Here is a 228081-nt window from a genome sequence, read left to right as displayed (position 1 = left end):
AAGCATAAAAAGTGAAATCCAAGCCATTGCTTTCTTCAACTTTGCCCGGGCAATAGATGGGGGCTATAGGGAAAAAATAGATTGTTTGACTTGGAAATGCTATGTACACACGGCTAAGTACATTTCCCTGGCAGAGTTTTTCCACGGTTATATATATTTAGAATTGTAAGAGAAATCGCAGCTGTATTTTCGCACTGATTTGCTTATTTAGTGTCTTATATTATTGCTAATATGGTAGATTGAATATTTGCTTTACTTGTAGAAAGAAACAAAAGTGTCCCACAGCTTGTCAGATTATTAAAAAAGAAGAATTGTTTTAAGCATCTTGAATATGGGCTTAGAAAGTTTTTCAATTAAACCTGAATATTGATATAGATTAAAAAATGTCCCTTCTTATAGAAACTCTGAATGCCAGAGCATACACTATTGCCTCTCCTGACGGCATGTTTAGTTAATAATTCCCATGGCTGAAAGCCTGTCGCCTCCACTAAGACGACACGGGAGTAAGGAGCATTTTCTGCATAACAGGATATTTGCAGAGTATAAAGAATGTATCAGCAGCAGCAGCTGCAGCAGGATGCCAGCTAGGATGGTAGCGAGAAGGGGACGGATAGGACGTGCAGCTGTGCAACGGAAACCGGAAATGCGCAAATAGCAGGGCACTGAAGATTTTTACGCTCAGCACGACCGCATGCAGAGCTGACTCTCAGCCGAGTGGCTCCGTCTGTATGGCATATATTCCTGCGATATCCTCATGCCAGCAGATTAGGCACTCAACAGGACGAGTAGGACCAACAGGAGCAACAATGCGGCTGGCAGGCGACATGCATTTGTGATTTGTACGCTACATAAGGTCTAATTGGGTCGACCGGTATGCAAAAGTTTCCAGAACACCGACTTATTAACATACAATGCACCAGTAATTTATGACCTTGGATCGCACCTGATAGTATATTTTTTCGCTCTTTTTGTGGCATATTACCGGACGCTTATGACTGCTAACAGATACAGATGCCACCCCAAGGAAAACACGTTCCCTCGTCCTTGCTCTCGCACCCCTACTAGTCCTCGGACAACCGCAACTCGGAACATAATGAAGCAAACAATTTTCGCAGACAAACATCAGCAGTGGCCGATGAGAAGATGGGAAGATACAGGACCCACCCAGAGTGTCCTGCATCGTTACAAGCAGCCGAATATCCTCGGCTCATAACACAAAACAGAACAAATGTCCTTTGCTGATAAAGCCTCATAATAAATGTCGACCTTTCGTTTTTCCATTTATATTATCAACTCAGGGGGAACACCGGAACGGCGGGGACCTTCGGACAGCGACGAGCGAGGATAAAAAGCAGCAGCTGTATGTAGCCTCTGTTTCTCCTCTTTTTTGGCCAAAGGGGCGTGATCTCATTGTGGCTGCTGCTGCCTGCTACCTGCAACATATATATACTTAGTATATTAAAATTTATAACAAACAATGCGACGACCGGCACAAAAAGACACAAACAACACCAGGAAGAATTGTATCGAAACTTTTGAATACTCTAGGACTCTAACGATTTGATTAACAATCTGAGACGGTTCGATGTATATATTAAATAAATTGTTTAATTTTCATTTTTTAAGTAGTAAACACTGACATTTGTTTAATTTTATGTCTTTAAATATTGTATTAACATTATGTCAAACATTATACAAAAAAGAGCATTGGACAAACAACACATCCTCTCACTGTTCAAGAGCAGCTCTTAAAATCAAACTTCTGAACCTAAAGGACACGGACACAGTTCAGAGCACAGGTAGGGGCAGCGGAATTTATGTTATTTTCCTGTTTGCCGCCGTATCAGATGAGCTAATAAAAAATATTATAATTACATATATCTGGCGGGAAGACGGCGACCAGGAGCCACAGTGGACACCGCACGGTGATTGGTCCGCAGCGCCTTGGGCTCGTCGCAGCTGGGGCAAAGTAAGCCATAAGGACAATTTAGACTTTGAAGTGCCATTGCCATGCGAACTTATTTTAATTAGACGCTCACACATAAATGCTTAACGCCCCTGCCGCAGACCCTTTCACCTGAGAGACAATGCGGCCGCAACATAAAAACAGGTGGACAGCCCTCGGCTGCCACCTGAGAGGTGGGTGTGCTTCTGTGTGTGCGGTGTGTGCCATGTCGTGTAACTCACATTAACCGATGCCATGCAATGCAGCCATAATAAGAGGCGGGCACAAGTTTAATTAGTGCAGCCAGCGAGGCCAAATGAAAGGCGGAAGCCTGTGGCCAACGTTGCGTATGAGCAATGTGTGTTCGTGTGATAAAACGACCGTGCCGCATCAAGGTCCCGTGTCTGTGCGCACTTTTATTGCTGTCATCTATCTGAGGAGTAAAACTCTTATGGTCATAAAACTCTAGAACGCACAGGACAGAGCGCGCAAAAACAAAGCCAAACCCAAATCCAAACCGAGAACCAAAAACCAGGACCACAAACAAAAAAAAAAAAAAAACAGAGCAGAGCAACCGCAAAAAAAAATGCCAGAGTGCTGAACTAATAATGGCACCTGTCAAAATTCGTTAGCCCCCTCCGGGCGGGGGAGGTGGTGAATAGGGGTTAGCCAAGGGGGGGCTGGGAGATTGAGAGGAAACAACTTTGGCCCGAATGACGAAACTCAAGCGACATTCATAGTGATTTGGTTTGGCAGTTTTGTGTCATTTGTTGGATCCAACCGATGGCACACATGGCAGAAGCTACACAGTAGGAACTATCTTTAAATTTGTTTAAATGATTGAATTAGGTAAACTAAAACAGGGGATTACTAAAACTAAGATATGAAAGACATACAACCTATACCGGATGGAAGCACTTCATCTGAAAGAGAGACATCCTATACAAATATAGAACCTTAATATGTACTAATTTTGATTTTCCGCTGTGTATAGATGAATTTGGTCCTGCTTTCGTTGCTGATGCCAAGGCCCTCAAGTCGCTCACTTGGATAACTCCTGCTGATATGGCTCGAAGGACATAGATGAATGAGGGGGGAAAAAAAACTGAGATCATACAGCAGCAGGAGCTGAAATGGCCGCAGTAGCAATAGAAGCGGCGAAGACAATGAAATTTATCACCCAACCGCAAAGTCACAAAACTACACATACATACAACATACAACAAAAACGTGACATCTAATAAAGGCCAAGATATGGAAAAAGAGGTGTCTCGGGGGCTCAGTGCAATGAGGTAGGTGGCAAAGCCATTGTGCACCTATGAATGTGAGGTCTAAGACTGCGCTTTAGTTATGCACTTTATGAGGGACCTTGCAGCACTTTGATGGCCCTCGGTGGCCGTGTCCTGTGGTCCCTAGGATTATGGCCGTAATGCGTGGCATAAAAACCAGCCCGACCCGGGTCGCATCGTATATCCCTAATGATGATGATCATCGGGCTTGTTCGGTTCCACGAAAAACTTTAATCGCTTTTAGCATCTCCCGGTAGCCAGCCGTTGACGTTAATGTCGTGGAGGAGAGGGGAGAATGTCGCTGTTGTCCGACAAAGCCGCAAACACTTCATGAAACTCAACAGCATCCAGCTTGGAACAGGACCAGGACCAGGAGCGGGGCCCACAGCTGATGGAGCACCAGCAGCAGGCAGTAGGAGCTGCAGCAGGAGCTGGACACGACATGTGTGGCATGTGCCACACGCATGCGTTGCATGCCAATGCTGTCTGCCATATAAACAGAAAAAGAAACTGCATAGAATTTGCAATGGCAATGAGAGAAGTGGAGGGCAGGGCAGCAGAGTGCACTCAGAAAATATATGATAAATAAAAATATAAATATATTCAGTTTAAAATAATATGTCTTGTGCTAATTAATCTCCTTCAAAAAGTATCAAACTTGAAAATAAGAATATGTACAGTTCGCCCTGTTAATGAAAGTTTTTCTTGCGGTGTGGGAAAGCCAAGCGGCAGCTGGCCAAAGTCGAAGGAAGTTGGTTGGCTGCCATGTCAACGGCTAAATGACACTGGCACTGGAACTGGGAATGGGAATTGGAACGGTCCCGGGACACTGTCCAGTGTCCACTGTCCACACTATGTATGTGTTTGTGTGTGTGTGTATATATATGTGTTTGTGCTGTGCGGTTGTGTGCCACTTCCGGTGACAATGTGCAACCGTGGCAAAAGGAATGAATACGACGACGTGCAAGTGAACGAGCCGGATGAATGGTCAGTGGCAATGCACAAAGGCCGGCGACTCGATTTGGGATTGCAACAGGAATTGGAATACGAATGCGAATCCGAATAGGAATATGAGCAGGAATAGGAACAGGAATGGGCCAGGGACTCAAGCCCGGACTTGGACTCGGACTCGGACTCCGGCTGTTTGAGTTGGCATTTGTGTTTGCCGGCGCATCCAAAACACTTGCCATGCGGCCAATATCAGAAATACATGTGAATATTCCCTAGATTCTTCCTCCGACCGAACTCATATCATTCCCGGCTGTCCGGCTGTCCGGCTGTCTGTCGCAGCATTATGATTTATGAGGATGGGACAAGTGTAATTTAAAGCTCATAAATTTGTCGCTGCACTGTGAAAAGAACTGACAGTTGCTGTCTAGCTATGTTTTTTATTTGTAGTCTTGTTTTGGTTGAATTTCTCTTAAATTTGTTCACATTTAAATGCATTTTTATTTAAAACAATTAACCAAATAAGCAATAGAAATGGTAAGAGATTTCTCCGAGTAACATTTCAGTATGGGAATTTCATAAAATTGCAATTACTCTTATCGACTTTGTATCTCCCTCTAGTCTTTGAACTGTTTCCATTTCGAAAATAGGACAGGGCCTGAGTTTAGCGGCAGTAAATGCAACAATAAATTCAATTAATTGCATTTTATTTCGATTATCCTTGGCCCTTCGCAGCCCCGCCACACATAAATGTCAATTGCGGTCATTGAATGCTTGAGTGGTGGTCGCAGGATTGCGGTCCAGTGGGTTGAGTATCTACTCAGTCCATCTAATGTCTAATTTTTGCTCATTAATTCCGTTCAACATTTTTATGCATTGTCATAAAATTCATTTTATGAGACTTACGCAGACTCCCCTCGATGGTTGTCCTGTTTGCCTAATTAGATTAGTTATTTGCGCATTCTTTCGCCGGGAAAAAGATTCGGCTTATCACGAGGAATCCATGAAATGATTCAGTTATTCCTTCGCCACTGCTGATTGACTTTGGTTTGAATGACAAAAACTAATTGGTCGATTTTGTTTGCTTTATTTGCCCAGCTTTCTTCGTTTAATTGGTGCATTTTTGAGCTGCATTTTGGGCATTTCCATCGATACATTCTTGGTACATTGTTAATTAATTAAATGGCAACAGAGTTGGATGTTTGTGTTCGGCTCCGAGGCGGGCTCGTTAAAAGCGATATCGGTGCAGGCCATCCGAGTTCTGGGAATCTTGTTCATTTACGCCTATGCAACTGCCATCGAGCCAGGAGCCCGCAACTGCATCTGTGTCTGTCTAGGCAGAAACCGAGATACTTGCAGGCTCGACCTTTTGTTCTGCTCGAAACTCAAGGCGAAAGCAGCTGGAAAACCGAAATGGACTACATAGAGGCACTGATAACAGTGCGTATACTTGATTTTTATACGCACACTTAAGCAAATAACTGCAGGCATTATTTCAAAATTCGAAAATTAAAAGCAAACAACAGAGAGAGAGAGAGAGATGGCGATGGCCATAAGAAAAATACACAGGAGGAGGAGAAGAAGCAGAGGAAAACTTTTAATATAAAGTGATGCGAAATGTTTTCCTTTCGAATTTACCTTCAATTTATGCATTTATGAATATGTAAGCACATTCGAGGGAATGCTCTGTATGTGTGTGTGTGTGGAGTGCAGTCAAGTGGCAAGTGAGCTCACAGATCCGCACACACACACAACACACACACACACGAGTGTGCGTCGCACACCCACACACACACATTGATTAACAAAACGCATTTGGCTAAGAAGTTTTGTGCTCTGTCGAAAGGCATTATTCCCATTGCTCAGCCCCCGGGCATTTCGTCATGTGAAAAAAGCCAACATGAAATATTTATGGATTAATGTTTTATTTAGCCCCTCAAAAACTAGCAGCGAAGGAAGCCGAGCCGCAAAAATATATATACAACTAGGAATTGCCTGGCCATGTGCGAAATTACGTATTTTGAAATGCAAGCGCAAATTTCCATTTTGACCCAAGAGTTGGGACCCCGGATTTAATTTGGCCATTTTTTTCGTAAATGGATTGTTGACTTGTTTACCATGTATTTACATGCGGATAACTATGCGAATGCGGCGGCGGTTTCGGCATGCAAGTGAACTTTGGCCAGTCGAAAACAATTCCAAATCAAAGTTAATCAATTACGGGCTCAGTCACAAAGTGTCATGAATTTAACATGACAGCCAGCACGAAACACGCTCCTCATTCTGTCTGCCTTTGCATAATGGGGCCCATCCACAGTAGAACATGTTGGCCGAGCATGTTGAGCTCGACGAAATTTTCATCGTTAGTGCTAGTGCTCGCGTACAAATTTCGTGTTCGTCGAGCCGCTCGAACAAAATAGAAATCATTCTATCTTGCTTGTGTTCGCAACAACATGCTCGACAATGGATGGCAACGTTGGCACGAACATCATTTGAAGCAAACGTTTGAAGCGACAACACCTTATAGAGCAGCTCTAAGATGTCAAAAAAATTTATTTATTTTAATTGAAAACTTTATTTTCCAGCCAAAGGCGCAAACATTAATTGCCAAAAGTGCAATTAAAGTGCAAAAAAAGTGGCGCTGTCGTTGTCCGTTGCCATGTTTGCTTCTCAAAGATTTGCCAGCAAATGATGTTTGCGAGCATGTTGCCACTAGTTGGTGGCAAATGAAATTTTTGCTCGACGAGCGGCTCGGCCAACATGTTCGACTGTGGATGGGCCCCATAAGCCTAACGTCGAACGACAAACCCCTCCTAAACAACAAGAAAAAAAAAAAAACAACAATCAATTCGGCAATAAAAAGGTCCCTGGGCTACGCCCACATGTTCCACAATTAGCGTGACAATTTGAAAAGCCCAAAAAAGCCACCTTCGTCGAGCGTCAATCATTCCATTTTTGTCTCCAATATTTGCGGCTATTAAATTGCGTATACGCAGTGTGGGCGCGCCTAGCTGCCATCGATTTTGAGAGCGGGGTAAGGGGAGTAGGGTACTGGGTAACCCTTTTATGATCCAACGTCACTTGCTCATTACGCAAATGGCCCTGGAGAAATTCAGAGCGTTTTGTATGTCGGTTTTAGTGACTGTAAAACGCTGCTTCGACTTTCCCCTCCGCTACCCGTATAAAACAAATAAACTTTCTCGTTGACATTTCTTTACGACAATCAATTTATGACATTTATGATAGGCAAATGGCACGCGCAAATCAATGCGTCGTCGACTTCCTGCTCCTCGACGCCCTTCTGGTAAATGACAAACTTCCGTTACGCATTGTTTGCCCAAGATAATGGGCCACTCGTTACATCGCCTAATAGTCATTTGCCACGATATGGAAAGCCAGCCGGAGTAGCGTCGTGTTGAAAAAATTAAACGAGCATTGGGAGACAATTGCCAAACAAGTGGAAAAAAGTTTATGGACAATTTAACGACCGGCACAGCCCTCGACCGAAGGATCAGTCAACTTTTTATTGAGTGAAAGAAGTAATCAATTTGCGGAGACTGCGGAGCTCTCGGGTGCTGCCCCCTGGGTAGGAGCCACGCATCCATTAAACCCAAATAGTTTATGAAATCATGTCTATTTATGTCGTGGCATGGATGGTTTGCCAGGCTAAATATGTTAGCAAAATTTACTTTACTTTAATTTTATTCAAAGTCAATCAAACTCGGTAAAACTTGTGCGTTTTATAGCTATCCTATTGCCCTGCAAATTACTTGTTAAAATAGTTTATGACTTTTTCGCTGCAGAGGAGTCTAATATTAGCTATATTACCGAATAGGTATCAGCAAATAGCTTATATCTGAATTTAATACTACTTTTCTTTAAGAAACAAAAATAACAGAAATATTCCTATGTTATGAAAGCAAACTAAATAAATATTAACAAGAAGGAAAGCTAACTTCGGCACGCCGAAGTTTATATACCCTTGCAGATAGAACTTCGATGACTAGGAATCCATACAATAAAAATTACATATATTTATGTTAAGAAACAAAAAAGTAATACCTGCTTTAATTTCATTCACCTATACATAATACATTTGCAGTATATGACACAAAATTTAAGGCTGATATAAAATGGCTATATCTCAAATTTAGTGCAAATCAGCTGAAAACTGAAAACGTTATTTCTGAAACGTTCATTTCTTGACCGTTCCTATGGCAGTTAAATGAATTAGTAGTCAGATTTTCATATAACTTTAAACAAAATTGTATAATAATATGAATTGGCTATATCTTAAATTTGATAAAAATCTGTTGAAAACTGGAAAAGTTATAATTTTTAATTGTATTAATTTCTCGATCGTTCCTATGGGAGCTATATGATATAGTAGTCCGATTTTAATAAAATTTTACACAAAATCGATTGCAGAGGAAAATATTATTTGTATCAGTGAAGGAGCCATTTCCGACCCTATAAATCATATAAATTCTTAATCAGCATTAGTGTAATGGGGTCCATGGCAAAAAGGAAATTAATGAAAAAATAAATTCATAGCTAGCACAACTTATTCTAGACCTAGGCCTGATCACTAATATAGCTTCTCTTAATGTTTAAACTATAATAATGATATATTTGTCAAAATAAAGACTTACCCTTAGAGGACACGTCATCTTTCGTCATTGCTTAATTCCTTCCGATGTAGAGTTATATTCCTGGTGAGTTAATTAAGTATCATCTTACAATATGGATTCATCGAAGTGTTCTTCTTTCACTATCACTTTATATGTAATTCCTTCCGTAACGACTTATAATCGTGGTGACTTCAATAAGAATTATCATGGCTTCGAAGATCTCTTCCTGTTTATCTGGATGTGTTCCATTGGCCACGTCATATATTTCAGGTCGAAGGGTAATCACTATCGCTATCATTAAAGATGTTAACACTAGGTACCCCTAGGACAGACTGAGGTCGCGGCGATCAAAGAACCTCTATTTATACTTCCCGATCAATAATAACAGAGAAAGAGAGCGAGAGGGAAAGAGCTACCTCTGTAGCTGCAACAGAGAGAGATAGAGCGTAAGCGCCATCTCTAGAGCTGCAACAGAGGGAGGCAACAGAGCTGCAACAGAGGGAGAGACATATCAAATGTTATTGTGAGTAAGAAAGAGAGCGAGAGGCAGAGGCTTACAGAGGCATACAGAATGAGAGGGCAGAGTAAGCTATTCACTGCCATTACAATATTATAATTATTATATTATTTTATATAATATTAATATATTAATAAGAAAGGAAGCTAATTTCGGCACGCCGAAGTTTATATACCCTTGCAGATAGAACATCTATGACTTGGAATCCCAACAATATATATTATATTTATTTGTGTTAAAAAGTAATGAAGTAATAACTGCTTTCATTTCATTCACCTTTACATATTATGTTTGCAGTTTTACAGTCACAGATGTGCATTTTTCCTCCACATCTAACGATCGTTTGTATGGCACCTATATGATATAGTCGTCCGATTTTCATAAAATTTTACACAAAATTTAAGACTGATATAAAATGGCTATAAACTGAAAATGTTATAATTTTTAATTGTCTTAATTTCTCGATCGTTCCTATGGGAGCTATATGATATAGTTGTCCGATTTTCATAAAATTTTACACAAAATTGTAGAGTATAGTCAAATGGCTATATTTCAAATTTTATGAAATTCTGTTGAAAACTGAAATTGTTATAGTTTTTTTTGTAAAAATTATCCGATCATTCCTATGGCACCTATATGATATAGTCGTCTGATCCGGCCCGTTCCGACATATGTATATACGAGTGAGAGTATATAGAAGGCTAACTGCAAAGTTTCATTCAGATAGCTTCAAAACTGAGAGACTAGTTTGCGTAGAAACGGACAGACGGACAGACGGACAGAAGGACAGACGGACAGACGGACAGACGAACATGGCTAGATCGACTCGGCTGTTGATCCTGATCAAGAATATATATACTTTATATGGTCGGAGGTGCCTCCTTCAGTGCGTTGCAAACTTCTGACTGAACTTATAATACCCTGCAAGGGTATAATAATGGTGAATGCTTTTAAGAAAATTGTTTTCTAGCTTATCTTTAGTACGGGAAACTAATTTGGAATCATAAAAAGAATAATTTCATGACCAGGATTAGTGTAATTAGGAATAACTCGAACTTCCTATAACCCAACGGCAGCCTTGTTAATGCATTCCTAGTCAGGGGACTGTTGCACGCACTTCAACTGCAATTGCGGAAAGGAAAAAGGGCTTCTCCTGCAATGACTTTGGCATGTGCGTATTCCATAAATAAATTAGAAAGTGGCAAAAGCGAAAAACGTTAAAATGTCAGCGGAGTCAACTGGGTTTTTATTCTCTAGCTTGTTTTCACACTGACACGGTTATACGAAAGTATGAACGTACATACAACTAGGCAACGGCAATGGCGATGCCGACGCACTGCGACATAATGGCGTCCACTTTGCGTTTTTATGCTTAATTTACTTAAAAGGACGGCCTGCAACGCGGATAGGTGGGGGTTGGGGGCCAAAGTGCACTGATACATGCGGCAGCGGATGGGACGCGCCCCAAAACTATGGAGGGGCTTGCCTTAGGCATAACAGGGGCAACTGTTAGAACACGCAATGCAATGTGTCCATGTCCGGGTCCGGTCTCTGGGTGTACTTTACATTTCACGCACAATTTTCCATGGCACGCAATTTGCCGCTTATGGCACCAGTGAGACGGGCGGCTGCCAGAGTGGCGTTTGCTATTTTAAAACGTTCCCCATGTCCCCCGGACTTGGAGGGGCGACGGCGGCACGCGGCACAGTGACTCCTCATATCCCATGCACGGCGGCACATGCAGGCGACAGCTTAGCGAGCGCTAAGCAAGTCCTCGTCATAGTCGCATATTACATATTACATCACTCGCCGAGTGACTGAACCCAATCCAGTTCATCCCACTTGCCCTTTTCTTCAGCCATGTCACGTTGTTGTTAGCATTCCCGATGTACAGGGGTGGAGGGGTGGTGCACTGGGAGAAAGCGGTTAGTAAATTGGGATACAAATACTATCTACTTAACTCTTGAATAAATAATAAATAATACAATCCTCTCACATTGTAAATAAAGAAATCGCAAGGTAAAATAATTTATAATGTATTAATATCTAAGGTAGAAAGTAAGACCTTCTTTTCTTCGTGCAGGACTCTATTGTGGGGTTAGCTTCGAGGACATGTGCGTGGCAAAATAGTTGAAATAGTTGATGCGCACTTTTCAGCGGTTTCGAATTGGGCTTGGCCTTTGAACCCCAACCCGGGGAGCCATTTCCCTTTCTAGCAGCGGGAGTGAGATGGCCCGTTGAATTGTTAATAACATTTTGGGACTCACGCATTTAAATGAGGCTCACGTACGCGGACGATTTGTCACAAAATAATTTTTACGACTTTGCGACTTCATTGCCAGTGACCAAGCGGATCCATTTTCCAACCCTCCACGCCCCCTTTTTCATCCCCCTGCCCAGATAATTGTTGTCTTTGGCGACTGCCAACTGCGACAATCGTGAATTCGATTCGATTCCCGCTGAAAGTGTCGCATACTTTCCTGCACCACGGGCGGTGTCCTCAAGGTTGGCGTGTCGTCCCCACTTAAACCCTTAACGCCTTTCAGTTGGCATTAGGTGGCAACTGTAGATCATTACACACACTCACTCACACACACGCACTCCACAAAAGTTGTTTGCGAGCTTACGCCTGATTGCATTTATTCTGACGTCTCGGAAGCTCGGCCTTGTCACCGTCTCAATAACAACTGCAAATGGAACGGGCCAACTTTGCCCCCGTCGACTCGAATCAAGCGGACTCGATTGGCGGCTCCAGCTGAAGATTCAGCTTTAGCTTTAGATGTAGAATTTTCCTCCCTTCAACTGATTCTGCGGTTGCCAAGCTGCGAGTGCCGCAAATGAAATTAAACGCATTGCCACCGCTATTGCTGCTGTCGATAAGACATCCGCGTCCGCAGGATAGATGCGAACATAGATACACAAGTACAGTGGATACTCACAAATGACTGAATTTTCTGGGAATCAGTTTAAGATTGTGATTTAAACATTTAAATATGCTTTGTGAAATATCAAACACAACAGCGTATAGTATTTCTTTTAATATGTAATCAAGAAAGCCATTTTTAGATCTCAATACAATGCGGATACTCCTGTATCTTTTGCACAGTGCGATACCCTTGGCTTTGTCGAATTTAAATGACGTGCGAAACAAGAATTTAATTTTCTCCTTGCGCTGGCAACATGAAGACTCTCCCCCCAGAAAACCCCCAACCGCCGGCCGTGGAGATCTCCCCTCGAAACCATAGCCAGCGCTCCCCGCCAATGTCAGGCTTTTCCGCTTGCTATTCAATTTTTATTTGCTTCCCGTTCTAGTAGTTGGTTTCGGGGCTCTTTGCTTTTTTTCCGGGCCCAAATCGGGGCGGCAGCTCCTGCTTCTATCCGCCGCGTCCTCGTCGTCGATGTCGTCGGTTACTAACTCACATCGCTAGACGTTTGGCAAAATGACAAATTTGCAGCGCATGTTGTCTCTCGCAGGGGGCGGGATGGGCCTAGATGGGCTGGATGGGGCGTAGGCCGTGGAGGGTAAGGACATTGGAACATCGGCCAATGGCGCGGCAGTTGGTTTTAGTTTCAGTTACCCTCCGTCGCTGCTTGTGTGCCAAAATGCGTTGCCTACTTTCGGCTTGGCATAATGAAATTCCAACTTTTGACTTATTGACGACGACAGCGAGGACGAAAGCGGAACGAGGACGAAGCGGTCGCCTGCTCCGCTTGTTGTGGTTACCGCTGCCGGGACGGCGTCACAGCGACGCTTGCGCCATGTCCTATCCCCGGGAAACCATGGTAACATTTTCTCCAATCATGTCAAGTTGGAAGCCCAATTTTCAGGCCAGCTCACCTCAGAGTAGTGAGAAAGCATTCACCGAAATTGGACATCAATTGATTGCTTTTCTCGTGTTTGTCAAGTACTTTTTCATGTTAACTACTAAAGTATGGAATATCTGACAATGAAGGGAATATATAGATCGATATATAAATCTAAAAAGGAAGCTAACTTCTGGACACCGAAATATGATAAAACGTGGCAGTTTCATAGTTCAAATAATTATTTTTTTAAATATTACAATTTTTGTCAATTTTTTTAAATTTTAACAATGTAAAAACCTGTTATAAAATTGTCCAAAAATTTTAAAAAGTTTAATTTCTTTCCAAGATGCCTAGAAAGATTCCCCTGTTGATGCTGATCAAGATCAAGAATATATATGATTTGTAGGGTCGGAAATGACTCCTTCATTGCGTTTTATTCTTCTGACTGAATTTATAGTACCCTACAAGGGATTCAATATATAAATATACAAATTAAAAGTATTAATAATTAAATAAGCTAGTTGCAAGCACTCGTACACTCTCCTGTGATGCTCTCGACCCTTAATTACAATCGCACTGGCAAACAAACGGAAAAAGCTTATTAGTTAACATAATGCTATCGTTTGCACCAAAAGGCAACTGGAGCCCCGAGATGAAAATTCCATCGATACTTGTCAGATCCAAGTGAGCCGGGAACAAAAGTGGCAACGAGGCAGCCGGGCGCTCGCCTTTCAAACGAAACTCAAAACTGAGTCTCCATGATCCAGTTGCATGTTAATTAAGTACATTTTTCCAGAGGAAAAGAGGATGGCGAGGATGGGGCGGGATAGGGTGGGAAATCAACAAAGGGTTGACACAACAACCAGATGAAGCAGAGCAGAACCGAGCTGATAATTAAGGCCCGAAGAAGTCCCCTTTGTCTACGCCAAATTAGTTGCATTTACAAATAACTTTAAATTGGCCAGGGCCGAAAAGCGAACTCTGGCCATGTTCTGTTTGGTGCAGACTCGTTTCGTTTCCGTTCTTGGCTTAGTCGGCCTGAGCGGCCCGGCACTGCAGTAATAACTGGCTCTGCAACTAATTTAGTTGCGATTCCCCAATGTGCTGGCCAGGACTCGACTTTTAATGAATGTGCTAGCCAGAAAGAGAGAATGGACGAGTGCGAGTGCTAGAGAGGGTATTGTGCATAAATTCGGGTTGCCTATCTGCAGGCGCCGGAAATTGCGCAATTTTCTAGATGTTTTCACCCAGAAATTTTTCGGAATTCTCCTTTTTGCATCTCGGCTAGTCGCCTTTGTCTTGCAGTCCGCTGGCTGCAGGATTCACGCCTCAGCGGCTCTCACCTTCGCCTCGCTTGGCATTCAATGAAAATTCGTTTTAATTGACTTTCGCTGAGTGCGGAGGTGGTGGACCTGGCTCTGGGCCATGTCAATATTTACATGCCACGCATAAATTATCTACACATTTAGGCACACGCATTAGGCACCACAATGGCCAATTTCCGAGGCGAGCTGCCGACTGACCCGCGACCAGAGCTCCATCCATCCATGCGTCCGTCTATATAGTTGGCCCAGCTTATTAACAGGCCAACACGCACGCACATTGGGAGCGGGCAAAAAGCGCAGGCAATCAAAATTATCCTAAGCCCCTCTCCCGCCCCACACCAAACCTCTGACCACGCCCCCTTGGTCGGCCAAAGCCATCGAACTTTTACGCATTGTTTATGTTAACAAAATGTAAATAAATGAGCCGTACAAACGACAACGACGAAAGCGACAACAAAGGGCAATTAAATTCCGGGCCACGCAGGACGATGTCGCAAAGGTGGACTAAGGACTAAGGACAACAACAGGTGTGCAGGTTTACAGGGTTGGCTTAGCTAACAAAGGCAGCAAAACAAAAATACCTAACAAACGAAAAGCGAAGAGAGAAAAAAAAGAAAACTAAGGCAAGGAATGGAAAGCAAAACCAAATAAATCAAACCGGGGGCAGACAGGCGCACACGCACTCCCCCATCCCGTCCGGATAATTCCTTGAATTTTGTGCCAGTAAGTAGCAGGACTTGACCGGCGGCAGCAGGACATTGTGTATCGAACGTTTTATCGCTTATGCAGCCACTTGGTCGTCGTCCGTCGTCGTCGCTGTTTGCTCAAGTGCCTCGCGTGTTAATTGTCGGGGAATGTGCATAACACGGCGATAACAATGAACTGCCAACTCCTGGGCCCTCTCGATCCCTGACTCCTCGAGCTGATTTCCTACCGCCAGCTGCGGCGATTCAAGTCGCGGCTAACGTGCTCGGTGACAATTCAAAATTAACTGTCCAAGTGGCGGCGCTGGAAAAGCAGCGCATAATGAAATGGAGCAGAGAAGGCATAAATAAGGACCAAAAGCCGCAAGCCAAAGCGAGGCAGCGGAAGTGCGACTTTGCCACGCAGCTCTTGGCGGCGAGTGAAGAAAAGTCCCAGGGGGAAAAGCGATGCACTGAGTTCATTAACAAAGATCGATGGCTTCAGTTTTAATTGTTGGCACCACACTTTCTTTATTAAAGGTAGATCTGCGAGTGTTTTGGAATAACAAGTCAAGAACAACTTGTGAAATAAAGGAAACCTTGCATTATATTTTAAAATAATTTTCCATTTTCGTATCTTTATTATACTAGCAAAGGTGAAGTTTAATTATTTCTCTATCTTAACTTTTAAATCGTAAACATATTTTATGGTTTATCTTAAAGGCGCCTGGTATCTCTTGCTAGCACGTCCACTAAATGCCCTCTTCCATTAAAGTCACTTCCGTTTATTTTTATCGCTTTTAATTGCGTTTATTTTGGGGTGTTGCTCCTTGGGCCATTGTCTATTCTCCGCATTCCGTTTTCCCATTTCTTTTTTTTTACTTCTTGTCGTTTCGCGGTTTGCTCATTTGTCGCCGTGTGTTCGGTCGTTTATTTTATTTAGCAATTTATTTCACACATTGCCATTTCCCTAGCGGTCGCTTCGTCTTCTGGCGGTTACTGTTTTTAATTTTTGGCCATTATGAGCGGACGGCCGTACGGAGATCGAGGGCTCGTGCCCCCATTTCCGGGATTCTGGGATATACGGGGAGGTATGGTACGGTATGGTATGGGGTCCCAGTTGTAGGACCAGTCCCAGGCAGGCCAAAATTATGGCCACACATATAAATTGTCAAGCGACCATTCATCTTGCAGAATAAATGTTGCAATTTGTTGGCTTTTGCTTGGCGCGGTGGACCCGAAAGAAGATGGCTACCGCTAGATAGCCCCCCCCCACACACACACACAAAAACAAGCACAAGCACAAGAACACACACTGGGCACCATCCCTTTCGCACGCACAAAAGTATGCTACGTTTTTTATTCGGCTTGCCCATCCGTTTGAGTTTATGTGTCGCACCTTTGGTGACCGCGGGTCGTCGGGGTGCCGACCCCAAAACGAGGGCTGTAAATTCTATTGCACTGCCCCATGTATGATTGTGTGTGCTATGGTAGGGTGTGTGTGTGTGTGAGGCGACACAAATAACTCACAGTTTGCAGTTGCCGCGCTATAGCGGCGCCCAAGCAGGGACCTTTCATTAGACGGAACTGGAACTGAAACCGACTTTGGCCTGCCTTCGCTGACCATTTGCGGGCATATATTTGCGCACAATTAATTATTATAAATGTCGTGGTCTCCGGGAAACAGCATCCGGATCCGTAGACCCGCCAGAGGGAGCTTCAGCGATGGCGAGCGACAGAGTGGGGACGACTCGGACTGCAGGCGAGCGAAATTGTTTATGAAAATTTATGATTACAATATTAGTATGTCGCAGTGAATCTTTTCTGCTGCTACTGGCCCTGGCCTTTGTCTTTTAAATTATGGCCTTCTGCATTTTATTTATTCGTTTCAGGCTGGCCATCAGAGTTGCAATTGCATTCCACTGCCGGAGAGCGCCCTGAATATTCAGCAAATACCCAATGGCAGGTGTACATAAACGCACACCTTTACAGGTGGGCACACACACACAGACAGAGATATCTGTGTGCTTGTATGGCAAGCTGATTATGATTGTCGCCTCTTTATCCGGCACTGTTTACCACCAATACACATGTGGCAGGGTGTGCGAGTGTTTGGATTCGTATTGATACCCTGTTTACAATTGATTTCACACGACTTCATTCACGTTTATTCACAAGAAAAACTTTTTAATGCCTTCGAGTGCAAACAACCGAGCGATGAAAGCTCACAGATACAAGCGAACACCCAAAGAACCACACACACAGGCACACATCGATGACAATCACAAAAGGTCGCTCTGATGTTGCCGACATTTCCTTTTTTCATTCCGTTTTCCTTTCTACCGATTTCTCCCTCTCTGATTTATATTTGCTTAAATGATCTTTTATTTATTTACTTAACGATTTTTGATTTATTTATTCTGTTTTTTGTGGATTACTTAATGGGTATTGGCTGGGCTCTCTAGCAACAAGGAACATTATTTCCACATTTATCATCCAAACATTTTTCTCTCAAACACTAATTTGGTTACCTCGCCCCCTCTGTCAAACTTCATGCAGCTAATTATGCGCTAAGCAGACACCGTAGCCGCAGCCAACACACACCCACACACAGCAAAAGGGGCAAGGCGCTTGTAATTTATGGCCGCGATTGCAGCCAAAAATCCTTTGTCGAAAAGTTGCAAATACCTGGAACTTAATGCTGGACTTTGAACTGCCGCGTAGCGTTGCAAAGCAGCAGCAGCAGCAGCAGCCCCAAAATATGATAAATGTTGTGCGGAAGCCAGCGGACAAGGGCCCTCTCCACTCGCAGCCACACGTAACCCCCTGCTGCAAAGCCGCACCACAGTCCGCCAGAGCCACAACGGATGGCCAAGGGGCCAACATCGATGCGCGAATATGCGAGCCATCGTTGAATGCCAACGGAATCCGCAGTCCTTGCAAACAGTATCTATGGCCCGGGCTTTGGCATCTCGGCCACCGGCATTGTGCGTGTGCTAATGCAGCAGATAAACACTGCCAAATGCCATGAAAATCTTCGCTTATTTGTCACAGCATGAGGCACATCTGCAGGCTGCAGTCTGCAGTTTGGAGCTTGCAGTTTGCAGTTTATAGGTTCGTTCAGTGGGTGGAAAATTAAAGACGCACGCCTGCAGTTTGAGTTGGTCAATGGGCGCCGAAATTGAATCATAATGAGCCAGGCTTGCGGTGGCCCAGCAGACAGCCCTAACTTTGTTTTGGGCCGCTTTTCACACGCTGCCAAAACGTTTCCGCTTCCGGTGGCAGTCTCAACAGTAAGTTTTTTTTGTGCGACTAGAAAGTTTTGCACCCGCCAGAAGCGTCGTTGACATTTGGAGGGACTGACCAAAAACAGAAATTTCGCGAGTGGCCGTAATGCAACTTTCGCTGGCAGCTGAGCCAGAAGCCAACATCCTGCAGTTGCAGCAAACAAGCCGGAAATGTGGACAGCCCTTTGAACTGCATAGCGAATGGCACTCTAGCAAAGGCGGTTTTCATGTCACATAGTTCAAATACTATATAGTAAGTATTTACCCGAAATGTCACTCGTGAAGAATGAAGTATTATTTTATTTTATATTCATATTTTATGTAAAGTTATACCTTGAATTTATTTAATTAACTAAATATTTATTAAATAAGAGTAAAATGCCACTTTTGATAGAGGCAAGCTCATCTTTATGTATAAGTTTTTAATGTCCTAGTACATTTTCCCCTTCTCACCTGAGCTGTCCCTTTTCAAACCCTTGCCCTCAATCAAAGGAAAAGTATTTAATTATATTTAATTGACATTTTTCTTTGGCATCTTGAAGCAGTATTAAGTTCTTGCTTTGATATCTCAGTCGTTTTGGGTTGACACATATTTTTGAATTACATTTTTGTCAGCAGCCACTCCTGCGCACCGACACCCTGACACCCGGATACCCCGTTGCCACACACTCGCATTATCTCGCGGTTGCCGTGGTGCTTAAGTTTGGCATCCGCCTGCAAAATATGCACTCGGCACGAACCTTTCTGCGACCCCGGGCTTCAGGCATTCGTGCTACTCGAACTCGAACTCATTTGGAATTTATTCCTAATTACTTTAGGGATTAATTTGGAGCGCCAGCAAAGTGCACACACATACACACAAGCACACAGGCGTCGGGTCTCTCACACCATCACAGATATTTACATGTATTACGTGCAACACGTTTCTTTACTTTTAATTTCAATTACTTTCATTACGCGAGGCAAATGCGTTCAAATGAAGCAAAACAGGCACCAAAGCAACAAAAAAAACAAGGAAAAATATATACATATATATTTATATTCCCGGGGAATATTATAGCTACAACACCCGCACTCACCGATCTCTCTCTCACTGTGAGTGTGTGTGCCTTTACACATGAGCGTAATAAAAAAGTGTTCTGGGGAAAAGTCGAGCGTAGAAAAAAGTTAACTTATTAATTTTCATAAGAGTAATTTTGTGTATTTTATGTTTGATGTGTGTGTGGGGGAGTCGGGAGTCGGGCCAAGACAAACAAACAGAGGTACGAATACGTATAAGGACATGGAGCCACCACAGGCAACAAATGGTGCAACGGTGTGAGTGGGCCGGGCGCCGTTAAACGGTTAAGGACATGCAAAAAGGGCGCGCTCTGATGAGTTGATGAAGTGTTCAACGCCTGGCTGGCTCCGCGGGACACCGAATGGGCGGGCGACAGTGGGTTAAGGGGGCAGCGGTTCGCTTCGCTCCAGCATGGGGTTAAGGGTTTTTAGGGGCTTCGTGGCTTCGAGAGGGGGTAGGACAACCCGCGGCGCAAATAAAAAGTCAGGTTTTTAACTAAATGACTTTTTGTTGTTGTGCACACGCATTGCTACACACAAACGCACTCAGTGCGGCAACAACATGCATGTTGGGCGTTGTATCGTAATTATTTTGATGGCGGCAACCTTTTTATGCACACACACTCACACACATAGGGAGACATTTGTGAACAGCTACGGTGGAAATTATATAAAAAGAATAAGAACTTTTCATAAAAGTAGTAAGGAAATAAGCAAAATATCTGAAGACTAGTAGAATAAGTAGATTTAATAGTTAAGAATTAAAATAAATGGTTTTATAAACGTATATTAATAACCAAGTTTTGGTTTACTGTATTGAAAACAGTACACAAAAATGTAATTATTTTATTTATTCAACTTAATTCAATAAAATATTGAAGCCCTTAAACTATTAAAAAGCAGGCAAAATTTTTTATTAAATTTTTTTTTTTTTATATTTTAACTTAAAAGAATTGAAAAAATTTCGAATACAAAAATGTTCAACCGGGTATCTAGCCGACTTGACTTTTCATTCTGATCGAGAATAAATATGATTTATAGGGGCAGAAATGACTTCTTCATTGTGTTTAAAGCTTTCGACTAAAATAATATCCTGCTAGGGTATAAAATCGTATTAACAACTAAAACCAAAACGAATAAAAGATTTTATGGAATAGATAGTTGGTTAAACTCAACTTTATAAGATTATACTATTCCATTTCCAAATGTTATTTATATATCTCAATTTAATAAGTAGTTAATCCATAAATTCTTCTGCGTTTGCCCTCCACTGTGGCTATATAGTGGCTTGAATGTGTGGCGGTGTTAAGTAAAATGGTCAGGACCTCACCTTTCCTTTGGTGACCCACTGCCGCCCTCTGACCCTGTGCTGTCCTGCCTCGAGTTAGTGTGTGTGTTGTGTGTGTGTGTTTGGGTTGTGTATGACTGTGTGAGTAAGTGTGTATTGCGGCTGTCTCGTTGATTATGCGCTGATAACAAATTATTCACTTGGGAGCACACTTCAGCCGACTTTGGCAAACACACACTCGCACTCAAACACCCGCACAATCGCAGAGGAGACGCGTGGGCTTTGCCTGGATTACATGAGACCATTGGCTTGGGAGGTCCTGCCAGTTGTAGTATGTACACATTCGCCTCCATAACCCTCCCCCCCTGCTTCATGACCTGCGTGCCGAAAATTAATGAAAAGCCACCAGTCCCGCCGCCGCTGACTCTGCCCATTTGTGTTTGCTTTTTGTATATTCGATTTTGCTTTTTGTTTTGGGCCCGGTGACATTGTGATAATAATCAGCGACTTTTTAGAGGCATTAGTCAAGGCATTATGCATACGCACCGTGGCCGTTGGGAATATGGAAATACCTACGTCTCGTCGAGTGCGTAAGTGGGCGAATACCTCCGTAGATCTCCTGATTATGCCACAATCAATATATCGACATGCATGGTGTAACCCCAGAACTGTCTGGGAATGTTTGCATTCAAAGAGTTGATAGATAATTTATACAGAACTTAAATTCAAACGAGTAACTTTCTTTTATATTTAATTAATCAGTGAGAATATCAGGCAATTTAAGGCTTTAGTTAATAGGTTAGAAGTAGAAACCCCCTGGAAGGAGAGACTAGAAAAACCAGTAAAAGTTTTACCTAGAAATTCACTTCAACATTTTGGCTTTAATCGATTTTGGATGCAGTTCTATTGGTCAACGTTGGATCATATGCTGGAACTGCTAAATCCTTTCGAGCTTTCGCTGGGAGAGGCAGAGCCTAGGGGGGGGGGAGTCTCATAAAAATAACAATTCCAAAATCAAACGCTGGCGGAAATAGACAGCACAACTTCCGGCCCGAGTGCCGCTGATGGGCCAATAAAAAGGACACAACTGGACAAACGCCCCCCAGAGGATGCTTCAGCCGCTCGTCCCTCCCGACCATTCTACTGCCACTGCTGTTGTTTTATTATGCGAAACAAGCGAAGGAACAAACAAGAGGAATGCCAGCAAATTCGTGTTTAAAAAATAACAACTACACAGCATTGGGGGGCGGGTGTGGGCGGTGCAGGCGTGGCAGCTGCGACAGTCGTAGAAGGAGTCGCCATTTATCTTAATCTACCTTTTAACTTATCTCGTTGCCTGGGCTTGAACTTCTTTTCCTTGGTCGAATCCCTTGGCCGTCCCGCAGAGCTCGGTTCGTTCCTGCTGGCGGCTATCTTTGCTTTTGTTGCAACAAAAATCAATTAATTATTTATCACTTAAACTCCCCGCCACTTGTCATTATGTCATTGTTTACTCATTGCCGGGGGGCCACGAGGGAAAATGAAGGAAAACCCGGGAAGCCCTCGGAAAGGCAAGGAAAATGCGGGGATGCTACGGCGAGAAAACGAGCCCTGGCCTTCTTCGACTTTATCAATACTCAATTGAGATGGGGACGCCGCCTGGAATGGCGATTGGTGAATGGTGGATGGTGGATGGTGCGATTTCTGGGTGGGATCGGACCGGAGCATTAGCTGACCCCATTGATGTTTGTGCGCTTAACTTCTTGCCGGCAGTTTGTCTCAGCGGGCCTCTGTCGTGGCTGAGAGAATCTTTGAGCGCCATCGCCGTTTCTCCTCCTATTTTATTTTACTTAATACTTATGCTGGCTTTCTTTCTTCCATCCTCCTTCGAGGCTGCCAATGTCGTCGACGTGGCCTTTTGCAACAATCGAAATCCCCAATTGACAAAAAGAAAACCAATTTAGCAGACAACGACAACTGTTGTGGTTGTGTTGGCTCCGACTCGAGTCGAGTCCTCATTCCCAGCTGTGATAAATTCATCAGGTGAATGCCGAGGCACGGCGCAAATATGCTGCTCCACAGAGCCCCCATCCTGTAGTGTCCTTCCTCCCTCCTCCCCTGCTCGAGTCGCCTTTGCTGCTGGAGAAGGTCCTTGATGTGGCTGACTTCGGCTTGCTGCGGCCTGGCTGTCGCCGCATCAAACGACAATTGAATTTGCCATGTTGAAAACTTGGTCGGCCACCGCCACAATATCGACTCGAGGCTCACAAGGTCCCTCGATCTCACAGTGCAGGTGCACTTGGAAAAAATCAAGGGAACATACGAAAAATTACACACAGAAAAATTACATACATAATATAATAATATTTTCGTTTACTAGGAGTCAGCTGTTTTATTGTATTTAATGAAGCATATTTTAACTACTTTTCATTTCAATTTTTCTCGGTGCACATTCTGAAAGCCCAGGCAGGAGCAGTGGCCAGGACATTGAGCATTCCACATGCCTTGCCGCACATTCCTTGGCCATTCGTTGTTATTTATTTAGTTTTGTTAGCCGTTGGCATGCCTTCAATTAATGTCAATTCGTTTTTAAGTAAGATATCGATAGCAGGACGAGCAGCCTGTGGAAGAGGGTCTCCCGCACTTTGAGACACGGAGAAGAGAACGCATCAGGCGAAATGAAAACGTATGGGCCGGGCAATTTGTCTATATTTGGGGTCCCCCACTAATATACCCAATAAGGGCATAAGGCAACCACCTGGGCCCACAGCCAGGTGATCAGGCTCCATCATCAGGACAGTTGATGTGTGGATATAAACTTAATGCTAATGCCTTGTCCTCGTCATCGTCATCGTCGGAGACTCAGCTCCAGTTTGTCTAATGGAAGGAAGGGTAGCAAAAATATTTTCCATTATGTTTGAATGCAATAAATTACCTGTAAAGGCAACGACAAAACCACACACACACACTCGCATATCCAGGGATATGGGCCACAGGATATGGGCTAAAGGATAAGGGATCGGGGGCCAGATGTACGCACATTAATTTACTTTTGTTGTCACTTTGCCAGTGGGCCGCATTCGAAGTGCGCTGCCGGCATGGAAATAAAACAAATACAAATACAAATACAAATGACAAAGCGGAGACAGAGACAGAGACGGAAACAGAGGCAGTGAAAGAGACGGACTGAGAGAGAGGCTCCTTGGTCTCGGCTGGATATGTAAATGTGTAGCGCACACATTTCGGGCCGAGTGTAATGGAATTGTATGACATTACTTTTAATTAAAAGCGCACAACATTTTTGGCCAGCCAGTTGAGTGCCAGGCTTTCAGTCCCTGTCGCTCCCGGTGAAAAGGCTTTCCTCTCTCACTCTCTTTTTGGCAGCTAGGTGTGAAGTGTTTTCCATTTGGGACAATGGACAGCGGACATTGGACACTGGACAGCGGGCACCAGGACGCCAGGACGTCAGGACGCAAAGGGTTAAGCCGGACTAGCACTCATTGTTAGACAGCTGCCAAGTCATAAAGACGCTCGACACTCGGCACACTGGGGGCAACCGATGTATTTATCAATCGCATTAAATCTGAGAGCAGCAACGGAAATTGCATGCAATTCAATTGCAATCAAGGAAAATGGTCAACTCCTTGAAAACGAATAGAATGGGGCACCCATTCCCGAGCACAATTACAAGTGGAGCACGAAGACTGGAGCGTGGAGCGAGCGGATGCCAGATAAATCAGGAGTTTAGCGGATAAAACAGCTCAAGGATGCGGCAAATGTGTGCCCTATCTCATTTATAAATTGGACAAATTTGCACTGAACGAAAAATGGGGCTTATATATATAAAAAGTGCTACCCGAAATCGAACTCCAGCTACAAAAATGTTAAGTAAAAACCAGGCAATACGAAGACTAAGTCTAATACTAGACAAGACCTTTTAATATTACATTTTAAGAACTCCTTTCCAAATTTTTTTAAATTACACATTCCAAATTATTTCGAATTTCTTCAAGTGTAATTAAATGGCAACTTCCTGCTGAGGACTCTGTCAAAGGTTTAGAGCTATTTCATATATTTGTAAGTATATTACTGAAGCTAAAGCAAAGATCACAAACAGAAAGTGCAATAAGACACGGGCCTTGGGAGTGCTGAAGAACAAAAGCACATTTAGAGACGAATGGAATCCTTTCATTCCATCCCATTCAGATCTGCGCCCTCTGATTCTGTGGTTTAAATAAAAACAATATCGAATTGCTGGCCCCGCGCAAAACACACTCGCTAGCAGAACACACACTTTATGGGGGCCGCGTAAAAACCCAAAATTGCAAATAATGCGAATCACGTGGCTCTCTGTGACCCAACGTACAAAAAACAGAGGGAAGTGTGTGTGCGTTTCTTTTTTTTGTTTTTGGGGCTTAGGGGTTGTACCCTGGGTGGGGGCTGGAAGCTTCAAGTACAAAGAGTGCAAAGAGCAGGGATCCTATCGCACAATCAACCATTACCGAACGCGATTCCAGTTGGGCACGAGAGCATTTCGATTCGCAGGCAAATCATAAAAACGAATGAGTAAAATCAAATGGAAAATCAATGAAGCCAGCCATCAATTGCGTTCTGGGGGGTTTTTTGGGGCCGCGTCACCCGCGGTTTGCATAAATTCCATTCCATACCCAGCCGCCGCGGGGCCAAAAGGATACAGGATACGCGGCGGGGCATGTATGGACCGTAATGCAGCAGCAGAAGCAGCAGCAGCCCCCGGAATTATTATTTTTATTTCGAAACGTTTTCCGAACGCTTTTAATTGGGCAGCACGGGGCATCATCGCATCAGCTTCGGGTATTTTATGCAAAATCAACAATGGCGTTGCCATAATCGCTGCGCGGGGCGGAAAAACATTTCCCCGGAGTGGAAAGCCTGGTGGGTGGGGGAGTCTGGGTGTTTTCGGGTGTCCGGGTGTCTGGTCCTGGCTCGTTTCCATTCGACCGCTGAACCCAAAATAATTAAAAGTATTTGGCGTCTGTAAAGTAATTTTTAATTAAGTTGAAGTGCGCCAAAAGTGCGTGGAGGTAGCTATTTCGGGGAGGCTGGCGGACGCTGCTGTCGTAGGTTGCTTATTACCGTGCATAAACATAAACAATTTTAGAAATTAAATGATAATTTCGGAATATTTACATAATTTTATGCATTATCTCAGCGGCGGTGGGAGCAGGGGCGGAAATATGGCAACTTTAGTTGCCTTGTTTTTACAGGCCTTCATTTTCAAGCCGCCAAATAAAGACAAATGCCAGCGGATTGGGATTTAGGTGGAGTTTAAGATCTGGTTTTGGCTCTCGGGGAATTTTTTTCTTTTTGTCAGCTCTTCTCGCTTTCCTCCTTGGCAAATATTTGGCTTATGAAATTTCATTGTTTTTGGCAAGGTTGCTTTAATCTCAATCCAAGTGATTGCTATCATCAGCCACCAAATTGATTTTAGTTTCATTTACGTTTCCTGCCTTCTCTCCAGGATGCGCTGCGAGTGTCCTGCCTCCGTTGCATTTGGCAGGACTGCCGCATAAATATTTATGACGAGCCAGGGGGGAGTGTTGGTGTTCTAGCCTCGTTTTTGGATGCCGGCCAAGAGCAATGAAATTCTATTTGCGACCCTTTCAATGTGGATTTTTTTTCCTCCCGCTCTTTCCGGGCTCAAGTTTTAATTAAGTGCAATTTCGAGGGCGTAGCACTTTTTATTGAGAGAGATCCTGAAGTGATGGCAAATTACCAGTGTTGAATATCCACGATCTGGAGAGATATATCTGTTGGAAAACGTAATACCCTCTTCACATTAGGCACTGGCCTCCCCTTTTGCGCGAAAACTTAATTAGCAAACATTTTTAATGGCACCAGCAGTAGCAGTAGCAGAAATTTTAATGTTCGTGGCAATTTGGTTATAAATTACAACTATTATTTTAATATTTTCACACACTTTTGTTGGCCTGCCCAGCGATGGGAGAGTGGAGAGCTGGGAGCGAGGCAGAAAATGGGGGAAAATGGAAAAAGGGAAAGCGAGTGTCTGGTTGTAAGTAACATTATTTGCACCTCCATGAAACTCACAAGCAGCCGGCAATTATTGAAATAAATTTACGAGCCTGAAACAAATTATGGCGAGGAAATGGAACAATCCCCCGACCTCAGAGAAGGCGGCTAATGAGAGCCAAGGCAAAAGTGAAATGAAGGAGCTGTGCCGCACGGAGAGGTTGCCACATTGTTATGAAACTTTGCATATGAATGATAATAAAAAGGGGTGACTTCGGGGAAGAAGAATACATTAATATGCTGCATAATTATGCGATAACCCAGGCAGAGGGAGAAATCGCTCCATCTCCATCTCCGTCTGTCTCTCGCTTGGAATATGGCACAACATAACATAACGCTACAACAACGTTAACGCTAATGATGCCGACAGCACCAGCGAAGGTGTGTGTGTGTGTGCCAGGTGTGCGTGCCGGTGTGAACGAGTGGGTGTAAGTATTGGGTGTTACATGCTGCCAAGTACTCCCCAAAGTGCCCCTAAATGCAAGAAATGACAGTCATTTCATATTTGTTGTCCTCCAAGGGCCGCGCACTCTCTCCCGCTCGCTCCCAGTCTAAGGATCTTGTGTCATAAAATTAAATACTTCACTGGAGAATTAAATGCAGTAAAAAGTGGGCGTGACACGCTCCCTCGTCCTCGCCCCTGGAAACACACCTTCGCCATCGGCACTTCAGCATTAGATGGGGGTTAAATAGGACACACAACAAGTCCTTGCAAATACCTGGGGCGTTGCTCCGGCTGACAACTGTAAAATAAAGCTAATAATAAGTTAAAAGCTGAAAGTGCTTTCTGTATTACGATTATTACGGATTGCCCTGCTCTCTGACTGGGAATACGACCGACCTTTCTCCCCTGTCCGAGGATTTGCCGGTCGAGCTGTGCGATGACAGTAATAAATACATAAACTGCAAATGCCGAACAGAGGACAACAAGCTTCAGCCAGCTGCAGGCGCATTAAGCCATTCCGCACTCCATTAGATGGCCGGGGGAAGCCCCGTCCCAAAAGAGACCGGGTCGAGAGGGTCGTAAAGAATTGTAAAGGTATATTAGCCGGTTGTGCTTTAAGCCAAGTTGACCACACAAATGTACCAGTCTCACGGCTTGCAAAGGATTTTGTGAGTTGAAATGGATGTCCTTGAAGCTGCTGAGCAGCTATGTCAAGTTTATATCTATTTGTCCTGTAGTTGAGATTCTTCTTGTAAAATTTAAATTTTAATTTATCAATTTAAAATTTCTCTAGATTCGGTTATAGGATTATACTGGCATTTCGATTCCGATTTATCGCGGATTCAATTTTTTGGAGCAGGAATTCCATAGATAACCGGATTCATGTGGCCTTGCATCCATCTATCCGAGCATCCATCAGTCCGTGCATCCAGTCATTAATCGCTCGAATCGCTGCTGCGTCCGCATCCGCATTCACATTCAGATTTCCATTCCCGCTTCCCATTTGATTCGACTCGCATCGAATTGCATTTGGCCGGAAATTGCATGATCCCGATTGCTATAATTAAAACTAAGTAGCGCTGATTTAGCCAAGATGTTCCACTGAGGTCGGCGGTTTCGCCGGATACGGATCCGAAACCGACTTCGACTCCAGAGTCCGCTTGCCAGTCTTCGCCTGACTTCGCCTTACTTGTCTTGTCTTGAGCAGGCGGCGATGCGGTTTTGTTAAAATTACATTTGCTAAAGTTTTATCGCAGCTGCGGCAGTGGCGAAGGCAGGACCATGATATCAGCGCCGTAATTAATTGCGGCCGCTGCATTTCAGGGTGGCCATGGCAATTGTGGCGTGCAAATTAAAAGCCAGCAGGCAAAGGCTTGTTCTTCTTGTTCTGCGAAAAAGTTGAGGAAAACAAACACTTTGCAACCAGAGGGAAAACAAAACCCTGGGAAAACCACAAAAAAAGCGCCAGCCAATAACAGAGGGTAAAAGGTTGGTGTGGTGCCAGGCGGGCAGGCAGGGAAAATAAACAGCAACAGGAGAAACGTTGAATTGGAAAATGGGGAAAAGCGCTGGCGACGGCAGCTGTAACCAGATCCAGAAACATCGATGGAAGACGAATAAAAATAGGAGTACGTACGTATAATAATAAAACTCGGGCGAACCGCGGAATATCCTGTCGGCAATTTACGGTTGGCACAAGCGAAATACAACAACCAGATCGAACACTGAAAGAAGCCGGACTAAAAGATACTTTTTCTAAAACATTATTCAGAAATTTGGATATAAAAAAAAGTATTTAAAAATAAATTTGTGGCCTTTAAATCATCAGTTAATTAAGCTTCAAGCAATGCCTATCAACATCGAATCAGTTTTTTTATATTTCACAGGAAGTGAAGAATAAATGGATGTTTTTATTTTTCTCAGGACTAAAAACAAAATAAGTGTTACATATTTTCTACCTTCGATTTCAGATTTCATTTGTACAAAATTATTCTCACTGTGCATAGCCGCCGGCCCATCAAAATGTCTTCGATTTCAAAGTGCTGCTCGCTCTGTGGTTGCTGCAGCCGCTAATGGTGGTGCGGCATGAAGCGGTGGCTCTTGGAGTGTTGCCGCTGACAACAACAATTCGCAGACGCGATGCCGCAGCAACGGCCGACGGTGAATGGAGGACGAAGGACGAAGGAACTTGGAACTCAAGAGGACAAAGCAGCCTAAAAGTGTCGCTGCAAATTGAGTGGGAAAGGCAACAAATCACATCAAAAACATATTTGAATATTTGCCGTCACTTAGCTTTCAGTGGGGCCAGGCCAGTGTTTGAGGCAAGGTTGTGGGTTTGAGTTTGGGTGTTGGCAACGAGGGTGCAGTGCTGAGTATCTGTTCGAATCCGCGCTTGTATGAGTCTGCCTTGGGTCGTGTTGCTTGGTGTCGATGTCGCTGCCAGTGTTTGACTAAGCGCCATGGAGGCGCAGTCAATGAAATCGACACTTTTCCAGCATGCAAGTGCCGAAGAAGCTTTCAGTGATGGTTACACAGGTAAAAAATATGGGGTAATTTAGGATACTAAACCTAATTGGTAGACCTTATTGTTAGGCAGAGCATAATGTTGATGGGTTCAATTATTAATTGAATTTTAGAAAGGGGAAAGGAAGCGGGGAATCTGACTTCAGGTCACCAATCATGATCATTGAAACCGATCATTACTAAGCCAATAAGGTACCAATTTCCATTCGAAAAGCTTTTCTGTGCTTGTTTTTATTAGTTTAATAAATCTGTTTACTCAAATTACAATTTAAAGTAATTCAAATTTTTGACAATTTTTTTTGTACAATTTTAGAGATATACCCCTTAAAAAAATATAGAAAAAATTGTTTTTAATTTTGTCTTCCTCAGATGGTTAGATCGATTCGGCATTTTATGCTGATCAAGAATATATATGATTTATATTTTCGGAAATAACTCCTTCACCTCGGTTTAGTGTTGTTAAATCACAGTTTGGAATATTATTCATTCTGTGAGAATTCCTTTTCTTGTGATTGTATATTTTTTCGCAGTGCATTCACCGGCAAGTCCTGACTGATAAAGAGGTTAAATCTGTACAGTTTACTTTCGTCCGTGGATGTCTCTCGCTTTTCGGTAAGCAAAGCTTAACGGTTAGCTGACACTTTGCACACAGAGGGTTGGTGTTGAGAGCGGTATAAAGGGGCCTGCAGAGGAGCGGGGTCTGGGATTGGGCTAAAAGGGGGTTGGGGGTTGGGCGTCTGAGCCTATCCACCTGCTACGAAATAGGTCTCTGTCCGCGTATGAGTGTGTGCGTACGAGTGCGATGTTTACATGTGTATTGTAAGTAAAATGCCTGAGGCTAAAGTGTACATTACGAAGTTTTAAATTACACAAAAATGAACACACACACATACAATCTACAAAGGACGAGTGAGGGAGATGGAACCGCAAGGATATGCGGTGGCCTGTGCGCGTCATTCTTCGCTATCCGACGCTCCTTTTACTTATTGCACATAAAATATAAGGGAAATGTTAATAAAATATAAAATTGGTAATAATTCTATCCTTTATTATATAATATAATAATTGTTTTTGGGAAAAATGTAGTATTTCTTTCATTTAAATTGGACTTATATATTTAATTTGCTTACTTTGTTCTCAGTGTAAGTGTGTACTTACGAACTCAGCTGGTAATGGTATGAAATGGGTGGCAGTGGGCGCAAAAATGGGCCCAAGTGAGTCCTGCGGGTGTTGTATCAATGGCAACTCCGGGATTGGCGGCTGCACGTGTCAAAATTTGCGCAAAGGATATACAAAGTAACTCATGCTAATTTCGCCATTGTTGGCAAGTGATGAGGGGTGGAAATGGAAAGGCGTTGGGCTTTTTTGAAGGGAGGGGGAAGGAAGAAAACACATCGCCATCGATTTGTGTTCGTGTGTGCGAGTGCGCGGCATTTGTGCAAATTATAAAGCGGTGTGAGCCCGGTGTAATGGATAATGGTTAAGTGGAGTGGAATTGTAATTTCTATTAAAACGGAACGGAAAGTTCCTTATCTGGCAGTGGATGTACCAAGAGGTTTTCCATTAAACAGACGACTCTCCCAGGTCTGGCTGGGTGTCAGTCACTATTAGGCAGAAAGTGTTTTCGGAAATTCCATTTCGATATTCGTTGTTCCTCTGTCATTACGGTGTGTTATCTGTTCGGGGAGTTGGGAGGCAACATCACCACAGGATCGACCTCTTCACTCTGCTCTGGGTCAGTTGGGCTTCGGCTTAAGCTTTAATTTCAGCTAAGGAAGCACATTGACAACCAAAAATGGTACACACCGATGCCATTTGCCCTTACACTGCGAATATTTCAAATAAACAAAAGGCTTTCAACATAAAAGGTATTTCCCTTCGGCTAAGAAATCCTTCTAATTCCAATTCTCTAACATCACAAATTAAGTTGACATTGTGCAATACATTTAAGAAGGTTACTTCCGTTTTTATCTCAGTGTAAGCTTTGCATATTTGCATGTAAATACGTACGTGAAGCCCTCACATTTAGTGATGCACATGCACAAACACATTCGGCATGGCAGTGCGCTCGGAGAAAATTGCAATTTCGGTTTTATTTTATCTTAATTGGGAAGCTGACTTGTAGATACGTCTCTGACAGCAAATAGCAGGCAGGCAACTGCTAATTGACTGGCCTATGTCGAGACCTTTGACTTTCGAAGGTTGCCAATCAATCCCTATGACGATCCACCCCTTTGTCACCTGTTTCGGTAAATACAATTTGCGGTCAAATTATGTGGGCTAGGACCGGAACAGGGCAAACTGGCCTTGTTTAACTGACTTTTTAAATGCCAAATGTCACCAAGAACCAGAACCAGAACCAGTTGAAGCTCCTCAAGCTGCCGCTGTGTCAACTAATTACGCCTGGCAAACGCTAATAATTAAGCCCGATGGCAGGACAAAATTATTGAGAGCACGAACATTCCATACGTTGGCATTTGATGGCAATTCGAGCTGCGAGCTGCGAGCTTCCAGAACCAAACCCCAAGAAATTTCCACTGGCAACAGCTGCTAACGTCTGGCAATTGCAATTGCATCGGGAACGTGGGATGCTGCGCCACCCCCTTTCGGCAATTCATTTCCATTATCATTATCAAAACTTTTCTGCTTTTCTCCGCTGGCCGAGATGGGATTTTGTACCATCTACCAGGAATTTGAAGCGGGCAGTGAAAGCACAAAGGCTAACCAAAATAAAGATCGGTTTAGAAATAAATGAGAAATTAAATATATTAAAATTGAAGATATTTTGAAATTAAGTATATAATAAGGTATATATATTCTCAGAAACTCATTTAATAAGACTGTTTCTTCAAAGATTTCCTAAAGGTTTTATTACGAAAGTTGTATGCGACTTAAAAAAATGTTATTAGAATTAAATAACATACAAGTATTTACCATCGCTTTTATTGCTTTATCTTTATAGTGATCCCTAAGTTGGAATTTCTCCCATTTTAATACCTATTTTATTCAAAAATTCAATTCCCAAATGTGAAGATGAAGACAGGTAGGTATTTTTCCAGTCGATTCTCTGACTCGAATTCCCTCATTTGTTTTTTCTTCTTCCCCTGACGTTTGGGTCTGATTTACGCGACCTTGTGATGAGGGCGTGTTTGAAGGGGTGGATGTGGGTGTGGATGTGGATGTAAGCTGCGAGTGTCTTAGATGGCAGCATCATCATCAGGAGCAGCGGCAGTGGCAGAAGCAACCGCCGCACTTCTTAAAAAAGCAATTACATTAAAAAGGATATGCTTGAGGCAGCCCTTTTTGCTCCATTCCGGACTGGCTGGCTGCTCACATTACATATACGTAATCGCAATGCCCGCTTACGTGCCGCCGCTGCAGGACGACGTCTCGGTCCCGCGAATTGGGCCCTGGCCTCCACCGAGCGAGTGTGTCTCTTAAATGTTCATTAAATTGGATTTTTAGTGCGCATCGTAAAAAATTCAAAGCGTCCATTTAATTCGCCCGCCAACAGCCATAACAACAGCAGCAGCACTGCTCTTGGCCGGGCCAAAAACTTGGGCAGAAGGTGCCTGTTCCGGTGCCGCTTGGTCAGCACTTCAATTCCGGAGGGGTCGTAAAAGCGCTCCAGTCGCAGGTCGTGAGTGGAACCGAGTGCTCGAAGACGTCGATTCAAATTGAAATATTTTGCAATCCTATTGATTTTCCCCTTAATGATCCACTGCATTTTAAATGGTCAATGCAGCACAAGTGCGGGGCAATACGGAGGGCGGATGACTGCCATTTTCCCCTCTTAGCTGCAACTCTATTTCCCAACCATCACCGCCTGTCATTATGTTGGGATCTGGACTCTATTTCTTTTTTTTTTTTTGTGCTTTGCGAGAGTTGTGGAAAAACCTTTTTACGGCAAATTGTGCTGCATTTTAAGCGGAAATGATGCGCGTCCTGCGGCATCACATCCTGGCCACAAAATGGCCACCCCCTCCCCTTTGTTTTTCTTTCACCGAAAAAATATTTGCATATTCATCTCAAAAACAAAACACCAACTTCCAGCCGGGGAAAGACAAACGGCAAACGGCATACAAAAAATAAAATAAACATTTGAAAGAAGAAAGCGCCAGCCGCAGCCGCCGCAGCAGGAAGGAGCAAAGTTTAATGGCCAACATGGCCATGACCAGTGCAATGCACTCCGAAAAAAAGTAGTTATTAATAATGGATAATTTTAGGTAATTAGCGAAGAGTTTTGTCTTCTAAATGTAAACTTACAAATAACTCAGAATATTGAACAATTAGAAACACAACTATTGGTAAAAGTTCAATGCATACTATTCTGCTTATAAATACCTCTAAAAAGGTCCTTTTATACTTTAACTCAATTCTTCCTTCATAAAAGTTATCCCTTAGCATATGATTATTTTAAAAAATATGATAAATATACTGATTTAATGAGACTCTTTTCTTTAAGTGGATTCTTCAGTGGGTGCCGGAGATCGGCGGTGAGGCATGCCTGCAAACCATCGTCGGGCCATTAGGAACCGCCTAACGGCCGTCACACTGCCATACAAAACTCTGGCATATTGGCAAAAAAAATTCGAAATAATTGACTCCAACAGGAGCAGGGGACGAGGGGAGGTGCCAGAGGGATTATCGGAGTTACATCGGGTCGTGGTACCTAGTTTTTTTTCGGTGCACCGGCGCTGCGTCAGCGGACGATGCGATGTATTTTCTAATTGCCTTATCGCTTTCAGCGTTGACGGGCGCTCGAGCGCGAGGACTCAAAGTCCTTTGACGATGAGTGGACACTTTTGGGGTCCGGCCATGGGAGAAAAAAGAGGAATGACACACAGATACAGAGAAGAAGCAGTGTTAATTGCAATTTGCGTTTGTCGTCGTGTACGGCGGACACTTTGAAGTGTGTTTGCATTCGGAAATGGATTTTGGTCCTGCGTCTGCAGCAGAGAAATATTTCATAAGCGCTGGCCAAAAGGATCAATTAATGTCAACCGCCACGCGAAAGCGACAAACTGTTTGACATCGAATTTGGTGGATACTCCGCGATCCAGAATTGCTGATGCCATTTGCCTAATTGCCAACGCTGGAGGAAAGCCCAGGTACTTGGCACTTGGGGTTAATGGAAAGCCACCAGTAGAGGCAGGTTGGGAAAAGTGCGGACAAGTTTTGCGGAAAAGAAAAGGGGACTCAGACTCACCTCGAATGCAAACTTTGGAGCACTTTGCCGGCTTGAAAGATGAGGCCAAACTTGCGGATAGATTCTCCTGGATGTGGAGAGGCGACCCTTGGACAGAGGCAGGACAGCAAATTTATGGCATTGACCACAGAATGTGTTAGTGAGTCCCAACATGTGAGTGGCACTGCTGCTGCTGCTGCAACTGAAAGTTCACTTTGTAAGTAACTTTCGGGCAAAGTCTGGCAAGTGCGCTACTAAATAAAAATTTATGGGAACAGGGGACGGAAGGTGGGCAGGACTATTGCCCAGACACTTGACCACTTCCACACTTATGCAATTATGAAATTGCCATAGAAAGTGACACTTTTATTCGTCATCCTGCTGGCATTGTCCTGTGCCGTTGCCCTTGCCTTTGCCGAGGGGAAAATGAAGAAAATTGCGCAACGAAAACTCTTAACAAAGTCATTTGGTCCAGATGCTGCCAGTTAAGTTAGTGAGAGCTCTAGACCATTTCCCTATCCCTCCCCCCCCCCCCATCTTGTTTTCCCCGACAAACATCAGCCGATTTCCCGGGGCAAGGAGTCTCTCCCGAGCCGGTTTGGCAAAACACATGTGGTTAAGGCTTGCCAAGTGGACTGCGAAGGGTTAAGCAAGCGGCCTGGAATTTTGGCCAAAGTGTGCTACTTAAGGGCGGGCAGATGGATCCACCCCCACGCACACACACACACACACACACACACATAAACACACGCACGCACTCCGGTCACTTACTGTAATTGTCTCTGCCCCAGCGGGAAACTAAGGCGGCGCAAATTAAGTGCAGAAAGCGATTACTGGACAAAGGGGCCACACACAACGGAAAATGTAATCAATCGAAATTGAATGCATTATGAAATGAGTAAATTATTTAACTATTAAATATTTTCTACTTAATATACATGAATTGACATACAGAAATTTAAATATCAGTATAATTTCTTCCACCTGCAGTTCTTAAACCTGCAGCTTTAAGGTTTCAGCCTTCCCTCAAAAATTGAGACTGTTTCTTATATCTGAGGCAAATCTATGTTTTTTATCCAATTCCAAATAAATATTATTTTAATTTTAATAAGCTCATATAGCAAAGTAATTTCTTTAAGTGGAATATTAAGAGAGTGAAGCTGAAGCAGTTCCCAAGTGTCGCAGTCGAATCGTCAGGGTCAAGGCGTAACGTTTGATGAACTTGTGGGAAGAGTCCTTGACAGGGCGGGTGGTTTAGTTCGAGAATGGTGGCTCTATCACCATAACTTTGGCACAATATGCTGCCCAAGTTTCGCCGCCGAACTTGGTCTGAATTTCTCCGAGACATTTACTTATCTGGTCGGACACGTGGCCAGCAATTGTCTCTGGCAATTGTCGGAAAACGGGGAACACTCCGAAGCCAGTAAACTAGTTGAGTTTTCAACTCGTTCTCCTTTAACTTTAGCGAGGCGCAATAAATTTTCCGCAGTTTGCTTTCAATTTGTTGATTCTGTCCCTGCAATGACGTCAACGCAGGAATTTTCATTGCATGTGGCACTCAAAGCAGTCCTCTCTCTTTGAGACATAACTATTCATTTGTTTGATTTTAGAAACATTTTCCGAGTTCTGCTTATCAAATTCAGCTTCTTCTTTGAGGTTGAATTGTCCCCCTCATGAGCAAATCTAAAGACCATGTCTCTCCCTCTTAGTTGCGGAAGGAGAAACTCTCGCCAGGAAGCTCACAAAAGTAAAGGCAACATTTGGCAGTGCATTTTCATTGCAAACGGAAAAGTGGCTCCGGTGCTTATGTGCTGTTGGTAATTCTTCCTAAACACGCAAAAAATTTATTATAAGGGGTCCGTTAACTTATTTTATAGTTGGCTTAATAAACAACTAATAAAAACTGAATTATATGCTTAAAAAATCTATGAAGAAGAACTGTGGAGTTTTATTTTAAGATTGTTAGGATAGGCAACACATTACTAATTAATAAAAACGCTATCCATAAAAAGTAATTTAAGATATTTTTTATGACATAATGTCAATTATTCAATTATTATTATATAAATTAAAGAAGGCCTTCGTATAATATTGTTCTTATTTGAACTCTTTCTTTAAATAATAATATTGTATTTAAAGGAAATCTTTCATTTTCTTTTGCAGTGAGTGTCTCCGGGCAAGTAAGCATGCATGCAGGATCTGGTGCTTTAAGGCACCCTGCTGCTGCTGCTCCTTTTGCTGAATACTTAGATGCTGTCGCATCCTGGAAGCTTGGCTCATCTTCAGCTCCACTGCCATTTGCGTCTTCATTCGGCAATTTCCACTTGCTGCTCTGGCAACTTTGGGGCATCGTCTCCTCTTGGCTACGTCTTTTATTGTTTCAAATTTTATTGCTGCATCAGTTTGTGGCAGACACAGATGCAGACGGAGTCGGAGCAGCTCTAGCCTCTAGCTCACTGTGGGATGTGGGTTCTAGTGCATTTTTCTTGATGCCCGTCCAAGTGCTCCACTTTCGCCGCTGGTGGGTCACATTTTATGGCCTGGTCACTTCGCAGTCAGCTGCAAAAGCAGTTTCTAATCTTTTGATTATGAACGACGGACGCAGTGAGAGAGTTTTGTGCATATGGCATTTGGAATTTCGAACTTCTATCTGCCGCCATTTATTTATGGCTCTATCAATAAAGAATATAAATTATGGTTATTGTTGTTTCCCAACTGCCAGTGATGTTGCCGCTGTTGTGTCTGTATGTGCATGTGTTGCGTGGAAAATCAGCCATCGCGCAAAGGTCAGTCAGCAATTGTTGTTGCTGACGTTGGCGTTCGCAGCTTTATTTGCACATCTTCTTCTTCCCTGCGATGTCCTGCCATTGGCATTGGTAGTGGTGTTGGTATTGGTATTGGGATCCTTTCGTGACCACACGTGCAACCGCCAATGTTTGTTCATGTTGCTGCCGCTGCTGCTGCTGCTGCTGTTGCTGCTGTTGCTGCTGCTGCTGTTGGGGCTGCAGCCTCTTGTTGACTCGGTTTCCTGTATGTTTGCAGCGCTTATGCAGCCAGCCTTCGTAGCACCAACACTCGGGTCTTCCGTCCATACAAAACGCTTTATGTTTGCCTTTAATTTGCGTTCGGCGCCTTGGCGAATGCAGCGATTTTTCTGTTTGCCGCGAACAATGCCGCTGGGTACAAAGAACGCGCTTTCATAACATCCGTTTGCAATGTTCTGAGAAATTGATTGATTTAAGCCCTTTACGGGACTTACAATCCACAGAATACGAATTTCCATCAATAATATACTTTCTAAATAATAGGTATTTAAAGAGCAAATTCATCCAGTGAGTAGTGACTTTCATTTACAAAGTTTGAATCAGACGCAAAGAAATGCTTAACATCGTTATTGGGTTACGGATTATCGGTTGCCGCTGGACTCAATCTCTTTATACTTTCGCATTTCTCTTTCTGCTCATTTCTGTCTCAAGTTATGCCAGGAATTGATTGAAAATCAAACCAAAACCCTCGAACTTTTTTAAGCGTGTTTGGAGTTATCCTGAATGCATTGTACCATAAATATAAACACAAACAGAACACACACCAGCAGCACCAACACAGAGGCACATCAAAGAAAAGGCAGTGGGGCGATCCTTTGGAATTTTCAACTATAAAACAGAGCATGAGTAAAATGTTTGCAAAAGAAATGTAAAAGCTGGGGGAAAAACACAAAAAATTGCATATTAATTATGTTTTTTCTGGCACAATTCCACTGCTAGGCGGTAAAGAGTTCGAAGGGGTCCGCAGGATGACGAAGGGAAGGATATTTTTTACTTTGAACGTTCGGGGGCCGTGGCAGATGTTGAACAACAGAAACTAGTTGGGGCTGTGTATTGGGGGCGCGCCAAGTGTTTTGCCAGAGAGTAAGTGTGTAAGGTCCTGTACACCGAAAAAATATTCACAAAAAGCATTCATTTATATTTTAAAAGCTAGGATTTTCACGTATAGAAACTAAATCTCTTCTGGTAATGCATCCATAATTATATGACGGAAAACTAGATTAATGCTATGCATCATATATATTTTCAGTTATTTCCAACTGTAAATCATTGAATTAAAAGCAAATATAGACACATATCTAAGCATTAAACAAAACAGTTAATTTTTCAGGCTCCACCTTATTCTCGCCTTCATAAAACTCAATCACAGTTTTCATATTTAATTCCGACATGCGCTCCAGATAGGTAATATAGTCCACGTCGCTCTCCAAGCCAACGATCTCACAGTACAGCGAACCCATTTTCAGATTGATCCATTCCAAGGCCTCAGCCAATTCACATTCCTTTGGTTCGGCCTCGTCCAAATAATTAAGTGTGATCTTTTCGTGATTAATTAAAAATCGATTGGATGCTGTTGGTTTCTTCATGTCATCAGCCAGGGTCAACATATCCTTCTTGACCTTGTCGAGTGTGGACAACTTGAGCTGCAGTTTTTCATTCAGATGCTTGAGTACCCCTTTACATTGTTGGGTTTTAGCATCTAGTTTGTCCTTGAGGTCCTCAATGTTACCATTGTAGTTCTCAGAGTTGGACATAAATTCGCGGACGTCCTTGATGGGTATTACCTGGGGAACGGCCAGTTCGGCAGATATGTTTTTGCAGCTAATTAAATGTTCGACATCATCAGTATTGGTGGTCATCTTTAATACCGGTATTTATTTGTACAATAATTATTGATATATACAATGTAGTCAGTCGGATGGAAGGAAATTTGAATATATGAAAAACTATAGGTTGCTTTTTAACAGCCAATTTTTCACTGACTACTGTTTACAAAAATTAAGCAATAAACTATTCTGTTTTTGTTCTCAGTGCATCCATACCTGCGCCTGACTTTTATAAATACACTCACTCATACACACACCATGCATTGAGCCTGTGCGACTAGGTGTGTTGTGTGTGTGTGCATCTCTCAAAGGTGTTTGTGTTTAGCCGCATTCTGTTTGTTTACAGTTTTTGCATGGCTTTCAGCACACACACACGCACATGGCAGCTCATTCTCTTCATGTTTGCCATTATCTTACATGGCGCTGGGTTCTCAGCACTTCTTTTTTTTCCCCGGCGTTCCGCTTTTCCCTGCTCTCCCGCCTTTTTCCCCCTCCTCGGCAATGGCTGGCAACTAAAAATGGAAAATTGAACAACAACTTCTGCTCGTTTTGCTGCCCGAGCGAGCGGAAGTCCACAGTGGCGCTGCCGGTCCCAGTGCCTGTGCTTCTGCCTGTTTTCCTCAGCCCAGTTTTTCACGCAATGTTTTCCTTTGCCGCACTCACATACACACACAAACACACTCAAGTGCCGTTAATGGGAGTGGGTGGGGGGAAAAGGTGCGAGGGCGGCGGTTGCAGGGACTATCAAACTGCAAGGTTAAGCCATAATGAAAGTAAAATGATGTACAAAATTGCTGCCCCTGCTGGTCCAATGTGTAAAAAAAAGATTGTAGATTCAGGGACGAGGGAGCAACATCGTCACACATTCACAATAACGTCAAAGGATGGGGTGGTGTGAAGTGGGTGCCGAGGTCACTGCCACCGGGAAAAAACGCCCAGGTTTCCGCGGAAGTTTCCCCTCTACTATTGAACGAACCCCTTTACTATTTTTTGCTTCGTAAGGGAAAATTAAATATAAAACATATTATGTTATACTATGAAAAACTTTATAAAAGACTAGATTTAATGAATTATTTGCGGAGAATCATTTTCACGCCCTGTCTGCAAATTAATTATATAAAAATATGCCACTATACTTATGGCTGCCACTTTTTGTTTTTCAGCTCTTATTTTTCCATATATTTTGGTGGTAAGTGTGCAGAAGGTGCAGCAGGATATATCTACCCTTCCTGCTTCTGGCCTCCAAGGATGTTGGCGTTCCAGTGTCAAGAGTGTGGTGTGCGTGCTTCATGGTGTACACCAGTGCGTATACGCGATATATGTGTGAGCTCTATATGGGCTCCGATCCGATCCGTCCATTGCCTTTATTTGCCTTTATGCGTTTATCGTGCCTCCACCGGCACAAGCAACAACAAGCCAGAGGAGACGAGAGATGAGAGGCGGCAAGGGGAGCCGTTGTTTGTCTTTAATTATGTTTGGACGCGATGCCATTTTTGTGCTGTCCAGGACCTACTTATGTGCGTCCCGAGCCTGCCAAGCAACCAGCAGTTGGCAACGAAGCGGATCGGAGCGTTGCCCCCATTTGGTTTCAGACTTTTTACTTATGTTACCACACTTGGAGGATATATTGAGGATTATATAAAAAAATTTATTAAACATAAAGTCTTGCAATATCTTCTAACCATTATACATTGTTAAAATCATAGGAAGCTTATAAACATATGAACTCACGGAAAAGAATTCGATTAACTCTGTTGAAAACTTTTGTAAAGTTACATTTCAAAGTATTTTTTGATATTTTTTTTCGTGAGTGAATACACATAATTTAAGTAATTTCTTGAAGTGCAATGGTAGTTCCTTTTTCCTGTACTCACTCGCAGTTATTATGCATCACCGCCGTCGGCGAAAATAAAATTAAACGATAACATTTCCTTTTCATTTGCGCACGCATAAAATTTCAGTGAACCCATCTACCAAGACTGACGCCTTTCGGCCCAGACGGGCTAATACGAGCCGTTGGTGTTGGCATCGGCGACAGGCGGGGCAAGGAAGTGAAAGGAGTGCAACATTTTCCATTTCGAACGCATGGAATTAATTAAAAGAAGCGACCGGAAATATTGATTGCTCACGGTTCGATACTGGGACTTGTACTTGCACTCTGAAGCTGGTAATTTTAATTGGCAGCCGGGACAGAGCTGGGCAGCTCCCACTTCATTGCTAGCAAATTTACTCCAGATGAGTGCGAGTTCCGGGACAAGCGGGATGGCCAAATGGCCAACTGGCCGCGGCTCCAGCCGGACAGCTTCATTTCGCGACACTGCATGTCAAAGTGAAATATTGGCTGGAGACATGTAATAAATTTTAAAATTTTTTATTATGCGCTGCAGCAAAAATGCGGGCAAGCTGGCAGGACAAGCCAACGCATTGCCGCCAAAGTGGTTTGCACGGGTGCCTGCGTGTCTGTCATGCGTGTCCTCACCACAGACACATTCGCGCTCACACACCAAGGACCTCCCTTCGCACACACACAGCCCTGTAGGCAGGCACACACTCACACACAGACACATGTAGTGTTGGTGTACTGATTCAGCGGCTCCTCAGTGTGGCGTGAATCGTAAATCAACGATTTAGGCTCACATGCAGCGACTGAGGCAAATTTTTTAACCATTTTTTTTTTGTTGTTGCGTCCTCCATTGCCATCTCCCTTTTCGCCATTTGACATTTTTGGACTATCTACACTGAAGGCTATTGCAGTTGGCAATGCCCTGCAATAACTTAATCTACATAAGGAATTGATTTAGAATCAAATGATTATTTTAAGTATTAAATATCCAAGGTTGGGCTCTCATTTTACATTTTCTTTTCAAGATGTATAATAATTTATTTAATAATTTTAATTATAAATATCACATACTTTCTAAAGTCTACAGATTTTAATTTAGCTTTAGAGGAGCTTATAAGGTGTCATTGCAACCCTATACCATTGCTCATTTGCACTGGGGCCAACGCTGCGTATACGCAATAACGCGTTATTCTGTTACACGCACACATACACTCAAAGCGACCGGGAAAACACCGTCAACACATCAGCATGATACTGTTTCCGTTGCCGCAGCATCACGGGCTAGGGAAGGCAGCCAGCCCTTCTCATGACATATTGATTTGATGCCCCGGCTATGTCGAGAATTTCCATTAAATTCGCCACCCAAAAGGTCGACGAGCGAAGACCGATAGAGCAGCAAAAAGATAGGCTGAAAATGGGAGAGCTGTACAGGCATTTGCCATTAGAAGCGCAGCACTTTCCCCTCTCCAAAGGCTGGCTGTTTTTGCAATTGCAAATCGCGCGAAAAATTGCGACGCACATCAATCAGGGGCGAGCGGAACAACGACGACGATGAACGGCGGCTGGGTAAAATATTAAATTGGCTATTGTTGCCTAATTGAAAACATAATTAGCCTTCATTTATTAGCTGGCCACGCACCGGGTCCACAGGGAGGCAGGAAGGGGTGTTTGTTCCAGGTCTATCGATTACCGTCCATCGTTGCGTTGCCGCTGGAAAAGCGCGTCAAGAAAATCTGAGCGACACATCGATGGCCGGGCCAAAGGGTTCGACGGGGAAATGGCTGCTGCTCGACACGGCCCTAATTTAATTAATCCATGCAAGCAAAGCACAGCAAAAACTTGAGCGGCTCTACAGATACACTATCCTACACGGTTTTGAAAATTGCAATGAGCACTTGGGATTTAAGTTTTAGTTTAATTAAAAGTAGTAGTAGTAGTTGTAGGTAAAATCAACATCAATGATAAACAAAGGATTATCTGCTCATAAAAAAAGAAACAAGAAAGCAAAGTAAATCCAGAAGCCGAAGTTTATATACAATTGAAATATTGGATCAAAGTGGAAATCGATTATAAATTAACTCAAAATATTATTTTTCGACACATCTAAGTTTAAAATACTCAAAACTAAGCCAAAAATGCATTAATTCGGTAAGCTTTCCTATGTTAGTTTTTCATAGGTTAATAAATCTGGTTACTCAATTCAAAATTTTAAAAAATTAAAATTTTTGTTGATTTTTCTGCGGCAATATTGAAAAAATAACCCCAAAAAAATGTCGAAAATTATTTTAATTTTTTTTTTCGCCATGAGATCTGTAGAATGATTCGCCTTTTGATGCTGATAAAGAATATATATGATTTATAGGGTCGGAAATGACTATAATATAATAATGTAATAATATAATATAATGAAATGATAATATAATAATACCCTCCAAGGGAATAAAAATAATATAAGAAATTAAAGCATGGTCATATAACTTCCTAATAGCTTAAAGAAAAATATCTACAAATTTCTTAAAGATGCAAGTCAATCCAGTAAACCGCAAGGACTCTGCGGTCCTTAGATCCCAGTTTGGTTAACCAGTGTGCTCGGATGTCATTGATGTAGCTGCTGCTAATACCTTAACTAAATATATAATGTTGCATCAGCCCCTGGCCACGATCCTGGGTAAACTTGAGAGCTGAGCTTGCCAGCCGACCTGCCGCGATGTCCTTGGCATCCTCGCTGTCGTAGTCGTTCTCGTTGTCGTTGTTTCGAAGTCGCTGTGTCGCTTGCAGGCGCAGTTAGTTAATGCTGCACATTATTTCGACAAGAACAACAATCTCGGATACTTTTTTTTTGTATTTTGCCTGTTTTTCGCTTGGCAGTCTCCTTCGGCTCCTGTCGCTGCCAGGAGGACTAACTAGGTTTTTTGACAGGCTCATGCATGTGACTTTGTCGTTTATAACTGCCATCCGCCGTGCACATGTATTGGCATCCTTCGCAGCGCAGTGTCTGTGTGTGTGTGTGTGATGGCGCTTGTAAATGTCTGCTGGTGCAAAAGTCTTGTATCCTTCTTTCAGCTCCGTGCATTCATTTTAATTTTGAAACTTGTACTTCCCGGCTTTCCTCGCACACACACACACACATGCGGAGGACTGAGAGGCCCTGTCTGCTTCTGTGTGTGCGATCCATATTACTTCCGGTGCACGTTACGTATACGCCAAATGTTCCGCTGCCTGTTTCCTTCTCTTTGCCACACAACTAATTATTTTTCGCTTGACAATGAAAATGTTTAAGTTTAATTAAATGCATCTTGCGCTGCTTTCTTTCTGTCTCCCCGATGTCCTTGTTATTGCAATTGTTGTTGCTGCACCTGATGCTGCCTGCGTGTGTCCCAAAAGCAACAAAAGGAACAACTTTTGCTGCAGTGGCTGGCAGTAAATTTATGCTGCCTTTTCGCCATTCGGAGCGTGTTAAACGAACTCAGGATTGCTGGGTGCCATGTCCCCGGATGGCCCTTCCCATTCGTCCTGCGATAAAGTTGCGACTGCAAGGCAGCTTATTGCTGTCCCTTCAATCGAGTATGAAATAATTGTATTTAGTTAGCAGGATATCGACAGTAGCCCGAGTTACCAAGAATAAATAAATATTTCTCATGAATTACTCAAATTCTTTGCTTAAACAAAGACACTTTTTCAAGCTTTCTTTCAATAATTCCCTCTCTATTCAATTCATTGACTCAAATAACTAGCATTTATCAAATCCCTAAAAAAGGATGCTTTATAGGCTTCTCAACATAGCCACCTGCTGCCGCAAATATGCTTTGACAAACAAAACTATTTGTCTTGGCATGACTTTCGGCTAAAGTTGCCACCAAACCATTAGGAATCAATGGACGTAAAAATGCCTGAAAAACGATGCGGCATGCAGAGGCATTTTTGGCCCGAAGCGCCTACGCAGCCAAAAAATAATGGGGAGGGTTGCCTTACAACCGCACTAGTCATGCCGTTGATAAATTTTTAAGCCCGCTCTAAACACTCTCTAACACAACTCATGCAGTTTATGCCCTCAACTAGTTCGTGGTGACTGTACACACACAAGCACCCACATTGGCAGCACACACAATTGCGAACTCACTTTGAAGGCAGCAAAAAATTATTCTAAAATTCTTGCAAACAATTTCGTAGAACTGGGCCAGATCCTTTCCAACACTCGGAACACCCTTTCGCCGTGTTTGTGTGTTTTGTTTGGCAACTTGCTGACTCGCTGGGTGACGCTTTTCGGGCATTGCATACATTTTGGTCTCCCAAACAGGGAGAAAATGTCCCTCTTTTTATATGTATTAATATTTATGCTTTTTAGTAAATAAATGTATTATTTTAAATAAATGAAAATAATATACCATCATAACATATTAGATCAAAGTTAAGCTTGTAAATTTTTTGTAGAAAAGTGGTTTTACTTTAAAAGACCGGTTAAGTTTTGGCACTATTATGTTAAAGAAGGTAAATATATACCTATACATATTTTCAAAAGAAGAATTAGTTTAATTTCCGGAAATATTTATAATATTTCAAGGTTATGATTGTAGTTTTGCAAATTTATTATATTTCTATAATCAAGTGTGCCTGACATTATTAAGATATATTTTTTCTCTGTGCTTTCCTCATGTTTGCAAACGTGTTTTTCGGTGTCGCGTCCATGTCGGCGTGCTAATGTTTATAAATGCTGCGTGGCGAAGAGTCCTTTGAATATTTTAATATGATTTAATATTAAACATCATGGGGGGAGGGAAGTGAGATCAAGATAACAAAGGCTTACAGGACGCTTTCATTGCGCTGGCAGGCGCCGGGGCCCCGAGTTGCGAATATTAAGTAAATGTTTTGAATAGTTCTTCGCCAAGTTATTTGGGTTAAGATTTTTTCGCCACACCCTCTCCCCCCTCAGAAACCGAAAAAGCTGGATAAAATACGTACATATGTATATGGCGGGGTCCAATTGCCGGATTCTGGTGTGTGTGTGTAAAGAGCTCAAATAAACGCATTTTAATTCAAAGTTTTTGGCTTGTCTTTTGTGCGGGGAACCCCCCTCTGAACCCTTAACCCCACCACAGCCCGCCCCCGCTTTAACCCATGCTCGTGTGTTTGCGTTCGCCATTTTGTGTGCGGTTGAGCGTGTTTGTTAAAAGCTTTGAAAAGATTTGCCATGTAATCGCATGCGGCAGAGGGACACGGCAGCGGCGAGGGAAGCAGGAGGCAGGAGGCAGGAAGCAGGAGGCAGGACGCAGGACATGGCGCGCCAACATGCTAAATCGCTTTGATGACATTGTTAATTTGACATACTTGGGTTTCTTTCCCGCTTTCACTCTCGCTCTCTGGCCGCTGTATCACTTGACTTCGTCCTGTTTGTATAGGCTTTGATTGCCACATAAAAGGCCCATATAAAATATGAATAAAAACTTTTGTAGTGCGCAGCACAATGAGAGCGATAAGTTGGACGCATGACGGCACCAAAAGCATTCCGCACACAACCGAATACCGAATGAGTATATCGGAATGCATAATCACTGTGGTCGGCTTCCCCAATAAAATGGAAATAGTTTCTTGACGCCGATCGCCATTCCCCATCACAAGTGCCCGAGATTAATGAGATAAAACACTGACAGTAAATATACCAGATACAATCGCAGGACCCGCTTATGAAACGAAGGGCTAATAGAGACTGTAAAGTGTCTTCTGGCTAAATGCTTTCCACTATTAAAAAGGCGTTTTGAAAAGGTCCAAGCTTATTTTAGGAGATGGAAAAATGTAATAAACCTATTACCAACTGTTATTTAACTTTAAACTGTATTGATTTCCAGAGATTTTCAGTCTCAAAGAATATTTTGCAGTCCTTTCAGACTTGGTCTTGCTTCTGCTCTATGCAGCTGGTTGCAGAGTCTCCACGTAATATGCTAAGTAAGTGGAAAAAGTGTGTGAAATGTATAAATGAGACGCATACGCACCGTTGTCCCGCTGTGTAACTGTGTGTGACCAAAAGGGTGTGCGCACATGTCAGCTACACATGTCTCCGAGTACATACCCGGCAAGTGCAATAGCAACTGCAGACAAGAAGACGAAATGTAGACAAGTTGTCGTCATGTTGGCATGCTCTCCGAATGGCGATGCCGGCGGCAGGTGACAGCCAACGCCTTGCCGTAGGCACTATCTCATCATTTCGTCCAAAGTGGGAGAGAATCTGTGCCGCCAAGAATCCCAGAATCGCAGAACCCACCAGCAGGACTCAGAATCCGCAATCCGGGATGCAAGTGCAGCTGCCGTCTGCCGTCTGCCGCCCAAAGGATAAGGAGGGAGGAACGTCGAGGAGCAGAAGGAGCAATCACACATGCTTTCACTTGTCGCCCGGCAGGCATTGCGTTCGTTGTCTTGTCTTGTCTTTGGCTGTGTCTGCTCATTAAGTCTGCCGCAGTGTATGTGGCTACACTGATATTGAATTGTAATTATATATAGTCAAGAAATGTCATGTAAGCCATATGCAAATCGTTGACTTATTTGTAGTAAGTACTTATCATTTCTGAGCAATATAGTTTGGAAAATTTGAATGATTATGGAAATTGTTCCCTGTGTAGCTGCCAAAGTGTGCGTGTGTGTGTAATGGCAGCTGCTTATTCGGCAACAAGTTTTACTCTCATTTCTTGTTTTTTTCCCCCTAATTTTTTTGGACGCCTCAGCTAGCCAGAAGCAGCGGCGCTCGTGCGCTGAATTCTTCTTAATGAGCGACATCAAGTGTTGTATTAAATGTCAGTTCTGTGCTTATGTGCAGTATCTCTATCTCGTGGATGTGTGTTAACCCCCCCGCCCAGTATCTGAGGCCCGAGGGCCTGCGCCGCTGGGTGAGTGCCGGGCAAGTATCTGTAATAAAATTTGTAATGAGTTGCAGGCACGGAAAAAGGATTTTTGAGTGCAATTTATTTTATTTCAGCGCTTTTATTTTTATTTCCTCTTTCGCTTTGGCTCGCTTTCCTTTTGGCATATTTTTATGGCACTCGCACAGATACAGATACAGATACACTTACAGACTACAGCTACAGATACGTTTGGAGATGGAGAGCTGCAGCTGCTTTTATGCTCTCGGCTATGGCATGTTTATTTCTGTTTGTATTCCATTTCTTATGATTTTTAATTACGCCCCCCGATCCGAGCCCTCCGAGCCGAACCCCTGCCTTTGTCCCATAAAACGTTGCATACTTTACGACGCTGCAGGGGCCGGGACTCGCTAGCCGAATCCTGGGAGCTGCATTTGTGCCCCAAAACTGAAACTGAACCAGAAACTGAAACTGAAACCAAGCTGAGCTGCACTGCAGCTGGGCAACTTCATAGAGTTGCAAATTTATCGAATGGCCAAAAAGACAATTCATTACATGCTTAGCCATGGCCATCTCCCCTCGGATTCGAGCCAAGCAAAGCATTTGCATTTCAGATAATTGCCGCAGCGTTTTGTATGCATAGCCGTTGGCAGTTCCCAGCTCCAGCTCCAGCTACAGTTTCAGCCAATGCCCCTGCACCACGTCCAGAGCACCCCTTTTGCCGGCCTTTTGGCCGGACAAGTGCGTCACAAGCTGGGCCATAAATTCAGGCCCGCATGTGCAGGGGTCAGGACTGTATGCCCCCACTGTCCCCTGCCCCCTCTCCCCATCTCCCCTTGGTTCACTCGCTTCGGACCAGTCTGTTTACAGTCATTGCTACAAATTGACAAATTCGCTGTCGCCTGTCACCCGCTTTTTACACCCGCTCCTAGTTGGGGTATTTCATATTCATGGAACGTATTGTAACACGGCTGGGAAAGTCATCTTCAAGTGGTTAAGTAATACTATACTTTACTGGAAAATAATTACTCAGTACTTGAATGCTAAGTTAGTACAAGATTTAGTTTAAAAAGTATTTGAAATCTAACATATAACATTACCAGTAATATCCATTAGGGTATCTAGCAATCGGATGGCTTAATGGCATTTTTCTGCCTTTCTCCTGGCTTTGGGAAAGGGAAATGAGATGGACAATCCCTGTCCAAGCTGGAAATTCTGGCAATGGGGGTGTGGGCACATAAATGATAACAGTCGCAAAGCGCTGATTCATTTACTAAATATTTGCATAGGCGGCCTTGTCAATGCTGCTGGTTCGTTCTCTTGCCTCTCGAGCGTTTGACCGGACAAAGTGACGCCGCTGGGCATTTTTTCGTTTCGTATTTTTTCTTGGCCCATGCGTGCCTGGGATCCTGGATAAAGCCTTAACAACCCTTGGACATTGGGCATTGGGCAATGGGCAGTGGGCAGTGGGCACTGGACATTGGGCAAACATTGCTCAGATATGTTGGCCAAGATTTACGATTGGCGCATGTCAAAGGCTTAATGCGTGGCCTCACATCGCTCCAGTCCGGTTTTCTGTCTTTCTATTTGCTCAGCTTTATTAAGGGCCTCCCCAATTACACCCAACCCCGTTCTCTGGCCACCCAGGATCGCGGCTGAACGGCGGTTTCTTCATTAATTAAATGCGCTTGTCCAACGCGGCTGTTTCGTATGCCGGATGCCGACAAAAAGCATAAATATTGTAAAGCATAAAAATAAATAATAATGGCGCTCGCATATATAAGAAAATGTTTGTTTTCACACTCAGGGGAAAAGTGTAGTCCTATAACATTAAATTAGAGTTACTAAAATTGTAATATTCCTTTAGAAAACTATTAAAATTAATGAAGTTGTAAACATTTTAGGTTAGAATAGAATTTCAAATCCGAATTTGGGAATATAATTCCCACTTTAAAATGTTTTCCTTTAAACAAGTAAACATTTTTATTTTGTTTTAGAAACCTCTTGGTCAACCAATGAATTATTTTCCACTTCTAACGAATTTTCCCCAGTGCACCTTGTGTTTGTTTTCCGCATTCAAATTGCGGGCACATGTCACCCAATTGCAAAATGTCGGAGGATGCGGGTAAAATGGATTTTCTTGGAGGCTTCTTAAATTTGATTGTATGCAAATTGGCTCTCGCTCCGCTGCTGGCATTTAATTAACATGCTTGCAGCTCGGACAGCGACATTGCGTGATTGAGCCATTTAATTGCGTTCATTTCGCGGAGACTGGCAGGACCGCCTTGGAAAATGCGTCATTGAATCGCATTGAAATCGCATCCTTTGAGCACTCCTCCTCATTAGGGCTTGCCACAGCCGACAGTCGAGAGTCGCTGCTGTAACAGATTTCTGGCCCTCTCCCAGCCAAGCCAAGGACACACGTTCCGAATTTTAGCTCATTAAATACTTCAACCTTTGCTGCACACACAAAAAACACCCACACACGTACGCGTACCCGTCAAAGGCCACAAAAAGCGGAGGAGCGGAATAAAAGTGGCAAACATTTTGAGGCAATTTCATTTCCCCCGAAGCATCAACTGAATCCCCACAGTCACTGATCACAGCAACAAAGTAACGAAATGTGGAGGGAAAAAAAGCAAAAGTTAACCACGTTGTCATGTTGCCATGCTTAAATTATAATGAAAAGGACTCGGGCAGCTCCTGGCTGCTCACGCACACACTCGCGCAGCGCCAGTGTAACCTTATTTCGCCATTCTCCTTGGTCCTTTCTCCTTGCTGCTTTCACCGTTCTGCCATCGTGCAACGGCGAATGCACAAGTCGATTTTGTCCCATTGAAGGTTGTTTTCTGGCGCTGTGCGAGTTTTCCGTTCCGCCCATTTTCCTCCGACTCCGGCTTCAGCTTCAGCTTCGGCTCGGACTCAGACTTCGACTTCGACTCCGACTCTCCCTTCCACATTTTCCGAGGCGGAGCTGACTGGCATCACTTACCTCTCGGAAATGGGATCATCAGCCTGCCATTTCCTCGGTGCTCTGCTTCACTAGACAACAGCCCCAGACATTTGGGGCCAAATGATTGTTTATGTGTATTGGATACACCTCGGGAAAAATGGTATTAGCTTTGATTAAGACAATTTTATAACGAGCAAAGCATTGGGCATAGAAATTATAGAAATTCCCCCTAATTAATTTTTGCCTTGCCTTATAAATCCTAACTATAGAACTGGTTTTTGGGGAAATAATTTAAAGCCTTGTATTTATCAAAAGCTGCATCGTTTTTATCCTTGTGTAACCCATTCTTTATGTACGTTTGCCTCTGTGTTTGGGGCCATACATATTTAATATTTCATATGTCTGCAATGATTTTCTACGCCTTTCCAGTGGCTCCACAGTCCACAGCCACAGTCAGCCACAGCCACAGTCCCTTGACGCGTCGCTGCGTATTATATTAAGTCCAAAATGAGGCTCCTGATGACGACGAATTGTCCTCGTCTGCCGCTGCCTTATTCCGCTCTCCCAGCTCGGTTTGTTTGTTTGCCCCGTCACTGTTTATTTGTCACTGCCTGGCCTAATGCCTCCGCCACCCCCGACCCTGTGCCAGATACCAAGAGCCATACACTGTACAAAGCACACATGTATATGGCATATAGGCTCTGGCTCATGAGGATTCAGGAGCGGAGCGGCCCATGTGTATTTCATTGCTGGCGTTGCCAGTTCCGGTTGACTTACGCGCCATGTTGACTGCAATTTGTATGGAGCACGGGCCGCGTTTCGCTTGGTTAGACTGCTCGCTGGCACATTCGGGAGCAGATCGCAGGCGAAGGCCACACGCGCGTCCCTTTAAGAGCAAGAGCCAGAGCCAGAGCCAGCTCGGCTCGGCTTTAATGCAATTTTAATTAGGCCAAGACCCGGGGTAGCACAAATTCTCAAATCTCAAACAAATTGACCATTGACTTTGCCCATAAACTCGGCAAGTCGCAAACTTTTGCCCCTCGTCGAGGGCGTTTAGTTACCCGGCACTTGGGCAAACACGGTGAAGCCGAAGCTTAACGCTTCTAATGTATGCGCATACACGGGGCTTCCACCTAGCCATCGACCCAGTGCCACCAGAGCCAGAGCCTCCTGCACCACCTGATCCTTCAGCCTTGCACACACCCACGCCAAATCATAAGAACGAACTGAGTGGCTAAGAAAAATATGCTGCCTGACTGCTTCCCACTTCCCAGGCAGCTGGCTAAAATCACCGGTAAGAGAGTAAGGTAAGAGCCAACTAAGTAAAGTCAAAGTGTATGACCTGGCCACGCCCAACGCCCACAATCAGTGCATACACAGGGAGAAAATGTAATAAACTTTCAATGAGCTAATACTTGTTTAGAATTTACTGTGATTAATTATTATTACAGGTGTTACTTGGGGGAATAATGAGTTTATTAATACTATTCATTTATAATATAAAAATAAACACACAACTTAAATGTGATGAAAAAGAAATATGTCTACCTGACATACAATCCAGAAAATTAACAAATATTGTTACTATGCAAAGGTTGCCTCACTATGAATCAATATCAAATCAATAATTTGTAAATTTTTGTGAGTCTAATGTACTTTTATTACAACTTAAATAACTCCTATGGTTTTCATTATTTTTCTCTATGTATAGGCTGCACTCGGCGCGTTGTCCCAAGTATTTTAGGAAATTTCATTGGTTTCGGCTCTACGCTCTGCACTTCTAACATAAATAGTTGAGCACTCTGACTCGGACTCGAAGCCAAGTGAATGAGTGGGCGTGGTCGTGGGAGCAGGAGGTGCTCCGGGTGGGAAACATAAAGTTTTCACTGCATAAATAGTTGTCGAAAAATTGCGCATAAGTAGGCGACGATGCTTGGCATGCAAGTGTAAAAGATTTGGCCCAAAACTTTTCCACCCAAATGTGGCTAATGAAAAGTTTGCCCAGCGGGCCAGTCAAGTCCAGAAGTGCAGATTGCCATCCGCTTCAGAAATGCATAAAGGACAAAAATCCAGAAGATTTTTAATTAGTTTTTCGACTTGGACACCAGATAGACATATATATACACGAGTTTATGACTTGCAAGGATTTCCGGAAACATTTTAATCAATCCAAAGATATAAAATACTGTTTTCGGAAACAAAAACAAAGTGAACTAAAAATATGTTCTTGGATTTTTTAAGGATTTAATTCATGTTTCTCACTATTTTTAAGGGGTAAACTAGGCTCTCTCTGCCAGCTCATTAATTAAAGATTATTGCATTTGCGCCCTACCATTTAGATTGATTTTCAAGCATTTGCATGGCTCTAAAATCAGCAAATAGCTAACAGAAAAAAAAGAATAGTAGTTAAGCTCTTTTCCAAAAACTACACACACACACACACACACTAACCCTCTTCACAATTATAAGCAGCTTTATCAACTGCAATAGCACTTGTTCTTGCCTGGCAAATAAAATGATTCGGAGATTCATTCGTTTTGATGGAGATGGATTAAAAGCTCGTACGAGTGCGCATAGAGAAATGACCGGTCAGTATTAGGGATTTCCGAGTTTTCCCCCATTTTTCCCCACCACTCTATGCAATTGCAATTGCACCTTGCCGCACTGCCCCTTGGCCTTACGTATGGAATAATCTGATAGTAAGTATGCCAAGTTTTTGCGATGTTGGTAATGATGATGCCGTTGATGACTGGCTGAAATTTCATTGGCTCAGAGGAGTCGGGCCGGGCAGAGCATTAAATTTGAGAAATGCACAAATTCAGCTGCCAAGGACCGCTCACGCACTCCCACAAGCTGCTGGCATTGAGTGACTTCCGCTGCCAAATCCTGCATCCTTCAGCCTGGCCGGTTACTCCGCTGCACAGCTGAACAACTGGGCGCCAGTGAGCATCTTTGCCGCCTGGCATTTTGACTGCTCTCGGGCTGAATCCTGCTGGGCCACTAAAAAATTCCATTTGTAAACGGCAACCGCATTAAACCAAACTCATCTCCGGTTGTTAATGACTGCTGCCTGCCGCTGGAGGACAAGACAAGCAGCGTAATATGCTCAAGCATCCAAAAGCGACACAGGGAATTAAAATGCCCAATAACTGTGAGAAAAAAGGAAGGAGCAACAAATATCCTTGAAAGGTGGGTCTTTACTTGAACAAAGTTAACAATGGATCTGGTATTTTACTGATTTTAACATAAAAATATTTCCGCTTGGTGCTATAGTTGCAACAAATAATACATTCATACTTTATTACCTTTTGAAAAAAGGAAATGCATTGTGTATCCCACGCAGTCTAAAATATATCGCTTTTAAATATAAGTATATCATTGCATTAAAATTTAATTATTATTAAGACTATAACAAATTTATAACCAGGAATACATTTGTAATAAATTTCCCAGCATCACTTCTTTAAATGCATGAAACAAATTATATTTGATCGATCTTTCGATTTAACGCGGCTAACCAAAACAACCTTCAGTTTCTCTCTCTGTAAGGTTAACTGCATCCTCAACCAGTTTTCCCGTTGACACCCTAAAGCTTTAACCAGGTGCAAACAATTGACGCAAATGAAAACTGACGCCCGCTAACTGTGACTGCGCCGCTGCCATTGAGTGATGGGCGCAGCAAGTATACGCCGTGTGTGCCGCGACTCAATTCGCGGCGCGTAAATGATACAAACCAGGTGGGTGTCCTGCAGGACGCTCATCTGGGTGGACATCGGGGTGTCTCGTTGGCTGAATGGCCTGCTGCTGAGTGGACAGCTTGTCGCTGCTTGTTGCGACTGTCAGGAGATGTGGCCGCAAATTAGTGCAAAGTGCCACCCGCGTTGCGAGGATACGGCGAGCTTTTTCCCAGGACCCAGCCTTTCGTTTGTTGTGGTAAGATTTGAAAGTTGATTAATGAATACAAAATGCGGAATACGGACCAAGGAATACGGAATCCGGAATCCTGAATCCGGCATGAGATGGGATGGTATGGGATGTGATGGGATGGCGGCTAAAGATCGCTGGCCCCGACAGAAGGAAAGCATTTGATGTCGGACGGAAATGAATAAAGTGCGAATTTTTGTGTTCTGGTTCGCCTTCCGCTTCACCCTCACTCTCTGTTTGAAGAATGCAATTTTGTGATGAAGAAAAATTGATTGTCGTCGTCCTTTCGTCCTCGCTGCCAGAGCGAACAGAGAGAAATGGAAAACGAAAGGCGAAAAGCGAGCAGCGACCAACGAGAACGAGCAACGACCAACGACGAAACGGGAAAACGGGAAAACTCTGCCGCCACAGTCACAGACGGAGTTTGTAGGGGAAAAAGGAAATTCCCAGACTTTATGGACAGGTTCATGAATACGAGTCTGCGGGGCGGGCAAAAAAAATTAATATTTGCCCAAATTGCGGCAAAGAAAAATCATCGTTCATTCCCTGGTTCAATAGTGCGTGAAATAAATTGTTTCCGCTTTTAATTTGCCAACAGCCAGCAGTGCCTTAAAGTCCTGCCCAAATGGCAGTTCGATAATTTAAAGGGCGGCCTGCGTGCATAAACCAAGAGAGCTGATAATCAATTTGTCACTTTTGGCCCAGTGCTTTGCATTCCAAAACTCAATTACAACGCACAGGCATAGATATGGCTACAGAGTACGGGCTGTAGTTACACTTGCAGAGATATAATTAAAGTTTACAGTCGGTGCAGCGGCAGGAATCACCATATCGCTCTATATATTGTGCGAACAATATTTTCGCATGAATTATGAATTGTGTAAATTGTGGACACTGCCTGCGTGTGCCTGTGTGTATACTTGCATTGGAACAAAAAACTTGTCGCCAATGTTGCCAAGTATTCCAACCAAAAAGACCGGTCCATTACACTAAGAAAACAGAGAGTTTGATTAAAGTTTTCCTTTCGAGTAATATTTTGTATTGTTAAAACCTTTCCTCTTCCATGAGCAATCAATTTTATAAATCCAATTTGATATTTATGGACTAACCTATCTATAAAATATTATTTAAATTTATATACCTAGATTTGTTTCTGTGCAGCGATCCCTTGCCAGCTGGGCTTGCCAATGGGATAGGTCCTGGAGCGGCAGCAGGATAATGGAGAGGACAGAAGAGGTGACTTTGGGGTGCCCGCAGATACACATAACTTTACAGCCAGAGCCTACAGACGACAAAATTTAAATCACTGCGTGGCCTCGAGTGCTTTTTGTTACAATTTACGCTTTATGGGTGACATTTTACAATTTACTTTGTCGCAGCAGCAGCAGCACTTTGCCAGTGTGTGCGCCTCAAAGCGAAATGGGCAATATAAATTACACAGTTATGTGCAGCCAGTGTAACTCTCTCCTGCAGTTGCTAATGTCCCCGATGCCTTCCCAGCCGTTTGCCGGCCATTCGAAGTAACGAAATATTACTTAAACAGTAAATTGTGCCAGATCTGGAACTGAAGCTGCGAGCGGCAACCGAATGAGAGACAGCGACAGAGACAAATCGATGGAACGCGCTTCCGGTTCGGAATGCGCTGAAAATGCCATCAAATGGCCAAGGCCAGTGGTAATAGTTCTGAGCCAATTACTGCGAAAGCCATTGAAACCAAAAGTAGCATCGATTGATGAGAATGGTATGTGTTAAGGTAAAACGGGACAATCAAATAATACTATTCAATGGTGATTCTTGTTGAGAATAGTATAAACTTTCATTAATAATTCATACCATTCATATACAACTTCTCAACACTTCTTGAACCATATTCTGCTGCAATTTAATAGTAGTTTCACTGAATAACTTAAATAAAATGTCATAGAGTTTAAAACTGAAATCTTTGACTTATTGCTAGCAATGTGACTTATAGATCACATTCCGTTTTAATGGCCTCACTTACGCAAGTCAAATAAAGTGGAGCTGGGTGCGTAGCGTAACTCTTTTCGACTGTAAAATGTTCGCGCCTTCTCTCTTGATTATTGGCAGTCATAATTTGGCCATGCATAATGGGACAGGCGGAATATATGAACACCACGATTTGCTACAGTTTCACATTTGAATTATTCGAGTTATTTCGCGGTACATTAAGTCGGGCACACTCGCACAAAGCGGAAGCAAAGGCTGCAATACTACGGCCCGCACTTGGCCGGAGGCCTCGCAGGCCTTATATTTGAATGCGATAATTCATGCGGGCATTTCCCAGCCCGGAGCCACAGTCAGAGCCAGAGCCAGGGACAGAGCCGGGACCAGACCCAGTGGAGATTTATCTGGCAGACCGCAGACTGACGAGCTGGCTGGCAGTCGCTCCACTCGTTTTAAATTCAACATTTCTTTTTTTGCTGCACCAAAGTTTCGTGTTGATTTAGTGCTTGCTTATTCTTTATTTCCCTTTATTTCAGTGTGTGAGATTTTATTTGTGTTTCAGTCGCTTTTGCGTACACTTTTAGCACCCGCTCGTGTTTGCCTAACAGGCGGGCGGGTGAGTTTGTGTTGGTTCGGCTAGAGTACATTTTAATTAAAAAATATTAATAATTAACATGGCAGGCGGTCGAGCTGGTCGCTCCGATGCCCAGCTGCCCGTTCGGAAAGCGCTGAAAGTGAAGGGTGGGCAGACTCTGGTGGATTCGGTCGCTTTGGTCACATAATTTCATATCTGCGTAAAGTACATTAAAGGAGCATAAAAATTCATTACGCAGCGGAAGCGGCATCGCTGTGGCGATGAAAACACAACAGCGACGGCAGTTGCCAAACAAATTATCGTTAGCCAAGTTAAAAGGCAAATGGCCACGGCCTACACGCTGCCGTGTCCACATCAGGAGGTCGTTGAAAAAATAAAGAAGACGACAAAGGCACAGTGCAGGGAAAACGAAAACTGTGACGCCCGAAAAGCTTTCCAGCCGCCATCCCTTAGCTCGTACATTTCCCGGGGTAAAGTCCCCGGTCGGGTACTTATTTTCATTATCTGACACACCTATTTAAAAATTTAAATCTCCAAGTGTGACCCCCATTAGGTAGCACCTAAAACCAAGGGGAGGGTCCGCATAAATAATTTACTTATTTGGCTTTTTAGAGAGGCCGGGTCGTCGTCGTCGTTGTCTTGAGCATGCGAACATGAATTTATTTAGTGGCAGTTTTGGGGTGCCCGAAATTTGCAAATTCCTTGCTGAGCCATCAATGTCCCAAGACCTCCCAAGAGGCGTTCCGAGCTGTCTCGACCGGCGTTTTCCAGTGCGTGTGTTGGCCAAAAGGTGCTTAGCTCTGTTTGCCCCAAGCAACACCAGCGGCTTCCCCATTCCCAAGATCTGTCTATCCTTTTGTCCTTTAAAGGGTCTGCTGCCATCGACCTATTTGGCTCCAGCCCAGGCAATTGGTTATGTCAAGAAGTGGCGTGTTTGTTGTGGCTTAGTTTTCCCAGGGCTTGATTTGGCTCAAACCCGATTAATTTGCACTTACAACTTTGCCTTTAAATGCTTATCTAACACTGTGGGGATTTAAGAGGTTTTGTGCTGTTTAATAAATTGGAATCCTCTTAACAATGGCACACGTCCTAAAATTAGGCTCTAATTGGACGATGCATTTGAATGCCCTCAAATTTCTAAAGAAGTATTAAGATAGTATTGGGAATATAGTTCTTAAGACTATAAAAAATATTAATTTTAAATGTTTTCTTTGCTAATGATTCAATAAATGGCTTATAACATTTCAAGTTTGTGAGGAACATAGAGAATAATAAACAAGGTAATCAAACACCATAGCTAAAAATCTATTCATACTTTTTTACTGCATATTGCAGTTGCTTTAATTGCACGAAATGTATCTGCACCGCCGAAAGCTGTATTTTTTATTGTATGAAGGAATTGCCTTAGTTTCTGCCAAGTTCCGCTAAAGTTTTCCTGTCAGTTTCGCGCTCTTATCCTTGGCAGCTGTCATCTGCCATGAAATATCACGCATACGCCGTGTTGTGTCCACACTCTGCTCCCTCTAACCCCTGCCAGGGCAACGGGACTCTCGACTAAATACCCTAATTGGCTTTAACAATGCCTTAATTTTCTGCTCATGTGACTGGCAACGGAAAGGGAAGGGAAGGGCCAAGGGATAAGCGCCTCGAGTGTATATAGTACCCGATGCGCTATTGTTGTGTGTCGCCACACAGAAACAAACAATTGTATGTGTACTTGTGCATGGTCACAGGTCATACTCACACACAGTCGTGCACTTCATTATAAGCAAATATTTTTAGCCTCATTTCAGCTAAAGACGCTTAAGCACGTTATAACTTTCCGCACGATGATATTGTTGTTCTCATTGTTTTTGCTGCAAAACCCTCACTCCATCACACAGAAACTGGCGCTGATTTACCTAACAAGCGCAACTCGAGGAACAAAAGGCAAAAGGCAGCGCTAAGGGGGAGAACAGGGCTGAAAGGAGGGGCTCCTGTTGTTGTTTTCATTTAAAGTGATTTAAAAAATTCAAAGGGCAATTGTCATGACACGCACACACACACAGAGGCATACAAACACACTGAGGCAGATGCACGGAATCAGGGAGCGAGTCTGAAGGACATAGAGAGACCCCAAGAAAGGAACTCGTCTTTTGCATCGCTCTAAGGGCCGCTTCTTATTGTTTAGTTCACTTTTGTTATTACGCTGAGTTGCTGCCGTTTTTTGTTGCTGTTGGTGTTGCATTTAAACTCATGCAATAACACAAACAGAGCAAAAAAAAACAGTTAAATAAATGTTAAGAGACTTTTCTTAGAACTGGAACAGAGACGTTCAGGAGTCAGCTTTTAAAAATTTGTAAGATATAAAATAATTGAATTATCAAAGGTCATATTGTTGAATCATTTTAATTATTTAGTTTAATATATATGTATATAAACGATTTAATTTGGTATTTTCTCAGTGCACATATGAGTTAGGTAGCAGGGGACAAAAGGACACTCAGGAGTTGTTGTCCGCCACACGAGATATTCCATGGGCACCCTACGTCTGTGTCGTGCCATGTTGATTCTATGCTAAATACGAGCAGAACAATGATAATGTCGCATGCTAAATTACATGCAATTATGTATTTTTCTCTTCTCCCGTTTGGTTGTTGGCTTTTCCCACTTATATCCCCCCCTTCAACGTCCCTTTTTCGAGCAGGACTCCTTGCAACATTACCTCAAACACCGTCAACGCTTCGGTCGCTGTCCCTGTCACCGCTGTCAACGCGAAAAAAGTATGTTAATAACAGAAAAAAGAAAGCAGAAGTAAAAAGAAGGAAGAAGGAGTGCAATAATGGGAAGCTACACCTAATATTGCATCGTTTTTGTTGCCATGTTTTTTGGTTACCTTCGTCGGCTGTAATTAAGGCAACAAAATTGTTAACATAGAAGACGAGCATAGGGTTCGATATACTTTGATGAAGCTATGCAACAATATAGCTTTGAAAAGGAAAGCCAATCCGGAAAAGTCGCCCTAGAGGTAATAGCATACCCTTATCATGTTGCTTAGGTCCTTTGACGTGTGAATATATTTTCTATCTTAGCGTTTCTCATACAACCCTAAACTGAGCAATAATTTTAATTATGATTTAAGAATTCGTTCAAAAGGTTCATTCAAGCTTTATAAATAATATTGCAAATATCATATTTTCAGGGTCATAAAACTCCCCCTAAATTCTACACTCCTTTCAAAAAATGTGGTTAAATTCGACTACATTTACATATATATTTTCTTTTAATTTAGATATATTTTTTTATGCTTTTCATTCCAACTCAAAAATTCAAATGACTCCTAGGTACTTTTGCTTTGAAATCGTTTGTATAACAGTTTCCACGAGATACCATAAAAATAATGGGATTTTTACTTGGGAGGCGGAAGCAAGGACATTTTTCGAAGTCGTTTTGACGAGTCGTAGCAGCAAATAAATCAACTCAGTTAAACACTTAATAAGCGGTATAATATTCATTAATTGTCAAGCTTAGAAATTTTATAAATTATTTGCTTAAAATCTAAAGTCTGGCTTACACTATTTAATTAGTTTCCAAACTAAATGAAAAGACAAGATATTCAACTAAATTTCAAATATGTCTGGCGCTTCTTCGAAAAGTCCTGGCCTCTCAGTGGCCAGGATTCTGCGCGATATTCCGAACCGAACCGAATGGGCCAAAAAGGACGAGGCCGAGGACGAGGTTCTGAATGGCGCCCGGAGCGCGGAAACGAGGCAGCTGGGATTGGGTTTGGGAATCCGAGGCGGAGGCGAAGGCGAGGGCGGGACGGAGAGAGACCCGGACGGAGAGCAAGGAGCTACGACCGGAGACGGCGGCGCGAGTGAGAGCGAGCCATTCGTGAATATTTCATGACCGACGGCAGCGATGGCAGCCGTTCGTTCGCCAGGACATCGGAGCTCGGAGAAATGTAGGGAAACGCATCAGCAGAGGCAGCGGCAGCAGAGAGGCACAGCGGCAGAGACTGTGGCAGCCGTGGCAGCGGGAAAATCGGCAGCAGGAAAATCGGCAGCCTTTCTGCCGTCGTTGCAGTGGCAGCAGCGCCTCTGAATTTTGGCCAATGCGTGTGCTGCTGGCGTTCAGTAAGAAAAGCGTCGCCCAGCGGTCTAGTACGAACGTATACCGAACGCTTTGTATATCCTGTAAAACTATATCCTGTGTGTGCGATTGATCTCGTCTGCCTCACTCGTGCGTTGTTCGAAACACAGACTCCAAACTCTGATTGCAATAATGGCAAATTATTCTGGTCTTGGGAAACACTCATGCTGTTTTATTATTTTTATTTCTATTTTTTTTTAAACCAACATGATCACAGATTTGTCTTGAGTTTGTTTGCGTCTTCGTCGCCAAACTTTGGCGACTTTCATTAAACTTTGGCCGGTGTTTTGCGAAGGATTCCTCGCACTGCAGTCACTGACTTCTAAAGTTGCCTGCGAATCCGCGCGCGACAAAACCCAAAGCCATCATCAGTGGAAGCTGCCGGCAAAATAATTGCCAGCGATTCCGCCGATGCTTCTGCAGCTGCTTCTTCAAACTTTACCAGTGACTTTGAGCCGGCTGAACAGGGCTTCACTTTTTGTTTGGACTCTTTTCCGCACTTCTTTTATATTCTCTTGCCTTATTTTTTCACTGACACTTTACATACCAGACATTGATATTAAAACAGAAGACGTCTGGGACACATACTCATACTCGTCGAGCACAAAACTCGCATGACAGGAATATTTATAATTTCCGCTGCCGGCAGACACAGCAGAAAAGAACTGAAAGAATAATTTGCGATTACTGGCAGGCAGAAGGCGAAGGAAATCCCTGAAACGATATCCACATAGCCGAATGTAGCAGCGCTGAAATTACAAGCCAAGTGCGCTTGAGTTCGTGTATTTCCGGTTGAACAAACACATAAGCGAAACATAAAAGAAAGGCGAACAAATACATATACATATATCCACTATATATACTCACAACATAAACAAAAAAAAAAAAAAGAAAATACAAAAATAAAATAAGAAAACCCCCCAGTCAGGTCCAGGACGAAAAGTGAAAATACATAAAGGCGAGAGCATATTTCATAAGTTTGCACTCTGCACATAGCACACATAGAAAACAGAGCCCCGAGCCAGAAACTGAACGAGAACCAGAGCCAGAGCCAGAACCAGAGAAAGCTGGCGACAAAGGCGAACGCACGACCTTTGGCACCGAGTTCAGCCCCAGCCCCAGCTCCAGCGGAGGGGTCAGCAAATCAATAGAACGGCAGAGACAAAGCGGCAGTAGAAAGTACAGCGGGACACGGGCAACGGACAACGGACAACGTTAGAAAGCGACCAAAATTCACTCGCGAATAATGCTGACCATGTCGACCCTGATGATGCCTGCACCGACCATAGCCATGGGCGCCCCGCAGATCACAATGGGTCCGCACAAGCCGCCGGAAACGAAGCTGCTGGCCATCCATCCCGCAGCAGCTGCTGCGGCAGCCGCCCAGCAGCAGCAGCAACACTCGCAGCAGCAGCAGCAGCAGCAGTCGGTGACAGCTGCCCATTTGCAGCACAATGGCCAGCAGCAGCACTCGCAGCAGCAGCAGCAGCAGCAACAACAGCAACAGCAGCAGCAGCTAGTTGGCAGCAACTCCAAGCCAGGTGAGTGGAAAACCGAATTTTCGCCTCTGCGGGTGAATGTCCTCCGAAATTTTGGCGGAATTTCCACCGGCAAAAGGTGTTGCATAAATTGAGAAATGTCGCTGCCATTTTGCCCCTGAGACGTGTCTCGAATGCAGCAGTCAACGAGCTTCAGTTTATTGAGCTTGGCAGCATTGCATGGGGCAATTTTTCACAACAACTATCATTCTTGGGGGAAGAAGTGCTGCTTATGAGTATTCCAACTATTCCACAAGAAAACTTATGGAAACTCAGTGAAATATAATTCTAAAAACCAAAACTATTTACAACATTCCACAAAAGTGCCATTTAAAACAAGCCATAACTCAGCCAATGATAAAGCAAAAATAATTTAAATCGATTAATCTTTAATGAAGGACATTAGATAGCTGCAATTTAAAAGTGTATAAAAATTCCAATTCGCAATCAAGTATTTAATTTATTTGAAAAATGTTAACGTACTCATTTGCAATTCTAAGCGAACTTGCATTGGCTTTCAACTAGGATTTAATTGAATGCATTTTATTTCCCGAAATAATTGCATTTCATTTTCAGCCAAGGATTTGTGAAAGCTTAAAAAGTTAGTATTCCGAACACGAGCATTATTTATTATTAAAGTTTAATTAAATGTTGCTTCTGTGGAAAAGTTTATAGTTAAATTAAATTACCAAGAAAAGAAATTCCATAAAAGTTAAAATAAAACATAAACTTTAAAGGCATATTTTCAAAGTTAAAGAAAAGCCATTCAAACAATTATATTTTTCCCCCATATAAATATTCAACGATAAACTTTTTCGGTAACATCATCTTCAAGCTTTAAGCAAGATTACTCACAAAACCATCAGCAATTCAGAAGAGACTTGAGCTTATGAATTCAAACCAGTGTCCCAGCAATTATAACTTGGGCCAGAAATACCCGAGGCGATCGATATGACGGCACCATAAAGTATTCCATATTTATACAACATTTGTATTCGTCGCACGGGAAAATCATCCTGGCAACACATTCAATTAAACGTATCTCAGACGAGACGAGGTGCGGCAGGTTGATTTCAAAAATTCCAATAAACCACAGTGTCCCGGACAAGTATCACTTTCTGCTATTTTTGCATGAGTAACATTTTGAGAGGCCAGAGGAAATGCGAATGCCTAAATTCGCACACGTAATCTGAAAATAACAAAACTCGAACACGCATTTCTGAGATGAATTATTGTGGACACCACCCTCGAAAAATCCTCACAAGCTGGCTGGCTGGCTGGCTGGCAGGCCGAAATGTCAAGCGTAGGCATTACAAGCATAAATATCAGTTACAATTTTCATATTTTTAACCACAAATGAAAAATTTGATACAGCCCGGCAGCAGGGCAAGGAAATTGCATAGCCGGAGAGATTTACAACTTAAAAACAACTTAAGCCGAAACTTGGAAACAAAGGCAGGACAGGCAGAGACTGATTCCGGGCCAGGGACTGGGATTGGGAATTTTCTCCAATTTGTAGGCCTCCCTCGGATTTCCCCCTTCTCCCCCGCACACAACGGTTGCTAATGGCAAAAACTATACACAAATAGACACAGGCAGGCATAAAACCGGAAACAACGGAACAGGAAGCTGCATGAAAATGAAACGGGCTCTCGGAAAACGAGGGCCAGGGCAGGAGGCCAGGAGAGCTCCGGCTGACTTTGGACTGTAATGAAAAATGGAAAATGTCTACTAAAAATAGTGAAAAGTTGAGTGCGGCTGTGGGGCGGCATCTCTCGTCGAGCCGCCGAGTAGAAAGCCAGGCAAGAGCAACTTGAAAATGAATTTAATTATGGCAAAAAAGTGAAAATTTCCACACTTGAGTCTGCGAAGTTTGCCTTTCCCTTTGGCCAGCGGAGCGTTGATGAGCGCTGCAAAGTGTGAGAAAATTACTAGACAAGACAACACCAACTGGCAGGGCATAAATAGCAGGATCCCGGATCCGGGGTGAAAGTGAAGAGTCTGCCGGTTCCGAGCATTGTGTAAGTTGGCTTAATGCGGGGATGGCTTACGAGACAAGCAGGCAGCCGTTGCGGAAAACCCAGGGAAATGAGTGCGAAACGGGAGTAAGTGTCTAGAGTCTCTAGTCCTTGGCCAGAAGCGAAGAGAAAAAAAAACCGTCGGAAATGACTTTGAATCGAGGACAATTGACTTGAAGATGAGCGAAACTTATTTACTAATTAGTAGGAATAGAACTAACATTTATTTTACTGTAACTAATCGAAAAGTACAAAAATCTATAAGTCTTATTCTTGATTATTGGTAAATAAATAAATGAAGTTTTTCTAGCTTCTCATTATAAAGTTATCATTCAAATAAGTTAACAACAAAATTAGGATTAACAATTGCCATGCTTCGAAATGAATTCACACATTCCAATTTGAGATGGAAATATATTTCTTGGAATAAACGAACACATTAAAAAAGAATACTTAGAACTTATACTTAATTGCTTATATAAACAATTTAAAACATTATAAAAAGTTCTACATTCAATTTGATTTAAAACTATGACATCATGGAGATCAATTTCCCTCTTTGGTTAAGTGGGCTTGCCACAGAAATAAATTCTAGAGCAGGCAGAGTAGAAGGACAATTGACTTGGCGATGAACCCCACTTAGTTACTAATTAGCAGAGGGCTAGAAAAAGTCGACAACCGCTCACCGACAAAGCAAACATTGATTACCAGGCCAAATGATTGCAAATTGAAAATTAAGCACGCCGCTGAATTTCCAATTCAAATGCGAGGAAGACAGGAGGAGCCAGGACCCAAACTGCCGGCAAACCGAAAGGAGCAGAGCGTAACAGACACATGCATATAAATTTATATATGCAGGCCACACTCACTGTTCAGTGTACACCCACACACACCCACAGCTGCAGTGGCACACGGTGCATGAACTTTCGAGGAGCACTTACACATACACTGGGCGAATAGGGTAGGGGGTTGCACCTACACACACACCGCTGTTGCAAAAACAAACAGCGACTGCGAGTTTCTCAAGTGTCGCAACTGCAATAGCAGCGGAGGCAGCAGCAGCAGCAGCAGCAGCAGTTGAGCCAACAAGTGCCACAGTAGTTGCTATTGGTGGAAAGGGAACCATCCACAGCATCAGAAAAACAACAGCAACAGCCACAACGACATCCATAAGGGCCAACCACAGTGGCATTTACCCCCTGAAAGACCTTTCATATACCAAAAGTGCTATTTTTCTAGTCATTTTTCTCCATTTAAATATTTTTGCTAATAACTCGAGGGAACGTTAAAGAAATAGAAAAATTAAATTCTCATTTGAATACCATTTAACATTTAAGATTAATTTTAAGTTACATATGCCATAGGTTATTGTTGAAATTAATTAAAGTTTTCTGAAAACCTCAATAAGACCCAATAAGAAATCATTAATTTTCCGAATAGTTTTCTGCATCACCTAAGGTGCATACTTTGCTAGAGTAAAATTTATTTCATCCTGCTATCGTTGCTCCATTTCATCCCACTAATTTCCACTGTATTTCCCACTATTATCTCTATCTGCCTGTGATCCGCCAGCACTTGGCTGTTTTTCTTTTTTGGCCCCAAATGATGCAACAAGAGCAACAACAACAGCAACGAGCGCGCTTTACTTTCGCTCAGGCGACGGCGACAGCAAAACTTTTAAATTGGTTGGCAACACTTGCAGCTAACACATACACATACTCCCTACACACACATACTAAATGTTTGTTTTGGAAATGAATTTGGAAATTTTTGTACGGCTCAGCGTGGCTGAGGGGGTGGGGGGGGGAGGAAATGGTTGGAAAAGTGGCAAAGTGAGGCGAGAGACAGCGGGCAACACCTCAAAGTAATTTACCAGCAAATCATTGGAAGGAGTCAACTTCCAAGGCGGAAAATCCAAAGGAGACTGAGCAGCCGAAAAGTATGCAATGCCAAATGAAACACACATACGAGTGAGAGCGTATAATGTGTGTGTGCGGTGTGTGTTTGTGTGGGTAAAAAACCACCAAAGTGAAATGCATTTATCGACCGCAAAGCGTTCGAAATGAAATCTGTTTAAAGGATTTTAATACCCCAGCAGAGACGTGGAGTCTGCATCAGTATCCCAGGACGTCTGTGTGTGTGTCTCTGTGTAAGGAGCTGATTGTGTGGGTGTGGGAAAGGGGCTGCAGGATTCCAGGATGCGGGCGAACACAAAAAGTCAATGAATTCGTTTGGCGAATTGAAAAATTAATTCAGTTGCCGTCGCTGGCATTGATAAGGAAAAGCGGAGCAGGAAAAACTTTTGCCCGCCGCTCTCCTTTCATGTGTCTTTATCTTTGCAGGGTGTGCCTGTTTATCTCTCTCTGTGTGGGTGTTTGTGTGTTTTTACTTGCACACACACAACACTTGACAAGCTTTTCACTTACTAATGATTTCTCATTTCGCTTACGGTATTTCCCTGCTATTTGTGCTTTTTGTCTTACTTTGCGTTTTACACAGCTATACTTGTATATATGTATATGTATGTATACGCGTATACAGGCCAAATTACTCACTGACGTTGTTGTGGATTTTCTCTCATTTTCCCCCCACCCGCACCGCAGCGCTCTTTCCACCAGAAAAACGAAGGAAATTAAGCAAAAAGCGCAAAGATTTATTTCGCTTTGATCAAAATTAAATGAATTGATTTTAATACGCCCCGTGGGCAAGATATTTCCTTCGCTCTTGCAAATGAAAACGCATAAAAAAGGTGTTGGTTGGCCTTGTGGGCGTGCCTCGTTGTTGCTCTTGGGTTTGGGTAGAGCTCGTTGTGAGCTTTATTTTATGCCAGCGGCCATTACAATTGAGTAGCTACAGCCATCGCCATGCACGAGTGTCTGTGTTAGCCATTTGAATTCCCACCAGCATTGGTATTGGTAGCGGCAGTGCCACTGCTCTTGGTATTGGTGCGGAGAGCTCGTGCTTAAAGACGCTCAATAAATTCCCATTGAATTGGGTACAAAGTGGGGGATGCGATAAAATGTTTAAGGAAATCGTGTCAATGAATTAATGCGGTGCGGCTTGAAAGAAGCAACTTTAAGGATAAAAAGGACAGCAATTTTTTTCGATTTTTTAAATGTATTTAAATTTTATTGATTGTTGATATGATATGTAATGCAATCCCTTTCTAGGTAAAGATTAAAGTTTATCTAAAGGGAAAATTAGATTAAACTGATAAGAAGAGCACTCATATATATCTTAATACTTATTCAGAGCACATTAAAGTCCTGAATCTTTAAGGACTTACACGCTTTATGTCCGCCTAAAAATAGGATATGCTTTGCAGCAAAAGGACTCGTCACCGAGTGAAACACAAAAATCGATGCTCGATTTTATGTCCCTGCCCTGGCCTGTTCATTCCGTTTGATTACATTTCATTTGATTTGTAACATTTTTGACCGTCCCCAGTCCCTGGCTTCAGGCCCCATTCCTCCTTACACTGCAATTCCTTTTGTGTGTGTTTCTTTTTTGCTTCCTGTTGGCGGCGGCAAATGAAAAGTTTACATTTCATTGCTCAATTCGACATTTGACATTTGGCAGCGGCACTGGCATAGAAAATGAGGTTCACAGTGCTCTCACACAGTGCCAGTTTTTTGCACAGTCTCCTCCGATTTTTTGTCTGTGAATTCTTCCTTCTCCGTTTCTTTTTTTTTCAAAATTCAGACAATTGACAGCGGCGTCATTGTTGTTGTTCTTATTGTTTGTCATCGCATTTGTCGTCCTTTGGCTTTTGCCTTTCCGCATTCGTTTCGCTGGCGCCTCATAATAAAAGTGTCTGCAATCCGCTCGCTTGTTGCACGGTGTAACAAATTGCTGATGCTTGCATCGCATCCGAATGGATGGGATTTGGAGAACGCGGACCCGAATGGCGGATTCACCGCTGCCCAGGTGGGGTGGAGATGACCAGGTGCTACTACGCTGTGTCCAGCCACTGGTCAACACTTTGGCGCAATTTAAATTTCATGCATTTTTCATTAACACCAAAATGGAGGCGACCACTCGACTGGGGTCCTCCATTACCCAGCGACAAGGACATGAACTCTTTTACGGACTTGGGGCCAAGATAGAGTCCAACAGCCGCGGTAAAAGCAGAAATAGTAGTTTCGAAATACGTTGAGTTAAATATAAATTGTTTATAAGTTTAATAGCTCATGAGGCAGCTTAGGTAAGACATTGTTTTCCCACTTGATGAAATAAATTTTTTGGAATAGAAAGTATTCACTTTATTTTCATATTTTAAACATGAAATAGAAATGCTTTTCTTTCACTTAAGTTTAGTTTACCTATTTATTTACAATATTAGATTCGTTAATGATTTTTGTTTTTGACTTCCTAGAAATATAAGGTGTTTTAAGGAACTTCTCAGATGACCGCATCTGTGCCTTAAGAGGCTGCAAAAGAAAGAGGACCAAAAGCGAGTTGGCTCATCTTAAATGCCCATCTATTTTACAGCTGCATCCCCATATACCAAACATACAAGAAAGGACACTTGGGCTCGTGAGCCTTGCCTTGGCGCATTTACATTTTCGTATTTTCGCCATGCCCAGCGTCCAGCCCGCTGACCCCTGATCCTGATTCCCCCTCAAAGTCCCCTCCTGCAGTTCGGTTCGTATCGATTTTGAGTGTCGCCTGCCATTCAAATGGTTTTTATTTCGCATTTATGTCCCCGCCTCAAACCTTGTGACCGCTTCAACTCATCCTCATTTTTTTTCCTCAGCCGCTGACTGACTTTGGCACGTTTTAATGCATTGGCCACAGTGCCTCCAACTGCCAGCAATCTGAGACTAAAGTTACACGGAAAAAAAGGATTAAAGATATTTAACATATGTGAATAAACAACATTTTCCATGATTTTTTAAGAGGAAATATTAAGGCTTTTCTTAGCATATAGAACACATTTTTAATTCGATTATTTTGCAATTGCAATAATCCTTTTTGTCTCTGTGTGCATCGCGTACGTGTGAGTCCTTTCCTTAACCCTTTACCACCATTTCCGCATTGTTTTGCTCGTTTGGTATTCCGACTCCACAGCTTTCTTTGCCTTCTTTTTTATGTCCTGACCGAACTTTTGCATAAAGTCATTTGGGGCGTTGATGGAATTTTTGAGGATCTCCCTCTCTCTCGAAGGTTTCTGGGAAAAGCGTTTAGTCTTGAGCTAAATTTTATGAGCTGTGCGTGCGGACTTCTGTTTGACTTTGGTCTCATTTGCGCTGGCAAATACTGGCAATTTATGCAAATAATAATTTATAAAATTTCGCATAGTTTTCCGGGGGCCGGGGCTTAGTCGAAAATAAAAAGCAGTTTGGGCTAAATAAAATAAAACATGTAGGTAAATAAAACATGGACTGCCGAGTGCCGAGTGCCCGGGTTTTTCGGCTTGGCCTGGCCATAAAAAGTGCTAAGTAAACACATGTGCCCCACCAGGAGCCCCCATCCCCAGTTTCCGCACCCGCAAAGCAAATGCCTGCACATAGTGTAAACACATAAATTTATGCATTTTCAATGGAGAGCTGTTAGCATAAATTTACAGCCCAGTAGAAAAAAAAAAATGAAATAAAATTGGGGGAAAATCAAGGACTGGCGCGGGGAAAATGGTGTTGGAGGGTCAGCCAGCAGCAACAACAAGCCGTACAAAAGTGCTTAACAAAACAAAACAAAACAAAACAAGCTGAACAGAGCGAAAATAGCGTTAAAGCAACGCAAAGCAAACAGTCGACAGTTGAGTTGCTGCAGAGCTCGAAACAAACAAAAAATGCAAACAGAAAACAAACAAAAAAAAGCACACAGCAAAAAGGCAACTCGCCGGAAAGCGGAAGGGGTCGAGGGTCGAGTGGGGAGATGGGTGCTCAAGGGTTAAGGGACAGGAGCCAGGAACCAGGGACCCCAGCTGGGGTGTCCTGCAAAAAACTTGAAGCAAATAGAGGCACTGCTTTAAAAACCTTAACACATTTCCAATGATTGGATCAATAAACGGCGACAAGTGCCACAGTATTGTTCGGTATGAGATTTATTTGTGTGACTGTGTGTGTGTGTGGGTATCGACACTGAGAGAAATGAATTTCTGCTAACTCCGGGAACCCGAAATGTATTTATCCTTACAGAGAAAATCCATCATAACTAAGCCAAAAAAGCTTTAATTTTAATTCGGAAAACTTTCCCTTGTTAGTTTTTAATAGTTTAACAAATCTGCATACTCAATTTACAATTTTTTAAAATAAAAATTTTTGTTGATTTTTTTGTAGCAATTTTTACAAAGCAACCCCAAAAAAAATTTGAAACAATATTAAAATTTTTGTTTGGCCTGAGATGGCTAGATCTACGCGTCTGTTTATTCTGATCAAGAATATATATGATTTATAGGGTTGAAAACGACTCTTTCACTGAGTTTCAAGTTTCTGCTTGAAATTATAATACCCTGCAAGGACGATATTTATCTATATATTTATATGACGATTTTCCTATAGCCCACACCTCAAAGAACTCATAACTTAGCCAAGAAAGCATTAATTCCCAATCGGAAAGCTGTTCTGTGCTAGTTTTGAATAGGTTAATAATTCTGCATTCCTGTATTTAATATTTAAAGTATAAAAATTTTTGTCAATTTTTCACAATATCATTAATGCAAAAACATGTTATAAAATTATGAAAAAATTTCACAAAATTTAATGTCCTTTTTTTGATGCTTAGAAAGATTCGCCTGTTGATGCTGATCAAGAATATATATGGTTTATAGGGTCGGAAATGACTCCTTCACTGAGTTTTAAGCTTCTAACTGAAATTATAATACCCTTGGGAGGCTAGTATTTTCACCAATCAGATAATAACTTACTCAAGAAAGTATTGTCTATTTAAAAATATATTTCTTTATTGTTGAATTAAGATACTAAATTTCGGGATAAATATTTTCTCTGAGTGCGTGCCGCTAACTACTGCCAATTGGCAATACGGAAAAGAACAACTGCTGCACTTTTCGGCAGGATGCGTGTCTTCCTGCTATTTTTGCATACTTTTTCTTTTGCTGCCAGCTGACACTGCTAGGCACCACGAATATTTTTTTCGTTGTTAAAGGCAAAGCTTTTAACCTGCACCTCTGGCCTGGGCCTTTTTTGTGCTCACACATTGCCATAAGTCGAAACTCCAATACAGATTGCATATTCGGCCTGTTGGTCTTGAAAAAAAAAAAAGAGTCAATTCAAAGCATAAGTCCCTAATCAAATAATCCTCAAACATGAGTATGATTCAGATAAAACCACTTTTTGTGCTGCACAAAAGTTGCTCTAATTATAAATATCAGTTGCCATGACCGTTTCACATTCGTTGCCCGGCAGAGAGTTAAATGGAAGCCGCAGAAAACAATTTGCTAACTTTTCCAGATCTGCGGTGGCTTTTCCTCGTGTCCTTTTTCTTCCACAAAAAGCAAACTTTAAACATTTTCATCGCACTTTTCAGCGCTCAAGTCGAGGCGAGCCGGAGTTAGATATGTCAATAAGCACGCACACACCGAACATCCCCGGCAACTTATCAATTTTTCCATGCTCAAACCCACTTAGAGAAGATCCCAGTGGAGAAGTCAGGGGCATTTTCCCGGGGATCGGGTATACGGACGGACTGTACAAACATTTGGCTCCGCCGGCAGAGGCGATGGCAAAGTCAAAACGAAGCGGAGATGCAGTCGGAAATGCCATTGAAAATAGTTTAAAGTTGCACCAAAAAGGATATTGAGCTAAGCCAGTTGCAGCTTACAACGAGGACAAGGGGTCGGAACAGGGGTGTCGTCCCAATTTGCACTGTAAACTTTTTATAATGCAAATAATAATGAAAATTAAAATAGTTTTGAGTATTAAAAGCAGAAGTCCTGAATGATAAACATACAAAAATATTTAAATTCAAGCAATCTTTGTATGCTCTGTAATGTGCACGCCCTTTAAATAATTAATTAAATCACTTATTGATAAAATTATATACATTTCTCGAGAATTACCCCGAGTGTGCAGTGTATATTTGCTTATGTGCTCATGGTGGTGTCCTCTGTTGGTTTTCTATTTGCCTTCGACTCGCTGCTCGCTGGCTGCTTATGGAAATCCGCATGATGATTGCATATCCTTCGCCAGAGACGCTGCCATATCCCTAATGCCGCCGAAAGTTTGCGTTCATTTGCCTGCTGCACGCTGCTTGCTGCACGCTGGATGCCACCCGGATTCGTCCTTTTCTTCTCGTTCTTCTCGCTCCTTTCTTCCAACCATATATTTTGCCCCGCTCTCGTTTTTTTTCTTCTTTTCTTTCCTTGATGCTTTCAGCTGAGAAAACTTTTACTTGGTTTTTCCTATTTTCCTTGTCGGCTGCTGCGGTGGCGGTGGCCAAAGTGTTTCTCTTGCATTTGAAGAGCTTTTTCTTAATGTCACTTATGCATAAGTTCCTATGAGTTTGGCCACACACACCCACACCCACACATACACCCAAACCCATCATACATACATATATGCATATCCATGGCCAGGATGGGAAGCTCACCCTTGTTTGCATGTGGATAAAAGTGCAGCGAGTGTGCGTGTTTGGGGCGGGTGTGGGTGTTTGTGTTTGAGACTAACTTGATGGCACATCCTCCATGGGGATTTACAAGTGCTTAGTTCTATGTCGCAAAAAAACGCTTTAATATTATTATACTTTCTTCTCTATGTGCACTAGCAATTCCTTGCTATTTTTTCATTTGCTTTTAAATTAAATTAAATAGCCCGGTTAAAAGCGGACGAAAACAAGTTGAAAGACCAGATTCTTAAAGTCTTCACAGAGATAGTATATATTGTTAAGTGAAAGAAGTGAATTATAATTTACTTTCTAAAAGTTAATTTCTTCTGTATTCTCTTCCAAACAAAATACTCAAAGCAATTCACCATAAAGACAACTCCAACGGATTGCCAAAGGATCTTAAAGCTTCCCTTTAGCCACAAAAATCATAAATAAACACCAACGCCCATGCACACACACGCACACACCACGAACCCGTCTTGATGTATTACATGTGTTGGCATTATTTACTTAACTCGGCTCTGCTCTATTTTAGCCGCTTCAAAAAGTCAAGTCTACTTTTGTGGCGCAGCTATTAGTGCAGCAGCGACGCCAACAGAGGCAGCGGCAAATGGCAACAACAATGCCATAGCCAGGACACAAGGATGAAGACATTAAGGCCCAGCATGCGCCACCAACACACACACACACATTCACACACAGCTACCGACATGGGCGTAAAGAGAAAGAAATATAATGCCAACATAACATTTAATCCAAGGAATTCCATATCGCAGCCAGTGGGGAAGCCAGGCGAAGGCAACCAACATTTGGCACCGTGAAGCAAAGTCGTCCTGTGATGGGTGGGAAATGTGGTTCCGCAAACAACAAGGGGTAACCCAAGAAGGGCTTTCCGAACTATCAGTTTTGGGTGTACGCAGAAATCACCATTTAATTAGTTGAATCTCTGCCTTAAGCTGTTAATCTCTAGCAAATACACGGAAAATTAACAATGTTTGAATTAGTAAAGGAACGAAGAACAATTGCCAAATGAATTAGTTGTATTTGCAGTCTTACTTAGAGAATTCTAATAATTCCAAGCATGATCGTAGTTAAATTGCAATTACCAAGTTCCTAGTTCCACCTTTGACCAAGAATAACCCTCAGCTGAGTTGCTCTATCCGTCTTATGGCTAATACCAGGACGATCATTGCGTAATCTGAGCTGGGAACTCGTAATGTTTATTTCCACTGTGCTTATCTGGACAGAGTCAGAGGCAGGTCCTGGCTGTGGCGCACTCAAATGGCGCACGAGGATAATAGAGGAGAAAGAGAGAGCGCTGCAGAAATACTTTTAGCAGCCGAACCGAGTTGAGCTCAGCCAAGTTGGCTGGGAATGAGCCAGCCAGCCAACGGAAGGAAGAAATAATCATAAAAATTATTTCAGGACGCACACACACATACAGGCACATAATGCACACACATACACATGTGTGTGTGTGTGGTGATCATAATGTTGCAAGTCGTCTGGGGCAACCGCTGGGGAATCTCTTCATTTTCGATGCCTTGGCAGGATTTACACTTTAATGGCAAGGCGTGGGCGTGGCTGCCCTTTTTAATTTTCGTCCTTCATATTTTCTATTTAGCAGGATATATATATATATACATGTATATGTGTGTGTGCGTGGGTGTTAATGGGTCTCGCGTCTGGCCAAAGTGAACACAAAAATTGATATCCCGCCGTCAGTTTTAATGCCCTATGAATGTGGCTAATGAAACTGTAGCGCACTTTTTTTTTGTTATTACTTCTTAAACCACATTTAATGCTCATCTTCGTCTCATTTTCTTTGCAGGTAAGCCAAACAGTCTCGACTCTCCAGCACTGAAAGCAAAAAAAAGGAGAAACTCAATTGAAAGACGGTAATTTTTGGGGCAACACAACAACGGTGAGTTGCAAAAGCCGCATGCCGGCTGGAAGTCGTGGCAAATTTGATTTATTCGGGCATGTGGATGCACCCGGGGGCTCCACGAACCAAAATCAAGAAAAAAATAATAAAGAAACGTTAAGCAAAAAGGCCATTGGGGGCAGCTACCGCTACGACAGCGACAGTAGCATCGTTAACATTTAATTATGCCATTTTCATTTCCGTAATGAAATGAACTTGTTAGCCAGATGGGAAGCCCCTTTGTTCTTTTATTCATTGCCCTGGCAAATTATCATTGATTTTGTTGCTTAATCCGGCCAAACGTCGCACTAAGGTGAGCATTAAATCGAATTAATTTCGGGTAATGCCCCGCTCACCGCTCCCCATACACCACTCACCAGTCCAAGTCCAAGTCCTGCTGGAGTGGCCATTTGACATTTGCCGACAAAACGTTTACATTAAATGTTTGGCCGTGCGACCATGGCCGATTTCTTTGCTTTTTGTTTCGCATTCACGTTTGTATTATTCCGCCCTTATTCCTTGCCAATGTCTTGGCCCTGTCTACGGGTCGACATTCCCGGAATTCTGCACATTGTCCGGACGGAGAGAAAGTGACACGGGTGGCCTGGAGCTGGACGCTTAGCGCCCAAGTTGAGACATTTGCGTTGACAATTGCACAGAATTGGAAATAAGATATTTTGTGAAAGAGAGGCCTCGCCACTTTTATTTTAGCTTGGGAATTTCGGGATAGATGCTGAAAGCTTATTTATTGGCAATTCGGGGAATGCCATGACCATACATTAGTCAAACCCAAATGGCAAATGCAATTAAACACATCACTTTACCAATCTTCCCTTCAAAAATCACTCAATTTGAAATGTTGTTTTCGTGTTTTCTCGGGTCGCATACGCTCCATTAAGCGGCAAACAAATGCCGAGTGAAAAGGAACCGCCCGAGGTTTGTACGCAAATTTTTTAATTTATTGCATAAAATGTTTTGGGGTTTTCCTATTCTGGCAAGCCACAAAAGCCAAAGAAATTGTTTCAATTTGTCATGACAATTTCTTTGAAATGCCTCAGCGAAAAAATGTCCTTCTCCGCCCCCGCCTTCGTCTTCGCCTTCGCCTTACTAAGAAGTAAAAAGGAGCAGGCATGGTTCGGCAAGCCGCGAGTCCTGCGAATCCTGGGCGGGGGCAATGTCGTCTGCCATCAAAGCACTGAATTCAATTTGGTTTAGGAAGAAGCCCGGCTCATTCCTATGGCAATTTCCCCAAGTTCCTCGTAGGTCTATGTCGGCTGCTTTATTTGCTCGGCTGTAATTTGCAATTTTCACCTTGCCGCCGAGGGAAAAATCGCGGGAAGGAAATCGTTGAGAGCTAGACCATTATCAGCAATGAGGGTGGCATGGGGGTCGCCGAGAGTTGACAAATCAGCGGCGCCTTCCAAATGACATTAAAGGCAGCTCAGCTGAGCCAGGCCCGGGCCCAGTCGAGGCCGTAATGCTTGGCTGCCTGCCGCTGATGATAATGGATGCCGCTCTCGCTTTTGGCTCAACCATTTGGCAGGCGTTCGCAGTAAATCTGATATTTCCCCTTGGCATAAATAAATAAGCACATGAAGGAGGCGGCCCAAAACCGATCACAATCTTAAATTGCAGCCTGCAAACAGTGCCAACAAATTAATGTTGCACAATGTGGCTGATTGTGGCTTAGCCTTGAATGGGTAGAGGATATTTGACTAAGGATTTTAAGCTAGGCCTTAGGTTTATCATTAAAAATACTCTAAATAAAATATTTACTAAATAATGAATAGAATCCTTAATAGGATAGAACAGAAACCTTTAAAGTCGTCACATCCACCTTTTCCTTGTTCGATTTGTCTTATTCTTGTGGATGCCACTCACGCAAATTAAAAGCAACGTATCTCCTGGCAACGGAATCCAAACGAACCAAACATCTCACGTGGCAAAACCAAACTGAAACCCGGGCAGGACAATAAATCTTCAGATGGAAGCGTTGGCATCGGTGATGCGCCTTTAAGCTGCTTAGTCTCTGTCCGCATCCTGGCTCTCTGTCCGTATACCCATTTTACCCCCTTCACCCCTTTCACCCGCCGCCACTGGGCTTCGCTTGCAATTTCCGCTGCGCCGGCGGGACGCATATTAGCCCGGCTGCCACTGGATTCCGGGTGGACAGGCGACGGAAGCATCATGGCGGAAGCGCAGGAACAAAGTAGCTTGATCCGGACAGCTCTGGGCAGCCGGGGGAAGCTGTAGATGCAGCTGGAAATTCTGAAGGAGCTTCAGCTGATGACTGGCAGTCGCGGATGTAACAATATGATTGGATTATTATTATATTTATTGAATGGTGTGGGTGTGGGTCTGGGTCTGGGTCTGGGCCTGGTTCAAGTGTTGGAGCTCGGGCGCCAGATAATGAACGGTGGCATCGGCTGCGGCATCTTATCCTTTTTTTTTTTTTTTTTTTGGTTCTTCCTTTCTTCTATTCTACTGCTCCAGTTTTTCTCCTAGGACTTTTTCCGTTGGCCTCAAATGGCAGGCAGACATGCAATCAGCCCGGAATCTTCGCCGGTCGGGCGTTTGTAATTGGGCCCTTTTATCTCGTTCACCGTTCGGGCCAATTAAAGTTAGTTTGCAAAGTAATTAAGACGATTATGTGGCGCTCAAGTATCAATAAGCGCCAATTATCCAAGTATTTCGAATCGATTGTTACTCGTTGTGGCGCTCTTTTCGGTTTTCGCTTGAAATAATTTTGTTAGATAATTTTTTAGCGCCACTTAAGTGATTGCTTTCGCTGGCTGAGGGAAGGTTATGTAAATGGAAAATGGAAAATGGGTAACGTAATTGCGGACACGAAAAATAATTATTGGAAGAGGTTCGGGCGGAAAGAGTTGCCAGACAAGGATTTAATTGGAGACTCTGCGGGTGATGGAAGGCGACTTCAAGGCAAATTTTCCTGCTAGTTTTTAAAAGTGCACAGGGAAATTTTCAACGGCTAAGAATTAAATGACACCTAAGAAGTTGTAGACCCAAAAATATATTGTTAGAAAACTTAATTGATCAGGTAGCTTACAAATTTATTCAGCTTTCTTTAAGATTATTTATAAATGTGTTTTATGTTATATACCCCTTAGTTTAAATATCAAATCTCATAAGCCACATTTTGAATACATTTAAGTAATATTTATTTTTTTCGAGTGTGGCAAAGCCAAAAGTAACTGTCAAATGCAAGCAGAAATCATGCAACTTCAGCAAGCTGAATTGCAGTCAATGCCGGGCGTCAATCAAGCAACTTTTGGCTCTTGCTAATGAACTTCTGGGCGCATCCACTCATTTGAAAGTCACTCAGCTTAATTCACAACACTGTCACGCCCTCCGTTCCACCCGCCCTGTCACACAGACACAACAACAACATCAAGACACACACATACACGAATTGGAACTAATTCCAGAGTCTCTCTCCTCGGCAGTGTCAGAAAGCCAAATTTTAATCTGTGATGTTGCCAAAAACTTGATCAAGAAAGTTCAGTCCTGAACGCCGCATGCTTAGATGGATGTCCTTGCCCTGCCCCACCCAAGGCATCACTCGGTGTGGAGGGGAAAACCCCCGGATCCCTGCACTTTGCAGGCCATAGCTCACTCTGACATCCCAATCCTCCATCTATGGCCATTCATACATCTGCTCTCTGCTCTGGCTGAAAATTCCTTTGCGTCATTGGCAAAAGTTACGCGCATTTCAAAACCCCACACAAGCCCCCGGAAAACCCCGCCCGAGGGGAAAAAAATAAATCTTCGACTTTAGTGTGTTTGCTGCAGCGGTGCAGCATCGGTAAGGCGGTCCGGAGGGGTGGTGCTAAAAGGCATTTGTTATCGCCGCAGCAACATAAATTCACTTTTGTAATTATTTCTGGTATTAGTAGCTGAGGTAACAAGCGGAGAAAAGTCAGCCAACAACGACTGCTGGCACTAACCGAACTCCATCATGGCAGCAGCAGCAGCAGATCCTCTAACCCCTTTGAAACCCCTGAAATCCCAGCACCCTTATCCTTACACTGACAATACTATGAGCTGATTGTTTTCACAGAAATATCTGTGGGGCTAGTACGACCTCTTTGAATAAGAGATGTATATAAATACGATTTAAGAGCATTAGTTGATTATATTTAATTAAATAATTATTTGTCTGTTGCATCTGAAATTTTTCTTCTGTGTATAGCTGGAACGACTCACAACGAATGGACGGCAGCGAGATTATTTGTTAAAGCTAGCAACTGAGCAGCAGACTGTGTTTAAAACACACACACACCCCAACCCTCGCACACACACCCTCACTCACACTCACACACACATACGTTAGAGCTTACCCCACCAATACACATATAGCAACAACTTTAAAATTGAATCAATCATTCTCACTTTGATGCACATCAGCAACAGAAGCTGCCGTCGTTGCCTCGACTGCAGTTTTAGCCAAAGAAAATGGTTCATAGGCGAAATGGCTTGGTCACTGGAAAAGCAGCGGGAAAATCGGGGAAATCGGGGAAAGCGTCCAAGGGGGTTGCGTGGCAGCATAAGCTGTAACTATAAACAAGCAGCTTATGTGTGTTTCAGTCGTTCGTTTTCTGCTTTTTGCACTGGGTGTTAATTTTTGTTGGTTCATGAAGTCGTCTGCAGCTCCTAGAGCTTTCTAGCTCCTCCAGCTCCTTTTTCCCTATTCCTGCACAGAGGGAAAAGGATCGAAATTAATGCGAACCTATGGGAACCACTTAGTTAATCTTTAAATTGAAGGAATCTGTTAAGATTCGCAATAAACAGATCAGATAGAAATTTCTAGCAATACTTCTACTGTACAATTTAGCTAAAGAATAGCGATTTATAACCCAACTTTACTCACATTTTCTCACCGTGTAGTCCTGCTTAAACACTTCTCAACATGGCCTGGCAGCTGTGCGCAGTTCTAACGAGCAAAAACTAATAAATCCCCACGAAAATGGCTGCGGAAACGGAAGCCGTGTGTTGTGTTCAACTCCCTGTTCACAGACCCAATCCGAGTCCCAAAAAAAAAAAGAAGAGAAAAAATGCAGAGAAGAGTCCCCAACTGGAGCCGAATCCCTGGCAATAGCTTGCCTGTCTGTCTGATGTGTTTTCTTGCTTAATTCTTATTATTATCCCAGCCATTATTATGGCCGTTCTTGTTGGTGTTCTCGGTGTTCTTGGTGTTCTTGGTGTTCTCCGCGTTGCCGTCGTCTTTCACAGATTTCTTAGCCAAAGAAGCTTCCTTTATTCATTCATTCTTTAGCACTTGGCTCGATTCGGTTCTCCCCTGTTTCGTGTTGCTTATCGCCTCGTTGCTTGTATTATTATTGCCACAGCCATTGTTCGTTGTTGCCATGCAATAGTTCATTTTAATCTAGCAGCCGGATAATGCAAGAAGGATTCCGTAATTTAGCCTCAGTGTTTTCAGCTCCTTGGGCCGCATTTCTTTGTCTTCCATTTATCGGGTGGCTATATCTGGCCATTGCCTTGTTCGCTCCCAGTGGCAGTGGCAGTGCCATTGCCAGTGCCCGTTGATTGTTGTGCAAAGTTTGCAGTGGCCGAACTCGAGTTATAATAAATTTCATCACTGTTGATTGCCTCACATTCCCGGGGCCAGGGTCGGGGCCAAAAACTTTTGACCCTCCTGCGTTTGAGCCATGGCCATAACATGATTATTTCATCGCCGTTTTTAGTCAACTTTTCACTGGCTGTGCCACTTCAGCAGCAGCAGCATCCACTTGATGTTAAGTGGCCGCAGTTCCAGTTGAAATCAGATGCACCAGATTTAGCTGAATCCATTTCCGGCTGCTTGGGCAGCGGCGGTGGCGGCTTTAACTTTTAAACAGTTTGTCACATAAATTAATTGCCGGCAGTGGAAACTGTTGCGACTAAAAATGATAGCAGCAACTTTTCAGTCACGTCTGGCACATGGAACATGCAACTGCATTTCAAAGTGCCACCCCCTTCTGCGTGCCATCGAGAAAGGAGTGTCCTTTAGAAGTACAAGTGGGCTCTGACATTACACGGAAAATATTCTCACACGAAAATTTGATCACTTTTCACGGAGAATTTAATTTAAATTTTGAGCTCTCTGCGGTTCAATTTCATTTTATCCAACTAACCCCCTTTCAGAGGCTACCTTTGATCGGAAAAAATTGAGATATCCTAGTAACTCTCTCATAAATCTACCATCCAATTGCCGGCCCTCAATTACACATCAACGCGTTCGGGCAATGACCAACAACCACTGGCCACCAATGAATCCCTTTCCCCGTGTGACCCCGTTGACCCGCTGCGCAATCCATTTCCAGCAAAACTGCAGGACAAACTTTACAACGGCCCCAATGGATCCAGCAAACTGGAATGTATTGCAGGAGGAAAAAAAAAAGAATAAGGGTGCCAGAGAACTGGAAGGTCCTGGGAGGTTCCTGGGAAGTACGGACAACAAACCGCAAACTTTCGTTTTACAGTCCAACTAATGAAACATCTGAGTGCATGCGGAAAATGCTCAATGCAAATGTCAAAACAACAACGAAATTCAAAAACAAAACGTAGAAAACACTATAATTTTGAACCTTTAAAATTAAAGACACTGCACTTAGTTTGATTATATGATATTGTCGAAGTCTAAAAAAGAAAATTAAATATCAAATCTCTATCAATTTAGTTTTTAGAAATAATATCCCCACTAACAAAGGGTAAAGCTTATAAATGTTAAAGGAATAAAAATATTTTAAACTTACCAATTCAATGTCTCCTCTCGAGGGTTGAACTTTTCGTTTCCGGATTATTCAAATTTTTTTTAGTTGGCGCTTTGATTTTGTCCATCTATCTATTGCTGCCATGAATTTGAAAAGTTTTGAGTGCGAAATACTCGGCACACTCGAATCCATTCGGGGCACAGTCAATCGTTGCCATGGCCAGCTCAGAAGCGTTCTCTCTCAATGGCCAAAAGTTGGACGGCGCGGCGCTAAAAAGGGAAATAAAAATAAAACGGATCATATTGGAAACTTTAGTCCTGCGAGCTCGTGTGTGTTTGTGTGTCGCAACAACAACACTCTAATTGCGCAAAAAATGAATTGATGTCGTTGCCAAGCGCAAATGAAATGGATGTGAAATCGGGGGATACCCGAGGGCCCTGGACAGTGGGGCTAGGAGAATGGTCAGACGACGCCGCTCAGCCTCTCGAGTGCTTTATTAAGCGCTTGTATCCAATTTCGCAGCGGGACTCAAGTGGCCAACAAGAAGAAGGACAGCGCCACTAATTTATGGCGTTCCATTAAAACTTGAGTTCAATTGCCAAAAATTTCATAAAAATTTTATTTAAAAACCAGCAACTACAACAGCAGCGAGCCAGCAGAGGACACAAAAAAAAAATACAACATAAGAGATGCGCAATCAAGTTTATTACAGCAAACAAAGGCCAGAGGAGGGATTGGGGTTTTGCAGAGAGAAAAATTCTACTCTTTCGCTTGAATTTAGTGTGTTTTTTAGTCCGAAGGGATACTACCCATAGACGAACAATATTTTGGGATTAAAATAAACTTAGCAAATACGGATAATTAATATAAAAGTATGAGGTCTTAATCAAAGATGAATACCCTAAGGAATATATATTCCATATCGCTGGTTTTCCCTATATATTTGATGCTTAATTAAATAAGTTAGATATTTTTCTCTTTGTGCAGTCTAGTAAGCACCGGGTGGGGGTATAGCGGAGTAATCGTCCTTGTCGCCTGGCTGGCGACATGGCAGCCCCACGTCCGACAACCGACCTCCCCCCACACACACACACACCACACTCCACAACCAAAACGGCAAGGCTGCACTTTGGCCATGTCCTGCGCAGTTCATTTGAGGGAAAATGAAATAAATTTAAATATATTTTTAGTGCATTTCGCATAAAACAAAAAGATGCCTCGCTGTGCTGGGGTTGGCTCCTCCCCAATGGTTGTGGAGCTTGGCGCGGGCAGGAGGTCCTTTGGCGAGGCTTTGGTCGTCGTCGTTGTCCGCTTTTATTTTCCGGCCGTTTGCCATCTCAGCTTTTTGTGCCTGCCGCCTTTTATTGTTGTAGTTTTGCGTCTCCGCTCTGTTTACTTATTTACTTTTGCGCTTTATTATTCTCCATTAACTTGACAAAATGAACAGGGCCCGGGGGCCAGGGCGGCGAGCGGGATGCCTCTCCAAGGCGTGTCCTTCAGCATGAAATTAAAAAACAGAGGCAACAAGGATGGAAGAAAAAACCAAAGTAAGGGACGACGGACGGCTATGTTTCATTTAAGGCGGCAACTGAAAGTATATTTCTCGGCCAAAAAGGGATTTTCGGTAGGACCTCATAAAATCCAGAAGGCTTTCCAGCTGGCATAAATTTTCATATTTTGATAGCAATCAGTGGAAATCTTGCCGGCAAAATTAGATCTCCCGGCTAATCCTTTCATTAGAGGCGTTCCACCCATTACAATTCTTTTTTCTTCCTTCTTTGTCTTTGGGCCAGAATTGCTTGGAAGGAAATTGTAATTTATGTTGTCAAAGTCTGGTTGTTTGCGAAATTGTTGCGAATGCTTAGCGCCTTAAATGAGTTTCTGCTCTGATTGTGTTTAATTTTGACGCTCTTGTGGTTGCTGCTGGCTTTATTACCAACATGTGTACAAAAGCAAAGACACAAAATGCTTATGCAAATAGAGCTGTGTGTCTTTGTGTATGTGTGCACTGCGAGGAATCGTGCTTAAGAAGCTTTTGTTTTTCGTGTTAAAAGGAGCTGGAAGCTTATGTAATCCAAAGAAATCTATAGAGTTCTGGCAAACAGCTCTCATTAATGAGTAAAAGTATTCACATTATTTTTATTTGCATCTTGAGAATATCAGTTCTTGTATCCTTTTCTCCGTGTGTGTGCGTGTTTCCGGAAAATGAGAGCACAGGCGACATTTCCATTTCCATTTCCATCTCCCATTCCCCATTCCCCATTCCCATCGAGCATCTGTTAATGCGAGCAGAGGGGACAAGAGCCGAAGGGGAAGACCAAGAGCCAAGTCTCTGAGCCAATTCGACTTTAGCAACTTTCACAAAAGCCGGCTCTTGTCTTAGTCCAAATCCCAATGCAAATTCCATTCAGAGAAGCACACCCAAGTTGGATATTCAAGTGTGGCCAACTTTTCAGGTTTTAATTAGCCGTCGGCTAGTTAACTTAGCCTCCGCTTTGATTCAACCCCAAAACGGGCCAAAATGGGCCAAAAACGGGGGCTCCCACAATTTGCGCACGCCTCGCATGTTATTTTGCCTGCATGCATCCAATTAAGAGGCTCGTGCCGCCGCCCCTGGCAACCCCGTTTTTACAGCAGCATTTCTGCCGGACCCGGACCCGGACCCGGGGGTCTCTGGCCCCTTTTGCTTTTTTGCCTTGCTGCATTTTAAGTGAAAAATACTCAACGCTATTTTACTTATTTAGTACGTAACTACAATTTACGCCATGCATCTGCATATAAAATGCATTTTTTGCAGCATTTCTCTTTCACTTTTGTTTTATTGTATTCTTTATTTTTTGTTTTTATTTTGGTTTTGTTCGTTTTGCCTTGTTTCGAAGGGGCGGCACGCCCACTTTTTGCACACATACTGCCTCACAGACTTATTATTTATATCTATCTCTCAGATACATTGAGGAAAAAGCTAAGAAATAATAAGATACAAAATGGTTTACTTGGTAAAAGATTATTATGAATATTCTAATTGTATTAATCTGTTAAGGTAATAGAAATAGAGCCACTGACTTCATGGATTACAAAATTAAACTTCTAATTTATGATTTAGGCCTTGAATTGCCACATTTATCATTATTATTAAAATTTCCTTCCCAAAAGCTTTTCTCTCAGTGCTCCAGCCATAAATGAGTGTGTGTGTTTGCTTGGACCCTCTCAGCTTTTTTATGTACTCGCTGCTATTTGCCTTGCCAAAAATAAAAAGTAAAACGAAAGCAACAGAAGAGGACGAAACGGAGAGAAAATGCAAATAGAATGAAACACAATGCCGAGGCGCCTCCTTCAAGCTCATCGCCCTATCTCACTCTTTTGGCCTCTCACTCGCTCACCCTCCTCCCCCTCCCCCCACACAGCTTGCTTTTTACTTAGCTTCTCGCTGCGGATTTTTGTGTATTTTAAATGCATTTTCAGCTTGCATAAACACTCTCAAACACACACACACACACCCCTAGTGAAATCCTTGAATATTTTTTTTGGGGCGAGGAAAAAATCTGGGCTCAGGAGAAAGACCTCTCTTCCTTAACATTTGATTAATGAGTGCAACTCGAGCTGGCAGTTCATTTTTGGCGGCTTCAGGCAGTTGCCCCGAATATTGCGCATACGCAACGTTGCCCGCCGTTCATTCAAGTCAACGACTTGGCAGCAATTGGCTTGCTGGGAGTAAAAAAGTAGGAAAAATTCAAGCTTTAGAAATACAAAATTTTAATAGACTAAACTGGCAGAAGAAAAAATGACTCAAAATATAGAGAATATTAAGTATACGCATAGTTTAAAACCTTTAAAGATTTGCGTCAAAAGGAAGCCACACGGAATCCCAATGCATTTGCAATAATATCCCGGCTTTAAGGCCGGTCAAAGTGCTCCTATTGCAATCCTGCGGGCACAAAAGGCAGCCAACGATGTGGCCTCAGGAAAGTCGGTTCAGAAATTGAATTGTAAGTAAGGACACAGCCAGCAAAGGAAATGCCTTCGCATAAATACGGCACAAAATAAGGGGACCAGCAATGAATGCGGTAACGGCGAGGGACGCGAACGCGGAGCGGAGCGGAGTCTGTGTCGCAATCGAGGAAGCCCCACATCAATTCAGGGATTAAGGACACTGATTTGATTTACTTTTTATTACCATTAAGCGTAAGTTGCCCGAGTGCCGGGAACTTGCCGGGAACTGCGAATGCGGCAATTTAATACGGTCCTTTGCCGTATTGGGTATTGGAATTTAAAGCTCTCAGCTCTCGGAGCGGCAGGCAGTACTACATCACCCGGTCACGGCAGCGACCATCTCCTCCAGTCATTAGCTGCGCACCATTAGCGCTGGCGACTGTCCTTGCCAATCCTCCCATCCACCCACCCACCCAAAAAATCCAGCAGGAGCAGCACAACATTGTGCTAGGCTGTGGGAGCAGGCACCGAAATCGTGGCTCGTTATTATGGCTGATAACATTTTTACGATGCCGACAATGACATGACATGATTTTTTGCGCCCGTCTCTGTCCCAGCAACTGATGCTTCACTGTCAGAGCACAAAAACGATTTTTTATGCCGCCCAAAATGACGCAGTTTTATTGCGCTCCAGCCGATGGACCCGGATTTCTTTCCCAACCTCCCCCTCGAGAACGTCCACCGTTTTCTTTGGTCGCTTTCGTTTTTTTTTTTCGCCCCGCCGAGATTTTCATTTTCATTTTTAAAGCATTAAAAATCGCTCATAAATTTATTGTTAAAGTTGCCGCAGGCGCCGTCAGAATATGGTGCCATGGCAATGACAGGCTTTGATGGGTCAGCGAAAGCTGCCGGCATTAGTTCTGCAAACTGAAAAACATATTTTTCTCGACGCTTATTTTTGTCGGCATTTTCATTCGCGAAGGCGTTTTATAGGAGCCATCTTAATTGTAAATGAACGATACTGGAATTTTCCATGATTATGGCGGCTGAAATACCATTGTGTGGAGGCTTAAAATTATAAAAAACGAAAATAAAGGAAACATCAATTATTTTTCTATATTTTTAGATAACATAATTTGATTACTGTCCCCTGCTTAGACTTGTTTCATTTATATTCATTAACAAAATAGGTACTTCTGGACGCTTTCGTAAGGAACTTAACTAATAAACATCTCATGCATAAATTAGCCACAACTTATTGCAGAAACAACCAAAACAGCGGCCAGACAATGGCGAAAGAAACATGTGTATTAAATATTGCGCAAATTAATTGGCATTAAAAGCCAAACACAAATATCAATGTAGCGGCGGTGGAACAACAAAAAAATATATATTCCTGCCCCGACTTCAATATTGAATATGCCATGCGCCGTGGTTACCTCGCCCACACTTACATCCCATGTTTTATTAATGAATGGGCGTGACATCTGTGTGTGCTTGTGTGTTCTTGCATAATTAATAATAAAACTAGGCTTTGCTGCTATTATTTTAATTATACTCACATGAGGTGAGTGGCAAGAGGAGCCACTTACGGCGAAATCAAACGAAAATAAAATCGCCCCGTAATGATATTTGGGAAAAATATTAAGCGGTTGTAATCTCCGAGTAAGCATTGTGTAAGTGTCTAATATCTTTTAGAAATTTTCATACTCCTTTTTCACTTTACTTAATTATAAATTAGACTTCAGTTCCTTCAAACTGTCTTTATTCAATCTGAATGTTATAAAATAAACTATGATTTTTCCCCCCCATTGATTAGAAAATTCTTGAAATATGTCTGATAATTGTAGTAACGAAAATAGCCGTCATGTGCAACTGTTTCCATTTAATCTCTTGCCCCATTTGTCTATCAAACACACACTCGTCGACCCCATGTGCTTGCGTGTGCACACCCGTGTGCACTAATACGTTAATGAAATTTCTATTCAATATTGCGGTTGTGCACTCCTAATGCCCCGAAAATGCCCCTCCTGGTCCCTGGTCCCTGGTCCCTGTCGCTGCCACTGCCACTGGCCAGGCCCATTCGGCAATTAGTGCAACGAATACAAAACCTCGACCTCGGTGTTCGCTCGGGCCACCTAGCAGCAATAATTCGAAATTACCCAAATGATTATTTAATATAAGCTGGGAACGTTATCGGGCAATAAGTGAAATTTGTTTTGGTCCAAATGTCACGTACCCGTCGACAATGTCGCCCCCATTCGTATATGGATGTGGCGTCCGTAGAATCCGCATGGTAATTGCCCAAGCGGACCACAAAAACTGGAGCAATCTGGGTGACCAGAGTCTGGATCGATGTGCCTGACTTTCGGCCACTTAATGCCGTTGCAGTCACCAGTCACAGGACGTTGCACAAGTCGGCCAGGTCTCCGGACTTCGCCCTCAAGTCCTGGCAGTCCGTCATTATTATAATTTCTGTATTTGCACAAATGTAGCCCGGACGTCGCCAGACCGCAAATTGCAATTGCCAATGATTATTGAATTAAGTTAAACAGCGTTTGTCGTGGTCGGTCATCCAGCTCCAGCCGTCCTCTCTCGTCTAATCGCCAGCTGTTGTTGGCCTGTCGCCAGGACATTGCCACCTCCCGAGTCCTTGGTTTGACTTGACCCCCATCCCTCCCACTTGTCCACAGTCGCCGGCTCATTGCAATTGAACTTCCGCTGCGCTTGCGTATCAAAGTCTGTCGGCTCCGTCTGATTGACTTCCGTTGTCCAAGTTGTCAGTTTGGCCATTTTGGTTTTGCCCTCACACTGATATACATGCACAGAGCAAAAAAAATGTTGCAAAAGTATGTATTTCAAATTTAAATAATTCATTTTATTACATAATGTATTTAAACTGTAATTTACTGGAGATTTTCTCATGGAATAATAATAAAATATATAGATGTCGGTATACTTTTTCCTCTGTGTATATATGCACACATAGATTTAAGGACACAGAGCACAGAGAAAGAGGGCAGAAAGAGGGAGTCCTTCACTTATTTGCACTTTAAGTGAATTGTTTGCTTGCGTTTTAACGCAAATGCAATTATGCTCTGCCCGGATTCGTCGACGTCTCTGTTGCGGCTAAATGCAAAATGTAGAGCGTGTTTCTGCTAATGTCTGACCATTACTTTTTGTTGTAATCGTTTCTCTGGTAATTTCTCAACTCCTGCAAGTAGCAGTTTTCGCCATTGCCCTTACTACTACTGCGGTAATTAAAGTGTTATGTGATAAGTGAGTCGAGTGAGTTAGTTTTACCTCCGAATTGACTTTGTAATATGTTAAACTCCGATGAAGGAGCCTGTGACTACTCAAGAATAATTAATAGATTTTGCAAATGCAAATGAATGCTTCATTTTAACAAAATTTGTAATATATATTCGATATTGATTAACAAACTCTTACACTAAACTGATAATAATTTCAATGTTCGAATAATCAATTCCCCATTTAAATTTACCATACGTCATATGGGAATTATTTGATTCCTTTTTTTATTAAAGGAATAACCTGGGAATGTATAATGACAATTGTGGTCCGTGTGGATATAATTCAAACATTTTTTATTCCTCATGTCAGCCATAATTAGAGGCGGGAATGCGTCTGGGCCATTGAAGAGGGCGTGGCTCGCGCAGATGGCCAAAGTGAAGCCAATAATTAAACAACAAACAACAGCGCATTGTCGTCGTCTACCGTCTGGCTCTGCAGTTTGCTGTTAAAGTTCCTTTCCCTCACCAACAACAAGTACACAGGCACACGAAACCGACAGTAATAATAATGCCAAGCAGACGTATGAATTGTAAATTTAATTTAATCAGACATGAGTGCAACAGCAACGGCAACTGCGGCATATTTGTGTGTATGTAAGCATAACGTATACGCCACGTTGCCCCGGCAAATATTGAAATGGTATCAAGTAGACAGTGCAGCAGGAGGAAAACTGAGAGCTAAGAGGATGAGTCTAGACACAAGCGGACTTTCGCTTTGTTGGCGCACGGTAATAATTGTTAACAATTTATGAAAATGTCTATTGGCAGCGTTCCTTCGTTGTGTGTATGCGATTGTGTGGGTGGATAATACTTGTTCCAACAACGCACGAATATATGTGTTGTATATACATACATGCACGCCGCCCTAATTATATAGAGCTACTGGAGCACAACAAGAAGGCAGCCTCGCCGGGAAAACAAAGCGAACGAGCGTCCGACGAGGCGTGTAAATTGAAGTTGTCGTTGCAACAATGCCAATGAACGCCACAAGGCACTGAGGCAGAGTCAGGTCTCAAATATACATATATGTATGTATATGTATACGGATGTATATATTTACAATTAACACCGATTAAGATGGGGGCAGTGAGATGCGATTACATATGCACGCCACAGTGCTTCTCTAAAGACTGAAATCGGAGGCTCAGCTCTATTCAATCCAGATTGTTAATTTCGGTAAATACTTAAAGAGTGAAATCTTGAGGAAATTAGAATTTACCTAAAAGGTATTCCATCACTTAATAAACTAACTTAAATTGATCTGTGAGATGAGTATTAATTGAAAATTACACCATCTTTAGGCAGTTATGAGAACACTAAACAATCAAATTCTGCTTAAAACTAAATCTAAAATTACCTTTAACCATAATTGCATAGAATTCAATTATTGTAATTTTCATTCATAGCCAAAAGGCTAGGCTAAGCACGCATTTCACACGAATACACACTCTAATATGCATTTAATTAGTAAAATTTAAGAGCATCGATATGAATATATAATAAAAGTGTCCCCCATTTGGCCGCACTTCAAAGCTTCCGCTTATTGCTTATCAATCAACACAAATTGTGGATATGAAATCAGCAAAAATGGAATAGAAAAAGGAAAAAAGATATTGGCAGGACAAAGGGAAAAGGAAGCAGCAGCTGCTGCTGCTCGAATGGGAAAATATGAATGTTTATGAATAAAAAATGAGGACCCTTTCGCCCCAACTCCACCCAAGGGTCTGTCGCCTCTCTCCCTTTGCCAATTTGAGCTAATGCCCGAAAGTTGAGCCCGACAGACTTTGGCTTTGTTAAGCAATCGCATCGATGACCCCGAGGTTGACTTTCTTGCATCAATTTTGTGAGTGCCCCGAGTATGAGTCTGACCTTTTTCCATCGGAGGGATGGACTACGATAGTGACAAGCCCGATTCTCAGTTACATATGTGTTTGCATCACGTTAAGTTGTATTCTTAGCCCGTAATTACCTGTTTAGCCAAGCGCCTTTGTTGTCCGGTTTCGTAAGAGAAAACGAGCATTCAATTACGTTATTTATATGTCGACACTTGTATAAATTGATTTCTAATTTTGTGATTCGATTCATGGAACCAAGATAGGAACAAGACAGTTAAGGGAGGTCCGAATCACTTTACAAAATTGTTTCCTTATTAGGCACAACTTTCTGGGGATTACACAACTCAGTAAGTAAATGATGTTGTTATGCTATGCTTTCTTTTTATTCAAAATAATTTTATAGGGAGCCATGGTGTAGTTGAAATATATTTTTTATTTTTTTTACTCTTATCTTTATTAACAGAAAAGAAATAGGTACTCGTAAGTTTCAGGAAACTAGCTAGTAAGGCTTGTCCTTTCCACACGTAAATACATACATTTATTCAGGACTCTTTCCGCTCACAATTCTTTTCGTGGCACGTGTCAAAGTCCTCGACGACCGCTTATGAAATTTTTATTGTGTTCGCTTCTCGTCTTTTAATATGCAAATCGAAAAGTTTTGCAATAAAATTACATTAAAGTACAATTTGTCTAAGCGCCAGTCGGATGTGGAATCGGGATCTGGCAGGCGGCAGCTTAAGTGCTCCTGCCGGATGGATGCCAGCCCGTATCCGGAGACCGTAGTCCGTAGTCCGCACTCCGTAGTCCGTAGTCCGTAGTCCTGCCGATCCGAGTGAATCAATCAACTGCGGAAATTATGTTAACAGCGGAAAAAGTTTCTTTCCGAAAGAATAAGACAAGTGTGTGGCACTCGAGGGGGCTTCAATTGTAATCGCCCCGAGAGTATGTATCTGTGTGTAATATATCATCGACTGACCGCAAATGGAACTCGGATGGGTGGCTGAATGAATGAATGAAAAAAAATAAAAATGAGGAAAAAAAGAATACCAGTAATATCGGCAAGTGTGTGCCGAGGGCTTCAAGTATTCATCACTGTCACAGCACAAGGACACCGCAGAACGGCAACTGGCGGCTCATGCTAATTATTTTACATTAAATTAAATAATGATTCACTTGGCTTCGGCGGCGACACGAAAGGAGTGCCAAAAGGTATGTGTAGCTCAGATCTCCCTCCCACCGCAGCAGCAGAAACCTTCGCTTCGGAAAAGCCAAAGAAATCATCGGGGCACGTGACGCAATTTGCATAAAATTTTCCAGGCGGCCTTCGTCGTCACGGAAGCGAGCGCGTAATTTCAATTGCGGTTAAACAGCAGCCAAGTAGAAAAGTGGCAAAGTGGCTGCGGGACAGCAGCCATCAAGGAGCTCCATTTAGGGTTGCCAAAACCTAATGCCGACTTTATTGAAAACGAAGCCCCATTTCGATCGATATAATGGTCTACGAATTTATTGAAAAATTATGAAAAAAAATACCCGTTCGCCAGGTACCTTTCGACGTCCGTTCTATTTTCTATTTCCTCAACAGCCTTTTGGGGTCAAAAAGTTATTTCGTTCGGTCTGGGTCCTAAGCAAACATTTGACCAACCGAAACATATATCTATATCTATATTTTTCTGAATTTTTCCCTATTTGCTGTGGGATTTCTAATGAATTTGACTCTCCCTCAACTGCTGGTCGGAGATAACGAAAAGCGCTTGAAGTGTTTACTTGCGACAAATTGATGTGTTTGCCTAAGCACGAAATAATAAATTAAGTTTTCGGCCAGGCCGTTGTTTAACCGGGCTGAGTGTGTCAGATAAGTTTGGGCCACAAATAATAAGCACGCAAATACGAACTGGTTGGACTTGCATTCTAATTAATTTCCTTCTCCTTATTCTCTCTGCATTTCAGGTAAGCGAACCCAGCATAACTCTTTAGCCCGATCCAGATCCAGAGCCAGACATTTCCACTTCACCCCAATCTGGGAGTTGGGAACAAAACACGGCCAAAGGGCCTCCGATTCGAGTGGCGTACGAGGTAAATGTAAACTGAATCTCCGGCTTTCGGGTGTGGGGAAAATAGTGCCAATATTTTCTAAAAATAAAAGCAGACGCTCTTCGGCCACCAGGGCCCGGCAATATGCGGCGGCTAAACGTTTCCGTGCACGCGAAGACCCCCGGCTTAACGGGGTCTAAACCCACTCTAAGCCAACCCCCAAAAGCCACCATCCAGTGCACCATCCCGACTTTGCATTCACTCCAGGCCAGGCCAGGCCATTTCTTTACACTTTTCGTGTGCATTCATATTTTTTCTTCCTTTCTAACGTTAATGTGGCCACAAATTGAAAAAGAAGCAAAGAGGCGAAATCAAAAGTTGCCCCAAAGAAATCCAGCCAAGTAGTACACAGAGAAAATAAATAAGTGTTTTGATATTTAAATTTAAAAGTCTAAGAAGTTTCAATAATTTATAGAGCTTTCTGTTCAAGTCTAGAGGAAAAGTAATTACATTTTTAAATGCTGAAGCTAAGCAGAATTGCTGCTGTAAAGACTTTAGTTTTAAATATTCTCCGTGAAATTCCTAGATTTTCCCAGATTTTGTATACTTTTCTTTCTCTGCAGAATGTAGATGTGGCTATATAAAGAGAGCCAAAAAGGGAGTTGGGCTTCAAGGCGCACCTGAACTCAATAAAAGCTTCATTTTAGTTTGCTCAAGCAGCAGAAAAGTAGCAGAGAGGAAGGAGCCAAGGAGGAAAACAAAAACCAAAAATAAATTATTTAAGAAAAATATGTTTTACATAAAAAGGGAGCTACCGGGCGAAACAAAAGCAAGAAGCACGGCTAAATAAACAGCGTCGTGATGGGAGGGAAAAGGTAGCTGCTAGACTTTCGCTCTGAAAGCTGAAATAAATGGCATGCAGTTGGAGCGTTGAAAATTGCAAAAGTAAACAACCCAAGTGGTTGGGTGGCTCTGGGGTGGTGTCGGGTGGCTTTCGGGGCAACCACAAAAAAAATACAAAAAAAAATAAAAAATAAAGCATGAAATCCGCGTTAAGGCAGCGCACCAGCAGCGAAACAGTTGCATAAAGTTGTAAAAGTATTATGAAATTTCAAATAATAACTACATCTACATAGAACCGCGGCGGGGTGATGTGAATAAGTTGCAAATAAAGTGGCACGTTAGGTTTTTAAACTTGTTGGGTTTTTCTCTTTTCCTGCTGCTGCTTCTGCTGCTGTTGTTGTTTTCCTGTCCTGTTGGCCATTTTTAATAATGTAGAAAAAAATCCATAAAACGCTATGGCAGACATAAAAAAATGTGTCGGCCGTAAAAGAGCGTCCATGAAATAACGAAAAACAAATAAACCGAAGGTGATGTGAGGTTGAAGTCACACTCTCGTCCTTAGAGGATCAGACCCCCCACCCCCCCAGAAGATCTAATAAGATGATCGAACTGAACACATTGGCTTACAAAATGCCCACAAATGGCTGTGGAAATTGCAATCCATTTATGCGTGCGGTCTCTGGGAAATGGGATATGGGAAAATGGGAATAGGGAAAATGGGGGGACTTGGCCCCGCCCATGGGTATATCAGCAGAGAGCCATAAATGTTGCAAATGTCAGAAATGTCAAGCCACCAACGGCAGCGGTTGGCTTCGCTTTTGGGCCTGGTCGGAACAATGGCGCCGGCAACTGGAAACTGAACTGACCCATTGTCAGTGGCCAGCAGCATGCAAAAATAAATGTCACACATGCAAAATAAATAGAACTGAAATGGGGCGCAGGAAGGCACTGAGGGGTAAGTCCTGTCTGCAGAGGGGAATTGAGAGACCCGGCCAAGTGGTCGGTTGAATGACAAATGCAATGCATCCATCGTTTTGGGGCACAGCAGATACCCTTTGCTGGGAAATGAGCTCAAGTGGTAAAGGAAACTACTGTTCATATATATCCTACAGATTCTTCAAAGTTGAAATATTTTTGAAACGAATTAAGATAGAGAAATCCAATTTCAAGGATATCTTCAAACCACGTTCTTTGTTCTTTTTCTAAAATATAAATTCATGTACATATTCCCCGAAAAGAAGAAAGACATCAAATTATGGGTGACATTTTGGGCTCATTGCTCTGGTTCGAGTATCTCGCCATTTCTGTGTGCCCCCCTCTGACGTTCTCTTCGGGGCTCATTTTGTTTCTGCCGCTGCATAAATTGAATATTTTGACATATGTAAGCGTGCCAGCAAGGACTCGGGGACCCAACAAAAATGAGCACAAATACATTTCCATGCATGCAGTTTTGGTTAAACTGTCAGACCACAAATCAGAAATACACTAACACCAGGGCGTCCTGCGCCATTGTATTTATATGAATAACTACTGACAAAAGCGGTGGCATGGCCATGAGGACATCCACGTCCACGTCCACGCCCACGCCCACGAGAAAGGGGGCTGGGCGAGATTTATGGATGCGAGTTGGCGAGAGGGCGAGATGCGAGGCGTTCCTAGTTGACTGTGTGTGCGGGTGGCTTGCATGGATGTCATGCACTCCATATTTAATGAATGCCATAATGACTGCAGTGCAACGCATGAAATATTTATAGATGCGCCCGAACAGAGCCCAGGCATCATCCACTCGGCGCTTTAAGTGTTTGCTTGGAGCGGCTTTAAGCTCGCTGGCAAACAGCTGGCGGGAATCCGAACGGAATTCACATTATCCCCCAATCGCAGGACCCAGCCTTTGATCGGACTCCATGGTGGTCCTGTGGCGTTGGCCGCATTAAAATACGTAATTTCCTTTAATAAAGCCGCACAAATTTAATTAACCAGCCTGCAAATGCATTTACACCTTAATTATTAATTGAATTTAAATACATAAATACGCGCCCAGCCACAGCCACCATGTATGTAAAGCCTGAGAGCCATATACAAAAATATATATACATATGAAAAAAAAGGAAAAAATAATTCCAGCGTTTTCATTGAGGGGAAGTAATGTAAATAGTTGCTGTTGTTGTTATTGTTCTTGCCGCTGTTTGCATCCTTTTGTAATTTAATATTTTTTCCGCCATTACAAGATAAAAAAAAAGAAGAGAATCACAATGTAATTGACCAACACAAAGTTTTGTTAGCTCCTGGCGCAATTTCAATGCTTTTTTTCACAATTATTCCCCGGCGAGTTTAATTCGTATTTAACTTGAATTCTTGTTAGTTTTATGGTTTCTGTGGTCATGTACGTTTAACAACACGTTGTGGAGCTTCTTTTTTTCTAGCAAAGAAATCGTGGCCTGACCGGGATATTATTGGGGAATTTATTTAAAAAAAAAATCACAATGAAAAATTGTATTAAAAAAAAGCACGGCGCCGCAAGCTCTGAAATGTAATTGCATTAAGGTCTTTGCATAAAATTATTATTGTGTGTAATGAATGAAAAACAAGAATCTATGTGTAAATACATTTTTATGAAATATCTGACTGACATGCATTAATAATAAATAAAAAAGGAACTAACATCGAGAAACTGAAGCTTGTACCCAAAGGATCAAGGGTTGGAATGTAAAATGGATAAGACAAAGATGAAATTTTTCAAATTTACCTTAATTTGGATACTAGCATATTAGACTTTAATATTTAACATTTTTGACCGTTTGAATGCTGTTGCCCATTGCAAAACTGTCAAAACTTAGTTAAATAATATATCGAATTTTATTGTTTAAAGAAAGAACTTTACTGCCAGTTAAAATGCAAGGAATTTGAAGAATTAACATCGATTCGCATACGAATGCTTGTATAGTTTGGAATTTAACTGCATTAATGCACTGCTTGCCACTCTGGTATTTTCTGCAATCTGACACACGCATTTCAACTCCAGCGATTGTCTTCCTAGGCATCAGACCACACACAGACATACCGATGGGCAAAAGGACACACTGCTATTTATGAACTCGCATCTCTCTCTGTGTGTGTGGGCAGGGAGTGGGATGAAAAGGTCCTGGGCGCCGGCTAACTGTCAACGGCAACTGCGGCTGGGTAATGAAACCGCGAGGAATGCAAACCGGAGGATCGCACTCGCTGTACTCCGCTCGAACAAACAACGCAAGACACTTGAAATGAAATGGAAGCCGGTCGGTTGGACGTCAGGAAGCTTGGTTAACGGCTGATGGCCTCACGAGTGGGTGGCTGGCCCTGCGCAAATGTCATTATGTAACGGCGTATAATTAACCAAAAATCGTTTAAATGCGCGCGCAATCCGCCCCGCCGACCACAATCTGCAAATTAAAAACGCAGCAGCGCCGGTTCGACGGGGAAATGGGTAAGGGAAAACGTGGAAAATTAAGCAGAATTTCCAGGTGACAGAATGGACCAGTTGTACACTCAAACAAAAGCTCTTAAACTAATGTTTAAAAGCTTGAAACCTCAAGGATTGTGACTAAAGCAAACTAGGAAATGCTATAATGTCTCTTGAATTTAGTATATCTATTATTATTTTATATTTATTATAAGAGAAATGCTCTTAAATTGCTGTTTCTACAAGTGTAACCAGAGTAGCACTGAGACTCCTGACAGCGCGTTTACTTTGACATTAAATAAAGTTGTTTGACTGGACTGATTGTGCTTGCGTCGAAGGAGGGAGCCATCACTTGTCCAACATGGCACGCATAAATAACAAATAAATCATTTATGGTCAGGGGCAACAACATTTATTGAGGCGCTGCCAGGCAAACAGACAACGTCAGCGAGACAAAAGTGAATGTTGGCCAAAATAAATTAATTAAAACTTTCTGCTCAACACTGGCGAGCAATGCCAAACTTTGCCTTGGCCTGGGGCAAGATCCTGCCTTACACACACATACTTGTACGCACTCCCACACACATACACACAGGACTCACACAATTGCCAAGAAAAGGAATCGCAGTTGCTTCGATTAAGAAACGCTTGCCTGCGTTCGCATAAATGTCAAATTGAGGACACGAGTCCGGGAACTGCAATCAGCAGACAAGTGAAAATCTTTTCACTCCTTCGCTTATTTCTTCAGCATTTGCTAGTGTTACGGGTGTACACTGGGAAAAATTCAATAAAAATAAGGGATAATGATAAAGTCTCTAAAATAAAAACCCATTTACCCAATATTGTTTATTTTTATTGTCCGATTACAGAAGATGCACCTTTATAGTTTTCTTTTGTTTAATAATTTAATCAATTTCTTTCTTATTTACTCTAGGTGTGAACAGACAGTTTGCCGTTTTTAATTTGTCTTAAAATTTTAATTGCAACGACGTCGATGTTCAGAACGCTGGCAGGCAAGCGGGCAGCACACACACACACACACACACACACACACACACAATTTCCCCATTCTCATTTTCATTTCTTATTGACATGTCAATGCACCGCACACACACAAACACACACATATGGGCACAGTTTAAATATGGCCAAAAGCCAGCGCGAAAAATTCTATGGCATACCTTTGGGCGGTGGATGGGTATGGTTATGGGGGCCGGAAAGAAAATTAATTAAAAATGCGCAACAAACTTGCTGCGAAAAGTTTGCCCTCGTTTATGTTCGGCTTGTTCTCGCTCCTGGCTCCTGGCTCCTTGCTCCTGGCTCCTTGTTCTTCTTGCTCGGCCCGAATGCAAGTTAAATTTTCATCCCACTTACTCTGGGCTCCTCCCGCAGTAATTTCAGTGCATTTAAATATTCAAAAGCCAGAAGAACAACAAGTTTCCCACGTCACTCGTTCATTTGTTTACCGTATTGTGCTTATTTTAGCATACAACTTTTGACGTTTCCTCTATGCCAGATGCTTATCAATAATTTATTTATAAGCTTCACCTCAAAACACATGTTGTCAGTATGGCCATGTATGGCCTCCACAGGCTCCATGTCTTGCCGTTTGCCATACTGCTTGTTGTGCCGTTTTGTGTTTTATGGCCAGCCGAGTCTCATAGTTGGCTAACAAGTTGCTGCCAACTGGTAACTGGCAACTGGCAACTGCCAACCGGCGAAGTGGCACACATACATTCATATGGGGAGAATGTTTGCTAGAGCCATGCTGCATAATTTATGCTTTCGAAATGTGTTCATTTAGTTTTGCAAATTGTTGACATGAACAATCATTAGACCGTTGCACAGATTTCAGCATCATTTCACCCGTTAAAAGTTTAGCCAGCCAGCCAGAGAGCTAGAGAGCTAGTTGTCATGGCTTCTAGTGAAATTCCGAGCATTCCTTGGCAGTGGAATTCAAGTTATTAGACCGGCTAATTTCTGATGCCAAATGCGAGTGACAGCAGGCAGCAGTCAGCAGTCGTGTGCCTCTTTTGGTGATCACAACCCCCTGGCAGGCAAGTCAAATTTTCTGTATTTGGTTGCTAAACAACTTAAGAACTTGACACTTGCCAGGCAAAATATTTTCATCAACAACTCAGCAAAAATTAGCAAGTGTCAAAGATAAATAAAAGACGACGACGCACCACGGCTCCCCCTGCCCATGTGACGAGTAAACTATTTATTTGCCTGTTGAAATAGTGTCAAAGTGAGTGGACTCTTCACATGCGGGAAGCGGTTGCCACTGTCTTAGCCACCCGACCCCATTTTCAGTCATCCCCATTGGGCCAAAGAAAACTTGACTAACTATGCAAATACGGATGGCATGTGAGTGTTCGTAGATTGTACACAGGGAAGAACATTTTTCTTGTAATTCATTAATCCATATTATTAAAATTATAGCAAGTAAAAAATAATTTCATTATACAATCCATTGTAGAATTTCCATAGTTCTTCTTGAAACAAAGAGCATGTAAAGTCTCAAGTTTTCCCCCAGTGTAAGCAGTTGAGGAGTTGTTGCCCCTCCGGCGACAGTTGGCGCAGAGTAAGTGCAGTTGGTAGAAATTAAGTAAGTTTTTAGCTGCAATTTTTGCCGAAACTATGTCAAGTTTGGTTTTAGTTGCCAGCAAAAGTTTTTGCTTAAGAAAATGCCAAGTATAAGTATATCAAAGGAAGCTGGAAAAGCGCGACTCGGCGGGTCTCGAGGCCCGGCAAGTAAGACACTAAGCAGACGTCGGCAGAACCTAATGAATTTTACGCATGACATGCAACTCACGAGTCGGAGTTGCAGTCGCTTAATTAAAACTATTAGGCGTGAGTCAAACTTGGCTGGGGGAATAAGATTTGATGGCGTCACGCGCAGGGCAGGTCCTGGATCCTTCAAAAGGCTACGCCCCCAGCAGCAGCAGCAGCAGCAAAAGCAGCAGCCAATTTACATAGTTTCTTTAATGTTTGCTGCATAATTTTCACATTTTTCAGTGTCAAGCCATGGCTGCATTGTCTCTCTGCCGCTCTCACTTGCCAGCCCTTGGCAAACTGCTGGCGAGAAATCTTTTGCATGTTTCGGTCATATTCTAAAAATAATAGCACGCCACCGCCGCCCTGGGAGTCCCCTGAACCCCCGGTCAAGTGTCCCACTTAGCCTGACCCTTCGTGTGATTTTTATGACCCGCCCAGCCAGCCGCAGATGCAGCGTGTGGATATGGTTGATGGTGTATGGTGGGTCCTGGTTCCTGGTTAGTGGTTGGTGGTGGTGGCTTGCTGCACTTGCCGGCCAAGTGCCGAGAAAAATAGGGGGCGGTGTGTGGGAAATTATAACATTTGCCTGCAACTGAAAGCGAAAGCTTAACAAATTCCAGACCAGAGATTAGACAAAGCCAAGGAAACCCATTCGGATTTATGGGGCGGCAGGGATATGGCTTAGATAACATCTAATATAATCCACTAAAGCGAGAGTTAAAAGACGAAATGTATAATAAATATTTATACAAATTTATACAATTCCTTTGTCTTAAAGTCAGATCCCACATGATTACTCTGCTATCTGCTGCACTTGGCAAAATAATGAAAGCCACGGAAATGAACTTGTTTCAGTTGGTTGTAAAAACTTTTCACTCGAGCGGTTGGACAAGATTGCCGGGCGGGCGATGGCGAACTGGCTAAAAGCCCGGCAGTTGGCTTGCCTTGCCAGCTCAGCTGAGCTATGGCCGCAGCGAAAAAAAGTTTAATTCAAAAACTTGTACAAAAATGCACATTTAATGGAAATTTACAACCTGAAGTCGCGTCAGCGACAGCAACAGGAGTTTTCCCAGTACGGAAACCCAAAACAACCGCCACAAAGTTGCCCAGGGAGCGGAGAAAGGAGCACAGAAAAGTGTTAACGGATTGTTTGTGCGCCAAATGGCTGGCAAGAATGAGGATGAGGATGAGGATGAGGATGGGTATGAGAATGGTGCTGTAGATGGGGCTGGGATGTTATCCTGCAGTTGTCTGCCTTTGGCCCTGGTCCTGCGCCACCGGAAACGGAAATTGCGTAGCGCAGCCAAGTGCGTTGCAGTGGTGCAAAAAGCAGCGAGCCATAACGTGGACACCATGACGCCGCCACCCCTTCTCCATCCCCTTTCAACCCATTTTCGTTCGCCTATCACCCCTCTTCCACCAATGTTGGCCATGTTGCACAGGTGCTGCCGGGCAACCATTAACGCGTTTTGCATTTTTAAAGCGGTTCAGCGGACAGAGGGGGAAAATGTCAAGGCTGCGGTTGCTGGGAAATGGAGAGGAAATTATATCTGCGGATGAAATGGATCAGCCTGTGCGGCTTAGATGGCTTAAAGGATCTGATTTGATCCCCCAAAAGCTTTTAAAAATAATAGCGTCATTGGAAAAGGTAAATTAAGACTGCAGGACAACGCCGTTTAGTTAATTAAACTTATAAACCCAATTTAGAATCTTTAAGGAGCCTCTTTTCTGATACGATCTAAGAATCCCTCGGTTACAAATAGAATATAAATATATAAGTCTAATATACATTATCCGAAGGAATTATAAAACCACAGTTGCTGATGACAATATATTGTATTTCAAGTACTTGAAAGAAAATTCGCATAATTAGGCGAAACTTTAATTGAATTCGTTCCGCAGCTACCTTCATTAGCATTATTCGCCATTACGATTGCATGGCCATCAGAAGATCATCCAATCAGCTCTTAACTCTCGACTCCTCAACAATGCAAAGCCATTTGCAAAACCAAATCAAAGCCAATGAAAATGCGAAAACTTTTTCATGTGCAATATCCCGCTGGCCAGATGAACGAAAAGCGAAAATCGAGCTGGGCAGGGAAAGCGGAAACTGCGGGAACAAATGAAAATGGAGCACTCCATTTGCCGGCCACTCGCTGCCACATGGCAATGTGCAATCCCAGTCCGAGTCCAAGTCCGAGTCAGAGTCCCAGTCCCAGGACCATTCTCATTCCCATTTCCAATCCCAGTTTTCCCTCGCAGTCTTTTGCACTGCACCGCAAGAGCCAAACAAATAAGAAATTAGTTGCGGCGAAAGTTGTTGCAGCTGCAGCTTCGAATGAGAGAAAAATCGCAAACAGCGCTGAGGGGGAAAAAAAAGTTTTCCGCTAATGTCTTAATGTAAAAGTTTGTTAGCTGTAAGTGGTGGTGGTGGGGGGTCGTTGGGTGTGTGGGTGTGTGGCTGTGTGGGCGTGGCATTACCTGAGTGGGTGGTGCAACTTATGGCAACTTTTTAGCGAGCACGTTTGATTGAAATTTGTGGCAAATTGCTTCCAGCTGCAGCGAGCTGTAATGGAATGATCAAACTGCTATCAGTGTGAGCGGGTTCGCAACTATTGGAAATGAGGCATAAAAGGCGCAGCACTCTTATCAATTTCGCCCCAAATGAGTGTAGCAACAAACCTCGAGTCCCATCAGCCTCGTACCCACGCCCCCTGGCACACACGTATCTGCAGTTTGTGCAATGGCAGAATGGCAACAGCAAGAGCCAAACAAATTGCCAGCCATTACCAGCCAGAAGGGTAATTTTTACTTTTCCAGCTTTTCCAGGCGCTTTATTTGCCAGCCAAATTTGTACGAATTGCTGCGCAGCAGCACCACACCACACCACACCGCACCACCATCGCCCGGCAGTTTGTGAAAACCAACAATGCTGCTGCCGAGATGCTGTCGATTTGTAATAGGTGATTTGGCAAAGGAAATTGAGACATCAATAAATGTGGCTTGCCTTAGCTCGCTTTAAGTTTGCCAAAGAAACATGGCCGGAGATTGAGAGCTCGAAGGATCAGGCCATATGCACAAAAATATTTCCACCTCCATGCGTTGCGCATACGACACGTTGCCGGTGTAAAGGGACAAGCGCAGTTGCACTGCAATGCATGTACTTGGTTTTTAAGGTATTTCCTAATTTGTCAAGAGAAATATTTATTAATCAAACTACATTTATATTATTTTTGCAATATTTTGTGCACCTTAATGTTCATCGTATAGAATTATTGGAGGTAAAACCAGCACTGGGTTCTCAAGGCAAGGTTAGAAAGCAAACTGCAATTGCCGTTGTATCACTTCTAATTGCCCAAAAAATGCTTCTGTGGTAAACTTTTCTCTGTTTTTATTCCCTTTCCTTACCCAACTTGCTCTTGAGCTGGTAAATTGAACTTTATTGCCACGATTGGCTCAATAAACGTGACCAGGACATCGCTTTGGCAGCCAAATCAAGGCAGCTTTGTTGACCATCTAAATTCGATATGACAATTTGACGAGGCAGCCGCAGGAAATGGCAGCGAAAGTCGAGGTATCAGTGCAAAGGATACCAAGGAAAAAACTAGTTTGATGCGTTCAATCTTTCCCCATATAGACACTACAAATAGAACAAAAAATCGTGCACTATATGTACTATTTTTTTGTAGAATCAAAGTCACAACTGTTGGCCATACACAGAGGATTGCGTTACCTCACGCCTGAAGTCCTTTTTTCTGTGACATATGTTGCAGGTAGATTGGATGACTTAAATTATTTAAAGCTTCATCTTTAATAACATGAAAATTAATTTTACAAATTACTATAAATTTTATATTAGATAGTTGGTATAAAAACATTGGTGAGTAACATCTAGAATATACCATATCGGACTCCTTCCCCAAAAACATGTTAAAACTACAAATAATAAGCAAACAAAGAAGGGCTAACGAACGACATCACAAAATACAAAAATGGCAGCAGTTGCAGATGAGACACCAATGTGGAGGATGAGCTTAATGTTTGTGCAAAACATTAAAATAATAATCAAAACAACGATAATTGAAAGGATGCGCAGGGCAAAAAAGAAGCAGACGGGGAAAAATGAAAAACAAATATCAGGATGTGTCAGAGAACAGGCTCGCCGCCATGGAAAATTCAGCTGCGGGCCAATCGGAAAATCATCTGGCATGTGGATAATTTCCAGCAGACTTGCTGCTGCATTAGCAAAAACCCACTGACATGAACGACAATATAATCTGGCGACAATTTGCGCCTAAAAGTTGGCTGCATTTGTTGAATTGCATACACGCCTGGTTATTCCGCCTGGCAGAACGCCGGCACATTGGCAAAATCCAAATATTGTTGTAGAAGGCAGCACCCCGACACTCTCTCACATATCATTTAAAATGCATAAATTTTGCCGCCTGCCGGGCATTACACAATTTTCGTTAACAGTTTTCGCTGCGAAAGTGTCGAGTGTTTGAGTTTGAACCGAGTTTTCCCCACCAGCTTTTCCAAAAACGCTAGCACAATGCCACACACTGAGGGAACAAAGTCTCTGGAACGAAAAGTTAAATTCTATAAATATTTAAAACAGATCAAATTATTAATTGAAGTAGAATTTGGGTAATATATGAATCTTCCTATGCTGCTACTTAAACAGCATTAACTTATGAATTGATTAAAGAAGTGTTTTTTTTATCTAAGGCATGCTTAACATTTCTTAGCAATTTCCTATTTGCACCAATTTTTCTCTCAGTGCTCACAAGACAAATACCAACAGCACAGAACCAACACTGACGGCGCGCCTTATTCATATATTATTTGCAGTCAAATTAAACCTAACAGCTGTGAATTTTACATGTGTGCGGACGAACAAATTTTAGGCAAATATGAATTTTTAACACAATTGCGGAAAGTTCTGTGTAACGCTTCTGCTTAATTAAGTATGCCTAAAAGTGGGCGTGGCCGCTTGCTGCGAGATGTCGGCAAACGATTGAAATAATCAAATGAATTCCTATTACGTCATATTAACTTGGCAAGGCGCCTGGCCCAAGACTGACTACAGGACACTCGGTTCGGACGAAAGTTTGACGGCACAAAAGTTGAGGCAATAATTTACACAAATTGGCAATTCTGCTGGCCGAATAATGTCCGTCAAGTCGGTCCATGCAGAAGTCAAAATTCGGTCAAAACTTTTCTCCGGCTGCCGGACAACTTGTTCTCACTTTATCGCATCTTTATCGGCTTCAGCTCGACAAACACGTCGCCGGGAAAATTCAAATGATAAGGCTGTGGCTCAATCTGTGGGTGGTGGATGGATGGATGGTTGTTCTGGTCCTTAAAAGTGGGTGGCACTGGGCCGTTGTGGGTGTTTTTGGGCTCTTTTTCGGCTGCAGGGCATTGCGCGTTATGACAACATAAACGATATTTACTTTTTTCTGCCTTGGCTATTGCCATTTCGCCTGCCATTTCTTTATTTCTCTCAATGCCGATGCCGATGTCGATGTCGATGCCTTTTATGCGGGGTTCTGGTTTTCCCCATCTAGCCATCTCTTTTGCCAACGATATACCGCTCTCTTTCGGCCAAAGTTTTCGACTGTTTCTGTGTGCGGCGAATTCTTTTTGTTCGTTTCGTTTGGGTTCCTTTTCTACTTTTTGCTATTTGAAGTACTTCAAAGATTTTAGCATATTTTATTTGAATACTTTATTTCGTGAAATGCGTTAGTGTGTGGAGGGAGTAAGATAGAGCGAGATAAAGAGAGGAGGGAGAAAGAGAGAGAGAGAGACGTAGTAGTGAAACGACATGACTTTTTCAGCTTTGTTGGCCCCACTTTTCCCCTAGTAAGAACCCTCCTTCCTCCTCTTCACATCCGCACTTCTAACTAGTTTCTATGTCTTTGGCGCAAAGTTTTGCCTTCAGTCGCTGTGAAATGAAATTTTTGAAAATTTTTCCGCGGGGAAATGAAAAAGTTTGTCCTGGTGGACACAATGCGGCTGCCTGGTCCCGATCTTTTCACCCCGGCGCAACCACTTGTCCTACAAGTTCTAGTTAATATTACGCATACGCCGCGTATGCCCTTTTGACTTTTCGCCTAGACCCGAGTTCCTTTCGACCATTTGCGTGTGCCAATGTATAGGGAGCGCAGCTGCTGACGAGGTCCACAGGACGCACAGGATGGAGCAGAGAACAAGGAACAAGGAACAAGGAACTGGGCAGAGGGAGCAAGCAGCATGGAGCAGGGAGCACCGAGCACGGAGCAAAGCGTGGGATAAGCAATAAAGGATAATGTCATTCAATGTTTTGTGTGTCCCGAAAAATAGCGAAAACAACAATGCCAACAACAACAACAACAAGAAGTAGCAGCAGCAGAAGTGACAACAACCAAGGCAACGACAACAGTGACAACAACCAAAGCGGAAACGCTTGCCATCATCAGCGTCGTGCTCATCTTCCTTTGCTGTCGTTCTCGTTGTCATTGGCAATAGTTTCCTCTACACAAGGAAAAATTAGTGCAGGACAACTTAAAGAAATATAAAAATGAGAAAAATACTCAACTTCTAATTTACGATCTATGAAAATAATATCAAGCATCTATTTCGAGAAAGTTAAAAAAAAACAAAACCGAAGCTTTCAGTATTTCCTTTCTCTCTTTTTTGTCAAATATTGAATAAGTAAGATGTTAGAAATGCATAAAATCTTCCCAATTAGTTGAATACAACTTATTAGGAAAAACTTTTAAATACTATAAGTTCTAAGGAAACTTTGAATCTTATATGACATTTTGATTCAATACATCCGGAAACAGATATCTTTGTTCGCATATTAAAACCAATGGGTAAGATGACCTCTTCTCTTAGTGTATCGACTTTGTTGCTGTTTTCGGCTGTCGCAGCTTCTACTTTTAGCTCGCTTCTCCGCCAGACAATAGTCAAAAATGTCTTCATGTCGAGGGCGAGGAGCATAACGGAAATTCGCATTTGAAAAATACTTTCTTCATTTAACAACAATGTAAGGCGGCAGCGGGGAAGGTCCTGGTGCGGGGTGGTAGGTGAGCACGAAGACACTGGCAGGGTGGCAAAGTGTTGGCATTACTGTAAATCGTTTTCGTTTTACGTTTCATAATGACAAAGACAGCGGCATCGAGTCCAAAGGAAGGCGAACCAAGTCGATTGACAGACAATGGGCGGAAATGAAAGAAGCAGCTCCCAAATATATACAAAAAAAAGAATGAAACAAAGAGAATTGTGCTGAGCCCGCGTCAAGTGTTTTTTAATGAGCGGTGTGGATTTAGCTCAAAGTAAGTCGGATCAATAGTTTTCCTCTTCATTAGTAATACTATCTTTAATGGTAATCCATACTTATCAAATGAAAATAATCACATTCAAAGGGGATCGTATGCTTTTTTAAAAATATGCAATCGCCTTTGTGCTCCATTGTAGGGCGAAAAGTGACTCAAGTTTCATGGGAAAACTTTTCACATAAGCGGATATACGTATAGGGAATTGATTTTTATACAAGCCATGGGCAACTTTCAGCCGTTTCGGATGTATAAAATAAAAATAAAAAACAATCAGCAAAATGCTGGCGTCCCATATGCGCGACATAGAAAACAAAAAAAAAAAAAACACTTCACCCCTGCCGACAGCTCATTTTCATCGGGATGAGAATTTCCAGGAGAGGAGCAGGAGCAGGAGAAGGACATGCGGTGACATTTCGCCAAAAGGCGTTTTGCGGGCGGGGCATATTTAAATCTAATTTTGTCACTCAACAAACAGCGACACGCTTACACATTCTCCCATGCAACTGATGCTGCTTATACACTGCAGAAAATATATAGTCATTAGGCATTAACCAAAGTCTATTTAGATAACAGGAAACATAATTTATTGAAAGGTTTGCTAAATTTCTTTGAAGAGACAGTTTCTTGTTGAGACTTTTAGTTTTTATGACATCATCTGGAAGGTAATTAGGTTTGTTATTTGAGCTTCATTTTGTCTCAGTGTAGTTGCCTTGGTGCATCTGCTTGCGACTCACTGTAATCGTGATTTCCTGTGCAGCAGACGGCCGAAAGGGAGGGTAATAGGACGGAAGGGCGGCAGGAATACTCGGAGATAGAGCTGCGTCGGTGGCTGTCATTGTTGTTGCTCCTGCTGCTCCTGCTCCTGCTGCTGTCTTTGTTGGGCGCGTTAAAAATGTCACAGCGCATTGCATACTTATTGGCGCATGTGTTAATGCACCACCGCAACCGTGCACCATGCACCACCCATTCTCGTCACTCCTCTGACAGGCTAAATGTTACGCGCTGCATGCATTTGCGGCTGGGAAAATCCAACGGTTTTTCCCTTTCCCGGTTCTTTTTTTTTCCTCTATTTCGTTGCATTGTGTTCGACGTTTGCATATTCTTGCCTCACTCGCACCAAGGGCATTTTCCGACCCTTTGTGGCAGGTGTTTGAATTAGCTTTCCGTGGGTTGGCTGGGCAAAGCTGCAGCACAATGGCTTGCAATTGCACAAAAGCTTATTAGGTTTTCTCCGGTGTGTGTGTGTGTGTGTGGGTGGGTGGGTGTGATTGCCATTTGGTTTTTCCTCGTCTGTGTGTGTGTGTATGAGAGAGTGTATAATACTTCTTTACAACAAATAATGCGCTTTGAGGTCGCGTGCTTCGTGTGTTTTAATCCATTCGCTTTTAGCACCGCTCCTCTAGCGCCGGATCCAGGACCTGCAGCACTTTTAACTGTGTGGCATTTTTACGCTTCGCTTTTAACGGCGGTAACGGCGGCTCCGAATCCATTTGACAATGTTAACAACAAAAGGAAACTCATATCCGAAAATGCAGTTTACTTTGATAAACAGAAATAGTGGTTCCGCCGCAAAACTATTACGAGTTAGAAGCATTTAAAGGTAGTCTAGTTTACGGACTTTTGCTAAAGGTTACCTAGTGTAAGCAATAGGAATAAAAGAGAAATTGAATGTCACAAAACATTATATAATTATATTAATCTATTAAAAAGATCCAAGAAATATAAGCTCAAATTATCAGCTTACAAAGAGCTCTTAGAAACTTGTTAACTTCTTGTTCTCAGTATTAAATAACTACAGCTCTAAGTTCTCATCTTCGGTTAGATAATTTTCTTTCAAATTTTCCTGAACTTCACAATTTCCGGGTACTTAAATTCCAAAGATAAGGGCTGTAAGATTCAGTAAGTTTTAATTTAAATGTTTTACCTGTGACTCGTTCGGCCTCATTTATAGAGTTGTCTGACTGAGGAGCAATGCATTAAATTCAGATAACAATGGACGGCAAGGGCTCTTTGGGCCAAAAGAGCTGCGTTGCCCTGGGCTATAATGTGGACTCGGGACACTCGAAACTGGATTGGGGGATTGCCGTACACGGTACTTTCAGCTTGAGCTGCTGTTGATTTAATTCAAGAGCCCATGCATTTCCAATGTCGAGGGCTCGCATGGAAAATGTACAGCGATTCCAGGGCTATTATCCCCTTTTTTCACCGTAATTGCATGGTTTCCTTCCTTTTTTTTTTTGGATACGATGCAAATACGAGTGGCACTGTAACATAATTTCCGTGCAAAATACATCAAAATGGACCATCCTGGAAATCTTCATTTTCATATGTATATGTATATTTGCCCAGCAGTCTAAACTATGAGTGGTTCACAAGCAGACACACACTGGAATACGCTCAGGCAGATATGTTGATGTGGTTAGTTAGCATCTGTGTTTATATTTGTGTTTGCATTTTGCATTTTCTGCCGGTAAGGGGGATGATGGCAGGACAACGGAGGGGATGGGTACACATGTCCATGTCCGTCACATTTGTCGGTGCACTTGCATTGGTGTTTACCTCCGTTCTACACCGCCTTTATCCTCTTTTTTTCACTGTCGATTTGGCCTGGCACATTTGTGTTTGTTCAGCTACTTTTGCGGTTTGCCGCTTTTCGCGTACATTTCAACCACATTTGTAGTCACTCCGGCTTTGGAAAAACGCCAAAAAAAGAGATCCCGGAAAAAAGTTTAAGTGGTCGCAAGGAGAAGGACAACGAAACCCTGACTCTGTGTTATAATTGGAGATAGATTGTTATGTTGGAATATGTTTCACAGCTTACTAGCCTTTTTGTAATAATTCTTTGTATTATTTATTGAATAATTTTGTTATATTTACATTTTTTAATCAATAATTTTTTATCAATAACTGATCTCTGTAAAAACCCTTATGGTTTCCATAGGGAGTTATATTTTAATGGCACATCGTTCGCATTTGGTTAGATAATCGAGAGCGCGTTGGATTTGCATTAGAAATGCCACCAAATTGAAATGCATTACCATAGAAATCTATAATTTTAACCAAATTAGAGCGCAATTTTATCGAAATTTAATGTTTTCGAACAATTTTCGGTGTGTGTGTGTGCGCGAGTGTTTCTGTGTTCGTACTACGGGGCGTATGCGCAATTTGATGTGCTCGCAATTCAATTAAATTCGGCAAATTAAAGCGAACTGGCAACGCTGAAGTGAAATTTAATTGCATGGGGGACCAGCTCCCACCTTCTCTCCATCTCTCTATCTCTCTCTCGCCTGTCCCCTGGGGAGGTCAGGGCAAAATGCAGCACGTATTTATTAGCTGACGTGCATTGATGAAGGTCGAACCAACGAGTGCGTGATCCACCGAAGCAGGCGGTGATTGGGTGGTGCTTCAGTGAGGGATGTGATGCAGGAGCAGGAGCGGGAGCAGCAACTCAAACTGAAGCTAGCAAGGATTCCCTTCGGCCGCTGATTGACTCACGATTATGCAATAAAACAGCAGACGACAGGCAGGACAACACTCAAATCCCCACAGAGACAATGGCCCACAGACTCGGCCTGCTTCCGTCTCTTTCATTTGTGAGGGTTTCATTGGCTTCATTTCAACAGCAGCTTTTCAAAAGCTAAAACTTTTTTATGTCCAACTCATTAAAAATGTGCGCCAATGGACTTTATGCAGGCCAGCCCAGGGATCCCTGATTCCTCTCCGACTTTGGCTCAAGCTCCCTTCTGTTACCAAACAAGCACACACAGAAATATATCCGAAATTAGACACACACGAGGAAAAATAAGAAATCAACATAATAAAATATATTAAAATTAATTAAGTTTCAATGGGAAATAAGCATATTTCAACTGCCTCTTCTTAACTTTATTTTGATAGGATTTTTAAATATATTTAAATATTCTGGCAATTATTTTTCTCCATGTAGATTTTCGGATATTTTTTAGCCTGAATTTCCCTTCTTTTCCCTGAATACTAACGGTCGACCAAGTTGAAGCCAGAAAGCCAAATGCAATTTCCAAGTTTTTAATGTGCGAAATTTCTAATTTAAGATTTACGATATTTTTATGTCGAATTACGCAGCACAGCACAAGCAATTCCCCGCCGCCTCTGCCATTGATGTTCGCTCATTTTCATCCTCTGGTGTTTGGCTGTGAATTCCTTTGGTCCCGGGAAGTTGGCCCGGCTTTTAATGGAGCCGACTCTTTAATTGTGGGAACAGTGCGTAGTGCAGGCCTCTCTATATATATACATATATTAATATACATACCGGATGGGTATATTTTTGGGCTCTTAATTATGGGCACGCCCAAAGGTCAATGGTCGCCTTTTGATGCAAATTTTATGGACTGGAACTTAATTGGCCCGGACCATTGAATAACCCAAAACAGCCACGGAAGAGCACAGGAAGAGCTGCAAAAATCTGCCCCCGGGCAAATAAAATGCTCTGTCCAAATTGTTTTGCGACTGACCAATTGACTAAAACCAACAAAAATGTTGTAACTGGTGCAGATTTAATGGGCATTTGTTTTTCCCGCGATTCGGGTTGGAGTTTCCATTCGGAGGAGGGTTTTTTGGAAACGCAGCGAGATTGCAGCTGCAGTTTTGTTAGTTAGGGCAATAAATTGTTGGCTCCATTCGGATGGTTGCGTAGAGCAGGAAAGGGTGCATGAACCAGGGGCCAGAGAGATGTGTCAGATGCAGAGATTGCATAAAATAAATTGGTCAGCGATTGATTTGGGGGATTTGCCGAACAATTTATTACCACCGAGATAAAGGCATTTGAGTGTCAACATCAAAATGGCAACATTCCATTCCAGTCGAATGCCCCATCCAGCCAAATATTTTCCCTTTTAATCCTTTTTGCGTGACCTACACTTGAATAAATATATCCTGAAACATATTCGAATAAAAAAGATACTAAAGAAACTACAAAAAATACATAAGGAAATGTATCTATGAACGATGTAACGTATCCTCAAACATATTTATTTTGTATTTTAAATGTATAGATTAGGTTCTTCTTAAAAAGTACCCTTTTTAAACTTGTATTATTTTCGCTGAGTGAATCTTTAAGGTCACATTTTACATCACATTAGGCAGACACCCAATTCCTCTGCAATTTAAACCGCTTAAGTGAAAAGAGAAGCGTTAACACGTGCTCCATGGCCAGACTGGGACCGAGGCGGTCCTCAATCCCCAGCGGTGCCCGAAAAAAGAGAAAAACCGCAAAAACCGTATCTCAATTGCAATCACTCAAAACAACGGAAATGACGCTTAGCACAACTTCCTGTCGCTCCAACGGACAGACAAATGAAAGTATCCACAGCTCCGGGACGACGCGCAGGCACACCTCCTCCTCCTCCTCGGCATTCCCTGCTCTTCGCTCCAGAGTTGTAATTCATGTCGCTGGGGGAGTTTTCTTTTTTGGCATATTTGTCAACTCTGTTTCCACTGCACACATGATGAGGTGAGGACGGGGGAGGGCAGTGCACTATGTGGAATTTGACCCGTTTTCGTGGCCAAAATTAAAATTTTTGAAATTATTAACATTTTTCACTGCAGGTTTCTTATAAAATTATAGTTATGACTATAGGAAGCTATTTTAGAAAAGTGGGCGTGTCAACGCCCCCCTCCGCCCACAGAAATCGAAAAAAAATCAAATATTTAAAGCAATTTTCAAGTTAGAGACCCCAATTTTGGAACACAGGATGAATTTCTTATTTTAAATGTGTCCTGTAAATTTGGTTCAGATCGGATAATAAATGTAGAAGTTATTTAAGAATATCATTATTTTTGGTTTTATTACTCTACATATTAATTGTTAACTTCATCATTGTCATCAATTTCATTATTATTATAAAAAAATATGTATTGTCGTCTTCCCTAACGTCGATATCAGTTTTAACGGTTAAGAAAACCTTATATTCTGCGGAGTTTGATTGTTCCACAATATATTTCCGGAGAAATTGAACCTCCCTTGCTTACGCCACACTACTAGCAATTCTGCATTTCTGACCAAGATGTTGCTTCCTAATAATTCAAATTACGCAAAAGACCGCAAAAAACGCACAATGAGCCTATATATTTTGAATTCAGAATTGACAAACCTACAACATGTATATGGACACTCGCTGATACAATTTGAACCTTTTTTTAAAACCCTTTGGAAAGTTCAACTTTATTTCCAAAAGTGACAAATGGACACCACTTGCTAAATGTACAAATTTTTTGAAAAATACGAACGCAACACGCAACATATTAGTATCAACACATAGTAATAACCTGAAGAATTAATATTCAGTTTGAATTAGGTAATTTAATGATTTTTTGTCAGAGATATGCCAATTTGAAACTGCACCGCAAAGTCAACTTATAAGACAGCCCGTGGTGTTCGCTTGCAACAGCTGACTTTAACAGCTGTTATTTTAACATTGAACTGTTAAGTTAACATTTTGGGTATGTAACATAGCAGTTTGATCAATTCATAACATGGTATCATTGAAAATACGCAAATTTGGATACTTGCGAAAAATGAGTTTTGGCCACGAAAACGGGTCAAATTCCACATAGTGCAGTGGCAGTGGAAATTTAGGGCCAGCCACGCCCCCCAGCCCATGCACACATCTCTGACTGGCACATTCAAGTGCAATTTCTGTGTAATGCGAAACTATGTCATTTTGGCAGGCACGCGAGTGGAAAAGCAGCCCCCAAGTCACACAGGATACAGTCAAGCTGCCATAAATCAAACTATCGTTGTAATTAGGCATTAAAAAATATAAAATAAATACCTCCAAAATGTGATTGTAAAGAAAAAATCAACTATAATTCTTTTAAAATTAAAGATAACTTAATGTTTTCATATTTACCCTTTTTATATATTATCTGTACAGTCTTTATCTTTATAATTTCATTACAACTGAATACATCATTAATATTTGTAATATTATTCCCATGATATAGTATTATTTAAGCCTTAATAGATAACTGACTGTATTTGGCCGCAGCCTCTGCATGCAAACATGACACGTTGCCGCACTTGTGATGGCACTCGTGTCCACCTGGCAGCTGGCTCCTGGCTCCCGGCTCCCAGCTCCTGGCAGCTGGCAACGGGCGATTGCAGCTGCAACCGGATCCGGAACCAGAAGTTCTGCCGCTGAGCTGGAGCTGGAGTGCCGAAAATAGCCGGCAACAAACCGGTAAGCAAAGTGGCAACAAGAGTGACAGGCTCAGGGTCTGAGCGGAGGGAAGTGAGGATGAGTTTCAAGTGGGGGGAATCCCAGGCAGCCAAGCTGACAGGCGGCATTTGATAATGTCAAGCCCCAAATCAGCAACAGACACCGACCAACTGTGGGGTGGGTGGGTTTTGGAAGACGAGGTGTCCGGGTTGGACAATTGCACGTTGCGATTTCAGCCAGTTGCCACTTGGTCGAGCACACATGGGCATCTCAAGTATCTGTCTGGGACCATCGTCGAGTGTGGCGATGGCAATGGCGATGGCAAAACTAAGTAACTATGGTTTAACTCTTGCTCGTCTAGTAATTGGCGCTAAATTTGTCTACCGCTTCTTGTCTTTACAGAACAGTTTCACATTTTTGTGGGCGATCTGAGTGCTGAAATTGAGACGCAACAGTTGAAAGATGCATTCACACCATTTGGAGAAATATCGTAAGTATAGTACAAAATGTATATACAATATCATGGTTGAAAATGACAAGTATCTACTCACAATATATTTGGAAAACTATATGTATAAGAATTTAAAAATCTATAATTTTTTTAAGAAAAAGTTAAAAAAAAAAAATTACTCTTTGGGTTTCTTATAATACAACCTATACCAAAACTATTTTTGTGGGGTTTCTTGTGTACCCCAGAACCTAGCTTGCTTTACGTCCTTCAAATCCCCATTTCGGCCAGCACATTAACTCCAATCAAAGAACATTTTGCCGCACTTGTGCCGTCCGAGAAAATTGTTAAATAAACAAGCAAACAGCAAATGAAGGCTCCCCCTCTTCTCTAACCCCCAGCGGCCTATCTGCGCTTAATTTATGAATAATTAGCGAGCCGAGGGTGCATGTCGAAGGAAACCGCGAAATGTTGTGCCACAGCAACAGAAATCTCTCTCCTTTTTCTGGCTTTGCTTTTGTTTCTCCTGCTTGGTTTTTCTTTTTTCAAAAGCACGAGTGAATGGACCATAGAAACGGTGAGGGAAACGGTGGCTTCCAGGCAACGGGCAATAAATTAATAATTTAATTTTCGACTTTTTTGTTTGAGCAGCCAGAGGGGGAGGGGCCCACAACAAACTGCAATGGGGACCAGTTGAAAGCCACAAGCAGCTGTCGACGCCGGGCAAACAAATGCCGGGCGAGTGGCCCAAAAAAATATTAGAGCAGAACAAGTGAAAGCAAATAAAACTGATTTATATACATACATACATATATACACCCCTGTTCAGGTGGGGCTATATATAAGAAATATATACATATTTATGCTGCGCCTGCTCATCAGGTCAGTAACCAAAAAAAGGAAGAAAAAAAAACGTCCTGGGAGCGTGTTTCGCAGGCTTTTCATTTGCCACTTCCTTAATTAATGAGCATCAGCCTTCATCTCCATCTTCCAGGTGGCTCCCCGCTATTTGCTCTCTTTTCTTTTGAGAAACGTTGAACTCATTTTGCCAGAAACTATTTATTCGAGTGCACACAGAGAAAAAAAAAACCAAATACCTGGACATGATTAGAAAAATAATTTTAAATATATTTGGATTATGTAGTTTAAATAATAAAATTTTAAAAACATATTAGAGCATGTTAAATTAATCACTTCAAGCCAAAAGAATTGATTTCCTTAAGCCTACTCACAGCATGTATTATATAAAGAACATTATTAATTAAGGCGTGAAATATTTGATCTTAAATATCCAAACAAATGTATATATTCTACACAATCTTGTGCTGAATTTTTCAAAGTTTTAAAGTTATCTTAATAGCATTTAGTTATGTTGTGTTATTTTTTGTTTCTGTGTGTAAAACCAAATGTACATTTAGATGGTTTTTGGTCTTTTGAAGTGCTCGACGGATTTTTTGGTCGCGGCTTCGCCTGCGGCCCTACATCTGCAAATACTGTTATTCCGCATGTTTATTTTATGGCGAGCGCAAATCTAGGAAATAATTACATTTTTCATCTACACCTGAAGTGTTTCTTTTCTGCCTTTAGGGCTCCCGAGAAACCTAGAGCTGGCGCAGCATCAAAGACATCCTCGCTGGCAGCTCCTTTTTTGCCAGGAGATCCTTCGTCGCTGGCTCTTAATTTATTGCTCTTTATGCCTTGAGTGCCCGCGTGGGAAATAATCGCAAATATGTTGTCGTCCCCGGCTTTACCTACTTTTCATCATCAGGTTAACAGCCCTCATGGGTGGATTTTTCATTTAGGAAGCTAAATTTATACAACAATTTCCGCCCCCGAACCAAGACCGCCCACTTGGTTTTAATTAACTGACTCAACTTTGCCATTGCGGCGAACAGCAGAAAGTTTGCCAAGTGTAATATGTGTGGAAAATTCCCTATAACTCAAAGTTTTTGTGGTTTTCCCTTTTAAGGGATCGGCAGGGAGGCAGCCATTCAGACGGACCGACAGACAGAACTCATTATGAAAGTCGATGGATGGAAATTATTGAAAGGCCGGCAACGAATGGGCAACAAAAGAAATTTAATCCTGCAATTAATTGCACGCCTTTGGCATCCATCTGCCCACGGAAATCACTAACACAATCACAATCAACAACCATAATCATACTCATAATCCCTTCAAAATAATTAAGTCCCTTTGAGTTTCCAAATCAATCAACACCTTGTGCTTAATCAAAAACACCAAGCACATTTGTCCACTTTCCCAGTAGCCGGGATACCCTCCGGACTCTAAACGATATATACATTTATATATGTATACTTATATACAGCTTCCTTATCGCGGCAGTTTAATGGACTGGCACACACCAAAAATCCGATTAGATGATATCATGAGACCTCTGCGACTGGCATTCTAAGAAAGGCCATAAAACACAACGCCCCGTGGCTAGTGTGCTTATTTTAATGCAGCTAATTAATTATTCGGCTGGTCAAAAGGATCAACATAAAATCCACTCCATACACACAGAGAAATCGATGATAATTGGTAAATAATTGGAAGGTTCTGGTTGTGGTAGATTGAGGATAGGAGAGTCCATGTCTTATAAATTAAACAAATAGAAATCAACTCGGTATTTTTCCCTGTGCTTTTCTTACTGCCCAATTAGGGCATTTCGCAGAAACCAATCGACTGCAGCAATAGAAGCAGCAGAGTTAAGATAATGACGGGCACTTCAAATGGTTCAAGGAATATAGGATATAGTACTGAAATTCAATTATCCGCCTGCGGTGGGCGGTACGAATTGGGTTCGATTGTCGATGCAGTCGCCGCATCGGAAAACCAAAACCATAACCATAACCAGATAGCATTGCTTCTGATTAATTACATGCAATATGTTCTGGCCCCCAACTCTGGGAACTCGTTTCACGAGGCGTTTTCATAAATAAAACCAGAGGCAACCGAGGTGGAGGTGGTGCTGGAGGAGGGCCAGAGACAAACAAAGGCGGCCGGCACAATGGTCAAATTGATTAGCGAAAGGGACATGGACACGTCCTGCCCATTGGCCATTGCTTCGTGCCCAGTGCCCAGTGCCGAGTGCCCTCTGCCCATTGCCGGGATTGTAGTTTGCCTGATTAGTTTGCCCGATATTGTGGCTGCCTCTCATAATTCAATTACATTTTTGTACTGCATGGCTAACGAGCCCTCGGCCTGTAATTGGCAGTCCTTCGTGCTGCTGCCACAGCGGCATTTCATTGTTGGCCACAAAAGGCTCTTGGCCTTTGTGCCCAAGTTTGACCGGTTCAAATTTCAAATTTCCAAAGAAAGTGTACACAGCAAGAAAACAGATCAATGAAGTCTATTAAATAACTATAATAAGGTTTCGATTTATTCCCTTTACAAATTCTCAAGAACTTTGTTTAATAATAAGATATTTTTTTGTAATTGTTAACCTTCTAAAGGTTAATTTTTCTCTGTGCACACACACAGAAAAACTTGTGCCTGTCTCACGTGTAAGGGTCCTGAAGAGGTAACTTGGGAAAAAAAAGAAAGCAAATCAACAAGATAATAGTTGATAGTTGCAACTGGGAACGGGAATGGAAATAAACTCGCTCGCTATCTCGTTTGCTTTTTTTCGGTTACTTTTAATGACACTTGGAAAAGTTTTGATTTTGGTTTGCTGTCTACCATCTCCAGACTCCGGCACCTTGGCCCCGCCGACATCATTACGTTGATTTTTCTACAGTTCTTTTTTTGGGAGGGTATATAATTTTGTCGCCGGTCTTAGCGACAGCCCTCGATTGGGGCGATGCTGAAAATGAGCAAAACTTTCAACTTAATCTATTCAGAAAGTTGGCTCAGCCGAAGGAAACTCAGGCTCGGCCCGGCCCCTTTTCATAAACTTCAAAATGCGCTTGTGCACGTCGTCGACTTGCGTTGCGTTCGCTCCCTTCTGCAGTTTTGCAGTTTCTTTGAAGTGCCAGAGGAGGGAGTGAGGGTAAGCGGAAACGGAAACCAATGATCGGCGACAAGTGGGCGGCGGAAATGGCGGAAAAAGTTGAGCGGCCGCGCCATCTAACTCCGGATTTTAAGTAGGCGGCGGCTTTTGTTGCGAGGCGGCGAGTGACAAATCAAAATCGCATTCAAATGCGACGCGGCATGCAGCGGAAGTTAATGCGAAAAACTTTTGCCCCAAAACGCGCACAATCAGTCAAGCATCTCCTTGGCACTCAGGCACCCCCACCCGGACCCTTTTCATCCGATTTTCAACCGATTTTCTCCCGAATTTCTCCACGAATCCTCCCGCCGCCCGATTTTCCGCATTTGCCAATCCTTTGCTCTGTTTGTGCGTAGTGTGAAAAATGAGTCTTGGCAGTTTGTGTTGCAGCCGCAAAAGCCTGACACTTTTTCATGCCCGCCTGCGACGATTTATATTTGTGGCAAGTGTCAAAAGTTATCCGGAGTTTCCTTCGACTTTAAAGCGAAATCCACTCAATGCAAATTAAAGCAAATTGAAACCGGTCCAAGTACACTCTGCTGTGTAAACTTTTTAATATAATTTTAATGGGCGCGGTCCAACTTTTGCACACAATCATTAAATGGCAAAACAATTTTCGTTTTCAATTTGTCCAGATTTTGTATCAATACGGAGCACAGGTTTAATGCTTAGATAATAGACAGAGCAAGGCGACGGAGGCGTCTCTGGAGCATAAATTTATTTCATTTACCCACCGGCTGTGGCAACTTTTCACATAAAAAGCGCATTAATTCATTAAACTTGACAAAGGCGAAACACGAGTGCCAAGCACGGGCGGCTGCCTTTTTGGACAGTGTCAGTGCCAAATGCTCAACGAGTCTGAATGAGTGAATGAGTGAATGAATGAATGAAAGGTTGGCTTGCTAGCTGGCTGAGTGAATGACTGGCTGACTGACAATGTCCTGCGTTTTTGGGGCCAACTAACGGAGCCAAAACAGTTTGCAAAACGGCGCCCCGCAGTGGCTAAATGTGTATAAATAAAAGTGCTTCAGGCGAGAGAAGAGCGGCGCCTTTTTAAAATTAAATCAACGGAAATAAAAAGGGACAACAGGGGATAAGGGAAGCAGCGAACTTTTTCTTTTTTTTATCGCGCCAACAAAGCCGCGCCAGAAATTATGCTGCAATGAAGACGACAACGAGTCCTGGTCTGGCTGGGTACTGGGTGATGGGTCCTTGGTCCTTGGTCCTGAGACGAGGGGCGACAATTTTTGGCTGGCGCTTAAAATGGCACTTTGGCTGCCTGTCATTTGCAGGCAGCGCGGCACAAATTGAATTTAACTGCAGTTTCTGGGCCTCTCGCTTTCGCCCATGTTGAGTCGCTGCCAAAAAAACGAGAAAAATAGAAAATCCCAAAACGCCACAACGTCGACCCTCCGGGGCCCGCACATATGTTGGAAGTTTATCACTTGGCCAAATAAAAATTTGCTACTCGCTACTTGCTGCTCTCGGCCGGCCTTGCTCTAAACTTTTTGGCTACAAACTTATTGGCAATAAATTGACTGCCATTAAAGTAAGCGAATAAAAAATGGCTGCCAACGCATAAATCCCCCAAATAATTTGACAAAATGAGTCACACAGATTGAGTGGCCCATTTTATGGCCCCCAGGCCGAGGACTGGAACGATGCCGCGGCCCTCCTTCTCAAGTCACAGGTGCAATTTCGACACGGAAATGTAATTTTAAAACACTCAACGACCTCTGGGCCATGCCTGCCGCAAGTTTCAGTCAGAAAAAATTAGCGAGCAAAGGCACAATATAATATAATCATGGACCAATAAAGACAGCCTCTGCACAGAGAAAAAAAATGTTTTAAAATTGAAATAAGACATTGAAATAATAGACAGTATTATACTAATATTTGATTAAATTACTATTAAAAAAGATTAAACAAGCTTAGGCGTTCTTTTTAATCACAATAAAGTAAAACTGATAACAAATTTCCTTAAAACCCCTTTGCATTTCCCCAAGTGTGAAGACGCCTGTACAGGTGCCTGTCTCCCGAGTGACACTCTGCGGCAGGATGGGCAAAGGAGCTGCAAACAAGAGAAATCTAATCAAAGCTAATCCAACAAAAGCGAATGGCGGGCAATGTCAAGCTCCTTTTGTTTGCCCAAAGTGGCGTAAGCGCGGAAATTTGCTTGGCCAGACTCAAGGGCCCCAGCAATGGTAGACATTTACTTAAAATACAAGCTATAAAATGAGCTGCTGCTGCTGCTGCTGCCGGATGCGCGATGCGGCGGATACGGATGGCCATGCAGATCTGCCGCAGACTCCGCCTCCGAGGAGTGCCTAGTGTCGAGTGCCCTGTAATTGCCGGACAAAGGTAAACGCCCGAGGGGCCCCAGCTCAAAGTACTACTACATAAAAGATAAAGACGAATAGGAGGGGGTGGATGCGGGAATTAAATGAATTTGATTTACGTTTTTAAAGCCAAATAAACGCCTTTCAATTAAGTCGAAAGCAGGAGCAGCAGCTGGCCATCATCTTCATCCCTGGGCTTTTCATCCTCCTCCTGGTTTGCTACTCCTCCGCCTCCTCGTTGTCGTTGCCGTTGCCGCAGTCGTCTCTTATTGACTTTGGCAGTGGCTGTGTGCCGCTGACAGTGCCCGTCGTTCGTTGGCATTGGTCGTCTCTGGCAAAATACTCGAAAAACCACCGCAAACACCTGACGAGCATTCATTCGATGCCACCTGCCCCAAAGCTAGCCATCTTCCCCCCACTCACCCTGGCTTTCGGTTCCTTTTCGACCGCCCACAACCGCCGTTTGCACAGAGCGCTCATACGCCCTGTTGCCTCGTTTCGTTTTTGTCGCTACCTTTTTTAACTCACTGAAAATAATTTACTTTAGAATATAATCTTAAGATTTTTTGTAATAGTAATTACAATACAATTATTTACAAGCTGACTTGGTCATTAATAACATCATGATGAGTAGTTTCTTGTATTAGTTATTTATTATGCAAATATATGACTTAAGCACTTCGAAACCCATTATAAAATGTTATATGATTTCTCTGGGATATTTTAATAACAAAAATAGGCTATCTTATTTATCAAATTTCATTGCCTATAATTTTTCTCTTAGTGCATGCTTTCAGCTTGTTGTCATTTCGGTAGCACAGCGCCGTGTTCACTGATTTCGCTTGCAAATTAATGAGAAATTAGAGACAATGCCAGAGTCAGGAGCCGCAGAGCCGCAGAGAGGAGCCAATGGAGGGGCCATTGCCATTTCCATTGCTCTGTCTCTGCTTTCGTCGTCGTAAAAAGAACATTTGTGCTAATTTAGAAAAAGGCAAATTTGGACAGGACTTCATTACGGGCACGTAACGGCATTGGCATTGCTTGGCCCTTAGTCCTGGCCCTTGTTTGATTGATTGAATTTGTCTGGGCTCCAAAGAGGGGTTGTTTTTTCCAGGGGAACGGACGGGCATCTAGTTAAATGGCAGTGACGAAGCCCCCCAGCCATACATATTTAATATTTAGATTATTTTCTTGTAGATTGATATCCATTTAATGTGTTTTTCGGGGCCAGAAACAATTTGCATAATGTCTTTTTGATTTGCATTTAGTTTCGGGGTCTATCAATTTGTTTGCAACTCAATGGAGCTGGGTTATTTATCCCTACCCAATGCATTTAAAATTAATCTTTCTCAGTTAGAACAACCCTTAAAGCCACTCCGCAGTTTGCCTGCAATTAAAATTAATTAAAACACATGAATGGGCGGGAAATGGGCTCTTCTGAAAAGTCTCCACCCAGTTGTAGCCACAGTTACAGTTCTCTGTAATTTGAGATTAATTTGCATATTAGACCGCTGACATTTCCAGCTACCGTGAAGGATAGTGACATGTGTGCGTAGTGACGAGTCGATTAATTGCGTTAGATTATCCGCCGAGCACGCACATATTCGCATCAACATGTGACCATAAGCAGGAGGGAGGACCCTTAATTTGTGCCTCGAGCTAATTTCATTTCTTTGTTGTTATTGCAAAACGCACGAAGGACATTACGATTCTGGGGTGCCATCAAACGAAATTATAATTGAGACCCGACCGCAGTGAAATCCTTGAGCGCAGGCGCTTTAATGAATTTAACAAAGGGACTGAGAGAAAAATTGTCTATCCAAAAAGGATTATTAGCTGGATAGCCTTGAAAAATCCATATATGGAATAAAGTAGAATTACTATGATGCCTCAAGGTTTAATGATCAAAATCCTGTATTTCCCATCAAAAGGTCATGGCATAGTATTCTCTCCTAAACACACTCTTCTATATCTTTAATATTTCCAACTACTCTTCAATGTATTCTTTAATTTCATATTTTTTAGAATTTATATACAACTTTCTCTCGGTGTAAAAATGACTCCTTCTGGAGGGAGAGTGAGAGAACGGAGTGAGATATGTTTGTATAGCTAAATAGCTATGCATGCCTAATGTCTGTATTTAACTGGGCATGAACCATGAGCAAAGTCTGGGCCTGGGCACGCTCGTAATTATAGAAACAACCTACTCGTGCCCACATTTATCCCACCCGTAAACCCCACTCTTCGTCACCCACTCACACCAGTTAATAATCAACTTACGCATCTGCAATGAAACACACATAAATACACTCACTCACATACAGATATGGCAGGATAATGCGTGCGAGTGGAACTGGTGCGAGTGGAACTCCCATTCCTGCCCCCTGATAATGTCAATTTGTCTGTGCCACATGGCCACGCGCTTTTTATGATTAAAATAGGTAATAAAATTGTGCATGTGTGGCCCTTTCGGCACTGTCGTCCTGTATATGTGTGCGGGGGCGCGCTTAAATTAATTAAACCAAATAGAAAAACTGAAGCGCAAAGCCACAACAAATTAAATAAAAACGTTGACAATTTATATGAAGTACCCAGTGTCAAGGGAAATGGAAGAAGGTGCAATCCTACAGGTACTAGGATATGACAAATTAAAAATGGTAATTTTGTTTACATTTAATATACTAGCTGGCTTCCGAGAAAAACTTCTTTGAGAAAAGGCTACGAAAGCTGGCACTCATTAAGCTCATCAAATTTTATAAACCAAATGAGTTTCGGGGAGAAATTTAGGCCAACGAAAGCCAAAAGGATTCACTGGAATATTACATTTAATTGCAAATGGAAATCTGATTAAATTTTATTCATAAAGAAGTGGGAATAAATGTCATTCATGGTGATTAAAAGAGTATTTAATTATTACATATATTTATAAATGAATAAACTCGTACCGCAAATATAAATCTGTAAGATTCTGTACTCTTTATCTCCGGTTAGTAAAGTGTTAAAAATCCTGAAAAAGTAACCAAGAAGTCGCAAAGAATTTAAATGTCTTCCTTCTTCACCAAAGTGTCGCCAGATGCTGCCAGTCCTGGGCTGATGAATTTGTTGATTTATCACAGACATCTCACACACACACATATACACCTAAACGCAGCCCAAGGAATCTCAGACATGGCATATGAATATAAGTATACTTATACATATACTACACAGGATCCCCTGGTCGGGTGCAACTTGTGAAGTCTCTGCCAAATGGCGTGAATTTATTTTCAAGATGTAAGCAGATGTAGACGGCCAGAGGAGTTCATTGGCATCGTGTAACAGCTGCTGCTTCTAGTGCCGCTGCTACAGTGTAACAGGATAATGTGGGAGGTCCTCGGACTTTGGATAAGCCGGATGCCGGCCAAGATGCTAAGCTTTGCGACCAACTGATTGCTTCGTCCTTTGAGCCAGCTGTGAAAGCCGAAGCAGGCGAGCAGATGAAGTCATCAGATTAGTTAGTTTCAGCTTCGTTCTCTCCCCCCTTTCGAGACACAGCTCCTTCCCCTGGAACTTCAAGCAGCAGTGATATTAATTCGCCACCACACCTCAACTGAACTGAGCTCCGGACTGAGTAATTATGTGCGCCAATGCTCAAGCTTGAAGGGGGGAAATCATGTTGGGTATTTCCGTTGCAATTGCGAAATTTTAAACTTGTTAACAGCAAATTGAAGTCATTTCCTGTTGCAACAACAATATGTTGCGGCCGTTTTGCTGCACAAAATAAATGAGAAAACCACAATGCAACAGCAACCAACAAAACACGAAAATAAAAGAAACGAAAATGCCAAAAAGGTACAAAAGCGGAAATAAACGTTGCAGGCAGGCAGTCAGGCAGGCAGCCAAGGACTCCGGTCGGTCCCAGGACCTAGGACCAAGGACCAGTCCCCGGACAGGATAACCTGTTGACCACGTGCATACTGCAATCCAAACAACCCACGCAGCACACACAAACCAACTCTCAAGTTTTGCCGAAAAATGCCAAGAAAATTGCATTTTCGCCGAAGCAGGAGCAGCAGCAGGAGCAGGAACAGGAGTAACATGAAAAAGGTAGCAACCACGACTGGCGACAGTGCAATATAAGTAAAAGGCAGCTGGGAAATAAACTCCAGTATTTTGTGTTTGTCGGGAATAGGCAGAGGCACTTCTACACTCAACAGAATACATAGTTTAGTTTAGTAAATTATAATAAAAATAGCCTGAAAATGTTTATAAGAATTTAATCAGAAGTAGTCCGAGTTTTCTGCTATTTTAAATTAAATCTTTTATATTTATTTATATATTTATTAGGTTTCATTTAACTTCTCTTCAACTGCTATCTACTGCTCTCTGTTAGAAATGTTTACATACTTTATGTTTGCTAGATTCTTATTTATTAACGAGTCTCAACTATTATTTTAAAGGATAAATTTTTAGTGTATCGAAAGAAGGTGACGGTAAGTAAAAGGATTCAGAGGAAGGGGCTGGCCAAGCGAAATGCTCGCATCGCGTGCTGCGAATGCAATTTTGGAGCTGCTGCACGACCACGCCTTCCTCCCGCCTGCGTTAACAATTTTCCCAGGATCCGGGGGTGCTCACTCGCCGGAGAGGGGTAGGGGTAGCGACAAATGCAATCTACAAACAATGAAATGAATTGTCAAGTGCAAACATGCCACTGACGTGCAATTGCAACGCATATGCAACAAGCCTCCATTGGCCGCAGCCCCCAGCCCGAATTCCACAAAAATCCACCCACACATCAGCAGCTCGCATTGCGAATTTATTTTGCATTTCGCATGCGGCTGGCAGTTAAAAAACATGCCAGAAATGCGAGCTGCTTAGGCGCTTCCGCTGGGGCGACTTAACAAGAGCCCATCAGCCGTCAAAGCGAGCGATAAAATTTTTTTGGCCAGAGGAAAGGAAAAGGAGCCCCCAGAAATGCTGCCACTTTTATGACACTGCAATTTGGTGAAAGCTGTTTTGGCCCCGTCTGTTGTGTGTTGTGACACGATTAAAGGACTCGGACTTGGACTTGGACTTGGAGTTGGAGGCGGAGACGGAAGCTCTAGAGCGCTGTTCTTTTGCCGCTGCTCCTTAAAGATTTATGGTCCTCGCCATGCACTTGCAACTCCGCCGGATATCCGGCATGACACGACAAGCAGCCCAAAATGCATTGGCCGTAAACGGATACTTGGCAGTGGACGATTGCTTGGGACCACAGTCATGGAATTACGTTCACAAGGCCGTCGCCTTGGGCTTATGTGACTACAGTTCATGCACTGACCAAATGAACAAAACTATTTAATATTATAATCAAGAAATAAAATGCGAATTGGTTGATAAATATTTAAAAGAAATTAAACGAATGACAGGATTTCCCACAGTGCACATCCTTGTTGCATTCAACAAAATCTCACTGGCCGCTTAATCTTGACTCCATTCAGGACAGGACACCCACTCAGGATGTTTTCAGCAGCCATTCGGCTGACTTTGAGCTGGATTTTTGGTGACCAATACAACAGGAAGAAATATCAAACAAAAAGTAGAGGAAAAAAATATATGAAGCGAAGAATTCCTCTGCCCACAATTGTTGCTCCGAGTTGAGACTTGGCTTTTGTTGATTTGAACTTTTGTTCATTTTTTTGTATTTTTTTTTTCTATTCTTTGACAAGGGGCAGCCGATGTGGGCATGGTCATGTTATCTTGTTGACATGCCGGACGTTGACATATCCATTTTTTACAAGCCTAGACAAGCTCACTGGCTGCCCCTCCGGCAGGCCTGGTCCTTCCTTTTTCTATTTTCTGTTTCTATTTGCCAGGACTTATGCTGGCTCTCACCCTGTATAAGTGTGTGTGTGTGTTAGTATTATAGGAATAACAATGGCATTGGCCAAAGGCAACGCAAATAACAACAACGACTACAATCGGAGGCTTCCATGAAGGTAATTTATTATTTTTTCTTGTGACTTGATTTTTCTGTTTTGCGGGTCAATTTCTGTCCTTTTCCCGAAAATAGAAATAAATCAATTTTAAATCACGTCATTATTAAATGCCTATAAATGGAGGCATCTGTTGTGGGCGGCCAAGTGTGTGTGTGTGAGTGTGTGTGTGTGTGTGCGGCACTCACACAACAATTAACACTTGGCCATTACTTCCATTTGCGGCATGTTAATTTGTTGCCACATCAATTGCTGCTGCCAATATGCGAGGCACATGCACAAACATACGAGGGGCGCACAGTCTGTACACTGAGAGAAATTGTTGAACATTAATTCAAGCTTACAAAAATATTGTTAAGTGCAAGTTCTGGATGAAATTCTTTGAGCATACAAATTTGGGAGAAGTTCTTATTTCCGGTTCAAGTCTTGACTAACCGGATGTGTAGTTTTTCTTAGTGCATCTACACTCACACATGGACATCCCGTACAGGACTCGGGATGCTTGTGTAACAATCTCACCGACAGCTGGCGCTGTTGCGGTTCGCAGCTACAACTATCACAACAGCAGCAGCAGCAGCAACAACAACAACAACAACATGGCGGCTGCTGCTGCTGCAAGGCAACTTTGAGGACCGGAAATGGATGGGGGGGGAGGCAAGCGCTCTGCTGACAATTGCCTGACACTGGGCAGCTGCTTTATTTGGCCGGCACACGTGGACAAACTACCGAACCCCCCACGGTTGCCGGTCAAGTCAGACAAACAGCACTCGGAATGGTAAGGGGGTGAGGGGGTGAGGGAATGTGGACTGGGCGCCCAAGGGGGCGTGGCAGGAGCGATGGCAAACATGAGAGCAGGCCAAGAGCAAGGGCCCGACTTTAGCCCGGCGGACGAACAATAACGCTTGAGTGATTATGCAATTGACAGCTAAATCAATCAATGATGTCAACTACATGCCGGCAATACACACACACACACAGGAGCTTGCAGCTAGAATACACACACAATCCCAAACAAACACACTCTCATATATACACACGTGTGGCATGTGGTAGCAAACTGGCGAAGCGTCCACGTTGTTTTTGACATTTTCAATTTTTTATGACAAAACTCCAAATTGGTACAAGTTGTTTTTTGCCAGCCTTTTAGTATTGATTGCCATAAAAAAGTTGATGCCGTTTCAACATAAAATTTGTTTGTTGTGCATTAAACTTTTCAATTTTTTAAATATGTTCTGCTTCCCGTTTTTTTATTGTACACTGGAGATAAAGGTTTATAGGTTAAGGATTAAATAAATGGGTGAAATAAGAATTTTAAAATATGTATTTGTTTAAATTTGTATGACAGGTCGAAGGGTTATTTGGATTGACTTTATAAATTGTATATAAATTTTGAATTTTATAAACCTATGTGAAAAGGTGTTAGCTCAATAATTAATATCTTTGTTGTATAAATAAATAACATATCCAAATAACTAGCCATTTTAGGGCTTCCTTTTCTGTGTTAACTCATCCACTTAAAAAGGGAAATCAAGCAGGACCAGTTAGTGAAAACCAACGACCAAAATGATGACAAATTTGAAAGGCAGCACGTGAACTACTGATATTCCTGTATCTGTATCCTGCCACAGACTCACATTTGTCAGTTATCGTTCTTTGGCGCTGATTGCCGGCAATCGACAGATGCCAACGCACGTTCGCATTCGCATTCGCATTCGAACATTGTTATTGGGACGTCGGGCAATACTGCCTTAGATGATAAATATTTCATTTTCGTGTCTCGGTCGCACCGCACTCTCTTCAGCACAATGTATCGATGACGTTTAATTTATAAATATGATGAAGCTGATGTTTGTCTAGCACGCTTTGGGAAGAGAAAAAAAAAAGAAATAGCTCCCCTGTCCACCGCACAAGAGGTCTTCAATCAGTCCCGAAATTGTGGGGGGAAAAGTTTATCCCCAAGTTTACATCTCGTAAGCGGAAGTGTTCTCCTTTGTGTGTGTTATTAGCTATGGAATATTTATGTCCGTGGAGTGGCTGCTGCTTCCTGTTTGTTGCCGTAACAGTGGGCCCCGTATTACATTTCTTGGGCGCACACACACAGAGACTTGCCGGGGACCCGCCCACTGTGCTTATCTGAGGCAGCACATCATCAATTATGGCCACCGGAAGTTACATTTTTGTCTACGTTGTATCCTTATTTTGTTCCCATTACAACGAAAGCAACATGAGTCGCCCACCTCATGATTTGGCAGGACCTCCCCAAACTCCGGGAGCCAGTGAATAATTAATGACAAGGACAATGGCAACTTCCGCTGCGACGGGATATGCAAAACACACTCGGGGGAACTCATAAACACAGAGAGCTCTGGAAGGCGGCAAGGACTCGGTGTGGCGGGGCTCGAATCGATTGCGTTCTCAATAACGCGTGAAAAGCTCAGCTTTCTCCAACGAGCACGGGCACGAGCATTATGCAAATCATGGCAAGAGACAGATTCTAAAAATCTGTTTACGAACGAGAACATCTGTTGGAAATCTAAAATATTTCTCAACAAAGTCCGCCTCTCGTACTCCTTTTGCAATGGAATTTGATTTTAGGTTTCGTTTTGCTTTTTCCCCTGGGATTGCGGATTGGTCTACGTCTGCGATTCATATATCGTGCTTCAATAAAAAAATTTTTCAATATTTCTAACTCAGCCACACTCAGGACGCACACACTAAGCCTGGTGGGGGAAAAGCGTAGCTCCATCATGGCCATTGTTGTTGCAGGATTAACCAGGCTCTTTTTGTGGTATTATTGTTGTTTGCTGCTGCAGCTGTGTTGTGTGTGCTTGGCAGAGTTCAGTGTTCGGGACTAAGAATCTGGGATCCACCAGGATGCGTGTATTTTCCAACATATGCTCGCAACTGCACTGAAATTCCTTTAAATTCGAAAATACCGTAGATTTATGCCCCATCGCAATTGTACGAAACTCCCAGTAGTCGCTAAGGAATGCTATTAGAAATGCCGCCGACTTTACTGACCAGCAAAGGTAATTGAACATTTGTAAAACAGCCTTTGACATTGAAAAGAAAGACCCAAATATATTTCAAAGACACAATCCTGAGATGAGTATTCTAAACTTTTAATGAATTTAAACAGCCCATTTTAGGCCCTAATTCAACTTTTCTAATATCGAAAGCTACAAATTCTCCTAAATTACAAAAATCCTTTTCCGAGTGTGATGCCAAAAGAAAATCCACATATTAGCCACGTGAAGATAATCAGCACCAAAGGGGCACTCTCACCATCAAGCTCGTAAAAACGAAACGAAAAACAAAGAGCTACAAAAAACCAACAACTGTGCGGCAAGGAAAATCTGCTGCAAGGCACACAGCTTAAGCGCCGATGGACTGGCCAAGACAGACACAGTCGGACAGCCGGGGAAAATGCAACTCTCGGGCCGGGTCAGTTGAGAGGGCTAAGAACGCTGCACTCGACTCCTCCGCTGGCCGTTGCAAAAGTCAAAAGCATAAAATCCGATAGCTTCCGCTAAGCTGGCTTATTCAAGCGTACGTACGGCTAATAAAACATTTCCAAGGATTTCGCTAGGATTTCACGGCCCAGGTCAGCTTGGAGATCTCGAGTTTTATTTACGGACTTTTGGCCAACCAGCCACATGCGAGGTGCCAAGGGAGGCGCCATGAGGGGCAGGTCGCAGGTGGCACTGAAAGGTCACACTTGTTAACTTGTTGGCGCTCTAAATTATTTCTTAATTGGCTGGACGTTGGATGGGTGGCTGGGAGTATTCGTAATGAACCCATCGCGACTGGTGTTGAATTGAAGATTAAAGTATATCTATATCGGTGTCTAAGGTGACTGCTTTTGTGTGTGTTTCCCTCGATGACCGAGTCCCGACTTCTCTAAAAACTTATCTCAAGGAAGTGAATCGCACAAAAGGCACAGAATGGCAACCAACAAATTCAAAGCCAGGCCGATGCTTATCCTTAATGATGCTGTAAAATGTTCTTTTGCTTTTTTGTACCCAGTAGTTTTTTGTACTTTGGGGTATGATAAAAAGTACGTATACTTAATATTCTCAACTTAACAATTGATTTAATAAGGAGAAGGTGCAATGAAAGTCTGTGAATCTTTTATGATTTTGTTCAAGTCTTTTGTTATGTAGTTACCCCTACAAGAGGTACATCCTCTTCGATTTTAAAAGCACTTTTCCATGTCTTTATTCTTATCCCAGTTGTAGCTTTATCTCACCCACTGCTGGGTAAAACAGTTTACTTGGCAAAAGTTTCCCTCAGCCGCTTTTTAGCATTCTCAGCCCCGAAGCAATCAAAGTTTCGCTCGGCTCAAGTAAATGTCTGGGGCATTTGTCTTGGCTTCGAACTCACTTTTAATTGCTGGCAGCACTCGGCTATCAATATAACTATGGCCAGCGATGTGACATGCAAACGAATTTCGGATGAAATTATGCTTACCAAAAAATGGATAACGAGCCAACTTGTTACAAGTTTTTAATAGAGCGAAACAAAGAACTTTTCGGCAGGCAGACTACAGACTTCAGCCTGTAGACTGCAGACAGTAAACTCCAGACTCCAGTTTCCAGACTCTAGAAGTAGGCAGCAAAGTGCCGCATAAGCTGCTGAAAAGATGATGAATTTCCAACCGACTCCCAGAAGTTGGCCACAGCAAAAGGCCGGTCGAGTTTTTCCCTTTTCATATATATATATATATATTTTTTTTTTTGGGTGGTGAAAGCCACTTGGATTTCTGGTCTTTTTTTACGCGTTGCCGGTGTAATAAACAAACTTTTGAGCAAAGTTTAGTTCACTACTTTCGCATCTTATTTTTTTTTCGCCCCACTCGGATGCTGAGTGGTGCATGTACGACAAGTTTAACACCAGAGGAGATGCCAAACACGGCACGCTTAGTTAGCCATGTAGATGACGGAGATGATGTGGCCAGTGTCCGGGGGTCGCTGGTCGCATCCAGTCCATTGACACGCCGGGGTCGCTCATCTTTGGCATCATTAAGCGCCATTTTGCGGACAGGAGTTACCGCTTTTGGGTGGGTGACTTACAGCAGGTGCAGACCCATGGAGTTGGCCAAGTGTAGTCGGGCAGAAAGTGAGTCTGAACGGGGGACAGAGATGTAAAGGAGATATTTCAGCTTTTATGACTTCCAGACTTTCACTCAGAGCCAAGTGAAACGGGAGTTTAAAATGGATCCTCCTCTTTCTTTAAAGCTCTGAAAACACTTTCAATATTTTATAAACTCCATTTAATTTGAATCAAAGATATCAACCTAATTTCAATGTGACCTACTCTCTAGAAATATATGTATATATTTTGTTGCTAAAGTTTAAGTATTGCCAGAGGAGCTTGGCATTTGCCTTGCTTCGCTTAAAAACTAATTAATCTAAATGGATTTTTGTTGTTGCATTTTGCACTCGTGCATATAAAGCAACGCATACACATACACACACACATGCTGGCACACTCGCACACCCCGTAGACACACACATGATAAAGTCGAGTTAACTGTAAGCGGAGCACTCAATGAAAGCGAAAAACGCCAATGAAAAAGGAGGCAGGGGCAGTGGAAAAACGATGGCGGGGAAAACCGAAGCGAACCGCAAGCAATTTGCATGTTTGAAACCGCCATTCCACCCAGCCACCATCACCATCACCATCACCACCTCCCCACGCCCATTCACTGGCCATCAACCACTATTGGGGCCAAACACGAAAGGGGCCGACCGTGTGTGGCATCATGCAGAAATCGGGGACAGCGTTAAAGTAGCCTTATCGCCCCGGCATCAGCTTCAGTTGCAGCGGCAAAAGCAACACCAACAGCTGCAGCAATGCACTGCAAGGAAATATGTGTGTCCTGAAAAGAATGCATTTCACTTAACAATATGTCCTTTGAAGGAACAAAACGAAGAAGTTTTTAAAAGGAAGTATAGTAAGACTCCCTTTTGGAATTCAATGTTTATTTATTTTTTCCTTGATTTAAATAAATATTAATTAATTAAATATTCAAGAATTTCTCTTAGTGTAATACCAACTTCAATGTGGACAGTTTGAAGCAGTTTTATTGACGTGTGTCCGGGCGTGGTCACGAGAGCGGGGTAGGATCCATAGATTCAAGGAGATATATCCAATGGGGGGATGGGCAAAAAAGGGGGTTTGGTGCAGAAGGGGATTTATCCAAAGGCAGGGGGAGGCGGGATGGTGTTTCAAAAAGGGGTTCTCCAGAGGTGGGGCCATCGCTGTTGCGTTATAAATAACGCCTGCTTCATTGGTCGGTCGGTGGAAAATGCACTTGAACGTTTAGCCTGCGGCTGGCATCGGTTAATGGAATTTATCCATTTTCAGAGCCTTAAAGTTTACGAAAAGGATTTTCAGCAATTGCTTTTGTCCACTCTCGCCGGGCAATAATTCATGTCAAATCAATGCCCGTAAGGAAGAGACTAAAGCTATATCTTATATAATTTATTGGAACACACAAAACACACACACATATGGATGGAAAAGTTGGTGGACTTGTGTGTATGTGAACAACGGCGCCAATTTAATTTGAATTTGCCATTTTCTGTTATATTTTTTCTGCTTTCCTGGTTCTGGCGTCGTTTTGGCAATATGTGACAGGACTGAACATTTAAGGATTTTAGCTGATGAGAAACCAGCAAAGCGGACGCAAATTGAATAAAAAACAATTGCCAACTGTCCGCCGAGCCCTGAAATGTAGGCAACGTTTTTTTTTTTTGCAAATGGATAATCAGTTTTTCTTTCGTGGGATTATTTTTATGATTGTTTTATGTCATCAACGATTTTGCTGATTATGCTGAACGTAGATTGTTGTTAAATTATTTACTTTTTATTTATTATATATATAACCCTCTGATATATCACAATCTCTTTAAGTGCCAGTTTATCTGCTGTAAAATCTGTGGATGCGATCAGGAATGTTGCTTTTATGAAACAGTTGCCTTGTTTTTGTAGCTGACCCAACCACCATATTGTTTATCCTTCCTTTACAAAGACCCTGCCATTGTGCGGTGCAGCTGTTGGTATTTCTGCGTGGTTTTTGATGATACTCTTTCGGTTTCGGTGCGAGTAAGAGTATTTCATGCTTTCTTTTTTTTTTTTGTTCGCCGGCACATCGTTTATTATGCCAAGCGAGAAATGCAATATTTTCTCCTGCGCCGCTACGTGGCCGACAAAAATATTTACAATTTGGCAGTGGCTGTGGCAGAAGCGGGAGCAGGAGCGGGAGCAGAAGCGGTGGCAGTGTCCCTTCACCAGAGCACTGTGGAGCCACCACAGCGGCAGCTGCTATAGAAACGGAAGCCATAAAAGGAAGCGCACTCCATAAAAAAGGAGGCCACACACCATTCGGCTAAGCTCAAAAGCGGCAACTTCAATCTTTGAATGTTTTATTTACTGCAAAATCGATATGGCTTTTTCCCTCCTTTCCGCTCCCCCCCCCCACCCCACTTGTTTCTACGTGCTCGAAAGGGGTGGCAAAGAGAAGGAAAAAAATCCGTCCGAAGGGATGGCTGGGGTTAAGGGGCCAAGGGGTGAGCGGGCTTAACACACAAGTGCCAAGCGTAACGAGTTGCATGCAAATTTCTCCTTTTTGTTTCTCGTTTTCTGCTCTGAAATATCACCTCCGCCGCTCCCTGCTCTCTCTCTCTCTCTCTCTCTAAAGGGAAATTTCAATAGCAAAGCGGGGAAAAGCGATGGAGGGATGGGAGATAGCGATTTGGGGGGAAACGTTCAGTGTCCATGGCAAATCACACACCACATAATTTTCCCGCTGCACCGGAGACACACACACTCGCACACCAACAGACAGCAGACAGCAGACGCGTAATGGCTGTCCTGGAATTAGTGAGACTGTCGCTGCTGCGTCGCCGCTGTCAGGATCCCCAGGCGCATTACGTATGCATGACGTTGGCAGGAGCCAAAGGAGGACGAGATGCTGGGCCGCATCTATAGCTGGAATAGCGGCGCCGACTGGTGAATGGTGTAAATGCCTGGACAGAAGCTGAAGCGGGTCCCGAAAATAGAGAAGGAAAAACTAGGCAACACAAGTCAAGCAGCCGCAAAACCCAGCAATAGATGTACCTCTCTACACTGGACAAAACCATATTCCCATAAACAAAACTAAAATACAAAGTAATAAATAAGTAAATATAAAATTAGATGGGTCTCAGTCTCAGTCTTCAAGTTTCCTCAAGAATTTATACATCATTTCCACATTTTCTTCAAGTGCCGGATAGGAAAATGGCACAGAGACCAGATGGAGTGAGGGTCAGGTCTCAATGCTGATTGCGATCGCTGTCGGTTTTTGGCCATTTTGCCACGACTCCGCCATGGTTGGTGGTACGGTCCCATGTTGATAATTCGAAATTTGTATTCCAATCTTCAAATTGTCTCCAAAATGGAATTGATTTTATGCAGATGAGCATGAAATTGTCTCAATGCGAGCTTTGCATGTTGGTGTAAATAAATGTAACGACGATGGCGGGGACACGGACACGGACACGGACACGGACAAGGACGAGGACGTGATGAGTCCGGTTTCGGATTTTCTTCTTTTTTTTTTTGTCCTCGGCCATTTTGGCCCATTTTGCAGAGTGCATGCAGCATCAAAGATGCGGCATTTACGAATTTGTAATTCACAGCAATTCAGCAACGGTCTGTCGTTTCGATTCGGCAACCGCAAACATATTTCCTCGAACGAAATTTATTACTTAATTCCGTTGGACGTTGGGACAGTGGCAGATGCCACTGGCCGGAAAATCAAATCAAATAAAAGCAATGGAAGGAAGACAGGCAGACAGCAGCAGCCGCAGTGAAAAGCTCATAAAATGCTCCAAGAAATCCACTTTAAATATTTGGCTAACCAGAAAGCCAGAATTTGAGAGGCTCTCCTCCCTTCTCCCGAAACTCAAACAATGCGCTCGCTTGCATTTCATTTGAATTTACAACTGTATTTGGTATTTGAACGGGCCGCGGGAGGACGTAAGACCGTGCCACGCCCCCTTTTACTCGTCCAACAAGGAAATGGAAATCATCATCAACCATCAGAGCAGCATCAGCCATCAGCCATCAGCCATCAGGGTTATCGGCATGGAGCAAGCCAATAAAATGCAAGCACGAGACAAACACAAATCGAATAAAAAATGCTTGGCGAAAATTCGTAGCGGAAATTCAAACTGGAAACTGAGGAAGAAACGGAATAACTGTGCGCAGTCAATAGCCCCGATGTGTAAACATGGCCAACAAAAATATTTCAATATTTCAAACACGCAACTCAATGACGATGATGGTGAATGCTGGATGAGAGAGCTCCTTCTTCTCGCTTACCAAACTTGGCCGAAAGGAAATTGAAGGACAACCGCAATTCATTGATTTAGTGCCAGGGATTTTGGCTTGGCTTCAGCTTGTACACATATATAATATATATATATATATCTATATGTTCTCCATTCTGTATTCTCCCTCGTGGCGTATACGCGATGTTATCGCTTTTCATTTGTTTGCACTGCTGAGTAATTTGTGTTTGCCATTGCCGTTGATGTGTTTAGCATGTCCTACTCACAGTACCTTCAAGGCCCCCGATCCTCAACTTGGATTTGTAAATTATATGTCTGCCGAGTGCGGCGATGGGGTGCAGATAACGCTCTTAAAGTGGCCAGGAAATTGCAAAATTGCTGGTTAAGTTGCGTACAAGAGTTACGCCCTGATAAATATGTTACCAGTCGATTTTCTTGGCAGGTCTAAATGATAGTCTATGTCTATATTTGAGTTTGCCGATAGCCATAATTTAGGCTGCAACTCAATAAGCCATTGTGCAATGATCCAATTATATTTGCTTACTTGAAGTTAACCTTAATTTACATATTAAATTCAGAGATATTGTATCTGAAAAGCGTGCTTGAAATCGAGTGCTATATCTCTCGTTGCTATCAATGACTTGACTTGCATATTTTCCCCATTTCACTTTTTGGGGGCCCGTAAAAATCCCATGCATAAGTTTAGCTCAGCCCAGCCAGCCAACTTCGAAGCGTCTATAAATCATCTATGCAATTTTAATTCAAATACAAAAGAATTTCCAACACTTGGCCTGGGTCTATGGGAACGGGAGCTCTAGCTGCATTGTTGGCATAAACCAATTGCAGAGGCCAAAATAGCGACGACTCCACAACTAATGCGCTCAGCGCGCACCGCAAACATTCCTCTGTCTCGCTCTCTCTCCCTCTCTCTCTCACTCACAGCCGGAAAATCCGAAAGGAAAAAAAAGGAAAAACAGATCGGGCCAAAAGCTAGTCGTGTCCCGGGCCAAAGGCTTTGGGAATAAAGCCAAACTATATGCAATGTCTGTAGTATAAATAACCGCATTTGTATGCGTGCATGTGAGAGTGAGCGTGTATGCGAAATATTTTGTTTAACGTTTATAGTTTTATGCACTTAAGATAGCAAAATATTTTCCTTCTCCACTGCTCGTTAAATTTATATTCGAGTATCAGGCACAGAGCTTAAGCCAAAGCAAAACTTTTGGCAATATTTGTAAAAAATATATGTATATTGATTGGCCAGGGCCAAGGGAGTGGGCGGGGAAGGCGATACAGGGTAAAAAGGAGACCAGTCTATAGCTGTCTCTTGACTTATGAGCACACATGTACACACAGATCCTGCTTATGCACATGCACTTATGTATATTCCTACCCCAAAAGAGTTTTTCAAAATTTCTTCCTTCTGACTTTTGGCTGCACTTTTATGGGGTATTTATTTATACTGAAAACAGAGGCTATGAATGAAAAAAGAATTAAATAAAAGAAGGAATTAAGACTGAATATATTTAACTTTAACAAACTTTACTAAAATTTTTTAAGGAAACCAAAGTCTTAGCCAAAGATAAAAGAAACTGTATGTGTAATGTATACAATATCCCATTAAATATAAAGCTCGTAACTTTGTTAAATAGATTAAAGATTAAAGTAATTCAAACTAGTTATATCTTTTAAAATATTTTAAAAACCATTTTATTCCAACCAAGAGTATTCCAAATGATGTTCCGAGTTCTAAAACTTTGGTTCTGCATGTATTTTGCATCTCCTGGGTGAGGCACACTTTCCTCACCAACGACGTCGCTCAATTCTTTGGACAAACATTGGGCACATCTGCCACGCCTCCAGTCCCCCTTACTCCCCTCTTCTGAAATTTTCCGAGCTTTTCGTGCATGATAACAACTGTGTGGCAACGCAAGTTCGAGGACCATCGATGCTCCTCCACGGATATCTTTCGGCTGGAGGCAAAGGTTGTTTGTTTTCTGTTAAATGTTCAAATATATTATTGCAGCTCGAAGAAGAAGGAGATGTTCGAGAGAGCGCACTTGCAGACATTTTCGAATTCGTATTTACATGCAAGCAGGAAATTGTACACCCCCAAACACTCGCACACACACTCTTTGCCTTGTTGTTGTGTCTGCATGTTAAAATATTCAAACAAAAACGTTATGAAAATATGAACTGTGATGTTTATCGATTGTGAAATATGATATACTCCGGGGACGAGGCGACTGGTGTCGGAAGTGCACATATATACATATACACACAGGCACACTGGTTTGGCCTTTAATTTGTTAGCACAATCCCATCGGCAGGCAGCGCTGCTGACAGACATCCACAGTGCGTGTGTGTGTATGTGTGTGTATATCTGCACAGTGAAAAATAAGGCAGATGATGCAGTCAATAGGGAATTAAGGAAATCCCTATAGTCCTTATTTCTTACATAAAGAAACGTGATTTAGTTATTAAGTAAGCTAAAGAAACAAGGGCGTTTTCTACTCTATAAATAAAGGAAAAGTATATCTTTGCATCTAAATGGAACATACAAAGAAGGTAAATAAACGACACACTTATTTTCTCTCCGTGTGGAGCAGAGTTTACTCTCCTGTTTGTGTTGCATTCCGTGATTTTGTGTTTGTTTGCGTGCCTGGCCAAAAACGAGAGCCGGATCTCAGACCTTTCGGCCTGGCCAATCCAAACGTGAGCCGACCCCAGCGGAGTCAGTCAGTCACTGGCCCTTCGGCACCCGAGCATTTGGTTGCCGAATTCCTCCGGTAGCTAATAAATATTAAACTTTAATTAAATATGTTTTTTACTCGATATTTATGTGGGCATCGACTGCAACTCACTGGCGGCAATTGCAGTGCAATTTCGCTTCTGGCCAGCCCAGCCATAAATTTGCAACCTTGAAGCGCCACCAAAGCCAACGAGCCAAAGGCCATTAAAATACGTTTCTTTTTTTTTCGTCGGCCACTTAACATGATGGTGGTGATGGAGGATGGGGGGCAGGGGGGGCAAAAGGGCCAGAAGGGGAGTGGGAACCATGGGCTAAACTAAAACTCATATTAAAAATTGACTTTTATCGTGATTTACAATCAAGTTGGCCTTTTTTAAATGCCGTGGTCGACATGCGGGTTTTGCCTTTCTGGCTTCTATTGCACTCTGGGAAAAAAATTAAATAAAAAATGGGAAAGCTGGAGAATTAGCAGATAAAGCGAAATCGATGGCTTAAATATGTACTTTTATGGAAATTTAAATATTTCAAAAATCTGCATTATTATTGTTTGCTTTTATATTTGCCAGAAAATTCAATTGAATTTTATGTCATTTTCATATAAGAATATAAAGATGTCTTCTTTAAATTTAATATATTATATGTTTTAACCCTTGTTTTAACATTTTTTCCAGTGCTCGGGGTTTAGTTTAGGTTGCCGCCACACCAGCTCTGGCAGCTTGTTGTTGCTGCTGCGGTTGCCCCACTCTCTCACACACTCTCACACATGGGCGTAGAAAGAAAAGGGGGGCTCTGCATGGAGGGGGCTAAATATTTCTTCGTGGCTTAGCTTAGACGGGCCAACACATTTAAGCCGAATGCTGACGCCCGATTCTCGAGCAGCGTCCACGACATGGCACGACACGTGGTTTGGTGGCAACGGTCTCGGGCTTGGGAATGGGTATGGGAATGGGATTGGGATTGAGATTGGAAATGGGAATGGGAATGGAGGCCGTGGCAAATCCCCTTAGCCACGCCTTCGGTGCCGCCCACTGGCACATCCTTGAAGGCGACGTTGGCCTGCACACTATATCTGCACTTCCATTACGAAATCCCTTTCTTTGGTTTGGCTTTTCCTGCGCAACGCTTCATATTTCCTCACACGTAATTCCATTGGATTTCCAATGTCGACGACAACGAGACTTTTGCCTCTTGACTTTTACTTTAACCAAAGCTGGCTTTTTAATTCGCCAAAGGGTGCTGTGTTGGGTCAGCAGAAAGTCTATAAACATTAGGGAGAGATAGCTCTTAATGGGGTAAATAAATTATTTTAAGATGTATTTTAATTGTTTTGTTCCCCTCTTGAAAACGAGACTAAATTGTTTTTACTTTCTCTCTATATATTTTTTACAGAGACTGCAGAGTTGTGCGTGATCCGCAGACGTTGAAATCAAAGGGCTATGGCTTTGTCAGCTTTGTCAAGAAATCGGTAAGCTATGCCAACATCAAAGACGGGGCCTTTCGGCATCAATTAGAAATGTTTCAATCAAGCTCGCATTAGTCGCCACAAAAGTTTAATTTTCTAAGTAAACATACGCACACACACACACAACACACAAGGCAGCTGCTGCTCATATCTTTTGGGTTTCGGTTACAGGAGTTTGCCAAACTGAAATCTTAATTAAAACAAGTAGAAACTTTAGCTGGATTCTCCGCTTGACAACCGAGCAACTTAACATATCAAAAGACACCTGTGGCTTACCCTACCTTTCCCATCCACCTTTACATCCCTCTACACTCCCTGGCCACATTTCCACATTTTCCCCATACTTTCCCTAAGATACACATAAGCCAGAGACAAGCCAAGCGAAGCGCACACACATTTTTAAGATTTAATGCATTCCTCCCTTTTCCTTATTTTCGGTTAACTGCCAAGGGGCGAGTATTTGATTTTATTTTCTTCCTCATGGACACACTCGTATTTCAAAAGCAGGCTGCTCACGAATCTGTAATGTTTTTTTATGGCCGCAGATGCAGGCAGTCTCACGGGCTCCCCAGGGCAAAAGAAAAATCCCAAGAAACCACCCTTGGATCTGCTTGGGGCACTGTAAACATTTACACATCATATTCAATATGTTTAAACCGCAACTGATAAGGGTCCAAAATAACTGCTGGCAAGGCAGTGTGTATGTGTGTGTGTGTGTGTGTGTGTGTGTAGTGTGTGTGCTAGTGTGTGTTGTGATTGAATTTCATGTGCCTAATAGGTAGAAAATTCGACAAAGAGCCACAGAAACCGACAGGCTGAGGAGACTATAACTAAGTTTATGCGAGGTTGGTCCTTGGTAAATAATTTCATGAAGAGCTTGGTTGCTTAAAGTTGCAATATATGAATATTTAAATGAAGCTTTTAAAGATCGTAGAAAAATATCACTTTCACAATAGTAAAATAGAATATTACATTGTTAAGTTTTGGAGACAATATAAAATAATAGTTTCCCTGTGATCCTGCATTATCTTCAACTTGTTCAAGCCAGAAATTCCTATTATATCATAAATTTAAACACAATTATTTCCTTAAATTATTATTCGTTTTTTTTTTCCTTTTAACAAAATCCTTCCCTATTAGATAAACCTCCTCTAACCCATGAATTCCGATGCATAAACAAGGCCATATAGCTTCAAAGACGTCAGAATCGAGCCAAGCGAATGGCATGTCAGTCAGTCGAGCAGAAAAAATGCGCAAGCTTAGGGCTTATAGCCACAAATCACACCCAGACTCCAAGATATAGATACATATATATACACGCTGGATGAAGCCAAAAGCCAAGAGCCAAGCCAAAATCAGGGCAGCAGTCAGTTTGCTCCAGAGAAGGCGTAAAAGCCAAAGGTGCTGCTGCTAGTCAATTAGGCGACAAATGTTCAAAATTATTAATTAAATTTTAATGCTAATGCCATGAAATGTGTGCGAGGCACATGCCCAATGCTGGATGATTTTGCTTGACATTGAGGAGATGAGCGCGGATTTGCGTGGGAATGTGTCGTGTGCAAATACAACATAATCTGTGACACTTGGCTCCTGCCACGCCTCCCCCCTGAAGACCCCGCTGACTGTCACTCTACATCTACATCTACACCTATATGTATCAATAAATATATGTTATATCGATGTATGTATGTACATGCATTAAAGCCAAAGTTAAACTTTCGGCTGGAGGAAGCTGTTTGGCAACTGACTTGTTTTAGTTGGAATTATGGCCAACGTGGCGTATACTTAATGCCTCTACCCAGCTAACTAGTTAACTTTTTGCACTGCAAGTGGGGAATGACATGGAATGAGTTGCCAATTTTCGAACTTTCTCGATTAGTTTCGATGCAAAAGCAAAGGCACACACAGCACACTGGGTAGAAGAGAAGAAAGAAGTGCAAATAGCAAACTCAAATATTTCAAATTAAGTTTCTCGACATGCGTTTTGTACACAGTCACAGTCACACTCGCCGCCCTAAGCCGCCCGCTGCCACGCCCCTTGTCCTTGGGCGTCGGCGTCGCTTGCAGCTGATTTAATGCAAATTTTATTTATGCGAAAAGTTTTATTAAATTTTTGTGCAAAGTTGATATTTTCTGTGGTTTTGCGGAAATTGAAAAGTTATTTTTCGTTTCGAGTGTGGTGTGTTAGTGCCAGTGCCAGTGCATGTGAATGTGCAACTGCCAGCCGGAAAAGGAAGAAACAGTTTTCTTTCATTCAGCACTTCCGTTTGCCGGCGCCTGAAATTTTCCCAATCGCTAGAGCACTCCGTTTTTGCATAGAGCCAATGCCAAAGCCGTAATGCCAAAGCATCTCCAAAAATATTTAACGCAAATTGTTTGGCAACATGTTTTAAATAAACACCATAAGGGCATGGCTCCTCCTCCTCTAGATATTCATTTTTTTGTTGTTGTCTGCCTGTGCGACGCATACAAATTGCCATAATTTAATAACCATCAAGGCAAGCTGAGCACTTGCATGTGGGAGGAGGCGGCGAAGACGATGCCTGTCTGCGTGTCATTAGCATCATAAATCACAACAACAACAGGAACAACACCAGCAGCAAGTACGAAAAAATTTACGCAAACATTAAACGCAATAAACATGTCGATGCCGGGCTGAAGAAGAGCTGTGTGCTTAACAATAACAGTGAAATATTTCTTAAGTTTATTATTAATATATATATATATATATTTATCTATTAACAAAATATAAAAAATGATTAAAAATATGTGCTAAACCAAATTAACACTTCTTTAAAGTTTAAACTAATAAAGTCACAGACAAGTATAAAAGAACGATACCTAATTATCAGTTTAAAGAAATTTGTATAACCTAGAATTAAAAATCCTAAAATTTTCATAATTTTGCACTATGTTTTAATGCACATTGTCACATTTTTTCTTAGTGTACAATCACTTCCGTATCTCCTTGAGCTCCGACCGAAATGCTAATGTCTGCCTCTGTCGACGGCTTCTGTTATTGTCACACACAACCGAGGCATATTAACATATTATTGCACACTCACATGGCAAAAAAAAAAAAAAGAACAGAAAATGACAAAAAAACAAGATCAGGAAAGGCAATGAAAAACCCCCGCATGCTGCATCTTGAGTGGCTTTTCTTTTTCGACACAAAACTGATTTGCAAGCATTATGGGAGGGGGAAGGACACAAAAGGCTGGCTCAGGGGCCTGGGCTGCATTTAATCGCATTACTCCTTTCGCTCACGACACAGATTTTTCGTAGCATAATGCACTTAAATTTATTTAAAAGTTGCCACACGAGCGGGTGGTCGAGAACACGCCAACGAATTGACAATGTGTGCAACGAACAAGATATAATGTCGACTTCCCGGTTACGCCCCCTTCATTCTTTTCATCATCTTCTTGTGCAGTTCATTGTTGCATTATTATCATTTGTTCTTATTGTTGTGTCGCCGCTGTTGCTGCGACTGCTGCCTCTGTGTCGAATGCCTGTGGTTAACCCACCCATCACCCACCACCCACTCAGAAACCACCCACCACCCACTCAGACACCCAACCACCGAGTTGGTGATGTTTCTCTTATGATTTCGCTGCGTGTTGCTGCTCTTCCCCACTGTCAGCCTTGTCATGTGCATGTGCACTTAAATTAAAAAGCATTCCGCATACATTGGCCTTAATTCTTCGCTGTGTTGCATTTTGACAGTCCCAAAAATATGGCTTCAAGATTGATTCAACCATGCTTCATGGTGGAGAAAACTAATTAGGAAAGCCTAAGAATAGAAAACTTATTATGTTTCTAGAAATATATTCCCTTTCACAGATGTATTTTAATTTAAGGTTCTTAAATAATGTCATCCGCTCGCTCTCACTTTATTTTTATATTAAACACAAAGAATAACGAACTCACATGAATAATAAACCTAATCAATTGATTTTAAAAGATTCCTTTCATAAATTCCAATATCCCTTATTTATTCTCTTTAAAAGATATCTCTCTTTAAAGTTCTGTCCCCTCCTTGTCCTGAACTGGTTTTCAATTTATTTAATTTCAAGCCTGGCAATAAATTTGCTGAAGCGTACAAAACTCGGTTATAAATATAAATGGCCTGGACATTCATTTTATGCTTTCCATAATAATTCAGGAACTAGTGATTTGAGGGCGATGTAGGGACACCATGGACGACTACAAACTGCCTACACACGCGTAAGCTCGTAGTAGCCCGGAGGCAGTGACTATAAAAAAAAGTAGTAGTAGTATTCGAGATGAGGGGAGTGATGTCCAGAATGGGAAACAACGACCGAAACTGGCATACATAAATAAATCCCATGGAATTATGCCTTGACAAAAATGCGTTCTAGCGTGAAATACTGATTTTTTGGTCAACAACTTGCCCTTCCCCCTCTGAACGTTTTGTTGATGTGTGTGTGGTCAAAAATCGAAAAGCGTTTTGGGCCGGCCTAAGCGAAATGAAAACAGTTTTTACCGTTGACTGGGCCAGACAGATTCAAAGATGACTGAGGGATTCTGGCCGCCTTATCTCTGCACCATTCGATGGCCAACATCGTCATCATCATCATCACCATCCATAATCATCATCGAACAGAGTCGACAAATGGTAGAGAGCATTTCCATTGAGCAAACGATTTGCCACTTGAGTTATTTTATAAATATCAAAAAATCATCATCAGCAGGACTCCCGGTTCCCGGTTCCTGGTTTCCATCTCCAACTTTGAGTTGAGAATGAATGACTTGGGGGTTGAGTTTTATCTGGAAAGCTTTAATATTCAACTTGGGGTCTGGTTGGTTTCCTTCACGCTTATCTAAATAGCCACGTTAATGAATCTGACCGAAGAACAAAGCTAAACCGGCTTACGAGCTGCCCAGGGAAAACCTTTTAGCCCGAAAAGAAAGGGGCCTGGCCAGCACTAAATACTCGTCGTCTGCTACCTTTTTATAAGACAAAACGGTCGCCAAAAGAAAAGCGAAAGCCAGAACCTTCTTATTTTCCCCTGCCTGAATGCGATGTGTATAGTATGCGAGGGTGTCTATGTGTATGCCAGGATTATCCCCTTTTTGTATTTGAGTTCGAGCTTGCCTTTTTATTTTTTTGCACCTTCTTTTCGCTACAGTTTTTCGTTTTCCTTTTTCCGTCTTGCCCTTTTCCGCCTTGGCACAAGCCATTTCCTTATTGTTTTAATAATCATTTAAAATGTCTTGCTCTCGGCTTAAGGAGCTGGAGATGGGGATGGGGCTGTGTCTATATGTGGCACACGAAACGTCAGCCGCAACCAGCAGCAACCATTTTGCGGCCAGTGGAAATGGGGATAAGATAAAGGGGTCGATCCCGGCGAGATCCACATGAAAAGTATGACAAAACCCTTTTAAACCACTTAAAAATTTCTTCAACTTACTTTTGCCTTTCTTCATTCGCTTAATGAAGGTATTTCGCCTTTTTGGTTTTGTTTCCCTGTTGGTACCCTGTTAACCCGTTTTCCCTGGCCAAAAGTTTGTGCCCCTTCCACTTCCACACCCACACTAAAATCTTCAAAAACTCCTCACTCCCCTCATTTCCGTTTTTTGGCCATGGTCCATGGCAGCATTAAAGGATTCTGAGCCTTATCAAGTAATCAATATTTACAAAGGCCTGCTGGCCTGACTTTGCGTAACTTTCGCTGCAAATTGAATCCGTACGCCGTACGGAAAATGTTCTTAAATTTCTGTGTCGCGCCAAGAAAACTTTTCCAGAGCAGCCATGTCCATGAAAATTAATTAACTTATCCCGAAAGCGGAAGTTGTCATTTAGGAAATTTTCAGCGCGAAATGTTCGACGCGTGTCGCAGTACCAGTGCTGTGTCTAAACTTTTAATCAAAGGCGAATTCGTTTGCGAACTGAAAGACTGAAGCCTAGACTAGTTAGTCGGTGGTTGTCGCAGCGACAGACCGGAAAATGATTCAAGTTTTCCTCCTATTAGCTGCAAATTTGCCATTCACCATTAATTAATTTCGCCCAACCGAACAATAACAACAAGCAAAGTCGACCACACACAACAGAAAGTGTGTCGTTCCAACTGCCAATGATGCGATCCAAGGCTCAGGGCAAAAACCATTGTCCTCTGTCTCCGGCTTGACCCAATGCCGTAGAGATGCAATTAGCCCAGGACGACGACAACAACAGTTATGGTTTCGATTCGGTAAGGATTTGGGTTTATGCCCAGTGCCTCGACTTTGCCTACTTCGACTTCAGGATTCATAAATAGTTTGGCAAGTCGTAGTGGGTGCTATATTGCGGTCGTTTCCGAGCCTCCACTTGAGCAAGATGAATTGGCAAATTGCTGGAGAGACTCTTGAGCCTCCCGAAATTGTGTTATAATCAACTCATTAGGGGCACCCCAACATTTCGGAAATTGAATGGATTAACTTCGGAGTAGAAATTTGGGGCCATTTTCACCTTTTCAAATGATGGCATTGACATGAATCTAATTAGGATTAAGGGAATGAATATTTAAATACACTTGATCTCTTGATTTTCTATGATAGTTACTAGTTGTTGATAATTAAATTACTTATTTATTCAGATTAAAATAGTTATCCATCATATTAAACTTTATTAATCCTACATCCTTAATAGTTTTATATATTTCCTCTTCGTTTGATATTATTTTGAAAGCTTTCTTTTGCCATTTTATAAGCTTTTTACCTCCTGTTTTCTGAGCAATTTACCGCCAAAATGATTGATAAAGTTTGTTGGCTTCAAAGACATGTCAAAGCTGGGAAACAGCGCTTGACCAAAAATGTCCGTTGCACTTGGGAAAAGTTTTTCCGAGCGTGTGTCCGTGTGTAGTCTGTAGTATGGAGTTGGCCATTGCATTAGTCCTGGTCAAAGTTGTATCCTCCCCTACGATGTCCTCAGACAATCAGGACAAAGGCAATCATTTTGTTAAGACAATTTCCATTGACACATAAGATTGCAATTGGAATTGCCAAAGAAATAATACAAAAAAGTAAAGGAAAGGAAGTGCACTTGAAGTGACTGTCCCGTCTTTCCTGCTGATAAGTCCTGAATGATGTTTCCCGCAGCGAAAAGCTAACAACAGGACCAACTCCGATGGCGATGCCTTAAAGCCCAAGTAGAGTAAATGGTGAAATATTTAAATAACATTTCATGCCCGGCGGGAAATCAGGGGATGAAAGATTCCAAAAGGGGGGATTGGTGGCATTGTTTGCTGGACTTGTTCTTGTTGTGGTTCAACGTGAGTTTATATATAACACAATATATATACATGAGTGTGTGTGCCGCAATCAACGATGCGTATCGCTTAAAAAATGTAAAATTTATAGTTTATGCAAATATGAAAAATGCAACTGGCAATGCATAAAAATGCGCACGCACGCAAACTGAGCGACGTTGCCCGGGAAATAAACGCATACTTACACACAGGCCAGGCAAACACACACTCATATACCCTGATGCACACTCCACACACACACACACACACCGCACACATGCAGACATTAAATTACGGCCAAAGTTGGGCGACAGTTGCGTGGTTTATCGCTGACGGGGCAGGCACTCAATTGTTGACTTTTGCCTCAAGTGGTTAAATTAAAGGCCCAAAGAAAACCAATACACGGCAATTTATGTTCAAGGAATTCGCGGCATTTATATAAATGACATTTTCTTTACGAGAAAACCCATTCGATGATGGCAAAAATGCGAATTATGCAAATATAGCACTTATCGCATTCGTAGAAATTTAAGAGAAGTGGAAATTATGTGTTTCTACCAGAAAATCAATTAAAATATGTAAATATATATACAAAAAATTGTTAGAAAAACTATAAATACTTTCTGTGGAAATTTCAATTTACAATTTTACCTTTATTCATTATTGGATAACGATTTAAATATTTAAGAAAAAGATGAAGGACCTCTTGAAATTCTCAGCAATTAGAGACATTCTTCATTAGGACCCACTCTTAAAAACTTTTTCAAGTTCTCCCCTTAAAAGTTCAAGTCCAGCTTGGGTTAAAAAAAACTCCTTTTTCAGCCGGAGCACGTCAATGACGTTTTCCGAGCATTGCACGTCCCAGTCCCGCCACAAAGACTGAGAAAATTAATGGGGGAAAAAAAAGAAAAGGTTTTCCTCGGGTGCTGCTGCCTAGTTACAGTTTCAGTTACATTGGCTGCCAACCGCAGTTGGATAAGGATTTAGGTTTCGGCTTCAGATTCGGATTCGGATTCGGATACGAGCTTCCTGGGCCGCCATTTAAAGAACGTGCAATGAGCAGCTGCAACGTCTGAAGCGCCGCAAATGCCATTATTGCGTTGCATTGCTTTCGGTCTTCGGTCTTTCGGTTTGCCGCAAGTAAATTGCTATGAAACGCCCACCAAAGCAAGCACACACAGACATACAACACACACACTAACACAACATATACAACACTCACACACATACCCGACACACACACATTGAAGGCTGGACTGCATGCAAGACCTTCTGGCAGTTGCAATCATTTCGGCATGAATCACGTTTGATACGCACGAATTACCTTTTATGCGAAATTGAAATTATAATTTGTGCACGGCCTTGTAAATGCAACGTCGAGGACCTTCCTTCCATCACTTTCCATGCCCCTCTCGTCCTCTCTTTCATCCTCATGTACACACACACAGTCAAGGAAATCAAAGAGCGGCTAGAACGTCGCCGGCTTACCACAAGGAGCAACTTTTAAGCCAACACAATTGTTTTTTCTTTTCGTTATTTAATTTTTTTCTGTTGCTTCAGCTGCACTTTAAAAAAGTGTAGTATTTAATGTCTTTATTATATTATTATATATATATGTATATATGAAGTATATGTACTTGGGTAGACAACTATGTCCTTTAACCATTTTGCTGATTTGATTTTTGTTTGAATCTTCTTTAGTAATACCATAATATTTCTCTGAGTGCCCTTCTGTTGTATTAATGCCTTTTCCTTAACACTTTCCAAGCTGTTTGTTTATAAATTTTGGGTTGCCTTGGCAGCAACAACAGAAGCTGTCTTTTGGGCCGGACGACTTAGCTGCCCGGCTGTAAGCGGCTTAAGCGGCTAGACAAACCCGCGTAAATGACGCTGGGCTTTTAGCTAATTGCTCTCTCCATTTAATTTGGCTTTTTGCAGGAGGCTGAAACCGCCATTACCGCCATGAACGGCCAATGGTTGGGCTCCCGCTCGATACGCACAAATTGGGCCACCCGAAAGCCGCCGGCAACCAAGGCAGACAGTGAGTATCCTTAAACCCCAGTCTCTGAGAACGACGTCATTGTCACCGCCATTTCACTCTCTCCCCTCATTGCAGTGAATGCCAAGCCGCTGACCTTTGACGAGGTGTACAACCAGAGCAGCCCCACCAATTGCACTGTCTACTGTGGCGGCATCAACGGAGCCCTGTCCGGCTTCCTTAACGAGGAAATACTGCAGAAGACCTTTTCGCCCTATGGCACAATACAGGAGATACGGGTCTTCAAGGACAAAGGATATGCATTTGTGCGGTAAGTGGAGAGTGATAAGAAAAACGTTAGGGATAACGTTGTTTACTTGGGGAAGTAGAAACAAAAGCAGGCATATAGAATACGGTTAAGCTTATTTTTTAATTAATTTGTTAAGTAAATAACATTGGCCCGATATACATTTAATGTAAACTTTTCCCCAACTGCATTTTGTTAAATAACTTAAAAAACGATCTAGCAATCGATCACATAATAGAGCAATCAAAGACTAGTAGTTCCACCTCTGCTTCATTTTTCGTTGAATGCCCTCAAAGGTATGCTACATTAACCCTTTGTTGCCCGCCATTTTGATTTGACGTCTCTCTGTGTGCGTGAACTGCGGTCTGCGGTGTCGCTTCATTCCCATTGTCGTTGTCGTTGTCGCTGAGTGCACACACACACACACACACACACACCGCCACATCAGAGTGTCATTGTGTGCGTTAGCCCCCCCCCCCTATCCAAGCCACCCGCCGTTAATAAATCAACAACACTTTTACACTCAACAACAACAACAAAAGCAACAATAAGAACAACAACAGGCAGCAAAAACGAGAGGCAAATTTGAAGTTACAAACAGAACAATGAACCGCAATAACAGCGACAACAACGATGGCAGGGCAGGACAAAAAAGGGAGTACAACAAAAAAATAGTCCCACATTGCATCGAGTGAGCAACAAAAAAAAAAAAAAAAACAACGGAGAGAGAAGAGAAGACCAAGGACCAAGGAGTCGGTGGTGCCGTAGGAGCATTGGTTGCGGCGCCGGTGGTGCAATGGTGTTGGTGGTGGAGATCGCAGCTGCCGTCACGAATGCTGATAGGGTTTTAATGGCAGCCGTTGGCCCACAACGAACCGAGCTCACCCCACCGCAACCAAACGGCGGGATATGGATACGATTTATGCACTTGAAAAAAATTATTAAAAAATTAAAGTACATAAATAATATATACAACTTAAGATGATGATAAATAAGAACTATAACTCAAGATTCATTTAAACCTATTTGGTACAGGATATCTCCAAATAACTTGGTGGTTTGGCTATGAAGGCAATAGATACGGATTATATTTAAAGTTACTAAGGAAAGCAGAACAACCTATTCTTTATTTAAAATTAATGAAAGAATTTTTATAGTGGAGTTACATATTTTTAATCAGTTCTCATAGACCTTGGTATCTAATTTACTATCATTATTCTTTATATTTTAGTCAAGTGTAAAAAAGAGGTGTGATGAGGGTGAAGAGGGCGGGTAACCAACGCTTTGCAGTTGCCGGCCATGTCCATGGGCGCCTTTTGTGCACTGCTCCAAAACTCATTTGTGTGTTGCAAACGTGATGCAAAAAAGCGAGGAGAGAAGGACGCGGGCACGAAAAAGTGGGGGATAGAAGCTCCATGAGGGGCAGGAGATGAAGAGGAGCAGGAGCGAAGCGGAGGCATTGTTTGGCATTTTGTAACATAATGAGCTCGGGGACTACAAGTGCAGCAGCAGCTGTGGCAGAGTTGCTGCATCATTATAGCCAATCCGGCAACAACGAAACAATTCCACAGACGCTTGTACCACTTTTGCGCTTTGTTGCCGCAGCGGGTTAAGCGGAAATTAAACCAGGCCAATCTGCTAAATGTATAAAAAAATGCAACAGAAACTTAAGCAAAAGAGATAATACCTTAGCAGAAATAAATTAGCTTATTTAATAGTTGTATAAGCAGTTATATTAAAAATAAATATTCCAAAGTCTGATTTAAAAACTTATGAATAAGATACAAACATAGAATAGAAATCTCAACTGATGACCATGTTCTTCCCTTTATCCTTCCACAGATTCTCCACCAAGGAGGCGGCCACCCATGCCATAGTGGCCGTAAACAATACTGAGATCAACCAGCAACCGGTGAAGTGTGCGTGGGGCAAGGAGAGTGGCGACCCCAACCACATGTCGGCCATTGCCGGTCAGGCTCTGGCCCAGGGATTCCCCTTTGGCTCAGCGGCTGCTGCGGCGGCAGCAGCGGCTGCCTACGGACAGCAGGTGGCCGGATACTGGTACCCGCCGGCACCGACATATCCGGCGGCGGCTCCCGCCAGTGCATTGCAGCCGGGTCAGTTCCTGCAAGGGATGCAGGGTTTCACCTACAGTCAATTCGCCGGTTACCAGCAGGCTGGCTATATGGGGTAAGTTGAGTCATCAATCAAATAAAATTTATATTTTAAAATTTATAAAAAATGTTATATACCTTTTATTTACAATCTGACCTAAACTGAGGGATTTTTTTAAATTTAAAGAAGCTCAAATCACAGCTTAATATAAGTCTATGATTTTTATTTAATTATTACAGAATGGGCGTCCAGCTACCCGGAACCTGGCAGAGTGTGCCGCCACAACCGCAGCTGGCCAGTGCAGCGGCTGCCACCGCACCGCAGATCACACAGAGCGTGGGCAGCGCCCTGCCCCCCGCGGCCGGAGTGGTGGCCTATCCGATGCAGCAATTCCAGGTCAGTCCGCAGGTGAGTTGGCTTGGCTATGAGGATTTCGCTAGTGCCTAACGCTTGTGAATCGCTTAGCTGGCGGAGGATGAGTGGCTGGCGCCCAGTTTGCTCGTGTAGCTGCCATGAGGGATGGCCATGTATCCCACACAGCAGCACCAGCAGCATCAGCAACATCAGCAGCAGCAGCAGCAACAGCAGCAGCAGCAGCCGCAGCAACATGAGCAGCAGACGTCCGGAGAGTATGTAAAGGAGCCGCCGTACCAGCAGCAGCACCATCCCCTGCAGCAGCCCCACAGTCACTCCCATCACCACCCCCATCATCACCACCAGCAGCAGCAGCACTACATCCCCCAGCTGTATTATCCATCGCATTGGGTGCAGCAGCAGCAGCAGCAACACAACTTCCGCAGGTAGCAAACAACGAGCAACAGCCGCTGCAGCAGGCGGCGGTGTCGCAGGTTTACGGCCTGCCCGAAGTGTAAAAGGATTCAGGATTATGTGGCCATGGACGCACATATTTCCGCATATGCCTCGGAGCCCAGATCTAACCCTAGACTAAGTACTCAACCCCCGAAAGGATGCAAGTGCAACAGCAACAACCACACTGGCCAGACAGTGCAATAGACATAATTCCAGTTGATCTAATCAAACACGAAGCCGACAAAGTGGGAGAATACCCCGAAAACCCAACCCAAAGTTATGAATGTGTGTTATTTGTGTCTATTTTTGGTGGGGGTGGGCAAAACCCCCAATCAATGAAGTAAAACAAACAAAAAGTTAAAAGAAAAACAGAAAGCTCTAAATTTATTTTAGTAGGTATAAAACATATACACGAGTATGTAGGTATGTATATACCAGAGTAAGAATAGAGTGGGTGCTATATAAAGAGGGTAGTTATGATTTACCAAGGCTTGCCGTTTCACATTGCAAAAGAGAACGAAAAAGGATACCAAAGGATGTAGGCAGAAGATAAAACAAACGCTAATTATTAAGCCTAGTTCTAAGCCGAAATAAATAGTCTAAGCCCAAATGAAATAGAAAATATTAAGTGGGAAAAGTGTTTCGTTGACTGACAAATTCGTTTTGACAATTTTTAAAACCCCTGCATCTTCGATTCCGTTCATAAGTCCGATTGTTGCCATGAGTTTGACTTTGCAATAGATTCCATTCCGACGATCATTTCACCCCCGATATATATCGATTATCGATGTGCATAGGCATAAGCGTTTAGCAAGTAGTCCAGGGCAAGTCAAATGTTCCACCATTAGCTTCGATCAGTTGATTCACAATGATTATGAGTGTTTATCCAGCATTATCTAGAGAAATATCAATGTAAGCGTAACTGAGTTGAGCACCGACAACCACACACCATAAATCGAGTAGATAATTGCACTGAATACGATAACGAACGATACCCGATCGATCGAGCCAGAGATTATAGCAGTAGATGGACCCATGACTAGATAAAACTATATATATCCTAAAACGATATTCAAAACCAGAGGCTACACACCCACAACTGAGCACAACCCAAACACACTCTCACACACACACACAAAACGTATTCATGTATCGGTGTTTGTGTAACGTGTAAATGTACTAATGGGGAATACCTACATTTAAGAAACAAGGATAACAAATGGGCAGCAGCATAAATCTAGCGAAATATTTAGACAAGGATATGGATGAGAAAACGTGTAGCAAAAGCAAAATACAAAATGTAGTCAATGTTTAGCTAAGAAACTTAAGTGTAACTGTAAAACTATACACTAAATGTAAACCTAAAACACAATTATTTATGGTATTTACAGAGGCGAAACTGCAAATGAGAAATGAGAAATTTAGAAATGAGAAAACGGAAGAAAACCCAAAAATGAAAACGAATACAAATTGTAAACTATTTTATACATACCGAGAGAAAAACAAAAATCAACAAAGAGGCAGTATAATGCAAAAATGTATGAATCAAAATTAGAAAACTTTCAATTGGATGAGGAAAGGGGGAGGCAGTGGTAAAGAGAGATAGAGCCAAGGAAAAGCGAGTCTAATTTCTATTAGTTGTGATGCGAGCAAATCGATGTTACGGACAAAGGAAACTGATTTATTTTTTCAAACTTGGCATAACGTGTTTTTTGAGAGCCATCGACAAAACTGTGCATCGGCGAATGCATCACTTTACATATATATACAAATCTATATATATACATATATATATATATATATATATACACCTATATACTAAATGTTATTTGAGCAGACAAGAAAACTGTGTGCGAGAGCAAACAAGCTATGCATATAAATATAAATATATATATAAATAATTAAAAGTATATGGCGAAAACCAAATGGAAATTAAATAAAATTGTAGCTGAACATATGTTGGAAATGTTGGAAAATTATGGTAAATTACGAAATAAATATAATGAAGCAAAAAAAAGGGAAAAAATCAGAAATATTCTACGACATATACATAATAGCATAATTATATTTAATTATGTAAACTTAGTTACGATGTAAGCAAAAGGAATATAAATAAATGATTCAATGTTGTGTATGTACATATAAAATATATATTAAAACAAAAAAAAAAAACAAAGGAAACAAGATCTATATTAAAAACCCCCCTTATAATTACAAACAACAGCAATATGTGCGCATAACAAAGGCAGACTAACTAAAAGAAAATTGTATTAATATTTGCATATACATAAATGTAAAACAAAGCTGCCGGAGAGCATCTGTTTTGCATAGCCCCGGCGCAGACATATGATAGATCATAAAATAGCCCTATCAGATCCAACCAAACCCAACAACACAGAGTCAAGCACACTGCGGCTATATAATTGCATTTGTGACAGCAGCAGATATATATATAAAGATATATATATACGAGCAGCATATAAAAAGAGAATTATGAAAGGTGTGCAAGCAAAATGCCATAATTATGTTAAGCGCCTATCAAAAGCCTATCCAATTCAATCAAAACCGAATGAAGCCCCCAAAACAAACTCACACACACCACACTCACACTCAGCTATGGACAAACACACACATATATACACACACATACACACACTACACACACACAAGCACCCTTGAGTGTGTGGCTGAAAACACGTTAATATATGCATAGAAAAAGGCGCTGCCAGCGATTGCAGCCGATTGCAAGAGAGAAATAATCAAATAAAATGGAAAAATGTTAATCAAAAAACAGAAAAACAAAATTAAAAAAAAAAAAAAACAAATTCAATGATGTCTTTTTATTTTTTTAAGAGAGGGATACAATAAAGTGGAGTAAGGCTTAAGAGAGTTTAAAGAAACTATTAACAAGTTGATAAAGGTAAGTTATTTAGAGAGTGGAGAGACAGAAAATGGAAACAGTTTAAGAGTGCTGGAAGCTATGGAATAATAATTATTAATTAATTAATTATTAATAATTAATTAATTATTAATAATTATTATTATATATATATTATTAATAATTATTTCAGAAATTTCCTAAAGATTTCTTAAGACTAAAAAATAGTATTTAAATTCTATTAACTCCCAACTAATTTTAAATCAGCTTAAGAAATAAAAGTACACTTTTTATAATCAAAGGAAACATGTTTAACTATCTTTAAATATTGGATATGTATAAAGTCGTTCACTGACATTCTATTTAAATCATTTATAGTTTATTTTGTGCTTTCTTTATTACTTAATAAAGGAAAAATATCAACTAGTTAATAAACAATTAAAAATCATTAATGAATACCCAAACTTTAGAGCTCAAAAAATCATCTGAAATACTAGAACAGCCTGTTTGAAATATTTATTATCCAAAAAACTCCCTACAATATAGGTTTTAACAGATTCCCCACCATACTCGTTATATTTTTCAGGACCTTAAATTATTGTTAATTTTGATCCCAGTCCCCGCATGGATCGCATGGAATTATTTCAGACCGATAAACTGCAAATGAATTTGCAATGCTAATTGGAAATAAGAGAAAAGCTGCTCCGAAGTCACCCGCCCACAATCGAACCCGATGCATTCATGGCCCCGCAATGCTGCCATTGTGCACTGTTTTTTTTTTTTTTTTTTTTTTTTTGTTGATGCCCCACCCTTGGGGCAATCGTTGCACGCCAGTCACGTAAAATCAAAATTTTACCCCCACATGCGAGTGCACCTTTCAACTGCGGGGTACGTACATATATGTACATGCATATCAAACAAAAAAAAAAGTAGCGTCGCTGGCAATGCGGCTCATTGCACAACGGAACTGTACAATTTCAATATTTTACTGCATTTTCCACTTTGGCCGTGTCTCTGGGCCGCGTTGCTCTGTTATCCTGTCCGCCGGCCTGCCTTTCCTGCCGGAGGACAACCAGTCGTCGTTTCAGTGGCAATGCCATTGCCTGTTTAATATGCGCGCACAAAACGGCACGGTGGCGAAATATAAATAAAACAAATAGGCCCCACATCTCCCCCTCTCCATCTCCCCCTCCCTCCTCGAGTGCACACAATGCATAAAGTGCACATGTTACTCATACGCCCCGTTGGCCGCACAAAACGCAACTCGCATCGAGCTCAAAATTGGGCGCCCCTCTTGGATTCATGAATCACACACACACACACACACACACACGCACAGATGATGGTCGGGGAAAAGCTTTTTATTCGGCTTTGGGGCCGGGGCTTCTTAACAAACACTTGACTCACTTTACAGCAGTTTTAGTGGATAATTCTTTATACCGTCCCTGCCATGCAAAATATTTGGCAATAAAAACTAAGCGCATAAAATTTCACTGCATCATGTAGTTCGCTCTTGCCTTTTGTTTCACTCTCTGTTTTGTTTTCCCTTATTTTCTGTTTGTTTATATATATATAAATATGTATATTTTTTGTGCAGTGCAAAAGGACAACTGCAAAAGTGCACCTAAGCTGCCAAATATAAAAAACTCTGCTGCCGCTTAGAGTTTTGTATGAAAATTTTCTGGGGCTTATTACGAGGGATATTCTCCAGCCCGGCCCGGGACCTTAACGATGCCCGAAGGCTGAATGCCTTTGTCTCTCGTCTTTGGTCCCGTCCCCCAAATCGCAATTCACCTTCCACCTTTTTATGCTCTTTTAATAGCACTTGTTTAGCAAGCAAACAACGCTGGCAACTTAAAAAACTCCATCTCTCCGCCATGCTAAAAATTTTTATAGCAAAACTTTGAGTGTTTGTCTGTTTTATTAACCGTACCTGGCTGCCTTATTCGACTCCGTGGCGTTGCCAAAGTCAAAACTCTCAAGTCTTCGTCCTGTCTTATTCATAACACACACACACACACACCCATATATGTGGAGACTGCACTCGTGCTGCTGCAACACCACCAGGACAGGGCCAGGACTCTCAGCCAACATTTTATGTGTGTGAGCCATCTTGGCAAGGGCTGCTGCATTAATTGATGGAATTCTGTACTCCTTCAGATGTGGGATAAAAGCTACCAGTCATGATTGTTTTTGATGAGGTACATAAATAAAATTGTAAGCAATTTTGTTGTTTATCTTAAAATTTTCATTTTCAGTAAGTCTTAACCAGAAACAGAATTATTTCATCACCTTTAAGGAAGTTTAAATGAATTTGTAAGCATTTAAAGCAACACTTTTTTTTGATCCGTGTGATTTTCATCCGCCATTAAGCTGCAATATCTCGGCACCACCATCAACCCAGCATCGCCGGCACCGCAACGACAAACAACAATCTCGTTTTCAGAAAGCAAACGCTAATGACAAAATGCTAAAATTTGCCCAGCACTTGCCGGCGGTAAAGTGTAAGGGGATGGGGTTTGCTAGCGCTAGAAGGGGGTCCGCCGTTGTCTGGGAGTGCGTCCAAAAACCGCACAAGAGCGAGGCATCCATTAATTTTCGCACAACCGCAAAATTCAAAATTATTTATAAAGCTACGCAGGATGCGGCAATGGCGGCGGCGGCGGCGGCGGCAATGGCGGCTACGGTGACACGTGCAGAGATAGAGAGCAGTCCTGCTGTCTCACCACCTTAACCCGTTCGTGGCCAAGGACGAAAAAAAAAACAAAGTGAAACGCAACGGACCCAAATTGATATGAATTTTAACGAGTCAAAGCGAAAAGTGTCAGCAAGTAAGGGGCGTTAGCAGTGACAACATCTATCTGAAGCTTCTTATTCCAAAAGCACAGAAAGAAATTTTGATAATCAGTATGTAATACTGTCAGGTCACCAAGGATATTAAGATCCTTTAGAAAGTCATATTACTATTATTTCTTTTACAACTATTAACCACCTCTCTAAATTGACTTTAATCATATTTCCCAGCTACCTTTGTTCCCAGTGCACTTTCTATTTATCTTTGCAATCTCCACTCTCTGTCGGTTCGCTGCGGGGCCACTAAATTATACGCAGCATGGAAAAGAGGATGCTTCAACTCACACTCTCTCACTGCTCTCCACTTTATTCGAAATCCTGTACCCATAGTCCTGGCCCTCGGTACCCGGGTCCAATGCGTGGGCCAAGTTTTTAGCGCGATATCCGACGGTGCTTCCTCTAAAATTGCGAACAAATTACGCAGAAAACTATTATCGTTAGGAGCATATGTGACGCCGTTAGACAGAAAGCCAAAAGGCCCGAACCGGAGCAGGGCTAACACACCTAACACACCCATGATTCCTGCGCTTCCACCCCGTCCCCCGCTGCTGGCGGCCATGGCAAATGACTATGACAACGGCGCTTGAGTACCTAAATGCAGCTTCAGGACTCCGCTTCCCCATTCTCCGCGCTCTTTTTGGCACACTCTTCATGCTGGGGGTCCGCCTATTTAGCTCTGTGCGGTGTGAGTGTGTGTGTGTGTATGTGTGTGTGCATATGCAATAACCGCCAGTGCCACCACCGGCTTATCCCGCCTCCTCTTCCGAGTTCAAAATCAACGGCACCATCAGCATCACCAAAGCTGGAGCGCCGTTGGAGCCCATCACAAATGGTCGAGCTCGCTTATTGTCTGCTTTTGTGTGAGCGGACAGCTAAACCTCCTGGATGCTGCTCCTCCTTCTCCTCCTCCCATCCATGCTCCTCGATCGCTGGCTGCGTGGAAATTGCTTTGCCATGTTAATGTTGTTAGTTGATTTCAGTTTTGGCTTTCAAAGCCGCCCTTAACCCGGGGAGTGGACAATAGGGTCACAGCTTCGGGGATAGGGGGGATCGGAAGCAAGTAGCCAGGAGCCAGGAGCCAGGAGCGGGAAGCGAGAATGAGTACGAGTGCTGTAGGGCTGAATTTCAGGTGATTCCCGCAAAGAGCATTGCCAAAATTGTTAAATACATGCTCTCCAAAAACACCCAGCATGAGGTCATACATGACAACACTGAGAAAATAGATCTCAAAATAAAAAGAGCCTTCTTTTTAATTAAGAAATTTATGATATATATTAAAAATAATCAAATGTATAATTTCCCTTCCTTTACTTCTTTTAACATGACCAATAAACCCACTAATATTTTCCCTCTGTGTGAGTTTATGCCTTTGAGTTATGATCTGCCATCTACTATTTTTTGGGGGGTGTGGGTGGCATCATAGCTATATGCCCACTTTTAATGGTAATAAAATCTAAAGCTGCTTTTGAGCGCTCATGAATTCGTTGAACCGCTGCAGCTGCTGGCTCTAACGGAAGGCGGAAAGGCGGCTGATGTCCATCCGGCGGTGCGACAAAATGGCCGCTGTGCGCAAACGGAAGTGCACTAAACTAAACTAAGCCAAATTAATTGCCAGCTGTGGTTTAATGTGCCAAACAAAACTTTGATTGCGCCCCCAGATACGACGAGATGCTAGCCATCCGAGCTGCATCATTTGCATATTGAATGCTGCAGTCCTCAGGGAAAAGGCTTGCTCTTACCCCATCCCAAAAAAACATGAAGTATTCGACATGAAAAGCTATTAATTCCTACAGGAGACTTTATTAAAGACAAACACATACACACACAGACCGAGAGCCTGTTTGAAACTGCCATAAAACCGGCCAAAACTTAACCCAGCCCGCAAAACATCTAAGCCCCCCCAAAAAAAGAGGTAAGAAAAACCGAAAAAAACCTGGTAGCATAAAAACAGGAAGAGAGAGAGCACAGTGCACAGTGCGGGAAAATTAATGGTTCTGACATGGAATTTTAATAAAAATGCTTGCGTCTAGATAGCGAGAGGTGAAAAACTGGCCAGATGCAGACTGCTAATGCTCCTCCAGCCACCGAACCGAACTGAGCCGAGCTGCACTGCACTGCACTGCCACGGAAGCTGGTGCTAGTGCTGCTGGTGCTGTCATAATGCTGCAATTGTTCATTATCCACTAATGAACAAAAAGTGTGTGAAAATCGCACAGACAAAAACCTAAATGAAGAAAATGCCGCACAGCTCGCTGAGAGAGATGAAAAAGGAACAGCGGCGAGTGACACACGTGGGGCAAGTTGGGGGGCTTAGAGAAAAGGAAGGCCTGGAAACACGTTGCTCTGTCAGCAAGCAAAGAGTCAGAGTGCACTAAGGGAAAACTACATGTATTTATTAAAACGTTAATTATTAAGTTCTTAGTTGAAAAAATACATGGCTCATTAATTGAGTTTTGAGCAGAGCTGTTTACACTGTGCATCCTAGTTCTCCGCCTTTTTAGAGACTCAGTAAACTCTTCTACAATGCATAATCTTAAATTGTAACCCAGATTTTAATGTTTCCTTTAAGTAATGTAATGAAATTGGTTTGTATTTTAATAACTAATTCAAATAAATCCCATTTTCGAGAAGTGCAGGTGCCTTCCAAGCAGCATTGGCTTTAATTTGCGCTGCTTCTCGCACGTTTTCTTATTTGCCATCTGTATTGAGGCCAGGAGGCAGGAGACCAAGGAGACCAAGGAGACTGGGACTAGGACTGAGATGTGGTAGTGAGACGGCTGGGGGCCGGACTCTCTGAGGGTCGGCAGACGTTGCTTTGAGTGCATTACGTGGAATTTTTGAAGCACTTAAGCTGCTCCATAAAATGCTGCCGTTGCTCCTGCTGCCGTTTGCTTTGCAGCTACCAGCTTTCACATGTGACAGTTGCAGTTGCCGCCGCCGCCCAAGTTCTGGGCCTTTGGTCCTCGGCATTGGGTCCTCTGTACTCTGCTTGGTCCTTGCTTCACAGCGGATCCATCCTTGGTGGGTCGCTGGTGCTTTTGTCTGCAGCGTTTTTGTTCGTGCGGCATTTTCTAATGACAATTGTTTTGCAATATAAATTGCACAAGTGCGCAATATTTGCCTTTGTTTATGCGAAAACTTCAGCATTGCCTAGACTCATGCGCCTGACACCTGCCACCTGCCCACCGAAACAAACAAAACAAGAAAAAAAAGAAATGGCACACACACACACACACATAAACACAGAGATATAGAAGAAAGCCAACCATTTGTCTCGCTCTGCACGTCTACCTCCCCCTTCCCAACCCTAATCTCTGCTCACAATTTCCCATTTTCCCGGCTCGGAGAGAGAGAGAGAAGCTGCTGTTTCTTGTTTCATTACGCCAACAGAAATTCCCGAAAGCAGCAAGGCAGGCAGCAGCGAAGCAGCAGTTGCATTCAATGGCTTTTGTTGGGGTCGTGATATTTGCTAAATTAAATGACGTGAGTTATGAGATACGATTGTTTGACCGGGTTCTCCGGCCTCAGTAGACGAGACATGTTGCAGGTTATGGCACACAAAAAAATATGAGAATTTCATTTGGTAATGGCTCAACTCAACTACAAAGTGAACTTAATATCTATATGTTACTGATTAAAGCCACAGGAGAGGTTGTGAAAATTACGTATACGTATATAGATTGGGAAATGGCTGGAATATAATTATTATACATTTTCGTATCTACTAAAAGCTTTGTGAATGTTTCTCAGAGTTATAGTGTAATAAAAGATGCTTGATTATGCTGCTGCTATACCGTCAATAGCCTGAGCAGCAAAATACTTGACATCCGCATCCGTGTCCACCTTCAGTTTGTCAAGAGTGGGCTTCACTTGATCTTCAATGACACTGGCCTCCAGGAAGGGAGTCATCTTCTGCAGGGTTTTGGCCACATTGAAGCGAACATTGGCTATAGGATCAGCAGCGAGTTGGAGAACTGTAGGAAGCAGCAGTCTTACAGTTATATCTGTACCACAAACCTCGGCCAAAACGCTCAGACAGAGCAAACAAGTCATTCTATACAAATAGTTCGTGTTGCGTGACATAATCAGGATCATGGGAATGATGGTCTGCTCAGCCCAAGGAGCTCCAAAATGATTCACCAGTTTCTTCAAGTTAAGGGCAGCAGCCTCTCGAATGGCAAAAACATGATCATTGAGCCAGAACTGGCAAAGACCGTGCAACTTTTTGTTGAAGAACTCCTGTCCCAACTGACCGGCCAGAGAAGGCATATATTCTACGATGGCCAATCGCACCCTCCACTTGGAATCCTCAGCCAGCTCAAATACGGCGGGTAGGATTGACTCTGACACCTGCTGAATGTTCATGATGTCATTGATACAATCCATTTTGGAGATGATATTCAGACGGACTTCCGGGCACTCGTCCCTGAGTTGTATATAGAACAGAGGCAGCAAGTCCTCCACAGTTTTATAGGCACCCAATATGGGACTTAGACCCATAATGACAGAGGCCACAGCCGATCTGACATGTGAATTCGAATCTGAGATCAGATCTTGAACACTGGGCAAAATGCAGTTGAGTATAATCTGCGCCTGGTTGGCCTTGGCTAGATTGGCACAAAAATCTGTTACTTTGCTAGCCACCGCAGCGCGAACCTCAGCCTCAGTGTCCTTGAGCAAACTCTGGAAGTCTGGCAACAGTCCGATTAGGGTAATATCAGGACCCACAGCCATTTGCAAGTCCACAAACTTCTCGGCAACCTTACAGCGCACGCGCCACGACGGATCCTTGGCACACTGACGCAGTGAGGGTAAAATCAACTACAAAAACGAATTTGATACAATTAAATGAATTTTATACAATTAAAATATATATAACCTGCTCAATGTCCTCTTGGGGCAACAACTGGGCAATGGTGGGGCAAGCCTCAACGACCAGCAGACGAACAGAGTCCTAATCAGAGAAAGGTATCAAATATTCCCCCTATAGAGTAAAAGTTAGAGGCTCACCTGCTCATCTTTAGCCAGTTGCACAAAGCTGGGGATCAAGTCCGACTTGAGGTGCTCGATTTCCATAACTTTACTAAACTCACTCAGCTTACTAGTTGCTGCACGTCGCACCATGGCCGTCTCGTCCTGACACAGCTTACAGAAACTGGCGCGCAGGCTTTCCTTCACAGGTTGAGGGAGACGAGGATAACAGACCGAAAAAAGGCTGCAAGCCGAGAGACGGCCGGGAAACCAGTCATCTGAGGCAAGGCGTTGCAGCGTTGGCACCACATGGATCTCTAGGTCCAGAGGACTGTGCTCATTGGCCACATTGCGCAGGGATTCAACGGCCATGTCCCGGACCACACTCTCCTCAATGGTGGCCAAACTCTCGAGTGGTGGTATCAAGTACATGGCAAATTCAGGACCTCCAACGAAACTTGTAAACTTTCCCAGCTGATCAGCCAGAACCAGCAACACCTCAACATCGTATATGGCCTCGATGAGAAAAGGTATCAACTCGGATCTAGTGCGCTCCTCGCCTAAAGCCAGAGCAATGGTGGATAGCTTTCTAATGGAGTTTAGACGCACCTGGACATCCTCGTTTTTCAACTCTTCGATAAGCACGGCAATGGGATATAAAGGGTCACCCAGAGATGCCATCTTCTCAGCTACTTTTAATACAATTACAATCACAATTATCGTAAAATCAGATCAGTTTGAAAGGTTTTCCCTTTTCGACTGTAAAAAGTACCTATTTTGATTAGTTTTCCAATAAAAACTAGATGATTTTGATAATGTAATAAGTAATCTTTTATAGAAGAAAGGACTGAAACAAATAACAATATTTTGCCATAACAAGGACACTTTTAAAAGGGTCATAAAATAAAAAGCAGACACATTACTTGCAATGCTTGGTTGACGAAATTATCCCTATTTGCATATCATTTCCCCAAGTGAACTTACCGCAAACACATACATTCATAAAAAGGACTCAATTCCTTTAACGGTGCGTGCATGTTTCTGCGGTCCTGGCAGTTGCAAGTTGTAAGTTGGCAGGCTGTCCGAGGCTGGTTTTTAAAACCCGCTTCCAGCACTGCAAATATGTAACGTTCCGCTAATGTAAATTTATTGTTAAGCAAAAAGTGGGTGGTTAAAAAGGAGGGGCAGGGAAGGCCGTGAACCACGTACTCCGCGCAGGTCAACGAGGCAACCACAGTGGGCCCACGGTACCACCACCAGCGCCACCCCTAGGAGCAACAATCACCCACAATTACACTGCCAAAATATATAGATTTTTTTATGAAAGATAATGTTTTAGACATTATTTCAAATATTCTTCAATCTTTATTTCTATTTTTTTAAGGATATAAAGTTGAATATTTTTTATGAAGTAAATTCCTATAGTTTACGCTTGGGTTTCTTTGTAAAAACTATTTTTAAAGTTATTCAAAACTATAAATATTTTAAAACCATTTCTTGTATTTTTTCTATGCATTTTTTCCAGGTGCACCTCGACAGTCACCTGGCAAGTGCAACGGCGTACAATAAATCTAATTTGCGTCGCATTTAATGACTTTGTCCAGGCCCCTGCTTCGGCCTTCGTTGCCAACATCAGCGTGAAAATAGTGGGGGGTTCCCCTAACGAGGCACTAGGTGGGGATACCTGAGCTCCTCCTGGCCAGGTGGACATGAGATGGAGATGGAGATGGAGACTGAGAGCTGGGGGCAGCAAAAGAGATGACATTTAAGCCGTTGTTGCCGGGACAATTTGAGCCAGCCATATTTTTAGGGAGCGTTGCAAAGTGCCTCCATAAAGTAATTAAAAGCGTTAATTAGAATTATGTGACAAAGTTAATGCGCAAATTGTAAATTAAACAATGCGCGAAAAAAGTTGTTGTGGCTTTTGAGGGTTGTGCCTTTTTAAGCATTAAGCCAATCCAACTATCTACTAACAAGAACGAATCTTAGGTCTGTCTCTCTTGCTTTCATAAAGGGAAATTCTACTGACTGGGCTAAAAATGAAAATATAAATATATTCTTTCAATAAATTGTTGCTCATCTGACAAATGAATGCTGAAATTGGGGGCCTGACAAGAGTGTCCCCAGAAAAAAATATAACATACACACACATGACGGGTATTTATCAAGTTTTACAAACGGAAAAAGTAAAGTGAACATCAGACACCATGAGTCTGTGAAACATTTGTTGCGTCGTGATTTGGCTGATTTATACCCTTTGATATGTACTCCTTGTGCTCCGGCAAAAGGGGCCCGATAATCGAGAGTGTAGCAGCTTCATTGGCCTAATAAAATGCATGAAACGGCCTTTTTATCTTCAAGTTAAATTTATGACTAACACAGGATACTGCGATTATGCAACGAATTTCAGGAACTGTATTTGGAAAAATAAAGCAGAAAAGTAAAGGATATTCAGCTTTACAAAAAATGGTTTTATAACTTGCTATGATTTATGCATTTAAATGAAATCTATAGAATAACATTTTGTAAAAAATTTACCATTTTATTTTTCAATTATTTCACAAACAGTACTTCTCCATAAACCCATAACAAAATATATTCCTGTTAGTCTAAACAGTAATTTGCATATTTGATGCCATCGAGCTGGCCGTGCTTTAATATTTTCCCAATGCCTTGGCATTTTTGATTTACAGCCCGCCGAGTAGATATGCCTGGGAAATTTTTAAATATTTCCACTGAAATAAATCCCCTCTTTCTCTCTCACTCTCTCCCTCTCTCTCTTTCTGGGGGGAGGCCCAACTAAGCGATCCTAATTTGCTTTGTATTCCGACTGAAGGCATCTCAACCCCGCCCGGTCCCGTGCAGACATTCTGTGAGGAGAGGCATTCATTCATTTCATTTGATTTTCGTTTCGTTCCGTTCCGTTTTTGGGTACGCATTTCACGAGAAATGATTTATTAAAATTCCACAACGCAGCAGATGAGATGAGATCCTTTTGGGGGGAGAGCTTGAACCTCAATGACATTAATAATGGAAATGCCTTTCAGCTGGCCCCCCATCCTTCGGACTCCCCCAAAGTATGCAACAGTTTGGCAACTGGCTTTAAAATATTTACGTCTCCTCGCTTCGGCATGCATGCTAAACTTTGCCAGCAATTGACCTCGGTCAAACATAAACAAAAAGAGGCAAACCAAAAAACCAGAAAGGAAAATTCATTCGCTCTTGCCAAATTATTCAAGTCAAACAAGACCAACAACTCACCGGTTGTGTTGTATAAAATATGCAACAGCCTCTCCTGTGAAAGCTTCAAAGCTGGCCAAATTCTACAAGTTTGATTCTTCACTTACTCCCACCGCTCTTCTCTACTTGAGCTAAAAGCATTTAAGTTCCAATAAAATTATGTTGTTGCGGTCGAAAGGAGGGGCGTTGCCTTGATTTACGTCTCCACAGAAACCAGGCTGAATCTTTAATGAGAAGCCAACTAAACTGGTCAATACTCAGTGGTCACATCCTTGAATCACTAAGAGATATGAAAGCAGCTTAAAATTGAGGAAAAAGGATGTTAAGACTGCAAGTCTTAAATCACATATTCCTGGACTTTTCCTATGGCTTGATTTTAGTATAGTTAAAATATCCTTAATCTCAATTTATAACATGAAATTAAGAGTCAATTCCAAGTATATATTTTTCTCTGTGTAAGATGTTGTCATTTTTGTGGCTTAATCGTTGTTGTTTTCTGCTTAGAAGCTGGCCCATGAACCCAAAAAGTACTCAGACTTTCTACTCAGTTGGAAAGGGATATCCGGCAAAGACACTTTATTTGGTTTTGCGGGAATTGCCTTTTATTTTCTTGGTAAAAGTTTCGTTTGATTGTATTAATTGTTTTGTTATTCTTGGCAGCCAGTTAACCGAAAATTGTAAATTAATTGCTTGGAAACCAAAGCCACTCTTTGTCACTGCGTATGTGTGTGTGTATGTGTATGGGATGTATTGTAATTATTATCTTTTCATTTGCATAAAACTGATTACGAGTTTGGGAATATTTAAATTTCACTTCCAATGGTCTCTGTGAAGGAAACAACTAACTGCCAGATGGATAATTGCCATTATCTGATTACGCTTTATGCCGAATCGAATTTATTGCTGCAATTTACATACTTTTTTGTATTTAATTTTCAATTTTCTATATGCAAACAAACGAAGTTTAACTTTGGTTACATACCCAGCCCATTTCATGGCACACAAATAACAAGAAAATATAAGTATATCACAAAGAGTGCGCCGGGCAACAAATTGCTCTGGTAATTATATCAATAAATTTGATCAAATATAATGCAAGGCAAGTAAGGGCAGATCCTTTGTACATTTTCAATTCACATTTGGCATTTACAAATTTTTGCATTTGCATAAACTAAATGCACTTAAATAAAGAGTAATGTAGTTTATTTAATTTTCGTTATTTGCTTTTAAAATGACTGAAAATGAATATTTAAATTTGATTTCTCTAGTTCTAAGTAAATTGGCCTTTAGACAAAGGAGAAATTGGTTACTTTATAATTTTATTAAGAGGTAATTATTCCACTTGATTTTTCGATTATTAAATTACTATTTAAGAACAACACTAATCTCATTTTCCGAAATATAAAGTCTTACGAAATGGAAACTGGTTACAACAATCAAAAATTGAATCGCATTTTTGGCTTTGCACTCGCACTCGTAAAATATAGAAATATAATGCTGAATGATGCCAGCTGACGCTTCAGTTTTTAGCGAGCCCGAGAGTGTGAGTCCCTGTACTTTATTACACAACCAGGTGCAGGAGGGGCAGGGGCAGGGACAACTGGTGGCAACAACAAATGCCACTAATAACACCAATGCAGCAGCACAGACAAAAACAATAAATAAATAAAAAGATGGCATGGCTTTGTCATTGCCATTCCCCCTTTCTATTTCAACATATTTCTGATGCTGATGCTCGCAAAACCGCAACGGTTGCTGCCTCGCACAAATACTCACAAAAGCCCACCACCACTACAGACACACCACACCCATTGAAGTTATAAAACACATACATGCACAGACACAAAGGAGTACATTTTTCGCTTTTATTTGTTTTCACAATATTTGTACGTGTTGGTTTCACCGAGTGTGTGTTCCTGTGTATGTGTGTATGTGTGTGAAGAAGGACGAGTGTTATATTTTCATTTTTCGTTGCTTTGAATTCGTCGCCCCAGCGAAAATTCCCAGAAATTTGTCTTCACACGCCTGTCAAACCGTTGCACCGCTGTCATCTATTTGCTAGGCTTAACCGTGGTCCGAAATCCAAACACAGCGAGAAAAATCCTTTTAGTATCAGTTGCAGAAATTTATTTTAAAAAAATATATAAAATTATCCATTAGCATTAGGTAAATTTGGGTAATGATTAAATACAAATAAGCTTGTAACCCATCGATTTTTCTGTTGACATTGAATTTAATTAGAGACTTCAATGAAATTATATAAAGTACTATTTACTTTTTATCCCCTAGCAGGGTAATAAAATTTAAGTCAGAAGCATTCAATTCAGTGAAGGAGTCATTTCCGACCCTATAAATTATATATATTCTTGATCAGCATCAACAGGCGAATCATTCTAGACATCAAGGAAAGAAATTTAATTTTTGGAAATTTTTTTCATAATTTTACAACAGGATTTTACATTGTTGACATGTTGGAAAATTGACAAAATTTTTAATATCTTAAAAATTAAGTACAGGAATGCAGATTTATTAACCGATAAAAACCTAGCACAGAACAGCTTTCCGAATGGGAATTTATACATTTTTGGCTAAGTTATGAGTTTTTCAAGGTGTGGGATATAGAAAAATCGGCATATAAATATATAAGTATAAATATCGCCTTGCAGGGTATTATAATTTTAGTTAGAAGCATGAAACTAAGTGAAGGAGTCATTTCCGACCCTATAAATCATATATATTCTTGATCAGCATCAAAAGGCGAATCTTTCTAGACGTCAAGGAAAGAAATTAATTTTTTGAAATTTTTTTCATAGATTTATAACCTGTTTTTGCATTGTTAACATTTTGAAAAATTGACAAAATTTTTAATATCTTAAAAATAAAATACAGAAATGCAGATTTATTAACCTATTAAAAACTAACAGAGAACAGCTTTCCGATTGGGACTTAATGCATTTTTGGATTAGTTGTGAGCGATTTCCTCTGCAAGGGTATCTACATTTGAGGTACCCGAATTTAACTTCCCTTCTTGTTTATAATAATTTCGTCCTATTCATATTTTTTTTCTTTCAGTGCAACGATCCCTGGTCCACTTAGTTGGCATGCGCGACCACAGACCAAAAAGCTCGTGTGTACGTGGACACAACAAATTTCTGGTTCTGAATTTTTACAAAGTTTGCACTTTTTCCTGGGGTTTGGGGGCGGGGAGCAACGAAAGGGTTAAGGGCTAAGGGCCAAGGAGAAGCGGGTTAAGTGGGGGGGGTTAGGGGGGGAGCATATTTGCTCTGCCCGCTGGACATTTGGGGTGCTCCTTTGTTTGCCGTTACCGCTGCACGATTAAAATGTGCTCGACAAAGGAATTATTTAATACACGTTTCACCTTTTTGCCCAAGATTTTTATTTGCACTGTGTCGCATCTGGCATTCATACATACATACATATATGCTATGCTATGGTGTGTGTGTGTTGGTATCTGTGAGTTTGCCTCAAGTAAATAGCGTGTTGGTTACACATTTGTGTGCCCGTTTTTGGCTCTGCACAAATATTTGAGAGCAGGGAGTCGCGCTTACATTACGGCAGGAGCATTCAGCAGCAGCTGAAAATATAACGTATACGCAGCATTAGCATGCATACCTGTCTATTTCTGCTCGCGAGTATTTGCCTTGGAACAGGTAGGTGTGGCTGCTGCAGGTGTAAGTGTACCAGTATTCGTAAGGACACCCCTCCTGTGTGTGTGTGTGTATATTTGTGCTAAACGCTTAATGCTTGACAGCGTGCATGACTTTGATATAGGCAAACTTTTGGCCCATTACAATAAATGCAAATGTTAAGCTAACAGGCAACACTTTCTGCAAGAGTTGCCCAGAAGGCCATAAAAATACACACACACACACACGCACACATAGAACATGTGGAAGCGCAGATATAAAATTTATTTATTCAGCTTGCCAAAAATCCCACAGATAATAATTTCATTTACGCATTCCCACAACCTGAAACCGAGACGTCATAAAAATCAACAGAGTTCACAAGACCGATGATAAGTCTGCCATTATAGCATTGCTCCGATAAGCAGGCGACAGCGGCAGGTGAATAAACAGGTGAACAAATCCCGGCAAGAAGAGGCCATAAAATTAAGCAAGGCAAGTAGAAATCACAACACACACACACACAGACATCCATTCAACTTTAACTACATAAAAAGTAATGCCTGCACGGAGAGAAAGTAAAGATATAATTAATCTTTATAAGAGTGTGATTTTAAGTGTCATCTTTGCTGAAATGCACTTAAATTCCATGATATGTACAGATATATATATATATATTCTTGATCAGCATCAGCCGGATGGAACGACTATATTATATAGTCCATAGGAACAATCTCTGTTACTCTATCCCGCCTTTTATTCCTGCCTCTATCGAGGTCTCTCCCTCTCTCTCTCTCTCTCCATCTCTAGGGATGTTTGTTTCTCTGTATTTCTCTGTGCCTTTCTCTATAAATATTCTTTCTCTCTCGCTCTCACTTTCTCTGTTCTCTCTACTCTGGGACTATAAATAGAGGAACTGCTAGCGCACCCACCTCATACTGTTGGCGGCCTCCCTACTGGATACATCTATAGTGATGGTGCCTCTCGACCCCAAAAATATTATCTGACTAATGGAATACATCTGGATTACTAGAAGAAGCTGAAGTCAACAAGAATATAACTCCAGACTGGAATTAATTAAGCAATGACTGTGCGTCCTCTACTGTGGTAAGTCTTAACAATGGCAATTATATCATGTATGTAAATGCTGTAGATGGGATCATACGTAAGTCTAGAACCAGCTATCTTAGCTATGAATTTAATTTATATCTCAAAAATGTAAACAAAATTCAACGACTTCTTGGAATTCTGCTCTCTGTATTCACTTTCCTATCTATATTCACCTGTAAGCACTTCAGCTCAACCATTTTCAGATTTTCCACTCACAATTATGCATAATACGACGCTTATCGCCCCTCCAATTGCCCGGAGAAAATGCGGTCATGAAGTGGAAGGAGAAGGAGATGAGGGAGGGACTATCCTTATATGCATACACGATATCATAATCATCTATTAGCAAGGCAAATATCAGTGAATGGCCAACTGGATGTGCTCCTGACTGGGAGGGGTCGGGTCATAAGTGCAGCATCATTTCCGTTACATATAAATACACTTTTCTGGTTCAATTGCGGCTGTTGGCCATGACTTGGCCGGCATTTGGAATCGGCCAAAGCATCGACATCGATATCGGCATCTTCTGCACGGCAGTCAACAGTCAACGAGCGCAATTTAAACTTGTTACGTGCTTCCAGCATCGTCATGTTCAGCGTAATGAAATGTGGAGCACAGATACAGGAACAGACTGAGAGAAAAATCATTGATTAATATTTATAGATTCTTGGGAAAGTTATAAAGAAAATCTTTTCCTTTCTTGGAAATATGTTGTTTTCATTTTTGTTATATTCAAGATCCGAAAACAAACCATTTTCTCCCTGTGCACTCATCTACCCAGTCACTTGGTGAGTATCTTGTGCTAGTCAGACACGGCAGCATTTTTCTGCCTGATTTGAAGATGCCGTCTCTGGCCATCGAAGCGTGCCCTTTTATTACTATCCCATATCCTAGAATACTGGCAAGTCATGCCAGCTCCTTTTTTGTCCTTATGTGTTTATCTCAAGTTGAAAATTATGAATCTTTACCAGTTTGCCTTTGGCATTGTCGGGGATTTTAAGCCTTGTTTCAGTATTATTACATTTAAAACAGCAGAAACAAGCCCTACCCTTTTTTAGATAAATAAAATGCTTACAATCTTAATTATATTTACTATTTTACAGTAAAGGTGTTAAACCTGTCTCGAAATTAATATTATTTTGCACTTTTCATAAACCCCAATTATTTAGTATTTCATTCTGATAATAAAAACCTGAATATATATGCTTTATTTTTAATATACTTTTCATTCCGAATAAAATTTCATAGCTTAACAAAATATATTACAGATTAAATAATATTTACTAAACAAATGTTATCAAGCTCAAGTTCACTTCAAAAATCATCAGCATGTGTTTTCCGTAAATGTAATTCATCCATTAGATACAGAACAATACTTGTTTTTTTGCTTTACCAATTTGGCTGCCAATAAATAACCAATCGAGAGCAAATAGTGCTGCAAAACACAGAAAGCCATATAATGGAATTTTTAAACTCTATGGCAGCACAATGGGGGGAAGTCAGTCAGCCCAGCAAAAACCGGCTCATGAGCATTCCATTCATCAGCCCAATCAATCTGGTGCTCCTGGCGGAGTGGAGTCAGCAGAGGGAACCAATTTGAAATAAACTATGAGCAGACACCTTGCTGGCAGGAAAAAGCCACGAAGCCATCAACTCGGCGCTCGGTTGCCGTCCATAAGTTAGCCCAATAAATTCCTTTCGCATTTCGCCTTTTCGCCTAGGCGTTTGATGATAAATTAAACCGTATGTCTGCCACACGAATTTATTATGCGCCAAAACGCCAAATGGCTGTCAGAGCGGCGGTCTGTGGATCTTTTTTCGCGGCCGCGAAACCTTTTAAACTTTAAATCCGCATCAATGCATCATCGGTGAAAGCCGTGCCAAAGTAACAAACTTTGCTTTGCTTTTGCCTGGGAGTCCTTTATTTTTTTTGCACTCCTCCTATCCTCCGATGCCATAAATTGTAAAAGTGGCTTTGCCGGCAAACTAGGATCTGGCCTTTCTTCGCTGCAATCCTTTGCGGCTTGTTTATGCGCTTCACACGCCTGTCTTTCCATACCTTTTACCTTTTAACTTCTTCCTGGCTGCCTGCCTGCCTGCCTGCCTTCCCGGCATATTGGTTATTAATGTTTATGGCCTTCGCGCTGTCGTCATTTGATCTGATCTGTGTCAGTATCCTTGGCCAATGCAATTTATAATTTAATTTAGTGGCCATTATAATAATTCATAAGGAGAGGATCCCTGAGGATTCTTCGTAAGGATTCCCCTGGAGAATTCTTTATATCCTAACCCTATATATTTTCCCCGTATATTCTGCACCCCTTTCTATACTCAAAAGGCATACTTCCGCTTTTGGGGAGATTTGATTTTACTCTATTTGCATGTCCGGTGTGTGCACCTTTATTGCTTTTATATTGGCTCATATTTCGTGTTTCGCCAAACAAGGTAAGCTTTGGGGGGGAGCACGGACTATGGATGGCTGATCCGGCTCGGGAAGGACACTGGTTGTAAATTGCGACAAGTTGCCAACAGGGCTTTAAATTTCAATATGGGGCTGGTGTGCAGGGCTTTATGTCATCGTATGACCGACAGAACAAACGCCTATATACCATTTCCCGAATGCCACGCCCCCGCAATCACCATGTGCGGGCGTGTAGAGCCGAAAATTTATGGCGTAATTGAAACCGGAAACTGCAACGTTTTGTGGTGAATTTTAATAAAGTTTCGCCTTTGTCCAGAGTTATTTATTGACAAATAGCAGATAATTTGATTTTGTGCCAATATTTAAAAACAATGCAACGACACAGTGGAGTCCCTGAATGGCGCGTTCAGGTTTAGGGCCTTCAAACAAATTTATATCCACACTCGGGTTTTATTTTGCTCCTATTTCATAACGATATTCAGTTTTTTTTTTTTTGCCTTTTTCGCAAACGTCAAAGGTGATGCTGTAATTGGATAAAATGTCAGCAAAATGCTGGGATGCGAGAGTGTTTTCGAGTAATAGAGAAATCATTTTTGGCACTGAACATGCCAACGAATGGATTTCGAACTGCAAATGCTGCCGGCGAGTGTGATAAAATTACAAATTGAGTTTTCAGCGGCACAATTTTCACACCTTCCACAATCGCCTCTGTGGTCAACGATGAAATGGAAATTTAATCAACTATGATTAAAATCTATCGATTTGTAATCAAATTAAATAATGGTATTTACGTTAAAAAATTGTTGAATTGGGTTACATGAAACTTTGGTTTCAATTAATTATTTCTAGGAAATAGATAATGGTTTGGCAGTTTCAGTATTACAAACAAAACAAGAGAAAAAATAGTTACAGTAAGAAAATACATACTTTAGCTTTAAGAATACATTAAATAAACGACAACTAATCAAAGCGCAACTGATAAGACATAAGCTTTAGTAACATTCGCAATCCCAGCAACCATTCCCTGGGGAATGCAAAACTGTCAACGGCCAGTGATGAGTATGATGTTGTTTTTATAACCCAAAATTGTCAACTACACACACACAGCACACACTCATGGTACACACTCATGGCACATTTGAAGTTCACGCACAAGTTCAATTCCAAGGCAGCCAATAAAGACAGGGACTTTGGCCAGATGTGCCAGGCTTAGGCTCACACAAGGATGTGCCGTGTGTCCTGTCTGGGGGCCAGATTAGCCATCCCCCACTGCCCGCCGGGCAGGGGCCATAAAAGCCCATTAAACAGCTGCAAGTGGGGGCAGAAAGATACCGGAAAACAGCAACAGGAAAAACTCTGATCTTACACAGAAAAGAAAAAATATATTAAGCTCGGAATATTCAAGGGAAAGTGTTAAATTCAATTAGTTTCTCCAAGTAAGCTTCAATAAACTAACAATTGCATTGGCAACCAATCATAAATATTGCATAATTCTAATAAATTTATACTAAATATTAAACATTAATTTATATTTTCTTTCTCTGCGCCTTCCCTATTGCAGAATCACAAAACTGGACGACTGGCAGCTTTAAGCCGACGTCTTCTGCCACGACTCTGACAAGCAATGAATTATGACTTTAATTTCAATTTCAGTCTGGGGCCAGCATATGTGCCGTCCTTACTCTCTGAATCTGACTCTGACTTTGGCTCTGTCCCTATCGCTCTGGTGGACCACCTGACAGTCAGAGCATTGGCCATAATTCTAAAGTCAGTGACGGATCATAAATTCGAAACTTTTCTGCCAAACAGCACCAGCAGCAGAAGCAGCAGCATCAGGAACAACGCCAATGGCACAAGATGAGCGACATGAGATGAATCCATGGGAACCATTGACGGTCAATGACGAAAGCATCAAAGAGGAAAAACCGATTGCCATCATATTGAAAATATTGAGTTCAACACTCGAAAAGGTAAGAAATTAATGCAGACAGCAAGGGGTATATGGAATACATTGGTTTTACCTAAACTAGGGTTCCGAAATCAAAGAATTTTTGAAATATTCATGACAAAAAACAATAATTTCATGACCAGTTGTTACTAGAAACAAAAGACTTTAAAGTCAATTATACATAAATGTTACCTTAAGCTTGGAAATCTTGCAATTCATAAAGGTATTTGAATAAGAAAATATAGTTTTGCTATCATATCTGGAAATCTTCTTGTTAATCTTCAATAACAAAATTATTATTATTAATATTAATTGGCTTTAGAAATATATAACATTTGTGAAGAATATTCTTCACATTATTTTGTTTTGGTAATATCTGTAAGTATCTGTATCTTCTTGACCAGAGACCCTGTAGTTTAAAGTTTCTGCAAAAGCTAAATCTTGAAATACGAAAGGGTATGATCGAATAAGGACGTTTGTCAGCAAAGGAATAACAACGACAGGCAAAGCAACTGCAAATTACACTTGAATGGAACACACTGGAGTGTGGGAAAATCGGAAAAGCAATGGGCAACCCGGTGGAGAGCAAAAGGTAAACGGCAAGAATACGATTGGAAAACGATTTTCATTTCTGCAGCTAATATGAGCGACAAATCTAAGTGAAGTCGGGCTGAAGTGGGCGTGGCGGGGACACACACACACAGCAATACACATAGAGGATGAGGACACACACACACACCGGCACACACAAGGGACAATTTCGAAATCAATATTTATGACTGCCCTAGCAGATTTATTGCAGCTGGAGGAGAGAGGGTCGAATTTTTGCCTTTGATTTGCACGTTAGCTCGTTCTAGTTGAATTCATTGCTCTATGTTTTTTTCCCCCTTTTCTATATCTATATTTTTTAGAATTTTTTGCTGCTTCTGCTTTTGCCGAGCTCACAAAATAATAATATCCCGTGTTTGATTTTCGTATGCAATCGCATATCTATTTATTGTCTTCGAGTATATGTTTATGCATGTGCAGTGCTTCGTTTATGACACTGCAGCAAGGGGATGATTTATGCATTTTAAGCAAAAATATCAGCAAATGGACATTCACATAAAGGAGAGCCGGCATTTTTACCATTTGTTCATTTTTCGTTTCGTCTCTGTCCAAAATCATCAAAGCCATTCCAGATGCCAATGCTTTTGGATACTTTTGGCCCGGCTGCAACTGCATTCAATTAAACCACACATACACTCAAAAACGCAGCCTTTGGCGACCCAACGCTCTCATTTGTGGCACAAGGTGCACTGGAAAAAATTGGGTTTCCTAAAATGAATACTCTCTAACCTAACAAGTTTAGCGATTTATTTGTTTAAAGTGTTTCTTGTGACATCTTGGGGAAGTATATTAAAGAAAACTGTTTGATAAAATGAAACAAACTCAAATCTCTCTTAAAACCTTTGTTCAAATTAAGAATTATGATTATAATTCTCAAGAACATGGCGGAATGCACAAGACGATATTGCCAGGCAAATGTTGCAAGAAAAATGTTGCAGGAGAAATGTTGCCAGAAATAACAGAAGCCTCATATTTATGCCATTTCCATACAGTTTCAGTTGATATAGAACCTGGAAACCTAATTATTTCCATAAAATAATAATCTATATAATTTATAAGAAATTCTGCAAAGGCTGGTTGTTATTATTATTTTAAAATACAACAGAATTCCGGAATTTATTTTGTTTTGTATTCATTGTTGTAATTCGTTTCTGTGGAAGCTATGCTGCCAGCCAAGGAAACACAGAACAGCTCCAATTCAATTATGAATTTGAAATTTCAATTCTACTTCTTCAGCTGTAGCGGCAACAATAACAAATACATAAACAAACAGTAATTGCTACCTAGCCAAAGTGAGTGAAAGGCCTCAAAGCGCTTTTGTTTACGCTCCCCATCGTCCGTTTGGTTCTGGATGAGGTTCTGGTTGGATTTGGTTTGGTTTGGTTTGGTTTTGGTTTTGCCTCAACAGACGTTGAAATGTAAAACTGGCCACATACCGATCCTTCCTCCTGCCTAATGTCCATCAAGGTTTTAAGCTGTTTGTCAGCCACAAACACACAGAGGCGGCCAGACAAACACACGGACACGGGGATTTGGCTCATAAAAAGGCCTAAGCATTGCATCAATTCATCAAATGGGAAGAATGGACGTAGGATACTGTGCTCCGACATCTGTCAACGGCAGAAGGCAACATTTCGAGGGATTGGGGGTATGTGTAGGTGGGCCCCATGATCAACATAGTCGATTTCAATTAGTCCCTGCATTTGGATTTCAGCCTGATATGGAGTGAGTTTTGTCTGCAATAAACTGCCGGACCATAGGGTGGACCTAATATTAATATATATATATATATTTATGTATCAATAAATCGAAGTTAAAAATTAGAATTGAAGAAATTAAGACTTAATAAAATCACCTCATTTTTCTTTACTTACTAATATTACTTTGTAATATTAAGTATACGCTTTCCCCTTGATTTATAACACAAGTAAAGTTCACCCCTGTAAATTCTCAATATGCTTCATGAATTGCAAGGATTTTGATTACGCTTCTGTTTTTGTTTAACTTCGAGTATAATATTTGATATGATTGCTACTTTCGGATTTCGATATGTCCTGTACAAACACACAAGGATATCGAAATATGTATTAATTCATTGCCTCTGAGTATATATATTGTATGCAGGAGGATCGTAAAATCGTTGGAAATTCCCTTAGCGCTGCAGCTCAGAGTTGCGGGGAGTAGGTGAGCTCTGACCTGGCCTAATGAGCCGCATTTAATGAGCCGCAAACACGATAAACATGCAACAGAAACGGCAGCCGTGGCAGTTTGATGTACAGCATCCGGGACCTGGCCGCATCCCCGACCATCTCTGCCTCGTATCCCCCCATGCCCCTCGATGGTAAGGTAGCACAGGTACGGCCCAAAACCCACGTCAGATTTTGTCTCGCGGCGCTTTTTGCAACTTTCGCGAACAAGCCGCACACACACACCCACCACACACACACACACACATGAAACGGGAGCCAGGATACGAGGGCCTCGCTCATGATTCGACATTTCATTAACAGGACACAGCCTGGAACAGAAAACGCCAGGGGCCCTTTCTGGTAGTTAGCGCTAACAATGTGGCTTGATGCTGCCAACTTTGAATGTTAGTCGTCGGCGAAGCAGGCTGAGGAGCATGAAACGAGCACTAAGTGCCCAGAGTTTGGGTTTAAAGTGGAATGAAGAGCATTTACCATAAGTTTTGAATGAAAATCATAAAGTTTTTGGGTGAAACGAAATGCCGCCAAGTTAAGCAAAGGTTAAAACTCTCAAAAGGATTAAATTTCGGAAGAAGAAAGGCGAATGTGTTATTAATAAGCAAAGGTGAATATTATGAAGGCTCATAAGGCGGGTTAACTTTATGACCAAGTTCCTAAAATGTTATACCACAAAGGAAATTGTAATTATGTAATTAAAAACATTTATTTAACAGTTTAATCATTAGCTTTCTGTTGATAAATAGTACAGGTCATTGATTAAATATGTGTAGATAGCCAAGTGTAGCCAAGACCCAGCTAATTGCTAATATATAAATCATTAAAAATTTAAAGAAACCTTTATCTACTATCAGATAAAAGTTTAGTAATATTTTCTTACAGTCAAATCATATTATCTTTAGTTAAGTATGGGATTTTATCTTAAAATAATTGTAGCTTGTGTTAGTTAATACCTCTTTTATACCGAATAATTGTAAACAATTTATAAACTCAGACTTTCTTAACTAATGTTCTCAATATTTCTTAAACTAGTAAACAAATTTTAAATTTTAAATCCAAATAGTAAACAAAACGAAGAATAAATATTAGTTGTAACCCAACTATTAAGCCAAGCAGCCAAAAGTTAGGATTCCAACGAAACTCCCTTGCCACTCGGAACCCCAATCAGCTTATGCATTTAACTATGCTCAATTAGGGAACCTAATCAGCACCGCAGAACCCCGTCGAGAAGGTCAAAGGCAGCTCTCCGTCCGAAGAAGAGTGAAGAGTGAAAAGCGCAGCTCGGCGAAGAAGTATGGCACGAATAATTGTTTTATTGCCCACACAGGCAAATATTTATGCCTAATTGGGTGCCAATTAGGCAGTGCCGGCCAACACTTTGTCCAGATCCCCTTTTTACGACCGACCACCAAACGAAACTCCCCATCGACCCACACCCCCCCTGTATATATATATATTTTTTTTTTGTTTAAACTTTTTATTTTGCGGAAAAGTTTGGCATTGGGCAAAGGCGAAGACAAACGAGGGACGAAAAGCGAAAACTTAATTAAACTGTCAATTGGTTTCTAATGAATGAATGCAAAGATGAATGAGTAATGAAGCTAATTATGCCCGGCAAATACGTCAAAGTAGCCATAACCCACATATACAAACGAATACATACATATAACAGCCATCTAGGGGGGGAGAAGAGGAGAAGAGAGGGTGAGGTGCAAATTTTGTATTTTATGTGCTCTGGCATTTAATTAATTCATGCCGAGATTGTTGGCACATGGCAGGTTCGTAATAGACATAATGGACGGGGTTGATGATGGTCTCCCACCTACAAAACCCTTTTGCCAGATCAAAGTGCTGGCCAGACTAATTGATAGCACGAGTCCTTAATATCACAGGATATTTCTTGATGGCTATTTAAAGTTTTATTTAATTTTTGAAATTATTTTCCGAGTTAAATAGAGACTGCGATGGACAGCAAAGTGAGCAGGGAAACTTTTCAGTTGATTGCATCATATGTTTTCCTATTATTATTCGTATAAAACAAATCACAAAATTTCATAGGCCGACACAATAATTTCCATTATAAGTCAGGGGGAATCGAAATGCATTTAATATCAAAATAAAATTCAAGTCTCACTTACCAATTCTCTCATTATCAGTTCTTTCATCGCCTTTGCATTCTTTTTTCTTGATTTCAAAGTTCATTCACACACGAAACACTCGCGATATTTTGTCTCTTTCCATCCTCTCTCTTTGATTTTATTACACTCACAGAATTTTTAGTATATTCATTTTTAAAAACACCAAAAAAAAAAAAAAAAAAAACTGAAACATAACACACACAAAACCACACGCAAAATTAAGCCTCTTTTTAACTTACTGAATTAAAAAAATTTAAAGCAATAATTTAACACTTAAAAAAAAAACAAAAAATATATAACAATTGACAACAAGAAATATGAATAAATATTCATCTCTGGCTTTCTTCATTACCACTGCACTTTTATATTCACCTGTTTCACACACATATTTTTAATCGCCTTACTTCACTCACTTTATAATTTGATACACTCAAAAAAAAAAAAAAAAAAAACAGAAAGGAATGGAAAGAGGTACAAAATTATAATTACGAACAACACTATCGGTACTTACAAGCTAATATTCGCTTTAAGTTTACGCGCACTTTATATACTTTACTTTTTCATTACTGTTCATTTAATTGACTTGCACTGCAAGAAAAGATTACCTTGAAATTGTCTATTTTGGGACAGGTAACTTTTCATGCACATACACACAATATGCATACACTTACACGAACACATATGTATGTATGTATGTTTATCACGGCGGGTGCTCCTGCCTTTCATTGTCCACAGGTGTCTCAGGTAGTTTTACTCTAGTTTTAGTGGCTTTAATTGTATTTTAATTTGGCAACTGCTTTAAAAATGTCTTATTTTTGTTGAGAAATAGTTAGTTATTACAGCATTTCCTCAATTTATGGTTTCTTCCAGTGTATTTCTTCCGCCGTCACAGTTCCATTTAATAAGAGAATCAGCGCCAACTTTTCACTTGAATTCTTCACAAATTCACTTGCACAATCTTAATTAAGTGTTCTGCAGTTAGTTGTATTGATTTAGGTATTTGATAAGTTTTTTTCTGGACCTCAAATTCTTTAGCAGCAGCACGTACGCCTCAATTTTAGTCAATGGCAATTTATTCTTCGTTTTCTTATCTTGTCTTCGACTTCGCTCTCTGCCGCTAGAGATCGTTATTACTGATAAGCCGATCGATTTACCTAGGTAAGCAACGATTTAGAGTGCCGAAGTGAGCGATGGGAAAGAGATGATAAGAAAAGAGATCAAAATTAGAAGAGTTATCTTGTCTTTGACTTCGCTCTCTGCCGCTAGAGATCGTTATTACTGATAAGCCGATCGATTTGCCTAGGTAAGCAACGATTTAAAGTGCCGAAGTGAGCGATGGGTAAGAGATGATAAGAGAATAGATCAAATGAGAAGAGTTAGCAGGTGGATATAAAAACACCTGCGGTCAATTGAAGGGCAGCAGCAGCCGACGATAAGGAAGTGTGTGACAGAGTCCATGCGTTTTTAAGTAAATGTGTGCATGCGAAATAAATATAGGGTATTAAATATTATTACTGATAGCTTTCATGGAAATAATATGGCAAAATAATTGTTTTCTTGCGGAATGTTTTGACTTAACAGTCAAAGAAAAAATACTTAATATGAAGACTTTAAATTAAAGGAAATAACAAAAATGCAGTGTTGATTAAATATGCCAGAGGTTATTATGTATTTAGTAAAGATGCTAGCTAAGCTCTTGATAATTTGCACTATATGAATTTTTCATTTGTTCCATTATTTCCTTTAAGATTTAATACAATTATATTTGTAAGTTCCTTTAAATTCTAAATATATTTATATATATATATTATATATTTATTTGTTAGTTTTAAATATGGTATTAAAATTTTTAACCCGCAACATTGTAGTAGCATAACTATATGACTTCAGATACTTTCTTTACATAGTTATTAGCTTGTATTAAATATCATAAAAATGGAAATATATTGCTTTTTATATCTCAAAGTTCATTTAGTAAAATTGTAGACAATTATTTTCCAGGAAAATTGCAATACTTGAAATAGTTTCCTTAGCATTGCTTCGCTATTTTACTGGCAACAATTGACATTTTGACATCTTAATCGCAACATGTGTAAAATTAAAAAACTTTTTTCATTTCGAGTGTGACGTGACTCGGCGCTAGGAATGCAAATGTGCAGCAAGCGAACGAAAAGCTGCCAATGCCAACTGGAAATTAAATGAAAAGCCAGCGGCAAGAGCTGGAGGAGGCCAAGGTGAGACGACAGGTGGCAGCAGCAGCAGCAGCAGCAGGCAGGTAAATCAGTTTGCGCAGCATGCAAATTGATTAGCCCGGGCTCGAGAGCACGAACTGCAATCTAGACACCTGGCAACGGCAACAGCAACGGCAACGCCACACTACGAACAATGCCCGAGAGTCCTGCGAGAAGAATCCTTACAATGGGGAGCCCAAATCAGAAGCGACTGGCCGTCGCCAGCTTGTTGTTATCCCAATGCAATTTGCAAACAAGTCTAAGGCATTAGGCCTAAGTACAATGGCAAAGGCAGGAGCAGCAGCAGGAGGAGCAGCAGAAAGATCTACAGCAGAAGGAGCATCAGGACCAGAAGCATCAGCCAGGTGAGGATATTCGACAGCAGTGATGGCCAAAAGGGTATTTTTGGGAAAATTCATTGGTATCGAATGGGAATTATGAAGACGTGTTCTTTTATATAAATTAATCAATTAACATTTAATCAACTGAAAACTTTAGTATTTATTTAAGCTTATAATTAAAGAGTAATCTTATGTTAAACAATATTTAATGAATTTACATTTCGAAAATTTTTTTAAATCCATAATTTATGGCATGAATCCTTATGTGAAGTATATTGTTCTTCTAAAAAACAATTAAAATTATAAAATAAAATAAGGACATCTTGACTGCACTGTTCAACAGGACTTTGAGTGCTTTTCCTCAATGGAAAACCATATCAATCGTTCTGCAGGCTAGACTTCAACAACTTAAATCTTCTTTTGGGAATTACACCAAGGAAAAACTAAGGATTTTACAGAAATATTTAACAAGATTTTATTTTTAGAAATTTAAATATATTTGAATATTCTTTATTGGACTCTTTGACCCAGATTAAACCTTATATAAATTATTATTTAATACTCAAAATATATGTATTCTATTTGAGATAATATTTGTATATATTCTTTAGTGGACTCTTTGACCCAGTTTAAACCTCATATAAATTATTATTTAATACTCCAAATATATGTATTCTATTTAAGGTAATACCTATAAAATTTTAACTAATATTTTAATAATATTTTCAATTTTTTCCTGTGCAACTTAAAAAATGCCAGTGCCGGCCAATGCTATTATTTAGTGTGTAGGCATTTTGGCAGTGCGAGCGCTTAATTACTTACAAGCCCATAGCCACGCCCGATGCACACCACCACTTGGCCAAGATTAAAATGCCAGCTTAGTGAAGACTTTTGCATGTGAAATTAGTAGCTTAAATTCTACTGCTGCTGCTGCTGCTGCAGCTTGTTGTGGCAAGCACTTTACATGCCGGCACACACACACACACTCATTTACCCACAGGATCGAGTAAGGGGCATGCCTTAGTGTGTTGCTGCTGCATGCGTTTGATAAAATAATTCACTCGACTGCAACTCATAAATTCTCCAAGGTAGCGCATAAATTCTCAACAAATCTCGACAAAATGCCGCAAAGCAGCCCCAAACCTCAGTCTGGGCTTTGGGACTGGGCCTAAACTTGAACGGCGAGCCTGGTTTAGACACTTGGCTGTGCCGCATGCTTAGCTGTTTTCGGTTTGGGCAGCAAAGTTTCCCGGTGTTGTTGTCCAAAACACTCGAAAGACTCCACAAACATGGGCCACATATTAGTTTTAGCCAATTAGATGAATGCGGCCCACTGGCCTTGGCTTTTAGAACAAATTAGTAATCGGAAAGGTATTGTATAAAATGGGAATTTCCTGTAAACCAAACAGAAATGGATTTGTAAATAATATATATTAAATTTAGACTATAAGTAGTATTTTTAGAGTAAAGAAAATATTAAATTTACTATGCCTAAATTGAGACAATCTTTTTCTAATAAAGAACTGTTGTTAACACAAGAAACCTTTTTTCTTAATAAAATCGTAGAGTTCCCTGCATTTTATGGTTGCATTTCTTTAAATCCTCAGAAATCCCTTTTATTAAAATTACAAATTAAAGCAAATACCTTAATTTAGATGTTCATATTTAACTAGGAACATCGGTACCATTATTTAAAAAACATAATAAAGTAAGCTAGCCCGCATTTTGCTGCCAAAAAATATCCGCATTACCGAATTTGTTTAAAAAGTCTGCAGCAAACCGATTTAACTATATATTTGCCTGCGCATAAATTGCCCTCAAAACTAATGTAAATCGGCGGAGATATCAAGTCTCCCTGATCCTGCGCCCCAGGATATGACCACCCACCGATGCACTTACCATATTTTATTGCCCCATGTGGCGGCCATGTCAACATTTTTGATTTTTTCACTTGATAAAATCAATGCATTTTTATGCGGACAATGGCAAAACAACAAACACACAAAGAGCAAGCGGCCACAATAACGAATAATGGAAAAGCGCTTTCCATGTAATGTGCTCTCTATGTGGCATGGAAAATCGGATAGGGGAAAGCGGGAAAATAAAAGTAAAATAAGGTGGTGAGGCGGAGAGGGGATGAAATCGAAAAGAGATGGCGAAAAAATTACCATTTAAAAAAAATGCCGAAAAATTGTTGCTGTTGCATTTTGTACGCATCATTGGGGCTCAATGGAGTGTGCACACACTGATACAAAATGCTTCTGTGAGTGCATGTGTATGTGTTCCCTGTATGTGTTGGCCATAAAACAAAAAGTTTGCATGAGCTCAATTCGTATCGTCTTCGATTTGTATTTTGTTTGCGAATTGGCAATTGTTCGTTTCTTTGGAGGAAACGTGCCGCGGCCTCTAAGTAAATCAAAAGGTTGCCTTTTCTTTTCACACACTCGTACGCACACACACACACACACACACACACTCACGGTCTAATAAACGGAAACGGAAGTGCACACATGCAACTTTTGCTGGCTGCCAAAAGTGCCGAAGAAAAACTCGATGCAACTTTTCTGCGCCGCCAAACAAGTCACATAAATTGCCAGCCTTTGGCAGGCGGAGCTTTTAAAATGCAGCCTCTTGCAGAAAAGCATGGAAAACAAATTGTATTAACGGCTGGAATCTAAATTAATACTTACAAAAATGGTCGTATCTTTGTGGGAAATTGTTTTATAAATATTTGAAATAGTTGTAATCATGCCTTTGAATTTTGAACACCATAAATACCAAATTGAATTTCTTGAACTGCTCTATTTTGTGTGAAAAGAACTTAACAGACGCTTCATAACTATTAATTGTAACGGCTTTGTTAATTATAATACTTTGTGAATAAAACAGTCACCTAATAATTAATTATATATATTAAATCCTCTTTAAAAAACATGATCATTTTGTAATCCTGTAAAGTATTATAATTTTAGTCAGAAGCTTGAAACGATGTGAAGAAGTCATCTCCGACCCTATAAATCATATATATTCTTGATCAGCATCGATAGGCGAATCGATATAGCCGTCTTAGGCACAATAATAAATTTTAAAAATTTTTTCGAAATTTTCATTCAAATTTTTACATGGTTATTACAAGAAAAATTGACAAAAATTTAAATCTTTTTAATTTTTAAATTGAGTGAGCAAATTTATTAACCTAATAAAAACTAAGATAGGAAAGCTTTCCGAATTAAAATTAATGCTTTTTTGGCTAAGTTACGAATTTTTTAAATTTTGATATATCAAAAAAATTTCCATATAATATCAATAAATATAGATTCAAGGAATTTGAATATTTAAGTTTAGTAATGACCGATTTCCGATATGATCTTATAAATCAATTGCAAAGTGCAAGGTTTAGTTTGAGCTTACTGTTAAAATATAATAAGTCACTAAAGTCAACTTGAAATATTTTACTTTTCATCTAACTTTTTCACAGTGAACACTCTGGTCGAGGAACTCCTAAGATAGCATCCAGTATTGATTAAGTCGACAGCGATGGCAATCCCTTAAGATTCTAATTTATATCAGCGGGGAAAACTTATTTCCTATTTCCGCGTGTGCGCGCGCCTCTGAAAATGTCGTACGTGATTCAATTATAAAATGCGGTCTCTCAAATCGTTGCAAAATTTATGTATTTCATTTTATTTCCCCACATCGGACATCCTGGAGGCCTGGCCCTGTCTGCGACTGAGCTTCCCAGTGAGTGTTTAAGTGTGAGTCCCTGTGTGTGGTGTGTGTGGCACATGTGGCCCCATTTTAATGGACCTGCCTCGTAAAATGCCACAAAAAGTGTCACAAATTTATGCGCGCCCATTCATATTTGGCCGCAAAATGTTCAACAAAAGTGCCTCACGCAATAAGACTTTAAGCGAGTGAAAGAGAAGGGGCTACAGTGGAAGAAAGAGATAGTTAGAAATGTACTGGAGGGGCTTTTAAGACACAGTTCATAATTGGGGAGCAATTTGCAAGTGAAAATTATAGTTTGTCAGGGAAATTTATACCCCATTTCTATATTTTTAGATGTTAAGATTCTATTCTAGATTTTAAAAATAAAATATTTATAATATATTTATTAAAATTTGGAAAATAACTCACCCTTTTCATTTTCCTGTGCAACTTTGACCCCACTCGGGCTCAAGTCAAGTGCAGCTGCCCCGAAATTTGGCAAATTAATTATGCAGCATTCGATTGGCTCTCGAAGGAAAGCTGCTTGTGGCCGGGGCATTGTTTTAGGCCAACTGCATTGGCGGCTAATTGAACAATCGCCGCTGCGGTGCCGCAGCTAAGATGCCTATCAATTTGTGCACTAAATTGCTGATTAACCTCAGAATTTCGATGGTAATGCCTTGCGGTTAAGGACGATGGCATCCTAGATATTTCCCTCCCATCTCCCAAGAGAGAAAGAGAGAGAAAGCTGCACAGTCTGAAGGATATTATGTCATTTTTATGAAAATGTTTGCGTGGCACAAAAAGTGACAGGCGGTTTTGCATTTCCCCTGTTCGTTTGCAACATTTCCCTCACATTTGTTTGTCCTGCCATCACTCAAGCTGGCACAAAAGTCATAAATCGCGATGCGTGGATTATGCAATTTTAATGTTGGCATTTTCGCCGGAGAAAAACTAGATACACTCGGTCCAAAAGGATGTGGCACGCGCTGCCGCTGACAACAATGCGTTACAGTTACAGCTGAAGCTGCTCGAAGGAGTCTTCCAACATGAGCAATAAAATTACACACACAACAAAAAAATATATAAGAAAGTATAATATAAACTAAAAGAAAAACGACCGAACGAATGTTAAATGCATTTCTGGATAGTGTGGATCCGCACGGGGTGCCTATCTATCTATGTATGTGCAATGTGACAACAACAGGAGACGCCACAATGGCAAGGAATGGCAAACAGGAAGCGCTTCAAAAAGAAAGGAAGCTTAAGTAGCAAGGATATGCAGCGGAAGCCATCAAACAATGACGCGAAAATGCAATTCCATGTGCGAATATGCCACAAAGATGTCAGGAGATGGTGGAAGACGAAAGCGTAGTAGCATTATGGTTAATAGTAAAAAATACAAACGCCATTTTCACATTACTCAAAAAAAAAAGAGAGGAAAATTACAAAGCAAAAGATTTAAGATGTTGAGTTCATCAAAAATGTCAAGAGTCATCTTTCAATGCAGACACACTAAAAGATCAACTTTCTATAAATTTGTTAAGCACAGTTTTGTAGCAAAAAGTTTATTTCGAAGAGCAGCACTTCCTTGGTTGTAGAAAAGTCTCAAGAGTGCTAATAAAAATGTTCAAATCAAATTTGAATATCTAATTCTGTTAGCTCTATCTGCTTACTTAAACAAACAGGGTTTTTTTGGAGGAGAAAGTTTTTATAATGTAACATGAGCTTCCTGTTCTCGCGCTTATCCAGCCAAAATTAATAAGTAACCGTGGTGCACCTGACAAAATCCACAAAAGCCACTCGCTAACTCTCTCTACCTGGCTCACCTTCGCTCCATCTGCTACCGAATGCAGCGTTAAGCCAACAAAAATTCTTATTAAAACCCCAGGCATTCCCCCGACGCAAAACACACCCCAAACCAGCACCACACACTCGTTCTGAGCTCATCCGTGGAAAATTGCTAATCATAATGAACGCACCGTCAAAAGCTTTTGCCGGGTGAACCTCCTCCCCACCTCCGACAGAGTTGCGTATTCCGGCAAGGGGGGGAGCAAGGGAAAAACCAGCGCATTTTCAACGCAAATCAAGCGCCGAAAAGTGCACGGCCAAAGTTCCAGATGAAAGGAGCCCGGACGGTTTTTCCGCGGCTTCAGCGGGTGGGTGCCGGAAAATCAAATTTCAGTGCAAGCTGTGAGGATGCTTCGCAGGCGACCAACCAGCCAGCCAACTGCCATGTGTGAAAATTTTTAATACATCAACTCAAAGGCGAGTCGCAACGGCAACGGCAACGCAACCCGACAGACAATCCCCATCTCTTCTGCCCAAAAGTTGCCTCCACCCAGCAAGCAGACCCAAATGAAATGCATAAATAAAGCTCACGCGGGGTTCTGGTCAGGACACGGATCCAGTCTGCCGGAAGCACTCGAAGAAAATATATATTAATATCATTTTCAGGTACTAATTAAAGTTCTAGATTATTTAAAGTGCTGCTTATGTTCTTATTTGATTGATAAGTGAATGGGCTTAGGAGTACTGAAGGCACATCTGATCCTAGAAATCTATATGTTCTTTTTCAGCTTAACTAGCCTCTAAGAACAAAATAAAGATCCATATTAATAAGGGGTTTCGTACCTTAATTATTAAATTAAAAACAAATAATACTGCTTCCCCAAATAAGCTACCCTAGTTTCTCATTAATTAGAAGGATAGTTTATATTTAAAGCCCTTTCTTAGTACACAAATTATATCAACATTTTCAAACGAGTGCCACAAGATATCTACAGACGTAATATTACAAAAGATATTTCAATTAGAGTCCTTCTAATTATACAACCTTTATTTCTACATTATATTTCAAAGTCTTCTTTATAAATTCAAACATATTTCCAACCGTGTATGACCATCTCACACCACTTTTTCGACATAGTCAAAGGCTGCCGCTGCCACATAATCATGGCCACGAAAGCAAAGGATTCACTGGGGGAGTTGCTTTCGTTTGTGTGGGGGGATGGTGGATAATAGGGGGTAAATTCAGGATATCCAGGGGCCTCCGTAATGCGGAAGCCGGGGTGCCCAGGGTGTCTCGTATGCACGGCAAATAGACATGCGAAACTCAAAGGCAACAACGAGTGCAGCAGCAACCAAAACAATTTAAATATAAATAATTTGGTTACTCGTGTTCATGCTCATTGTGCGGCCTCTTCCTGTTGCTCCTGCTGCTGCCGTCATTATTGTTGCTGCTGCTTGCTTCTGATTCTGTTGCAGACTCTCATGCATTATAAAGTGTCTGGGGCAATCATTTGATGCCTGGCCATGTCAGTGAGTTTTTGGCCAGTTGCCGACTGGCAGTACCATCGTGGTCGCAGTACCACTTGCATACTTTGCTTCTGGGGTTGCCTCTGTTTTCCGGCCACAGAACTAAATAATTTAGTTGCATAAAGGCCAAAAAAAAAAATACAGATGCTTTTGACCATCTGCGGCTAACCATTTGACCAACCATTTCGCCCACTGCTGCATGTCCCTATAAATGTTGAATTCAAAATGTTAATAAGCGTAGCAGGACCAGGATCTAATTAATATCTGAGCCTTTTAAAATTATCTCGGAAAGTTCTTTTGTTAATGTTTATTCTTCTCTGATATCAGGTAAGTTTATCCTATCTGGTTGGAGTCCTCGATATGCAATTTCCATTCAATAAATACATGGCTAAGATACCAATTGCCCTTATAATAACAACCGCAAGCACTCTGGGAAAGGCGTCAAAAGGTTTTCCAATTGTCTAAATTTTGCATCTATGTCGCTCCATCTTAACACGCCCAATGACAGCTAATTGAAATTTAATTTGATCTCATCAAGGAGAAAGAGCAACGAAGGGTGAGTGTAAATGCCAAACCATTTTTGTTTATTATTAATTTGCATTTTGATTGGAATTCTGACATTGTCAATGAGCTGACAGCTCCGTCCGACATGTGAAATAAACAAAATTACATTCGCCATCGCACTTGAGATGCCAGAAACTGAAACGACGACACTGATGGACACACTTGCGACAGTTGCTCGAGGCGATTTGCTTTACATTAACATTTCGCTAGACATTTTTAATAAATATTTTGGCCCGGGGCTGATGGCTGATTGTCGCTGTTCAGCCGAAAACAAGGCAAGTAAATGGTTTGCAATAATTGATTAATGAAGGCGTAGGTGGCCTCCCTCCACTCCACCGATTTTCCCAACTTCCCCGAGGTTTTCCTCTCTCTTATCATTGGCAGTCGTTGCTTTTGGCTTGACAGGGGGGAAAACTTTTGCCATTTAGTTTAGTTTGGCAGAGCGGCAGCCTTGGCGCATATAATTAACATCGCTGCCGTCGAGTGGAAAACGAGAGCGGGAAAGCTGGAAAACTTGGTTGTGGCCCCGGCTCCGGTCCCATTGCCGCGGGCATTGCGTTTTGTGTTGTGCCGCGCTGAGCTAATTTAAATTAATTGAATATGCTTTGATAGCATTTCAATTAACTTTTGTGCCATCACACGGCCTTGTGCCACATTTTTGCACATTTAGTTTTTTTTTTTTATTCATCTTAGTTTTTTCCATGGATTTCCATGAATTTCAATGCAAAATCAGCCCCGGCCTGGCTGTACTACTATATACTATATACTATCTTTGGTCCTGCCTCAGAGGCATTTCTGGCATTGCAGCCATGCAATATAAATGAGACGCGCTCCGTCATGACATGTCCAAAGCATTTGGTCCTCCTTCGGCCCTCTGGTCATCAACCGACGGTCCATGTGCGGCATTTTGCATAATAAGTGGGAACACTGCTCGAAAATATAACCAAATTATTTTGAAATATGTACAAAAATGTATATATATAGGACATTATATCCTAGAAATATCACTTTAATTCATTAAGAGATTTATTTTACCCAATTTTAATCAAAGTTTCTGGCCTGGCTTTAACACCTTCTCCTTGCCTTTAAAGTCTGTTTTTATCAGATTCATAGACTTATACTTATAATTTAATTAAGCAATATTTAATACATTTTGATTAGTGCACAAAAGCAGCAAACCGTGGACGTCCGCTAGTCGGCTCATTCCATTTGGCGAGCCAACTAAATCACCAGAAATCAGTTATAAATTCGTTGGCCGTTGGGTTTCTGATTCTCTGGGTTCTGGGCTGTCAGACCCGGTTTCTGGGTTTCGTCCTGTTTCTGATTCAACTGCGGTGTGCTGCAGGACATTAGATTTACAAATACATATGCATAATTCCCTTTACCGAAAGCCTTGGCGATGATAACATGGCTGTCAGACGGGCAAGTCCATGTTTCCCTTTCTGTTTGTATTTATAGACGGGTCTTAATTATTCAAAAAATAGAAAGGAAAGAGTGTAATTTCATATACGTATTCTAACCAATATGGGTAGCTTTCAAATTTAAAAATAAATGTACAAACATAGTAGTATTATCTTCAATATATAAGCATTTAAAAACAAGTATATATTGCCAAGTTTAAGATAATTAATCAAACCTCATCAATTAATATTTGATACTAGCTGACCCGGCAGACTTCGTACTGCCTCATCCTGAAATACTGGCTATTTATAAGGTTTAAATTTGATATTCACAGACACACACTGTTAAAATACAGTCTGTTAATTAATTTAATGCTTTCTCATAAACTATATTTTTTGTTTTGTTTTGTGGTGCGTAAATAAACAAAGAAGACGGTTTTCCGACGCGCGAACACGCGACGTATAATTGTCCATGCGCGAAACAGGGAAACTCCAAGTTGATTCCACAAACTTCTAACGACTGTCCTTGCAATTTATTTATGGTCATCGCAAAGGCCAGACGCACTGGAAATTGTAACCGTTTAAAATCGAATGGTAAGTCCGTTGGAATCATCGGTATCCGCGGGATCAAGACATCCTCTCCTTTGTATTTTCCTTTTATGATTGTCGCCTCAATGACGTTATTCATCAGTCTTTTCACAGCCAGTCTTGTTCCATTGCATAGTCGAGGTTGATTAATGTTACGCAGCATGATGACAACTGATCCCATTACATTTAGATTAGTCAATTTTAACACATTCATAATAATAATAATAATATGACACATATTCATCCTTTTTTTTTCAATTATTGAGTTTATTACATTTATTTAGTTAGTGCTTCTCTGTGAACAATATTTGATGTTGTTTTATTTTGTGGCAGCAAAATAAATTGATTTTCAGGGGCTCCGACTCGCGATAGACCAACATACAGTTGACCATTAGTAAAACATTTATTTCGCAGATCGATCCCTACTAATTCGAAAGTTTGGCCTTGGGACTTGTTAATTGTTAATGCGAAAGATGTTTTTACCGGAAATTGAAGCCGTTTAAATGGGATTGGCAGATCAGTTGGGATCATCGGTATCCTCGGTATATGAGCTAGTTGACCAGTGATAATAGTTGCTACAATTAAATTGTCCTTTAACTCCTTAATAAGCAGCCTCCTCCCATTACACATGCTTGGAGGGTTTAAATTTCTTAAAAGCATGATTGGGATTCCGATTTTTAACGTCAATTCATGGGGTGGCAGTCCAGAAGGGTTCAACGAATTTATAAATTCCTGTGGATAATGGACTGCATCTTCAATATTCGTTACAGTGTCGATCGATTTGTATGTTTTTGTTTGGCCGGGGACTTTTTGAACAATCAGATTATTTATTTCATTGACAGTATCATTCTTAGGTGATACTATAGCCCGAGAACACAGCCAATGGACGTCTCTTTCGTGCAAATTCTCGATATCAGGGTATACAGAATCTATTAAATTTTCCAAATTATGGAGTATTTGGCCTAGAGACTCATCCAGAAGAATGTCACAATGACCGCTTAAATTTGCAGTTGGAAAAATTCCTTCCCCAAGTTTTAGCAGTTGCTGTGGGAAATCGCTATCAGTGATTCCATGAAGATGAGCTCTCAGATTTGTCCTTAATCCCAATGTCCCACATAATCAATGATGCCTCTTGTAGTAATTTACCAATAGGTCCATTTTTGCGTATTGAACATGTAGATTGTTGTTCAAGATTGACGAATAGTGGAAGTTTAAAAGTAGAATGAGCAGTTTTGCCATCCTTCAAAAGAGTTGCAGCATTCATCACAGCATCCCGCAAATGGATATATTCCTCGGACCGAAATTTCGTCTGATTCAATCTAAGAGGCAGACCTGATGCATCCGGCCAATAACGACATTCGATTCGAGCTGTAATCAATAGTTGGATTATATCTGATCTTCAGCAAGCTGTAAACGCGCTTCAGCTACCCTTGCCCTGTCGCGTTATTTTGAGAGTGAATCAAATCGATCTTAATCGTTTTCTCTCAAGCCTATCTGCTCGTCTTTCTGCTGATTCTTCCTTGTGCATCTGCATTGCTCTCAGCCGCTCAGTCTCTCGGATGGAGGCCCGTTCTTCGTCAGTTATATTCGTAATCTTACGTCTTTTTGCTTCTGTATTACGCTTACGACGACCCAAACTCTACTTCTTGGGTGGCAGGACTTCGTTTCTTACTGAACCTGAACAAAAAAATAAAATTTTTATCTCCAATTCCTTATTTCAATATGTTTTGAATGTTTGACAGGAAATGCTTTGGCTGCCTGTAGAGGGCGGTAGATGTAAGGTAGTTTTATTTAGAAAACGTTTGTATTGGAAATAGAAAAATACTGTTTTGAGGATTTTCCCGGCAATTAATCGAATTTTTCTCACCTTTTAAACCTTCCCTAGACCTCCACGAATAATTCAAGACCAAGATAAGATAAATCCGTTCAGCCATTCTCGAGTTTTAGCGAGACTAACGAACAGCAATTCATTTTTATATATATAGAAGATGTTGGTCAAAAAGTGCTTAGAATCATTTCCAATCCCAGAAACTAAAGAGCGTAAAGGATCTGGTGGTGGGACCAATTGTGGCAATTTTACTTTGCCTCCGGCACAACATAATCCAGTAGATTCACCAGTGTATTTTAACGCGTTACAATATTTACAAATTGTTTTCATTTCCCCAATTGTTACTGATTTGTCGGCACAATAATCAATTGCCGGATCATAGTGGAATGCAGCTCGTTCAAGAATCACAGGAGCACTGCGTCTGCGGATTCGCTCAATTTCATTATGTCTAGCTTGCTGTTGTTGTGTTTGATGTGCACGAACTCGTTGCATTCTAAGCCTATCTCCTACATTGTCACTCACTAAAGAACGCAATTCTGACATAGCAATACGACTATTTTCTTGATCTCTCTGTCTCTGGTCATCAGTGCGGTTAGCACGTGAGGTAGCTCTTCGCACATTTGATTAACTACGACGACCAAAGTTAGGTCGTCTTCTCCTCGGCATCGTAAATTGTAATTGAGAAAATTTCCCGCTTATGAACCTGAACAAAAAAATAAAATTTTTATCTCCAATTCCTTATTTCAATATGTTTTGAATGTTTGACAGGAAATGCTTTGGCTGCCTGTAGAGGGCGGTAGATGTAAGGTAGTTTTATTTAGAAAACGTTTGTATTGGAAATAGAAAAATAAGGAAGAATATCTATATATATAAAAATGCTCTGTTCGTGTCTACATCCTTCATAGACTCGAAAAGTTCTGAACCGTTTAAGCCCAAATTTTTACACAACATGCGTTGAGGTTCCAGCTCTGTTATTGACTACTTTTGATGTTGATAGCTTATCTGCGGTGGCGAATATATCTATTTTTTTAGCGTTTCCAAGTGCCCCTACTGCTGCGCCATCTACAGGCAGCCAGCTGAATCAAAGCATTTCCTGTCAAACATTCAAAACATATTGAAAGAAGAAACTTGAAAAGTTCTGAACCGTTTATGCCCAAATTTTGAGAGAAAAAACGCGTTGAGGTTCCAGCTCGGTTATTGACTACTTTTGATGTTGATAGCTTATCTGCGGTTGCGAATATATCTATTTTTTTAGCGTTTCCCCGTGCCCCTACTACTGCGCCCTCTACAAGCAAATCAAAGCATTTCCTGTCAAACATTAAAAACATATTGAAAGAAGAAATTGGAGATACAAATTTTATTTTTTGTTCAGGTTCAGTAAGAAACGAAGTCATGCCACCAAAGAAGTCGAGATTGGGTCGTCGTATTCGCAATACAGAAGCAAAAAGACGTAAGATTACGAATATTACTGACGAAGAACGGGCCTCCATCCGAGAGACGCGGCTGCGCGATGAACTTTTACTCATACAGGTTAATGGTTCGGAGGACCGATTGCAATCATATATTGAAATGTCGTCAGTTGTTTCATCAGTACATTGTCGATATGTATGCAAAAATTGAAACAACGTTTGCTGTTCCTCCGATTGAATCAGAAGAAACTTCGGTCCGAGGAATATATCCATTTGCGGGATGCTGTGATGAATGACCGTAATACAACCAACGTTGGAAAGCTCACGATTTTGCCATCCTCATACATAGGTAGTCCGAGCCACATGCATGAATATGCTCAAGATGCCCAGGCATATGTTCGTTGCTACGGCCGTCCAGACTTATTTATCACCTTCACATGCAATCCAGCTTGGGACGAGATAGTTCAGCTGTTATTTCCTGGACAATCATATAGGGATAGGCATAACATCACAGCCCGTGTTTTTAGACAAAAGCTCAAGTCACTGATGGATTTCATTGTGAAACATGGAGTTTTGCGATCTGAGCGGTGCTGGATGTATTCAGTAGAATGGCAGAAGAGAGGATTGCCGCATGCGCACATACTGATTTGGCTGTATGATAAAATTACTCCAGACGAAATTGACAATGTGATATGCGCTGAGATTCCACGGGCAGAGGTTGATACAGATTTGCATGCAGTTGTCATCAAGAACATGATCCATGGCCCATGTGGTACCCTCAACCGAAGTTCACCATGCATGGTAGACGGGAAGTGTTCCAAGCGATATCCTCGAGCATTTACAGCCAACACCGTAACAGGGGACGATGGATATCCTCTGTATAGGAGACGGTCAACTGAAGATGGAGGGACTTCGGCAACTTTAAACATGAGAATTGGTGATATTGAGGTAGACAATCGTTGGGTTTTTAGTGTATTTATATGTAGCTTTTACTTGTTCTAAGTGTAGACTGATTCCTTGGTCAAAAGGATTTAGGTGTTTCTTCTTAATTATACGTAAAGGTACTCAGGACATTGGTAACAGTGTCCTTATTATTTTGATGACAAAGGCTAGCACTCTAGTAAAATTAAAAACCCTTTGTGTCTAAAGTAATTTCAAGTAATTACAATTACAATATACTGTTAATGTGTGAAGGGGCCACAAAACAGGGCTATAGTTCAAAGTGTTCTCTATTCAATTATGGCAACGAGAATGAAATATAATGCCAGTCCCCAAATTATTGATGGCTGAACAACAGTATGGACTCTGTTAATGTAAATGCAAATGAGGGGGAAAATGGATTATGGCAAGACAAAATTGGCCAACACAAATGCAGTTGCCAATGCAAAATTTAAAGGACTGCACTAAGCCTATCTTACTATCCTTCGTAGTAACCTTAACAGAACCCAATTAAATGATCAAATTTAAGATCAATTAAGTAGCATTACTGAATATTAACGAGGGCAAAAGAAATCAACGAACTAGTCATCTCTCCACACGTGCTGATGGATATAGAAAAAGCCAATTTGATTGATAACACCAGAAACCAGGACCAGCAGCTAGCGGCTTTGCTGCCACGCCGCCGATGATGTCGGCCACTCTGTCAAGTGCCAATTAAACTAAAGCAAGGCAACAAGCTACGGCAATGGCAACGGCAACAGGACGCAGGACGCAGGACACCAAGCGTATGGGTCCCCGATAAAAATACCACATATTTTTTCACGACTTGCGGGTGAACACAAGTTCTTTTTTCGCTGCCTTTTTTCCTCACTTTTTTTGCCCCTCGAACTAATGACACACGGCCCGGCCGTGACCGCGTTGACGTTGATAGGCCACAACAATTTTCATTGGACAGCCATTTACAATAAACGTCAGCAAACGCCTAGCTGGGGTAACACAAAAAAAGTGACGAGAAAAGGTGGATAAAACCGAAGGTTAGAATACCCTGAAAGTTGGAATTGAATTGAGTTCAATCAGCTAAATTCGGGTACCCGAAATTTATATACCCTTGCAGAGAAAATCAGCCATTACGAAGCCAAAAATTCATTAATTCCCTGTTCTCTGCTAGGTTTTAATAGGTTAATAAATCTGTATTTATTTATTTAATTTTTATAGTAATTAAATTTTTGTCAATTTTTAAACATTTTCACAATGTAAAAAACCTTTTACAAAATCTAGAAAAAATTTCAAAAAATTTAATTTCTTTTCTAGATGGTTAGAAAGAATCGCCTGTTGATGCTGATAAAGAATATATATGATTTATAGGGTCGGAAATGAATCCTTCACTGAGTTTTAAGCTTATTACTGAAATTATAATACTCAGCAAGGCTTTAACAAATAGATATAAAGTAAATGGTAGATTCTAATCTTTATTTGCTTGCAATTTTCTTTATATACTTTGTAAAGATTCTCAATATTTAACTATGAAAGAAATATAATATTATTATATTATTATCTTTTAACTTTTAGCTTTAAGACAGTATTATAGTAGTTACACATATTAAGCTTACGTTTAACTTTAACTAAATATTTAGGCTCGTTAAAATGATTACTATTTTTCAATTATCTTGAAGCACCATATTTCGGTCGACTATTTAATTATATGACACTCTTTATAGTTTTACAAGATACTTTTAAAAATGTAAACAACCTCCTCCCCTTAGGGTAAAAAAAGTCGACCTAGTTTAGGACGAAAATCAAACAGCCATTGAGTGGTGGGACAGATCTGTCTGTGCCGTTTGATAAGCGCTAATGAATGGTTTTCTTATACGCTCCATTGGTTCGCATCGCCGTGGCCGTGGTGAAGAAAATCCGTAAAGGTTTGGGGAAAAACGATGGGCGCAAAATAGGGGTAGGAGAAGCACTTGGAAAGGAAAACTGGACACGGCCACTTGTCGCGGTTTTGGGCAATTTAAGCGGCGGTTGCCGTTGTCATTGTCACGACGTCGAATGCGGTTGCGACTGACGCAAATGTTTCGCTTTGAGGCAATTAACGAGGCCCGAAAACATCCAAGCGGTGGTTACCAACAATAAAAAAAAACGAAAACGAAATCAAAAAAGAAACGCAGTAAAGACCAAAAGTGAGGCTCTTCGATGTATGCCCTTTTTTCTTGCCTTGTTTTTTTTTGTAGTATTTTTGCAGCTCTATTTTCCGGCTTGTAATAAAATGGCAAACGTATGCCCGGCAATCAATAACCCCCGCTACCAAAAAAGCATGCCACCGGGTTTTCTTTTTTATTTTATTTATTTTTTTTTTGTTAAGAGCTCACCGAAAAAACCACAACGTTGCAAGGACATCCTACCAAAAGGATAGGGGGCAGGGCATTGCGGAAACACAGAAGCCGAAAGGAGGAGCAACCAACAAGCGACTTAATACAGGCCAACTTGATGAAGATACAAGACAGATGGATAACGGCAGGTGAGCTGGGCATACAAATAAGAAAATTTTCCCTCCCCCTTTCCTTTCTGCGCGGCAAAGAGAGCGGCAAACGAACAAAACTTTTAAACAAGATTCGGAACACACACACAGACTCCGACTCAGCCTCTTTTATGCTCGGCCATAGTCCAATACAAATCGTTACCAATTTTCAGCCGGACGGAAGGCGGAAGGCTATCGAGGGGTGGGCGTGGTCGGTTGCAGGCCATAAGCAATGGTCAACTATATGGACAAACAGGCGGCGCACACCTTTCATTTATTGTTCGTGTCTGGGTACTCTTGCCCAGGTCCACGTGGCGTATACGTAACGTGGGGCATGCTCATGCGGCAGAGAATGCACTGAGGGAAATACGGTAAATTTGGGGAAATATTTTATAGATTAGAAATCTTTACTAAGTGACTGTTGTTTTAAAATCATTAAAAAATAGTTAAAACACTTTTTAGGCTCTTTTTGATATGTTTTACTTGATCAGTAATATTAAAAAGACTGAAATTGATCTAAAAATCTGTATTTAAAGTGTAAATAGGTACTATATTTTTTACTACTCAGTTTTGTTGCTAATTTTTACTTTAGTAAAAAACTTATTTATCAAGTTAAGAAAGGAAAATTGTTTAGATACGTAAGTAAATAAAAAATTCCGTATATTATTGCTATTCTTTTCCTTAACTCTTTTTTACTTCACTGTAAAGCATATTTAGTTTCGTTGTTAATTTTTACTTTTATGAAAAACATATAAATGAATGGTAAATAATTAAATTGCTAATAAATTTCATATATGATTGCTTGTCTTTCCCTTGACTCATTTTTACTTTACTAAAATTCATATTTACCAACCAATATCAGGTAAATATTTAATACTGCTAAACGAAATATTGTAATTAGTAATAAAAACATTTTAGACACTTAAAAAAATTCCAAATCTTAAGAAAATAAGTATAATTCCCAGTGTACAGCATCAAATTGCAGGTGGGCCAATGTGGTGGAGCCGGTGGTGAAGTGGTTCTGAATGTGGTGCATCGGTTTTATGTTGTGTATGTGTCTGGCCGGGGTCTTTACGTTGGCTTGATTGGATTTGCCGATGCAAATGAAGAATCCAATTTTTAAAGTTTGTTTTTCGTTATCGTTACGGCTCTTGTTAGTGGTGAGAAAGCTTCCCGGAGTTGTGTCTCCGTTGCCGCTTTTCCTTTTTTTTTTTGGGTTTCCTTTTGCTTTGGCCGCTTTCCCATGCAGCTCACGACAGAGGACGACTTGGACACTCTTCTGACTACTTCTCCAACTGCCCATTTTTTATATGCTCGTCGTTTCACGTTTGTTTTATACGCTTCGAGATGCTTTTTTCTTGTAGTTCCTATTTCCTTTCTTTTTTGTTTCCTTCCTTGGTCACATCAGCATCCAACTGGGCTGACACAAAGCGTCAGGACGGAACAGCCAACAATAACCAGGGACAATTCAAACAAACCGACAAGGGAGGTACCAAAATAAAAAACAAAACAAAACAAAAAATTTGCTGCACAACAAGAAGAAAAAAAAAACAGGGCAAAATTTGAAAAAGAAAAGTTTTGCTTTTTGGTTTGGCACGCCATTTGTTTGTGTCCCGTTGCCTTTTGCCTTACCACAAAATCGAATTTTCACTTTTAAACAATTGACGTTACCACACACACAGAAACACCTGCACTGCACTGTGCACTAGATGGTACTATTTTCTATCCTATTTTTTTATTTTTCCTACTGTGATCAACTTTTTCTGTTCGTTTATTTCTCCTTTTCCATTTCATGCCTTTCAATTTGTTGTTTACCCCTAGTTTTTCTTTATTTTCTCCTATGTTTTTTTTTTTGCCTTGGTCAGCTTAATTCTGCTCTGGCAAGTGCCTCTCATCGTTGCCATTGGCTTTTGTGTTCAGTTTATTTGGCAAATAAATTTACCAACTATTTCGTCTAAAGCTAGCTAGTAGGCCAGGAGGGTGAAGACAACAAAAAATACAAGCGAACCGTAAAAAATTCACTTTTGCGGCAAAATCGAAAGCGAAAAATGTCATTTTAATTATCGGACAAAATGGTGTTTGCATTAAAAACACCATGATTTGCAGCCTCAATTCATTTGAAATTGAGTTTTGAGTGTGTGCGTTTGTATAGGTCGTGTTATAAGCACATCCGATCATCTGTAATAATCAATTAAGCCCCGGGGCGGCCAATGCAAAAGTGTCGAATTCAACGAAAACATGGCATTGCCAATTTGTTTATTTGCAATTATTAGAATTAACAATGCATCGATGATTGATGCGAAATTAGCGCTGTGCCAACATTAACGATATTCGATATATCGCGATTGGTAACGAGTACGCAATGGGCAATTAGTGGCTATGAAATTTGATAACTCATTTTAGTTGGCAGCCCCATTGGAATCGGGCTTATTAAATAATTGAGTACCGATTGCCGGCAATTTATCACAAATGATTTGTGCACAAGTGTGCAAGAAGAGCACCGCTTCACGCCATCGCACAGGACTTATAAATCTTTGGCAATACGATCCCCTGACAGGCAGCTACAATTACATACAGCCCGACAATCGACGGCGTATCGATAAATTAATCAACATTCGTTGGGGGCAAATGCTTCGAGGAAGCATTGCGCGGTTCCATTAAATCGCCAGATGCTATTTTAAGAAGCGAGCCAGAAGCCAGGAGCCAGGAGTTCCTGCACATTCTCTTTGTCCTCTGTATCCTTAGCCTGCTGCTTTGCCATTAATGTTTTACTGGCCAATGGCATGGTCAGCGGCACTGAAAATTAGCCCAAAACGCATATGCCATAAATCCTGTCCGGAACTGAGAGCCAGACAACCGCTCAAACTATGAAACGAAACTTTATTGACCCACAAATAACGTGCAGATAATTACAAAAACAAAGGCAACTGCCCCCAGGAAAACAAATGTGTCCGTTGTGGGGGATGGAAAAAAAAAGGAAAAACATTATAAGAAAAAATCGAGTTTGTGATAGGACTAGGGGATACCCTGTTAGGAAAATGTGTGGGCTACTTCAAATGAGAAATTAAAATATAGAAATTGAGCATAAAATGTATGCTTGATTAAGATTAAGGTTATTTTAAGTATAGGTACCATAAACTAACTAACTAAAAAGTTAATTTAATGTTCCGCATAAAACATAACAAATTGTATTCTTAAATGTACATTAAATCTGTACTTTAAATTCTTACTGTTTCTGACATTTTACACAACAAAAAGGAGCTTGACTCTTTTTAACAATTCTTAATATTGAGTTGATATATGTATCTACATATTAAATATTGACTTTAATTCTACAAATAAATATATAAACTCTCTCTTTAGCAAGTACTGGGTATAGAAAAAGGAAAATACTGTTACCATACTATGGCAAAGTGGAAAAACTACTTACAAGTATGTTAACATGCGCAATTGTTGCCGTTGTCCAGCTCCAGCTCCAGCTCTAGACCTCCGGGCAAACTCAAGCCAAGAAGCAACAGCAACAATGCCACGGAAATCTTTTCTTTTCCTGTCCAAGTTTTTCCCCTGCCCTCCTCCAAAGCCCCCACCTCTGTGCCGCTGTGGGTTTTCCCAAAGATGCTCAAGTTTATTTGTTGTGGTCATGGCAGAAAGTAATCCAAAAGATAAAATACAATAAAATAAAAGGCCAAGGCGGTGAGTTATGTCCGGAGTAGGTAGTTGTTGTTTTGGTTGTTGTTGCTGCCGCTGCCGGTGGTGCAGCAGGTCGCATAGACAATACCTTAAAGCAACCCATGTGTTGTCGTCTGTCGAGCGAGTGTGCATAATTTATATGGCGAGCTTCACATGTTTTTGGCTAAATTATTTCCCTGGCCGGGAGCACGTGCTTCTGCTATGGGCCATGCGGCCTTCAGGTCAACCGTTTGGGCCATAAATTTGGACGCCTGCCCTGCGACACGCTCTATGACATTATTGAACTTGAAAGGGATATGGTCACCGGGAAAATGGCCAAGCAGCAAAACAATAAGCTGCAGCACTATTGGGGGCCAAAACAGCAAACAAAAGCCACTGGAATTGACCTTGTAAACTCCGGATAACTTGGGGGAAAAAAATAAGTTCAATGTGTGTGATGTCTTAATCGGAGATGGGAACTGATTTATCATTAACCAATCTGGAATTAATATATAGGTTTCTGTTACTATTATTCATTACTAGGAAACGTAAACGTGGCCCGCTTAACTGCTTTAATTCAGTTGAATATAACATAAACATAATCAAAACAATGAACTTCTTAAGAAATATACAAATTAGGAATGTGTTTCTTAATCAAAACTGTGAAACCCGATTAGGTTTTCAAGAAATATATGCATTTAAATATTTGAATTCCACATAATTTTAATAATAGCTTTGCTCACTGATAAGCTATCGCCTCGCCTGCTCTGAAGTTAAACCCATGTAGTTATTGTTCAGTCAATTGGCAGACGTTTCACTGCAATAATGTCGATCGCTTCTTGGATTATAACATTTGCATTGCTGCTACTTCATCAGGGATCAGCTCAGCTTCTGGATCGTGACTGTGGAGTTGCTAGTGATGCCATAGATGGTGTCAGACCAAACCCATTTCCTTGGTTGGCTCTAATTAGATCGAACAAACAAAAGTGCTCAGGGGTTCTTATTGATCAACGTAAGTGTATACGTGCTATAGAGTCACATCTTAAAAACTGAAATCTTTCCCTTTAGAATATGTGATAACAGCTGCCAGTTGTTTAATAAACAGCACCCAAACGTAGGTCATATAATATTTTTAGTCTCAATTTAAAATTTATACGAATTACCTTTCGATAGCCTCGTGCGGTTGGGTGATTTCGACCAATCCCATCAGAAGGAAAATGTTACAAATTTTCCCTATGAGGAGTATTACGTAAGAACTGCCATCGTTCATAACGCGTTCAACGAAAGGGAGAACCTAAACGACTTGGCTCTTCTTCAATTGCATAGGAAGGTAACCTACAAGCCACATATTCGACCAATTTGCATTCTGCTTTATAGTACATTGAAGGCCAGAGTGGATGCCCTCAAGACGTTTGGTGCAACACTGTGGGGTCTGAACGAGATGCGACCCTTTGAAAAGCCGAGAACACATACCATTAACCGGCTTAATGCAACTGAGTGTACAGAAATCTCTGCTCCCAAAAAAACTGAGATTTGTGCATCATTTACAAACGGTGCCAATTGCCTTGAGCTGGGCAGTCCTTTGGGCAATATGTTTCAACATAAGAATACAACTCGCTACACCCTGTATGGCATTCAGAGCTATGGCACTTCAAAAACGTGTATGTACACCGATATCATGAGCTATGTTGACTGGATAGTTGAAAATGTGCTTGAAGTTCGTATATTAAATCTGGAGACACCAAAGATTGAGAGATAGAGATGTTAAAAATATGTCCGATATAAAGATGTTTATAGTATAAAACTAAATTTGTATGAAAAAGAAACTTTTTATTTCCATCATAACTTTAAAATATACAACAATTTTCATTAAAAATATATAGAGTTAAATTTTTGACGTAACAGCTTAATCTTTAAATAGGAAGAGACAAAAATAATTGTACAATCTTTAAAAGAAAAGCTTAATGTAACCAGAATAATAAATTATTTTCGTTATCAACAGGAATCCATGAATATGGTTAACTTTATGTGGTTAACTTTTTAATTTTATAAAGTAGTATCAAACATTGTTCGCTTAATTCAAAGTTACAAAAAAAAATTACGAATTTCGGATTTACTACTAAAAGAATGAGTACAATAAAGACCATTCTTTTGGGCTCATTTTAAGCAAGTGAGAAAATATATTCATTGGCCCAAGCTTAAAGCCAAAAGCAGCTCCCTTTTGTTGCCTTTGGCCTCGTTTGCTATTTATGTTGTTGTGGCCGCAATTGCTTTGGGACCATTTAGCATTTTTCAAGTAACCACATGGGGCCAGGACCAACAGCCGATATGGCCCGAACCGTAATAGCCAAAAGGAGGAAGGTGGTGCGTTGTCGGTCGCCTCTGAAGTATTATAAAACTCTAAACAGGCGCAAAAAAGTTTCGCCAAAGAAAATGCTCTTAATTTGATTTCTTCAACGCCCCTGGAGTGCAGTATGATGGTCGGAGCGGCGCTGCCTAAATGTGCTTGTATTTTATAAATATGTATCCCTACGTAAATATATATACGGCTAAGGGGCCAAGGCAAGGTATAATAAAAAGGCTTGGGCACAAAAAGTTTTTAATAAAGTTTTTATACCTTTGCAGTGAACTGAGAGACGGGGGGGAAAGGCAAAATGGAAATAATTGAGGCAATTTGTTATGAATGAAATAAAGGTATGGCGGCTGAAGGTGAGGGTTAGATACTAGAGATGGAGCTGAAATGCTTAACCAAATTCCAAATAATCGCTTTGATCCATGTCCATGATGCTAGGAAGTTTTTAAGCTGGAAAGGCAGTTGCATCTTTAAGTTTCGAGGTCGTGGAGCAACATGCCCTGTTTCTCGTTTCCCAATGCAGTTTGAATTTCATTTCAAAACAATTTGTAACCGTCTCGCTTCCATTATAGACACACGCTCACACGCAGGCTTGCAGCAATCGACATTTGGTTTGGCAGCTAAGCAAATTTGCTGCAAGTCTGCCGAGTCAGCAGTGCAAGGATGTGCCCCCCTGGCACCTTATATCCATTCGATTGGATTCAGTTTCTAAACACTTGAAGGAATATTTATTTAAATATATTTTCATTATTTTTAATATTTGAAACTAAAAGCTAATCGATCAAATCTTATCTAGGTCTCATAAGAGCGATTATAAAAATTTGCATTTTGTTTTTATAAGCGCGTCTATGGGTATATAATGAAAATCATTTAAATAAGAAAATGTAATATGTATTGACTGTCATATAAAATTAAGTAGATAATTCTTCGATTATTTAAAAACAAATATCGTATTTTTGAACTCTGAATATGGTATATATGTATATATATGGTATATTTTTCTTCGAGTGTTCAATGCGTGAGCATGTCAATAGTTTTGCGCGTTTGCTGCGGCTCTCCGTTGCCTTTTTCTTTTTGATGAATTGACAGGCAATGCTATTTGTCAGCAGTCAATGTCTTTGTTACATTTTATTGCCAGCTGGTTGCTGCTGCTGCCGATGTTGCTGCTGCTGCTGTTGCTGCTGCAGTTGCTGTTGCTGCTGCTGCTGCAGTTGCTGTTGCTGCTGCTGCTGCTGCAGTTGCTGTTGCTGCTGCTGCTGCAGTTGCTGTTGCTGCTGCTGCTGCAGTTGCTGTTGCTGCTGCTGCTGCTGCTGCATTGTTAATGTCAGGCGTTAGGGCATACGCTAAACATGGGGAGCGAGTTATTTGTCTGCATTTTATATGCAATTTCTCTATGCATCTCGCTGTTCGACAGACGGCCTGACAGGACAAAAGGACGAAAGGATGGCAACTAGAAAAAAAAGAAGAGCGGGAGCTAGAGCAACACCAGCAAATTGTGTTGTATTGTGCTCACTTGCATCCGACAGCCGACAGTTGAGTGAGGTCATGGAGCAGCATCCAGAGAGCTCCTTCGATTTGCATGGTCGCTGTTTGAAATAGATTACGCATCCGGCGTGCCAATTGCTCTTTGATCAGTCCTTGAGCATTGGTCCCAGGCCGGGGAGGATGGGGGCAGGTCACTGCCGTCAATCAATGCAATGGCTCTGCCATTCAATGATTGAATGCAATAAACTTTTTCCGCTCTTCACATCAAAATCGAAGAAATATTAATAATTTCAGCAAGGCAGGTGCTGTTGCTCCGGTGACGACTTTCAATGCAATACAGTAAAGGGGAAAAGTAGACAGTTTGAAGAATTTAATTAATTAATACACCTGAAGGCAGTCTTTGTCGCTTCCTAGTACAAGTCTTTCTTAAGGCAATCGTGGGTATATTCAAATTTGTATACATGGAAATTTATAATTTTTTGTGAGTTAGAATTCATAGAATTCTCTGAGACTGCCAAAGCAATTGTGTAAGAATTTGCACGTTAACAATATCTGTCAGTAAATTTATTGCTCAGGTGTCTTTAAGGGTTCCGTATAAAATAAGTACTTTCAGCACTCTCCTCTAATGACCTCAGAATAATCGCTGCCGAAAAATAACTCAGAAATCAGCGACCGTCTGGTTTCGTATATGGTTTCCGGTTAAAATGTATTTTTCTCTCTTTTCGTTATATGCCATGGTTGCATTTTATAAATAAGTGCATGTCAACATAAATTAAAATCCTCCCGGTTGATTAATAATGCACAAGGAAAATGTCACAAAGAAATATGATTGTGCGACGGTTGATTCCCTCACCACTTCTACAGTAACTCACTCAAAAGTAACCTGAGCGAATCAGCAGTAACGACTTTCAGAAAATGTAACAAAAGGAAATGCTTCAATTGAGGAAAACAAAGTTTAAATACTCTTGAAACGTTATACCGTTTCTTATAAATTTTCAAAGATTTATTGAGATTACTTTATGTATTCATGAATTAAACAATGAAATAGTATTTGGAAAGTCCAAAAATTTGTATTTTCTCCTCCAGTTTAAAAATACCCACCACTTTACAAACCGCTAAGCTCTTTTCCTTTTTCAAAAAGTTAAGTGAATCAAAAACAAAGATTTTACTTTTGCACAAAATCCTTAAAATATCCACTCGATCCAAACCTTATGCAAGTGTATGAAAATATTTTATGCCAGCACAAAAATAAAGTCATTAAAATTGTAAATATGTGTACAAGAGCCAACAGGAGCCGAGGAAACTCCGGGTGGAGTTCATAGGGGAAAAGAAAAGCGGGGAGGAAAGAGAGGAGATGACGCGGCCATCCTGTGTGCGTGCAAGAAATGGAAATGCGGTTAATTTCCGTAAAGTATGCAATAATTTCTGGCACTGAGCATAAGCAACTGCACCCAGCATGTGTCAGTGTGTGACTGTGTGTGAGTGTGTGCGAATATATATGTATTTGTGCTCATGCTCGTGGAGCACAACAAAAGGCAAAGAGTTAAATAACTGCCACGCCTTCCCGCCCCTTGCAAGTAAATCTCTTTGGCAGCCTGCGAAGACGGAACTAACGAACAAACGGACATTCATCAATATAAATCAACCGGCGGCCACAGGCCAGGCCCAGTTGCAGGGATTTGGGTGCATTGGAGGGGGGATACCAGCAACATTCTAGGGATGGCAAAAATGTTGCAATCAGACACCCTACACTCTTTCGATTATTATCGGTAAAAGGTCCTACTCTTATTATAATAGTTTAATTTTTATTTAAGAATAAGCAGAGGTTCAATAATTCTTTGCGATCTGTTTCCTGTCATTGGATAAAAGATTTCTTTTAGTACTATGACACTAGTTAATGTGCCGGTACTTTCCAGCTTAAGAAACCATATTATTTATTAAAAAAAGAAAACATTTTATATTTTAATATCCAGTGTTAAATTATAATTAAAAAATATTCATAAGTTCAGTATTACTTTGAGATCTGCCTTATGTTATTAGAATCTATGTTTCTTTATAGAATTATGACATTATGAAGTTTGTGCCTCTACTTTCTATTACATATTATAATTCCTTTAGCGAAGGCTTCCAAAAATTAAAGACCCGACATTGTATTATAATACCTTTATTATGTATTATGAATTTAAAATAAATACAAGATTCTGATAAATTAAAATTGCAAAGTCATAAAAACATCAGAGTATTTAAATAAATATCAATAATTAAATAAGAAACCCTTCTATTATTAACCAAATAACACTATATATTACTTATAATTTATATATTTTGTTTTATTTATCAAATGTTTTATCAATATATATTTCTTATTCGATATACATATATTAAAGAATATATTCGCGATAAAGTTTCCAACCCGAAAACGCAGAATCAGGGCAGGAGCAAGAGGCCGCCCCAGAGGAATAAATAAAAACATTTTTTGTACAAAAATTGCTGCGAATTGGTTGGCAAGCGGGGTCAGCGAAAGAATTGAAAGGCGATGGTATAAGGAGGCGGGCTGCGGGCGGCTGTAAAAATGTTGGCCAAAGAAATATTTTCACATTTTTATTTATTTTCCTTTATTCGGCAAAAATGGCAAGCGGACGGCTTCGGCTTCGGCTGGGTCTTGGTCCTGGGTCCTGCATGTCCTTGCAGCTGCTGTTGGCTGTTGCCACAGTAGCATTTTCGTTTCATTATGTTCCGCGTGCCTAAAGGATTGCAATATATATTTGGATTTTTTATTCCTTTTTTTTATTTTTGTTGTATTTCTGCCGCCGCCGCCGACTGAATCGTTTGCATGTTGCAAGGGACCCAAAGTGGAAATGGTTTTCCCCTCTTTTCGCATACAACAACACAAACGTTGAGGCCACGCATTTTGACTTCGGTATTTGCGGCTTTTTATGTAATTCATGGTCATTCCACATATGCATGTGCCTGCAAATTTACTGCCTTGCAAAAAAAATTGAAAAATAAAAAATAAGAAGAGAAAAACGTTTATGCACGGATTTTTGGGGTAAAAGAAGCCTTTCCGAAAATCACGTTATTTATGCGTTTTTCCGTACAGTTGCCGCCGAGATGATGCAATTAACGCAAACAAGCATGGCTGCAAAACGTCAAAAAGGATATTAAACAGAATCCTTTTAAGCTGCCAACAAAGACAGGCGTTAACAAAGAACTGAACTTACTAACAAAATGTATTTTAGAACTAAATAATAAAAGAATTTTGGAATTCGTTTTATTTCATGTACAATAATAATGTATATATAATGTTTATATTTTATTATAATAATACATCACATATTTTGTTAACAAACCCCCCTTATAAATCCATGCTACCCCTCTGCTACACTATATATTGTATTTCAATCACTCATTAAAAAAATTTAAATCAGAATTCAGAACATTTATCCAACAGTTCAAGAGAATAAAATATTTCATTCACTCACAGAGCACTACAAAAAAAACACTGCAAACTATGGGAATGTGAACAAAAAGCACTTGCAACTCGCGTTGAACTCAGCACACGTTTTTTGTTCTCAGTGCATTTGAATGGCGGTGCATTTTATTTGTCATTTCCGGTTTGTGCCGGAAGTTGAAATTATTGAAATCAAACGGAAATGCAACGAAGCAAATGCATACAAAAAAAAAGCCAGCCGCCGAAAAGTGGGCCAAAAGCATGACTCCAATTGTACACCGATCCATCTGTCCTGCTCTATGTGTGTGTGTGTGTGGTGTGTGTGCATTTGTCTGTGCAAAGCCCATAAATAAATATATAAATTTAAATAAATGCAGCCACAATACCCGACACCGCGCCCGCTCACAGTTTGTTTGTCAATAAATCAGAATACTTATCAACGTCACACGACCGCAAAGAATGAAGGCAAACAGCATAAGCGACCTCCATCATCAACACCACCACCGGCACCACCAGAACCACCACCACCACCACCAGCTCAAGAACCAGAAGAGTCCTGCGTCTGCAATGGTTTATTACGCGCGATTAAATTCATTAAAGAAGTATGTACATCGGAGGAAGAGAAAACATGGCTAGGCGGAACAAGTGCCACGAAAATAAGCCGAAAATTGTGGTTCTAGATCTTGAAACGTTTTGGCATGTTAAGGACACTCAAGAAAATATAATAATATTAATATTTTGGAATACAAAATCAGGCGAAAATTATGGTTATAGATCTAGAAACGCTCTGAAAAAGGAAGGACACTAAGGAAAATTCTTTGGTATACTAAATTTTAAGCAAAACTTTATTTTTTAGCATTTTCCAAGTACAAGTACATATTTATATAGTTACTTTTCCTTGTAAATTTTAAAAATACAAGAAATTATATACAAATCCCCCTTTTTCCTACTCAGAACTTTTTCCCTACGTGCAGCTAAAGTAGAAACATCGGACAACTGACACTTGCCGCTCTATCTGCACTCTGGCAGGCATTGTCCCGGCCAATTTATGGCCAGGCGGCTGTGTTTATTCCGGTCGCTTTTGCTCTCAAACTGAAACCCGCACCCGAAACTCATCCAAACAAACCACACTCCCTCTAGGCCCAAAACTAAGCTCCGCTAATTGCGACGCCTTAGCCGGGGAATTTCGACGAGAGAAGTGGTCGCTATTCCTCCGTCCATAATTATGCGAAATTTGCGCCATTTCTTCGGACTGTTGCCTGTTATTGTTTGCATTATTAGCTGACAATTTCGGTGGCACTGTGGAGCTGTGACTGTGATTAGACAGGCACTTTGGGGGGTTCCGAAAATCACGGGATTAGCAGTCGCTTTGTCTGCGGCTAGAACTTGGCCCAGAAATGGTTGAGGCTCAGGCAGGGCCTAGGGCCTAGGGCCAGTCGAGAAGTTTGTGTTTTTCTTGCATAATTGCGGCCATAAGCCAGCGAGTTTGTTATTACAGGCCAAGGTATTGGGTGAGCTGATTCTTAGAAAGCACCCTGAAACCAAATCGATTAAGTCAACGTTTATTCCCAAAGTGACTAAATTAAGACATTTATTATGGGGATATTTAAAAGGAACATGGTTAAAGTAGAAGTCTTAAGTAATTGAAGTGATTTCTTAACAATTTATAAATCATTTTTAGTCAATTTAAAGATTCTATCATATATGTATTAATTGTTTTTCTTTTTATTGCATAAAAATACACATTAAAAGCATTCATAATAAACTTCGTTTACAAGTATTTGCAAAAATATTTCATCATCCCGTAGTTAGTAGTGTTTCTTTTCCATAATCTTTTATGCTTTAAATGCAGCAAATATTTTAGAATTTACCTGAATCGACTGCCAAAGCCTTTGTCAACATGGATGCTCCGCTGTGACCAGGCTCTTTGTTCTCTATTTTTTTGTTTTTTTTTTTTTTTTTGTGAATGCGCAATTGTTCAATGTCGCCATGGTTGTGGCATGCACAAAGCGCTGATTGCACCGCCCCCTTCCACGCACTAAGGCTTTCAAAATCCGCAGCCCCAATAGCAAACGCTTTTTTTTCGGCGCTGACATGTCCAGGCACTGCCACTGTGTTGGTAAAAAAAAAAAAAACAAAAAAACAAAAACAAAAGAGAAAGAAAAACAACAAGGCCCATATATGTATATTCAATAGGCCGCTCTTGCCAGAGTGTTTTCCGACGTTTTTCTGTAATTCGCTGTAGTTTTTCCAAGTTGGCTTTCGGCAGGGCGAAAAAAAGGCGCTCCGCCTACATAAAGGCGCTAGCATATTAAAGGCTTAAACCCACTCAACGGCAGATGCCATATTGTTGAAATATATGCAGATACTACATCGCGCATACGTCATGTGGAGATGCAATTCGGTTCGTGAAATGCATTCCATTCAAGAAACGTTTGGTATTTTTTCAATGCATCGGTTAAAGGATTAAACATTGAGCTGCCATACTTAAAATATTTTTTAAACAATATATGGTATGTTTAAAAAAATAAAAATTGTACGAAATCAAAGAGCTCCGCTTGCCAGAAATCGATCTTAGATGGCCTAGAATTTTCACAGTGCTGTCGTCGTGCCGTTGGGACTCATTCAGTTTCCACTTTCGCTCCGAATAACTTCCAAATTATTGTTCCGCAAAAATTTTGTAAAACAAAAAAAAAATTGTGTTTTTTTCCCTTAAAATTATAATTTTTGGTGAACTCGAGTCAAAAAATAAAAATGTGTTCTCCTTGCGGTCCTTGCAGCCCCTGCGATCCATGCTGTGGCCCATTCGAGTGCTCTCCGAAGTGCTACAATGCGGCCCAGTTGGAGGCACTGCCGCAATGTGCTCCGCGTATACCGCCGCCCTTCCCCAAATGCATCACGGTGCAGCAACCGCCGCGGATGATCTGTAAGAAGCGGGTCGTGTTCACGGAAAAGATTGTCCCGGAACCGATGGTCGTGAACCGCTGCCGGCAGATCACCATCCCTAAAGTGGTTGACGCAACGAGGGTTATCAAGGTTCCCAAACTCATCTGGGTCTCGCAAATGGTGCGTGAACCGAGGGTCATCTACTATCCATCCATGATCCCCGATCCCTATGTGGTTTGCTACCCCAAACGCGTCTGCGAGCCGCGGGAGGTGTGTCAATCCATTCTGTGCCAGCCCAAGCCACAGACCATCGACATCCCGCCGCCCAGGGAGTACTGTTGCTATCCCAACGGCCCCATCAACTACAAACCCAGTGCCGCCTGTCCACCGTGCCCAATTGGACCATGTGCACCCGGGGGACCCTGCTGCCCGTTGCCCTGCTTCTCCACAAACCAGTATCCCATCGCAGAAGGGCGCTGCGGACCATGCGGACCCTGCGGTCCATGTGGACCCTGCGGACCTTGTGGACCTGGGGCATGCGGACCATGCGGACCACCACGCTGTGGTGCCGGTTGTGGTCCTTGCGCTGTGCCCAACTGTGGGCCCTGCGGCCTCACAATGCCATCGGGACCCTTTGTGCCGTCACCATGCGGGCCCTGTTCTCCCGGCGGACCATGCGGACCGCTTAGCAACTCGCCAGCAGGTGTGTGCGGACCCTGTGGCCCCTGCTCTCCCCCGTGTCCATATGAATCGCCAGAGTGTGGGCCCTGCTATCCATGTGCTCCGACTCCATGGAACACGCACTGCGGCCCCGTCGGACCATGCGGACCACAAGTGCCATGCGGTCCCTGCGGCCCCTGTTAAGATGTGGATCTGGATTTCCGTTGTGGACGACTGGATCGCCTGGATTGCAATTGCACGTTGTCAGAACCGAGTACCGTGTGGACCAGAACTTGTCTATTCCGACTTCCGCTCAAATGATCATCACACACACCAAACTCCAAAGTCCTATAGTCCACCTTGCTTTGTAAACACGCATTGACGACTCATTGGCTGTAATAAAAAGAATCGGATTTAAGCGAATCTCATTGGATATTAATTCATATTTTAGCTAAGGGAAAAAGCTGGCAACACCAAATGAAGCAGAAATTCTTTACAAAACTATATCTAGTAGGCCTTGCCTTTTACTTTCTGGCTTACCATTAGGTCTGGGTATTTCTATGTGCCATTTCGAACTTGCTTTCGCTTCGAGTCACATCCAAATTACTAAAATTAAATTGTAAACCCCAGACAAAAAAAAAGTTCTCGGTTCTTTTAAAATATTTTCGGAATATCTTTTTAAAACGAAATCATGTGTTCTCCTTGCGGTCCCTGCAGTCCGTGCGATCCCTGCTGCGGCCCCTTCGAGTGTTCCCCCAAGTGCTACAATGCCGCCCAGTTGGAGGCACTGCCGCAATGTGCCCCGCGTATACCGCCGCCCTTTCCCAAATGCATCACTGTCCAGCAACCGCCGCGGATGATCTGTAAGAAGCGGGTCGTGTTCACGGAAAAAATTGTCCCGGAACCGATGGTCGTGAACCGCTGCCGGCAGATCACCATCCCTAAAGTGGTTGACGCAACGAGGGTTATCAAGGTTCCCAAACTCATCTGGGTCTCGCAAATGGTGCGTGAACCGAGGGTGATCTACTATCCATCTATGATCCCCGATCCCTATGTGGTTTGCTATCCCAAACGCGTCTGCGAGCCGCGGGAGGTGTGTCAATCCATTCTGTGCCAGCCGAAGCCACAGACCATCGATATCCCGCCGCCCAGGGAGTACTGTTGCTATCCCAACGGCCCCATCAACTACAAACCCAGTGCTGCCTGTCCACCGTGCCCAATTGGACCATGTGCACCCGGAGGACCCTGCTGCCCGTTGCCCTGCTTCTCCACAAACCAGTATCCCATCGCAGAAGGACGCTGCGGACCATGTGGACCATGTGGACCATGTGGACCCTGCGGACCTTGCGGACCCTGCGGACCTTGTGGACCCTGCGGACCTTGCGGACCCTTCGGACCTTGCGGACCTTGCGGACCTTGCGGACCCTACGGGCCCTGCGGACCTTGCGGACCCTACGGGCCCTGCGGACCTTGCGGACCCTACGGACCATGCGGACCCCCTGGATGTGGCTTTGGTCCTTGTGGTCCTTGCTAAGATGGATAGTATTCGACAGAAGTTACTTGTTCCGCATATACGTTTGAGAAGTCTTACCCATAAAATTATGCCAGAATATGCAATATGCTCTGCAAGTTTCGTATAAATGCCGAAAGTATTTTATCACATATTTTGTCTTTTTCTGTGGTTTCTTTTTTGGAAGTTTTAGAGGGAAGAGCTATGGGATTTTTCTATAATGGGAGCGTATTGTTTAGGGTATTCTTACTCTTAAGCATACAAATTAAGACTTTCGATCTAATTTCGAGAAAGAACATACAATAGTATGACTGTAAAGATTTTAAAGGTTACATTTCTCATTAAATATTTTAAAATTACAGTGTTATTTCTATAAAGGTTTTCTTGGAGAAATAGTCTTAATCGCTTTACCAGGTATAATACTGTCATTTCTGTAATCATTGTCATTCCTTAGCTAACAAGGCAACCCAAAAACTTTTAAGTATTCTGTAATTGTTTCAAAAATCATGGCTCAGTACTGTGCCCGAAAGGGACCCGTGGTGTTCTCCAAGCTGGGAAGATGGGCCTACAACTTGTCCGGATTCAATAAATACGGATTGTACCGTGATGACTGTCTGCACGAGAATGCGGATGTGCAGGAGGCAGTGCGTCGCCTGCCACGTGATCTGTACGATGAACGCAACTATCGCATTATGAGAGCTCTCCATCTCTCAATGACCAAGACAATCCTGCCCGAGGAAGAGTGGACCAAGTACGAGGATGATGTCAAGTACCTGGAACCCTATCTAAACGAAGTGATCAAAGAGCGCTTGGAGCGTGAGGAGTGGGGCAAGTAATCTCCAGGTAAATAAATACTATAACATTTTAGCTTACCATAATTATCAATAATTAATTTATTTTAAAGAAAATCTTATCAAATTCTAATGAGAAGAAGCTCTTTATGACACGAGACGTATCTTATTTCCCGGAATAAATATATATATATTATAATAATTGTTTAACTAACCAATAACTACGTATCCTCATCACTTAAATCCCTTTTCCTGGAATTGGCATTCATTTTAAAATTCCGTAGATGTCAACGCAAATAATTTTCGCATTAAGAGCGTACGAATAAATACAATATATGTATGAAATACATTATATGAAATTCATTAACAGCGAAAACAATACAAATTAGTGTGTGGGGGTGTGACCCTGCGCCTGAACACGTGTTGTTTCGTCCTCAGATTTAAAAAGGGGGCTTGTTCGAGTAGGAGTAGGAGGGGGAGGGGGCGTGTATGTGTGTGTGCATGACCCGCACATCCTGTCAATCCTCGAATACTTATGCGCATCCTGTTTAAAATGCAGCAAACAACCGCAGCTGCAGATGCAGATACAGATACATATTCGCCGGCTGCCGTCGCCTATCTGCATCTCTGGCGCTGTCTGATTGTTCTGCCGCTGCCATTCGACCGGAAGAAATTATTGTTATTCGAATTGATCTGCCATAGTTTCGATGTTGCCGATGTGATAGGGAATAATGCTGCCACCGGGAGCGATATCGCTGCGTCTGCGGCCGGTTACTGCCAGAGTTGTGATAACGTCAACGCAGGAAAGCCAAAAGTAAACGATTTTCAATACCCTTTAATTGGAGTTTAAAAGTGTTTATTTTTAGCTTATTTTTATAAATAATAGTTCTATATATAGTTATTATATAAAGAAAAGCTTTATGCCTTTCTAAATGTTAATACTTTTGCTTGAAAGATACGGAAACTATGAAAGAATATAGTTACCAATGGTTGTTCCTGATAGTTTTCCTAGCAACATAGCTTAGCAACATTTGCTTAGGAACATTTTTCTTGTACATTTCGCCATGTAAGATTTAGATTTAGTTGTCTAAATTCCCAATTTATTGTTTACAATTTCATACAAAAAAGGATATCTTCTAGTCGAATCCTTCTCCAATTTTAATTTGTATTAATGCGGCCATCGTTGGCGTTATTTATTTGTGCTCACATATGCATAAATAACGGGTGGTGGTGGTGGTGGTGCATGGACGGTGGATCCACCCGCACCACAGACACAAAACGCCCAACTGCCGCTTGTACAATAAATTGCAAAAATATTATTTTATCAACAATAATTAATTAAATGCACTTAATTGCGTGCCGCAGTTGCTGTTGCTCTGCCGTTGTTCTGTTTCATTTTTATATTTATTTTTTCTGGTTTATTTTTGTTGTATATATAATTCTGCTGTCCCCTGTTTCGACCTTGTTTTTATGCAGCTGCTACTGATGTTCACTGGGTTGGGTTATGGGTGGAGCATGGGTGGTTGGGTGGTTGGGTGGTTGGGTGGTTGGGTTGGCTGGACGGTAGTGGGAAACATGGTCATCTGCATGCATATGCTTGAGCAGCGTTGTAAGTAGCCATGTAAGCGGACAAGTGGCCGGCAGTCTGTCCCCCGATTTCAACCGAACTCTTTCAGCGATTTATGCGTATTTTTAAGTGGCATTAAGTGCGCGTTAACATCTTATGAAGCTGAAAAATCGGCAACAACGGCAACAATAAATTATTGCAGCAGCAGCAGCAACATCTGGATGGCCATTAAACGCCCCGAAACAAATGCTAATTGACGAGTGCCACACAGAGAAGAGAGTGTGCTTTAAAAAAAAAAAGAAGCGGTAAGTCGCCGGGGAAAGCTTAATGAGTTGTCCGGCTAATTGGAGGAATGCAGCAACGGGTACTGCAACTGCAACTGCAATCTGCAACCTCCAACTGCAACATCTCGAGCTGTTACATTTGCATTGTTATTGCGGCAAGTTGGTGGGCTTCAGCTTGGCTTGTTAATGAAGTTTGTTTGGACGACATGCGGCAGGGAGAAATATTATGCATACGCCATGTTGGCCAAAAGTTTTACAAAATCCTGTCCTGGCGACCATGGACACTGCACGTTCCTTGGACACATTTAATGTGTATGTGTGTGTGTGTATGTATGGTAATTTACAATCCCCTGTGCTGGCCATGTACACATTGCCTGCACGTGTATGGGTAAATTGTTAAATTTATACACAAAAGCAACGCTGCGCTGCGCTACGCTGCAACTGCCAAAGTAATTTGCGATAAGTGCGTCAGATTCTTTGGGGAATTTTCGACCAGCAGAACCACAGAAGCATCGCACCACCAGCGCCGAAACAACAACTACGACAATAATAATGCAACCACAACAACAAGTGAAGTAAAAAGTGAATATTTATTCGGAATTCAAGGGGTTTGCCACCAGCAAAGTATGTATAAATGAAACGGAAATGCGCTGCGATCTGGCATTAAGATTAAAGCCCTTACTCTCTCTCCCTTTTTCTGTACTTTTGGTAAAATTAAGTTTAGCAGCACTTTGATTAAGGAATGTACATATCTCTGGGGGCAGATTCGAGTTTATTGTTGCACAATTACCTTTGAAATGTTGCAAAGAAATATTCTGTGGTTACGCATATACAGTGGGTTTCATTAAAAGAATACAGTTTAGAATTATTTCCTTGCAATTATAACTAACTATATACTTTATCGAAGGTTTATTCTTAGAAATTACCTATTAATTCCAGTAAAATCGTTAAACAGAAATCCTATAACAAACAATCAACATTTTTAAATTATTTTCAGTAACTTCTTTATCTAAGAAAACACAATTAAATATTTTTTCAGTTCAGTCACATAAACCCAAATCTCAAATATTCTTTATATAATTTATTTATTACAATTAAATCTCCAAGGAAAGAGTGCAATATCTTTTCGAAACGTACTGCATATGAATATATTTACAGAAAATGCCCACAAGGACATTGGCAATCAGGCAACGCCCAAGGAGCCAAGATGGAAGGCAGCCCCCCCAAAAAAAAAACCAGGACACATTTCATTTGCGGCTTGTCCTTCTTGTATGTGTGTGTGTGTGTGTTGTTCCGTAAATAAGTCACAAGTGTATGCACATATACTTAAAAGTATTTGCGTGTAAAAAAAGGCAATTTGTATTTCAGCGCTGTCCCGCAATGCCGTAATAATAAATTGCATAAAAGTATGCAATGAAAATAAAAATGCCAGTGCGTAATTAATGAGTCAAGGTGGTGTCATATGGCGCTTACCCACACACACACGCATGCACTCTCTCTCTCTCTGGGAGATGGAGACATGCGACTTTGCCGTACATTGCGTGTTAAGTCGCGTATTTCATGGCGTTTATTTATTATGCACAAAGTGCCACCAGGAACGGAGCAGGAGGAGGAGCAGGACCTGCAGAGGGAACAGGATAACATCCCGCCCAACCAAAGGCCCAGCAAAATTATTGACTCAATTTGTAAGCTCGCTGAAGGAACACACAAACAAATACCTAGGCACTCACACATACGAACAGCTGCGGTCAAAATAATAGCTTGTAATAAAATAAAACTTAAAAATATAGAAATATAATCTGATAAAAAAATGTATTGAGCATAAGAAATGCGTTTTTGGATTTGTTTTAGCTCTGAAATGAAATTCGAAACCTAATATCATCTAAATACCATATTTCCTTAATTATATCCCACCTTAAACCAAAAGTAAATGTCTCTAGAACCCTAGGTATTACAATTTTGTCCTCAACTGTAATCACACTCGAGCAAAGTACGTGTGTAAGCCCCGCAGGCGCGTTAATTGCTTATGGGGCGCACATTATTCAGCTGTCATTCGGCAAATGGTAAACGCAATTCTCTGTCTCCTCCGCCTCTACTAAATCCTGGCCAAGAGAATAGAAGAAGAAATGCCCAAAGTTGCGGCTTTGGCAAACAATTAGGCAGCTAATTTGCAGCGGCTAAAAGGGCTGGGCGCGACCTAATCCTGTATGTCTTTCGCTCTCTCTCTCCCAGCAGGAAGGAGTCAGGAGTCGAGGTGGCGAGTCAGGGACACGTTGTCAGTCAGGCAGAGAGACGGAATTCGGTATGAAATTTGGGCCAGCAGCTAAATCACTGCCAAAATCCTTTTGACAAATACGCACACAAGGACACACACAGCACAGACACAACTAAGCTGGGGCGCTGAGCTGAAAGGAAACGGAAACAGGCTAATATGGCAAGTTATTCAAAAGGCATTCCAGATCGAGATAAATGCACTCAGAGGATATAAAGCCAAAGTTGAGAGGTGATGGTTGCACGATGAAAAAAGAAGGCAAAATAATTAGGTATTTGATAAGCAGGAAATTAATTAAGAAATCTGAACCATATAGGCTTTATAGTAATTAATTCGTTAAGAAAAAGTCGTGCTGTTGGTTATAAGTTTCCAAGTACAATCCCTTAATTTCTCTCAGTGTCCAACTATTAGTAGATGCGATGTCAACAGAGTGCTTGGCTGTCAACACGCCGAAAACTAAAAAGGTGACAAGGACAAAGCGCGTAGAAGCGTTGGCCCTGCACTGCTGCGGTTAACAGCGAGGCTGTGAGGATGCCAGGTTCCACAGGATACTAGGATACTAGAACGCTAGGATAGCAGGATGCTGGGATGCCAGCGCACATGGCAGCTGTCAAGCGTGCCTTGGAATGACTCCGATTTCTGAAGCCGTGGATTCGCGGCTTACAGTCAAGTGGCAAAAGATTGCAGGGCTCCAAATGCACAGGAAAAAATAAGGATATTTTAATATTATAATCCTTATTTATTTTTGAAATTAACAACAAGAATATTATGCTCTAAACTTTGTACTTGTTTTAGTTTTGAATTTAACTGTAGGTTTTTCCTCTATAGTAAATATATTAATCACCCTTTCTTGGAGTGCATTGCATCAATCAGCCTAAGGCAGCCACAACTTGGTCCTCATCCCCGTACCCATCCAAGAAAGCCATCTCTTGTCAGCCATAATTTACGCTCTTTCAAGCTGGCTCTGCAAACAAAAAACCTTAGACCAAAAGCACTGCACGGGCAAGATGACAGCCACCTCAAATCGTTTTGATTTTGCACACACGTGACTGATTCACTAGCTTCACCGGTGAATTAATCTCTCGACAAAGGTTGGATGTTGGCAAATATGACAAAATCTTGATGCAGTCTAAAATGCGCTGAGGTTGCACGAATGATGTAAATGAAGGCAGTCAACCAGGCTTGAATGCGTATGATGAAAACAACTTTCAATTGATTTGAGTCATTTGAGAAAAGAAATAGTGAAATCAGGTGAAAATATCCTAAGGACAAAATGAATTTAAAATACAATTAAATTTAAATTTCCTGATAGTAAAAAGCTAACTAGTTCTTTCACAATATTACCCTATGTTTACCGAATCTTTTACCCCTTAATCTTACTAATTTCCTACTATTTTCTCTTAACACATTTCTAAAATCAAACACATCGCCTTACTACTTAACAAGTCAATCATCTAAGCTTTCATAAATTTACCCCATATTAGCTAATTACTTTTGTTTGAACAATCATTTTACCCAACGCTTACTAAATATTGCAACAGTTGAAATACAAATCTCATTTGGCCTTCCATTTGTAATGATAACAATTTAATTCAATAGAAAATAGTTTTGTGAGCTTACATATATGCCGGCATGACGTGCTTCGATAGCAAAATCAATTCTTTTCCACACACACACAGGGGGAGTGGGATGTGTGATGTGTGGGTGGTGTTACACACTCTGCCAAAACAGGTGATCATTAGATTTGGCAAGTCGCAAACGCTTCGCAACGTATTTACTACATTGAATCGACATTATTACGGAATGGCTGGCTGACTCTGGCTCTGGCTTTGGCTCTGGTTGAATTGAATTGAATTATTATAACAGTTTCTGTTGTCAACATTGTTGTTGCTGTTGCTGCTGATGTTCTGTGCTGCGGGTGTCAATAATGCGTATCTGTATCTGTTGCTGGCCAGTACGTGACAGACGCGTTTTGGCGCGATTAAATTACGTTTATGATTATATTTTGTTACAAATACAATGCCATCACACCACTCGCCACGTCATAAACAAACGACAGACAAGGTGGAGGGAGGGAGGGAGGTAGGGAGGGAGGAAGTGGGGGAAGGGGGACCCATGCCACATTGTATTGAAGTGAAAATGGTTAACAATTGCGGCTGAAACCGACAACAATGCTGCATTGATGCATGTTTGTGATGGATTTTCCTATTAAACGCTCACAATGCCCAACTAAACAACAGACTTAATTGAATTTTAATTTAATCAAGAGGAGTTTTGCACAGAAAGAAATATAAAGGATACAAATCTTTAACTCTTTTGGATTAAGTTGTGGTTATAATCAATTATAATTAATTGCTTTTTCATAATTAATAATTAGTGTTTCCATAGAGTTTCGGTCTGGTTTAATGCCTATTTAAACATCCTTTATGATACTGTATGATCTATTTTTCATTATTCTCGCTTATTTCAAAGCTTAGTTTAATATTAATAAACTTATTAACATTGTGATGCAACTTTTTATACTGTTGAGCATGATTAATGATAGGTTTTCACTTTTACTATTACTCCTAAACGTATAAATAAATTTTTATCTTTAAACAGGGAAGGAAACTTAATTTAAGAAGCCAAACTTTAGATACTCTTGCAGTTTGCAATTGAATTAAAAGATCGTGTTAGGAAATCGATCTAAACTAAGCTTAAAAAATTCACATTATTAATCAATATTTTTATAAGTCAATATTCCCAAAAAATCTAAGTTTAAAACAGCCATAACTAATTCAAAAATGCATTAATTTTCCTTCGGAAAGCTTTTCTATCTTAGTTTTTATAAGGTTAATAAATCTTCTTGCTCAATTTAAACTTTTGAAAAATTTAATTTTTTTGGTAATTTTTGGTGTACATTTTAACCATTTTAACTCCTTAAAATATTTGAAAAAAATTTTAATGTTATTTTTCTCCCAGATATGGCTTGATCGATTCTTCTGTTAATGCTGATCAAGAATATATATGATTTATAGGGTCGGAAATGATTCCTTCACTGTATTTCAAGCTTCTGACTAAAGTTGGAATACCCTTGCAAGGGTAAGCTTTTGTTTAATTTTCTTCTTCTCTTTTCCACTTCAAAAGCAATATACTCTCATTTATTTTATCTGTGTGCATTATTAATTTTAGCACTTTCCCGCCGTTCGACATTCCCGAGATTAACCGCACTTTATGCAAATGGGATGCTCAAACACTTGTGGCAATCTCAACACTTTCATGCTTCAAGGAGCCACTTGAACTGCACCTCGAAGTCATCATCGTTCCCGATCCTTTGTTTCATCCTTCCGCTGCCTCGTTTTCTCCATTTCAGCCTCCTGACATTAAATATCATTCCGGCTGACGCTTATTGCTTATTGCAACAAAGGATACCAGCAGCAGCAGCAGCAGCAGCAGACCGTGGTGCTTACACATAATATGAAATTAATAACAATCATACGCCACGTTGCCCGCCTGCCAGCCACTTGGCACTGACAGGCGCATTTTAGGTTCATAAGTCCTGCTCTCGAAGATTTCTAAAACTGTCAGAAATTGCTGGAAAATTACGCAGGGCCTCGGGAGGGTATCGCCGAGCGGCAGGCGCTGGAGCGCAGCTGCCAGAACGCTTATTAAAATATAAATATGCTAAAAACAAAAAAGCGCGTGCGGACGCCAAATGGACGAAGGGCTTTCGCCCGGCAAAACACAACAGAAACAGAACAACAACAGAACTTGCTCACCGACCAGGCAAAGTTAAAAAACTAAAGTTTTATACTATAAAATAATTTCAACTACTTGAAATAAGCACGCGTCCGATGGTGGGGGTGGGAGGGGTATGGGAAGCCAGGGAAATCTCGAGGAAATATGCAATGGGTGGGGTTCTTCGGGCTGAAAATGCAGGCGAAAAAAAAAAATAAAGAAACAAAAAGCGAGAACAAAAATTTACTACACAACAGCAACTAAAGTGGAAATTTTCTGCGAGCAGTGAAAACTTTAGCACTCGATTGGGGGAGAAACCTCTATCCTGGCAGCTCGGGAACCCCGACATCCTAGCATCCCAGCATCCTTGCATCCCGGCACCCCTTCCATTCATCCATCCCCCGGGAAACTCTGACAACCAACAACAACTAACCATGCCAAGGAGCCAAGGCAGAAAGCAAAGTTGTTCTTTGCAAACAATGCGCAGTTATTCTTTTGGCGAATTTCGGACCAAGGTTATTTCGATATGTATTATGCAGGCGCTGCCCCAGCAAAGGAATCTGCGTTACGGAAAATATTTAAGGCAGCAATAAAAAAAAATAAATAAGAAGCAAACTAACAAAACAAACAAACCAACAGCAGCCGGAAAGAGTACATGGACTGAGCTAAATACATTTTTGATGGACTGCAGGCCAGAGAACCTTGGCTTATCATTCGATTTTCATTAGTGAATATGCACACAAAGAATACCAACTTTGGTGCTGGTCGATTTGCAAGTGCATTTTGAAGCGCAATTAAACAAACATTCTGCTGCGGCCTGTTTCATGAGTGGAGGCAATGCAACAGCTCCAACAATCAATCAATTAGCCAATTAGTCGGCAAACTCATCACGCTCATCAGTTCCCCATGCAAAACTAACTAATTTGCGCACACAGCTAATCAAATTTAATTAAGACATCCAGTAAACATCGTGGCAAACCGAGCTCCAAAGGCATTACGCATACGCCTCCTTTTCACTGGTTACAATTTTGGTAAGAATTTTAGGACTACTTTTGTCCAAGTTTTAAAGACATAGAATAAATGTTTAATGTTCAATTAGCTGAAAGGCATTTCAGTAAAACCCTAAAAAATTCACAGCTTCAAATGTGTAATCTTTATTTTACCTGAAGTCAAATATGTATTTTAAAATTACCATTATCTTTTAACAGTCTTCAAAATACAAATTATATAAATCCCTAAGAATACTTTCCCAAAGTTGGATCACATTTTATTTTAATATACAAAACACTCTGAATTAAAAGTACAATAAAGTAGCATATAATTTATATTGTTTCAGAAACAAAACCCCTTACAAAAGTAGTTGATTAAAGTCTCTTTTTACATACACTATATTGACCGCAGGTGTTCAAGCCCGTTGTCTATTTGATTTAGTGGTGAAATATGGTCTTTGTACACGAAACCAGGCCAGAAACGTAACTCGTTTCAAGTCCAAACATTTTCGGTTATCAATGCAAATCCGTTGCGTTTGTTGTTCAGCGCCAAAAAGTGTGGCACAACACCGCAAAAAGGCTTACCTGCAGACAATGCGTGCCACGCCCCTCTGGCATTTATCGGGCCTATATATAGATAGACATATAGACAGTGGTAGTAGCTGTGCTTTTGTTCGCAACTTTCAGACCGGTGTTACCTGCCATTGCCTGCAGTTGCGTGTAGGTGAATAAATGCTAAAGGTGCACTCAGAGAACTTGATTTTAACCAATGAACCACAAAAATATAAATAAAATCTAAAGCATACAAGAGGACTATGGAATGGAATAGGGGATTCCCAATTATATTTAAGATGTGGCTCTCTTTTAGAACAGCCTTTGCTCTTGACAATATCTTTGAATACTTTGTACTTAAATTTTTTATAAATTTGTTTCTTGTAAACACTCGTAAAACCTTGACTGTAATATCCATTAAATCTTTAGTATTTTACTTTCTAAAACCCATTTCTTCTAGTGTAGCTCCATGGTATCGGTCGAACCTCAGGCAATTTTAGAGCTCTTTTATTACCAACTTGTTAGCCGTTTATTTGGCGCATTATAGACTCGAACCGCTACCGAAAAACCCAAGCAATTGCAGGCCTCTGTTTTGCAAATACTAGTTGGTGGTATCCACATGATGGTTCCCGGGTCCGGATCCGGATACGGAGCCGTGTGCGTTTAGATAATCAACTAAACACTTCATTACTCCATCCGGGAGGGGTGGAGCAAATTGCTTCGTTCGTGCGTTTCACTTTACAATTTACAAAAAAAGGGGAGAAATACGCGAAAATCCCCGGGTTTTTTCGCGCATTTTCCATGTACGCGTTACCATTGCTTTTCTCGTTTCTATTTTTTTCCTTTTTTTAATTGAATGATAGGACCTGTGTTCCGATTCCGCAGTGAGAGGCATTAATTTAGATTAGCGCAAAAAGTGCGAGT

At 41.5% G+C, this 228081-nt stretch overlaps 8 protein-coding genes and 1 long non-coding RNA gene across 9 annotated transcripts; 5 read left to right on the top strand and 4 right to left on the bottom strand.

The window, feature by feature from the left end:
- Window positions 1-8987: 8987 nt before the first annotated feature.
- On the bottom strand, window positions 8988-183193 carry LOC147642633 (uncharacterized). Its single transcript, XR_015273303.1, has 3 exons — window positions 182128-183193; window positions 82712-82938; window positions 8988-9302 (listed from the first exon to the last, which is right to left on the bottom strand). It is a non-coding gene; the product is annotated as an uncharacterized LOC147642633 (long non-coding RNA).
- On the bottom strand, window positions 39029-39795 carry LOC110176555 (uncharacterized). The gene has a single exon (XM_020942945.2). The coding sequence runs from the start codon at window positions 39665-39667 to the stop codon at window positions 39107-39109; it is 561 nt and encodes a 186-aa protein (XP_020798604.1). The 5' UTR covers window positions 39668-39795; the 3' UTR covers window positions 39029-39106.
- On the top strand, window positions 62055-154374 carry LOC110176399 (uncharacterized). The gene is given in 9 exon segments (XM_020942734.2): window positions 62055-63434; window positions 115763-115850; window positions 141575-141650; window positions 150836-150938; window positions 151014-151206; window positions 153025-153372; window positions 153537-153705; window positions 153763-154092; window positions 154095-154374. Coding segments are annotated over 9 exon segments (1677 nt in total). The 5' UTR covers window positions 62055-63139; the 3' UTR covers window positions 154170-154374.
- Window positions 163493-165622, bottom strand: LOC110176396 (serine/threonine-protein phosphatase PP2A 65 kDa regulatory subunit-like). Its single transcript, XM_020942728.2, has 3 exons — window positions 164849-165622; window positions 164718-164792; window positions 163493-164659 (listed from the first exon to the last, which is right to left on the bottom strand). The coding sequence occupies exons 1-3, from the start codon at window positions 165488-165490 to the stop codon at window positions 163616-163618; spliced, it is 1761 nt and encodes a 586-aa protein (XP_020798387.2). The 5' UTR covers window positions 165491-165622; the 3' UTR covers window positions 163493-163615.
- A 4924-nt stretch (window positions 183194-188117) lies between the features above and the next one.
- Window positions 188118-206516, top strand: LOC110176474 (CLIP domain-containing serine protease B4-like). The gene is made up of 4 exons (XM_020942833.2): window positions 188118-188440; window positions 205517-205652; window positions 205709-205754; window positions 205814-206516. The coding sequence occupies exons 1-4, from the start codon at window positions 188342-188344 to the stop codon at window positions 206397-206399; spliced, it is 867 nt and encodes a 288-aa protein (XP_020798492.2). The 5' UTR covers window positions 188118-188341; the 3' UTR covers window positions 206400-206516.
- On the bottom strand, window positions 195764-199581 carry LOC147642632 (uncharacterized). Its single transcript, XM_086839896.1, is given in 3 exon segments — window positions 195764-196753; window positions 196756-196799; window positions 199560-199581. Coding segments are annotated over 3 exon segments (642 nt in total). The 3' UTR covers window positions 195764-196177.
- Window positions 206517-214507: 7991 nt separating the features above from the next.
- LOC110176446 (uncharacterized) lies at window positions 214508-215898 on the top strand. The gene has a single exon (XM_020942795.2). It carries the CDS (start codon window positions 214684-214686, stop codon window positions 215677-215679), a length of 996 nt encoding a protein of 331 aa, XP_020798454.2. The 5' UTR covers window positions 214508-214683; the 3' UTR covers window positions 215680-215898.
- Window positions 215899-216015: 117 nt separating this feature from the next.
- On the top strand, window positions 216016-217137 carry LOC110176465 (uncharacterized). The gene has a single exon (XM_020942824.2). The coding sequence runs from the start codon at window positions 216167-216169 to the stop codon at window positions 217007-217009; it is 843 nt and encodes a 280-aa protein (XP_020798483.2). The 5' UTR covers window positions 216016-216166; the 3' UTR covers window positions 217010-217137.
- Window positions 217138-217399: 262 nt separating this feature from the next.
- Window positions 217400-218125, top strand: UQCR-14L (Ubiquinol-cytochrome c reductase 14 kDa subunit-like). Its single transcript, XM_020942865.2, has 2 exons — window positions 217400-217828; window positions 217890-218125. Exon 1 carries the CDS (start codon window positions 217492-217494, stop codon window positions 217819-217821), a length of 330 nt encoding a protein of 109 aa, XP_020798524.1. The 5' UTR covers window positions 217400-217491; the 3' UTR covers window positions 217822-217828; window positions 217890-218125.
- The last annotated feature ends 9956 nt before the right edge of the window (window positions 218126-228081 follow it).

Source organism: Drosophila serrata, unplaced genomic scaffold, assembly GCF_035046125.1.
Source record: "Drosophila serrata isolate PLE 108 unplaced genomic scaffold, ASM3504612v1 contig_382, whole genome shotgun sequence".
Taxonomy (NCBI): Eukaryota; Metazoa; Arthropoda; class Insecta; order Diptera; family Drosophilidae; genus Drosophila; species Drosophila serrata.
This window is presented reverse-complemented; position numbering and strand designations above follow the sequence as displayed.

Bases quoted from the DNA above. Each gene is read 5' to 3' on its own strand.
- LOC110176465 (XM_020942824.2), top strand. From the start codon at position 216,167: ATGTGTTCTCCTTGCGGTCCCTGCAGTCCGTGCGATCCCTGCTGCGGC.
- LOC110176446 (XM_020942795.2), top strand. From the start codon at position 214,684: ATGTGTTCTCCTTGCGGTCCTTGCAGCCCCTGCGATCCATGCTGTGGC.
- UQCR-14L (XM_020942865.2), top strand. From the start codon at position 217,492: ATGGCTCAGTACTGTGCCCGAAAGGGACCCGTGGTGTTCTCCAAGCTG.
- LOC110176474 (XM_020942833.2), top strand. From the start codon at position 188,342: ATGCGGTCTCTCAAATCGTTGCAAAATTTATGTATTTCATTTTATTTC. The intron at 188,441-205,516 runs GTGAGTGTTTAA...CTACTTCATCAG, and splicing joins GTCTGCGACTGAGCTTCCCA to GGATCAGCTCAGCTTCTGGA. The intron at 205,653-205,708 runs GTAAGTGTATAC...CTTTCCCTTTAG, and splicing joins AGGGGTTCTTATTGATCAAC to AATATGTGATAACAGCTGCC.
- LOC110176555 (XM_020942945.2), bottom strand. From the start codon at position 39,667: ATGACCACCAATACTGATGATGTCGAACATTTAATTAGCTGCAAAAAC.
- LOC110176396 (XM_020942728.2), bottom strand. From the start codon at position 165,490: ATGGCATCTCTGGGTGACCCTTTATATCCCATTGCCGTGCTTATCGAA. The intron at 164,793-164,848 runs GTGAGCCTCTAA...TTCTCTGATTAG, and splicing joins AACTGGCTAAAGATGAGCAG to GACTCTGTTCGTCTGCTGGT. The intron at 164,660-164,717 runs GTTATATATATT...TCGTTTTTGTAG, and splicing joins CCCAAGAGGACATTGAGCAG to TTGATTTTACCCTCACTGCG.